The sequence below is a fragment of the Gasterosteus aculeatus genome, chromosome 12, assembly GCF_964276395.1.
Source record: "Gasterosteus aculeatus chromosome 12, fGasAcu3.hap1.1, whole genome shotgun sequence".
Taxonomy (NCBI): domain Eukaryota; kingdom Metazoa; phylum Chordata; class Actinopteri; order Perciformes; family Gasterosteidae; genus Gasterosteus; species Gasterosteus aculeatus.
The window spans coordinates 15583770-15872127 of NC_135700.1; the positions used below are offsets into that span (position 1 = coordinate 15583770).

The 288358-nt window shown below is 41.7% G+C and overlaps 2 protein-coding genes and 1 long non-coding RNA gene across 13 annotated transcripts; all 3 read right to left on the reverse strand.

The window, feature by feature from the left end:
* Nucleotides 1-545: 545 nt before the first annotated feature.
* ush2a (Usher syndrome 2A (autosomal recessive, mild)) lies at nt 546-158833 on the reverse strand. The gene is made up of 94 exons (XM_078085091.1): nt 158133-158833; nt 156796-157594; nt 156050-156264; nt 155712-155912; nt 153373-153529; nt 142586-142721; nt 140047-140110; nt 139242-139343; nt 138932-139121; nt 137780-137994; nt 136754-136975; nt 135284-135377; nt 128320-128515; nt 127705-127835; nt 127386-127590; nt 124274-124557; nt 123550-123772; nt 123147-123284; nt 121699-121879; nt 118187-118350; nt 117652-117810; nt 117339-117567; nt 116278-116398; nt 115985-116132; nt 113542-113820; nt 111422-111597; nt 110960-111107; nt 106434-106540; nt 105783-105906; nt 98664-98794; nt 94604-94730; nt 93982-94083; nt 93298-93486; nt 92218-92348; nt 91845-92118; nt 91192-91416; nt 90448-90528; nt 88563-88751; nt 87066-87206; nt 85848-85923; nt 85449-85534; nt 84440-84599; nt 81233-81395; nt 81003-81150; nt 78156-78313; nt 77069-77216; nt 75185-75340; nt 72641-72788; nt 71209-71351; nt 64725-65284; nt 64227-64396; nt 63962-64128; nt 63699-63787; nt 60682-61016; nt 59555-59710; nt 58808-58971; nt 58443-58652; nt 55990-56192; nt 55793-55905; nt 54875-55094; nt 54060-54228; nt 53717-53938; nt 45271-45494; nt 44021-44339; nt 41718-41915; nt 41380-41534; nt 38585-38783; nt 32403-32510; nt 30895-31078; nt 28335-28492; nt 26266-26424; nt 25850-26012; nt 24565-24782; nt 24343-24479; nt 12885-12970; nt 12657-12798; nt 12066-12407; nt 11533-11894; nt 11063-11432; nt 10454-10735; nt 10179-10348; nt 9487-9811; nt 5655-5861; nt 5453-5545; nt 5084-5229; nt 4797-4915; nt 4434-4532; nt 4177-4353; nt 3992-4075; nt 3658-3799; nt 3421-3508; nt 2713-2778; nt 1948-2148; nt 546-1699 (listed from the first exon to the last, which is right to left on the reverse strand). The coding sequence occupies exons 2-94, from the start codon at nt 157291-157293 to the stop codon at nt 1610-1612; spliced, it is 16674 nt and encodes a 5557-aa protein (XP_077941217.1). The 5' UTR covers nt 157294-157594; nt 158133-158833; the 3' UTR covers nt 546-1609.
* Nucleotides 158834-166841: 8008 nt separating this feature from the next.
* Nucleotides 166842-255881, reverse strand: esrrga (estrogen-related receptor gamma a). Of its 11 annotated transcripts, none has more exons than XM_078085099.1 (9): nt 230667-231119; nt 221473-221631; nt 209733-210157; nt 204397-204513; nt 195842-195952; nt 192993-193175; nt 176025-176131; nt 175766-175928; nt 166842-172067 (listed from the first exon to the last, which is right to left on the reverse strand). In XM_078085099.1, the coding sequence occupies exons 2-9, from the start codon at nt 221628-221630 to the stop codon at nt 171823-171825; spliced, it is 1509 nt and encodes a 502-aa protein (XP_077941225.1). In that variant the 5' UTR covers nt 221631; nt 230667-231119; the 3' UTR covers nt 166842-171822. The 11 variants fall into 11 exon arrangements, with proteins under 11 accessions (XP_077941225.1, XP_040021310.1, XP_077941223.1 ...); XM_040165376.2 differs by having other exon boundaries at nt 230671-231114; XM_078085097.1 differs by lacking the exon at nt 230667-231119 and adding an exon at nt 255754-255881 and having other exon boundaries at nt 170851-172067.
* A 9958-nt stretch (nt 255882-265839) lies between these two features.
* LOC144385302 (uncharacterized) lies at nt 265840-276172 on the reverse strand. Its single transcript, XR_013451527.1, has 3 exons — nt 276026-276172; nt 275888-275949; nt 265840-265965 (listed from the first exon to the last, which is right to left on the reverse strand). It is a non-coding gene; the product is annotated as an uncharacterized LOC144385302 (long non-coding RNA).
* Nucleotides 276173-288358: the final 12186 nt, after the last annotated feature.

Consider the following 288358-nt stretch of genomic DNA (forward strand, 5'->3'; position numbering starts at 1 on the left):
GAAAGGATCAGCACGTCATCGACGGCTTGATCCCTGCGACCGGTCTGAGGCACATTAAACGAAGCGCTGCCTCAGAGTTAAGATCAATGCAAGTCTGGACTGAGGCCTCCTATTAATGTCATCATGGAACAAATATTCACTAATGGATTTTCTGTCCTCACGCATCCATATGGAATTGGTTCTTTTGTGTCTTAATTTTGGCTGCTGCTGCTTCTCACAACGTAGTTAAACAATATTAAAACGCTATGAAGTGTTTTGATTCTCTTACAGGAACACTGCACCCATTTTTGACTGTATGAACTATATTTTAAGATTATTAAACTTGTGTAGCATTGTTACTAGATGGAAAGAAATCAAAGAATCTCTCCTTGAACATCTAAGAATGAAGAACTGGAACCAACATGTGTGCTGCCAAACAAGAAATCTATAACGGAAATACAGTTATGCTGAAAATGTTCCTTATGGACCAGAGTACTGTTCACAAATTGATGCGTTGATATTCCAAATTATTTTCAAATAAAGAAAATTTGAGAAAAACAAGAATATTTTCTCAACAATTCTTTACTCAGAAAAACCCAAACACTTATCAATGAATCATCTATAAATAAGACGTATTTTTTACAACAACCATAAATAATACTGACAGTGTAAACAGGAAAAGGGTTTTCACAACAATATTCAACTTTGTACATAAAAACACTACCATCACTCAGTAACACCACACAGTGAAAGATCCTGTTTTCATAAATACTGTTTCTATGATGTTTAACTTGAAAATTAAAGGCTTAGATTGTTGATTCCAAATCTAAACAAAGTTGTATTCCTGCTATAACTTTAAAACAGGACTTTTTTATTTCCTGGATTCCAAAATTATGAAATCCAACTTACATTAATCTTTACAAGTTAAACAAAGTTTAATTTCATGATCTAAAATTGTTTACCGCAACAACTGATATGGGAGAAAAAGAAATCTCAGATTGGGCTTTCAAAAGACATCACATAATCACACCAATCAGACGGCACATCAGTGTTTCCCAGACACATTTCAAATATTAAAATGAAGACAATAAAGAAAAAAAGAGTTGGCGTTGGCCATGTATTAAGGCCACGTGTCTTATTCAGCTAATGGACCAGAGCTGCTGCTGACGTATTGAAAGCTCACTAGGCACCATGTCAATGAAACCTTTCATAGAAACTGGTACGATACTTCTACAAAAGTTTGGTTCCAAATAACGACAAGCCAACCTGCTATAGCGGATAGTTATACATTTTTTTAAACGAGTAAACTAAACAGTTGGCAAGTGGAGACAGCGACCAATAATACAGTCAAATACGATTTGGTTCTTTATCTGAGAAGAAGTCCATATTCAAACTACATTCATGCTCAAGTTACGGCTTTTAGTCCCAACGGGGAGTCACACACGCAGTCGGATAAGACAGCCGGCTGTTTTCACTGGACATTTGTTTCTAACTTTCTAAATCATATATCATGCGTTGTGAGATGTTCCTATCTGTCCTCATCTAACATCAAATACCTGCCATGTATTTCTAGTTTTGCTCGAAACTAGGTTTGATTCTCGACTGCGGCACCTGATGAGACGCAGGGATCCTAAAGATGAGTGTCAGTGAACATGGTTTGCTCCTTTTTCCCTCCTCTTAAGGACTTAATGGCGTCCACGAACTCCTCTTCCTCCACACACTGAAAGAAAACACATGAGATTAGAATCAGGTCTCGAGAAGTCGGAAAAGCCCACAGCGTCAAATCTCTTGGTATCTTTGTGAAGTGAAGTGGAGCGTCAGTTTCCCACAAATGATTTCTCAGAACCCGAGTTAGTTATTTACCACAGAGTCAATGCAACTGGTATCACTGATACAACTGTTAATATCAAATCATCCTTCAGGAGAGTCATTTCAACATATAACATCTACACATATTTCCATCCTCACCAGTCCAGAGTCATGTCCCAGTGGGTTGTCCCAGCTTCCTTCCTCCAACATTAGTGACTTCCTGTCAATCAGCTGACTGACGCTGCGGTGCAGGGAATGCTGGGAGTAAGCCTGACTGAGGTCTGTCTGGCTCGGGACTCGCAGGACCGACATGGGGCTGAAGCGGGAGCTGCTGCCGACTATCTTTGTGTCGGTCAGACCCTGAAACATTCATTTTTATTTTTATAGAAGATATTTATAGGAAATTCAAATATATGTATGTCTCACTCTCAAATATCAAATTTGAGTTATTCTTTGAATCCAAATATTTATCAGCCGTCATTCCAGCAACGATCAGCAGGGGGCGGCACTCAGCAAGGATTGGCCCTCCGGCTCAATTAGGAGCGGGACTGAGATTCACAAAAACCCAGCAGACGCACAACAAAATCGTTCTTGAACCACTTCTTGAGATTGAGATAAAGTAAAAAAAACTATTTTCATTTGCAGGTGAAGTACTATAAAGCGACAGCCTGCACAGCGTATCTTACCGTAACAATAATTACACTCACACACACAGCATGCATTTACAAACACAACAGACATGCAAAGAAAGGCGTCCACACAAATCCACAGTCCCGTACCTCAGTGAACACAGTGAAGCTTTTAAGTATAACGTTGCTGATCTCAACACAGTCTGCTACAGTGTCAAACTGCGGGAGGGGGGGGGGGGACAATAAAATACACATTTAAGGTTTTGACAGTAAATTCGTATATAAACAGTCTTACTGTGGAACGGTCAGGAAGCAGCACAGAGCTGGAGTGATGTTTAGAGCACAATTCAGGACAGGGCCTCTGAGAGAGACACACAGAGACAGAGAGAGAGAGAGAGAGAATACATATATAACAGAAAATAAAAGTACAATTTTTTCCATTTCTAAAATGCTTTTTTTTATGGGCATGATAAAAACGTCTGTATAAACCTATTTCAGAGTTTGATTTATGTACAAACATCCAACCGTTTTTTACTGCTATGTTTCTGTTACGCAACTCTTTGTGTAGGTAAGATTTAACAAGGGCATCAAGCAGGTAAAAATACCGGTAAAACTCAACCAGTCACTCACTGGTATCGCAGATCCTCATCTCTATTCAAAGAACCGCTTTTCCAGTTATTTTTTACAGTTGCAGCGCCCCCTGGTGGAGCATAAATTAAGACAAAGCTGCTCTTGCAAAGAGATAATTCAAAACATGTGAAAAATCTGCCGAAAAAAAGTAAGTATTTAGATGTGTTTTGATTAAGACTAGTGAGTTGAATAAATCAAACCAAACACTTTTGAAAGTGTCGTGTGTCCTTTGTTTTTATCTCCGCTAACGTTTCTCATGCTTTTACCTCTTAGTAACACCGACTACACCTCTGTGTCTCTCTTACTGCATTCGGCACGTTCAACCATCTGGTGGTTCCGTTCTCTGAGTGCCTTTCCTCTCTACTCCTCTCACCATGTACGCCTCTCCCCCGGCCTTCCGCGTCTTCTGAAGCATGACCAGCGGGGGGCGCTCTCTGGCCGATGGATTCTTCCTTAGGGCTCTAAAAAGAAAGAAAAATCATCCCCTCCCTTTTGCTCCGGTTCGGCTTTGGATGTAAACTACTTTTTCACACACTGAAGTTTTAGCTTTATGTATTAATGCAGAGAAATGTTATATTCTGTTGTAATTATGCATGCAACATTAGAATACCTTTGCAGCACGAGGCCCAGCAGGAGGGCAAGCAGGAAGAGGCCGAGCAGCGATAACAGCAAGATGAACCACAGCTCAGAGTAAACCGGCGTTGCTGACATGCTGAGGCCCTCTTTACCGATGTCCTCATGCTCGGGAGGACCTGCACGGAGAGATAAACAAGTTATGAGCTGGACTTCAGCATTTGTTCCGTGCACTGTTTGTGTATTTAGTGTATTCATTTTCAATGACCTAACTCTGCCTAGATAAAAACAAATTCCTGAGACACCGACTAATGTTTCGATTCAGGTCTGATTTTGCACTACGGACTTTGTTGTGTGTGTGTTTGCGCTACCGAGGCCTGTGGCGGGGCTGTATCTGATGGTGGGAGTACTGGCGCTCCCACTGTTTGTGGTACAAGTCACCTGAAATGACAAAGCTAAGGGAAGCCGGAGAGAAAAAAAAAAGTGCGTATCAACCCGAGTTAGCAGCTTGTAGCACATCGTACGTGGATATGTATATCTGTGTGTGTGTTTTTACTTTTCTGTGAGGTGCGTGGAATATGGAGATAGCTGTAGAAACCAGTGTAGACCCGGAGCTGGCTCTCCGTCACACTGAACTCCTTCAGGTAGCCGTTGAGGGAAAAGGACCCCGTCCAGTCCAGCCAAATAACCGTCAGGTTGCTGTCCACCGGGAAAGGAGACACATACTGTGGGGCTGGAGGGGGACAGAGGGACACTTTGGTTGTGTATTCATGTTTCTTCAGACTGCTTAGCGGGGCGAGCTGAGGGACTCACCTTCACTGAGTGTTGTAACAGAAGTCCAGTTGGAGGCAGTGCTGCCCATGTTGTTGGAGCAGGCAGCTCTCAGCTGGTAGTTGGTGTATGGCTGGAGACCTGCACAGATGGTTGGTTGTCTATTCACAATACATAACGCGCGCACAGACACACACAACAACCCTGACCCCGTCCCTCTTTAAGTCTTTACAATTAGCAATTATCCTTCTTTGATAATGGCTTGCAGTCTATTTAAGTTCAGCTTAATTATTCTTACTTAATCACTGTTATAATATAATAATAATCAAATTTTTACTGAAAAATGTATCCGGACCACTTAGTTTGTATTTTAAAAACAACGTAACTTGACATAAATACAGTTACCTGTCACATTGTAGCTCCTCCTTTTACCAAAGAAAGTGATTTCCATTGGCCCTTCGATGCAAGGGAGCGGCACAGGCTGGAGAGGCTGCGGGCAGGGTGATCTCAGATGAAGTTCACAGCTGTAACCAGAGAGAAAGAAAGAAAAAATGAGCGAGTATGAAATCATCATATGTGTATCTGCTCGTGCCGAATGTCTCACTCCTTAATTCGTCTGATTGCAGATTTTTTTCACTTCAGTCTGTTGAAAATACAAGGAACAATGTACAGTTTGTCTGTTTTCTAGCGACCTCTCAATAACTCCATTAGGTGCCAAAGGCTCATCCCATTCCAGCTGCACGGAGCGGGAGGTCAGGGTGAGGGGGCGAGGGGGGGGCTGCTGGGCCGGGGGGGCTGCAAGGGTGTAGAGCTCACTGAGTGGACCCCGACTACAGCACTGTCAAATGTTCAAAAAGAGACAGTTCAAACAGCTTGTAGTATTTGAGTGAACAAGCACTGCGTCAGTAAATATGTAATATGTAACATCTATTTCATATTAAAAAAATAATAATATGAAGCAACTCTCATGTCATTTGGCCTGGCAAACTATGCACTCCCCAGACCAGTGATGTTATACAATGTATTGTCCTTCAATCAATTGACTGACATACTGCTATTACCTGATAACAGGTGCAGGCCTCTGCTCCAACCCAGTACTGAGTGTAAGGACGTAACCCATGGAGGGTCTGCTGATGGGATGTACCCTCTGACAGCTACGGGAAGGGGAAGCAAATAGCCAAACAGTTGAGAAGCACATTTTGGGTCAGGATGAAGAATTCAAAGAAATCCAGCTGTGGATGTTGATGCAGTCTTATACTTCACCAGAGTATGGTTGTTGTAGTTCACCGAGAACACTCTGTAAAGGCTTACAACCCCGTTGGGCTGCGCGGGAGGATGGATCTCCACTAGTGCTGACGTTGCTGAAACATGCAGGAAAACAGGTGTGCCCAAACCCTCAGGCGGGGCAGGACCTGTTCGCCCATCGACCCACGAGCTGGCAGAACGACCAGCCAGATTCACAACCCACACCTGTCGGACAAAACCACATGCAAGTTAAAAACGTGATGATATTCAATTCACACGAATAACTCAGTAAGTCATACGGTGAGGTCTGACACTTTTTTCTGCAGTCATTTGGATGTTCGCTGTATTTTATTAGCTCTTAGTGATGAAAGCTTCTCTTAATAACGCAGTGTTCACCAGGCCACCAAAAACGATAGGAGTCAATTCATTGGACCATCCATCAAAACTACCATCCGCAGCGAGAGCAAAACCTTTTCAACATGCAACCCAACACCAACATATCTGCATGACAATTACTTTTCACCTTCATCAAGGAGTTATTCATTCTCTCACACACATGCACGCGCACACACACACACACACACACACACACACACACACAGTAATCTTATTTGTGTGCTGGTGTTGGGTATAATTAGAGGGTGTACACAGCACAGGGTCAGGCAGGGTGGAGATTTGCATGTGTAAGTCATCTGTAGCCTGTCAGAAGTAGTGCAGAAGGCAGATGAATGGGTCAAGCTTTACTGGTGAAAAGTGTGTGTCCGCGTGTGTGAAGTGTGATGTGTTGTTTGTAGCTCTGATGACGAGTTGTGTGCGCGTGTGCTTGTGCATGCATCTGTGTTATGAGTTGAATTAACCTCAATAATAGTCAATTAGGCCGCGATCAATCAGACTGATTGATCTAAGTGACAGCACAGATGGACTGAGATGGGAGAGGGGAAGGAAGGATGGAAGATGGAGAGACTGGGAATGTAGAGGAGGAGGACACGGCGAAAGGTGGAAAAAGCACAAAAAGCGGGAGCAGGATAGATTTTGACGTAAGCCGCAAGACGCCAAATTTTGTGGCTCCAAACCAACCTGCTTGGACAATGTGAGAGGTTTGGCAATAAGATTGTTTTCCGTAAGTAGGAGTTGCATCGTTGTGTGCATGCAAATGGATCCAGATATAAGGGAGGAAACATTTATAGTCACTTTTTAAAATCCCGTCACACAAACCCAACATTTTAGTGTCCCATCCACTCAAATTAAAAAGGGACAGAGACGTCTGTCCTTGAAAGCGTTTTTAGAGGTAAGATGTGTTATTTCTCTGGCCCATTGAACGGTCTGTTGTTTTTAACAGGGATGAGCGGATCTAATGTGATGATCTAATGTGGTCATTGTTGTGGGCCTCACCAACTGCACTTTCCCTACTTATTTTTGATGCACCTTGTTTGTGTTTCAATCTCAAATCTGAATGAGCATCAGGCTGACAGCAACCTTTGATAAAAATCAAATATGGTCATATGGAAAATAGACACTGCAACCAACCGTTAGCTGAGAGAATGTGAATACATTTTTATAACACTAAAGATAAAAGTCTTTGCTGAAAAGAGATACATGTACTATACTTTGTTTTTACCTTCTGAGGAAAACTTGCCAATGGCTAAATCTGTCATATCGACATTATAAAGATTTCAATTGATTGATTGTGGTCACAAATCTATAAATGAATGTAAATACTATTGCCATGATATGAATAGCACATAGGAGAGGGAAAGAACTATACAGAAACTACGGAGTTTGTATTTCTTCTGAATGTGTCTGTATGTTAGCCTGTTATGCAATTGTGACAATATTTTGATTGTACCTTAAATTGTAACATTAATGTGCACAGAAAGAACACAACTTGTCTGATTAAATAGCCCGACATTTGTTTTTGCCATTAAAAACTGTTGCTTGACTTGTTGCTTAAAAGATTTACAATGAAATTTGCTACAGCCATCACATAACATTATAACTGCAGCAATGAAATATTTCTACCCGGCAACAGCCGTATTCTTCCCCGAGTAGCAACACAGAGCCTCAACGTGACGCAAGGCTTTTGGGCTTGATTAAGAAGTTTGTGCCACATAGACAGAATGGAGATAAAAAGTTCAACACCAAAGTCAGTCCAGATCACCTTGCCCTTGATCCAGTGCTAAAAGGTAGAACTCATCTGGTCCTTATATCATCTACTGACTTTTTACTGCTTTCTCACGTCTCTTGTCCTCTCTCCTCCCATTGGGCCGTGGTTTGGCTTATAAGACACAAAATAAAAATATACCCCGTTGGCTGCCACGGCAGCAAAGGGGCCGCCATGGCAACAAAAGACTTCAGGATGCTACCGCCGAGTATTTGAGCATTTCTATTGGACGGTTAGACTGCGCACTCAATTCAAGCACTCTGATAGGCCGACGCGGCTACTTGGCGGTGCATCTACTTGGGGTGAAGGGGGTAAGTTGTGTGAAAGTGGGCAGTAATTAAAACCAAGCATAAAGCTGTCAATACAAGCTTATGACCCAGTGTAATTAGCCTAATATGAATTCTCTCTCAGCAATGTGGTGGGCTCAACTGAACTGACTTGGCGTCCTTGTGTACGCCTGAAACACAGAAAGAGGATGAGAGACAGATAGGTACATAGACCGAATAACGGCTAAATAAAAATAAGGCAAGGCAGGTGGATACAAGGACTGATATATGGGTGAACAAATGCGTTGACTAAAAATTGGTAGATAGACAGGTAGGCAAAGAGAAAATTAAGCTTACTGTTGAAGAGAGAAAAGAGAAATGACATATCCAAAAATCTGTACAGTGTCTTTGCCTCTCTGTACGGGACGATCCCGTATGTTAATACACACACACACACACACACACACACACACACACACACACACAAACAAACACACAAAGTACTACTGGGTGCACGGACATCACACACGTACCACCACCGTATCCCCGTAACCCACTGACAAATCCTCAGGGGACGTGTAGCGGTCACCATTAAAAGGTCTTTCCAATACAAGCGCTGTTACCAAGGGGGCTAACAGTTAATTCGATTGGCTGGCTGGTAATCAGGAAGTGGGGTGCTCTGAGGGCCCGGTGATTAATGGCTCTGTTGCCCGCTCGTCATCTCCCAGAGCTCCTCCCTCCCTCCTCCTGTCATAAATTAGGACCTCGTAAATAAAGACGGCAAGACAATCAAGCAAACTCAATCAATTACATCGGTTCTCTGGCCTTGGCTCGTACGTCTGACAGGCGGGAATGCTAATGTTATTGTTGCTTCTAAAGGGCTAACCTGTCAATTAGCGTATGCACAACAGCATGAATATGGAGCCCACTCTTTAACACCTGTCGGATTACCTGTCTGTGTTTGCTGGTCCGCGTATACAAAGACTAACAGTTGAAGCGTTACTGTGTGCATGTTGGGACTTTTGAAATAATTTTGTTGTGAAAGTAGGCGTCATCTTTGGATGATCACATTGGATCCCAGATCACAAAAACACATCTCTTTCTACATTCACTGCGGAGTGCCGATAAGTCTGTATATGCAGAACTCATTTGGACTTTAGGTGTTCATTAGTATTTTCTGTTAACCTTCAGTTTTTTTTAGATAAATCATGTTATAAAATGCAGATTTATCCTTTTGAGAAAGACAGTAAAAAAATGGTTCATCACAAAATGCAGGTTGTTTGTGTTTTTAGTGACTGGAGAAGGATTGCTTTCTATTACCTCTCACGTCTGGATAATAATTAATGCAGTTAAAGTTTACTAGGAGTAACTAGTTAGCAAAGAAACTACACACAAACACGACTAAAAACACAAAGCATCGTACCTGGTACTCGTACACAGTAAACGGCTGCAGGGATTCATCTTTACAAGTAGTAGAGATATTCCTGTAAACCAGTGCCGCAGCATCACGTCTATCCGTGGTAGGGCCCAGTCTGCGGTACACTTCGTAATGGAGGACTCTGCCATTTGGCTGAGCTGGAGGGGACCAGGTGAGCAGAAAGGTGGTCTGTAGGCCGGTGTGCGTGTCGGGCTGAAGGTCCAACAGTGGCGCTGATTGTCCTGCAGGAGGAGCGTCCAGGGTGAGTGCAGAGGCCCAGTCGCTGGAGGAACAGCCGAGCACAGTGCACGCCTCCACCCTCACTTCATACCTGTGCACACGTATCAGCACACATTAAATGCAATAATTAGGGAGGTTTGTGTATTGTCTAAGAGACCATGGTGGGAAACAAGAAACTGAAAAGACATTTTTGACCATGATACCGGTGTAAGTACGGTTCATAAAAAGTCTTCCCGAGGAATATTTTAGTCAACAAGAGATCTGGTCCCTTCATATTTGTTATTCCTCCCCATATACCCTTCATCAAAGTATATATTACATATGTAAATAGAAACCTACATTGACCAGTTATTAGTTATTTTAACTTTCTTTTAATAAAAGAAATAAACTAAATGTTCTTCCTACTTGTACCATATTTCAAGCTCTAAAGATAACTGTGGAGATCTCCTTTGACTTACCTGTGGTGAGGAGCAAGCCCACGCAGAGTGGTGTGTTTGTCAGAGAAGTCACCGTCCTCCGGAGTGAACACGGTGCTGGTGATTCGGAGTTGGACGGGATCTCTTTGATAGACAGTATAACTCACAATGTCTCCATTAGGACGGGCCGGAGTACTCCAATCTACCCTCACCTAAAAACGCAAACATCACAAACACATTAAACCATTTACAGACAGCAGGAAGAGTGATGTTTCATATCGCGTTACATATTAGGACTGGATAGAGGGAGGACTCACCTGGTCGGGTCCCAGAGGCGTCAGTGTGGGGAGACCGACACCAGAAGGAGCCGACGGAGGAGTCTTTGCTGTGGCTGCTGTGCTGCTCACTGCTCCTTTGCTGTTGTTGGCCCTGACAACGTAGCTGTATTCTACACTTGGCACCAGTGTGAAGTCGTGGTAATGGACCTCAGTCCCGACATAGATAACCTCCCCATCTCTGCGGAGTTCATAACCTGTGATGATGCCATTAGGGTGCTCTGGTGGTCTCCAGATCACCTCCACTGACTCTGGGCCGGTGACCTTCAAGGGAAAGATTGAAGGTCAAATAGAACTAGAAGTAGCATTAACATTTTAAAACACCCCCAATTTATTAGTATAATAAAAGATAATAATGAAAGTCATAGCAAAATGATTCTTCTTGTTATTGAATAATTGGCTTTGATGAGGCTTGGTGAAGTTTGAAAGAGGCTAAATTCAATTTAATTAAAATAGTCTTGGATGAATGGGGAAACGTGAACGCAAATTCATTTTCCTTTCCAGAATCTCTCTAGGCTGAGATCTACATATTGGGATATTGCACACCTGGTAACAGAGCTTCCACTGGGAGTCTAAGATAAACAAACACACCTTAAGAGTCGGGGAGGCCAGGCCAGTGGGAGGAGCCTCCTCAGTCACTGCGGACATTGTGGCGCTGGCAGTGCATCCACCGTTGGTACAAGCATAAAGGACCAGATGATATGATGTGTGTGGTCGCAGATCTAACAACTCTGTATTTAGCTCCCTCCCACGATAAGTTTCTTCGTTGTTCAATTTCAGGACATATTCAGTGACCTCTCCGTTCTGTGTCAGCGGTTTACTCCAGGAAATGTTTATACTGTTGGAAGTGACGCTGTCCGCGGTGGGAATCTCCACTGTGGCAGGTGGAGCCTCTAGAGTGGTGATGTTTGTATGGGGGCTGGTGATACATCCCTCAGACGTGCACGCTATGACTGAGTAGCTGCAGAGAAGAAAAGAGCAGAATGAAAGTCAAATCATCTGTTCTTTGAGTTCGTTCATTTGAAGGAAACACAATGGTACGAGTGAAGGCAAAGCAATACCTATATGTTGAAAATGGCAGAAGTCCTTCGTCCATGTAGCTGAGGACAATCGGATCAAAACTAAATGAGAAACTGACGTTGTTTCTCTCAATCCTGTAGGACTGGAGAATCCCATTGGGCTCCAAAGGAGGGGTCCAAGACACCAACACCGCACTGGGCTGGCCTTGGAGGTGACTCACTTTTGGGGGGGCTAGACCCCGAGGAGGGGCCTGTCTGGTCGTCACAGTAACCCAGGGGCTGTGGGTGTGTCCTGCGGGGTTGTGAGTCCGGACAGTGAATTGGTACTGTGTCCAGGGACGCAGACCAGTCACTGTATATGAGACGGAGTCAGCATGTTGTGGGGAGGATTCTCTAAACAGCACCTTTTGGGGATAAAAATAATTAATAGTTAATTGTACCGTGGGAGGCCCATTTCTATTCAATGACTGTGATTGACATGGATAGTAGCGGCACCTTGGTATTCAATCAAGGCAATTACAAGTAGTCAAATTGACCATGAACTTCAAAATGTCTGCCTGTTTAGTTTCACCGACCTTTCCACTTTCAGTATCCTCTTCATTGCTTCTTCCTATCTCCACTTCCTCCAAAATTCTCCCAAGTAAATAATACTCTCCGATTGGCCCGTTAGGCTGGGAGGGAGGGCCCCAGGTAAGGGTCACACGGTCTGGGCCAATAAAGAGAGGCCTGGGAGGGGGCTGTAAAGCAGGTGGAGCTGCTACTGTGGTGACAAGCTGGGGTAGAGTATGTGTGCAGCCTGCTACGGTGCAAGCTTCAAGAATCAAAGAATACGTGGTCCATGGCTCCAAACGACGAAACAGGAAGCTGCGCAATAGTCCGCTGAATTCCATGTTCCCCTCACTGTACAAGTTGTACATCTGCAAAAAAGTGGACAGAAGCCAAGAGGAAAGAAAAGTATGTGGTGCAGTGTTAGAGGAGGAGAGAAAGGTACCAGGAATTTATCATTTATAGGACATAGTCGAAGATTGCAGGGGCCAAGATGCCAAGCAGGTGAGAGAAATATCATACTTATATCATATACTATCATACAAGTATGTGGTATGGTGCAAGTCTATTGCTTTGCACATAGCATATATGTGAATATGGTGTGGGTTTTGTGTATGTACCGTGATTATTCCATTTGGAGCACTTGGCTCATCCCAGACAAGCAGCAGCGCTCTGCCCTGCTCTCTCTGCTCCACTGTGAAGTTAGCCAGGCCAGCCGGAGAAGCCTCCAGGGTCATGATGGTAACCCACGGACTGGACACGCTACCTGAGGGTGGCAACGCTGTGCTCAATGCAGTTGTTCTGCTGTTAGCGCTAACGCCATCTACCACTGACTGATCGGAATCAACCTACCTGCCTCGTTCACAGCCTCCACTCGTAGGCTATACTGGCTGTACGGTTCCAGACCAAATACGCTCGCCTCTCGGACCGATCCCTGAGAGAGGAGACACACCGAGGTATGATTGAAGGGCGTGGTTGTAGAGAGGAGGAGACATGGGAGTGGGCAGAGGGGGGACAGGGGAAGGATTTGGAAAGAGCCAAAAGAAACTAAGTGAGTACCATGGCATCGCAAGAGAAGTGAGCAAGTTAGTAACACCAAAAAACCCTGCAGGAATAAAAACCAGTGCATTACTCATTCACATTGGAAATGAAGAGGAGCACCGAAACAATGGCAGGCTAAGATGACATGGGATTTGTGATATCAACATTTCAACATTCAGGCCCCGCCGTGGTAAAGTAAGTAGACACCAGAGAAGTGGGAGCGGCATAGAAAGACTGGCAGGCAGACGGCCGTCCCTTGTGAGTAGATTCAAAGCTTCCAGAATGAGTGTTTATGTCACATATGCACCCTTTCAAATCAACACGCGCACACAGAGAGTAAGTCTGCCAGTAGCTTTAGGCAGTGGGACCCAGCCCAATACCCTGGCAGACACAGGGGTAGTGTGTGTGTGTGTGTGTGTGTGTGTGTGTGTGTGTGTGTGTGATACAGTGGGAAAACCATTTACTAATTGATAACAGACACACTGTTGTTCCAGAAGGCCCTGGTGTGAGATGACACGGTGTAGTCGGGGAGCACTAGGCTCCACTACTGCCGGCTTGTTTAGGACTGAGCTTTAAAATGAGTGATGTTTCTAAGCGTGTGTGTGTGTGTGAACATATTTGTTTGATTGCACAACACAGGGGGCTGTGTTTCCTCATGTGTTGAGTCTGCAGTTTAAAAGAGGAAAGTGTCTGTTCAGGAATGTATGCTTCCAGTTAAGCGAGCATGTGTAAAGAGATTAACTGTTAACCCAGTTAAATTCAGCAGCGAGAGGATCAAAAAAACTCCAATTCAAGCTAAATCAAAAGAAAACCCTGACAAATCACCGTAGCCTGGCACCAAGGATGAACTGTGTGAACAACAACCAGAACGCGTGTATTCACAGTTTTCATGTCTGAGAGCCAACGTGTTTTTATTCCACAGTAAAATAGGATAAATAAGTCCCCAGACACCTCGACACAAGCTAAATCCTCCTGCAAATCACAGCACTTCTCAGTAGAGAGAGAGAGAGAGAGGGAGGCAGGGAGGGACACAAAGAAAAAGACACAGGGATGGAGAGACCTAGAACGAGAAGGAGGCGGAGGAAGTGAGAAATAAAGGTCAAAAGAAAAAAAGATTGGGCAGATATTAAGAATATATAAGTAAGTCGAGGTAGGACAATTAGAAAAGAGGGAAACAAGAGAAAGGGGTGAGTAAGTTAATGATAAAAGGAGAGGAAGAGGGGTGTAAGAAAATCAACGACAGAGAGAGATTGAGTGAAATGGTAAAAAAAAAGGAAGATGGAATTGAGCTAAAGTGGAAGAGAAAAAAAAGGATAGATGTGGCAAAAGGGAGAGACAGATTAAGTGAGCGAAAATCTCTCCACCTTAAAGTCAGTGAAATATGTGAAGCATGTGGCCTATAAAGCGGTTAACATATGCACATTGTCAATAGCAGCATCTGGCGCCGGCAGCTTTTATAGGAGCATGGAGACTCTGCTTCAGGCCTCTAGATGGCAATACATTCAAACACTTTATCACTGAAACACACCGCATTAAGGGCCTCCGAACACTCACTCAACACACACGCACAAACACACACACTCAACAATCAAGCGCTATGAAATTCCCCACCTCAGCCTGTTAAGAGAACACAAACACACACGTCCAGGTCTGCAGACAGGCAGCAATCAAATGGTGCAACACTTAAACACACTCCTATTACATTAACAGCTTTCTCAAAAGGGATTTCTCTCTCACTCATACATGTGTGGAGACTTGGAACATCTAAGCCTTCTCTGCTGGCCAGAACAGAATCACAAAGTCATAGATTTTTTTTATTTTTTTAGTCAGCCACCAATTGTGCAAGTTCTCCCACTTAAAAAGATGGGAGAGGCCTGTAATTTTCATCATAGGTACACTTCAACTATGAGAGACAAAATGCAAATCACAGAAAATCACATTGTAGGATTTTTAATGAATTTATTGGTAAATTATGGTGGAAAATAAGTATTTGGTCACCTACAAACAAGCAAAATGTCTGTCTCTCACAGACCTGTAACTTCTTCTTTAAGAGGCTGGAAAATAAGTATTTGGTCAATAAACAAAAGTACATCTCAATACTTTGTTATATACCCTTTGTTGGCAATGACAGAGGTCAAATGTTTCCTGTAAGTCTTCACAAGGTTGTCATACACTGTTGCTGGTATTTTGGCCCATTCCTCCATGCAGATCTCCTCTACAGCAGTGATGTTTTGGGGCTGTCGATGGGCAACATGAACTTTCAACTCCCTCCAAAGATTTTCTATGGGGTTGAGATCTGGTTTTAACTCAAAATCTCACAATACATGGCCCCATTCATTCTTTCCTTTACACAGATCAGTCGTCCTGGTCCCTTTGCAGAAAAACAGCCCCAAAGCATGATGTTTCCACCCCCATGCTTCACAGTAGGTATGGTGTTCTTTGGATGCAACTCAGCATTCTTTCTCCTCCAAACACGACGAGTTGAGTTTGTACCAAAAAGTTCTATTTTGGTTTCATCTGACCATATGACATTCCCCCAATCCTCTTCTAGATCATCCAAATGCTCTCTAGCAAACCTCAGACGGGCCTTGACATGTACTGGCTTAAGCAGGGGGACACGTCTGGCACTGCAGGAATTGAGTCCCTGGCGGCGTAGTGTGTTACTGATGGTAGCCTTTGTTACTTTGGTCCCAGTTCTCTGCAGGTCATTCACTAGGTCCCCCGTGTGGTTCTGGGATTTTTGCTCACCGTTCTTCTGATCATTTTGACCCCACGGGGTGAGATCTTGCGTGGATACCCGGCTCGAGGGAGATTATCAGTGGTACTCCCACAGTTGATTTCTTCACACCAAGCTGTTTACCTTCTGCAGATTCAGTCTTCCCAGCCTGGTGCAGGTCTGCAATTTTGTTTCTGGTGTCCTTTGCCAGCTCTTTGGTCTTGGCCATAGTGGAGTTTGGACTGTGACTGTTTGAGGTTGTGGACAGGTGTCTTTTATACTGATAATAAGTTCAAACCGGTGCCATTAATACAGGTAACGAGTGGAGGACAGAGGAGCCTCTTAAAGAAGAAGTTACAGGTCTGTGAGAGACAGACATTTTGCTTGTTTGTAGGTGACCAAATACTTATTTTCCACCATAATTTACCAATAAATTCATTAAAAATCCTACAATGTGATTTTCTGTGATTCGCATTTTGTCTCTCATAGTTGAAGTGTACCTATGATGAAAATTACAGGCCTCTCCTATCTTTTGGATAGGAGAATGGGAGAACTTGCACAATTGGTAGCTGACTAAATACTTTTTTGTCCCACTGTATATAAAATTTCCCATTAGGTTGTTTCTCACTGCGCAGGTCCTGTCTTCCTCTGTTGCTCAGTGCAGCTTGTTTTCATCCAATCAGATTCAGCCCCGTTGTCTCTATGTGGGAGAGGCCTATAGGTAGCTTTAAACATTAAAGTGGGGGACGATATTGTTGATTGTCATAGTCTTTAACCGACCGGCTCTTTAGTTTGACATGTTGGCCGTATTCTTTGAAGTGCCAGTAGTACCTCATAAGTATGTCTGTATTTACGAAAAGCGCAGCACTAACCTATTAACTTACCTACTAACCTACCCACTACATCTTAGTATTTAGTAAGAGTACAGGTTAAACCTTTTCTGTAAATAGTGAATAGCATTTGGTAAGTGAACTGCTTTTGTGGATTTACATCTGCAGTAGCATGTTAATGTCTCTATCGGGTTGCGTTTAGTTTATAGATATTATTCCCTCTGATATAAATAATATTTAATTGATCCATGCGCTTCGGTGTGCACTGTTTTAGAGACGATGTTTTGATGGATTGTTTTGTCATGCTTTGTTGTAAATACATGCGACTGGTTCTTGTGAGTTTGCTCTTGTCATTGTTAATTACATTGAAAATGAGAAAAAAAACAGACGGTTGCAATATAATTTCCCAACATTTGTTTCTGTTACGTATGATATTTGTACTCACCACATGACTATGATGTGTGTAGTATTAATCATTTTGGATGTTTAAGCAACAACTGTGAGGATAGGGCTATACTGCAATTAAGTGGGTATTTATGATTCCACTGTAAGGAAGGATTTTACATTTCTACTACGGCACCAACCATCACAATAGCTGCAATGATTGACCAAAGCCATAGCAGAAAAAACTGTTTTGATTAATGATGAGCTTGGAGCTTCCTCTTTTGTAAAAAAAGTCCAACCTATGAAGCCAACATGAATAGCTACAATGTAACATATGAAAGAAAAAGGTTTTCGTCAACCTAAATTCAGTGAACATGTGTGCGGATGATCAAAGTAACTACTTAATCATGCCAAATGCAAAAGACCAGAGAAAGAAGTTGAGAGAAAGGGAGAGCAACAGAGGGGGGGGGGGGGGGGGGGGGGGGGGGGGGGAGAGAGAGAGTTCAGAGAGATTTGCACAAATGTAAAGGAAAGAAAGTGTAAACAAGACAGAGGGGAGAGAGACAATGATGGGGAACGAAGGGAAGAGACAGGAAGAGGTGTCACTAATTCATACATTAAAGAGCCCTCAGATCTTACATGGCTCAACACAACTTAGCATTGAGGGCAAGCAATTTATTCAATCTTTTATTTCCTCATTCCGTCCTCTCTTTGGTTTGTGAGCTGTGCTAAAACCGGGGTCCACCGGAAAATGTGTGTGCTTTTAAATGTATATCCTATGCAAAAGGGTCAGTGTGCAGGTGTGCTCCATCTGCAAATATATCTGTATGTGTGTTACTTGTGCTCATTTGCATGCAACCTAACAAGACCGCGTAACCATGCATCTGTTTTTGTACCCGTGCGTCCCTAAAAAATGCCCGATTGTGTGTGTGTGTGTGTGTGTGTGTGTGTGTGTGTGTGTGTGAGATATTCAGGTGGAGGGGCATGGTGCGGCCGGGGGGACAGTGTGTGATACTAATTAAGAATAACCATGTGTATTTGTCAAAAGAATTATGCTGATTATCTCACAAAGGCCCCAGAACTGGGCCCCGCAGAGAGACAGAGACAGAGAGACGGACCAACATTAGCATATGGCTACACACATTCATGCACGTACGTACACACACACATGCTCTCGTTTGCACACTGTCTCTCCCTCTCTTTGTCTCTGACACACACAGACAGATGCGCCGGTTAATGTGAGTGCGTAAGAACATGAAAGAGCCGCGCCCAATGACAGGTGATCGGGGTCCACTTGTTCTGCCATTGGGATGTTTCTCTTCAGAGACCTTGTCTTGCCTCTCTGCTCAGTCATATCATGTCCCGGGGAGATAATAAAGCACCCTGCGGTTTCACCTCTTTTATGTGCCTCAGTTCTTTCAGTATGTGGTCACATATGCCACGATCGGAAAAGCTCCAATTCAAGTCAATTCAGCTCAATTCAAATCAATTCAGTTCTTTACTCCAGTCTATTAGCACAAGCTGTGCCCCGACCAGCCCTGTGAGCGCAGTAATTGTTTTCAAAGGTTTCTGAGGTGAGCCAGTACACCACACGTTGCTCTCTTGCGCCTCATGCCAAGCTCTCAAGCCAAGTTTGTGCGTGTGTGTGTGTACGTATTTGTGTGCATGCCTAATTCAATGCTGCTTGAACAACTGCCCTATGTCTATTTGGAAATGCCCTGCGTGGGTGTCCCTGCTAGTCAGACTGCGTTAGGCAAACCCTGACACACGCAGACAATGGTGCAACACACACACACACACACATAAGCACACAGAGTGCCATTAGGCATGTGTTTTGTCTGTGACTAGCACAGACTTAAAGGGACTGCAGGGGTCTGGAACAGCAAAGTCCACTTCACACCGACAGCCATGATTGGCTTTGGCGGCTCAAGACCTCAGGGAACAGCATACTTGGTGTGTAGATATGCATATGTATATGAGTGTGCGTGAGACTGTGTCTGCAAGAGATGTGGCTAAAGACCAGTGGACAGGAGTAATGGAGCACTGTGCTTGTCCACAGATATCTCCTGAAATTTAAATGAGCAAGCATCTGTTTGTCTATGGATGCAATTTTATCCAATATTTGTTTGTCTCTGGGCGGGTAGACATGGGGAATGAAACTAAACTGAACTAAAACTGGGCTGAACTAAAGTCCAATTTAATGCAATGTATTCGTTTAAAAGCTATTTGTTACTACTATTACTGAACAGATCAGTAACTTTAGGTTTTTATGAAAGATAAACAGAACATAACAGCCTCTTCCAGACTACAGTCAAGAGTATAACCCGCTTCCAAAACAAACACTTGACAACCATTCAGTTACACACAGACACACACACACACACACACACACACACACACACACACACACACACACACACACACACACACTCACACGCACACGATTTCCTTCAGTCATCACAAATATACAAAACTCTGATAAGCACTCACACTCAGCATTCCTCTAAAGTGGCCATCACATCGCTGTTGCTGCACTAAACACCCATTAAGACAAGTGGAGAGCACTACACTGGATGGTGTGGCCTCTTCACAGACAGGCACACAATAAAACACAACCTGTCATTACTGAGAAAGAGAGAGAGAGAGAGAGAGAGAGAGAGAGAGAGAGAGAGAGAGAGAGAGAGAGAGAGAGAGAATATAAACAACAAAAAAATCACTTGAAAGAGGGAGAGAGCTGAAGACGGACTGGAGGAGGGTAAAGATGGGTAGGAATAACATAAAAACTGTAATTTGTGACAACGGTAGAGAAACCCCGGATGGAAATTTTGTGATGGAAGGAGAACCAACATTATTCACAACGAGTTGTGAATAATATGAAGAGAAGGAGAGAAAGATTCAAGTGATGGGAAGAGCGAGTGTTGCAGCCTGATTATTTGGCTGTTTATGCAGAATGTTAAGAGCCCTCCAATCAGAGTTGGAGACCTCGAACTAAGGGGTCTGATAGGCCGAGGGGCCCAGCGAACTCTGCATCCAAGTCTTCTTAGTCTCTCCTCTAACCCTTTCTTCCCCTCTCCACCTATCTTCTCCCCTCTCAACCAGGCCTCTCACCCTCTCTGCACTCAACTCTGCATTGCTCTCCTGTCTCCATTCTTTTGTCTCCCTCATTTGTGAAAGGGTGTCTCTGAGAGCAAGGGCAAGTGGGAGTGTGTGAAGCAACTAAGGGATAAAGCTTCCCAATCCTCTTCCCATAACGCAACTTGTTTTAGAGATTCAACGTGGATAAAACATGTCAGTCTAATTCAAATATAAAGTACTGATATTTCAATATTTATCTTTTACAACTTTATATTATACTATCCCCAGATTTTGATGATGTGACAAAAATGGTGGCTGAGAAAGTTTGAAAGATCTGGGAATAAATGTTTGTTACGTCGGATTTCATTACCGTGTCCCACTCAGAAAGTCAACTCTTTTTTGACAAATGGAAAAAATAACTAAAGAACTACAGAGTTTTTCACACATTACACAGCATTATTTTCCCATTTACATAGACATTTTTTAAATACAATAGTATTGTATATCAGAATGTGGTTTGAAACAAGACTGATGATGAATTGAGTCACAAATGATTATTTTTGTTTTAACATTTTCAAATTATCTTACTGTCACTATTGTGTATCAGTGAAGACCAAGAAATAGTCACTTCTGGTTTGTAGGGATTAAACATGAGAGAGGTAACCCGCTGCTTCTAGACCATACCATAAACTAAACTAAGCTAAACTATGATGATGGACAGCAGCTTTCCAATCTCATATCTGTCCAACAGATGAATCAATCTCTCCATTCAACTCCAAAGCACATTCAGTATATTTCCCAAGATGTTGAACTACTTCTCTACTTCAGGTCAACTCACTTGTGTGTCAACCTGGAAGCGTGCCAGCTGAGCGATCCCCAGTCCCTTTGGTGATGCTCACATTTTTGCCTTGCTATTGAACAGGAACAACTGAATCCTATTCAACCACATTCTCACCGTACCCATTGGTGCAAACCTCTGAGTCAGTCTGAGGCACATGCCAGCATAAATGTGTGCCCGGACTCTGCAGCTGTATTCATACAATGTGTTCCAACTGTTTTGTACGCAATGATATTTAATGCACCCGCAGACCAGCTCACAATAGAATCCGATAAAATGTCCATACTTTTATTCATCGCTCAACTGTGTGTTCCAGCTGACACAAACACACAGACAACGAAACCTCACGTCGGCGGTGAAACACAGTTTGGCTGTTGGCCCTCGCTGTCCCGCAGTCTCAGACGGGCTCTTTATAGTAAACTATCGGATTGTAAACATGGCCCTCTCTGTCTCTCTCTCTCTCTCTCTCTCTCCCTCTCTCCCTCCCTCCTTCCTGGGGTATGTTTTAAACAATGTGTCCTTCATGTACGGTTGGTTACGGGGTGTACAGAAGGACATCATTAGCGCTGGTGGTTAAGCTGTAATTTACACCATTACCGAGGTAGGGGCCATTTTTATTGCCTAGTAAATTTCAGCTCTGAAATATTTAGACCATATGGCTCAATTTGTGTAATAACCTTAATTTCCAAGCACCCTTCAGCTCCCTTCAGCGCCGGCTGTTGTTGGCGGATGGTGGAGTGGTGTGTGTACACATACGTATGTGTGTGCGCGGTTTGGGGTCGGAGCATGTACGCACACATACATACATACATACACGAACACAGAAACACAGAGAAGGCAAAAATGTTAACGCGTACTCTGCATATATAACCTCTTCCACACTCACAGATTCATTCAGTCACACACATTCACATGCACACACACACACACACACACACACACACACACACACTTGCGTATGTATGCATGGCGGTAGCAGATTAATAGGGTGTCAGCTTGTGTTTGGGTGAGGGAGCGTCAGGCGTCGGCCAGATGGTTCTCAGGGATGATGACTGTCAGGGGTCCTGCTCTGATCAATGGGATGTATTAATACAGCACACGCGCATTGTTGCACAGACACACATGAATGGCAATATGTTATGCATGTACAAAGGCACACATGCAACCATATCCAACCACGGAGTAACACACACAAACAAATGTACACACAAGGTCTAACTTAACCAGTTATCCCAAGGGCCACAGTGTAACATCTGGAAGCGCCAAGGGAGGGAGGAAAGGACAGAAGATTAAAAGAGGGGAAAGAGGGAGGTGGCAGGCAGGGAGGCAGGAGTATTTAAAAAGTGGATGGGGGGAGAAAGGAGCAGCTACAGATGCTAGAGAGGAGAGGAATGCGACTCGTGGAGGGAAAGCAAAAGGTGGAAGGGAAAAGAAAAGGAAATTGAGGAGGGTTTAAGTCAGAAGGAGCAGAACATGTTGGTGAAAATGAAGAGAAAGGAGCACATGGAGAGGAGAAGCTGAGGAAATTAAGGGAGATGTAGAAGGAGATGTAGGTAGATAAAAACGGGACGGGAAAATGATCCCGAGCCTTCGATGGAAAATGCAAAATGCATGAAAAAGGAGCTTGATGGAGGTGAGAGAAAAAGAGAAAAGTTTAAAAGAGTGAACACTAAGAGGAAGAAAATAATAAAGAGAATTATAAATTATAGATCAAAAGTAAGGCAACCAGGACGCAAGTCAAAGAATTTGACAGGATTCTGTGAGTGACTATGATGTCTGCCGGAAAGGTGTACAGCATGGAGAGTGAATTTGTGTGTGTGTGTATGTGCGAGTCTGTGTGTGCGCCAGGCAGCACGTAGGGGGCTAGTGAGGCAGGCCGCCTGTGCTTCGTACCCTCATTCCGTCCGATTGCCATGACGACCCCATTAATCAGCCAAGCTGGCACAGAGCAGGGTTCCCAGCCCTGCCTGAGATCAATACACACACAAATACACACCCACAAAATGGACAAAGACACACACACAAACAATACATTCAGGAATAAAGAAATTAGGAGCAAAAAAATATTTGTTGATTTGTGAACATGAAAAAGAAAAAAGAAAAAAGGTAATATGTTGCTGGTCCATTACGATCATTACCTACAATAAGCTGTAAAATAAAAGGACTTATTTGAATGGTTTTAATGGTTTCATAATGGCCCTTTCCCTGCCTCAAAGATAATATAACGACAATAATGATTGTCTATTTTAAAACTAAAATTTGCTCACCTTTTAAGTCAAGACACGGAACCTAAGAGGCTTGCATTATTCAAGTTTGTTAAGAACTTTGTTTCTTTGTGTATTCCTCAACAAGGAAGCGCATATGGCAAAGGCACCTGTGTGACAAATGACCACCACCAAAATAAGTCTATGCCACGTCAATGAGCCTCTCACGCATACACAAGCTCACACGCGCACACACACAAACACAAAGTGTCCCATATCAATGAGAAGGTGAAAGGTCTCCATTTACATCTTGTATTAATTATGAGTGACAAGCCAAAGGTCACTGAGGGAGAAGAGGCCACTCGTATGGACAGAATATAGATCTATGCTTCTTCCTCTTCTCCCCCTTTCGCTCTCCTCCCTCCTTTCACTATCTATCACTCTGCCCCCCCCCTCCCAGTTCTTGTTCCTTCACTTGTCTTTTCATCCCCCCCCGCTACACTCTTTCAGCCTCACTAATTATATTGTGTCTTTTCTTTTATCTCTCTTAAGTTCTTGATTATCTCTCTCTGTCTTTTGCCCATTTCTGCGTGTGAATATTGATGTGTTTTTCTCTATTTCCCTTTCTCCAGTGTCTCAATCTTTGGATATCTATGTTTTTCACGTTTTTGTATCTTCATGTCTTCTCTCTGCGTGCACACACACACACACACACACACACACACACACACACACACACACACACACACACACACACACACACACACACACACACACACACAAGGATTCTCGCTACTGTTGGAAAATATCCATTGCAGCTTTGGCCGAACTTGGCCTTATTGACCTGCCAACTCGTATTTAGACGAGGTGACATCTGTTAACAGTAGTATGTGTACACATACAGTACGTACAGTCTGCAAGTGTGTGTGTGCGCGTGCCTGTGTGTGTGTGTCTGTGTCTTTGGATTGAGGAGGCTTGCTTATCGTCACTCCCTGTTTTGGAGAGTAAGGCCTGGCACTAATTTGAGGATGGGGCCCTGGAGAATAGCAGGCCACGGAGCAGTGTGTGTGTGCGTGTTGTGAGTGTGTGTGTGTCCTCAGGAGCCTCTCTGGCAAACACCCTCATATATATATACTGTATATTGCAGTTATTGACCACACACTCAAAGCGTAGACTGTCCTCACACCCAGCATTCCCCGTGCGGCCGTGTGCATTTACCTCGACAGTGAGAGCAGTAACATCAGTCGAGTTGAGCGTTGGGTCTTGTTGGTGCTTCTCGTAAACCAGTCTATAATGGGAAATGGGACCGTTGGGCCGCCCCGGTTGGCTCCACTTCAGACGGGCCGAGTATGCACCTGTGAAAGCGCACAGCACCCTGGACTGTTACAGTGATTCAACACAAGAGCATTGTAACCTAACCAGGGGTCCCGGTGAACTCACCGCTGGGTGTGACAGTGGGAGAGGCCATATCTTGGGGCTCGGCCTGTAACGTCTGCGCTAAAGCCCACTGGCTCAGAACTGAGCCTTTGGAGTTCTGTGAGCGAACCCTATACTGCAGGTAGCTGAAAGGCCACAGGGCAGGGCTGGCATCGTAAAACTCCAGCGGCCCACTGGACCAGATAAAAACCAGCAGCGCCTCCTCGGTTCCTAGTGGACGCCTATAACAGATTAAACATTTAGATCAGCCATTCATAAAACCATCTTCAATTTAGTTTGGGAGACTTTTAATGAATATAAATACTATAATTATCTTAAATTCAAACCACTAACGTTGTTATTAGTATATAAAAATCAGTCCTTGATATATGTAATATTTCTTAAATTAAACCGTACATTTTTTGCACCTGTACTACAAATAAATTCAAAATACACTTCAAATATTATTCAAAAAGTTATAAAAGGTATTTTCTTCTGGCTTTTAGTAAACTTTAGTTTGAAAATAAGTACACACGGTTTGTCTGGAATTTATATAAAAAATGTAACATCACGTCTGAAACATCATGTGCAAGTAAGTCCCCGGCTGATGCAAGCACACCGATGTCTTGGTAAGCCTCTTTGTCTGTGATTATGTGAGGTTTCAGGTGAGACTGTGAGAGAGATTTTTCTATTTTATCCAAGTCCCTGTCTGCCTGAGTCTAATCACGCCAGGTGTGTCAGTGTGCGTGCGTGTATGCGTGTGTGTGCGCACACTGCTATGCTAATGTGTGTTTCCTGAGGACTTAAAGGGCTTAGTCTGGTCTGACCCTGCATACAGATCACACAGTCTTTGGTCAACAAGCAGACCACGACCTTCAGCATGCATTAATACGTACTCGCGGATGCACACACACAAAGTACGTAGACTGGTAGGCAGACATTTGCTTGAAGATGTAACACTATGATGTAAAGGTAAATATGTAGATTATATGTATGAACATTGTTTGATTAACGTATATTAGTTCTGGTTCTTGTTTCTGGTTCTAATGTCAGCGATACAAGAATAATATTTCTGCGATGTGAATTTGATTACGAGGAAAACAGCAAAAAAATTATATTAATGTGCAAATCAATAACTGGCAAAAACAGCCCGATGTATGAAGCCTTCAGAAGTCCACTCACTACATTATTTTTGGTACAAGGTGAAATGTGACTTCAAAAAAAGTGTGATGTGTGATGATTCCTGAATTATTTCCAGCATTGGTGTCTGTGTGTGTGTGTGTGTGTGTGTTTTCTGTCTGCATGTTACCTGTATATATAGTAAGATGTGATGAGTCCGTTGGGTTTTTTGGGGGGTGACCAGTGGATCTCCAGGACTCTGGGTCCAGCTGCCTTTACTGTGGGAGGCCGCAGACCTTCTGGAGCGCTTTCTAAAGTCTGCACATAAAACCCCTCTCCTACACCACACCTGTCTCCATGGGGAAAAGAACAGGAAAATATATACACAGAACACACGAATGTCTTTCTGTGCATTCAACAATCACCGCGGCTGATCCGTTTTTACGTTTCGATTTCAGAATCCATCCTCCAATGAGCCTCTGAACTTTACGACGCACGCGCAGAACTCATTCTTTTCCACAATTTTCAAAACTTGAGTTCCTTACGGCTATTTGTGGTAAGGATAGTAAATCTTTCAAACTGAAGTGAGTACCATTGAATACTTACCAGTTTGACAGGCCTGCACTCTGATGTGGTAGGCGGTGAATGGCTCCAGACCCGTCACAGTGAGCTGCCGATCTTGGCCAGCAGGTCGCAATATGGCTCCGTCACTTTCTGGATTTAACAGGACCATGTAGTTTACGGGCTCGCTGCTGTTGAGCTGAGCTGTAAAAAAAAGAAAGAAGAGAAAGACGTTATCTGTGTTTTTAGCTTTACTACATCGATTCCAAGTGTGCTACAACTTTTAAACATCTTACACTGTTAGGTAAGTTGCAGTAAATATATTACTTTTGTTTTGCAACAATAAAGTTGACAGTGTATAAGTATGGATGAGTACAGTCTCACACTTAAACGACCTCCAGTCACCTTGATGCCCGGAAATTAAAAACTAGATATTCTAACATCCAATTCAAATTGCAAAAGGTTTGCAACAGTTGACTCACAATACAACATTTATTCCACTTATTGACTCACTCAAGGAAGTGTCTCTACATGCATTATACTGCCAGTACACTTTTTATTTTTTATATCATAGGTAACTTCATAAAAACCTGTATTCTATAAAGTAGTTAGGAGAGATGTTTGTATTTAATTATGTTATGTGTTAATTCAAATGTTGGATATGAATAAACGTAATGAGTGGAAGTAGTTTGTCTGTAAAATATATGATTTCCTAAAATCGCATCACAAGGTACCCATACTTTTGTCTTAAAACTGAATACATACAGAGACACCCACACATATACACACACACGCGCCGAGACTTTGTTAATATTCTCACCGGAGGTTTTTCCATAATTCAGGCCAACTGTATTGTGATGGGTTATTCAACATTCATGAACTCTGGATATCTCGAGAACGAACTGATTACCAGACAAATGAAAGACTTCAATTATTCACCCCCCAACTCACATGTGCACACATACACTTAAACACATACACACACCTCTGACTTCCGCGAGCACACTCACACGCACTAATGCACGCACACAGATCATGATGCATCTCTCTCATTTTGCTCTGCGATAGATGTTTAATTGTCACTGCAATATTTAAGTTTTATTATTTATAACGAATCAGCTACTCTGCCATCTCCTATTTCGCACACAATTACAAATGTGCACGCACACATACCTGTGAGGGACACACATACTGCATAGTTGCATGCACACAAATAAAGTGCTCTCGCACTCCCCCCCCCCCCCCCCCCACACACACACACACACACACACACACACACACACACACACACACACACACACACACACACACACACACACAGTGATGGAGGACTTGATCCGAGAGTAAAATGTCTTTTAAATAGCCATACGTCAGTGCCTTGCCAGTCAATGTATGCATATGAAGACACAAACATGTGCATGTACGTACACACCAACAGTCACACTTTCAAGGGAGTCTGGCACGCGTGCGAAAACACTCCAGACTCTGGGCTCAGAGAGTTAACCAAGCGTGAGAACCCAGCCGATATTTCCTCACCTTTAAAATCAACCTGTAATGACAATACAATAGGCCTGCCTATGGAAATGTCTCCATAGTGATGTGCACACGCACACAAGTATAAAGAGGCATGCATAAACACAGACACAAATATTCAGAAACAAAACTCTCTCTCACACACACACACACACACACACACACACACACACACACACACACACACACACACACACACATACACACACACACACACACACACACACACAGACACAACAGAGTGAAGTGTCTTTGCTAGTTGGCCCTATAAGCTGTTTCTGAGATAGGAAACCAGCCTAATGAGAGAGTAATAGTCAATGATAGATGGGTTAGGGCAGACAATCACTGCCCCATAAGCATGAAACTCAGGCGTGTGTGTGTCCGTGTAAACCTCGGTATGTGTGTGTCCAGGTCTTGAGAGGCCAGAAGGTGAATGGAAAAATGCTCTGGGATTTCATTTCAGTCTGACCCCAACTCTCTATCTCCTCATTTCAGAAGAAGAACACAGTGTCTAATCCATAATTGTGATTCAAACTAAATACTCAAATAAAAAATAATTTCTATTATCTATTTAGACTCACCAGGAGTGGTCCAGGCAAGAAAGATGGAGTTCGGGGCCAACACGGTCACGTTATGAGGAGGTTGGATCCCAGTGGGGCACGAGACTGGCGTTTGTATTACATATTTGTCACTCACACCGGTCCCACCGCCTGTGCTGGCCTGCAGCTCGTACACGTACCTGAAGAGATGGCAGGGAAAGACTTAGCAGATAGCAAATGCAAGGGTCACGGCGAAATCAGGGAGGGATCAAGGGAGATGGAAAGAATCTGCAGAACGGCAACGGGACATTTTCACACAAAAGAAACACAATGTTATCAATACATTCGGAATAAATGCAAAAATATCAATAATATTACTGATTTCAAATTGGCTTTTTAAAATCCAACATTATTATTTTGATATACTATTCCAGCCAGCTACATCAAGCAGGAAAGCCGCAGGTCTGGATGTTGATGGGCTCTCAAACTAGAAGAATCGCAGACCAATGTTTATGTTGTTTTGAGGGTAGATTGTCACACTGTGAAGAGTTAATTATGGCAGCAAATGCTCCTCATGAGAACCAAATCTGATCAAGCCTAACAGCTGCATGTGACAGTGGTCTTATATGGTTAGAGAATGCGTACACTCAGCAATGCTGTGCATCTTGTGAAGGAGAAAAAAAAGCCCTAACTAACTCAGCAAAACAAGTTAGTTTCTGCCGTTTTTAGGTACTTGAAAGATTCTGAACAGCAGAAACAGAAAAATTGTATCTGATAAATGTATTTATGAAGCTGCGATGTTATATATTGGTTATTATTTTTTACTGATTTGCGTACATTTTTTTGCATTGCAGAAACGACACAAAATGCATTAAGAACAACTTGGTTGATTTTTTTACCTGAAAAACAGAGGGAAAACTATTTAGATCAGTCTGAGACATAGATTACCAGAAATGTTTTTCCTTCTAGTCCATGTGTGTAAACGCATATGGTCACGGCACTTGCAAGGTGCATTTTTTTATCTTTCTCCGTCATACATCTCTCTCTTTTGCATCTGTCTCGCTACCTCTCTCGCCCTTGACATCATAAGATAGATTTCCCTTTTAAGAGCGGGTGGCTGGCTGGAGCTAAAGCCTACATTAGCTCTGTAAGTGGGCCACCATTTAACATTAAAAGCCTTTAATTTGCTATAAAGTCCAGCACACATGCATTGATAGGCGGCAGTGTTGGGTTATTGTTCATGTGCAGAGCGTTTTAAACAGCAGGCCATTAGCACCATTGTTGTGAGTTGAAACGCATTCAGGAAAAGGTATTGAAACTACCCGTATATTTCTTTCATACGTAGACACACAAAACACCCTAAATAAATGCACCTCACTGAGAAACACTTGCTGTGGAGAGGAGAGAGAACGAGACACCTTGAGAAGAAGAGGGAGACCTTTTATCATGGCAGAAGGTTTCTGGGGGAGAATGAATTTAAACACTTCATCACTGGAAGATATTTACTTAAATGTAAACACCGCCTTGGGATATCAAAAATGAAATGGTGTGTGTGGTAGGAAATGGGTGAGAGGGGCATTTGCATCTGTTTGGATGTGGTTGTGTGTGTGTGTGTGTCCTGCGGGGCCAGCCAGAGGGAATAGGTTAATTCTCTCGTCATCTTAGACACTTCCTGGGCTACCGAAGCAAAGTGACAGCTAATCAACATTGTCATAAATAATCAATGGCCACTTTGAGCGGTCTCACGCACAGACACTTGCGCACACAGACAGCCATGCGTGGGTACACAAACTCGCGTGCCCGGCGAAAACGCAAAAGACTGCCCGGATAATGGGGCCGGTGCTCCCTGTGTAATTCTTGGTGCAGTGCTAAATTGGGAAAAGAAGGGAAGGAGGAAGGGAAGGAGGTAAGAGGGAAAGGACGGGAGGGTGAGAGGCTGGAAAAGTGAACAGGAGGTGAGACAAGCCATGAGATGTGAAGGGAATGCCTTCTGGCAGACTATCTGGAATTAAGGAAAATGAAACGTCACACACACACACATACAGTCCTATCTTCTTCCATTGAAGTAGTGCAGGGTGTTATCCTAAGAATTCTATTTGGAGGAAGGAGAAAGACCCTCTGGAGAGAGTAGGCCAAGGAGAGAAAGGCCGAAACAGGAGAGACGGAAAGGGGGGAATAATTTTACACTCTCATAATTAAACAGACATGGATTAATAAAGGTTAAATTAAAATAAACAGATAAATAAAACCTCCGCCTCAATGCGGTCTGTAAGCAAAAGCCCAATCTGATTTGTGTTTTAACGTGTGTGCCTGAGTTTGCATCTGTCATGGGCATGTCAAATATTTGCTTATTAAATGACACAAACAGACATATACAGAGCGCAGTCCTAAGAGAGAGAGAGAGACATGGATGGGACAATAGGTTGACCCCAATATAAACACCCACACACTCAAATGGGAAAACATTGGAATTAATGATTAATTCTGAAGCTACAGGTGAAGCCTGTTTAAGCATGTGGGACTTCTGCATACATGCACTCATTTAATCTCAAACACGTTAACATTCATTCGTGTGGGAAGTGTGCGAGTGATCGCTCTCCACCTGCGGTTTGGCAGGAGTCCAGTGTCAGTATAATTCTGCTCACGGTGGTCTCCCGTAAAAATAGTGTCGCCGTCTCTGTTCAGTCTGTACTGGGAGATGTGTCCATTAGGCTGGAGCGGCTGATCCCAGTACAGCTCAACCGCAGATGTGTTTATTACCACATGTCTGGGGCTTGACCATACTCCTGAGAAGCACAGAGGGGGAGAGAAGACATGGAAGTGAGTATTTACCAACATTAACTAGCACCTATCATTGATATATACCGGTCGGCCCTTTTCTTCATTCCAGACAAACTGAACGTGGACTCAACCGGGAGCTTCTTCTGTTATCAAATTAGCAACAGCAAATCTGAAAGCTTGTTTGAGATTTAACTGTGGTCAGGTTGAATGAATATTTAGTTTACTGTAAACTGAGACTAATTATTTGAATGTGAATGCAGATAATAGATTAATTGAAGTATGGCTAAAATATTACAATGGCGTACGTTCGGTCATGTTATGAAACAAGAAGAAAATTACATTAATCAGGCAGAAAGCAATTAATATGTAATTAAATTATTTTAAATCAAATGGACAAACATAGTCTAAAACTGTCTATGGAGGAGAGTTTCATTAATATTTAACATAAATCAAATTGGTTAATTAATATATAAACGTAAATATCTATCAGGTATGTTGATTCTAATCACACAGATGAATGCATTTTAGATGATATTAAATAATATTGTAACCATTAAGACAAAGCAAAAGGGTTGGGGCTAGGGGGCAAAGAGGGGACAAAAGATATACAGATAAATTATAAAAAATAATAAAAGAGGTGTCATAAGTAAGACAATATTTGAATAACAAAGTGTTGAAAAGCCGCCCAAGAGGAAATAAATGATATTCAGTTGAAAAACAATAGCAAAAATATTGAAACCTTGGAGGAGAGAATAGTCAATATGTTTCAATGGGTACGTAAGAAAATACAAAAAGGAGATGACTAAATAAACAGACAGACAAACATTAAAAAAAGATGTGGAAAGAAAAAATCAAGGGAGACCAGAGAAGAATGAGAGGCGCTGGAGCAAAAGAGACAAAAGCGAACAAGAAAGGGAAGTGAAGGAAGAAAGGATGAAATCCTTCTGATTGAAGTTTAATAAATAAAGATGCACAACAACATTTAGGCAAGTCAACAAAAGGAAGCTCCACTGTAGTAAACAGTGAGGAGAGAGAGAGAGAGAGAGGGGAGAGAGAGGAGAGCAGTAGGAGGAGAAATGTAAAAGATTAAGTAAGGACGATTTAGACAAAGGCACATGAAGAAAGTATCCAGAAAATTCAACAGATTTGGTTGGTTGGTTGGTTAAAGTATTTATCGAAATGAAAATCAATTTAATCATTTGGTTAAATTTAAACAAGCCTTAAAAATAATCCCATATAATTGTTTTTGTCAACAGGCAAAAATACAAACACAAATCATTTGTACAGTACTTCAATGGTACATGTGTGTATGTGTGTGTGTGTGTGTACCAGCAGGGGAGGCTTGCATTGTGCGTCCTGTGGAAGGTAAGCTTGCTCCACATCCAACAGCTGTGCAGGCCACCAGCACAAAACTGTAGTCTGTGTACGGCTGCAAACCTGTAGCACACAGACAGGTATACATTTGATATAGAAAAGCTTAAAGAAGGAAGTATCTCAGACTTATAAGTACACAAAGGATAGAAAATCATACTCATGCTTTTTTTTTTTTACAATTAGATGCACATGAGTGGTGAATGGTGTAAAGGCCAGAAAGAGGAAAGACTAACAACAAAATGAAAACTGGGCAAAAAAGTAAGAGAGCGAGCAAAGCTGGCCGAGCCCGTATCACAAGCTTCCTCTATCACTCTCTCTCCATTTCACTCTCCCTCCCTCTGTTCTTTCCACACTCTCTCAACGGATGGATCCATATCTGTCGGTGTTAAATTATGCATGCCATAACTCAATAATGAAACAACGTAAAGATGGGCAGCCGCAGAACTGACATGGGATAGGACCGGTCCAACGCTGTAATGTCATCAGCTTTTGATCTATGATAATTATGATACCTGGGTATGCGTTTAGGCTACAGCGTCCAGACATGATTTATTTATAGGCACCCACTATGCAGCTTAAAAGAAATCACACTGCGGCTCTTTAACTGCAACCACTGAAAATCTGTTTTTTTGGTGCTATATTGAACCCTTTTATTGGATGATTTAAATACTGGAAGTTGAGGAAAATTCTACATGAAGCTAAACAAAGTTATCCTTGAGTTTAAAGCACTTTCTGGTGATTGAAAACGTTTGTCTCCTTGGGATATATTTTCTGCCCGGTTCTTGATATACGGTGGATGGATGGGGATTAATGGATGGATGCAAATCCTTAATGTTGTCATGGAGGTTGACTGGGTGTTTTACGGTCATTCACTTAGCTGACAGCGTACAACAGCTTACAAATCAAATTGAAGGGAAAATGAAAGAACCAAAACGACGCTATTTCAAAAGGATGAATGCAGATCGGCGCTGCATGATACAGTGTGTGGAATTCTTAATCTAAAATTGCTCTTTTTTTTTAGGTGCGGTAAAACATATTAGACAACAATAATGATTGAAAGCTTACATACATTACATTTTAATATAGGAAAAAAGTAATGCATACTTTTTTTAATAGCATACTCCCGAAGAACAAATAATACTGAGAGAGTTTGTTGTTTAAATTTGATTTGTTCTATTTAATGACTCTCCCTCTAAGAAGGAAAAATAAATAGTTCCTCACTCTTAACCACTATAAGCAAGATATCACACACAAAAATAAATCACCAAATTCACTTTTTCTAGAACATATTTTAAGTCTTAATAATCAAAATGGTCTATTGACGCGTCCAGCAGGATGTATTTGGTCACTGACAGCCAGAGGGACACTTGCTGCTATGAGCATACCGGGATCCATCCTATGTTGTCTACGTACGGCAGAGAACGCGTGCATCAACACGCACGCACACGCACACACACACACAGAGCGCGGAGACCTTCACCGTGATTTCCTCACGTCTCTTTCTACTTCTTAGCCTGCTTAACATACCTCGAAGCCTGCCACGCTTAACACAACCTCTGATCAACGTGTGTGTGTGTGTGTGTGTTTGTGCAAATGTTCACACATTGTTGCTCTGTGTTTGAGTTAAATACAGGAAATCTGCCAGCCATAGTAAGGTACTAGGATTGAAGCGTAAGGCTCTGTTACACTATTTAAATGTGCAACTAAGCGTGTTTATATGCGTGTGTTCACTCCAGTATAGTAGACGAAATCTGCCGGTGATGTCATTTGTTGCAACACTGAATAAAGCAGTAGCTCTGCACTGCGTTCTCCAACATTAAGACAGACAGAGTGACCCTACGGGGAATTGGACGGACATTTGTAATATTTGACACAGAACCCGGGTGGACAGCTTTATAGGGCAAGGAGGACATGTGGCAATGGCTTCAGAGAGTGTCTATGTGGACCAACATAATATAGAAAATACTTTAAAGCCATTCCCATGCTTATTAATGACTGAATTCAGTTCAGGAAGCAAAGAACACGTTTATCCGTTCAGCCCTCTATGAAAGAAGCACAGTCGTAAACTTAAAACTACAAGGCCAAAACACTAAGATCTCTCGTTCTCCAACTGCTTTGTCGCATGATATTTCAAATATAAAACCAAAACAAACCTTAATACTACTCCTTCAACGGGCGTGTGCAGATGGACACAAACACGCAAAAACACCTCTGATGTTTCTATGTGTGTTACAAATGACCTTTGACAGTCAGCCTGTAGAGGGCAGTGTTGGTCTGCTGAAAAGATTACACCATTTCTACAGTGAAGAGTGTGTGTGTGTGTGTGTTTACCTGCACTGCCAGTGCATACACACATATGCTTATGTGCCTGATTATGGAATAGACAGAGGAAGCTTCAATCATTTTTACAGTAATCACTGGGAAGTGAAAAATGGATGGAGGGCGTTTTGATGTGAGCAGCCAGTGGTTTACTAACTAAGAGCGAGACAGGGTGGGAACTGTTGTCAGGATCTTCGATCCCCCCGTCCACGTGAGAGCTGGTCACAGTGGAGATGTGTGTGTTTGTGTAATTCAGAGTAAAGAGTTGAAGCTTACATTCATTTAAAAAGTAACTGAGCGACTGTGCTTCAAAGAACAGGAAGGACTGTAAACTGTTTTTGTGGATGTACCCATGCGTGTGCATGTGCTGCAGTAAAAGTTGCTGTTCCCCGTTTGCATCAGAGAATATGATAGGATGAATGGCAACGGCCCCAATACCGCGCTGTGAACCTGATACACCACATTGACGGAGAGAGAGAGAGAGAGAGAGAGAGAGAGAGAGAGAGAGGGGGATGAAAAAAAGTTAGGGAAATAAATAGAGAAAATACATTGGAGAAAGAATTAAACAATTAGCGTGATAAACTAAATATGCTTTTTTTGCATGACAAACACAACAAACTGACTATCAAGACCAACAAAAAAAACTCAATACCAAAAATAACAGAAAGAGAGAGGGAGGGAGGGGGAGGGTGGGGAGAGTAGAGCTTCGATAACACCTCTCCTAAATAATTAAGACTTTGACTTCCTGTCTGTGGCTCCCTAATGCAGCGATCGTCTGGGATGGAACAATAAGATCAGGTTCACATACACAGGCGCGCAAACACACACACACACACACACACACACACACACACACACACACACACACACACACACACACACACACACACACAGGCTTAATTTACACACACACATTCCACTATCTCAGTGTGGAACACAAGGCCGAAACGTCATGGGAAGACTACATTTTTTAAACGTATTTATTTTATTTGTGAGGCGATAGCTTTATGCACATTTGAGAATGATTGCTTTTGATGTACTCGCTTACGGTTAAAAGCTAAATCTTTTGAATGACAAGAGAATCAGTAATTCATGGATGTATTTTGGCCTTCTTATATATTAACTTAACACTCAATCAGACTAACCTCCATCTCAGAGAATATCCTTCTTCACTGCCTACTTTCACAATGAGTTCCACTAAGTTAGAACGAGTAATGAAGTACAAAGTTGTGTGTGTTAACTAGTTATGAAAGACTCATCGTGCATATTGTCACGTTGACAGTTCTCATAAAAGACGGATTGGGGATTGATCCATGGAAAGAAAAGTTCTCTTCTGTCAACCTTCTCCATTCCTGCATCCCTGTACCTAAAGCACAGACCAATCAGAGCATGAGGGAAACACATTAATAAATAAAAGAACATACTTTATTCCCTGCTGTTCTGAATTAATAATGAGCCTACAAACGACCAATTAAACACATGATGAATGCCATAATCTATATAATTGCAGGCAATAAGTCATTGTGAGCTAATGATAGCAATACTTAATATCGATTCACATGGGGTGTCTTTGTACAGTTGTGCTTAATTCTTTCTATGAAGTGCCCCTTTTTAGAACAGCTAAAAATGCTATTAATAAGAGTCCATTTATTTATTTTCCTCAGGCAAAACATTGAGGAACAGGAATCTGTAGAAGCCACACATTTGTTTTTATAATTTTAGGTTATGGCATCTCAGAGGCAGCTATTTACTTTCAATGATAACCATGCGAAGCAGTTATAAGCAATAAGTTATGAAACACATGGCGCTTGTAAGCGCTGTGTTGAAAATGAAAAAAAAATAAAAGAAGCTCCTCTTAGAAACTAGATTTTTGTGGCATCGCTTACGTGATGCAAAACAGTTTTTTTTGGACTACATTTGAACAACATTTGCATTTTTTGTAAATGGCACTGTGTTTTTTATATCTTCATTATAAAGCACCACCATTTTATTACGAAAGTGAATCTATATGAGCCTTCTAAATAAACAAATGCCTCAGTGCCCAAAGAGATTTTGATAGATCATATAAGTTACAACACTTCAGAACTATTTAATTTTAAATTGACAAAAAAGCACACTTTCTGTGTGTTCTCCAGTTTCTGTGGTTTGAGTGAGGGAGTAAGCTCTCAGAGCGCCTGTCTCACAGGGAGAGCGATGCAGAGGATGAATGATGGCGTATTAAACATTAAGGATGAAGAAGTAGCACAGCAATTATTTCTGTTCATATTTCACTGAAAACACTTGGATTCATCAATCCATCTTTTCATTTATCCCACTCCTTCTCCCTATTCTCCTTCACCCCATTTGAAAAAGTGTAATTCCGTGGCCCTTTCCCTTCTTCGTCAAACGCTTTCTCTCTTAGACTCTTTGTAATGTGTTGTGGGTTTTTTTCCCTTTTTAAACACACATGTTCGCATGAAACAGCCCCCGAGCTCTGATTTAAAGTTAGTTTGTCACACTTTTCACTGCATGTGCACCTCAGCATGGAAATGAGTGTGGACACACAAATGTGTTTATAAGGAATGTAACTCATATTATTCATGTATACTTGTTGTGTAGAATCAAACTGAATTAGGAAAAAGAAGGTGATAACATTGATAAAATACATAGTAGGGCCGACATGCATAACAAGTTTGGCACCACTCAAGACTTTTTTTTCTAATCGATCTGTATTGGCAAAAGGATGCTGATCCATTTCTGTTATTTTAAAACACAGCCTTGCAATACATTAAGCCTTAATGTACTATTACTTTTGAGTACATGTGTTGCTAGAATGACGGTTACAAAGTGAGCGGGGGAAAGAGAACACGAGAGAGTGAGAGAGAGAGAGAGAGAGAGAAAGAAAGATAAAGAGGGAAACTCCCCCAGTAGTGGTTTTGGCGAAATACACAGGGTTTCCCAGTGTCTCACTGGGGGGACGAGGCAATTTCACACACGCGTGCTGGTTGCTTACACTGGCACAGGGGGCTGGTACAGTATTACAGCACATTACCATCTCTATTTGGCATTGTTTGCTGTGGCTCATGCCTACACATACAAACACACATGCTTGTACGCACACAATTCCTGAACCACAGGCACCATGGGAATAGTCTATTGGCTACTGGCAAAGCTGATGCCTGGTCCGAGTCCAAGACGGAGCTGCGAAGGGGCAATGCCACTGAAAATCAGTCACTCGACTCCTACGCGAGAGCGTTTAATATATAAAAATCAGATACGCCTCTGACGGTTTCATTATTTCTATTTCAGAGATGGATCGGTATGTCTTATGATTCCAACCTATACTGGCATTTCCTTTTTGTCTCTCACAAATCAGATGTTCATGACACCACCATGTTTGTGTGCATGTCTACAATATTAAACCACTTACACACTCTATTTTGAGTGCTTTGTTAGAGTACTGTGTCTCTATAAGTTAAGTTCTTGTTATGTGTGTTTCATGAGAGCCTGAGTTGGCTTGTCTGGCTCCTTTATCTGAGTTTGCTTATGCACTTGTTGTGTGAGGGAAAGGGCACGATAGAGGCTGGTGGGAATCAGGTGTAACAAACTTCAATTGTTTGATGGCTTTCAGAAAGCGGCATGACAAAAATCAAAAGGAGAGGGGGAGGAGAAAAGAAGAAATGGAGAGAGCGCGAGATGAAAAAGGGTAAGGAGCACAGAGAACAATTTGGAATGTGAGAAAACAGGGGAGAAGGTAAGGAACTAACATGAGAGAATGTTGAAGAGCAGAGAAAAAGTGGCGAAAAAGTGAGGCATTTGATTATGTGCGAGAATCTTACCAGTCGCAGTGTAATTTCTGGGCCCATCGATGTGCGTACATATGGTTCCTACACCGGTCTGGTTCAGGCGGTACTGTTGTATGTTTCCGTTGGGACGAGTAGGTTCAGACCAGCTCACATGGAGGGAGAAAGGACTTAAAGCTGTTACCTCTGGAGGCTGCACGTCCTCTGGGACTCCTTGGGCTGTCACTGCCACCACCTGAACACACACAAGGACAGTCATACAAGAGTTTAACTATAACATATGACACATTTCTGATATTTTACACAATGTAAAAGGTGGGGATAACAGATGGATTCCTGCTTTGACCATTTATGAGCGTAATTAACACAATCACAAGGCAGTAAAAAACTTCCAAATTCAGGAATTCTCTTTCTAATGTAGTAAAAACCTTGTTTATGACATAGAAAGACATTTGCTGGTAATTAAATGTATTTCCCAAAAAATAAAAAAAGGAAAAATCTGGATAAGAAGACTTTTTTTATTGTTTGTTATAACCTGCTGCCAAATGCACCCAAAGCAGGGAACAACACCTCCCCCCCCCCAACAAACACAGCTTTTTATTAAATTGCTGAATCACCATCTTATTTTAAATTCTTTGTGGATCATCGGTGGACCCCTGTGAATGCTGGGTGAATGTGGAGACCACAGAATCACAGGGCAATCTGCTGCTAATGGCAACAGGGATATCCTGCCTTAATAGACTGTCACTAGCATTTCCCCCACCTGTCCAACACAGTGCTGTGCAATTAGAAGACTGCTACTACAACTAAGGAGACACACAACCATGGGCACATATATAAACACGCACACACACACACACACACACACACACACACACACACACACACACGCAAATACAAAGGGGGGGGGGGGGGTAGAGAGGAAACAGAAAACGAGGAGGAGGAGAAGATAAGGAAGATGCAGAGAAAATGCTTCACTCTGCTGTTAAACTCAGATTTCACTCAAGTCTAAAGAAAATAAAACCACGTATTGTATGCAAGCGTACCCTAAATGTCATGAACATACAGTTGATATGACTTGGATGGAGACCTTTACCCTGACTTTAGTTGAAATAAGTTGAGCAGCACATTGATACAGATAAATGAAATACATTTGGTAATCCTGGTTTCTTTTGAGGTGAATCTAACTCACTACATGCATCTCACAGTTATAATACCTGGTCCTAGGTAAAGATTTTTGATCTGGGCATGTTATAGTTTATTAATAGGGTAGATATGTAAACATGGAAAAGAATCATTAATAGCTCAGATAAATACATTTTACTCACGTGCAATAAAATATTGCATACATGGAAACTTGGATGGTCAAGGAAACATGGCATTATGATAGACATTAGGGAAAAAGAGAAGGGGGGTGGTTGGACACCAGATGACAGTTGTTGTAAAAGAGAAACTTAAAAAGAGACAAATGACAAAGAGAAACCAAAGAGTGCTGCGTTTGGATCAAGAAGATGACAGAAGACAAATCGCACAGTGAACAGGACAGAAGGATTCGAAGACACAGGAGGACCAATCGCTCTTCCTCTCTCTCTAAGTGACCAACCGTATTAGATCAGCACCTTCTGTTGTCACAGCAGGTGTGCATTTGTGTGTGCCCGTGTTTGTTTGTCCGTGCCTGTGTGTATATGTGCGGGGGCTGATGCCAGGTAATTGCAGTGGTGTATTAGGTTAGCCCAAGTTATCCCATAATTGGGACTGTTTGGCCAATTTTCACTGGTGTACAAACTAATCCAACTCACTTCCATTTCCACCCTCTGCTGGGAGTGTGTGTGCTTCTTTGTGTGAATGTGTGTAAGTCTGAGTGTGAGCGAGGTAGCAGAGAGACAGAGAAAGGGAGGAAGACGATTGAGCTTTGGGTCGATCCACGTATGGCCTTTGGGTTTGTGCATGTTCTTCTGCTCAGCTTTCGGCTAAGTGACCACAGGGTTCGGGTTGACGGGGAGTCGGGGGATCCAACATTATCACACCACTGTTGCAGAGTTTGCACCGGCTAAATTTGAGCTGCTGGAGGTCGGTTTCCAGGAGCTACTGCATTACTACTTTATCCGTGTCATTATTCTCTCAATCAATCATTTACTGGATACATTTATACATCAAAAGTCTAGTTTCAACCAACTATCTCCATCACATTCTCTCTTGTCTATCCACCCTCCAATAATACATCCACAGGTTTTGTATTTAAGTAAGAATTGACTAAAAATGATGGCATGTCAAATTAACTAAAAAAAAATTTAAAAAAGCCAGAAAGACAGTTTTCAACATAAGCTTTCATCATCCCTAAGCCGGAGAAATTAATTGTTGTGGTGATATCAGCTCTGCTACAGCCACAGAGATAGTAGGGGGGAGTTATCACAAACATCAGGGAGGCTCAGCAAATCCAGAGCCTCACATGCAGGGAGAGAGCCGAAAGAAGGCTAAATGAAAACTTGTTCCGACATGGAACAACATCCCACACTGTACTTATTCAACAATAAAGGTCAGACAGTTTACAATTCGTAAAATATAACTTAAACAAGCTCAGTCTATCTTTAAAGCAGCCATTAAACCATCATATAGGGGAATGATGTACATGGAGGGCTACTAGAAACAGAACAGTTCTGTCGTTTTGATTTGAATGCTCCCAACAGCCTCCCAGCAGCCCGTGAACTTTAAAGTCCTAAGAAAGTTGCATGCTGTTGCATGCTGTGCATTATATTTGTGAGACGGGTAAGCATGAGGTTAGCAACATAATTACTGGAGTAGCAATGACAAAAAGACATATGTAGTCTTACCTGTGAGCTGTCGGTACAACCAGCCCGGTTACAGACCCTCAGCTGGTAATTGTATTCCCTGAAAGGCCTGATCCCGCCTACATCAGTGAAACTGTTTTCCTCCCCACGGTAACGTTCTTGTCCATTCCGCAGTATAATGTAGTGGGTGATGTCACCTTGTAAAATGGAAAAGTAACTTTAAAATCAATGTCAGAAGTTTCACAATATTCCAAAGATGTGAGAGGTCCTGCGTTGTAGATAATCATGAACACTCCTCTACAATTTAGCCAATTTAACAGAACCACATGTACGAAAAGGGGGATTTTTATTGATACATTCATGCACGCATACACACACACCATTACGCCTGGCTGGAGCGTGCCACAGCAACTGGATGATGTCATCTCGTTCACCTACGCGACTCCAGCGAGGCGGTGCCACTCCCCACGGCTTGTCTTCACTGGTGGTCACTGTTGTGACATCACTGGAGCCTCGACCAAAGCTGTTCCAGCCCCTCACCCTGTACTCATAGGTGGTGAAGGGCTCCAGGTCAGAGTCTATTAGACAGCAAGTAAGGTAAGGATGACAGAAGAATTGGAGAAAGGAAGATAAAACAATAACATTAGGCCGGTTGCAAGAGAATAATCAATCAGTCTGTAAGATTGTCAATTGATTTGAGAAATCCATTACCAACACTGTAACAAGTACAAGTTATGAATACTGTGTAAACAGTAAAAACGACCGTTAATGCATCCGTTAATGCTTATGACGAGGAACAGTGATAAATATTAAGACGTGAGTAGCAAAATATTTCTGATGGATTTGGACCTTTTATTGGTTAGTTGTACTAATCTAAAGGGTGCAGTTGTTTCCCGTTTGTACAACATTAGAGTTGTACTGCCAATGTAAACACACTTTATATGGACAAATACCAAATATATGCACAATCGCTGGTGAGTGGTTGTAAACGTCAGGCCATTACTGAAGCATTCTGGGAGACAGGTTGTGACAACCCTTATGGTGAGGTGAACATACAGAAGCATATATAAATACCGATGCCCTTCTACACGCTCACATGCACATATGCATTATTTTCAGGAGTGTTAAGGGACTTAAGCTGTAAATGAGACCATGTTTTTTACCGCCATTCTGGGACTCTTGTCTTTACTACTGTGATAACCGAAGCAGCAAAACACACACAGCGGCACACACATTTAAACAAAACACAAGAGGTGTTTTTATAGCTACAAGTCTAAAAAATTAATTTATCTTTTTGATTAAAAACTAATTCCCCAAAATATGAAATACAAATTGCATTTTCACACATGTAGTTATTTATATGGGACCCACCTTAGAATTTTTTCCCAGAGAACCATAGCATGGTACCCTGCTTGTGTGTGTGTGTGTGTGTGTGTGTGTGTGTGTGTGTGTGTGTGTGTGCATCTGTGCATGAGAAACATCTGGTGTATGGTGGGTGGCGACAGCTTTATGTGCCTCTGCCCAGATGGTGTCACAGCATTGCCTAGAAACTCTTATCCTAACCACCCCACGTGCCCCCCCTTTGCTCCCGCAGCACACACACGCACAGAACAAAAAACACATACACAAAACCACAAACACTGCAGAAGAACACTTCAATGGTAACTAACTGGACACTAACGCCCAAAGAAAAAACATGGAATTATTGTACAACCACCCATGCACATATATGACATCCACAACCATATCTACCCAGATATATAATGTGTGGACAGACTGAAAATCCTGACGCACAGGCCCACAAACACACACACAAATACACTCCTGCCACATCACAAACTCCCTTTAGGCTGATAAATAGTGGAGGATATTGAAATGCCATTTAAACGCCCATCTTTAAGTTTTAATGAGTCACAAGTGTACAGCTCAGACAGAGTTACCACGTTAACAGCTATCAACGTACACTCCAACAGCTGTCCTGGTGTGTGTGCATGTGGGTGTGAGCGTGTGGAAGGGCATCTGTCTCTAAAGCCCATTGATTGCAGCGGCTGACACATTTAAACGCTGAATTGGTTTCTCCAGGCTCAAAATTTCTATGAGTGCTGCGTTACACAGATGGCAGTATTCTGTTCTATTTGTTCTTCAAAGTGGCTTGTGGTCAGAAGCAGGGAGGCAAATGTACAATAAATGGTCAAATGGTTTTAAACCGTATTACATCAGGCAACCAGAGGCATGTTGAAAAAAGAAAAAAATATGTGATTAAAAACCATTTCTGTAATGGTACCGCTGCTGACTTAAATATTTGAACAACAGCTGGTGTTGTTATGGAGCAGTCTGAGAATACTACATATGGAACGTCACTCAGGTAACCAGGATTGTAGTTTGAATAAACCAGAATCCTGGTACCCAGGAGAGACGTTTGTGTAGATGCTCAGATCACACACTGCACATAACCAACTAAAACACAATGCATCGAAGAGCAGCGACTGGACATGTAGGCTAAAAATCACGGTTGATCCAATAAGCCGTTGGTTGGACTTGAAAAGGTACAGGAAGCATTGAGTGGTACAAAACATTTGGTTTTAAAGAGAGATAATGAAACAGGAACATTTTTAGAAAAAGTTCAAGCAAAACAAAGAAGTTTGGTCAGTTAAAGCGTGCTCTATTTTTACATATAAATTACCTGTAAAGGTGTATCTGTTGGCATCTCCGCTGTACACTACGTCCTCATGTGACGGGCACAGGCTTCCCTCAGTGTGTGTGTGACTGTATGTGTCTGCCATTTTGTATGTGTTATCACTTCCGCTTGTATTTGCAGACGGGTCCCTTCTGAGAGTTTCATGAGTGGTGTTACGGAAAGGTGAGTATGTCGTGGAGGGTTTATCACGGTGCGCAGACAGGACCCATGTGCAGGAGCTCGTAGATGGATCGAGGTCACACAAGCCACAGTAAGCTGTAGAAGCTGCAGCCACAGGACACACGGCCCCCTGCAAACACTGGTGCTGCACACAGAAGAAAGGGAGAGACAGTGAAAGATGGGGAAAATTCAACTATGAGGTTCAAAATATATGTTTTCTTTAATTGATTAGTCTCCATCATTACAACCAGCAGACATGATCTCAAAGTTTAGCGTTATATTTACAAATAGCGTCTCTAACACGTCCTACATGCAGAATGTTGCTTTGTTTGAGTTTGTGTGTCGTAAGCGTGGCCCTTAATGACATCATTAGAGCTAATGAGAGTTCCTACCCTTTGTCCCTGTGTGTGTGCGCGTGCCCCTGTTTGTGTATGTGTGTATGCCTGTTTCATGCTGACTTAGGAACACACAAACACCCCATGAACCCAGTTGATAAATGGAAGATGGCCCAATCGCCAACTCCTGATGTGACAACGCGTTTCTGAGGTGGAGAGAGATACCACCAACACCCAGTGGACGTGTAAAGGCCGTTCTGTTTTTTTTGACAAAGCTGCTGGCATTTGGGAAGCTTGAAAGTCACGTGATTTACACGTCAGATCCATAAGGTCATTTACATGTTTTATGTTCAATTGTAATGATTTTCTTTTGTAAATTTATGTCACCTGAAACAAAAAAATGATGGCAAAACAATGCTTGGTTATTTTGAAATGCCGATGCAAACGAACAGACTGCTACAAGATCAGCTGCTCTATAAAACAACAAAAACAAAAACTGGTGGAGGGGGAGGACATGTGGCACCACTGTACACGTGAAAAATAACAAAGACAATGACAAACGGATACTCGTTTGTCGAAAAAAGTTATTGAAAGTGTGCATCAGATCAGCCTCATCTATCATGTTCAGGGAAAAAACAACGTAGTACAAAAACTGAGGATTTCACCATCTTTGATTAGATATTAATTTACTAGTGGATAGACACAAACACAGAGACAAACCACACACATCCTCTCACATACCTGTATCAACAGGCCGGGTGTGGGTTCATCTGCACACACATGTCGTTGAGGGTCATAGCCAATGCCATTGCAGCATTCCTCTTCCTGATGTATGACCTTTGACCCACAGCACTGCAGTGTCACAGTGGCATTGCCAGCAGCGTGCAATGTGGGATATCCGTCATTACCCACACAGCACAGAGAGGTCGAAGAGTTTATGTACTCCGTACCACAGCAGGCAAAACCTAAAGATAGAAAACATCCATCGCATTATTGGATAGGAGAGCGTAAAGTTGGGATCGTACCGCAGAAGGAAATGAGATTTAATAAAACACCTTCCACTGCTCATTTACAGCCTACAAAAGACAAGAATGAGTATTAATTATCTGATGAATCACTTTGAAGACCTACCGTAGACCACACGTCTACCTAATATGTGGTTGAATCTACATTCACCCGTATCGGGTCTCACTTTAGTCATCACCTCTTGTTGTCCTCCTCTGCTTCTACATATTCAAGCAGGGAATCCTTAGATACTACTCAACCCATAATTATCTCCTCCCTCCACAACCTCTCCTCCTTCCTCAATCCACTTCCCAAACTCTTGTTTCCTTTTCTCCTCAACCTCTATTTTCCCATCTGCAAAGAAAAAGTATTTACGCTTCTCGGAATATTAGAGTGCATCTTCTCTTATCAACTCTCCGTATTCTCCTTTCCTCTTCTCCTTCCCTGTAGCCTCCTTTTCTCTTTCCTCTTCTGTATTCATCTCTTTGTACAGCTGTAATATTCAGGCTACGCTGTCAGAAGTGTGCAGGGGGAGAGGAAGTGTGGTTTTCTGAGAGCTGCCATCTCTGACAGTGATAGGTGATGTCTGCTACCACTTCACCTTCAGCAGCAAGGTGACATTTAAAATATATGCTATCACTCCATTCCCCTGTAAATGTTTTGCAGCTGAATATCAAATTTCAAGCCATGTTCCTCCACATTCTCCAGCGCTTCATATTTCAAATAACTTCAGTCACTTTGAATGACAAAATAGGCCAAAAAAAAGAGACTTGCTCTTGGTGGAGCAAATAGCATTTTTGTCTACGCAAGAATAAATCTAATGTTCTACTTTATTCGGGTTATAAAAGCTGCTAATCAAGTCTTTGGCACACAATGTCACTTTTATTGAATCCCCATGAACTCCCTTGAATTTAGCACACATTTGACAGAATACACTCATTGAGCTCAAAGAATAGATCCATTTGTGGGTGCACCTTGAGACCGCTTGCACTGTTAAAAGCGGAAGCTAAGGTAACACGGCTGGAATCTGGGGATATTACACCCCGCGTTCTGCTTAACCGTGTTAAGCTGCACCCAACCAGCGGAACACAGGACAGGACCCAACACATTTTGGGTCTCACTTTTTAAAATACGGGATGTTTTTTTTGTGCTCTCTGGTGGCTCTTCTAATCTGGTTACTTTGGCGTATTAGCTTAGTTGAGGGGGAGGATTGTCCCTGCAATGGATTAGGACTATAATACTGTCCTGGTATAATACTGAACCCCCCCACTGTGTGAATACGTTGAAAATACAAATGAGCATGGCACCACACAGCTCAACGAAAACAGAACTGGGCTGATGGAAAAAGGACAAATTGTATAATAAGAGCTCTTTAGTTTGTGTTTTTTCTAAATAATCTAAATTTCATGTGGTATTTAGCAAATTCACCCTAACAACCGATGACATGATCTGTGGCGCTATCTGCCCCCAGCTGTGTTGCCCATTTTATTTGACAGCAGACATTAAACACTAAGTCATTGCATTGTACCATGGCCTTGCCCTTTAATGGGGCTGCAGCTAGTTGTGGAGTGATAAATAACTTATTGTTTAACAACCCAATCACCCTCACTCTTTGAGCACATGAATAGCTGCTCATTTAGGCAATCATTTCACTAAAAGGCCAGAAGTGGAGGATGGCACATATTTTTTCCTGTGCCGTTATATCCTCACCGCATCCATCACAGGAACCATGTGACAAGGAAATGCATGTGTATGTGTGTGTGATTGTGTGACATAAAGGCAGTCTGACGGTAAGTAACTCACTTAGCAGCGGCAGCTGTTGCAGAGTGGGGGCTTGGTGGCCAATTCCCCCAGCGCCTTACTTCAGCTTCAATGACGTGCAAATAAACAGCTCAACACTTTTCCAAAATAGCTTCCTTCCACTCATCCCTCGTCCTCTTGCCGTCTTCACCTCTACTCCGTCGCATCAGGACGCCGAGCCCTCTGCCACTCACAATCTTTACTAATTTGTCTCAGATCCATCCACTACCAAGCAGTCACACTATCTTTCCGGGTATCGTTCAACGTGACTATCAGCATTCAGCATTCTTGATTCTCCCACTCTGTTTTACAAACTTCATCCCCTGTGACCTGAAGTTCAGCAGTTCACTCCTGCCGCTTCTCCACCGTCAATCAGTTCTTTCTCTGATCATTCTTTTTTTTGCTGGATCCTTTACTTCCATCAATACCTATGAATTTCCACAACTGCATTTGTCTGCCCTATGATGTCCTTCTACTGAACTACTTTTCCCATCACCCTATTATACCAGTTGTCCCCCTTTCTTTCTATTCCAACATTTCCCCATCTCATCTTTGTATCTTTATTTCGGCCTCCTCTTCCTCTGTACACTGCTATTGCTCTCGCTATCAGCCTCCATTCAGTTCATACGTCTATATTTGTTTATTCCTCAGCAGCTAAACTTCAGTACTGAATCATCACACATTTAGCAGAAATCTAATCCCAGTCTTTGTAAGCGTTATCTGTGTTTGGGTTTGTGTGACATGCTTGTACATTTGTGTTACCGTTTTGAAAGACACACCTACAATTTGCTCTTGCTCTCTGTAAGCTGTGTGCGTTTGTGCATGTGTATGCATGTGAGTGTATGTGTGGACATCACACACACCTCTTGTTTTCTCTCTCGCATTGCAGAATGCTTCAGCCCTAATCTTCAGATTTAAGTTGGATTTGCATACATTGGTTAATAGCATCGGGAGCACCGCGTCAACACAAGGTGCTTAGACAACGTGAATTATTATTAGGGTTTCACTCATTCCACTTAATGATAAGTCAATATTTAGCCCTGCCAATGAACTACTGATAAAAATGTGTGTTGTGGATTAGGGTTATCCGAGCTCTCTCGGAGACCAAAACCCCTCCACAACTTTAAACAAACCAAACACTTTTAAATACCTGAATATATTACAAGGGGTTTGGCACAAAGTGCAAAGCAATTGCACACATACAAAGTGTGTGTTCAGCACACACACCCACAGTCACATTGAAGAAGTGTTATAGACAGACTGGAGGCACACATCTGCACGTGCACGCTCATTCTTAGAATGGATAATGCACATAAAAGCTGATATAGTTATTTAACAACAAGATCATCAAATATTGACAAATTAAATTGGTACGGGCATATATGCAGGCCAATACGTTATAAAAAAGGCATAGTACATATCCTTACATAAAAATGAATAAATCAAAGATTCAGAATTCTCATAATAAAGGATCGTACTATACATACCCTTTTTGTTTAATGTTTATTGTGATTATCCTTTACATTGTTCCAATTTTCATGAATTTAAATGTTTGGTGTATTTTTATGGTATATATTTTATATATTATATATTGAATGTCAAATCAACTGTATTTTTGTTGAGTTTTTGTTTATAGTTGATACAAATAAAATGTATTGCTTTGAAATTCTAGTCTAGTGTGGTGGTCACACCTGCAACTAACTCAAAGAAAGGATCCCTATCAAACAGGCTGGTTGTTAAAAAAAACAGTAGGTTCAATTCTATTGGAACTCTCAATAAAGGTATCACCCTTAAATATACAGTGTTGGGATCTATACACACACGCACACACACACACACACACACACACACACACACACACACACACACTCTGCATTAGGGATTGTTTTAGTGTTTGTGTGTGTGTGTGCGCACTTTGTGCTCCAGAGGGACCAGCCTATATGCCATGAAATTGTAGAGGATTGACTTTCTCACACAGTGCAGCGTTCCCATGTGGACACACATGTGTGGGGAAGCAAACAAACAAGCATGCACGCACACGTGCACACACTTACTTTTCCCAGCTGACTGGTTGTCCTCTTGTCTTTCTGACTTCTTTTTATTTCTTTTTTTATTCATCTCAACAGCATCAACAGCTGGGCCTGTGTCTGTGACGATGTATGTGCATCTGTGGCCGTATGAGTCTCAAGTGTATGTGTGTGCTTAGCTTAGGGAAATGCTTTGGTGGCAGTTATATTTTCACCACTCTACAGGGATTCACTAAAAACTGAGACACAGCAAGCAGCTGCTCATGTGTGTGTTTAAAATTGTCTGTGTGAGAAGATGGACTGAGATGAAGAAAGATCTTGTGATAAAGAAATGAACAACTAAGAGTTTGACAAATTGAAAAAGATACAAAAATCCAAAACGTCACATAGCGCCTTTCAATGTCTCCTCCCTCCATCAATAATAAAGATCTAAAGTGATTGAGCCAAATGGACGTGTTCAACACAAAGGACAAAAAATGTTATTATATTATATACAGAGTAACTAAAACGGTGTCCCTGATTGTATAACACAGTCATGCATTGGTAACTATGCAGTATTCTATTGAAACCCGCAGAAGTCACTTGTAGTAAAGTAAAACAAATGTCGAGGTCTCTTTGTGTGGGTGTTCTTAAGCATGTAACTTTACTTATTAGAAGAAGTTATGAATTTTCATATTTTCAACTTGTAAACTTTTGATAAACCCACACTGTTAAACAGCAAAATAACACACACACATACACACACCAGATAGTCATCATCGATGTGCTCCCGACAGCTTCTGATTTTATTCTTGCCAGTCGTTAAGGTAAACCTAATAGAAAAGCCATCATCGTAAATAGATTAACAGAGAGAGAAATGTCTTTCTGCGCTCAGAGAGTACTCCATCTTCTAAAGCAGCCAGACGCTGCTGTTTGGAATGCACTACTGTTAGCCATTTGCTACCCATCATTGATGAGGGGCTTTTGGCAATGACAAACACACCCGGGGAAACAAATTGATGAGAATCTTTTGGCAGAGAGCAAAAGGACATGTTAAGGGTGTGACTCTCTGCATAAAGAAACATGTAAAAATGCAAACACATTGAGATACATATACGGACTCAGACGGCCACATATAGAAAGTGAGGCATGCTTGCACCAAAGTTTAAGTAACAAACCATGCACACTTGCTCACACTTATACACACAAACGCATCCACTCCCACAATTCCGCCAAGCTCGGAGTGAGCTAGCTTAACTACTGGGATAATTTCCCTCCAGCAAATGGTCACTGTGCCCTTGAAAAACATATTTGATTATTACTTTTTCTCCCCCTCCTCTTTTTTTCTTTTAGCATCATCACAGCCATTTTCATCACGCGCTCTGATGATGGCACGGCAAGGCGCGTTAAGATAACACCCCGGCACCGCCAGGCTTTTAACACTTAAACGGTGAAAAGGGATATTCAGATTTGTCCTTGAACGTTTGGATGGGCCTGCTGGGCTGAGGCAGAGGGAGGGAGTGAGGGGAAGGAGTTAAAGAAACATACGCATACATTTTTAAGATTCACTTACTTTTAGAAAAAGTGAGGTGGGGAGGGCGTTTGTGGTAGAAGCCACAGTGAGAAATGGAGAAGGTGGGGTTGAAGGGCAGATGCAAGAGTTAAAGAACTGTACACTATAAAAGAAAAAAAACGTGTGATGGGGCAATGATTAGTGGAGCGCACGTGGCGAGGCGGGAGACTTTGGGGGAGCAAGGGAGCAACGGGAGGCCAAAGGCACCACACACCTTCATCTAAACACCATCTAATCTCACCTAAATCCCAGCTAAACATTTTACATACAAAGAGTGAAGAAAAGAGGAGAAAATAAAGAGCTTAAAAGTCAGCTTGGAACCTGCAACGCTGTAAGAAAACTGAGGCACTACCGTATTTAATCTACTTGAATGTGGGATGAAAGCTGTTTAAACAAACTGGCAGATTTGGGAGGGAGGGATTTAGCGTGTAGACTTTCTGTTATTGTATTACAACTAGTGAATGCTGAGGAAAGGATTATAGAGACCATCTCAATAATACCCCCAAACTGTTTAGAACTAGTTAAAGTAGAAGAAAGTATGTACATATATACATGCTACGTGTGTGGTTGTGTATGAATGTTGTTGGATGCTTATGCTTGTGTGTGCGTACCTGTGCACATGTACACACAAGCCGGTACTTGTATCTGCTGCCAGACGGCTGTCTCCTGGCATTGCTGTTCCCCTGCAGTGTGTGTGTATGGTTGTTGACAGTGTGGACGGTAATGTGTGATAGATCGCACTTCAGGGACCCCATAATCACATCAGCCTAACCTAGTCTATCAGCTGGGCACAATGGGATACCCTTCACTCCTCCTTTAATCTGCTCCATCTAGCTCTTCACCACTCTTCTATTCTCTCCAGGTTTTTTTTCTCTCTCAATCACTTTCCTTTCTCTGTTTTTTTCCTGTATTTAATGAATATTTTACTACTATTTAATTTTCTTTCTTTCATCATTCATCTTTGGTTTTGCATTCTTTCTTACTATTCAAATTTGTACAACAATGGATTTTTATTGTGTATCAAATAGGACTATAGTACACAGATTTTTAGGATTTATCCTATTCATAATTGATACAATATATTAAAAGCAATCCGTAGTCTTCCCTCGCTTGCATTTTCTTTCACTCTTTCTCTCTATTCCTATCAAAAATCTCTTACGGTATCATTAAAAATACAAAACCTTGAACATAGGGAGAGGCAGTGATGAGAGTGAGTGGTGGCAAGGTTAAGTAGCATATCCTATAATAGGTGTTGCTGTGTGTATTTTGTGTGTGTTAGTGTGAGTGTCTTGAAAACAGACGTGTGGGCTCGAGGTTGCATAGCCTGCCCCTGGGCTCCCCGACAGCGCTGTGCACCCGGCAAATGGCCCTTAGACTTGCTAGCGCCGCTAGCCCTGCGATCCATCATACCATATGTTCTCAATGGGGAAGCTAACGCTAATGACTGATGAGTTGATTGGAAAGAGGCACATGGAGGAGGGGAGGAGAGAGTTTCAAGGGAAAAGCAGAGGGAGAGGAAAACAAGTTGAGGAACAGTGGGCAAGAAGATGACAAAGGAGCAGAGGGGATGTGAAATAAATAACAGAAGGGGATGGAGTGGAAGAGGTGGGGAGCATATGCACTCCATGGGAGGGCAACTGGTCAAATGAAGGATGACCATATAGCGTGCTTGGTTGGAAGAGAAAAGGAAATCCAATGAAGGAGCAGAAAAGGAAGCAAAGTAACAGTATGACGGAATAGAGCACTCACAAATCACATGACAAAGCAAATGAACAAAAAAACTGTAAACACTAACACAATGTCAAGTAAAAACAACATTTTAGAAATCAGTCTATATAATAATATATATATATATTATAATATAATTATAAAGGCCATAAAATCAATACACAAGTATTGTTTTTTGATTTCCTGCTTGCTAAGAACTTTTTTGTCAAATGCGCATATTTTTGTGTGGTTAAGGTTCTTTTGTGTGTGTCTGTGTGTTTGCGGCTAGGCTAATGGAGTACTATACGCCTGCCCATATGGGCCATTGTTTATGTGTGATGAATAGAGTCCACGTGTCTGTCTCTGGCACTCAACACTAAGCGAACCCTGCCGAGGGCACCCTGTTGACTCTATGTGTGTGTGTGTGTGTGTAGGTGCATGTAAAATGTCTATATGCGTGAAAGCGCGTGTGTGTGTGTGTAGGAGAGAGAATAAATGTGTATTTGTCCTGCTGTGTGCTTGGCAGTGCCCTCAACGGTGCCATCTTGGGTGTGTTTCATCATCATCTGCCATGACAAAGATGTCTAATGACACACACACATACCAGACACACACACACACACACACACACACACACACACACACACAGACACACGGTCCCATCTGTGCCATGGTACCCGGGTGCTTTGGGACACTGCGGCAGAGGAAGAAAGGGAAACGACCCCACGTTCCTACACCATGTGTCTACATCAACCCTTTTTGCTTTTCTCTCTTGTCCTATGATTTTTTTTTTATCACCCCCCCGAACATTAAGAGGACGTCACCAGGGACTAAACTCTAACAAAATCCTTTTTGGGTAACTGGTTCTTTGAACAAAGGAGCTTTTTGTTGATTGGATTTTGCAATAAAGGATTTACTAAAGACCAAAACTGTTTTCAATCCAGAAGGCTCAGCATCCAATCAAACTTCTTCCAAATGTGCATCCATTGTTGGATGTTTGGCCAAATAACCTGACCAGTGCAGACAATTATCATTCGCCCACTATTCTAACAAAAGTGGATTTCCACGTCCAAACATGTGTGTTTTATTCACTCACCTGGGGTATATGTATGCGCGTCCCCCCTCTCAGCATCCCCGCAGCACACTAGAAAATCATCTACAATTCGGCCTCCACAGCATTGGACCCCATAGCCATCACGGAGTCTCCCACTACAGCAAAGCTGGCCGCCTTTCATGGAGTAAGGAACCCCCCCACAGCATCTGTCACCCGGCCCTACTGAGACCCGGCCCTGCTCGTGGTCAGGGCAGCACTTTTCGTCTACAAAGTCAAGGACAGATGAAGGGAACACTTGAACGACATAGAAAAGATTTGACTCAATTCAAGCAGAAAAGAGCAAATCTCAAACAAGTGTAAACATATGAAGTGATGTGACACTCACTGGTTTTTACATGAATGTAGTTTCCTCCACAGCAGTGGTGGTCAGGGGATGCTGGGAGCAGTTTGCCATTGCAGCAGACCGGATTGGAAGAATTACTGGAACCCAGGTAGCTCCCTTCACAACATTCATGACGTGGTTTCTTAGTGTACAGGAACCCACTGCAGCAAACCTGGTTTACATACAATATGGATGAGAAAGAATGTAAACTCAATATAATGGTGTCACTGTCTGTACCATTGGTTGCTGTAGGGTTAAATGTATAGCTGGTGGAGTGTGCCAACTTGGCTGGCATTCAATGACACTAGGATGGAAGTGAACGCAGATGACAAGTTAATCTGTTTGGAGAAATTAATCACTGTGGGGATGACCGTGCATCCCAATAAAATAGCGTGCACTTAGGATATGTGAGAGTGTGTTTGTCTGTGGGTGTCTGTGTTTCTGTTTGTGCTATTGTGTCTATGAGGTCTGGTGACTAATATCTTGAGGAACTACAAAGCAACAACCAATCGATTATCCACTTCAGATTAGCAACCAAAGCCGCCTTTGACTTTAACACATTTTTGTTGAACAGTGATTGATGATTCCGGCTTCAATGATTCATTTTGACAAGTTCAAGTTTTAAGAGACTTGATTTTATGTGAAAAGGGCAGAGGACATTTTAATGTATTGTTTTAACATGTAAATGGTGATATTTCCTTCAGCCCAGCACACTTGCTAATGCATTGTTGTCCATTCAAAATGTATTTCACAGGTGTTCAACAAACACTTGCATGAAAATTTTCCCACAAGCCCGCCTCAGACAAGAGCATGATCACCTGAACGTCAGGATCGAAGCAGGCCGTTCCACACACACCATGACTGGCCAGACACTGCAGGTACAAACATCTGAACCTAACACCGCCCGGAACGTCCTCCACAGAGGATGTGACCCCCGTTGATCCGATGGCACATGACCTCAAGGTCCGTCTTAAAACATCATAGCCCAGCATGATGCCACTGGGTCTGCCTGGATGGGACCAGTCCAACCTCACCACCCTGATGAAGAGAGAGAAGGACAACCAGAGTTAGAGAGAGGGATCTTCTTCACACTCCTTTCACACTACTGGGAGGCACACTAGAACCTTGTCATACCCAGACACACACACACACACGCACACATGCATTCATGCATGGCTAATGCCCGACAAAGTTGAGTTACAGTGTCAGAGTGTGTGTGTCTTTATACACTTCTCACTATTGATTTTGGTCTTTTTTATCCCTGACATCTTTGGCAGGAGAAAGACCTGTGTAGTAACACAGAGTTACAACTCACACAGTCTCCTACACAGAAAACGAGCCACAAATCACCACTTCCTCTGCTACTCTGCAAAGAAAACTTCAGTTTAGAAATGTAGAGGTTATGTTATTATTTTAAATGGTTGGAAAACTTGGATGCTTTGCTGAATGCACAATAAGTATATGGTTTATCAGTGATTAATACTGAATATTGAATTTAGTATTTCAGATACTGAATGGGTGAAACAATCACTGTCTTTCCATCACTGGGTTTCAAAGAAGCTTGATACAGCTGTGTCAAACAAAAAACCTACCTTTTGTGCTGCTGATAAACATGAACAATCAATACATTCAAAACACAAGCTATACGGTTACATTGATCTGGAAGGAACACTTTAATGTTCATGAACAAATCTATTCAGAAAGAGTTACTGGAAAGAGAAACATTTCGGTAATACCTGGGATTGATCACATGTGCGTGCGGCGGCGCTAGGTCAGCAGGCAGGTCTTCCACAGTAGTCGTCTGAGTAATGTTACTCCGCACACATGCATACACAGTACAGACCTCCACCTGAAATACACAAAAGCAGCGGGTTGATTGTGTGTTTGAGTGTCTGGGTTTTGGGGGCGGTGATTTGATTTTGATTGTGTGTACCTGTACGTTGTAGACAGTAAAAGGCAGCAGGTTGCCCAGCAGGTAGGAGCCTGAGCTGTTGTCTACACTACCATGAAGATGGTCATTAAGGTAGATGCTATAACCAGTAACTGCCCCGTTGGGCTGTAGAGGAGGCGACCAAAGCACACGAACTGTGCTGCTGTTAACTGGAACCATCTCTGGGGCGGAAATCCCGGCTGGTTCTGAGGATAGCGTGATGTGAGTACAGAGAACCACATTTTTTCTCTTGAAGATACAGCTTGAAGATAAGAAAAGCAATGCACTCAATATCACATGCAGTATTTAATGCAGTCTATCTATACTGCTGTAGTGAAGTACTAAAATGTCAAAATGTGTCTGGCATGTGTTGTGACTATGAAAGTATATGCATGATGATAGTTCATAACATGTCATATTCTCAGCGTTAGGATACACTTTTAACATACCAGCCTTAATTTACACAGTCATGTACTAGTGTGTGTGAGAGGTAAAAAAAAGTCAAGACGTGGACACACACAGCTTATAGGCATGTGATTGTGTGCACAGCACGGTAGCGTGTTTGTGTGTGTGGCCCAGAGAGAAACAGACAAACACTGTGTGTCGGTGGGTATAGAATGCAGGTGTGTGTGTGTGTGTGTGTGCAGCACAGCGTTGATAATATTATTTAGTAGTAAATGAAATGTAGAGCAGTGGGGCGGGTTTTGGGTAGGTGCATTGGCAGTAAATGAATTGGGTTAACTTCACTTATCTGAGTGCATTTTCACTAAGAGGAATAGATTGACTTTGCTCGGTCAGCTCCCTCCCTCAGTGTTTCCGCTGTCCTACAGGCAGTAGTATATGAGTCTCTACCTTCCAGTGTTGTGTTATGTTATCCCTCTCTATCTTTCCCTGCCCTGTCGGTCAAACTCCCTGTGTCCTCAATAACTCCTGAGAACTCCCACGGTGATGAAATAAGTAAGGCGACCGATAGGAAATGACTCAGAGGCAAAATGAGGAGTGAGTGAAATTCTGACAAATACAGGACAAGTGCTAATCTGTGGAATCAGAATATACAGTGGAGAGTTTTAGTCAAAGAGTGGGAGACTAAAAACAGAGCATCATTCATTGTATGAAATGTTCTACAAACATCAATGAAGGTCCGGTAGTGAGTAGAAAAGCAAGTGAACCAAACAGAGTGAAATAATATGAGAAGGTGTGTGTGAGACGTAATCATACAGACTCCATCTATTATTTGACGTTGACCCAATTCATTTGCTGCCAATGCACTTACCTAAACCCAACATACTGCTCTACATTTCATTTACCACAGGATTGCATTATCAACGCAATACTGCACACTGATTCTTATTCACTCACACACACACGTTTTTTTTTGCCAATTAGCCTTGATGTTAGCATTGCCCTATAGATTGCGGGCCATGTTAGGATGGTTGGTAGGGTTGAGCTGCATTTGGCCTTGGTCTTTGTGTGTGTGTGTGAGCACACTCTTATGGCTGTAAAATAATGAAATTACCTCCAGAGCCCTCTCAGTTAAACGAGCCATGCTTTGCCTTTAGCACCTAATGATTTTCTAATGTTTTTAATGCACTTTTTATTATACTGCTCAGATTAGAGGAAAAGAGAGACGGTGAGGATGAGGGAAAGAAACTAAAGGACAACAACAGACGGATTAAAAGGTCTCTGACAGACGATTACAAAGCCGATTTGAAAGCAAACTCTTAAGGCTGAGAAACTGGGCTAAGTTTGAGTGGAGAGTTGCAAAGATGGCTAGTTAGCTTGTGCCATTCGTGGCTAAAGATAGCGAAAGCTAAACCTACGTGAAACAAATGTAGATCTGAAAACTCTCTTTCCTTCTTTGCTCATATCAATGAATATGTCATAGCTCCAGATTTTACATCATAATAAAAAGTCTTTGGCATAACAGATGATTAGAATGTTTATCATAATGATATCACATCATATTTTGGTGAGAGATTCCACTTTCAACACCAACGGGGAACCGATATTTCAGCTATTAGATATTTATTTTCCCCACAGAATCCAAAAAGAAAACAGACTAAACCATGTATTGGTTGTTGTGGTAATTATAGCCAGCATAAGACATGGAACAGCCTTGTTTGCCGTCTTGTTTGACAGGTAGATCCTTACAAGTGTGTGTGGCTACGTGTGCAGTTTTTTAGCGTCTTTCTGTGTTGCCAACAAGTATTTTACGGACGTTAAATCTGGCTCATACGAACAGTTTGTATTGATTTTGTGCCTCACTACATGATCTGTTTAACATCTCCTGCGAACGTCAGAGTTATGAGACACACAGCAACACACATTACAAGTCACCCCCTTCTCCAGGAAGTATTCATATACTGCAGATGACACACCCATGTGTACAGTATTGTGCACAAAAACACCCTCACACATATACTATGAGTAAGTAAGAAGGCACATTACACAAATACCTCCATCCTGTGTGGTGACGTTAACCTCCACCTTAGTTGTATTGTGAGCTCCGTTGGAAACCTGTAGTGACAACAGGTATGTGGTGCTGGGCCAAAGGTTGCTTATCACTGCGGATAGGATCTCAGGGGGGAAAACCAGAACTTTACTTAATTGGGCAGACATTATTGTCAGAAAGTAGAATTCCACCTGTCCCTGTAGGTCCTGCAAAGCTGAGGAAGACACAAAGATAGAGGGAGAAGAAAGAGTACAAAGAAATTGTACTAGTCACTTTTTGATAACTGTCACACAACAATACCAACTAAACCATGAAATAACTGCATGGAATCTGTGTGTGATTGTGTGTTTAAATAGCAGGTAGTCTTACAGGGTTGTGTCCAGGTGACCTGTACAGCAGTGTGATTGACAGCGTGGGCAGACAGAGACGGAGGGTGGTGGGGAACTCCCGCCATGGTCACCGCGGTAACAATCTCTCCTGAGGAGCGGCCCACGTCGTTATGTACCACTAACTGATAATGGTAACGGGTGAATCTGGTGAGACAGTATTTGTGTTGTTAATAAGAGGACTACATTAGCTGTGTTCTCTTTCACCTGTCAAGCAACTTTTTAATAAACCTTTAAAAAACAGAAAATATAACTTTAGTGCATTTTTGCACGTGAGGATGTTTCATTGATTTTTTTTTCCATACAGCTTTTCTAATGGAATTCTTCAAAATGAAAATATATAAATATGTGTCATTTACTTCAACTATACAAAACAAATTCCATTCTCATGTACTCTCTAGGACACAAACATTCCTGCAAAATGCTGACACGTTTAGATGTTTGCCAGCTTACTACCTGAATGAAGCACAGCAGACGCAAACCCAAAAAGAGTACACCCAGAGCCGTTCAGCAAGCATAGGGGCAAAAAAAAAAATTAGCTTCCACCAAGTGCCAAACTGAGATTAGGGGACTATGTGTGAAAAACAATTTAATTCTTTGGGATATTTGCTTAATGTATCTTTGAGCGGTATTAAAAGATCGGCATCAGCGGCAGCTCGCCGATCGGCTCTGCACACACGGTTTGCCGCGGTGCCGTCGTTTGCTCTAGAGCTCATTTCAGTAATCTCACCTGCTTAGGCCTTTATCTTGGTAGAACAATTTGGTGCCGGAGTAAACATGGAGCCAGTGATGGAGATCTTCAGAAGGGGGAGGGGACACAGCTGTTACCTTGGGGACCGCAGCGACGGCCAGGGGCTGGTGGGTTTTACGTCTGAGCAACTTGTATCTGAAGGGGAAATTTGAATAAAAGAAAACACACGCACACGTTTGCATGTTTAGGAATGCATTAACACCCAACGCATGTTCACAAATCATTATGAGCACACAGACACACACTGCGCCCACATGGCAATATACACAAGCACACAGACACAAAAAGAACACACACACACACTGTGCACCCGACTCTTCTCCTTATCGCTCATTTCCTCCGCTTCTGCTGTTTTTCATCATCTCTATTCTTTCGCGTTCTCTGTATCTCACCCCTCCCTCCCAGTGAGCCTTGTTTTTTTCTGCAGGGTTTGTGTTTTCCTCTCCCAACAGTGATGCTAATTTCTGCTGTAATCAGAAGAGAAGGGCTTAATGCCACCTTTTAACAAACCCACTTAGACAAACACACAGAGCTGAGCAGAGCAGAACCGAAAGAAGGGCTCATGCATTTTAATCGCCTGCCATGAAAATGGACCTTTATTTTAGGCCTAATCACCGACAGCGTAGAACAAGACAGAACAAAAATAGACCAGAATGTGCATTAGGACTGAGAAAACACTGATTAAAAATGTGTCTCTCAGTAACAACATGTGTATATTTCAGTGTCCGCAACCTGTTTCCTGACTTTTGGTTTTGGCTAATGAAAAAAAACAGAAGGTCGATTCAAATTAAGTTAAGTTACACACAGATTGGGGTCCACTCATATAAACTCTTCATGATTAGTATTGGATTTTGGATGAATTTTGCATGTGCCGAAGAATTGAAAACACAAAATAGTTTTCTCACTTAGTTAATTTCCTACGACCATCACAAAGTAAGAAGGAATTTGTTTGGTTCTATGCATTTTGAAAGAAAGTAGCGTATTTATGCCTGATCCATAGTCCATGTTGAGACTGCTTATGTCACATCTGATTAACTAATAAACCTTCAACTTACAGTCAAGAGATTTAAGATCATCAAAGCCCGGCAGTCTGTGTCATATATTACCTGATGTTTGGTCCGTTGGGCCTGCTTGGTGGTTGCCAAGAAATGGCCAGGAAGGACTCACTGACTGCCACGACAGACAGTGGTTCAAGGCCTTCAGGGATTGTTGGCAAAGTGGCAGCAGGCGTAGGCAGGCTTTCTGTGCAGCCTCCGACATGACCACCACCGTTAGAACATGCCAGCACTGTGATACTGTAGTTTGTGTACGGGACGAGGGCCGTTACTGGGATGCTGAACTCAGAAGCTTTGCCGCTCTCATGGAAGATGCGGGGTTCTGGGAGGCGGATCTCGTAACCGTGGATCTCCCCATTGGGAATAAGAGGAGGGGACCATGTTACCTGAAATGTAAATGTGGAGAAGATTAGTGATTTGAATGTAGTAAATTTGTATTTATTTTAAGTAAAACTCATCCATTCAAACGGTCCTACAATCATACCCGTTCTATTTGCTGAAACCTTTAGATGAATGAATACAGGAAAGTGTATGTTTGTGCGTGTGTGTGTAGAGCCTATTGTGTGTGCTTAAGCTAACCCATATTAGCATCACAGTGTGAGTGTAAGTGTGGTTAGTTGACTGCTACCGGTGACTTTATGTAGGGAGTATCCGTGTGTGCGTACATTGTGACCTGGGTATATGTGAACGTAGGACGGTCACTCTGTATGTTTGTGTGTGCGTTTGTTAAACTCTCTTGTGGGGAAAGATAACCCGACTTTGACTTCAGCAGAAGAATCCTTTCATCAAATTTAAAACAGGGTACACAAACACGCGCACACACACAGATGCGCGTGTGCACTCGCACAAAGACCATGCTAAAATAATGAAAACGGCTGGTAATGGAATTGCTGCATGCAAAAACAAAAGCTTGCTGTCGTTGAGCACTGTCTCTGAATTGGAAACAGTTCAGTCTGTCAGCATTTCCGTGTGAAGATGAAGGTAACTGGCACACATACAATTTTTAATACACACACACACACACACACACACACACACACACACACACACACACACACACACGTCTCTAGATGTTTGAATTACAGATATCTTTACAATAAATGTTTTATACATCCAGGTAAAGACTTAATTGAAGAATCACCCGCTTTAATACACTTATGGAGAAAAACTGTCATGTACAATAACTGATCAGTTCAGAGCTTGTTGAGACTCACCGGTTGAGGCGATTAAATGGTCAATGTTGATGAGAGTATTATGAATGAACGTCAACAATAATTACTTCTCATGCAACCTTGATATTCATTTAACAAGTGACACTGTGAGGTGATACAGGACAGTAAATCTGAGCCACACGCACACACAGCCACATATGGGCAGGGTCATGTTGAGTTAGGTGGCTCATTTCCCAAAGTGCGTGTTGGGTGTGCTTTGTAGTGGAAGTCATTTACAGATTGAATAGCCTGATGTAATCTGGAGATGGTGAGGACAGCAAAAACCCTCGGCTGGCAGGGAGCACTGGGGCTAAGGCCAGTACAGTGTTTCTGTGTGAGTTTGTAAATGTTTATGTGTATCTGAGAAGAACAGAGAGAGACCGATAATAAAGTTGGTAGTTAGATATAATAGATGTATGTGTTCGAGACTAAACGACTTTCTTAAATGTATTCACATATTACATTACATTTACAGGTCATTTAGCAGACACTTTTATCCAAAGCAATTTACATTACACTTTAAACCCATGGCTTTTTCACATTTTTGCCTGGGGAGCAATTAGGGGTTAGGTGTCTTGCTCAGGGACACTTCGACGTGGAACATGGGGCAGCCTGGAATCGAACCAACAACCTTGTGCTTCCCAGCACACCTTCTCTAACCCCTGCGCCACGACGACCCCCTTAAACATATGCGTCAATGTTATCACTTATACATTTAGTTCAATATATATTGTATCCTGCAAACAAAAACTGGGATCCAAATCCTTGAATACCTTTTTATTCTGTCTCGTAAAGATTAGTATATTATGGGTGACGGATCCAATTAACCAGCAATGGGCGGAAAACTATCTTGCAAAAATAAGTGATGAGTGAGAAAAAACAAACACTAACACAAAAGTTGAAACATTTAGATGTGGTATCTTCTCTTTTATTAATTGTCTCTTTATTACCAAACCCACAGACACGGTAGCTGATGTAATAGGTTTTGTTGCACATACATTAACTCTTCATTCACAGCACAGTCCAAAACAAAACCTGAAATACAACGCGGAAATGGAAAGCCAAAAGGACGCAAATAACCAAGATGCCATCCTAATATCGGAATGAAAACGTAACGGGATAATGGGTAAAAAGAAAGCAAGTGCCTCGATGAGCAAGACGTGATATGAAGGCAGATATTCAAAATCCTGTCTGTGTGTCAAGGTCAATTGGTAACCAGGAAGCAGCCTGCCTGTCTGTCCAATTAGCAACAACCAGGAAGGAACACTTTCCCTCTCGAACCTATGACCCCTAAAGCTGTGCTGCTGCAGAGATGACAGGGGCGGTTTAGAAATGATGGCAGGCATTAGCATTTTTCTGCAGTTAGCATTAGTGCAGGACAGTGCAGTGCATGAGTGTGTGCGCGTATCTGCGTGTGTGCATACATACAATATAGTTTCAGTGGCTTTCATTGAAAGGCCTTGATGTGGGATTAGCCAGTGGTGGAATTTAACTCTGGCCCCTCCTTCAAAATGGCCGACAGGAAGGAAGCTGCCTCAGACAGGGTCACAGCCCCTCCTATTTTCTGAAGGGGACCTTGGGTTTAATGTTTTTCTTTCTCATTAAATCTCCAGATGGAAAGACAGAGAAATCAGTGTGACATTGCTTTGTCTTTTCTACTCTGAGAAACCAAAGTTGCAATATATTTTATGTTTTCCTGAAACTTGTCCACTTTCTGAAAGAAATTCTTAAAGCCCATGCTGAGTTACTTGTTGAACGTAATGGGAGATATTAGAATTGTTAACAGCAGCATGGTGTACTTTGTGTACATTTTTGAGAGTGCTTGTGCTCTCAAGCCAGATCGAACAAGGTACATACCTGAAGTGACTCTGGTCCTGTGACCTTCACCCTCGGAGGACTGAGACCAGCCGGCCGAGAAGGCCTCGTGGTGACGTTGGCCCAGGGTCCTGCAAGTATGCAACAATATGTGGTTGATGATCTCATCGTAAAAAAAAAGGCTGGAAGTTAAGTTTGACTCAAAGCTGTTGAAGTCTGTAAAACTGACCCGAGACAGACAGAAATAATGACGCATCTTGGTCAGGTTACATTTTATTTAGTTAAGAATTTTGTAACGGCATCACCTGTAGTGTTGCCAGCTTGATTATGGAGCGAAAGTCGATACTGGTAGCTTGTCCAGGGACTGAGGGCAGATGAAGAGTCGAGGAAGGAAAGAGGGGGAGGGTCTGGTGGGAGATGGCCCACTGTGGAGACTCGTTTGGTCCCAGTAACTCTGCGTTCAATCAACCACCTATGCCCAGCGCAAGATACAATACAATTCATTTAGTATATGATTAAAACAGGAGGGTCACAGAGGGGTTGAAGTGTATGTACTTAATTATCGCTTACCGCTCTAGAGGTCCATTGCTCCACTCTGGTGCACCCCAGGACAAGAGCACAGAGGTGGGGGTGTCAGAGTAAAGGTGAGGTGCGGGAACCCCTTCAGGGGGAGCTGGGAGGGTACGGAAGTGCTGAGACATCCCGGACACCGAGCAACCCACACTGGTACATGCCTCCACCTAGACGTTGTAGAATAATTTTGGAACATCACAGTGAGGTATGTCTTTGGAGTGTTGAATTATTAACAGTTAGTAATAATATTACTTATTCTCTTTTTTTTCAGTTCATAATCTCTTATTCTGACATCTTCAACTCCAACAATTGTTGAAGGGGAAACAAGAAAAAATAAAAATGATTTAAATAAAAAAAATATATATACGTAAAAAATATATTTTTATAAGAGACAAATATTTGTTTAAACATGACACTAAATTGAAATTATTTTTCTTTGCATAATATGATGTTAAATCTAGCATACCAATATTGTGTGAACCTCATATATCGTACCTGGAGGCTGTAGTTCTGGTAGGGAGGTAGGTTGAAGAAAGTGTAGCTGGAGGTGTTCCCTGGAACAGCGACTGATACAATGGATGTATGCAAATCTGAAACTTCACTGAAGAAACCAGAAATGGGGCTGTCACTGGGGGAGATGGACTCAATCTGGTTGTCGTCCGTTATACCATGACTCAAACTGGAGGGGGTGTTAGGGAGGAGGCCGGGACTATAGCCCTGGACTGTGCTTGAGCTGCCATAACGGCCCGTGGCGTCAGTGGACGTGGAGACGTGGCTGAAGCCTGCGCTGAGAAGGCTTGATGTTGGCCTGAGGTTATGGCTTGAGTTGAGATATGCACGCTCAGTGCTGGCCAATAGGCTCTTGTTACGACCTGAGCTGGAGCTGAGGGTCATGCTGCTGCTTGAGTTGGAATCAGAGGTAGAGGTGGAGCTGGGGCAAAGATAGAGGGTATACTTGGTGATAATGCCATTTGGTTGGGAGGGAGGAACCCAGGTAGTTGTTACACTTCGAGATTGGAGCCTGGATACAACTGGAGTATCTACTGGTCCTGGACCTGGGGGTAAAGGAGAATAAATGGATAAAGAGATAAATATACACTGTGTGTGAGTGAGAAAAAAGAGAGAAGGAGTCTGTTTAAAATGACTATTTACGTCAAGAAAAGGACAAAGATCGATTTTTCCTCTATGTAAAGGATTAACATGGAAACTTTCTCTCACAATTTCACCAGCTGATTGAACACATATTGTACTCATGGGTTGATGCAGTCTCGTTTGAACGTGTGCCTGTGCATCATTCAGCAAAAAATGTGTTGGCCCGGCTGGTCTGCTGGAAACGTTCTAGTGCTGTCCGCTGGTTTTGCTTGACACATAAATGACCTACACATGCATGCAAACACACTTCAGAAATGACAAAGAGGGACACCAGTGGTGATGTGCTTTGACGAAATAAGTCAGAGACAGACAGACATACGCACTCACTCACTCACTCGCATCATCTGCACAAGTCCATGCCTGGATAAGACGCCACACAAGACCAGTCTGAGGTATATTTCACTCCAGGGTAGCTCATTTGAAGGTAATGCCCCTCCTCCCCCGGCATTTACATCCCACTGTACTGCTCTATAATGGACACACACAGATGCATGTCCATATACGCAGACACATTCTTCCTGACACACATATTCACATTCCCACACCCACAGTGATGCAGTACAGCAGTAATGGTACTGTGTGAAGGGCAAGCAGATCAAGGTGACTGAGCGGACTGAGGGAGCGTGCTGCGTCGCTAAGTGCTACTGCTAACCGCTAACGGCTTTCCCAGATGGCGGTGTGTGTGTGTGTGTGTGTGTGTGTGTGTATGTGTGTGTAAGAGAGAGGGTGAAAGAAGATCGGTTGAGAGTATGCGTGCGTGACTGGAAGAGGTAAAGTGTGCAGGTATGTGTATGTGTTGTGCATGTCAGCATGTGTGTGCACAAGAGAGCAGTTAGGAAGATTGTGCATATTTTGCATCTATTAAGAGAAATGCTAACTAACATTCAGTGTTGATGCCCGGGATGCTTGTCTTCAAACTTTAAAATGTCTCTTGAGTATAATGCTCATCATAACATAATGTTTTGTCCATATTTAATTTGGTCCCATATTTTCAAAATGATTTTGCTGTTTTTTTATGCAGACAAGAAACCTTTTCTTTTACAAAATAAAAACCCTGAGAAATATTTTAGAACAAGTTGTTGGTGAATTTAAGCTATTCAGGAAAATTTTTGATAAGTATACAAGGGTGACGTAACGCTTGGTTGACTTTACAGCTCACAAATTGTCTCACAATCAACCCATCGTTCATCATATCCACATCTCACTTTACCCCCGTTTTCTTCATTCTTCTCTTTTCCCTGACCCCTTCCTTCCTTCAACCCAACCACATCTCCCTCATTTCGGTCTCTCTCTGTTGCTCGTGCTTTGTGCCGAGGTCCCCCCATCACCCCTCTCTCTCTCTGGTCTCCCTGCTAAATAAACAATGCAGAGAGTTGACCTTTTGGGTTAACAGGTTTTTATGCTAGCTCTACTCAGCACTCACACTGATTCAATTACCACCAAAGGTCCACTGAACCCCACGAATAACCAACGAGCTCGCCTCCCCGTCTGTCTGTGGGCCTGTCGGCCGGCCTGTTTGCATCCGTCTTTGTTTAGGGTTGGGACGTCTCACTGCCCGTTCGTCTAATTTGTCAAAAGTTCTGCGTCTTTGACTAAATCCTTGTCTATCTGTCTGTCAAACTGCTGGTCTGCTCCAGCGGACTTCGACAAAAGACACCAGTATGAGATGCACGGAGAAGAAAAAGATTGCGAGCAGAATCTCTTCAATTGTAAAATGAAACCTTGTCACCTTGATCCAGTGACTGTCAACAACTCCAAATAACCCCCGTGTCCTCCCCCTGCTCCCCCCCTCATTCTCCTCTCCTCTGCCCTCCCCCCATCCCCCTCTAAGTGTTGAGTGTTATTTAGGCTTTACTGGCGCGTGTAAAATTTTGCAATTTGAAGGGCTGTTAAGTTTTTCAATTGAAATTTTCATTTAAGATGCAGGTGATGCTTTTTCCCTTTTTTTTATTTTGCCGACACTTTACTGCTCCGTGGATAGAGAACGAGTGTTCAGGGAATGCGTATCTACCCCTCAATCCCTGCTTTCCTTAGTCCATATTGCTCTTACTCAATTCCTCTCCTCCCTACTCAACTCTTCCTTCTTTCTCCTCTCCCATCCGCTATTTCCCAACTGCTCTTCTTTTGTCTCCCCCTACCTCTTTGACCTCTTCATTCCCCATTCCTTTTTGTCTTTCGTTCCCCTCTATCTTAATCCCTGCCTCCACACCTCCCACCGTTACTCCTCCCTCCAGTAAAACACAGTAGCAGAAGGCTAAAACATGAGCGCGGGGCCGCCAAGCCTTAAATCACATTTATAAGGATTTGGTTAGCATAGTAATAACACAATCAACTGACAAGGGCCGGGAGAGGGGGATGGAGGAAGATGTATGTGTGTGTGTGTGTGTGTGTGTGTGTGTACCTTTCAGTGTATACATGTTATGTAGCTTCTTGTGCATATTGTAAGTGTGCACATCTGTGTCTATCCATTTGGAGAGATGAGGAAGGGTATTATTTTTAGTCTTGCACAGGATCCCGTGCGTGCATGTGTGTTCCTGTGGGTGACTTGGCTTTTGAAGGTGAGCCGAGGCTGCTAGGAGTCATAATGAGGACAAACGCTGAGCTTTACTGTAATCAAGATGCTTACGACATGGTGTCAAAACGTGACAAGCAATACGAGGAAAATTTACATTGCAATTTATATCTTTACTTTTTCTACAGATTAGTTAATGTCATTGCTGCTTTAGGAGACAATGAGGAGGCACAGAGAAAGGGGATGATGCACGACCAAGGTCATGAGCTCACTTTGTATCCATAACATCATGACTATATGTGATGTACATTAGGCTTTAAGTAACTGCGACCATCACGATACCTGAAATGTCAATCACTCAACTATTTCAATGTTCTTTTCAGACGTTCACTATTTGGAGTGATTTACTTCATTCGAGGTAACCTCACACGAAAGAGAACACAAAAATGCAAAATATTCTAAAATCAATTCAGTGTCAAAATGTTAAATTCTGAGGAAAACCATTATTAAAAACCTGCAAAAAAGGCTCTTAAAATCTTTTAATCTCCTAAGAAAAAGCTATTTGACTGCCATGTTTTATTCTCTCAGAAATGTACATTTTCCCACTAGTTCCGACAGAAAATGTAATGAGTTTATAGTACTTATAACATTATAGCCAAGTCTGGGACAGAATACTGTGACAAAAGATAGGATTATTATCGTTTCATTAATGCAGTGAATAAATAACATACATTCTTTGTGTTCTGCCTAAACTCATTTCTGTCAGATTTTCCCCCTTCGTACTTTTTTTTCACTAATGTTCTGTCCCACGCACGTGCGCACGCACGAACACACGCACTTACTTTTCTAAGATCATTTTGTCAAAACTGGGCTTCAGTCATACTCCCTATAACACAATAACACTTGCCCACAAACACACACACACACGCACGCACGCAGACGCTCTCTCTTCCGCTCTTAGATCACTTAGCTAGTGTGAACATGGGAGTAGACAGAGGAAAGGGAGCTGTCCAACACGGCTAGAGTTTATGTTCACAGGAGCCGTCTGTCTGTTCTGCAGCGGCAGGAATTCATAGGGACCAGATTACATTAAAAAGATGGATATAAAACTTTAATGGAATGATAAAAAGGAAAGGAGGAAGCGTGGGTCTCTCCTTCTCTGTTCTATCATTAGCCTTCCCTTTTCTTCTCCTCCTCTTTTTTTCCTCAAATCACCTTTTTGCTTTCTCCATTTTTCTTTCCTCATTTTTCTATCCTTTTTCTCCTCTTTATTTTCTCATTTTTCTCACTCTCCTTATCCCTCTAGTAAACACTTAAGGGCTAGTCCGTCCAGAACAAGATGAGAAAGGAACAGGTATGACAATATCAAAGATAGAGGACAAAGACATGTATAGATTTCAAAGGATTGAAGGAGAGCATGAAGGGATACAAGTAATGAGGTGGAAAACACACTTGAATCCATGTTTCTAATGAAGATCCATGTCAACTTGGCTATATAATTTACATTTGAGTAACAAAGTAGACACCTTGCAAGCTTAAAGCTCACATCAGCCAATACAGAACAGAGTAGGAGGGAACTATTCCAAAAAGCACAGAGGACAGCCCTGGTTTATATTACAATATACTGTATATATAACTTGACCATGTGCATGAATGTTTATAGGAGTTTACAATTTAAATACAATAATTACATAATTACTGTTGGCTGTACAATACACCAAATCATACTAAATAAAATGTCTTGCTACGATTGTTGTTTTGTTTTTTAATTTGAGGGTGTGGAGATTAAGCGAACGACACAGCCTTTCCATGCCATAATAATGAGAGGATGGGTTTATGGGGACAGATTACATTTTAGAAAAAATCTGTGTCTCTTCCATCGTGGGTTTAAATCCCTTCTTATTTAAAGCTTACATACCTATCATGTATTTTATTATTATGGGAAAATATTTCTTCGCATGCTTTAACACGATTAGACACAGTAGCATGTATTCTATGTGAATGGCTGGTTTAAAGATTCAATTACAACATTAAAACAAATAACGGAGATCAGTATGACACAAGGAGCTGTGAGAATGGATGAAAGTGTACAACCGGCATACTGGGGACAAAGTTAAATTAATATTATCACATGTACTCAAACACTGTGTGTGTGTGTGTGTGTACAAGTTTGTCAGCATCCACCTTCCTGAGTATGTTTTGTGAGTATAAGCAGAGGTTGATAGATAAGTAGGACCACGAGGTGTGTGTATGGCCCATGTTCTCAGTGTGCGTGTGCTTATGATGGGGCCAGAGAGAGGAGAAAGAACGATGGAGGTTTGAATGACATAAGACACACATACACACCTACACGCACGCACAAAAAGGTTGATTTGCACATTTTCAGTCTCACATGAAAACACACATTTGTACCCACAACCAAAAACACTAATAACTTTTCACCTTAACTGTAACTGTGTCTATTAGAGGGAACTCGGTTCTGAATAGCAATGAGGAAAAAGAAAAGGCTCTAATTTACTGAATCCTAAATGTCTGCAATTGTATGTGTAGGAATGGGATTGTGCATCGCTGTTAGTATGAATGTGTTTTTATACACATCTCTCGCACGTCTCTCGCACGTGTCCATACACATTTCTGTGTGTGTACATGTGCATGTATTGGATGTATGCAAATCTCAGAGGCTTAATGATAATGTATGTGATAATAGCGTGGTGCTAATTAATTTATAACTTTGCACTGAGGAGGCTGTTCCAGTGGCTAATATGATTCTATTACAGCAATTAGCCCACAATGACAATGGCTAGGTCACTCACACAGACACACACCTTACAGTATGCAAATCTCAACGTCAGTGTGTTTCATCCTCCCTTGCTTGTCCCCATGTTTCATTTTGAATATGATCTGTCTCTCTTCCTTATTGCTCGGACCAGATTGACCACCTGCACCAACACCAAGGAATTAACACACGTGCATCAAATCAAACCATGGAGATTTTCAAATAGAAAAGGAAACTGGGCAGAGGACTTTTGTGTTGAATGTGTGAGGCCATTGGTTAGATCGTCAACTAAAATCAGGAGATCCAAGAGACTCCTTGACTTTGGCTCAGCAGCACTGACGGTCAACTGACGGCAGAGGACAACTAATAACCAGCAGCTGCCAGCCGCCTGCCGGCCACTCACTGTCACATTTTCTATGGTTATTTATCAGTTTCTCTTTTGCTGTGTGCAAACGTGTACATGCACGCATCTGTGAGTAATGAGTAAGTGTAATATATTCTATCTGGGTACTTGTGCGTGTGGGAGTCTGTGCACTTACTGTCCTCTGCGGTGCGCAGGGTCGCCCAGGGGCCGACGGTCTGCCCGTGTGCGTGTGAGATCACCACTCTTAACATGTACTGGGTGTACGGTGATAGGCCCTCCACATGGTAGGCAAAGGTTTCCGTTGCGTTTTCCACGAGCCTACAGCAGAGGTTCACAGAGACAAACATTTAGTGAAAACTATGTAGATTGAGGCGCCTAGTGAGAAAGAGAATTTAATGTAGAAAACTTTTTTACAACTCTTTACTTTCTATGTTTCCAAAACATTTTTTCCTTCAAATTTATTCGCCGTCTATTGTTTGTCCTCTTTAATGCCTGGCCAAAGAGATTCAGCACTGGACAGCTCCCCAGAATGTGTTTTCCAGCTACTGGCCAAGAATAATGATTAAATGAGTCCTAGAACCCCAAAATGAGTAAGCATTTTTTCACTTCCAGCTCCCCAAAGTCAACGCGTTTTTTAATACAATTCTTGTTAAGATCAATGAATTAAGGTTTGCGACTAACACAAGATTAAGATATTTTACATTTTTTACAAAATTTTACAAAAACATCAGAAAATACATTTTTGTCATTTAACACAGTCAATGCTGAACTCAATTCAAGAAAGAGAGATCTTTTTTACGCGTTTTTATTTAAGAACTTTTAGGTGTAATGTTATATGAACAAGTTTTGTATGGTCACTAAACATTGACTATCGAACTATTGAAATGCGTACTTTATTTGTAGAGCTTTTTATCAAATTCCCATGTCATACATAATGCCATTTCATATAATCATACAAAGGAATCTAGGACAAAGTAAAAGAATATTGTCATAAATGAGGGACCGCTGACCATTTAGCATCAGATGGGTAGAAAGGATGAATGAATGAATGAATAAATCAGGGAACAATGAGATTTCCATAGCAGAGGAGGAGGAGGGCATGGCTGTCTGATATATAATACATGTAGCTAGTCATTTATTTATTACCACAGAATGAGAGCCTCCTCTTCTTGGATTAAATTGCAATTTGTTGTCAGGAAGCATGTAATGAATACATATCAGATGCACGCCCTCTCTCTCTTTTTATTCTATTACATTTTCCCTACCTCTGTCTCCCTCTTTGCACGGCTCTCTGATATTTTGTCTTTTTCACCCCCCTGTCTCTCCAGCTCGTTTCCTTACCGTTTCTCTGATTGTCATATGGATGTGACATATCCGGCTTTGCTGAATAATGTACCCTGTTATATGTACTTGTGTATGCATATATGTGTACACATTTTTAAGGTGCGTATGTACTGCCATACGTATCTGAGAGCGTTGTATAGGAGCGGCATTCTCTCAATGCTGCTTCCAACCGTTTGAATGTGCAAACTTGTCCACTTGTTTATCTACGTGTATCTGTGCAGTTTTTACATCTAAAAATAAATGACTCGATATGTCTAGCTCACCTTATCACTGGCCTCTGAGGGGATGTCCTCATTTGCAGGCTGTAACGGAGTGGACCCGGTGCATTGGAGTGAGCCGGGCCGGACCAGGAAACATTCAGACTGGCACTTGTTCTATGAGCCAACCGCGGTGGTGACAATCCATCTGGGGCTTTGGAAAGAGAGAGAGAGACATGATGGTAATAAGAAGACGCAGCAATTGATAAAGGAAGGAAGGAAGGAAGGAAGGAAGGAAGGAGGTGGTAGAAAATGGATGGAGTGATGCAATGAGAAAAAACGAAATAAAGACAGCATGAAAAAGAACAAGAGGAAAAGTAGATTAGCAAAGCTACATCAATGTCGTATTGACGTTAATCCCATTGATAAACTGCACACAAAACAAACAACACCAGATGACCTCGCTCTCTCAACCATGCCCGCCCCTTTCCAGCTGAGCATGGTAGCATCGGGAAAATCAGTAAAAACATCTTGATTCAGTATGATGGCCGTGCTCTTAACAGAAACACAGGAGATAGGAGGAAAGACAGAATGGGAAAGAGGTAAGGACAACAAACAGAAGGACGAAATGAGAGTGACTGTAGTGCAGTCGACTATGCGAAATGAGAGTAGGTCCTCCGATGTGGAAAGTGACCCTTCAATCAAACACAGTGCTCTCTTTCCACCACAGAGCACTGATTGCTCAAGACGTCTTACTATACACACGGCTGTTGCAAACACACACGCGCAGTATATCAAAATAAAAGAAGCCAAAAAACACTCTTTGATACTGGTTCAGAATAATATTTGTGGTGGGTCACCAATATATATATAGAGAGAGAGAGAAAGCATTCAAAGTAGAATAAGCGCTTTACAATGTCTTTGTCAATCATTGATTTGGCAGCTCAGTGTCTTCACTTTATCCATTCTTCTATTACATATTTGTATGACATTGTAGTAATTAGCAATTATGAGGTTGTCATAATAAGTAATGATTACTGATTTAGTAATAAAAGTAATAAATATAATCAGAGTGACAAATTTGTCAATCCTAATATATCACTTGACTAGGAGCACAGTGAACTTGACCTTTGAGTTCCAAATTCTAATAAAGTTTATCCTGGAGCCAACGTGGGTGTTTGTGAGGAGATATAGCGATTGCGAAAACTGACCAGATGGACGTATGTCCCAATGTACCTAACATCATGCCTGCGATGTGGCCCCAACAATTCAACCCCTACCAAAGTGATTCTGAGAATATGTGTGTGTGTGTGTATGAGAACGTGTCTTCTGTCTTTGTTCATTTCCCTACTGTTATGTCCAATTTGTGTCTTTTTCTATGTTATCTGTTGGGTCTAAGGTGTTAGATGCCTTGATAGCGTTGACAACTAAGATTCAAAATAGGAAAAAAAATGAACAAATCCAAAATGACAAAGGAATGTTGAAAGTTAAAAAAAAACCCATCAATTTGATCTATATATTGTATTGTATTTACATGTGAACAGATTAATAAAAGACATCCATACTGAATGGATCCATTATTTATTATTATTACATTTTATCAATGCCCATCACTAGCCTCTAATTTAAATAAAGAGAACTCTACAGTAGATTAGCAAAATTGCCTGACACACGCGCACATGGACACATGCACAAAACACCCAAAACACACACCTTTGGTGAGTCTGTGTCTCTCTCATGCTGTGTTAGCAGATACAATATCAGAGGTGTCACTAATCGTTTTAAACTATGCACTTTTATGTTCACTTCTCTCTCTCCGCTCTCCTCCTCCTCAGCTCTTCGGTCTCTTGCTCAACTATCTTCTCTCTGTTCTTTCATAGAACAAGGACGCATCAAGACAGTTTGCCTTAAAGAAGTCTAAAGACATGCCAGAGGCACAGAGGTAGAAAGAGAGAGTGAAAGAGAGGAAACGTCTGGTATTTAAAATTTATACTTTCTTATGCCTTTGTTTTGAACTTGAACAGCAGAACTTTCCGAAGTCAGTCTTTTGTCGTGTTCTGAGTGAGACATGGTTGGGGTGTGAGTGTGTTTGTGCGCGTGCACGTGTGTTCGAATGCAACACTTTAACATTAGCCGTTAGTAGTAAAATATGTTTATTGGTCTGAGTGCTGCCTGGTTATCATTATCTTCAAACTACTCTGATCGGCTTCGGCATTGATCAGTATGCACAAACAGCCTCCATGCCACACCCACAAACACACCAACAAACGCTGTGTAAATTCAAAATATGTGTATTGACCATTAAGTGAAGTCAAATATCTGTGTGTGTCAGTGTTACTCACTGAATAATTGTTTTTTATTTTTTGCCCAGCAAGCTATTTCCAGTTCATAAGAATAGCAGTTCAAATTCTAACCATTTAGAAAAGACAAAACATTTTGAAAAAGACAATAAAGACATCTTCTATATTAGAAGATAGAATCATTTATCTCATAAGTATGTACAGTATCTATAGAGTACCAGTGAAAACTTTGATTTCGAGGGGAAATCAGGTCTGTATGCTGTCGTCTAATGATGGAACGATAACTTACTGTATTTTTGTGCATAAGTACCTGCTGGGGGCGTAGTGACATTGAGCGGCAGGCTCTCCACACAACCTTCTGTGTTACACCCTCTGATCCAGAAGATGTAGTTGGTGTAAGGGTGTAGGTCAGTCACAGACAACCAGGCTCCTGCTGCTGTACTTCCATCCAGCACACCCTCACCATCTAAGAGACAGAGTCACATAAGGAGAGACATGTAAGGTCTTAGGCCAAGCATGCTGTATTTAACTAGTGAGCAGGAAGACGCTATTATCTCGCACATTTGATTTCATGGCACATTCATTGATTAAAGTGATAACTGTGATAGCTGAAAAAAGGCGATACATAAAACTAATTTAAGAACAGAAGGAAAACAGAATGAGTGAGTTCAAGAGGGGGGAATACTGACTGAGATTAACTGAGAGTGATCAAAAGAGAGAGGTCTCTGCATCGAGGTTATGCAAGGATAGTCAAAAGAAAAAAGATCAGAACATTACAATATGTAAGGCGATCCAATATATTTAGATGGACACACACCCACACACATATCGGTTTTGTCGGTACTGATGAAGGCAGTGTGTATCAAAGAATCGAGGGGTTGTGAAACCCCATCTTTCTCTTTCTTCCACACCTCTTCCACCCTTCTCTCCACTCATTTTAATCCGTCTCTTCCTCCGTGCAGGGCAGATCAAAGTCCCTGACTCCATGTGTGTGTGTGTGTCTGTGCGAGACAGAGAGAGACTTGCATGTGGGTTTAAGGAAAATTGAGAGTTCTGCCGTTTCCTCGTGCCCCTGTTCTCATCTCGTCCAATTTTCCCTTTTTCTTTGTATGTTCAGTTCTCATACGCTGTTTTGTTGCACTTCATGTCTTATGTTGTTTTTACTTGCAATCCTTTCTAATACATCTATGGAAATATGAGCTTATCATCTCTCCTCTCTCTGTATACTATTATTTACCAATACTCGTCTTTGTTCTTTCTATCTTGCCGCGGAATCCCACCTCGTTTCCTCTCTCAAGTCAGCAGCAGTATAAAACAAACCGCGTCCTTTCTGCACCACTCAGGTTCGATTACTCCATCTTCCTCTTTCAGTCGTGCCCTGTTGGTGATGATTGCATCTGTGTGTGTGTGTCTAGGTGTACAAATCAGTCTCCACACATCTCCAAAAAATGTACTTTATTTAATATGTATACTTTGATTGTGATCTGAATAGTGATAGTAATTTCTGTTAATTTCCTGCAGACTTTAAAACAAACTTGTTTTTTTCATTTCTAGTTTTAACTTTTCTTAAAATCTTTGAGAGAACTAACCTGCAAAAGTGAGATCTATGGGGAAGCAACTTTTAATGTCCACTAACACTGAAGATAATTCCATCCTAGCAACAAGGTAAATGTCAAGACACAGCTTTTTAGATTAGTTATTGAGGTCTTTCTGATACATTTAACAGTTATGTGCATTATGCAGGGTTGGATCTGGAGTAAATTCACTTTAAAAATGTAGCAGGCTTAGTGGGCAATTCAGGCTCTATTTGAAGCATAATTTAAGTTTGTTCTGCCTCGTAAGCAAAGGGGATACATGGTCTCTCAGCAGGATTGACCTGACGCTGAACGTGGGTGAAGGGTCTTCTCTGGGTACTCCAGCTTCCTCCAGCAGTCCAAAGACATGCAGATTAGGTCAATGTGACAGCATTACGACCCTACGCCTTTGCCAAATGTCGGCTGAGGTCGGCTCAACCCCGCCTCCCGAAGAGGATAAGCGGTTACATATAACGGATGGCTGGATGCATAGTGGGCAGATGTGATAATCATAACTGCCGGAAGGTGTGTTAGAAAGAACCATGTCAGCCGTCATTGGAAATGGTTTTGAAAGCATATGTCAGAGAGAAAGAGAGAGAGCGCCTGGCTGTATGTGTTACCTTTGCTTTTGTAGTACAGTGTGTAGCCGAGGTTCCCGTTGGGTCTCGGCGGGGCCGTCCAGCGGGCTCGGAGCGATCGAGAGCTCTGATTGGTCAGCTCCAACAGTATGGGGCCCTCTGGGGCCATCTGTAATGTACGCACCTCCACCTGATTTAAAGATAAAAGACAGACAAGCACACAATAGTTGAATGAGATGGTGTTTAAAATTTTCATTCTTTTCACCATAATTCCACCCTCATCTCATCCAACAATCTGGTAGGGAATATTAAAAAATGCACTTGAGAATTGAGAAATGAGAAATATAACGTTCAACCAGCCAAAGTGTAAGTTCAAAACACTCTACACATCTGGTCCAAATTACTGCTGCCTCATTTATTGTCTATAATCTCTTTCTCTCTTTCGTCCTCATGGCACCTTTCCATCTCTTTTTCCACCCCGCTTCTTTCCTCTGTCTCCTTTCCTCCTGTCCCTCGCTCATGTTACTCTTTCCTCTGTTGTCCTTTACGTCCTCACTTGACACGTCATCTCTCCCTTCGCTCTGACCCTTTACTCCATCCTCATCATTTCACTCCCTATACCCCTAAACTTCCTCCTTTCCTCAGTCCTTTCTTCTCCTTTTCCCGTCCATCCTGTCATCTATTCCTCTTTATCCTGTTTTTGCTTCCCCTTCCTTCCTGTCCTCCTGTTCTGCTGTGTCAGCCGTTTGACTAAATATGGCGTCCGTATTGGAAAAATGCCCCAAAATATGGCCTGTCGTCAGGGACGTCGTCGAGTGTGGAGTGGCATTTGCTACCAAATGTCAATGTCGCCACACCAACCTCGTTATTGAGCCGAGAGAATCGATCACCTTTATGACAGTCAGTGACACAACATGCACACGCGCGCACACACTTTGAAAATGTCTGCGTAGGCATTCCCGTATGTGTCCCTTGTTTTCGTGTGTCACAAAAATATCTGGTTTACTCTCTGTTTTGTTTTACCGACTGACCGGATTCATCCCAATGCAAAAACCCTGCAGATAAAAGTTTGCCTACCTTCAAAGATTTCACATTGGATGTCATTCAATACATGGATTAGTTAACTGACCATCGGTCCTTTGCCACAGCCTCGCGCTGTGCAGGCCTGCAACCTGAGGAGGTGTCGGCTCCACGGGGAGAGTCCCTCGACCACAAGGAACCTCAGGGAGGAGCTGGAGTTTGAAATGAGCGCTCCATCCAGCCAGAGACCATAGCTGGTTATAATGCCTGAAAGAAAGCACATCTGGTTTTAGTCATCCTAAGTAATCGTAGACAAGCTTTAGTGATTATTGTCCCAGAAGGAGTTTATTGTATAACACACAATCCGTCTTGCTAACATAACTAATGTGCCCTTCATTTGCTGCCCTGGAACACATCAGTCCACATAACACCATCACCCTGACTCTAACGACAGACTTTGAAATGAAACATTTGTATAGTGTCAGGTTTTTTGTTGTTCATTCATGCTTCGAAATCCATTCATTTAAACACGTTTGATTGTGACATCCCTTTGGTTTCTTGGTCTGATGGTCTGTTTGTGATGTTCTGTTGCCATTGGTTACTCAAAAAATGTTTCAGTTATTCCAGTCACAAAGTGAGCTCTGCAGTCTGGATTACTGCAGTACAATGCAAATAAAAACTGACTTAGTACCAGTCAATGTGTCTTTGTGTGAACTCAAACTGTATCCACAGGCGTTTTGACAATAAAGACCCTCAAAAGGACAGTACTACCGGAGCAAACATGCGCACACACGACTGTGGGTGCAAATAAGTGAGCACTCATCCACACACGCAAAGATGGGAACTCACACATGTCCATACACACATACATACACGTACAATAATTACATTACATTCACCTAATAAAAAAAAAATGAAACAGTACGGTGCCAAATGTGCTTTCCCTTAATAAAAATGCATACAGAGGGCTCAAGAGATCAGCGCTGAGAACTAAGAGTCTATTCCGCTTTAATCATGTGTGGGTTTTATTATTGCTCAATACAGATATACACACTATCAGGAAAATGAAGACACAGAAACCCCACGGACGGCAACTACATCTGGGAAGCTCTTAATGTGGCCAATCACACGCGTGTGAGAGTGTATGTGTGTGTGTGTGGACGTCGCTGTGTGCTTGTGTGTGTGCGAATAAGCCCATATCAGTATAGGTTGTAATAAAGACAGGTTGGGAAATGAAGCAGCGAATGCATAACAGGCTTATTTCCCCTCTTTGTCTGCGTGTTGCCCCAACCTAATCCCCGAGAGGATTATCCCCCACAAATCCCTACGGAATTGGGGAGAAGGGGGGAGAGATAGAGACAGAATCTCACTCCTCTGGAACCCATCATCATCATCGTCATCATTGTTGCTGTCCATTTATGACAAAAAAAGAGTAAATGGAAAAAAAAGAAAGCTCTGAGCCTTTCTTTAAGTAAAAATTAAAGCTTTTTAAGCATGAGATAATCGGGTAATCATGATTAAGTGTCTCCTTGTTTTAAATTTCTGTCATCAGATGAGAGAAGCTTTTAATTCATCCGGGCTGATATGCACACACATCACATGGTTTATGGTGCGAAATGCACTCATGTGGCATTGAGCGTAAAACACACACAATTCACATTACACGCAGACACACACACACACATTACAGAATTACTTTAACGAGGATGGCAGTAACATTTGATAATATGGGGCGGTGCGTTGTATGTTACAGACTGTGAAATTGTTAGATGGTTTTAAACCATCAATGCATTCTACAGTATATATAGTCCTTAGAATGTTTTTTTTATTTGTAAAAAATAAAGTTTTGAAGATTAAAAAGAAAAATTGTAGGCTGTTACTTGAAGCTACTGTATTTTAGTTGTTTGTATGTACTTTGTGCTTAGATTTAGTATACAGTTTATTTTTATTTTCTGTTCAAGTTCTACATTTCTATTAAATTGCTCGATTCAATTTGAATGTGAATCATTTTATACAAAAGAAATGTTATTTTTCTTCTAATTTGACAAGGCCCAGAGCAAGCCAATGCTTTCTTACAGTTTCAGACTATTGGCAATATTTGGAGGTTTTTAAATTGTTGATGGAATACATGTTCTTCAGATAGAATAATATTGATTGATTATCACTTTTGCTTCCCAAACTGTACTGTGCAGGAAACTTTCCATTTACTTTCCTTTCAGTCTCTTTATGCTCACAATTAATAGTCCCCGGCAAATCTTTCTTGACATTTCAGTCCATTAAAATTATTTTAAAATCCCCACCAATATACATTAAATATCTAATTGCCTGCAAGTGAATTGGATGAAGGTAAGAAGAATGAGAACAACAAGAGAGAATGGCACTCGCTGTCTATGTGCTTCTTGCCTGCAGTTCTCTATTCTGTCAAAAGGGAGCACTTTTCATCCACTTAAAGGAGCTTGGTGAGCCACAGCCGGCCGACTCCCTGTCTCCGTTGGTCTCCAATTTTATGTTCTCTCCCCGTCTTTGTCTCTTCCCCTGTTTTATCTGAGTCCTCAATGTCCACCCCTTTTCTTTATCCGTTTTATCTATCTCTTGCACACTCATCTGATTCCTCTCGCTCAAAGGGAAACTTTCACCTGTTTCATGCTCACATGTACGGGAGGCCTGTGCAATGGAATGGGTCTTTATGAACGTGATAGTCCGGGCAAACACAAACCACGTAAATATATATTTAATCTCTCTGATCAATTTAATATAATTCTATAAAAAAAAAACTTATTATAATATGTTAAAATGGATTATTGAAAGCTGGAATGTGTCCGCTTGTATTTCGTTATAATCTTTCATTCCAAACACTGTTGATAATTCATCAAAAATGATTAACAATTGTTAATTTATTTATTTTTATTTGAGTGTTTCAGGCTATAATTGTCAGATTAAGAGCTCTTTCCCTTACCATTCGGAGTATCTGGAGGGGTCCAGCTGACGTTGAGTGCATTTGGGGACAGAGGCGTGACCAGCGGTGCGGGGACATTCTCTGGGGTGCTCTCCTCAGTCTGAGCCCGGCCGGGAGGGCTTAAGGTACACCCGCCTCCTGTGCAGGCCTGGTGTAAACACACGGCCAGGCATTAATGGGCTTGTGAACGAGAGAATCAAATCGAAAAGATGAAAGAGTGAGGGACTCACAGCGATCGTGATGCTGTAGACTGTTCCTGGGGTTAGGTCGCGCAGTGTGTGGTCTTCAAAAAGTTCAGAGCTGTTATAGACTAACACAGGTTCCGCACCCTCCAGTGACAGGAAGATGGAATAAAAATCCAAAACGCCATTTACATGAGAGGGACGTGACCACCTGGAGAGAAAGAAAGGCGTCAGAGATATATATATGTACTCGAGCAACTTCAATTCAGATTAAAGAGTATCACATGAGTGTCAAGTTAACTTCAAAATAAGGTTATTATATTGTTTAGTGGCTAAATAAATTTGGAGAGATACTAAAATTGTATCCAGCAATCCCAGTAGCATTATGATGTCTGATTAGCAGCCTGGTCTTTATAATTTCTACCTTAAAACTGCTGGAAATATTTTAGAACACACATTGTATTGTGTCAATGTAATTAAAATGTTTGTTAAATATTTTGTTTATTAAATTATTGCTAGAAATACCACAGATTCCATTGGAATAAAAAGGCTTGTGAAATCTGTGTCTGAGAATGTGCACATGAATATATACACAAATGTTTTTATTATAGTTGCTTTTTGTAAACAGATAAAACACAAAACAAGTGCTTTTACTCCCCACACAGTTTCCTCTGTCAGATAGAGGTGTCTCCTTTTCTATATTTAGAACACGAAGGTCATCCCCAACAGAGACGGAGAGAGAGAGAGGACGAGAGACTGCAATTATAAATAGAAACCTGTCATCTACCCATTGCAAAATGTGAGAGAAATGAGAGGCAATAAGGACCCGATCTCAGCTATAAAGACTAAACTATAACAAAGATTGGATTTAATAATTTCACCTGCTTAATTAATAGTAAACTATGATTGCTTTATATTTATTCGAATATGGGATAGTAAGAGCTGCTAAATATGACTGGATGAGCATGTAGCCATGGTACTTTTAAATGTAATTTTATTTGCGTTTGTTTCTGCTGTAGGACGGATATTCAAGCTATGAACAAATGATTTCATACAGAAAGTTGTGATACGGGAAACTCTAAAAGCTGGGCTGTAATGGTGCTTTGAATGTATGTATGTAAGTCACTGGACTGAAATAGTGCTTGTATTTTGTAAATTGTGTACCTAGTTGACCTTTTCACTTATACAAAATCCAAAGTATCTGAAGATTTTGAGAATAAGAAAACAGGTAAACCTTTCTTAAATAAAACAGTAAAACATTCATTTTTATAAATAATTCTGCAATTCTTACTCTTATTCTAAAAGTAAACCATCCCTCCTATAGTCGCGGTGGGAGGTCATTTTGAAAAGTGATGGATTCCTTTCTTGGTTCCTCTCATTAACAGCCAGTTTTTGAAAGACTGATGAGTGTGTGTTAGCCCACAATTAGCCATTGTGGCTAATCTATCCCATTTATTATAAGATTTATATGCTGTCGATTGACAGTGTGATGTATGTCCACTTTTGAAAAACTAAATCAAAGGGGAGTTTTAATAATCTGAAATATAATTCAAGTTGGTAATGGTTTCAGAAAACCATTATTTTTAAAAACCTTATAAAATGAGAATGAAACAGACGAGTTCTTTCTCGGAAACATTCAATTAAAAACCACGTGCAATGCAACAGGTTCCATTCGTGGTTTACAATCTATGAGGGGACAACCTGTCTCCTGCACCTTTCTTGCTGCCCATGTTTCCTGATTTTATCTCATGTTGCAGACTCAAAAAAGAGTGGCACCATAATTACTGGCAACCCATTGACATGTTTACCATTAACAAAGGACACAGACCAAAAGGAAATTGACCTCTATTCTCAAAATGTCAAGTGTCCCATCAGTGTTTTTTTGTTATATATTTGTTCGGGGGTAGTATTGTTGCAGTTATGTCTTTGTGTGTTTATAAACGTGTTTCTGTCAGGTGGTGTTAGATGAGGTCAGGGATAAATCTGCTGATATTGTTTTGTTCGCATCCTGCAGTCTTCTTCAACCTTTCTCACAGTCTCTAACCCTCAACCTTTCTCATAGACACACAAACACACACACACACACACACACACACACACACACACACACACACACACACACACCTTAAAATTTATCTACGTTCTTTCAATTCAAACTCACTAAATATCTCTTCCTTCACATATTCTTCAGTAGTTCTACACCTCTCTCTCTCCTTCTCTCACAGCTTTTTTCACAGACACAATGGAGAGATATTGACCAAGTATGATCTCTCAACCTCTTCCTATTACCAATGTGCTAACAAGGCAATACCCAGACTTCCCACACCTGCTGAATATATAGCTGAAACACATTTAAACGACTATAAAACAAATCCCTGCTGGCAGCTTAATCTCATGGATAATGTATTACGCAAAGTAATTTTCTTTTTTTGCTGTCAATTGTATTGAGCTACATGGTTAAAAAACAAAGTGAAATCTTGTTTACTTTGAATAGAATAACTGCTCAATTCATGTAAAGTTTATATTGGGAGAGGATATGACTGTTGTGCATCCATAAACAATATTAAATATTTGTAATTATTTACGTGTGGTTAGAGAAAGATGCTGATTTACAGTGTTTTCTTTCTTTCAAATGATTCTACTGTATATAAAGTGTTCATGAATGAGGCTTAGCTACTCCTGCAGTACATTGCTGATATGCTTGTGTGCAGTATAAATGTACGCTGCCGATCCAAGGAAATCGATCATAACCAAGATCACCACATCTCAACCACAGGCACATTCACCATTCGACACTCAGCATCCGTCCATTGTTTAAGTGTGTGGGGATATGCCTGTGTATGTATGTGTGTGCGTCAGTGTGAGTCCCACTGTAAGTGACAGTCAGGACACTAATGGCTTTTACGCAGATGGACTCTTAAATACTCACACTCAAAAACCAGTAACATTTACCCATGAGCTTGATTGAAAAAGTGCAGAGATCTATCTTCCTCTGTCCCCTCCCTGTCGAGGTGGAAGGTCAAGTACAGAAGAATATTCTGCACTCTAAACACTACTGCAGAAGGTCACAGGCTCGGTGTGCCGCTTTGTATTTTACACACACGCAACATGTAAAAGTAAATAATGAAAAGCGATAACATTCCTTAAGCCCCTTTTATTCTTAGCATGTCCTTTTCACGCTGAAAAGGTTTCACAAAAAGGCCTCTGTGAGTATGTGCATTATAGGTATATGCGTGCGTGTGAGCATGCACTTACTCCACCAGAATAGTCCGCGAGTCAAGTAGTGTAAGACGTGGTCTGCGTAGGGGCCCTGGAGGAAGCTGAGAGGTCAGCAAAGTGACTTGTGAACTGTTGGTGCAGCCTACTTTTGTGCATGCGCTCAGAACCAAGACATGGGTGGAATAGACACGAAGTCCTGAAACACACACACACACCAAGACAGCGAGATACAAAGCGACGTGAAAATAGGAAGAAACACATTGATCGCTAAAAAGCATTAATAATAAAGATTCAACCCTCATATAAGTCCAAATCTCCTAAGTATGTTCTTTTTTCACTCATTCCTCGGTGTATCTCCCTCTCTCCTTTTAGCTCAGTTTCTGAGTCCTGGTGTCCATGTTTGCCTCAAAACTGTTCTCCATCCCTTTCACTGTGACAATCTGCAACTCAATCTATTCTTGCATATTGTATAATTACAATGTCCATAATCCTTCCAATCACGGAGAACATCAGACACTCTGCATTATTAACCCAGCATGGATGATATGTGCTCTCATGCATTCATTAACTAACGCACACAACACTGTTGGGCAGCGTGATGTTGTGCCAACCGTGTGTATGCGTGATGGTAAAAATCAAATGAGTGTTAATTATTCTGCTCATAAAATGTCATATAAAATAACTCTCCGGTTTGTGAGTCTGTGTACCTCTCTGCATACCTTTTGTCAACATATGTTGTATTGAGAGTGTGTCTTGCATGGTGTGTATCTACTGCGTTCACATCCTGGTGCACCAACGAAGTCTCAGCAGCGTTTCTCTGCTCCTTCATCTCTATGTGTGCGTGTGTGTTTAGCGCTCTTTTTCAAAGTGCTATTCTCTTGGTAAGGACGGAGTTCCTTTTTCCTTTTCAAATGCTAATCCCCCACTACGTTTCGCTTTTCTTCACTCTTCCTGCTCTTTACACCGAGGTCCCATCCCTCTACAGGAACACAAACATCGCAACACGTACACACAAGCACACACTTTCGTGCTCTCTCCTCTTTACCAGTGATGTTGTGTTGTCGGTCCTTCCCCCTGTAGACCATTTGGTTGTTGTGATAGAGGAGGTATTCTGTAATGCCTCCATTGGGCCTATCAGCGGAACAAGAAGTATCAAATGAGGATACAAATATTATGTAACATTTTTATGTAACATTCTTACTATTTGATATCAAACTCTCTGTTGTGTTCAATTATGATGAGAAATATATGTAAGGTAAATAAAAGGAGCTACGTTCGTAATTTTAAAACAACATGTTTGGTTAAATTTACCAACCTATATAGTCAATTACCTGCTACGTCAGAAAAGTGTCCAAAAATGTCGTCCATAAGTAAAGAATTTAAGAACGAAGCTCTAGTGTGTAAAAACGATTTGGACATGCGAATAGCAGGTGAGCTGAATTACCTTGCGGGGGGTTCCCAGGTAACATAGAGGACTGAGGGGGAAGAGACTGCAGCTGGGGGAAAGACAACATCTGGAGCTGAAAGAGTATCAAAATCCTATTATTGGTTTATAAGGAAGAGAGTACGTTAACACAAATATACTAGTTGGTATAAGAAAATGATGCAATTGATCCACGATGTTATCCATATTTCTATCGGTTTCGCCTGTTTGAATGTAAACATAATACTTCATATTGAACACTGAATGGTAAAAGTTTTTAAATGTTGTGTTTTGTTGTCTTGTAAGCACATTATTTTGTTGTCTCTTTCCCTCCTTCTGCTGCTGCTGCTGCTGCTCCCCTTCGTCTCTACCTGCCTCATTTGAAATATGTCTCACAAGTTTCTTTTTCCACAACATGGGTGAGACTAGTGAGTTTATGTTCCCCATCTTAAGTGTTTATGAGACAGGATCGCCAACACATTTTTTGTTTTATTAAAATCTCACTATTGGCCATTTGCATTAATAAATTGAGACCACTTTACTGTTCAAAACACCACTGAGACTGGAGACAAACAAACAAAAATGTGCTGGGCATGATCACGGGTCTTTGGCAAAAAACAGAGTTATAAATAAGTTCTTTCTCCGATCTTACTTACATGGTTCTTAACTCTGCCTTCAGTGAGAATCAATACGGTCATCTGTTTTTTTCTCCTTTTACTTTAGATTGATTTTTTCCCACCTCTGCGCTGACCCCTGCCGTCACATTATCTGCCCAACAAGGCCAGTTAGTTGCTATTAATCTGTGTTGGACTAACACATGAAGAAAAATCTCTCACTTCATCTTCCACTTCTTCTTTCCTTTTACATGTAATCTTTACACAATGACCTCCAAGACATTACTCTGTACAATCTGCCACTCAGTTGCAATGTGCTTCATTCTCTAAATTCATCATTTTGTGTAATTCCTTATCAAGCTATTTGACTTCTCCCACAATTCTCCTTTTTATACATTATGACTCCCTGTCTTGGCCTTTTTTTCCATCGCTCTCTTATTAAGAGTGAAAATCCCTGAAGAGACAGGATGAGCGTGTCCAAGTGTGTTTAGAAGTGTGTCTGTGTGCCCAGCTGCACGAACATTACTACATGAATGCAGCTAGTAAAGGATAGAAACATTCTTTTCATGGGTGTATGGCTGTGCATGTGTCTGTGTGTGTGTACGTTTGTGCTTTGCAGACATACCTTCCTCCGGGGTTGTGAGGCTCGATCTCAAATCATTATCATCACCATTGTCATTAAGAAGACTCTCCGTGCAGCCAACAGGACTACAGGCGCTTACAGTGATAATGTATCGAGTCGATGGAGTGAGACCGGGCAGCACACCTGAAGAAGAGGAGAGCGTGAACATACCCGACAGGGAGTGAGGCAGAGAAAACCGGTTTTCAATTTTGTTTTAAACAAAGACTCAGTGACTTAACACCGCTTGACTTTTCCTCATATTGGCTACTGGGGAAATAAAGAGTGACAACTATTGTACGATGTGAACGTTTCCTTTAACACTCGTTTTTTGCAGCCCCGCCTTATGCCTTTAACCTTCTCCTTTGACTTTGTGTTGAAAACCGTTGTTACTAAAGTAGGTATCAATCTTGTTCAATGGGGCAATTTTATTGCTTTACTTGTTTCCACGTGTCACTGTTGCTAAGCAAACTGGCTGGGCTTGGCACGCAAGGAGAGTCTCTTCTAATTGTAAGGCTTCGTTTGTCCCTGTCTGACATTTTTTGTCCTAGCCGTCTGCCCTCTCCGCTCATTTCTGAATTCTTGAGTCACTCTTCTACGCCCCCCCTCTTCTCCTCCTCACCCTCTGTATGCAGTCAACCTGTCTCTCTTCCTTCTCTCTCTGTTACCCATGTCTTTTAATTCAATTAAGGGCCAGGGCCCCACTCCGCTGCCATTACACCCTCATTTACTTTCTGTGTTTTTCAGCCGTTGGTGTAATTCTGTAGTCAGGTGTTGGGGCCGTCATAAATTAACAAAAAGCTTTATCACGGTGGACTTAATGTCTGGCAAAGAGAAAGAGAGGGAATCGGGAGCACCGGGCGAGACTCCGACACACTTGGAGACAGAGCTCATCTTCATATTTGCCTGGAGACATGGCAGAGTGGATGAGAGGAGGGACGAATAGCAGTAAGGGACGCAGACATCATCATCATCATAAAAGATGAAGTGGGGAAAGATCGAAAAGTGAGCAACAGGGAGAGCGAGGGAGGGAGAAAAAAGGAGCAATGCCAGGGTATGACATCATTGGGGTAGTCCTGAGTGTCTTGTTCCAAATGGAGACAATCTCCTAAGGCTGGGGACTTGCCAAGGAGACATCGACATGGTTGCCTGGTACATGGCATATATGTTTATATGAAAGACTAGTGAAAAAGGCAGCGTGAGTGTGTGCTCTGTAAGCGACGACAGGCAGGTCTCAATAGGAGGTTTCTTCCCTTTTTCTAGTTTCTTTAGTAAGTTAACAGGACAACAATTTCAGGTTAAGTTCCAGCACAAGTGATCCATGTTCCGCTGGCATGTGTGCATAGTTCTCACCAAGCAAAATCCAGTTAATTCTGTTTTTAATAAAATAGTTAACCCTCCTTGTACGTAATTTTACCACTTTTTCAGTACATCAACACAATGTTTAATACGGTTTGCATGTCAAGACATTTTATACTATCAAGGGGTTTGTATGTGTTGTACCTGTTAAATTTCCATTAGCCAGGTATATGGCTTTGATGGGTGGTTCCTCTGGCTGATCTCTATTGTAGGCCTTCAACTCATATCTGTCAATCAGCCCTCTCAGGTCCCCAGTGGGTGGCCCCCAGCTCACCATGGCACTGAAGCCATTCAAGCTTTGCACTGTGCTAGGAGGTGGTACAGACCTCGGCACTGCAGAGAGAGACGGAGAGAACGCAGGAGAGAAAAATGAGTCCAGATGAAGAGGAAGAGACTGTGGAGTGCAAAACAATGTGGATCAAGACAGGAAAAGAGATACAAAACTGCAAGCAGAAGAATAAATAAACGAGACAACCAGCTACTACAGCTAAATGCATATTTAATACATAATTAAGCAAGTGAGATAATTAAAGACAAAAGACGCAAATAAAGAATGTGGGCCACACAAAGAAACATTTAAAACAAGAATATATCCGATAAAAGCAGAAAGGGAAAAAATTGAAAAAGAAAAGGCAAAACAACAAGCCGAGAGCATGTGAGGTTAAGTAAAAGCATCCCCCATCGCTCAGTGTTTTAATAGGGCCAGTAAATCATACCTCACCATTAGCATAAATAGTATTTATGAGAGTAGTAACTTTTTGAGAACTGATTTAATACAGCCAGCCATTCATTCATTCAATCTGGGCTGTATTTCACAGCAACCGGCTTCCCTCCTTCTTGGGGGCACTTCTTTCTCTCTCCGACACCCTCGGTAGTTCAGAATGGTCCTGCCCCCCGTTCAGATCTTCGTCTCACAGCCTCACAACCACTTTCCTTTTCTGTTTCCACCCATTCCTCCATCTCCCTTTGCTTTTCTCTCTGTTTCATCTTCCTTCTTCAGCTATTTTTCACACGTTTCATCTTTCCTTGTCTCCTCCCACCACTTTCTGTAGTCTTCCTCTTGCTTCCCCCCTTTCACCTCAGGCCTCATCCTCCAGCCTCTTCTTTCAGTTCTTAATGTTTTTAGCACTTCCTTCCTCACTTCCCCTCATTCCTCTCTGTAGTCACAGCATGGTATAGTGAGACCTACCAGTGTATTGTTCGCTACTAACGAGCAGCTTTATATTACACGGGGGACCACGCAGGCCATTCTGGGTTAACAGCCTTTTACTGGGATGCCCTTTATAGAGGCTTTATCAATCCCTCATACCGTCTGGCACATGCAATATAACTGGCTTTGGGATAAGTCTCATGTACTATCCAACATAAGCACGGCTTCACATCCACAACCTCTTAGGAACAAAGATAAAAACTACAGAACAAAGTCAAAAGGAGGGAATACTTACTAAGGCCGCCCCTGTTGACTTGATTAGAACTGGTCATTTTGGTCTTAGTGAACTAAGATTTTGTGTGTGTGACAATTGTAAAGCCCTCTGAGGAGAATGTGATTTAGTGCTATGCTAAATAAATTAAATTTAAATAAATTGAATTGGATTTAAATGAATTGAGCACATCTCTGTTAAAAACTAAATTGTACTCAGTTTTACAGCCGTTGATTAAACAAAAGCTCTAATATTTACTCCTCGTTGAACACACCCAAAAGTATCAGTTGCAGTGAAGCAAATTAAAATCAAACATTTGTTAGTGAACGTGCAAATTACACAGTACATAGAAGAACACACATGCTAAGGCCTTATAATAATCACAGGTTAGATAGTAAGAAACACTGATAAAGTTGCAGATACTGTAACAAGGTGTATTGGGCTTGTGTACTGCACACAATGAATTGGCTGAGTCGGATGCATGATGTAATACATAAGTGGGAGTGTATATTACTGTAATGATATGATCATATTTGGCTGTGAACATATTGGTCTGATGATACATAAAAGCGCACACATCTGCTGCTGAAGGAAGATATATGTTTTACCTTTGCCCCGGCTGCGCCCTCTCTGCCAAGGTCCCGCTGCCCAACCTCCTGCAGCCACGGCAACAAACCTGTACAAGTACTCTACAGAAGTGTAAGTGTGTGTGTGTGTGTGTGAGTGTGTTTGCACAAAGGAGCAAGGGTTTGGGATGCACATGAAACATGGGAGAAACAGATTTCTTACATTAAAATAAACGTATTTGAAAGCTATTTGCACACAAAATAGAAATCACAATTAACTTAATTGTCACATTTACCTAACAATAGACAATGTTATCAAATACACTTGTGCCAAAGAATATTCATACATTGGACAATTTGTTAAGAACTATTTTTGTTGATTTAGCTATTTTTACGGGAACTTTCCTGTAATTTCCCCACAGATTTGAATAGCTCAACGTGACACATTTCACAAATCTCTTCCTCTGGCTTTACAATTTGTACAACATACACAAGGGAAAGACAACTGAAAAAAAGCATGTATACATTTAACATTCTGAATTGTAACTGTCCTTGTTTGATCAAATGTTCTCATTTTATTTGACTGTTTCAATATAGGCTGGATTATAATCTAATGTCATAATCTTTATATTGTTTGTTTCGATGTTGGAGAAGAGTCTATCGGTGATGTCTTAAAAACAATAATTGTATTAACATTGTGTCAGAGTTCCATACTTTCTTCTCAGGTGAGGACTGTGCGTGGTTACTGTACGTGCAAACAATGTGCATGTAAATGTGCATCATTACCAGTGAAAGGCTGTAGGCTATGATCTGTGGCCTGTGTCTTCCTCCCACTATACACCAACACTGAATCGTTTCCTCTGCAGTTGTAATGGCTTTCACCGGTGGGACAGCCGTCTAAGTAGACTCTAACAGAACGGCGGGAGGCAACAGAGAGATTAACACTTTGACTGACAGGAGGGTTCGTTTCATCACTTCGTATGTGAAGACCCCTTATGCAACCTCCTAGACCTGTGAAGGAGGAAAGGAGGAGATAAAGAAAGTATGACAGCGAGACGAAGAGGAGGAGAAGTGAAAAAAAAGTGGAGAAAGGGAAGGAGAGGGTGAGAAAGAAATCTTTCTGAAAAACTTTCACTTTAAATTGTGCAAATAAGCACCATCATCCTCCAAAATCATTTCATGGTTGAATTTGCCATCCACTTAAACTTAAGTTGAATGTGATACTGCAAGCAGTATGACCACTTTGGCGCCTGGTTGGTACATGTAATACTGCCCACTGGGCCTGTAACTGTCAATCAAAACCTGCAAGTACCTATTGCTTATCCCCACAGAATATTTTTTTTTTTTTTTACTAGTTAAGCTCCATTGCCTGTGTGAAGTACAACCAGTTAAAGAATAAAGCAGCGTAGACAGTGTAAAAGCACTGATATTATTCTCACCGTGTTTGTGACTTCGGCTGTCCAGAGCAGGGTGTGTGAGCTCCATGGGCACGCCTCCCAAGTATAACGGCGAATCAACTCTTAGCCTCACTGCCTCTCCCCTCGTCTCCTCTGCCCAGTCATTGACTGCCGCGGAAATAAGCGAGCCGCGTTTTGCCAGTGAAAGCGGTTTCCAGTCTCCATCGCAGTAACTGAGCCCCACCCACATGCTGAGTTCAGTCACGTAACCTTCGGCGGCGAGTACGAATGACAGGAGGCCGGCTTCCAGCTCCACCTATAAATCAACACCATCAAAAGAAACACAACAAGCTAATGTCATGCAAGTTTTATTTTTGTATTTATTTATAATCTTAAATGTGTCTGTTCTCCTTACCAACATATAATCATCCGTTTGTGTGCCGTATGTAAAGAGTAAAAGTGCATTGAGCTGGTCTGTTCTGAAATCCATATAAATGTCAAAGTCTTCTCCTCCACTGAAGACATCTCCGACCATCTCCAAAAAACCTTGAAGATGAGGAGAATAATTGCCAACAACATGCCATTTTATTATAAGGCAGGGGCTAAATAATGAAAACAACTTATTTTGTTGTGTACACCTTTATTTCAAACTGTCCCATTTAGAATGTGTGACATGGTTAAGATGTTTTTCATGCATTTAAAAGTGACAGACAGGTAAAAGGTTCGATGAGCAGATTGTTTTGCAAAGTAATAAGGGAAGAAATATTGACTGATGAACCTGATCATTCACACAGAGACCAATTAACTTATCATCATCATATTTATCAACATGAAACAACAACCTCATTATGAGCAACATCGGCGGGCAAGCAACTTATTAAGATACAGTGTTGAGAGTGCACGAGGGAAACAGAAAATCCACAAGAAGTTTTATCTAAACACAGCTTTTCATGAAATGCAAATAATCTGTCCCATATTGTTAATTTTCATAATCGCAGCCAAAATCTGCTGCCTGACCTTACCCAATACATGTAATGTATTCAGGGTCATATTTCCTCACCATACACTTTGGAGATTCTACTGGTGGCGGGTTATCTCACGTTTAAATTTAAATTAAACTTGTGACCACTTTGTGTCACTGCATCCATGTAAACGTTGGCTAGCTACCATTGACAAAACCTGTTTGTCTATCCTGGTGATATCAAATCACATCAGTAACATTATGGCTTTTGAAATGAATGCATTTTTTATTCATTTAAATTCCACAGCAGATTTAGGTATGCAAATAACTGGGTTTGTAAATAACACCTCAAAATGATGTAAGCATAATTATCTAAGCATTTCTCAGTAGCTCAGCGGCCCACCTGTAAACCCCCCCCAGCATCAGAGATTAGCAGCTCTCATTGCTGTGGTATGTAGTAACATAAGTAGTGAAACAAGTAAATGAACCAAAACTCATCATCACACATCTCTATATCATTTACAAGGATCCTACCGTGACCAAGAAAATGGGCGCCTTGCACAGTTTGAAGGGGGCATCCCTCCCAGCTTTCATACACTGCCACCTTCTTTGTGGCTTTTTCCCAGTCTAGAGGTTTCCATTCCTCTGATGGGCCGTCAGCCATCTTAAAACTCACGTCTCTGAGGCAACCAGAGAAACACTGTCGCACCAGCTGAGCATCACCTGGTGGGACAGAAACAAATGAATACCTGTCTAAAGAAAAGAACTCCATGCTTCTTAAGTAAACAATTTAAGTTCAAGTTGCAAGTGCAAATTGACACCCGGTGCTTGTCCTATAAACGGCCGGGCGATACCAAGTATCACTGGATGATTATGTGAATGATGACAAGTTTTATGAAGATGGACAGCAAGCTCGTAAGATCTATTTCTAATTAGACTGGACCTCACACGGGAGGTTTAATATCCCTTTCCAAATTATACTTGAGGAGCAGATCAAATATCTATGTAAGCCGGGGCTGTAGCACTAACCTACCCGAGAGTGAACGGAGATGAATATAAAAAATAACTTTTATTTCACAGGAGAATTGACAACCTACGTTAAAATCAATTAAAAATACAAGGCATGTTAAGCTGTCCAACACTTATATTTAAAGGTTAGAAAATGATAAACTATCATTGAATATTAGCTAAAGAGAGTGGGCGTGACAAGGGACTAACCTGAATCCTGCCTTAGCAAAGTTAAGTCTTCCGGCAGCCCTCCAATGAAAATCCCAGTGTTCTCTCCAATGATGATGCTGCCGCTGGAAGCTGACGCACTTCCTGTTGTAGAGTGGTTGTGTTGTATCGGAGGTAGGATGTTATAAAAAAGAAATTAGTGCATTTAGAGAACAAAAATAGATTAATATGAAAGAAAGGAAAATAAAATAGAGTGGAAGTAATAACAGGGTAAAGGAGTGGAGTCAGAGGACACACTCTGGGGGAGGGTTATGATCCTGCAGTCTCTGTGCAGATTTACTCTGAAAGAAGGAAAATGTCATTTGAAAAAAGATTTGAGTCCAATTGAGGATTGAATGTTTGTTTTCGAGTGCGTTGGTATGTGAAGCATTTTTTTATTCATCAGATACAGAGTTGCTGGTATTAACCTGGCTAATACCTCCATGCAGAGTTGGGGGATTTACTTAAATAGAAACACACACGTGATATACAAGCTAGTCATATCCAAGCAGTGGTGCACATACTCAAATTTATGGAGAAAAAAATAACACTCTCATTTACACTCATACGTGCACACACTGAGGGAGATACACACAGTGGTCAGTTCGAATATGAGAAGAGTTACCTCGGTATTGATTGTTCACAACGATTGTTCCCACGGCCCCTCGCCTGGCTGCTATGATGCTGTGCCATTGTCCGTCATCGTAGCGGCGCCCTCCGTCACCCTGTGCTCTCACCGCCACCGCTGAGCCCTACACACACAGACGTATAATCCCACATCACAAGCAAGTTTATTAGGGGTGACCCCAACTCATCCACTATATGATGATTCAATCTAGAGCCCGATTCAACTGTGAGAGGAAAATGTGATTATGAAACAAAGGATCATGCTATTTTCTGCCATATGTGGGGGAGAGAATGTCTGATATTTCATAGAACTCCTCTTACTAGTCTATTTGTAATACGCATGATACACATTTTAGAATAACTCATGTGCCTGCTTAGTGTGAGTGATAACCGTGGTAGACAAAGTTGCACATCTTAATTTTGCGTCACCATTGGAGCAGCATCATAATGACAGCAAAGAAGGACCATATAACAACAACAACAACATCAAGCTGCTGTTTCAACATCAAACTCAGATTTATTGATGAGAGCATTGACATAAAAAACAAAGCACTATCAGAAATCTGGACATTTTAATTTATTTCATGATCACAAGATTTGTACTCTGGAATATGGACTGAAAATGGAATAAGGAGGAAAGGTTTTGTTTACCACCACGAAAAGTAAGCAAGACAAACTGTACCTGTTGCTCTGTTTCAATACCTTGGAGAGCGCTGCATCTACAGTACACTTGACCAATTAGATTCAACATGGTAAAATCTTAATCAGGGCCATCACTAACATCTCCCTCAATAGAGTCGTCAAGAAATCCCCTGACCGTAGGTCTCGCAACTATATGTTTTAAAGTAATAAGCTGTAGTAAATAAGTGAAATGAGTAAATCTATTAGCTCTGTCTCAAAGAAACCATTTTTCATGTCACAGTGCAATCGAACACCCTTAGATGTAACATTTCAAATGACCACTTATTTTTTCTTCCGTTGTGTAAAGAAGATAAAGAATCGATGACACACGTTGTACACAATCCCCCTCAAAGGGACACCAACATGCACATATAATCACCAAAGTGTTGTTACAGGGCTTTTTGCCACCTATTAAGTATGACATCATTGTTGTGATCAGCTTTTAGCAAGTGGGCAAAGAGTAATGTAGTAAAACAAGAGTACTGGGTACACTTACACAAACACAATGATAACATATATCCACACACAGTCACACACTCAGTGATGAAGATTTAATGATGAGATCAATAAATGTATGAATGCCAGAGTATATCAGCGCCTGACATCTTTACTACCGACGCTAGACAGCTCTACTTAACAAGACAACTTGGAGGGAGTCTCTCTATCACTCGCTCTCTTTTACGCTTACACAAAAACCTGATCGTTTGAATCCCTTCCGGGAGAAACTGGCTAACGAATAACCCCGGAGCAAGACATCTAAACCATGACTGCAGACAAACAAAAAGCCGATGCAACATATAGCCTCAGCTAAAGCCACGCCACTCATTACGCGCTGGATGAGACGCCTTGCTTCAGTACTCGTCGTCGTGCTGACGCACTCGACTAAGGTGTGCGTCAGCTGATGAGCGACAAGGCCACAATTCCCGATGGCTTCAACACGCAGCATGTGATACTGGAAGGATGAAAGAGAATAAGGTACACCAACAAATGGTACTTATCCAAGTGCCAACCCTACGGTCTTCCCAGCAATACTTGGCAGCTATCAAAAGACTGGCAGCATATCTATGTGTGTGCCGCACTGTGCCAGGGCTTTTCCATGCTGTGAATGGGCCTTTGGGGGCGAATATCCACCACATTAGGTAACATCGGTCCGTGTTTACAATAAAGGAAATGAGACGTAACGTTTTTTTTACAGAAATCAATGCATTTTCCTGACCCTGGTTATGTCTGATCATTTGATAAGCAAATATGTCCATCAGGCTTTGACTAAATGAGCGAAAGAGCATTCATTCTGGCAGACAACAAACTGAGCTCGTGTGAGCTTCACAGCAGAGTGTTCAGGCACATTCAAAACAATGCAGCTTAGTTGGATTATCCAGCGCTCAGCCGCATGTGTATTATGTTGCGGCAGTGGATGGGAGAGGAGTTTATTTGTGGAAGTCAAAGACGCCGTATTTAACTCCTCCAGAATTTAACAGGTGACCGGCAGTCATCTTGTTTAAATTTAAAATCTAAATAAAAAGACAAAATGGGTGCTTGTGCTCATGTATTAGTATTCTACATTTCTTTGCTCGGTGAATGGAAGAAAAAAACTGAAGAGAACAAAAGTACTGAAGATGCGCGCGCGGGTGTGCGTGTATGTGTGTTTGTGTTTTCATAAGCAGGCAAGGAATCCCTTGGGTTGTACTACAGCAAATGTGCAGGCTCTGCTTCATTACCAATTTTGAGAATACATGTTGAGCATCTGCTGTTGAAGATTACAATATGTTCTTCCCAAAAGGCTGGAAGACTGTAAAATGAAACAGTTTCCAGATTTCACTAAGAGCCTCCAGTGTCACCTAAGAGAGAACCAAGATGCATGGCTGGTACAATAAAATATAATTCTGTTTATCCGTGTACTAGCCAAAGTGTTTAACAGACAGTGACAGCTAACCCAGGGTCTGTAATAAGAGTTACATGTGTAGTATTTCAGCTCGAGACACACTGTAGTTCCCAGTAGTGACAGATACATCTGTATAGTGACACAGCCACTACTCACCTGCACCAAGAGTGTGTGTGTTTCAGCATGTGTGTTAAATAGTTTGTGACAGTGCAGCAATAACACTTTGGTCCATCTCCTCTATGCTTGACAAGTATTATTTCTGACTGTCACGTGCTTTATATTGTGTGCGTGCGTGGCGACTCACAAGTACACATATTTATGAGCATATCACTTTCCTGTGTCATGCTAAATTAGCCCCCCTGCACTGGTAATCCCATTAAGGCTAGCTCAACAGGCTAATAGGGGGAAGTAATGGGCCCGGCTATATGTATCTAGGGAAACACTAATAAGCCGTGACACCACTCCCACTGTTAATTATGCCAAAATAGTCTAAACAAAGGAATCAACCCAGTTGGAGAAGACATACTTACACTTACACACACATTAACTTTGCAAGTCAACAAGGATCTATCCATTGACTTGCACTCCTCGGGACACGCAGATTCCTCCCATGGTTACATTTCGATGAGGGCTTTTTGATAACGAGTATTGGATAGTGATGAGGAAGGAAAGTGTAAGTGTGTGTTTGTTTGACTGTGTAATTAGTTGGTGGCCTCATGGAAGTGTGTGTAATCATCTCCCATCATCACTTTCATCATCTAAGTCGTTGACTCTTTAACCCCCCTACATGTGTCTGTATGGATGGATAAGGGAAACAGGGCTGTGTGTGTGTCCATGTCCGTGTGTGTGAGTGTGTGTGCAAAGCTTAATTAGCTTGCAATTGGTATTCACGCGTGGTGACTGCAGGGAATGAGTTAATTGCAGTCCAATTCAAACGTTGACACACTTTCAAAGTTTTTTCCCCTCTGTCTGACAGAAACCAATGAGGGGCTACAGATCACATTTTATTAGATGGGAGCAAGTGAGAGAAAATGGAAGAGAGACAGAGAGACTGAGACTGGGGCAAAGAAAAAAAAAAGACAAGAGGTGGATCAGAATAAAAAAGACTAAAAGACACGGGGAGTGGAGCAAGTAAGTAAAGTGAGCAGAAAGAAGTAATGAAATAAGAGACAAAAGAAATGAAGGGCGGTAGATAAAAAAGCTGAATGAGACAAAATGGCGTAACTTCACACCAAGCATAGCGGCACGCGCAAAAAAGCATTTTACAATATCCTTCTGTCTGACAGGTGTGTTTACTCAATGAAACACGTACTTATATCATTTCTCCTCCTACTTTTGAAACAAAATTGTAACTTTGGTTGGTCTTGACATCTTCCTAACCCTCCGATTCTTTGTTAATTACAAATTGATCTTAAAAAGCAAAGTTGCATGTGTCAAGATCATCGGTCTCGCAATATCCATACTTTTTTTCCTAGTGTGCAGAAAAAGAACATACCTGTGGATCAAACAAAAAGTAGGGCTGTCCGTTTTTCAACTGAATGGCCAGGAACTCTTCCTGATTTCCTGGAGAAAAGGCACAGAGCAGCAGGCCATTCGGGGAATGAGTTCTGAAACTCAACTCAACACCTAAAAAAATGAGAGAGAGCAAAATAATGTTTTTTATTACTTTGGTATATGGACATTTTTTCGGTAACTTTCAATATATGGATAATTTAAAAGACTTGTTCCATCCATTATTTCTGAATTTGTTCAAATCCATATGAAGTGGATGCGTAAGGTTAAGGGTTTAAAAACAAGGTATACTGTACATGTAAAGTTACAACACAGCACAATACAACACAGTTCTATACAAGTCATATAACGCACATTATGCTATTCCCAAATACATTAAAGCTTATGTGTTTTTCTTGGCAAGTTTTTCCTGTGCCAGCATGTCTATAGACTGTAAAACCCTCTTTGTAAATTGCGAATTGGGGCTTTACAAATAAATGAATTGAATATAAAACCCCAACCACCAACTGGTAGGACACAAGATTTGAGAGCTGGAAAAACAATATTAACGGAGCAAATTCAGTTGTTTAATCTCATTCCATCACATCTGTCCTGCCACGTTTGCTAATGCAGTGAATCAAAGCCTCAGCAATGTGGGAAACATCTGGCTTTCTTTTTAACACACACACCAAAATTCATCCAGCGTGCTGTCTGGTTGTGTTACTTTGGATCAGAGATGGGATCTTAATCCACTACTAGATCCACATAGCGACAGCGGGCATGCGTTTTACTTGTGCATTTCCTCAGCTTCGTCTGTCTCTGAAGGGAAGGGGAAGTGTGGGAAGATGTGAAGAGTTGAATAGAGGCAGTCCAAGGTTCATCAGAAGCCGGTGTTTGCAAAAATAATTAGTGTGTGAAATCACTTAACATGGAGGGAAGTCAAACAGTTACAAGGAAAACTCCAGATGAATACAGATTATCCACTTCAGAGCTCCCACTTTTTACAATTAAAAAAAGCCATTTCTGGGTTGTTTATTTGTATCTGGATCAATGCTTACGGTATATTAGTAGTGGACATGTGGCAAAACAGTGACTTCCCATAGGTTTACAATTTGTAGATGTTCTATATGTGCTGGTTTACAAAGATTCCACTAAAATAATTTCCAATCAGGCTTTACTACAAGCAGAGTCACAGTACTTTCTGACAACAGTCCTAGCAACGGTTATGTGGATTTAATGAGCATAACGTTCTTCCTTGGTGATGGAGATGAGGACTGATCCCAAATAATGTGTGGATGTCAACGCCAATGGATGCACATCAAATACTGTATATCAGGGTCTAAAGAGGCAGTCAGACGGGAATGAGAAGTTCACCGTGGTCATCTGTAATTTCACTCATCCTTTCTGACAAAAATGTAATCATCTGCAAATTAGAAGAATGTGTTCTGTAATAAACGTAAAAAGAGGGAACCCAAAGTCTCCCCAGGAGAGTGAAAGATGTGAGACTAACACACTGCATGAAGTAAATTACTCATCATACTCTTTCTCTGAGTCATTACTTGGCCTAATCTGAACAGACACATTAAACATACAGAGATATCATCCAGTTTGACTTCTCCAGGACATTACTATCTGCTACACCCTTTGCAACTGGACATCCCTAAATGTGCATCATTAAATCATCAAAAACATTTTAATAATCCAGTGATTATTGTAAACCATGAATAATCTGAAAACAGGATTTGCATTTCGTTCTCTAGAGTGATGTGAGTAACATAAACCCTTTGAATGTAGAATTGTCTTCTTATAATGGTCCCCTTTGGCAGTGAACATATGCATTGATTACCAATAGTGCCCAAGACCACAAGTCTAAATGGAAATATGGTGGTAGTGTAGAGCAAAAACCAGACGAGATGCTCTTTACATTGAACTTGCATTCTCTACATCAAGCGGGCATCTGCTATTTACATTCATGACCTTGTCACTACAGAGATGAGGGAAGTCATGACAGATACCTGACATTACATTATCCCCCTTTAACCTTCTCTGTGTCACTCTCCTGATCGCTCATATATTCCTTTTTTTTTCTTTACTACGCTTTTAACCTTCCTGCTCTTTATCTTGACCTTTCCTCCTTTCTTCTTCACCTACTGCATCATCTGAATGTTTTCCCTTCTTCCATTTTAGATTTACCCCTTTTACTGCCACCTACTCATTCCATTGGATCGTAGGTTTTTATGCTATATAGCTATAGCTTACACTATGGTGCAAAAATGTGTCCACCTCATCAGACTGTACAACATGCTATACGTACATATTAAAGTGTATATAATGACCCGAATGTCCCGAAAGGAAGCGTTTTTACAAAACAATAAAAGATCTTCTCTCTTTCCCAGAATTCTTTACAGAGCCACTTAGTTTGTATCAGATATTTTCAAGCAGCAAGTTAGAAACAACACATCTGTTCTCCAGTAGGAGACTGAGGGCGGAACCTTAAGTGTCCGGCGGCCCGCAATCACGGTTTGGATGCATTTTAACTGTAAAGACTGAAGTAAGACTTTAAAATAACCTTTCAATACCCCTCCAAGTTGAACCAAAACATGCACAGGGGTTTATATTCAGCCATATGCAAAGATTCTTAAATGTCAAATGATGATGCCTTCTATTATATCTTGATAAAAAGGAATGTTGTGCAATATCCTGAACTTTTCTGCTATGTTTTGTGATTTTTTTCACTGAACCCAGTGTGAGCTTCCACATCTCAAGCTGTGTTTATGAGGAAACCACTTGGGAGGAATCATTCAAGAGGTCCAATCTAGGCCCCTCACTTCCCAAAACAGTAATGGTGACAGGTCAACGTGACTATTAATGCAACTGTATTAATGTTTACATCATGTCAAGAATTTTTGCTTTACAAAACTTTTAGCCTTTTGTTTATGTTTCATATACTGTTGTTATAAAATCTAAAAGTGATACAGTAGGGCAACAATAGACAGCTGTCGGTGTGGATTGTTCTATTCTGCATGTTTGACTCTGTGCAATAGGGAGGGACTGACTGTCAACACATGCTTGGCCACGCCGTTTGGTCCAAATGTACAGCATCTAAGTGACACTGCTCGTGCTCAGCATTGCTTCCTTAAGATTTCCCCACAGGACTTGTGCTACTTCACGCTGACAACCACTTTGGAGCCATCAACAGACAAACCTGAGGACACATCCTGACAGGTGTCTCTGTTACACATACAGAGTACATGCAGGCACACACGATCACACACAAACACTTGCGCAGTGCGCTCACACAGGCACAAAACACCAGCATGCAGTGGATAGTGCACGGCAAAGCCTGAGGAAAACACATAATAGGTATAATGTTTTCCCTCCAAAAGGCCTCCCCACCTCACAACTAATTAAACTAAGTAAACGAAAAAGAACAAAAAACAATCAATTAATATCATTTAAATTGTACTGACAATGCATAATTATGCATTCAAACTGTGGGTCAACTTTTCAAATGGTATTTAAAAAACAGAGTAAACAATTACGTAGTATAATAAATTCAATAAAAAATGTGAGGTTGATACATTTCATATTCAATACCCGTGCTTTCATAAATGTGTGCATAGCGTATTCCTTGTAGAACATCCGGGTACTTATTGTGCACTAGTTGCCATTTCATATTTCATTGCCTTTCAATGTAAAGACATCCTGCTATAAGGCAAAGTGTTGTGATTGGCTGAACGACCAAACAATCAAACTATGCCCCACAACTCTTGATGCAGAAACATTAATAATCCACAATAAACATGGAAATGTGGAATTCTTGTTGAGTTTTAAACCTTGTTAAGTGAACAGGGTTATGCTCTCTTTCTGGCCAAAACATGAATCGTATGAAAAAGCACTGGATCTTCATCAATAAATATATCCTGTGTTGTTTGGAGGGGCTGTGAATCTGGTAGCTTTCATAAGTGATATTTTTTTAATTTAGTTTACAATTCCCATACAACCAATTATAATCACACATAAACTCTAGGTTAAGTAAGGCAATTATATTGTTTAAATTTGGTTATTCATTTATAGAAAATTATGCAGAATTGTTTAAAAAAATTGTTTATTGGTCATATGAATGTGCTTCTGCGCTATTTCTATGTGACAGAAGAGAGGAATTATGTTTTATTCAACAGTATGTCAAATTAAAAAGTTGCAGCTTTCAGCCAGGTACAATTTCAAGCATAGTTTTATGTATTAGGTAGCTATTGTTTCTTGAGTTAGTGAATTGTTGCTCCTCGCTCTGTCTCAGTAAACAGTGGAGGTTGTGTGTAATCATCTACACAACATAACCTGAATAACTCCAGTCATGTTAGCTCTGTGCTGGCATTAATCAGAGCCTGGCGTATTAATGAGAGCGCGGCAGCTAGCTAATTACACCCATAGATTCTGCAGCAGCCCATTAAATATACAAATGACAGAATTAAAGAGCCCAGCCTCTTCTGATTAATCTTTAAATGGGGAAAAACTAATGATGTCTGTGCAAACTTTCCCTTCACACATTCATTCCCCCTCCTCTCAACGTCAATTCCTGGCAATCAATCATATTAATTAAGAAAAAATCATTTGTATCATTTAACATTTCCCTCTGTCCTGCTTAGTTGCTGCAGAAATGTACTGTATTAGGCATGTGTGCAAATGATACAAATCTATTTGTTCCTGCATTAATTCTTTCTTTATTCGTAATGTTTCCTCTCTTTTGATTGACTGGGTGTAGAAATACATCTGGGCTAGAGAAAATATTAGTAGGCACTCATCCTCTTCTCAATCAGGCTATTTCAGGCGCAAATACTGAAGAATTACAAATGAGGAGAGAGGACTTCATAATCTGTTTAGAACCAGTAGCCTTAATTCAAAGACGAACAAGGGGAGCAGGAAGTCACATTGTGGCCCTTCAGATATCAAGCATTAAATATAAGATAAATGGCCTACTATGCATTTATTGAAACAAGCACTTACAGGGTATTCATATCACAGCGTGACTTATACGGTAATAATCCGGTTTTATCTAAAGTAAGATTCAGTGTGGTAAATATTGACCTCAAGTACCCGGAATTCATTCAGCATTAAGATGCATCGTTAATCACAAGTGAGCAGACCTATCATAATGGAAACATCCAACCTTTGTCCCAATAATTGCACATGGAAAACAACCTATTTGGCCAAAATAATTTTAGTAAAGTGGCCATTGATTAAGTGAAATGGCAAATACCATGTGATTTTACAAGGTAATGTATTGATTTGATTTAAGATTTAACACACATAATATTGGCTCAGATTAAAGATGTGTCCTAGCATAATGTTAAGGAAATGTGAAAGCCTGCATTAAGAACCTAAATGAACAATTTATGAAAACTAAAAACTAATATTCCTGTAATGCTTCGTAATGTTGATTGAGAAAAATGATGATCTGCCGTTTCCTAGAGAAAGCCCATAAGGATCTTCTGAAGCATTAATACCTGTGTAAAAAAGTTATTTAAAGATTTAAAAGACTACAATGTCCAACCAATACACAATCTAAATGTTGTGATGTTTGCTGAAATATGATGACATTTTGCATTATGAAACTGAACAAAAAAAAGTCTATACAAAGATTATACTCTTATAAATACGTTCCATTTGTCATTGTCGGAGCTACTAGGTTTCCATAAGCAATCAACGATTGACGAGTCTCTTCTCTGTGATCAATTGAATCTCGAGGGGGCATTACACTGCATTACATTCATAATCCAATTTGGCTTTGATTTGTTCGCTGTTCCATGCGCTTCGATGGGAATAATTATCTGCAGATGATACTATTAGTATTGATGGTTGTAAAAGGGCGATGGTTTGAGGACTGCCGACACATTCTTGGTCCAGAATGGATCCGGTCTGAAAGTGATTGTCTGATCCATTACCCTTTATGAAGGAGGAAAGTGGAGGAGATGAGAGGCGCTGTTCTATAGCAAAATTCATCATCTATTTGCTGGTATCCATTTACCTTTGTGCTGAAGGAGCACGGGTAAGACCAACATCTTGATTTGAAAAAAAGTCAGCAACAGAGGCAGCAACTTCCAAAAGAAGTTGTACTTTTTTGTCACAGAGATGAAAGAGAGAAAACAGCCCAAGAAGACACAGATAATCTCATTGAGTATGTAAAAAAAACAGTTTTCACCACTAAGGTAAGTCCCAAAGAAAAACATATTTGTATTTTTTTTTTTACAGTGTACTTTTTGCCATTTCTATTTTTTATTTTATTTCTATTTTTTAAATTTGTTGTGTTTGTAATTTCAGTATTCAGTGGCAGTTTGTCACAAATAATAGTGATACACAACTGAATCTATGCCATGGTCTCCTTTTCTGTCTGGAATATTTAGTAAAATCAATCAAAATATTTATAGGAAGAAAAAAAAAAGAATTGCTGTCTTTGGTATTTGGACCCTATCAACTGTTCGGGCTGGGTGATCTCAATATTGGTTATTTTAGTGGAACAAGATAATGCAACCAACATAGAGAGATTTGTTGACTCCGTTACAGTTGTCAAGGTCGCATAAGGATTAAAGATGAAAACTTGTGTCTACCCAAAGTCAGATTTTTGTCAACAGTCGGTTTGCGAAAAGGTATAAATACACTACAATACACTTATTTTTCCTTTTTAACTTGGTTTGAGAAGGTGTAAAAAAAATTGTGTCCATAAAGTATGACATAGTTGGTGATGCAAGGTTTGTACAGGACAGTGAAGTAATCTCAAGTGGCATCGAAGAGCTTTGACCGTTCAAATCCCTCTGATTAGTATCAGCAGCCATTAATTATGAGCGTCAGACTGGGTGATGTTCTCAGATGAAGCAGAACATGTTTGGCTGTGCAGCTCAACCCGCTAATGATGCTGGTAAACAGAAAGATAATTGTCCTTTAAGATGATGGGGGAAGTCATTGTCGAGGAATGACACAAAAAGACAGAGAGACACCGAACAACACAAAACATACCAACAAATGCAACAGGAATGCATGTGCAGACATACTCACTATACGGAAAATTGAGATGCAGGTGGGCATGACTTCCATTATCTGACACATAGGTCTCTATGTACTTTCTCACCTGTGAAGTCAGTGTTGACAGGAAGGGTGTCACTGGGAAACTGGTAGTAACCGTTTCCCGAGAATCTGGTTCCCCTGACAACAGGACTGTGTGGGTCAGAGAGAGAGACATCTGCTCTTTCAACCTAAACAAAGAAAAATAATGTTATTAAAAATAACACATCAACGATAAATGAGCTTTTTATTTACATACATTTGGTCATCAGGGGGTGTGGGTCTGTGCGGACCTCTTTAATTTGGTAATATGTTGTGACCAACAGGACCTATACGCAGCCACAACACTACAATTGGCAGTGAACTAAGAAAAGTCTATTCTGTCCGCAACTGTCAGGAGCATAAACGAGGCTCGAAAGTCTACGCACACCACAGTGGCACCAAAAGGTTAAGCTTTAAACTAATGCTAACATGCTAATTTTCCCTCAATGAGAATTTTAACACCATGCCACCATGTTTATTTTAATTGAGTCGTTCATGTTCTGGGGACAATGAATGTCTGTGCTATTGCTGTGCCAACATTACATTTCTGTAGACTTGTCCAGCACATACATGTACACTGCAAATGGTAATGGATCCTCTTTTTACACACCCACCAAATAGCTAAAAAAAACCTGGCGCAAACTAGCACACTGTGTTTAAACAAAGCCTTTCAGACCTGATATAGCGGGTTTGGTCCATTGAGTTGGGCTGGGGGGTCCCAGCCTACCTGAATGGTGGTTTCATTTACTGGATGTAATTGAGGTGGAGACAGTCCTGTTGGGGCTGGGGAGAGAAAGGTAGAAAATAAGAGATTGAATGCCAACTCAGAGCAAATAAAAAACCTTTCTAATATTTCAATCACTTAATCACTCAAAAGGTGCTCTGTTTGTTAAGTGCATGTAAATGTGAACATAGAGAACATAAAGCACTACATTTTCCTATTGTGCTTGTAATCAATACACTGATTTTGTGAATTTTCAAGAAGAACAAAGTCCATGGCTACTTTATCTCATACACAACTCTAGTGAGTACAAAAGCCCAATCTAACAGACTTAACAAATTAACAGATGGTAAACTGAATTAACTGCTTTCCCTTCAGATGTTAAATTGAATGTCACTTTCCAACATACTGAACGCTACTTGAGCTGTGGCTTCCACATGTATCATTAATAAATCAAATGGTGACTGGCTGATAAGGTGAGAGGAGATATATAGGAGTGGATAAGAGAGGCAAGTGATGGAATGGTGTAGAGATGGGGAAGATGTGCGTGCATTAAGTGTCATTCCATCGTTGTCTTTCTGTGTGTGTGTGTGTGTGTGTGTTTCAGTAATAGTCTAAATGGTCTGTGGTAGGAGTAAATTAGCTCTCGGTGACACACATGTGGACCATCTTTAGTGCGAGTTCTAATAGAGCTCTTAAAAGGGAAGTGGACAGGTTGTCTTTGGCTGTTCATCTTGCCACATCAAACCATAAATTACTGCCAATCGATAGCTTACTAGTCTATTGAAATGAGCTATGGTGACATTTAGAACATTGACTGTGCCAGGCACGCACCCACACGCATGCGCGTTTGAAACAGACATGTATTTATTGAACATTGACACTCAGTAATATATTGTTATTAATATTTACATGCATGGTTATCTTCCATGTAACTAAAGTCGGCTCTACCATGAATGGTTGTCAGACCACAAGCAAATAACAGACTACAACAGGTACAACAGTACTTGAATGGTAGATACCTAAATCTTGTCCAAATGCTTGTCCAAAAGTTTATCTGAAGCAGATGTTTTAACAGTATGCGGGTAGATTACAATGCACACATGTGTTTTCAGATTAATTTTGCCATAGTGTAGATAAAATATATATATATTTGGCAGGAGATCCTTATTTTGTGAACAACTCAGCCTACATACAAGGTAACACAAAGCCCCTCACTGAGACATGGATGAGTTTATTCACATCGAAAGCGGCCTCATGGTCTCTGATGAAAGTCTTTGTCCTGGTGAACGTTGTCTATTGCATCACCTGCTGCTCCTTTCAAACAATTCCTTGGGTAGAGTTCCACAAAGGTAGTTGAGAGCAGTAATACAATTTTCGTTTTTTATGGAGAGGGTGGGGGGTGGTGGCCCAATAGATCAATTGAATAAAAAGTAAGCTGTTGTTCCTTAATTACCGACAGCAGGACCACCAACTATTCTGTCTGAAACACAATATTACAGTATTTACATGAAGGTGAACTAAATACTGACTCATCTGGAAATGTTTTAAAGATTTTTCAAAACTGGCAGCTCTGCTATTTTATAGTGACAAAATAAATGATTCCCCCACTAACTTATTTTATTTGCTTACTTAATCAAATGCAGCATTATTTGGGATACCGTTTGTAATAATCTGGATGGAATAATACCTGGCATGTAGTGCATAAACACCATTGAATATTACAGATAAAACACTGCACACTTTGATAGACTTCAAAAAAGGACACAAGGGTGGGTGTGCATAGGTTTAACAGTTAGTGTGGTGTTGACAGATATCGACGGTGGTAATCGATGGAATTATTTGCGTGTCACGTTTTACTTTATTGTGTCTCGTTTTTAATTCACTGAAATGTAGTTAACACCATGACACCTTTAGTTTGACGAAAGCCACTTGCCTCATAATGCATGTGCACAAATACACACCTTTCCCCAGACACAGGTTAACACTGCACCAGAAAGGTGAATTTTAGCTGCTGACATGGTATGAAAGCAGCTAAATCATGGGCCAGCTCCCAGATGCATTTGTTTGTGTGTGTTTTCTGTTTTTACAATGAGTGGCGCGTCTCAACGGGCTCTTAGCGTACAGTTACACCACGCACACAAGCACACCACTTATTGACATCGCGATCCCTTGCCATGCATATTTCTTTCCTCAAGAAGGGCTTCGGGCCAATTATGCGTAAATCAATAAAGTTCCTGTTCTGTTGAGTGGTGTTACAGTGTGAGCGCGTATGTGTGTGTGTGTCTCTGTGTGTATGTCTTGTAGAACAAGCCTTTATGGATGTAGGATACATAAAACATCACCATCAGTCCCTGATTAGCCACTCACTTTACGTCGTGATCGATACCTTTGTGGAGAGACGCTCACATTCAAACAACTGCACAAGCATCCACACACGGACGCGGAGTGCTTTCCATGTGTCGTTACGTCTGTCTCGCCGTGCGCGCTAATGTTCAGTCATGTGCTTTGGTGTAACTCCAGTGGTTTTGCAGATGTTGTCTGCGCACTTACAGCAGATGGTAGCTGGCTCTAATGGGACAACCTTCCGTGGTACATTTATCAGTGCATCAGTCCCTCGCTTAAGTACTCTTACGTGGTGTAGCAGACATGTTCATTACATCTCTATATACAAATTGAAAATTAAATACCAAAACTTTATGGATTTGAGTTTTCGGTAATTCTGCGGACTTTTACCAGTAAAGACTAAGCGCTGGGAAAACCTTAAGGAACAATGTAATAATATACCTCAACAATATACTGTAGTTAAAGGATTTGGTCGGATTTATCTCTGCAAGATAAGAATGGGCTTGGTTTTCCTCTAGAAAAGGAAAAATATTTGGCTTGGCAAAAAATTCCAAAATTGACTTTGGATATCGACAAATAAAACTAAGCGAATATCAAATTATATACAGTTTAAACAGTATATTGCCAAAAAACATAAATAAAAAATAACAAAGAAAATTGATTGTATTAAAGGTTTGAAATATGGTTAAAAAAATAACAGTAGAAAAAATGGGCATTAAAACAAAAAAAAAGGCAAAGGCTTTCTTTCCTTTTGTGGGCAATGCTGATCTGCTCCATATTCTCGATCGGGTATTAAAATAGTATTTGTAACCTAAGAGGTCGGCACCTTCTGAAAGCTCAGATTATGTTAAAAAAAACTATTTCCTTTTGACAAGATGATTTAAAACTGAATGAGGGAAAAGTGATATGAGGATGTGGAACTACAAGCAGAGGCTCATCACCCAAAGAAGTGGCACATGCAACGCGTAAAAAAAAAGGAAGTCTGCTGAACGGCATATGGCATTATCATTTCCTATAGTTGAAACAAGGGACACCTTTGGTGTTGGATGAAACAAAATGATGGAAACAGATGTGACTGTTAAAAATACATTCAAAAAGTCAACTGGGTACAATAAGCCATATTGTACTGTACTGTATTTCAGTCAAAAGAAGTTTTAGAATCACTTGAAATAAACATTGTCAGTGCGTCAGCAGATGTAGCCATTAAAAATACATTTAGAAAGTCCACCGATTACAATATGAAGCGTCATTCATCAAAATAAACACAAGGAAGGCTTTTGGAGAATTGCATTAAATGAAGATATTCCCTGTGGCAACAGATGTAGCTGTCTAGAGCATGTTCAAAAGCCCAAATCCTGAGCAAGTATTTATAGATAAAAGCTGTTTTTTTTCGCAACCACTCAGCGCATTGTCTATTCACTCAAAAGGATAAACAAAAATAATTCAAAACCCCAAAAGACATAAAATGCAAGAGTAGAGACCATAATTGAACAGATGGAAAGTGTGTTGGGGGATCAGTTGTTGGTATGTTTGTATGTATGTTTGTGTGCGTGCAAGTGTGTGCAGTATTTATATTGCAGATTGATTCATGTTTGTTTGTATCCATGTGCTATTTTGTGTTTAGGTGAAAGTTGCAGTAAGAGATAGAAGTAAAGGACATATTGAGAGAAAAAGTGAGAAAAAGAAAGATAAACACAGTGAATAAAAATGCCATGTGTGCCTATGTCATCCTACACTGATCAATTAGTGCTCATACCAGTTGTATAGATTTGAGTTATTAAACACAGCTAATTCATTCTACTTCCCTAACAGTTGTAAATCTAAACGAGAGACTCTGCGTGTGTGTGTGTGTTCGATTCACGGCCAGGAAGAAGAGTGCGCTACGCCACATTTTCTCCTTGTAATTAACAGAAAATTGTTTTTACTGCCGAACAACAAATATCCCCTCTGACCCAATGACTGACTGACTGCACTTTTGGATAAGAGTTAGCTTATAATAATGTGCTGCAGTTGTTAGGAAGAGAATACCACACACTTTAATGTTTCAATACTGCACGCAGTTTGACTGAGGCGTTTGCATTTGACTGAGGTTATCTAGACTGTATAGACAACATATTTTTGAGGTCTTGTTTTACCTGCAGGTAGCGTCCGCCCCGTGCTGGGCAGACTGGAAATGCAACCCGTGCTTGTGCAGAGAGTAATAGTGAAGTTGTACACATGGTAAGGCTTCAGTCCTTCCACTAAATGAACAGGCTGTGACGATGGTCCTACCCAATGCAGGACCTGGAAAGAAACGAAGACGGAAATTTCACTTTAAGAAGAAGAAAAGAGAGAATTAGAGGCAATCACACAGTCACCTCAGTTCGCTAACTAAACTACAATTATTACTGCTGCTGCAGGTGAGCATATCTTTTTTCTACACAAGAAAACCCTGGTAAAACATCAACTCTACTTGAGTTAATAAAACAGCATTTACTAACAGCAGAAAAACAATATAACAACCGTTACCTTTACTTTTGGCAGAAAGCGCAGATCGCACTGAACATTTTATGGCTCTCCTGCTAATCATGTGAAGGGGAAAGTGTGTCGTTTGTCACCTGACTAATGACCGGAGGAGCATAGGGATTGTTGGTCTGTTCATTCAGCAAGTTGACCCGGAATTCTGTAACCTGTCCTCTGGCAATGATCCCGTGACCCTCAGTAGCACTCCATGAAACGTTGAGACTGGTGGATGACAGGGCCGATACTTCGGGAGGAGCCATCAATTCTGGGACTGGAGACATGGCCACAAACACACACACATCACACACCACAGTTATGCATTCATTAATAATGAAGTCCTAGCTGTGGAGACATTGGTATAGTTGTCTGTTCATAAGGCATTTGTAGGTCTATGTACTTGTGACCTTGTATGTTTTTTTTATCCTCATTTTTTTATACTGTTTTGTACTATCTGGGCAAAAAAGTTTGATTGATTGATTGAATCATTAATGCTTAATTAATGAATTATGTGATAACACACAAATTTGTTGAAGAGGCCAATAATTTATGCTGAAAAATTCAACAAATCAGTAAATATAGTAATACATTTTTGAACATTTGGTTCAAATAAGAGAACCCCAAATCTCCAGTATAAAAATTGCTTTAACTGCTTATAATAGTGTATTCCAAGGGACTTGAGCAGCATATTCCCTTAGTTTAGATAACTAATAACTATAACAGCTACTTCTGCAGCTGAATTACATTCCGATTCCAGCAGGCATCTAGAGAGAATATCAGGCTTTGAGCCAATTTGACACATGATTCCCAATCTTTTTTTTTGGCAAGACTAGCCCTGCATGGCTGGTTGAGAGAAGTACGATTGGGTAAGGTAAGGCATTGCCCTTGAGTAGTAAGGGTAACAACAGCCCAGGGATCAGGACCTAGGAACGACACTAACAAATCGGGTTAACCTTAATTCGGAGAGCATCCAAGCGATTAACTTCCCAGTATGAGTGCATGAATAGGCCTTATTTAAATGAGTTAGCTCTAAAAGTTGTAAAATATACAAAGAGTTGGGGTTAAAAGAAATTAAAATAGTACATTTGCTCTATTTGTCCAATGATGCTGAAAATAATGCTGATAGAAAATGCTGGTTGCCCTTTCTTGCTCCAAGTGCCACTGAGTAAGGGATAAACTGGGCGGTTTTAGGAAACGAGGATAGACCCACAGGTGATATCTATTTCTATTATTATAAGTTCACGCATATTAATGGTGTCCTTGAATGCATTTGCTAAGCTTTGTGTAGAAATAGGCGACACAGTCAAAATATCAACATGGTTATTATATAGGTAAAAACTGAGAAACTAGGAAAATCAAATAATTATTTATTTAAATTAGCTTCTAATAGGATTATTATATTTGAACTTTTGAAATCCAGAAACCATAAACATAAATTCCTCAACATTTTTGGGGAGTCTGTCTTTGACATCCACCCATTACAATAAAAACGTACCTTTTGCAGAGGGTTAATTAAAATACTTCCTTAGACACAAAGAGATACATTCAAAATCGAGACTAAGTAGATATTATGTTGGTTTAATGGATTGAAGCATTCCAGAATTTTACGGTTGTGATAGCCACTATTAGATGAATAGATTAAAGAGAAATATTCTTTTATTCTGCTGTTGATGGCATCTAGCTGTGAAATATGCTGTGAAATGTGATTCGTGGTGGACATATCCACAATCCTATTCTTTCTTTCTGACACAGCGCACACACGTGCACAAACACCCACACACACGCTTCAAATTTAAAATGGTGTTATCATATGCTTGTTATCCAGACACATAGCTTGGAGTGATGTTGGAGGCAATCATTTAGTCCTAATGAGCCATATCATCTATTTGAAATTCAAATACCTTAATGAGATTCCCCTCCCCCACACACAGTTAGGTCCTCCCTCCTTCATTTCTCAGTATTTCTTTTGACAAATGCCTGTTTTGTTTTAATTTATTACTATTATTTTTCAATGTCATCATCTGGTGAACTTATTTGGACCAAAACTTGACTACATTAGGCAGATCTTGGGCAGATCTCAGTCCTTTTTGGTCTTAAATGATGCCGCATTATTAGTTTGTGGGAATGGTCCCACCACAACATTCACATTAACTTCAAATTTTACAAGTAAATTGACTGGCGTGATTTTTTCGACGCTATGACCACAAGCTATACAAACCTCCCTCCAAGGTGCGTGCTGTGGTCCACCCAGATTTCACACTTCCTGCCATATTGATGCTCACAACTCTCATCTCGTAGGTGGAAAACGCCTGCAGATTTCCTACAATGGTGCTGCTCTCAGGGGGTGGGACTGAGCTCCCATTGGTGAGCCGTTCTTTTGGGGAAACGCTGGGATCCAGCCAACCAGCGCTGACAAACACTCGCTTCTCAACAGCAAGTAACGGATTCTGTGATTCTATTGGTCCATGAAGAAACAGCTCATACCTTGTGATAACACCTGTGCAGAAAGAAAAATAGTACAAAAGTCGGCGAATTAGTACTAGGGACTACAACAACACAACAGTTATTTCTAAAATCAAATTAGACAAGTTACAATTGCAGCTAAAGGAATTCTTTGGGAAACACTGCACCCGTTTTCCTTTTTTCTCCAAACTAAATTCAGCCCGTTTGTGAATAAGAATCAGTATCAAGTCTGTGTTAGAAGCTGCAGCCCTGCATTTTGTAAATTGCCTTTAATACAGGGATGTTTTTCTTTTCGTTGCAAAAAATGCACCACTTTCCAGTTTTTGGCGCTGTAGTGAAAGAGGCTGATCATTTCTGGCTGGGTCAGTTTAACTCTCTGGAGGAAACCATTGTCCTAAACGCTCATGCTCTGCTCCACTTGTTAATAGGGACACGGCAGAGCTGGTTTAGGAGGAGGACAAAGCAGGAAAGCCCCTCAATACAAAAAGGGACTTACAGACCCACCATGGAATAGATGAGAGCTCAAATGCTGTTAGTGTTAGTGTTTGTACAAAGTACAAATAACATCAGAACTTAACGTGGTACCGGTCTTCACCCTGCCCTCTCTGTGGCCTCTCATTACATGAGTGCATACTCCTGCGATAAAGCCGTCCACTAGTTTATTTGAATACTTATGTCTTTAAACCAGAAATGAACTATATGAAGTGAAAACCATTGTGAAAGGGTTATAGTTACACCCAAACCGAACGACGCCATGGTAGAAACCTGTCAATCACAAGGAAGCCACACCCTCGAGCATACCCTGCTTTACTGTTCATTTTGACTTTTAATAGAACCATATCTTACAAACTAAATGAACATCATGCTGTATTGAAGAATAATAATGAGGTTATAAATTAAGAAAGAGGTAGGGGAATTTTTCATTGACTTCTCCACAATCAGATTTCTTTTATGCAGCCGGTACGTGCGCACCATGTGATTGTAGAATTGCAGATGGTAGCCTGCCGTAAACTAGCTCCAGGCTGCACAAATACCCTGCTCACATTCTTGGTAACTCACAATCCTTTCTTTTTTTATTTCCTATATGTTACCCCAAAGAATTATAGCATATTACATTACGATTAACTATACAAACAATAAATAAACAACTAAAACATAAAACTCAAAAGAAAAGACAAACATAAATTACCATCCTCCAATAAAAATATGAAATAGTAAACTTATATTACTTATATTTGTTCCTCTAAAATTCCATTAAGCATCAGCAAACACTGATAAATGATATATTGATTAGAGCAGGTAATGGAGTAGTGATATTTTTTCTATTTTTGATATCTGTTGATGATATTTTAATTCCTGAAGGCAGAATGTGTGCTTTTACGCCCATTTAAGGAGAAAATGGTGCTGGTTGATGCACTGTTGTGTGTCAATTGAAAAGTGATCTCCTTCAGTTTATCTTTATTTTCAACTCTTGAGCACAAGCTCAAAATGATCATTCAACCCATAGTCTGCTAGATGTATCTATAAATAACCATGATTATAGTTGAGACTGCCTCAACTAATTAAAGAAAGATAGGAGATGGCTGGCCAATTCAAGAACAAATCCTGGAAAGGTGGCGGTGTACAGATGAGGCCTGAGATTAAAGTAGTTGAAAGCTCAACCTCGCTTTAAACAATTAATGGATGACATTTAATGGAGGAAAGAGAAACAGAGACACACATATAATGTAACACTTAGAATGACAGTGTGGATGAAAAAGATTAACAGAGGGAGAAAAGAAATGAGAGAAACAAACAGCGAGAAAAACCAGGTTAGGGGGCTTTGTATGACACTGAGCCTTCGAGCCATTACAAAGCTCTCTGGATTTACCAAAGGCAGTTCCAGTTCAGTGCTCGTTTCTGTGTATGCGTTAGTTGCTTCTCATACTTCGGCAGTGACATAAGCCTAAAAGCCATGCTAGTAGGCAACTCACGTTTTCAGTGTGTGTGTGTGTGTGTGTGTGCGTGTGTGATTATTATAGCTATTATGTTTTATTCACTCTGACATGACCAATAATAATGTCTAAGTTCAGTGATATTAATAAAAACATAAAACAATAAAAGCAGTTTAGTGCATTAATGTGTATAAGTTTGTGTGCATGTTTTTTGGAAAGGTTTCATGAGCTGTGTAGTATGCATGTGTATGTTTGGCGTCCTACCATTTGGCTGACTGGGGGGCTCCCAAGAAGCATGCAGGGTATGAGGTCCTGTAGCAGAGACCCTGGGTGTGGGTTGGTGTTGTGGGGGGGCAGAGGCTGTCAGAAGAGACATCGGTGGGGTAGAAGTGCACCCGCCGGACGAGCACGCCTGTAGACAAGGTTACGATTTTGCCATATTCAATGCCTAACATGTTCATCCGTTGTGTGGCTCAAGCAGTTGCTCCACAGTTCAATAATGATGCAATAAATCCAAGTGGAAAGTAAAAATACTGTTGGCTGTTTGCTCCACGTACCTTCAGTCTTACAGTGTATTGGGTGAATGGCTTCAGACCGCTCGCCACAGCCTCTGTAGAGAGGCCTGAGTAGTGAATGACAGGCTCTGCTCCACTAGACTCCACGGATGATAGGACAAACCTGTGAGGGGTGTGATGATCAAATTGTCTTAACGTAAATTTTTTTCCATCTCTCGCTGTCGCGCCATTTGGCCACTGGGAAGATCTCATGTTCTGGGTCAGTAATAAACTCGTGCTGAGGTGTCACAGGGGGCAGGAGGCTAAGATGTTTACCATGCAAACGGCAACGTCAAAGGTTGGAATAGAAGACAGTAATTCAGAGGTCCTCTCTGTTGTTGTAGGTCATCGGCCTCTACCAAATATCACCAATATACAAAGATGCCTTCAAAATAATCTTCTAAATGATATTAATAATTCAAAGTGATAATCGACCCATGCTGTTTAAAACTTTCCTTGTTACTCTCTTCACCTTCAAACGTCACTGATCCTTTCCATTTATATGTCAATCCTCCACCTCGTCCCATTATAACAACCTCCCAAGTAAAATAGTCTATTATATATCAACTATTGATTCTCCCATCTCCATCCCTTTACTCTCAACTTGTCCATGTTCTTTTTGTATCCTCAGGGTGAATGTACAAATAACACGTTTTACTTTTTACTTAATTTAATTTTCAATTGGTTTTCCCACTTCTTTCTCCCGCATCCAAAAGTCCTTCACATCTTTGCTCTCTATATCTGATGTTCTGCATCTAGCCGTTCTCCTTTAATTATCCTTCAACTTAACTAAAGCTTTTTATGTGCCCTTCACCTTAATTTCACTCGAATGTTTTGGCAATTCTGAATGTTTTGTTACAAATTGCCAGGAGGGCCATCAATAGGTCATTTAACCTAGTTGGCTACTTTCAGCACATGGTATATCAGCTTCAGTCAGTCAGAATCACAACTTGGACTACAGGTAAGGCAGGTCCTACAGGTCAGAGAACAAAGGAATCTAAATTACGACTTGAGTCCTGTTTCCTCTGTCTCTAAACTCTCCCCTCCTGTCTCTCCTCACTTACCTTTCCACTGGGCCCGTGTCATTCCGTGGCGCGCTCCAGTCAAAGCTAGCAGTGGACGGACCGGGTTGTCCTACAAGGTTTAGATGGAGTTGTTCTACTTCTGGAGGTGCGCCCAAAGTTTGGTATGAGGCTGATGCACTTATTGTTGTACCGGCCACATTAGCTGTTACAAGCCAGTAAGAGTAGTTGGTATAAGGAAACAAAGTAGTGTCTTCAAATGATTCAGGGCCTGAAAGAAAACAGGTAGGTTTCATAAATATTTTGAAATAGTAAGAAGGAGAATAGAGTTCTTGTCACCTCTGTGGATACTTACTGAACGGATAATAACTCTGAATGCTATGGACTGACTCTCCATCCCTGACGAGTGTGTATTTGAGTCTGTTTGAGTTCGGGGAATCGGGTGGATTCCAAGAGAGACGAATGGAGGAATAACTGAGAGCAGAACCTACTGGTGCAGGTTGCTGGGAGGGTGCTACACAGACAGACAGAAATAGTAAAAGAGACTATCAATGACTAAATAGATTAAATAATTATGTTTTGTAAGGAGCAAACAGTTTATAATTGTATATGTATAAATCAGCAAGCGCCTAAATTAGACTGCATAGAATTCGTTTTTAACATCATTAATGCAATAAATTGGTTGATGTTATTTAACAATACTCTTAATCTATTTCTTGCAGAGAATTATATAAGGGGATTGATTACACCGCCATGTGGATATGATACATATAAAGCTATAGTCAGCAGCTGCAATTTACATTAGGTAAGAATAAGAAATAGAAATTGGAGGGGTTTGTGTGTGTGTGTGTGTGTGTGTGTGTGTGTGTGTGTTGGCATGTAAAACAAACCTCTACTGCACCCAAAGTGGCTCTCAGGGTCGAAATGACTCGCTTCAGGTTGACATACATCACACTTATCCCCAGTTACCAGCAGCTTACACTCACAGAGCCCCAAGTCTGGATGACATGAACCATTGATACTGCCACCCGGGTCACATGCACAAGGCTGGCATCTGGTCAAGCAAAAAAAAAGAAAGATTAAGAAGACGTTTAGTACAGTCAAGATCATTCCTTCATAGCTACAAACTCTCACTGCGTAAGACAAAATCAAGAAGACTTAGACACCACTTTGAAAGAGATGTAAGTCTGTGGGTGTGTACAACCACTAAACAGATGTTATTGACAAAATATTTTATATTGTTATTGTAAAATAATACTTTCCTACAAATTAATAGTGATTGCTATTGCCGATGGTATGCCAAGTAGAAAAAGAAAATGTACTTTGAAATGTATCTGCATTATTGTACAAATGTTCCAAGATAACTTGTGACCGGTTATGCGTGTCTGAAGGGTGTCGGGTCTTCAACTTAACACTGTGAGGGAGACCCTCACTATAGCCTATCCCACCCACAATCACCCCCTAACTGTGAAACTATATTCACAGAAAATACATTCCCCTGCAAAAATCTCTATGTATTGTGTGTGTGTGTGTGTGTGGGTTTGTGTCCGACGGTGTATGTGTCTGGGTCACCAGTGTGGTGTTACCCTCACTGGGCTGGGCAGTGGGTGATCATCCGGCCATCCACCTTACACCTTTACACACAAGTCACATGCACTCACACACAAACACATGCATGGTCACACTCACACACACACACCAACAGAGAGAGTGTAACACTGGATAAACCCTACTACTGTCTCACACAATCCCATATACACACCGTGCGAGTTTCTTTCTTACACTAACTCTGCTCACATTCTCTCTCTCACGCAGACACACACACACACAGCTACACTTCCCTTATTGCTGTGTGAAAAGCCACAGCCTCTTAACGAGCTGCAAATTTTTCCTGTCAACTGGTGCTCAAACAAACACGCACACACCCACACTCAAAAACACACAGTACACACACATGCATGCAAAAGCCATAGTGACTTGACCTTCACCCCATTCACAAGGAGATCACAGGCACCCACATCAAGTCCAATCCCTCCTTTTCCTCAGCCTAAATGTACAATATGGGGCGATGGTGGCGCTTGGAGTTGAGAGGGGTTTGACTCGCAACACGCAAGGTTGGCGGATTGAACCCCGGTTGCTCCATGTCCCATGTCGAAGTGTCTCTGAGCAAGACACACAACCCCTAACTGCTCCCCGGGCAAAATGTAGAGCCCCGGGTTAAAAATGTAAGTCGCTTTGGATAAAAGCGACATGTAATGTAATGAAATAAATGTTTTAAGCAAGATACAGCAGGCTAAATACACACCAGCACATAACAGTGACATGCAGGAACTTGTGAGCAAAGTCACAGTCACACAATGATATTGAGTCATGCAGTAACTTTAAATGACTTTCAAAGATGTTTAGGTGCCAAAAGATGAAATTGTAAGTAACTTTTAGAGTATCATAAAATGACATATGTAATCCCTTGTAATAAAATGATGTGTGTCAGCAAAATGTGTGTATGTGGCAATATCTAATCCCTCCAGACATCATATTTCCCTGTGATGATGTCAACAGCGGTCAGCATTTCTCCAACCTGGTTCTCCATGGGTACACATAGAGACACAGGACCACAACACAAGCCAGTTGTTCACACATTAATTTGTGTGTGCATGTAAATCCATTTGTGTAAATCCTATCGATTGAAGTGGGCGGATAAATAACTAGATATTTAGATGAAGTAATCCTTATTATGGAGCGACAGTGCACGAATAAAGCATTCAGCAGTAATAACCTTTGTCACTTTACAGAGAAAAGAGGAGGAAGAATTCCTGGAATTGTGTTTGATTTATTGCTCTTCTCTTTTTAAAGTATGAAAATACATGTTGGTTTTACATTGCCCAAAAGTGTTTGTCATATGCAAAGAGACAGTATCATATTCGGTATTATATACATGGAAAAATTGCATGAATATTCGTGGCGCCGCACGAGTGACAGCACTTTTATAGTGGTGAGCATCTCCTGCTCACCACAGAGCTTTTCCTTTTATATTGTTATTTTTGCTACTGTTAATTATTATTTTTCAGAATAGTGCAGCATGGCAGCTAATCTCTCTCTAGTTTATCATGGTCAATTCTATTTTTTGCTGCCTGTGTACAAACATCTTTTACGTAGGCAGCCAGCTTTGACTCCCACAGTCAAACGCCAGTCCGGTGAAGTGAAGGAGGTTCTGTTTAGGAAGTATTCAGCGATGCCCATGGCAAAGACGTTGACAGTCTCACAGACTGCATAACGGACAACATAAACTTCTGTGTTGAGAACACACTGTTTCAACCAGGACATAAGCGTCCTTTTCAAACAGCAAACGCTGAATCGCTCTTGAAATAAAGACTCTTCTCAAGGAGAAGCAGAGGGTTTTAGGCCTGTGCAGAGGCAGCTGAGGAGGGTGATCGGGGAAAGGAAAAAAGTCTAAAGGACAAAGATGGAGGATCAGCTGCAGCAGAACAACATCAGTAGAGTAGTAATAATCTTGAATTATTACTTGCGGGCTAAAGTTACTATTCTTCCACTGATCCCTACTAAGACTATACAACTCTGTGGTTGATATAGCACTCAGCTTATGTGCTGATCATTGATGTTTCAACTAAAAAACAAACAAAAACAAACAAAAAAATCCCACATATTTATATTATGTCCATTTGCCTCAATTTTAAATCCTTTGATGGCACCTCTCAAATCATTGGGAATTCTCTTATTTGCATCCTCCTCCCACATGAGGACATCCTCATCAATATTCTTCCTCACATATTTTATCATTCCATTCTTTTCTTCTAAGGGGTTCCTTCCTCAGCCCCTTTGTAAAATAAACTCTTTTACCCCTCTCTGCTCTGAGGAGATCTCCGCCACAGGGGAATGCAGGCAAGGTCAGCTAGCGCAGATACACACACACACACACACACACACACACACACACACACACACACACACACACACACACACACACACGTCAAACAGCTTGTGGTTCATCTATCTGCCATGACATCCCGTTGAGCTGAACGTATGTGTATGCGCATTCCAGTACAGCACAGTATGTAACGTGTACAGTTACACGTGTGTATACTGGTTTTAAGTTTTGTGTGGCACTGTGTGTGTGTGTGTGTGTGTGTGTGTGTGTGTGCGCGCGTGTGAGTGAGCCTGCAGGTAGTGATATGATCGGCAAAGGTCAAAGCAGCTCTTAACTCATGTAAGTCATATGTCTGCCAGCTAATCTGTAAACTGTCCTTACAGAGACAGCACCTGCTGGTGTGTGAGCACGAGGCTGTGTTTGAGTACCGTTCAATTGGTGCAATGTGCGTATAAGAAACTCATAGGATCTACAACCTGCATATATGGTGTTCATCTGTGCGCTTTTGCGAGTTACCTGCCCAGGCCGGGGTTGAACCCGAAAAACATCTCAGGACACTGGTCACAGCGTCGCCCTCCCACTGAGGGATGTGCACAGACACACTGTCCGCTATGGCTCTCACAACCACGCTGTGATGCTCCCATCGGATGGCAGTCACACTCTGCACACGCACTCTGATCTGCTGAGAGGTAAAAGCCTGGACAGAGACGACATAAAGTACAGAAAAGTAGAATTGTGAATTTGATTGTGTGTCAGTCATTGTATTAATCTGTCTATAATTGTAGTTTCCTCCTTCCTTTGGTAATGCCTTTATTTTATATTCTTTTCAGGTCCCTCCTAATAAGCATTAGGGGATGTCGTCTGCCATTTATTTGTAATACCATTTAGCACAAAGCCAATAAGTGTGGATCAGGTTAAATTAAGGTCGAGGTACTAAAGTACAAATCAATTCAGTTTATTTCTCCCTACGCTAATAGCAGCTTATAAACAAATCTGATATTCTATTTAGCCACTTCTACAGGGAATTTGCAATGGCTTGTTTACCATATCATGAATTGGCAGTCTAGGAAATTGGTAGGGGTGATTTGTACAGGGATGGAACTTAATAAAATAAGTAGAATAAAAATGTTGGAAAAGTACTTTGTGTACCTTCAAAGTGCTGAATGTTGCCTTTATTTTATATGGGGTATATTTGTATGAATATTCTGACAATCCTACGTACTCTACTACTAATTCACAATTTGTGCTACAGTAGACTTGATTATGCTTTTGGTCCTTTTCCATTACTGACACAATACAACATGCCCTTAACTACCCCTTAATACGGTGGCCCTGAAGTGAAAAACACAACGACAAATAGGAAAAAAACAGCAAATAGGAAAACACAACGATATTAATTTCTTACGGAAAGGGTATGGCCTATCTAGCAGAGGACGGACCCTTCTGATTGGACAGACGGACTGTCTGTCTTTCTTAGTTGTCGTTGTGTTTTCCTATTTGCTTTTTGTTTTCCTATTTGCCGTTGTGTTTTGCACTTCAGGTGCCCCGGTACCTTAACCCATGAGACAACAAATACCAATACACTACTAAACACACACACACACACACACACACACACACACACACACACACACACACACACACACACACACACACACACACACACACACACACACACACACACACACACACACACAGGTAATGTACACACAAAAATCAAAGTGATAAGAAGAGTTCCCCTTTTGTGGTGCTGTTGTGGAGATCTGGCACAAACAGGACAATCATGGAAAGGCAGGAAAAACAAACACACACTCACGCACATACGCGCACACACACACAAAGAAAAAAACACAAAAAGTTTGGAGTACCAACCGTTGTACTTTACCAGTGATATGATTTACCAATCATATCACAAGTCTGATAATACAATCACTCTAAATGTCAATTATTCAACACACACTCACCAGGTCGGCAGCTACTGCAGTCTTTTCCATAGCGTGTGGGGACACATACACACTGTCCTGTGATGCTGTCACATACTGACCCAGTCACAGTTCCTTTGAGGTCACAAATACATGGCACACAGATGTGGGAGACCCCCTCTGATAGGACAAAAAACAGCAACATCAGAAAGAAAAATAGAAAGACGTAACTGTCACAACTTAATAACGCAAAAGCTTTGCAACACAAAATATTTGACAATAAATTGAGATTACTGTAGTTATCCCAAATCCATTTGAATTCAATTACAGTAAGCGCAATATATCTGAGCTGACTCTGCTCATCAAAAGTATGTCGTCTGTCAAACTTTCCTTTAAACACTGTTGGCCTCCTGGCTAAACTAAACTTAGAAGTAGCTTGTGGTACCCTGTATGAGTAAGCTCTTGTAGTAGTTATGGGCACAGTTGGTACACCTCGCCCCCTCCACCCCTTCTCTGCATGGGCACTGTCCGGTCCACATATCACAAACACCCTCTGGCACAGTGCCATGGACGTCACATTCACACGGCAGACAGCCCAGGGAGTTCCGCTGCTCCAGGGTGTGGTAACCATGACGACAGGTGTCGCAGCGTAGGCCCTCCACGTGCTCCTAAGAAAGGGGGCACAACATAAAAGAGTTGGGTGTGGTGCAAAAAATGAGTCAGCCCGAGGCAACCAAGATAAAAATCTCCAATAAGGTATTAAACTAGCGAGTTACTTTATAAAAGTTGATAGTCTGTGTTTAATACCACCCGGTTGTGGATTTACAAATCAAGACAGGCGTGTGGATCAAACATGGTGGTGAATATTTCACATAACAAAGAATTATTTCAAAGTAGAAGGACAAGAAAATACTTAATCACACCAGAGTTGTCCAGGTCAAAAAGTGCTTATTCGGTTGTGCACGTGCCACCATTTAAATTTTTTTATCCTGCTCACAAACCATGACTTGTAAATACTTATCGTCATCATATATGGCACCGGTGGACACCAGGGCCATTACAACCTGAAGGGGTGAGTCTGTTGATACTTTTCCCATTGTTGCAAAGTCCCTTATTGTTGTGAAAATAAAAAATGTCATTAAGAAAATGTGTTGTTCTTTTTAACTTGCCTTACACACACAATGTCCCGCGTGAGGATCACACTCTGTCCCAGGTACTGTTCCTTCTTGTGAGCAGTTGCAGGGTGCACAGGATCCCTCCAATCTTAAACCATACGAACCCCTGCCGCAATAGTCACAGCGCTGCCCCCCCACCCCGGGCTTACACTCGCACTGCCCCGCCTCAGGCTCACAAAACAGGCTGAGGGAACCTAGGGGGCTACAGTCACATGGGACGCAGCCGTCTGGGTGGGACAAGTTCCAATAACCAAACTCACAGCGGTCACACGACAGACCTGGAAAGAAAGAAGGAGACAGAGAGAAAGAAGGCGTTTACAGAAATGTGTAGGAGAGGACATAGAGGGACCTGCGGGACGAACCAAAAAGATATAGAAATAAAAGTAAAATGATGCTTGCTTTTCCATCAACTAGCATTTAGCTTCTCTCTGTTTTGCAGGCCTGCATGTGTGTGTGTGTGTGTGTGTGTGAGAGGGCTCGAAAAATGGTAGGCGAGTGTATAAAACTGCCATCATTAGGGCCAGGCCCTCTACATATGATGGATCACTCACCTAGGGCCAAACACTTAATTTCACCGAGCGAGAAAATAAATAAATTAAGCAACTACAAGAAAAGGAGGGGGGAATGGGTGGGAGGTGGGGAGAAAAGGGGGAACAGGGAGATGGAAAGATGGAAGGAAGAACATAATAATACAGAATTAAAAAGGTGAGTCAAGTTGGCTTCAAAATACTCAAAGAAAAGTTAAATTATCTTTTTAGAGTTATTCATTTTTAAAGATTTCCCCATTTGGTTTTGTTAAACAAATAAAAAATGAATAAATGAGAAAACTAAAATGAAACTTAAGTGTAGACATTTAAGGTTGGTACAAGATACAAGATAGAAACAAATGATTTCTTAAATTGTGTTTGTCCAGTATATAAGCATCACACTGATCGCACTGTGGGAGGTTTCGTGGCTACAGCAGTAGCAGCAGTGCTGTGCTGTAAGGCTAGTTAAACTATGATATGCAGTGGGAGTGAGCAGGGCTTATTTGAATACCCCATAAGTATTCCACGACAGGCAATCTGTCCCTAAATGGATGCCTAGGGGCAACGCAGTCACCACAGCCATTTATGAGGGAGCGTGTGTTCATATGTGGGTGTGTGAAAATGTGTGAGCACACACATGTTTCATGAAAAGCATATACATCTGTGTTAGTGCACATGAGTGTGTGCTTGTCTGTGTGTGTCCTACTTGGTGTGCAGCAGACACCTGGCATTTCCCCTGGTCTGCCCACTTTAATGATTTTATAGATATGAATGTATTCCTCTACATAGATCGTATTTCATAATAGTGAAGTGAAGATGGGTTTGCGCGTGCATTACTGTGTGTGCGTGAAGGCTGACTGAATAATGTTTACAACCCTGTATGTATTGTACACCCCTCTCCACACAGCGAAATAAGCTAAACAGTTAAAAAAATGTAATATATATAAAAAGTAAAAAGTGAGCTAGAAAACCTGACATTTGGGAGTCATGTTTTCGCAGAAAGTCTTGTGACATTCAAACACAAGGTCCAACAAACGCAACAGAAACAACTCAGAGAACAAGATTAAAAGAATGAAAAGAATACAATAAAAATGGAAGAAAATTGCAAACGCAAAATGTGTTACAAGATATTAGATCAGAGCAGAAAGAACGTGACTGTTTACGGGCCTGCACTAATGCGCGTTTGCATGCAAGTGTTTTTTCAGGACTTGGCCCAACTCCTTTACCAGTAGCCAGGTACTTAACAGGCCCATGCATCACCATTTCAAACACTATTATGTACACACTGCACTCTGGCACCTTGTTATGAATGTGCACATGTGTGTATCTTTGCCTGTGTGCACATATTTCAATTCCGTCCTTCTGTAGCGTGCCGGCAATTGCTCTACTCAAAGTATCAGCTTGGCGGTAATAAATTGCCATAATCAAATCTCATTTCTCAAAAATACCTGTGGGAGCAACCAAACAAACAAGGACAGAAAAAATGAAAGTGGTTCGTTCTTGTAAGGAAGAGTGTGAAAAATAAAAGGGCTGCAGCAGTTTGTTTTAATCAACTTGGCATTGAATTAGAGAATTTAATACCAGCTTAGTGCTTCATGGTGTGCGTGTGTGTGCACACACACACACACACACACACACACACACACACACACACACACACACACACACAGACATATTTATGCACACGCAAAGAAACTCTTAGTATCATGCGACACATGCAATTACGCAGAGACAAAAGTGCATGGACACACTGTCCCAGCCAGGCACTCTCCCTCTTCCGTAGACATATACACAAACATAAAGAGACACTCTTAAGCACATTTACAAGTTTGCATACACGTGCCTGCACTCACACGCACAACCGTGGGCCCTAGATAGCGCGGCTTAGCAATAACCATGATGCGTTGAGTCGAGGACCGTTGGCTGGTTTTGCATTTCATACGAGCCGGCTCTTCAAAGACACTCAGGGGAGAGAGTGAAACCATTTATCACAAAGAGAAGCACAACGGCTAGAAGCACCCCCAGCAGAAAAGCCTGTTTATTTTGGCTGCAAAAACACTTTGGGGTTTGGTTCAGTGTGTGTTTTTGTCTGTGTGTCTGCACGTGCCTGGTTTGGCATGTAGACACGGTGTATCCTCTTTTACTTTTGTTTGTACACCGACAAGCAGATGTGCCTATGTATTAATTAAGAGGCCGTTACCAGACAACTGCACTGCTGATGGAGTAATTGCTCATAGTGCAAGTTATCAACAATATTCCTGAGGGACATTTTGTAAGAGGAACTATATTTGGTCTTAAGAGATGTCCGTACATGACTTATCCTTTCTTTAGCTTTATTGAAGCCTCAATCACACTGAGGCTGGTTTGTACTTGTGGCATTTAGGGGGGTGGCATCTACTTCCTTGTGTTACACCGTCCTCCAAAAGTTTCTCACCAGCAGGTGGAACGAAGCAATTCTAACACATGCAGTGAAAAGCATTGGCAACCAACCCACACATATTTCATCAACATAAAACCCCCAAAAAGAAATAACTTAAAAAACGTACTGGTTTCAATGTTTTTGTCTGGGGTTGGTTTACCTGTGATATGCGGTTTGCAGTGGCACAATCCTGTGTCCTGGTTGCAACTGGGATCTCCCGTTGAGGTGTCGATGATGCCAGCGTCACTGCAGTTACAGCGGGTGCAGCCATTTGGGTTTGAAGCTTTAAGACCATACCAACCAGGCAAACAGTCTACACATCGCCGACCTGTTACTGCAGCCTTACATGGACACTGACCTCCTACCTGGAGAGTGAGGTACAGAGGGTAACACAGGTTTTCACAGAACTTAAAAACATCAAAATAATTTAAACTGGTAATGCAAGGGATCAACATTTTGCTGTTTATGTTGGTGTTTACCTGGGCACACTCCATGCTGCTGTTGACAGTGCCAGCAGTGTTGCATTTACAAGGCTGACACAAGTGAACTGAAGTGGTATCAGCTCCTGCTTGCTTGAAAAATCCAGGTACACACAGTTCACAGTTCTTACCTGAGAGACAGAAACACAGAGAGATATTCAAGAGAACCAGCCAAAACCATGCAGCTATGAGGAGACATCAGTCTACATTCTCATTTGGAAAGTGGGTTCACTTTCTGACAATATTACATTACATAATTAAACACTCCATAACCACCCTCTAAATGAACACAACAATCACAAGGATCTGTATTTGTATTTGGAACTATACCAAAAGGACTTAAATTGTATTTGTCTATATCTGTTTTACATAAATCACACATATACACTTAAATATACTTACTATTACAGTTACCATCTGTCTTTACATGGCTGAGTAAGAATTGGACTTTTTGGCAAAGACACTTCAGAGGTTAACATTTGGTCATGATAAAACCATCATCTGAAGGCCTATTGACAACTGCTCTGTAATTGTTTCAAGATATTCTACAAATGACTCATTTTGATATTATGAAATGTGACACTAATTGGGTAACTTTTGTTTATGAGTCTTTACCCATGGTGTTGTGCATGCAGTTGTCACAGACGCCTCCTCCTCCTCGATAGTGCTCATCTGGCTGGTCATCGGCTCTGACATCATAATGACAGGTGGAGGCGTGGCCGTGACACTGACAAGACCGGCAGTGTAGAGGCTGGAGCTGGTCCCCTGATTTGAAAGGCTTGTCATTGTAGAGCGGCGCACAACGCTGGCACTGTTGAAAATCACTTTCACTGTCACTTACTGTATATAAATAAAGTTGTTAGTACTTTTCTTTATCATACCACAAGAACATTGTTATCAGGGATTACTACATGTTGCAAGTAATCAGCCCTAGTAATAACACAATTAAATGTAATAATGAATACAAGTTGTATGGGATGTACTACCTATACTTAAAATGAATTAGTGTTTAAAAAAACACCACAAAAAACATCATAGTAGAAATTCCTAATTTCTTGTCTGACATTGGTATTTACTAGATATATAAAAGAAGTATCAAACTGTACACTTGCTGTGTAGATAGAAAAGTGGTCCCATGACAGTGAAATGCTTTCTTTCATGGAACAAAGAAAGAGAATGACACAGAGTGAGAGAGGGAGGGAAATATAACGGCAGAAAAATCAGTGGCCCATGCAGCTCTAAATCTAAAGAGAGGGAAGAAGAATGCATGTAACTGAATAGAAGACACGGAGGTATTCTCTACCCTATAATAAAGAGCCAGTACATTCTCTCTCATCCACACACACCCAGCATAGGGAAATCAGACTGCTAATGAGGAGTGACTTGCAACAGCCAGGGCTTTCACACAAGCTCACTTTCATGTCAAAATAAACATACCAAAATGTGTGTAGGGGAGGAGGAAGGCAAAAAAGTGACATAAAAAATGCATTTTTCTGTAGCAGAGAGCAGCAGAGGGAAGAATCAGCAAGTACAAGCCCTTTGATTTTGTTCAGCAGTCAGTACAAATTATGGTGGACAAGGGGGGGCATCAAATGGCTGGATTAAAAATGTATTAAAAAACACAGGAGTTCCTCCCATGTGTGACACATGCAGACCTGCACTGGGCCCATTATGTATGACACACAGAGGAAGGGGCTGGGGGAGGGGGGGTATAGAAATAGAGGGAAAGGCTCCTACTTTGTATATGAGAGAAAAGGGGGAGAAGGAATGGCAAAATGAAGGAACCTGATGTGAACAGAAATAAGGAAAGTCCCTTTGTGTTTTAAAGATTAAGACGGAGAGACAAGAACCAGAGATAAAAACAATCAAGTGTGTAAGCAGGAGATGTGGAACAGAGACGTAAGAAGACAAAGAGATCAAAAATAAGAATCCCTCTTAGTAAGTGAAGAAGACAAAAGGCCCCCATGTGTATTGCAGTGACAAGACATGTCCCAGGAACGAAACATCTACAATTATGGAGGCTTGTGGGGTCAGATAAATATTAAATGTTTCTGCCCAAAATGCATTTTCTGTATCCTGAGTGTCAGATACATATTTTTAAAGCAATTCTGTCATCAAAGAATTTGCAAGGATGCGTACTTCAATGATGCATGATGCGAAATGCACGCCCACCCATCAGGCATTGCTCTTTAGCGAGGAAAAACCTACCCTGTCGATTTTAATTTGAACATGCCATTGAAATCATATCACGCGTGGAACCACATTTGTACCACATTAAAAGTAACACATTTTAGGATGTGTTGTCCAAAAGAATATTTTGAAAACAGTAAGAAAAAGAGGACTGTCTGGAATATTTTTAAAAGGCAAATACACTTACTCTGAATTGAAGGATAAAAGAGGGGTTTGGCAGTCTGTATAGTTTGTGTCGGTGTGCATGTGTGCGTGTGAGTGAATCCAGAGCATTAATACCCTGTTGGGTGATTATTAAAAGGATCTAATGAAGCCGCGGGAGAATCTCTAGAGTCATGATATATGCAAACATACAGACACACATAAGACAAAAAGAAATCCACGCACGGACGCACACACACACACATGAGGGGGTGTCTTGAGACATGTAATTCCACAGGAGTGGTATGTTTGCATGTCATGGTTGCTCGTCTCTGTCATGCTGCTGTCCTTCAAATCCATCTATTGTCATACCTACAGAAACGTCCTGCCTCCCTGGAAGTCCGTGCTGCTTTTTGTGTCTGTCTACGCCCCCCCCCCCACCAAAACGCTTCACGTATCAAAAGGTACTTTTCTGTCTGCGCTTCGAACACAAAGCTCTCACCACATCTCACTCTTGGTCTCATCCGCCGGGGATGAGTTGAAGAGCGAGATGCAAGGAGTTCTCTCCTGTATCTCCCTCCCTTTTCATTCCTCCTTCGTCTCCTCTGTCCCTCCTTGTTCTTCCCACCCTTCCTCTTCTATCGGCTCTTTTTCTGAAAAACAAATCACCCTGTACATCTCTCTGGGCTCCCCTTTCCCTCACTCGCTTCCCCCTTTCTCCACCGTCCCCCAACTCTTGTTCTCATAGCCACGGCGAGTATGTGAGCAGGAAATATTACCATACCAAATGAAAGGGAGAGGATTTTTTTCTTCCTTCTCTTTTCATTCAACATTGCGTTACCTTCCCTCTCTCCCAGCCTGCTAATTAGTCGAGGGACTGGTGTTTGGGAGTTAAAACGGCACACGTTCATTCTCTTCCTTATACGAAAGGTTTTGATGGCGCTCCATCATCCGCCCGCAGTACCAGCAGCAAAAAAGGACAGCACATACTGTAGAATGAGTGTAGATTTTCTTTCACTTTCTTTCATCACTTTCTTTCACACTGCACACGTAACTTTCACTTGTCTCTTTCTGTTCGCTGGGGCACTTTATTTTTAATTTTTCAAATATGTTTAACTTTTTAACTTTTAGCTTGTATTCCTTTATTTTAAACTAACCCATAGCCTTATATTACTAACCAATAGCATTATATTTTATTTTATCCCTCTTGCACTTATCAAGTTTAGACTACTTGGCTGTATGTTACAATCACAAAGCCAACTCATGCAAGACATTAAAGTTAGAGATAATACCGACTGACTGACTTTTTTTTCGGAACATTTTTGTAGTCCATTTCTTAATGAGACTTCAGTCAGAATTAAATCACAAGAAAGCAAAGGGTGACATACAACATACCTCATTAATGATGTTATACTTTTGCAGATCGGTTTATTTCTAAAGTTACAAATGTCCAAGTCCTGTTCAATGCACATAAAAATGTGTGTGCGTCAAGTGGACGGTGTTGCAAAGTAAAGAATGGCATCTTATTTTTATTGCGAATGTTGAAGTTGACAAAATCTGCTGAGTGTGGAGCCTACTCTAATGGATATGTGGACATTTAGATGGCCTGTCACAAGTGTGTGTGTGTGTGTGTGTCAGTGCACATGTTAATCTGCTGGGCCAACTCATCTTATCCTAAATACCATGACCAATTTCACGCTCTCGTTGGAAAGGTCGTGCCACTGGTGTGTGTGTGTGTTTGTGTGGGAGCACGTTAGTGGCTACACACCGTGTGGTTTGTACCTGACGTTAACCCGGTTAACCCCAGCGTGGGTGAAAATCTGCTGTTGAGGCAGACTTTGGCAACAGAGATCTTGGATACCACTACTTAACGTCACTAGCCATCAACATCTGTGACACTCACACAGATGGAAGTGCAGACATACAGAGTGCCTTTATAAACTTACATTTAAAAATATCCACAATGAACAACACAGTTTCTTTAAAATTCACGTAAAACATAAAAAAACACATGCAAACTCATCAAACATTAAGGATTGTTGATGTCGAAGTTTGGATCTAGAGTCAATCAGACACCGCAGATGTCTGATGCAACGAGCCCTCGGGGCTCAGGATCTTGAGTGAAAAACATACAAACTGGCTTAAAGAAAAAAAGAACAGTGTGGATTATTTTTACTTTTTGTTACGATGATATATTTTCATTTCTACTTATTTTGAAGAACCTTACCAGCACACTTCTGGTAAACACTCAATCGATTATGGTGCTTTTGTATGATTCGTTGTGTATAAACTTACAGGTCTGATGATTAAATTAACTAACCGTTTAGTCAACTTAAAATTTCTTTGGTGCAACACACTTTCTAAATCAATATCCGATACCTAAACGTATGTATTGGCCGATACCAAGTACCTATCAAATACCAATGGGAACAAAGAACAAAGGGTTAACAGGTCATGAATCCCTCTCTAATATTTACAACACCTCCTTCAATCAATTCTATTTTCTCCCCAAAAAATACCTTTCACAAGACTACATTTGAATACAATGAGATAATGCAATCTGATTGTGATTATAACACAGCATGTGACGTGCTGTACAATACAACTTATGATATAGCTTCCAGACACGAGTGAATCCATCAGCTTGCGAGAGATGTACAGAGACGGACTGACAGAATGAGAGATCAACTCTGACACAGAGTGCACATAAGAAAGAATCAAAAGAAAGAATGAGAAAGTGTGCGTGTGCGTTTGTGTGCCTGTGTGTTTAAGTGCGTGTGAGAGTTTAAGTGTGGGTCTTCCGAAGCCCCCGTTGATCATCTTGACACATGTCTGAGCATTTCTGTCACTTTAATGTCACTGTGGAAATTCTGCAGATTAGTACAACATCCGTCATGGTGCCCGGCCGATCCAAGTCAACAGAAGGCATGCAATATTAAACGCTCATATTCCCCACAGCCTTTCATGCTCCAATATTACAGAGGCAGAAGAAAGGTCCTGAATATTCACTCAGCGAGATGACATGGACAGGTTTGGAAGAAAAGTGTGCGCGCGCGCACACACACACACACACACACACACAGACGATCACGTAAAAGGACTGTGTTCAGATACCTACATATAGGGCACACACTCATTCACACAGTAGTCTTTCACATAAGTGTAGTTTAGATATACACACAACCACACACACACACACACACACACACACACACGATAACGTAAAAGGACTGTGTTCAGATACCTACATATAGGGCACACACTCATTCACACAGTAGTCTTTCACATAAGTGTAGTTTAGATATACACACAACCACACACACACACACACACACACACACACACATACAAGTAAAGCCATATTGGTTATTTACAGTGCATCTCCCCAACACAAAAGAAGTGTGAGAAGAAAATAAATTGTTTTTGAGGACGGCATGAGACATGAGACAGAAATAAAAATGGAAGAAAGACGGATGAGGCATGAAAAACAATGTAAAACAGAAATGAATTAAATACTTAGAAAGCGAGGCAAAGCGGAGTGAGCGGGAGCAGAGACCACGGTGGAGTGAAATGAAGCGAGGGACAAACACAGACAGAAAGAGAGCTGATTAGAGATGCATGCTGAGGGAATGTCATTGTTCTAGTCGATTTGAGACATTATCTAAACTGAGACCCAAGAGGGAAAGAGAGTATATGAGAGAGAGAGAGAGAGAGAGAGAGAGAGATCGTCAAAGTGAAGTGAATGGAGGCACCAAGAGAGGAAAGCGAAAAGTGTCAAATAAGAGAAATGTATATATTTTTACTTTTATGACAAACTCTATTTTAGGAGTTCATTTAAGAGAAAACCTTAAATGCACTGGTGTGCGCGGGAGGGTCTTTGTCATTTGGGTTTGAGAGTACGCGAGACAAGCAAAGAACAGCTGCTGGTTGGCAGCGCTACCTCTTTACTGACGTCCTCTGTCTGAAACATGCATTCACACATGCACGCGCAAGCACGCACGCACTAATAGGGGGACGCGGGTGCATGAATGATACATTAGTAGTGAATAATGCAGGCTGTCCTGTGCTACGGTGAGGTGGAGCAGTCACACTGAACTTTTCACTGCTGACCGACCAGAGGCTTCTTTGGGGTGATGCCTACTACGACCTGGCAAGTTGGATTAGCTTTGGTCGCAAGCAAAGGTCCACTCCTGAGGTGGTGGTTAACATCAAACTCGACTGAAATTACATTGTGAACCAGCATATTGCAGCCTACCGGTATGCAAACGGTTGCTGTGGATAGTACTTTTGCTTTACCACAGTATTATGGCAATGGTGCCACAATATTAAAGAGGCCACTGTGACGAGAAACATACAGTGAAATATGCTTTTGAATTCCAAATAATTAACCCAACCATTATATTCTAGCCCAACGACAATCCAAGTCCCTTTGTCTATCCAACTATAATGTTTTATGAACACAAAAATAAACCACTTTAAAATGTTAGTTTAGGTTTACCGGAATCTTTTCTTCGGCACACAGTGAGTCAATGTGATAGCAAGCATAGACTATTAGACTAGATTAGAGTTTTAGAATAGAGAAGTGACCCACTATAAATCTAATTGAAAATGTCTCAGACACCATATGATCAGTTATCATAAATCACACAACCCCTCCAGCCGTCCTGTGCCAATGAGGCTGATGTAAGCTGTCAGTTATTTACAACTTTAACAGCATTAAGTGTATTGCCTGATTTAACAGTCTGACCGCACTGATAACTGTCTAAAATATCAGGTTCAAAGCAGAACCGCCTGACACCACAGGTAAACAGCATGTGTCCAAAGGCATAACAGTTAATGCCACTCAATTTCTCAAAAAAAAAAAAGGAAAAAACTATATTTTACAAGGAAGGAGTTCTAGTTAATGTGTTTGAGTGTTCATAATTTATTAGAGAAGTCCCTTTAATGTCCTCAAGAAGAAAACTGCTTAATTAAGACCACGAGGACTCTCTCCGCAGGGGGACTCCTCTGTGCTCGGTGTTTGTGTGTGTTTACATGCTTGAAAATGTAATGAAATTACTAATATTGATAATTGTGAATTCAAAACACGCAGTAAAGGCAAACCAATGAAAAACCTTGATGTGAGTGGAACGTGTGTGTCAACATGACCCTCTAAAGACCTCACAGTACCACCAAAGGGTGAGTGAGGTCCAACACCACACTTACACATGTAGTTAATGCTACACATCAGGCTTTTGTGTGTACTCACATTGTTGCCCTCCGTGTGGCTCTCAGGCAGACACAGACAGTGGTACGGCGTCACACTTGTGTCACAATGGTCTGCGTGGCCGTGACACTCACATCTGGCCAGATGATAGCGACAAGAAGAGAAAGACATTTAAAAAGAAATTCTGACGACAATGAAAATACAATACCAAAGGTAAGTAGCAAACAACCCTCTCTTCAAAGTTTCTGTTGCCACCTCCTCCACCAACGTCCATGGAACCGCTGTCTACCCATTAAGAGTCCCATTCAACTTCATTAAATGCCATCCTGAGAACTATTAGAGCAACATACCAGGTTGCCATGTCTCCATCTCTCTCACACACACACACACCAATAGTGGGCTATAATGATTCATTTAAACAAAAATAAATAATCTTCCTGCTGACCCTATTTCTAACTTTATGAATCATTTTCAGCCATTTCGACACTGCGTGAATCTTGAAACTAGTTTGGACATCCACTAAATTCAACTAAATTAAATTTTTATGTAAAAGTGATTGCATGTATTGTTTACGTCATTAGATTTTCTGAAATGAAATGACAGGAATTATAAAAAACACAATATTAAGGATAAACTAGAGAGTTCTGACAAAGTTTATTCTCAATGGTTTTACTGTGTCACAATACTGTGTGGCAATTTGATATAAGAGGCACTGTTCTAGCATGTAAAGCGATGCTCATGAGAGCCAACAATAGAGCGAAACCCAGGTTATGAGTTTGCTCTCTCTATCACCAACACGTTTACGTGCATGAAAATGAATGAAAACAGAATTGGAAAAGGTATAAAAGAGGGGGGAGAGACGGGGAGGGAGGACGAATACACAGATGAGATTTCAGCAGCTCTGAATCTCTGTTTCCACCACTTCACTGTAACAAGCTACTAATTAAAACAGCTTAGAGGGAGGGGGAGAAAGAGTTAGAGATGATTGCCTCCTGCATAATCCTGTAATTACCAAAGTCATAAAAAACAGTCACTCTGTCAGTCTAATGAAGAGATGTGTTCACAATTACTCTCTGAAAGCTCTGCTGAAACTCAACAGTCTGTGTGAAAATATCTAGATGTCGAGCTCAGACGTTTTTAAGGAATCAATACTGAGTGTCTGTCAACCGAGTAGGCCTTTGAAATGACCAAAACAGACAGAAAGGACTGTTAAGCCAAACCCCCCAAAATGCTGGTTCTTACACATTAATTAGAACAATTATAAACACAAACTATTCAATTGTTAAGCCAGAATATCAGATTATGAATAATAAATAAATCCAGGCCTCAATTTCAATTTAATATATATATATATATATATATATATATGAAATATATATTTAGCTTAGCTTGAGGACTCAAATGTATACTTATCTGTGTGCGACACATAATAACATAATTAAATTAAATAATATACAATAACTGCAATTCAAATACAATAGTGGGATCTGATAAATATGTGTAGCTTCTCACCTGCCACTGATCGTGATCTCATTGATGGCATAGAATCTGTGTCCCTGATTCACCCCGTCTGCCACGGTGTGGTACTGTCCACTCAAGTGCATCCTGACCTGGGTGGCATGTACCATCTTCTGGAGGGCAGGGGTGTTGTAGAAGTCACTATAGCCTGGCCTGAGGTTTGGCTCTGGGGTTAGAAGGCTAAATGTGATGTTACCTCCTGAAAATGGCACGTTGCTGGTACACAAGAAACACAAAACACAAATTAAACAGAAATGCATAAAATTATATAAAAATAGAAAAGGACCAAGAATCAAGTTGTATGTTAACTTCACCCCAAAAATAAATTAAAACAATTTAACCCCCAACCAAAACATCAATTGTGGTACACACCTTAAATCCAGTATCAGCTAGAATATAGTACATTAAAAAGAAAACAGTAAAGTTGATAATGCGACACACGTGCTATTGCAAATCTAAAACTGTACATTTGTTTTCCCCTCTAAAAAAGATATTTTAAGGTTTATTTGGTTCCAGTTCTCACTTGCTTTGGACAATACAGTTAATCTCATAAAAAAGACGTTTACCTGACTATCTGTACAGACAGACAAAACAAATGGATCAGTTACAACACTTCAGGACCAGCACTGTAATTGACTGGTATGAAAACACCTAAGTGGCATGCTTGAATTTATCTTGCCAGACACTCGAGCAGCCTCAGAGGAGGTAATGTCTCTAGCGTAATTAAAAAAACTTCATCAAAAAACATCAATCAAGATCAAAGACAGAGCTCTTTTTGATAAAATGATCAACTGCTAAAGTCACAGAGGTTCAATTGCTCTCATGCCAATTTAACTAACACAGTATGTGATATCACTCGTCAGTCAAATGAACTTCTAGGGCTAGGACTTCACAATCTGTGATCTACTCATACCAGTTCTATTGAGTGCCAACAGGGCTTTGAAACAAACAGCAAAGCCAAGATTTAGTTAGATTGTATAGTATGGTAAAAATGCCACCCCATTCACACGTGGTACCTACCTGGGCAGCTGCAGACAGTTGACAGAGTCTGGTCTCAGCAAAGGCCCGTTGTTTCGCATTTCAAACACACTGCAGTTTCTGGCCATGTATTGCCAGTCCGACCAGGGCTGTTCTGTCGAGGTGTCACTCTCGAGCACTGTGAGGTCAAGCCTTCGTCTTTGGATCAGAACGGACTCGGGCAGGAGCCCACCAAACTGTACTATAACATAGAATATCTGGAGGAGAAGAAAGTACTCATTTGGATTCACAATAACCCATAACAAGCATGTGATACTTCTCTCCATGTTTTTTTTTTATAGTTTTTATTTATATGGACAAGATATGAATACATTTTGGTCAGTTATTAAGTGTTGATTGAATCGTATTCTAAAGGGAGGATAGGCGCCGTCTCAAATGGTAAAAATGTAATTTTGCTCATGAGTCATTAATTGTGTTTCAGTACGGACAACCTAAAATTATGATAAAAGGTTTTAATTGTAAAAACAGATACAACAAATAGACACATATTCACATGAACACAGACACACAAGTAGTCTCCCACAACACATAATCCTTGCCTGTGTCTGTGTGGGTATGTGTGTTAAGTGTTATCTGCCCCACTACAGTGTGGGCTGGGACACTGGGTTACACAGCAGGGAGCGCATTAAGCCCCCCTCCTCCCCCCGCCCCGCACACACAAGCACACACACACCCACGCACAAACACATGCACACAAACAACCAGGACTTCAGAAAGTGTCTTTTATCTAGGGACTTGAGTTGAGCTTCCGCGTCCTGATAGCTCCCAAAATCCTGCCCACACTCACATACACACTTCAGAGAGAAGAGGGACGACTCTCTTAACAGGCCCAGTGTCGACGGCGCCCAAATCCAGCAATATCGCTCACTCCCTCTGCTCTCCTGTCTATCTCGCTGCAGTGCTTAGAAAGAGGATGAAACTACAGTCCACTGCACCTACAGTACAGGTGCGAGCAGATGGAAGGTGTACAGCGCCTCAACTGCAAACTCAAAAAGGTTGAATGTCCAACCCGAAGTAACAAACCATGAAGGAGCAGGCAGGCCATTTAGCAGACCCAATGATCTCAAATAACCCACATTTCTTCTTGTGTGACTGGGACAAAACATGTTATTGGTTGGTGTGTAGATGCGTTACCTGGTATTGTCCATTCACCAAATTCACGGTAAGAGTGACTCCTTCATCCAGTTCTTGTGTAGTCATGATCTTAGAAAGCCACGAGGTTCCCATGTCCTGATCATTGATGTAGCTTAGTGGATGGCCATTAAGGTTGAGTCTTAAGACTCTGTCATTGGTGGTGTCCTCAACCCCATTGGGAATGCAGTATCTGTTAACGGTGGAAGTATCTCAACTGTACATTAGTGTTTCTAAGGGGAGAATATTTTTAAGACTGAACTAAGTAACAGTAAGACTGAAGAGTGAAACTTTTACGGTTATGGTTCTGTACCTCTCAATCAAAGGGTGTACTTTGGGGTGACTGGGAGGACAGCGACACTCTGACTGGGAATGGAGATTGGGCAGGACCCCCGAGTACACCTCCACCACTTCCCTGTTGAATCAAGAAACAGCAGATATCTCTGAGGTAAAATGAGTTAAAAAAAATAAGAAAAAAAAGAACACAAGGATTCCTAAAATGTGGGGCATGAACTCGTAAGACAATTGAACAGTGAAGGGACCATGAACCACACTGACAGTGACCCAACAAGGCCTTTCTAATAACTTACAGTTAGAGATACAAAGACCCTTGATGGGCCTTTGACTAAACATTTAGTGCAAACTGGAAAATCAAAGGAACAATTTAAAAACTCAATCTTTCATTTTGTCCTAACCCAATCTTGATGAGAGAGACTTGTAAGCTCCAAGTCCTGACTGTGTGCAGTGAATCACCGGTAAGCATAACACTAATTGCCTTGTATTGAATTCTCAGGAAAATCCTCTGGAAGCAGTATGGATCTTAAGATGCAACGATTAGCCTTCGCTATCCTTCCTCTTACCATCTTTCCCTTTATCGCTCCATACAGCTCCTCTACCCGTGCTACTTTAATCTATACAACACCCCTGTCTGTTTGTCTTTATTTTTATCCCGTCGCTTTATTTAATCTCTCCATTGCTAACATTTCACTTCCGCTTCCTACGCCAATCATGGTTACCTTCCTTCTTTTCTTTCACTATACTATTCTTTGGCCCTTCTTTCATGCATCCTTCTTTCTCTCCACACCGCTGCTCATTACATGTCTCACCGACTTACTCACCTGTTGGTCAGAGCGACAGGATAAAATCTAAAGTCCTGCATCCGTCCAATGAACTGATTAGACCCTGTAGAGATGAAGAGAGGGGAGAAGAGAACATAAAGAGGGCGTTAATGGGTTTGTACCGAAGGCAGTGAGTGAGAGGATTTCACAGTGTTTAGTAGATTATCTTATCAGTTTCTTGATAACAGCTAAGTGAGGATGCCCACAGCTGCTTATAATGGCCGAGTTCATGATACATGGACAAACATGATCGGCCCCAGGTCACATTTGCTTCCACTAGAGAGCAGCAGGGCTTACAAGGACAAATTCATTAGCTTGGTTTAAGACCGCGGCCAAAATAGGTCTGTCTAGGGATAACCAAGTTAGATTTTAAAAAAAGAGAAACCTGAGGGGTGTTTCTTCATTCCTTCTTTTGGGTGGTTTTCTATCTCTGTCTGTTATAGACATTAAATCAGCTGCAAAAGCAAACGCTGAACTAGTTGGTACATTTAGTAGGCTTTAAGAGCAAATAAATATATGGTCCTTGAGTGATAGTTTTTTTTCTCCAAATATACTGTTGATATATTGTTTGCTCTATAAGTGACAGAACATTTTCAAGAATGTTCCATCAAAACGTTATCTTCAAGGCAGGAGATATTCCATGTTTAATTGAATCAAATGTGTGAATTTGGGACACTTGAAGAGAAAAATCAGGTTCTTTCTAAAACAATGAATGACATCTTTCATCTATCTTTGATACGTGACAACACGTGTTTTAGCAGGAAAACGGTAAAGGGGTGTCTGGCTGAGGTTGATAAGAAAGGATCTGCAAAAAGGTAAATACAAATATGTTGGACAAGAGATGAAACATATCAAAAATATGCCAAGACACCAAAGTCTCAAGGAAACGTAAACTAGAACATCTCAAACTCATGGGTACAATGTCCAGACACACATGTGGATACTGGACCGCGGACAAGAAACACCATCAAACGTCTAAATGAACACAGGCAAGTCCCCAACTCATCTCCACACACAACTATCCATACGTGACACTGCTGGACAGACTATAAGATGGGGATTGGGGTCAAAGAGAGCCGGCGTCTTTTAGAGTCCAACAAACTTCTATCTAGTTTGACAAGAAATCTTAGAAGACGGATAACGTCTCTTAGCATCGACAGAACCGCTGCCATGTCTAGCTTTTTCTGTGAAGGTGTGTGTGTTACAGGCATCCTCTAACACACACACACACATGCATCACACACCCATCCGTGAGCAGCCTCACTTTAGAGAAACTGGGTGGAAAAGTGTGTATGCATGACTGTGTGTATTTGCATTTGAGAGAGGCTTTGCCATGTTTGTCCCAACTACAGTGTGAGCGTTTGTGTGTGTTGGAGGGGTGTATGTGTGTGTGTGTGTTAAAACAAAGAGTGTTATGGGATGTAAGTGTGTTCGAACAGTGTGTGCTTGTGCAGCCTTAGGCTTTGGCTGAGGATTTCTTTAGCGTGTGGAAATGGGATTATGTCTTCCTCTGAAAAGCACTCTCCCTATTGTTACTGGGATGACTCAAGGTATAAGCCTTAATTCTCTCTTCTCTGTCTTCTCTCTCGATGTTTCAGTTCGCTCTCAGTTTCCTCTTGTGTGTGTTTTTGCGTTGTTAGAACTGATGATCGTTAATACAGGCTACTAGGAGTTGTGTGAGCCTTTTGTACAGGTTTTTCCTGCCTGTCCTTTGCTGGTGTGGTGTCCATTGTGGGATAAACGCTTATTGCTAAAAAACAATTCAGACCGTGAATGGTATCAAAAACTGTTTTCCTTGAATTTCTGTTGATCTGTTAGTAGTGATGTTAAAACCGATCATGTTATCTTCTCTTTGACAACTTACTGCTGTACTTATCAGACACACAGTTTTCAGTAAACAGGGTCTCCCCAAAAAACAGACAAGCTTTTAATCAATACATCTGATCAGCATTCGCATAATCAATCCACTGATCAAAATTCAAGACACAGGCCGCAGGTTTAACACACACACACACACACACACACACACACACACACACACACTCTCTCTACTCCTTGAGCCAATCACTTGCATTGATCACAACCACTGATGTGATCTTCAGCTGATCAGATGCTAGCTGCCGTGAACTAGGGATCAATGCCTGATAAACGAGAAGAAAAACACTCGTTTATCACTCTGGAGATGAACGGATATCATTTTTCTCTCAATTTCTCCCCTATTGACTGTGAGACGGCTTGCAGGCACCACCAATCAATCACACATGTGTAGTTGAAGCGGGATAAAGGCTGGAAGGAGTATAAAGGTGGAGTAGTCATTGACACCATATTTAGATATACAGACAAGATAAACTAGGAGGTAATTCTCTCCATATGGAGAGAAAAGACACTGGACCCTCTTAATGAGGAGGGTGGGAGAAAAACAGATGTCCTCCCTTGCTGTTTTGAGTTTTCTGCTTTGGTGAAAAAGCGTCATTCGTACATTTCACTAAATGATCATCTCTTGAACAGTGTAAAAAGGGAAAATCTCTAGCATTTTTACCGTTGGAGCTGAGTCCCACCCACATTGCACCACCCTCGCTGATGGCAGAGAGCCTGGCGGTCAGAGGTTGTGTGTCAAATGGCGTCCCATCCTCCTCCAACCCATCCAGGAATAGACTCACACGTCTGTCGTAGACCTGAAAATCAGACAGATTGAAACCTTAGTTTGTGTTGAATGCAGTGAACGGTCAACATTTTATTAGACTAAGGAAGGCACAACCCGTCACAGTCTAATTCTGTATGTGGATTTTGTCTAGACAGCATCTACGGAAACTCTACACCAAGTTTACAAGTACAGAGATGATAAATTATTAAATCAGCATTTCCATAAATCACATGCGAGCATCATAGTGTAACCTCCACACATGTAAGGGAGCGGCCTGAGGGGCGGATGCAGCAGCGGTTTACTGCTGTAACACACAACGTCTCAGTGAGACCAGTGCATGCAGATCTGTCTCAAAAAGTGTATATGCGCTCTGCCGGTGTGTTTTTCTGCATATATATCTTTGCACGTGTGAGAGTGTGACCATGTGTGTGTGTGAATTATACATACGGCTAATCTTCCAGCTCATTCCCCCCAGTAGCAGAAAGAGCCTCGGGCTAAACTGCCTCAGCCGCAAATTAGCTTTCTGTTTGACCAAAAAATCTCCTCTCCACTCCTTCCCTCGCTCCTTCCCCGATTGGCTGCATGAATAATAAAAACTGCACGGCGGACAACATAGTCAAAGCAGGGGCCAGCTCGCTTTCACATCAAACCCAGGCAAAAAGAAAGATACTTCTAAAGAACACGTGCCCTGCCCCACCCTCTCCCTCTGCCCCATCTCTAAATTCTCCATTTGGGCAACACACTGTGGGAGCACTGATAAAACGGGGCTCTCCCTGTCTTACTAGAGTAAGACCTCCTCCTCCATCGTCTCTGGCACTCCTTGCTTTGTCCTTCTCCTGCTCAAATGACCTCCTGAGGTCATTGGACTTCACCTTTTTTTTCCCCTGTCCCCAGTCCCTCCCCATTTTGCATAGCCTTCTTTACTTTGTCTTCCTTCGGAGTCGCCGACTTCCCCCGGCCATCTCGCTCGCTGTCTTTCCCTCATGTTTATCTTGCCCTGTCGCTCTCACTTGTTGTCAGCTCTTTAGGGAAGTTCAAAAAAAAAAAAAAAAAAAAAGGTGCGAGAAATAAGTCCAAGTCAAAAAACGCCTTTAGGGAACGACGGCAATCCCAGACAAGTGTCTGCTTCTCAGAGGATAGTTAAGACGCCCAGACAGACACTTTCATGATGGCTGATTGAAGACTAGCAAGTGCATGAGAGCAGAGGAGAATTGGAGTGGAAAAAAAAGAAAAGAGACAGGAGGTAGAGAAAGAAGAGTCAGAGAGCGGGTGTAAGAGAGGGAGCTAGAAGAGGGGCCCTCTGTAGAATCTCTAAGCCGGAGCTGTGTGGCTCTTGGGGAGATGTGAGGCAGTTGTCAGGCCTGATGTAAATGAACCCTGAAGCGCTTCATCCTCCTTAGCTGCCACGCGCCCTTTTGAAACACAGCCAACTCCCCTTTGTTAGCTTTCACAAACACTTTCCCCGTCCATCTGTATTTTTACTTCTTTTCCTTTACCTTCATTGTACCTTTTAGCCAGTTTAACTTCAGACGTCTTTGAGAACAGAGGGGAAAAAGGAGTTAAAGAAATGCTTTAGTGTTGATAACTATAGTCTCATTTGGACTGTGTCCACGACGCCAGAGGAAAGAAAGTTACGACTTTAAACTGAACCGATTCTCCTCTCTCTCCTGAGGGCTTTCAACGAAAGCACTTTACAGTTCAATCACGTGCAGATGCCTATTTTAGATATATGCTAAGCTACAATAGAGCCCACAAGTAGTGAACACTAACTTTAGTTAAGTAACTGTTCACACAATTAATGAATAATAAATGTTTATGGAATATTTTTTATAACTATTGAGTGTCCAGGGGGTTTTACATCACATTTGTTAATTGTACACTTGTTCAGTGGAGCGTGCTGCACCAAGCATGTTCCCTGTGCAACCTTTTACGAGCAAGGTGTACCTAATAAAGTGGCCGGTGAGTGTACATGCATACAAACAGAGACACCTTCCGTTTTAAGTTAAATTAAATATAATTATCTTTCACTGTGCAAGGTCCACCAATAGCTCTTGTTCCTGGGGTGAAACTTTTTGCCGTTTTGCTCTTCTTTCCTGCAAAACTCTTTCACATTCAGATTAAAGCTGAAAAAGGAAGGGATGTCTTAAGCAGGGTTCATTGCAGGGCCAGTCTGGATATTAACAAAGGCCCCAACTGTGGTTGTGCCACTATTAATGGCTCCATTAGGAACTGGTCTGGTTGCATGCTTTTTGCTCCTGAAACTTTTACCATTTCTGGATCAAACTGATGGCTGTGAATTTGTCAACATACCTCATCATAGCAGTGCTAAAACCTTTGGCCTTGACTATTAAATTAAATGTAGTTAAATAGATAGTTTCATTGTTATTCTTTCCTTATTGAACTATTTATTTCAAAAGGTTGCTGTGCTCTTAGGGAGTTTCGAGCACCATTTCCCTGTGTACCACCCAGCCCACTGGCAATGTTACCACCTAAGCCGCTCTAAAAGCCCAGGGAAACCCTGAGTGGAAAGCTTTTAGTGATCTGTAGACTGGCATTTGACTAAAGCTCTTCTCAATTTTCACACTCCTGCCAAGCTATGGCTCAGTACACAGTTTGGACAGCAGCGTTTCTTCTAAGCTCACTTTGTAGATGTGGGACCCAAACAAAGTGGTGGCAGATAAAATATGAACAGAAATAGAACAAGCAACAATACAGAACTTTTTTTCTTCAATCAAATTGATCTTAAAATGTATTGTTCTTTAAAAGTTTGAAGTGTTTCTGGACTAAAGCTCCTTAACTGATCCCAAACAACACATTACATTACATTACATATAGCTGACGCTTTAGGAGGCATAAGAGTTAGCCTAACTAATTCACTATATTACAATTTAAAATACGTTTAAATTTATATGTGAAGGGCTATCTTAGCTGCCAGTGACAGTTTGAGGTCAGAGAAGATGAGAGGGACCTTAAGAATGACTAACACTGAAAACCAATTCTAGATACATATTTTACTGCTGCCTGATAGTCTATAAAGTGCTAAAGAATCACAAGGCTCTCTGCAGGGGCTTAATGTTGTTTGTGTGCATGTGTGTGAATGTAAAACTAGTTTACACACTCACACACACACACTCTCTCTGCAGTCGGTTTGACCTTTATCACAGAGCATACCAATTCCCCGTCGTACACATTTTTCTCATTCACCCATTTCAGCTTTTGCTAATTGGCTCCTCTGCGCTACTCAAACAATTACATTTTTATTGACAATGAAAACATTAAAATTCCTCAAAATCACACAAGGAAAAAAAAAACTAAGGATTCACATATTTGACTTTTACCTTGGGTTTGGGCATCGCCGGTTACCAAGCATTGATCCGTCTCACTGTACAAAAGTGGCTGGGATCGTTCTTTTTTGTGTAAACTTGAAAATGCAATGAAAAATAACAATATGTTGTTTATTGTTATAAAGAAATGATACGTTTTCCAGCACGTGAAGCTGGGGAAACATGTCGCAGCCTCTCGCACCATCAGCACCGGTTCCCCCCAAGGCTGCATGCTTTTCCCCTCCGCTCTTCTCCCTGTACACCAACAGCTGCACCTCCAGCCACCAGTCTGTCAAGCTCCTGAAGTTTGTGGATGACACCACCCTCATTGGATTGATCTCTGGTGGGGGTGAGTCCGCCTACAGGTGGGAGTCTGACCATCTGGTGACGTGGTGCAGGCAAAACAACCTGTAGCTCAACGTTCACAGTGGAGATGGTTGTAGATTTTAGAAAGAACGGAGTCCCACCTTCCCCCATCACTCTATGTGACTCCACCGTCACCTTCTGGGCTCCATCATCACCCAGGACCTCAAGTACTCAGCTCCATCACCAATAAGGCTCAGCAGAGGCTGTTCTTCCTGAGGCAGCTAAAGAAATTCAACCTGCTTAGGACGATGATGGTCGTGTAGAAGTGCACCATCATCGAGTCCATCCTGTGTGATGCCAGTGAATAATTAAAATTCCAGGCCAGATTGGATCAATCCAGCTGTTTGAGTTGGTATCAACCTGCTATCCAAGATTTGATCACTGCACCGCTAACAGAAACAGAATAATAAGAAGAACAGACCCAACTTTCCCAACCACCCCAAAGTGAAGTGCGGTTGCGTACGGCAGGTATAGTGCTGCGCAGCTTTAGAGAGTGTAACAAGTGGAATACATGAATGTACATTAATTAAAACCTTTGCAAGAACACCTGTAGATTTGCCGCGACGTGGAAATGAAGAGAAGCTGAGCCAGGACATCCAAAAAGGTTAAGACAAGAAATAAAGGAGAAAATAAATATTGGTGCAAACCGGTTGTTTCACATTCCTGTGCAGTTAGGTATTTATTTACATTGCTATTGGATTCAACTCACTGATTCTGCAACATATGTCAGTATAATGTCATTATTACCTTATAATCAACTGAAAAAAATGCACAGCGTCCGTTTCACAATATTTCTTATAAGCCAACTAATACACATCATTTGAGTGAAATATTTGCAACAAGACACCTTCCAGTCAGCCTTCAGGTGTTTTAATAAGATGTTCATTAAGCTTTAACCAACACAAACACAGAGCAGCTTTTCCAAAACCATCATCATTAATATAATCTGCCTTACCGACTAAGAATCATTTTAACTTAAAGATGGGAAAAAGCTTGCTGGAAAGTCCCAAACATTCATGTCCTCTAAAGGGGAACAAAGAGTGAATCAAAAAGTGTTAAGTGACTTTATGCATCCCTAATTCTACACTTTTGCATCCCCAGGCATACTGTCACCTTTTCCCTCCCTGTCCTGTTATCTCTCTCCTTGTTATTCACCCACCAAGCATTGTTACTCCTCGCTCCCCTATATACACCTGCCCTTACCCACTATGAACTGTTAGCAGCTCTGATGTACAGCCAATATTCTCTCTATCATATTAGCACGGCTGCAGTGTGTAAAGAAAGATAGGAAGAGGAGGGAAAGGAGAGAGAGAAAGAGAGAGAGTGGAGAGGAGACACATTTGTTCTACTCATCTCAGCCCTAAAAGATACAATTACCTCTCACAGCATATTATCCATGTTTTATACCAGCCCAGGGCCCCGTGCCTTTGCTTCGCCGCGCTCACCCCTTGTACGGCCCATATTTTAACACTAGCTATGACAGTTTATTTAAGAAAAGAAAATTGACCCCGGGGAGATGGAAAGGGGGAGAGAGGGGGAGTGTGTGTGAGGAGAATAAGAGGGAAATAGGGAAGGACAAAGAGGGTGGAGAGAGAGGAAATCAAAAAGGTGACACACCAACCTTTTAATAAAGACCATAAGTCTCTAAGACTTTTTCTTTCCGAGCAGAAAGAAAAGAGGACCCCATTTAATAAAAGCGGAGACATGCATGAGAGCATACAGGAGGAACACGTACAGTAGCACACTGAAGGAAGAAGAGAAGTAAGACTTCGATGCACCAGGTATCGAATAGGCCGGGACAATGTGTTTCTAGTTGGGTTTAAGTCATGTTGTTGCTGAAGTTTCTGGCTTGGTTGTTTTCAAAAGGCACTTCTGAAAGAATTGTCTCTTACTAAGGAAGAGGAATCAGAGGATCTACCAATCCAACATCGCCTCTCCCACTTCTCATGATGACACCTTGACTTTGGGTATCTGCCCCTATGACATGTCCACCACCCCACACTTTACTCTCATTCTGTGCCGTGCCATGACATGGTTGAATTGTTAGCGGAAACGCAATGTGTATTTAATCGGGATCAGATGGAAAATGGCCCAATTCCAAATCTTAAAAAACCTTTAAAAACATCAGTATACAAAACAGTACTTTTCTTTCCAAACATGTATGTCATATGTTGTCAGATAGATATATAATGGTAAGAATAAATGAAAAAAAAAAAGCATTACTGTCCGACTGGTCAGTGCAGAACAGAACTCCTTCAGGCATGAACATTAGTGGATCAGATTAGCAGCCTCTTTAATATGGTTAATGATTCTTTTTTATATTTTTTTACAGCCTGTCTTTCTAGAAAGGGCAGGTTAACATAACATATGCTCTTTTGTACAAAGCACCTTGTAGCATCCTTGCCACATAGCACTCATATCTCGCGGCTCCAGTGGGAATGAAACCCTTAACCCTTACTACGTTAGTGCCTTGCTCTCCCGATTAAGCTGGGCCACCCAGCACACGAAACACTGATTAAAATTAATAAAGGAATTCATTTTAGGAACGAAAGTCTCAACACACACACACACACACACACACACCTTTCTCTCCTACTATGTAATTGATGCCAGTCTCGTGCCCTTTCGCCTCCTGTGCCAGCGGGCATAAGGCTCTCGTAGAGGCGTTCACTTCACCCCTAAACAACAACCTTGCCTCACCTTCTCTCACTCTCACACACACACACACACACACACACACACACACACACACACACAAGTAAAGCCTACAGAAACAACTTGTATAAAACACTAAAGCGACTGTCAGAGTCACAGTTTGTCACTCTGGGGGAAACAGAACAGCAAAAGACTATATGTGTGTAAACTCAAACAAATGCACATGCTTTCTATTAAACCGCTAACACGGCGGAAGAGTTGGGGAGAAGTGAGGAAGAAAATAACCGAATGAAAGAAGACAAACTGCAGCAAAGACAAACCAAGTGCAGAGAAGAAAAATACAGAAAGAAAAATAAAAGACCAATCTACTATGGAGTTGGGGTATTAAAGCATTTACAAGTAAGAAACCTATGGAATGAGTGTGGTGGAATCCGATTAGTTGGTGCATATCTGTTGCCTTCTGCCAAGAGAACAGCCCCAACGCAGACAAACATAGAGGCCAGTCTTTCAGCGTAATTGTGTGAGAAACATTCATTAAACTTATTATGGCATTCGGTAGAAGTTTTAGCAGCCAAACTGTCTGAGAGCAGAGTAGTGAAGCAGATTAGCCGTCTGGGTCTAGAGAACAAATTATAGATTAGATATACAAACAACTCGCTCAGATAAATGCATAGATGGATGTGTGTGTGTCTTTGTAACCTTGACCGTAACTCACTAGGATCTCACTTTTTCATCTTTCAGTCTTTTCTCTGTTTTTAGCAACAGGTGAGAAAGAAGAAATGGTAAATTGACTGTGCTTTTCTCGTCTTCGAACCACTCAAAGCGCTTTAACACTACATTTCATCATTCACCTGTTCAATCATTGATGGCTGGGCTCACCATGCAAGGTGCCACTTTCCCATCAGGGATAACATTCATAAAACATTCAAACACGGTCGGCACAGCTCTTGCAATGGTACAAATTGACATGGCCTAGCAGTCGGGGATCAAACCACCGATCCTCTGAATGAAGGGCGACTCTGCTCCACCACTCAGCCACAGTTGACCCATCCCATTTTCCTATGCGTGGGTATGTGTGTAGAGGCAGTACGTGCCCCACTAGTGTGTTAGTGTATTTAATGGTAAGAGAAAGAACAACGATGTGTGTGCGTATGTTTGCAAGACGTCTGCTGCGGTGTTGGGTGGTGATGCGACCGGTGTGACTGGCTGTCCCTGCCACTGCCTCATCCGATAATGCTGATCTGCTGAGGCACTAACAGACGGACCCCTCTGGGGGTCCTCCAGGCACATAGTCAATCACTGGGACTCCAAAAGATAGTACTCCAAAGCTATTTAAATTGCAAACTCCTTTATTCTCTTCTCCCCATCTTTTCGCCACTATTCTCTTCAACTATGCGGCTCTCTCCCACTGAAACCGTCTAGTAGATTTCCTCCAACTCTGACTACAGTACATTTTCACCCCTCAACTTTTTGTACATTTGTCCCTTTAACTATAATAATACTATAGCACAGTACATTAAAATGAGACGCACACAACAAGAAAATATCCAAGTTACGTTTTTTTTTAAATCATCTAGAGCCAGCACAGAAGGATAATGCGAACAATACTCAACCAAAGCAAACCTGCTCCTCTCGACGGTAAAGCGATATAGGGTTGATAACATAATGGTAAATCTGTTTACCGTGACAATAACAAATGTCTCTAGTTTCATGGCGGTGAACTGGCAATAACAGCAGATAACTTTGCAGTGTTAACGCAGCCTCCCGTTTGTTCCCCTCGGCGTGGTGCTCCTGGTGTGGGTGTTATGTATACATGTCATTACTCTTTGTCTTAATGTGAAGGGACTCTGGCCGGGCGAACAGACTGCGTAGATGTTGTCCTTATGCAGTCACAGTGCTCGAGAATAGAGAACAGGTCATGTCAATCACACACAAATCAGCCCCATTAACACCAGTTAGCTCATGACTCTCTCAGCCACAGTAGTAGAAGGGGTCTACATTCAAAAAGAGCTACCTATTAGCAATACATTCTACTGACATGCAGAGGAAAGGGAGTCCCACAGTAAAATGGCATGGTTACTATCACTTAACAGCACTCCCCCCCACCATCTCCTTTCCTCTCCCAATCCCTCCCTCCCCCAGGCTACCTTTTCCTCCACTATTCTCTACATCGTTACCATAATCAGATAAGACAACTACCTAGGGAGCACCAGCATCCCTACAGCACCTCGCTCCTGGCACCGTGTGTGTACATACGTGTGTGTGTGTGTATCGCTCCTGGCACTTGGAAATCCGTATTCCTTTTGACTGTCTTTTTTGGTGTTTTGATCTTTTCAAACAGGCAGATGACTGGTTGGTGTGTGAGAGAGAGAGAGAGAGAGAGAGAGAGAAGGCGGGGAAGAGGGAAAGAGGTGTGTGTGTCTATAGGAAATGTTTCTAAATTGCCCAGCTCCTTCGCAGGGTAATATCTGTATTGTGGCTGACATGTCTGTTACAAATGAATGCTGAGCTGTGAGTGAGGGGGTTTGTATGTGCGTATGTGTGAGTGATAAGTAGATAAGCGTGTGTGAATGTACGGGAAGGTGGAGTACGCGAATGGTGTTTGAGTGTCACGGATGATTATGTTATTCTTCTGACTAGTCAAAACACATCACATCACCATACCATTAAACGAAAGGCTGTCTGATTCACAAGAATGCACATAAAGTTTGAAAAGACCTCCAAGCCACACAAACATGACACACTTTTAGCCAAATATCTGTGAGCCTTACACATACCTATGCCTCCGTGGAAAGGTACAACCCATAGTGTACATAAACATATATAAAAGCCTGATCCCTGCAGGGCATAAACACATACTCTACAGACTTGCTTGCAATTGAGCCATAAGCAACACTGCATTTAGAAAACGACACATTGGACAGATGATTACTTGACTGGGCATCAACACCAGTCAGCCAGCCAGTAAACTAAATGTCAAGTTAGGTCTGGCTGGGGACAATCATTTCAAATCACGGAATAACTTCACACGAAAAGAGGGGATAATAGTAAATTTACTTTATGATGATTATATTTAAAACTAGAGCTTAGCATAATAACTGGTAGCAGGGGCATAACCCCAACCCTGGCACTCTCTAATGTTGAGAAATTCTTACAAATGTTTAAAATTATATAAATGACAAGTGGTGATGTAAATAAACAGCTGCTCAACATTGGGACAGCAAAAGGAGAGTGGGTTGATGATAATGTAGAATTATATGTTGCTACAAAAAATGTATAGATAGAACAATCTAATATGCAATACTGTTATTTTTATATCCTTGTTTTCTGTATATATTTCATTTGCAAAACCATAACAAAAACAAATGTTATGGTTTTAATCGTTACAACGTCAAATATATACACATTGTAAATATTTATGGCTATGTGAACCGTAGAACAGTTATTATCTTTCAATTGAAATTGAAATCATCTTTTTGTGCCATGGCCAGGGCAATAAAAGAGATAATGCAATAATGCCTATTAAAACACATGCCAGGTCAAATAAATATTTGGTCCAAAAAACGACCCAGATAAAGTGGACTAACAAGAAATCATTAACAGAGCCTTGTAGTGAAAAGGCTTGCCGTGGTGGCAAGTTTCCTCCTGGTGTTATTCAGTTAAATGCTGAAAGAGAAAGATTGTCCTGTCAAGTAATCTGTAAAATGATACTCCGACCAGAAACACACACACAGCCCTGAATCTCTCCACTTCACTAGAAGCTTTTTGAAAACTATCAGAGCTCATGAAAGCTTTTTTGTCCATGTCGGCCTCGTATTTCTAACTCCTAAAATGTCCAGTTGGTAACCACTTATGGCAATTGGCTTTGCAGAAAAAAAGGACAGTAAGAAAACTCGAAAGAGAGAAAATAGTAGTTTTTAGTATATTACACACAGTACAATGGGTAGGATTTGTCAGTTACTGGGTTAATGTGCTTACCAGCAGGAAAAGGGAAGCCCCAAATTCACTCATGTTGTGGAATGAACTTTGTGCAACAAAAAGAAAAAACCTTACAGGAGTACAATGAGTGTGTGTGTGTGTGTGTGTGTGTGTGTGTGTCTGAAATGTGCGGCCTCTGGCCCCAGCAGCTGTGCCAAAGCAGATGTGCGGCAGTATAATTACCACACCCTCGTACAGAGGAATACAAAAGAAATGGACGGAAAATGAAAGTGAAACATAGATGGAGAAGAAGATAGAATGTCCCTGAAACCTGATGTCCCTGCAAAGGGAGCTGGATTGAGTTTCATGCACATGAGCTCACTTATGGATGCAGGTATCCAACACTTGGAGGATTGTTACCTGCAAAACAAGGTGTGTCCACTTGTCTCGTGTAAGCCTCCCCTCTGTTCGGAAGCCGACGGTCAGAGGAGTGGGACCGTACCGCAGCGTGACCATCTGCTCAGACACCGTCACAGAGAAAATCAACCGCTGCCCTGAGCTCTTCTCCAGCAGCATCCTGGGGGAAGGCAAAAACACAAATCAGGACACAGTTATTTCAGTTCGGACAGACCATCTGAATATCTTGCGGTGGTAAGTTGGTGTGACTCAGGAGGAAGGAAAAAGGAAGAGTGGACTCAAGTGCCACTACGCACACCTCCACACAGTCTCTCATTCTGACATTTACACATAGAATATCAATATTTTACATGACTGCTAGGTTTGAGCTGCTACACTAGGTGCAGACACACACACACACACCCTTCACCTGTCATATTAACCACCGTCACTGACATTTTATGGGAAATCATGACTTTTATGAACCCAAAGCCAGATACCCTATAAATCACAGATATATGTATGCATGAGAGAGAAACCATATGTATGTATGTATGTATGCATGCATGCGAGCCTGCGTGGGCTCGTGAGGAGAGACAGAAAGATAGACAGTCTATCTCTGGACAGATAATGTTTCTTAATCTCAAAATAATGCTTGAATTTTTTATGCTCCAGATTCAATATTTACGCATATTCAGAACAGTTGCTTGGGAATTCTATACTATACTTAATCAATAGTTGAAATATATGTGTACTTGTCTTTTGGCTTATCTGCTGTAATGATAAGCGATTGAATGTGTTTATTGGGAAAGGTTTAAGGGAATAAATGTTATTATTAATACAAATATTTTTAATTATTAATAAAAAGTTGTCCAAAACTTTAAACATGCATTTTTACCCCCATTTTGTCCACGGAGGAAAAGTGTGTGTGGGAGAGATTAAACGCTCTACTCTAAAATAGAGATCCAATCAAATAATGTAGAGATAACTTCATAACTAGTTCCTGGAAGTGGTATAGTGACAACTATGACTTGTAAGAACAGGTGGCTGGCTCTGTTCATTGTTCAGATGAGGGGAGGGATGTGAAATCACAGAGAGAGGGAGACACAAAGAGAGAGGGGTGAGGAGAGACGGACAGAGGTGAGGATAGAGACCTCCTTTCATCTGGCTTCTTTGATGGCAGCTATGATCGTCTCTACAACAAAAGACGGATGGCAAACGACAGCAACAGAAAGACTGAGAGGGAGAGTGGGAGATATTACTTTCAGCCATACAGGTGTCGTGTTTCAGAGAACCAAGACAACGAGACTCGTCGGTCATCCAAATCTCAGAGCAGGAAACTCAAACAAAATCACAGCATGAAATTCAAAAAAAGGTCTGATTTGATCTCTTGGTGATTCTCCTTCAAGAGTTAAACTCCACTGACAGCAACATTGAAACAGGATGCACATAAAACCGAGTGTTGCTCCCCAAAGCTGCCTGTCATGTTTATCTATACAGCAAACGTGCAATACCCAATTGTTTTTTAGGGGAAAGCATGCAGTTTATTTTTCATTTTTGCAAAAAGCTGGGGACAACAACAAAATATCACGGTGAGCCAAAAGGATTGAGGTCACGTCCTTCTATCTTACCATGTTTGACAGCTGAATTACTGTGACAGGTACAATAATACGAGTGACAAACAAATACAAAACACTGTGTATGTTTAACTTATTTTCACTTTCATTACAAAGCGTTCCATGTTGCTTGAGTAATCTACTTTAAGTGTTGCCGTAGGGGGAGATGGGGTTGCCAAGAAAAGCCTACTGATCTCTTTTTATGTGTGCTTGTTCTTCGTGTGTGTGTGTGTGTGTGTGTGTGTGTGCGTGTTTGACTGCAAACTGATCTGTGTGTGTCTGTAACTCTGCACCATCCCTGCCCGACACACACCAGCACACTCTCCTCCCCGGTCTCTCACACACAACATGTCTAAGTGGGACATGACAGCCCTTTGTTAGGCAACATTTTCCTGATAGTGATACTGACCCGACCAGACCTGATTGCTCCTTGTTATTAGATCAATATCACCGGGCTTCCACTTCACCGTCAATGTATGAAAATCACATCACATATGATATTGGAACAGACATTTGACTATACATCACAGCAGCAGTGTGTTTCCAGCAGGGAGCTGCATTACATCAGTACACAGGACAATGTTGTACTAAAAAGTACGGCAAAAAAGAGGCCAGTCAGTTTGTACCTCTTCCTGTAACGTATCAACACAGAGTGCTATAAGATGACATCGCTAGCCTCAGTATCTCCATCTATAAAACAGATAGAGTCCTAATCTCTTTTTTTACAATTACAAAAATTAAACTCACATTTCTCCCAGAGAGCTTGGTTTGATCCACAAGGCCAGAGTGAGGGAACCCAACACTCCTAGAGTCTGAGAGGGGGGAGAGACCAGACATCCATCCTGGACCACCCGAAAGAGCACACTGCTGGATCCACCAGAACCCTCCTCTGAACCGGTAGTGGTCCCAGGACGAGTGTCATTACTGTCCTCATTTATACATGCAGACCTGGAGAATAAATGTGTTAGTTTCTTCACTCAAAAGGACCTTGTTTAGGTTTTACACGATTCAATTGCATGAACGGAAAGGTCAGAGGTCATCTAAAAAATACCCTCACCGCATTGCCAAAAACTCAATGGTCGTACCTGTGTGCCGGCAGCAGCAGCGGGGCATGTGGAGGGGTGGAGTATCTATAGGGACACTCCTGGACACAGAAGGCCTGAGAACATGCCGTCAGCTCCGTCCGAGAGGACGGCGGCTGACAGTAGGCGCCGCGCTCTGGAACCCCGCAGGTGGAGCGAGGAGGGGAGGTGGACACGGGTTTGAAGGCAGCAACGTTTTCCATTCTAGGGAAATGTCCCTAAGAATTAAGAGAGTTAAACAATTACAACTACAAGTAAAAGCATGATTACATTCAACCTGGGTCTGTTGGAACCGTTACAATGTCTGCGGACGGAGCAACCGGAGAATTCAATTCAAAGTGGTAAAAAGCCTGTGGGTTGTAGAAAAGGGTCATGACATAGCATTACCTCTTTTGCAGGCAAATCTCTTACTAGCACATGCACTGAATGTAACAAGTACATTGTGTGTGTGACACACACACAAACATACTAGGAGTTTGGAGAAGAAAATATTAAGGAATCACATTTGGCGTCTTCGTCCTAAGGTCCTAGTGTTGTGCGTGCTGCTCGCTGTCATAACTAGGACACAGCTCAGGTTAACGTTCTTTGTATTACCGCCGCTTTCCCTGCAGCATGAGAGGTCAACACGTCTGGTTTCACAAAGGCCTGTTTTATAGTCATTAAATAACTGGTACGCAATACATGTCCGTTAATTAGTACTCCAGTTTTTTGTTCAGCAATCACAATTGGCTCTCGACAGCCACTCTTACCTGTGATGAAGCAGGTGTGGGACACAGGCTGAAGAGGAGAGGTAACCAGATGAACAGATGATGCCACTTCATCCTTTTCATCATGCTTTTCCCTCTGACAGTGATGTTTTTCGTGTAAAATGGCCACGGAAAAAGAGGCCAAATCTGCGTGGATCTCATCCTTTTCTCCCTTTGCTTAATTTCACCTTCGGTTTCAGCAGCTAACAGAATCCCGGAAATCCCACGAACATCTGCCGGGCTCTTGTCTTCTCCTCGCACGCATTTCCCCCCGTTTTCTACGCATTTTGTGATAGTCTGGTTGCATTCCATCTTTAAGTGCCACTGCTGCTCTCTCCTTCCTCTCTCCATCCTCTCCCAGTCGACTCCTCTAACCCGCTTTTGTCTTCGCTTTTTCGCCCTCTCCGCGGTCGCTCCTCCCTCGTTGCCTCTCGGTTCCAACCATCTCCGGCCTTTGACATCAGGAGATGCGAGAACCGGGTTCTCCGAGGGGTCCAGCATGGCGCAGGTTTGAATACCTTAAGCGGGGGTTCTGCTACATCCACGGGTAATGAAGAATGTTCAAGAACCTTGATTTCATTCAGAAGCCTCCCAGCAGCACTTGAATAAGTGACGACGGTCACGGTTTTGTGGTTACAGGAGACATTTCTTCTTTTTTTTTTTTTTTTTTTACACAGGCCAGTACCCCTGGGGTGAGGCAACCAAGCTTATCTCTCAGTTACACTTTCTCAGACCCTCGCACAAACACACACACACACACACCATGACCAAAGCCTTCACATGATAGCTGGGATTTCACCATCTAGAGAGAAGGAGAGAAGGAAAGCGAGACGTGGTCGGACCAAAATCCAACATGAGAGGAATCTGAGCAGAGTGAAATGCCATGCAGGCTATTCCCCGGCCAAAGCCTCCACTATCATGTACAGATTGATGGAGGCACAGCTCAACTGATACTGCTACATTGCTTTCCCCCCTTTTCTTCATTTTCTATTGAATTAAACATGACCTTTTTTTCCCCCCGCTGGCATCTGGCCTCCGGGTCCTTGTCAAACTGAACGAGTTTTCACATAAGTTTGTTGGAAATTGAGGCTTAGGCCAAAGCTCTCTTCATTACAATACTTATCAGCTTCGATTTTGGCATTTTGACACACAAAAAAAGGCCAGAAGTGCAGCCGCTTCTAGTGTTGAATTACCTGGACCCCCCCTTTGCCTACAATGACCGTTTGATAATGGCAAAGCTCACAGTGTATCCGATAGCGTTCGCTGTCTGCCGTGAAAAACAGTCAAATCTATGCAGATATAGTGACATGCCGAAAGGTGCGCGCACTCCTCCCGGTTACCTGTCGGCGAGGACTCCCGGCGAAAAAAGATGGAGGAAAAAAAAGAAAAAGTGCAGCGTCAACGAGCATCCGACCTGTTGCTCTGGAACGAGTCTTTGGAAACAAGCGAACGTGCGGTTAATCACCGGTTTCTCCGCACACCTGTAGAAGAAAATAGTCCTCTCCGTCGTTCTGACCCACACTTTGACAGAAAACTGAACGGCAGGGCAGCCAAAACTCGACAAAGCTCTTGTTTTTTCTTCTTCTCTTCTTCTCTGTCTCACTCAGAAGATGCAACACGCGGTGCTAAAGAGATTAGCGCGAGCTGCCATCTGGCCGGCAGCGGTCGAGGCGGCAGGATACCGGGCGCAAAGTAACGACGAGGGGGAACCGTTACAGTAGCGGCAGCCGTATAACGGGAACTTTATGTATCCATTTGCATCTGCTACGGGGTCGTACTAAGTATTGTTCGTAACAGCGATGCATTAACATGCCATTTACAAAGCCTAATTACCCCCCGCCTGGTAGCAATGATTTGCCCCCCCCCACCTACGTGGGACGCGTCTGGGTTTCAGACAAGTGGCTCTCAGCGAAGTGGGACGCTACTGCCGTCGCTAGGCAACGTAATCCGCGGCGGCCAAAGCGTGCGGGCAGCGAACCGGTTCATATACCTGTCACGTCTTTCAACTTCGATACAACATCGCCGCCGTATATAAATAAGGAGGATTTTATCACACGATGTTTACGGAGCTGTATAATAATACTCCATTGAGAAATGGAACCCCAAAACGGATGATAGAAATGACATCGAATAAGGGGGGCGGACAAAAAGGGAACACATAATGCATCAAAAGACAGTTAAAACCATTCAAGATTGTCAATTTTAGACAAGTCAAGCCTATTTTTAGTAATATTGAGGCTCTTTCATTTGCAAGAATGTCATAATAAGCTGCAAAGGTGTCTTTCCTGTCAACAATGGAATGGCAGTCACCAGGGTTTCCCCTAGTATCTGTGCTATTAATTGGGCCTTAATAATTGAAGACACATGCTTAATGAGTAAGTAATGTATGTGTCTGTGATGCCAAATTGATCAAATTATGTATGGTAAAGCTTCTGTGAAAAACCTTTGATAAATGGACGTTACAAAATTATATTTTGAACCGTGCCGTCGCATGTATTGAAACCTGCCTCGACTTCTTCCCAATGTTTGTAAAATGTGCAATAAAGACATCTGTTTCAATAACAGAAAAAAGCTAATGTATATTTATGTTAACTGTCACATCTCTCTGTTTTAATAAATAGTAACCAATATGTGAAGTTGGTTTGAATCATTTCCTCATATTTCTCAGTTTCCATGTTTTTCTTTTGCTGATAAGAAGGGTGATTAAAACTGATCGAAGTTTAACAGGAGAAAACTGTCACCTGCAAAGATCAAATCTTATCATATATTTGACCTTTTCTATTGCAATGCTCAATGCTTCCTTTCAAACAATTACAGACAAATCTCTAAGCTAAGTTGCACTCTTTTATCCTAGTTTCAAAAAGCAGAATATTCACTTGCAAAATGAAAACAATCCCATCAACACACACAGCAGAAGCACTAGCTCATTCTTTATTTTAGACTTCCACTGTGTGCATAAGTGCTCTGCATTCAAATTGTGTAAACATTTGTATTTTTTTTAATACATTTATATTTTTCCCTACCCACAACTTTTTACGTTATCATACTAATCGCGTTTGAACAGCTGCAATTTGCTTTGGTTTAACAAAGGCATTCTAACTAGGTTTTAATTAAGTGTTCCTAATGACCTTAAGGAGATTAGAGGTTCGCCTTCTAATCAATACCAGGCAGAGAGGAGCAAAGGGAGGGGAGATGAGGAGAGGGAAGGTGGCTAGGGGCTAGGATAGAGGTAGGGAGGAAAGGGTTAGAGAAAGGGAAAAATACGCAAAAGGCTGAAGGAGAGCATATGAAGTGGCAAGTGGAGGAAGAAGACTTGGAGCTTGATCATAAGTACCTGCAAAACAATGGCAGAGCCTTATCAATACAAACATTTGAAAAATACCAATATAGTCATGATTGCAGACTTAAGATTAACCTTTCTTCAGTCGCCAAAGAATTATGTTTTCTATGCTTAAAATGTTTTAATTAAGTTTGAATAGCTTGCTTGTGACAGTGAATTAGAGCCTGTGTTATCTCTACAAAAGCAAACACATTCCCACATGTAATGTGATCATTTACCTTGCAGAGTGAGGAGCCCTCTTTTCTCCCTTTGCCATATATTCCTCATTTTACATCTCTGTTTTCCCCTGAGACAGTGAAGAGGACATCATTGTCTCCGATTGGCAATGATTATCAAGAGCTTTGTTAGCCAATGAGAGTTTCTCTTATCCTCTCCTCATAAGACATTTGCATAGATTTGCACAGAGTGCGTCCAAATGACAGAGAATCTAGTCATACATTGATTGTACTAATTTATTCAGCCGGGCGCATTCAATTCCAGAGATTGAATTGCTATCACACAAACGGGATTAAAACAGGATGACGATCGCACAATTAATAATGTCTCATTTTCTAAATTACTTATGTATGACTTATATTTGGCTAAATTGTGTTTGCTGGTCTAATAACATTAAGGGTAATATGGTAAATGTGGGCTGTAAATGTATCGTCTCTCTGAGTCTCCAGAGCAGCATGAATATGTATGGAGACATCCTTGGCCTTGCTGCTGATTAGGAAAAGAAGAATACATTGATGGTCTGGCTGTGTTTCTTTTTGGCAAAATACAATATTAGGCTGTGCATACGGAAATGTTACACACACACACACACACACACACACACACACACACACACACACACACATGAGCAAGAGCAATTTTATTTCCTGAATAATATATCCATTGACTGCTAGCACATCATCTGGTGGCCATTGATTTCAGAATTTCAGCATTTTCCAGTGTTTGTATATATTTAAAAATGCGTGTTAAAGGCCCTTGTGGTTAGACTGAAAATGTACTCTGTTGGGCTGGTTTAAGGTTTATTTAGGCTATCTCTTCCATTTTCCTCTGCCACTTGCGTCATCTTGCTGTCTAAACTCTATTTTGGTCACTTCTGTCCTCCACTCATACGCTTCTCCCACACATCGCTCTCTCCACAGGCACCGCTCATTCTTTCCTCTGTTCCCTTCTCCCCTTCCCATGCCCTCAATCCCTCTTACTGTCCTCCGTCGCTGCCCTCCTCTCTAAATGCCCTCCTCTTTCTTGTCCTTGTTTTATGCAGCAATTTCTATAAATATATATACTATACGTGTATTTGTGTGTGTGTGTGTGTGTGTGTGTGTGTATACGAATATTAATCCACGTTCATCATTCATACTCCTTTGCTCTAAATGAAATGCACCAGAATCTAGATATAAAAACAATTTAGCTTTTCCCAGGCATTTCAGATTTGATACCCTGAAGTCACAAGGTCCATAAGTGTGTGTGTGTGTGTGTGTGTGTGTGTGTGTGTGTGTGTGTGTGTGCGTATGTGCATTCTTTCTGCCCCCTATTGGGGTTGAGGCCAGTGACACCCTCAGGGCTGTGCTGTCCAATCCCCACCATGCTGTGTTTCTATAGGATTGAATTAACCTCCTGCCTCTCTTGACAACGCACATACACATAATCATCCAGTCTCACAAACACACTGTGTCTATGCCAATCACCTTTACCCCGTCAACGCTATATTATTATCTTGGGGCGTTTCTGCAACTATTATCACTTAGATTCACCCATGGGAATCAACCTACTTATTGCATATACTTTTATACGTTTTTTTCTTAAAGGGTGAACTTTTGAATTGCATATGAGTGCTGCATAGGCGATCAAATATGTTTGGTGCAGAATGAAACATTGAAACGTTTCTGGCTATGAAACTGGCTTCGCATTGACTGATTTCTGACCGTGAGAGCCAAATATAGAGCAATAGACTAGATTGGGACAGCACAAAACACTTTAAAATAAATGTCTTGCCAGTGAACTTTGTGTTCCGCAGTTAGCCTTCACTTCAAGTTGATTTTACTCATGAATGCAAAAAAAAAAATGTAAATGTCACCTGAAGTCAAGTTGTAGTGAGTAGGTTTTCATCAGACGTCAGTTTAAGTTTGGCTTATCAGTCATCATCAAACAGATCTGTCACATGGGTTTATCATTTGAAAAAAATAAGAATCTGCTGGGAATTACTTAAATAAATACATCAACATACTAATAGATGATTGGGTGTTGTGGGAAATTGGGAATGACTAAATGTATTCTGTATTGACAATAAAAACAAAGTCATATGAAATAATCTTTGTCCAGTGTCTTGACTTCCTGTAAACAGAGATGAGCTGGTGGAATGGTTTTTGCTTTAAACGCTCAGAAGCGTGTTATCAACGTATCCGTCCTAGTAAGCTCTAATTGGTTTTCTGAGAAAAAGTGTCTGCTGTATATCCAACCTTCCAGCTATCTATTGGCCACTAGTGGGTGATTTTAAGTGCCACTAATTCACTGGCCAGTGACACATCAGACTATTTATTAAAGTACACTAACTTAATGAATGGCCCATAGAATGGAGAGTTAAAACATTTACTGTCCTAAGAGAGAGATAGGGAGCAATAGACACAGAAAGAGGATGGGAAGGGGGAGAGAGAGAGTGAGAATAAATTGCCCATCGTATAGAGTTGAGACGTTAAAAGAGCAAAAAGACAGCTGACCCTCTTATAGCTTGCACATGCAACGCAGGCCATCGCAGCCACCTAAGCCACTTTACACCCTACAAGATGGAGGAATAGGGGACAAAATGGGGAAAGCGAGAGGAAAGGATGGAGAATTGGATGACTCAAGTGAATGGGATGTCGGAGAAATGGAAAGAGGCGAGAGGTAGAGGAGAGGCAAGCGAATACAGCTGATTTATAGTTGTAGTGAATGTGATTTTTTTTTTTAAGTGGATGACAAAAAGAATGAAGGAATGATCAGAGAATGAATTAGAAAGAGACAAAGTGTAAAGGAGGGAGAGATCACAGATCACGTAAATCACCCAAAGGTTTGCACAGACGAGGAGATATGAATTAAAAGCAGAGTGGTCAGTTATCATATAAGCTAAGTAGGCCGGAGGTGATCTGATGGTGAGAGCGTCGTTGGAAAGCACAGAGAGAAGGAGAGAAGGAAGAAGCACAAGGGAGAGACAAAGAAAACAAGAAGAGTTAGTCCTGCTCTCATGATTCCCTTACCATTTCCTGCCTATATATACACCATGTATTAATTGTTTTTTTTTCAACCTGTGGCCATATTTTGTGTTGTGTGTTGTGTGTGTGTGTGTTTGTGTGTGTGTGTCAGGGGAGCCGGATGCTGTGAAAGGCCATTACCACCATGAGTCCATGTCACTGCTTGTGAAACCCAAGGGAACCCACTGATACAAGGGGATACGGGGACGGATCGCTCTCTCTCTTTCTCTCTCTCACACACACACACACACACACACACACACACACACACACACACACACACACACACACACACATAAAAGCATTTTGAAATGTATAAATTGTGCCCACATAAGGCTACATGAGGACCCCTCAATAATGTATTATTTCTAACATGCCAAAAGAAAGACCCCACCACCCACTCAGAGAAATACTGTACATATATACGTTTTATATTAATACATACACATAAAGGGGGTTAAATAGACCCAAACGGGCCACCAGTGTGAAGCTGCCAAACATTAGCACTTTACAGGTCACAGAGCCTAAAACAGATATGGTAACCCTTGGAGACTGACAATATTTGGCACCATATTAGCACAGAAACCACATCAAGACTTTCTCCCATAAGAAATAAAAACCACTCTGAAAATAGATTATACTATGATGTCTGAATGAAGCAGCCCGAACGATTTTAGATGTCTTGCATTGCCCGTTGCTGACAGACAATAATCATTGGTGGATTGTTGATCAAAGCTCTGATATTGTAAAATCTTTAGCAGCACACTTCACTTGTGACAAACCAGAACTAACCAATGACAAGTGGACACGCAAGCTTGTTGTTCCCTCATATTCCGTCTCGCTTTTTTCAGCATAATGATTATTTGTGTGTGTTCATACAACACTGTCTTATTTACAACTCATACTGTTCAGAGCAGCATAAAGAGTCAAACCCAACAAGAAGCAGTGAAAAACAAAATTGTAAAATGAATAGGAAAACCATTACAGAATACAAGCCCCTGCTCACTGTACAAGTGATCAGTAAGTAGCATTTGATTGTTTACATTGTGCCAGCAGTGCTTAGATTAGGAGCTGCCAAGATTAGTAAAATGGGCAGAATTCCCCAAATAATCTATGTTGATCCGTCTGTGAACATTATGTAAAAAGTGATTCCATGAGGTACTTGTTGAGTTTGAAAGGTGCTCACGGCTCATTTCTCATCATGTGCACAACCAGCACAGTTGCTGCCGCTGATGTTAAAGACGGTGCGCTCTGCACTCACCAGCCAAAGTTAAGTCAAACAAAAAAAAAAATGCTTCTTTTCAATTCTTTTAAATCGAAAACACATCTGATGCTTTGGATTTTGGATTCATTAAGTTGTGGGAACGCTGAACACTTCATAGCTGCGAGGCAGTGACTACAACTGTCCGGACTAATGGTGCCATTAGGTGTTATGGGAAGCTATAACTGCGTCATTGGCATAACAGCGAAACTTTATGCATGCAAATGGAGAATTAAATTGGGCCAAAAAATGAACCCCGTGGGACCCCAAAATAAAGTCTGCATGTATAAAGTCTGCAATGCCTGTGGTGACTAAAAACCAGGCCGGGGAGCTTTAATCCAATGAAAAACACAGTTCATCACAATTAATAAAGTGACAGATCAGGGTTGAATCCTCTGGTTGTTGCAAAGAGCTGCATCATTCATTAGTTGGTTATGCTGAGCAGAGTGGAAAAGACCTGTGCTGCGTTTCATTTTCCTGTAAACAAAAGAAATACAACCTGAATAGAAAGTAGAGAAATTGAAAAATGACTTAAATAAGTATTATATATTCATACGCTAGTGAGGGATTGTAAAACAGGGGGACGGTGGAGGAAAATATAAAGGGATGAATGATTGTCAGAGAGAGACAGGGCCCGAATAAGAGATGTGGATGGAGACAGAAGGTGGAGGAGGAGAAGAGAGGAGTTAAGTCGGCCATTAGCGATGCGGCGTGTGGAGCCCACTCTTACATGCGTTCCACAAGGTTAACGATAAGAGCCCCTCAGCAACTGAAATGCTCAAGTAGCTTTTATCGTATCATAATAATGAATCAAAGATAAAAATAAAATAAATGAACTCCAAAAGACGTGCAAGTACAATAAAACGTATGTACAGAGAGTCGGGTGAGCAGTCATCCACCCAAATAGAAATGAGAGTGAGAAATTGTACAAAGATAAAAAAAAGGAATACAAATCTTGCTCTCTTTCCGGTTATATCGTCTTATGTCATCTCGTTGAAAAATATTTGCCTGCAGGTCAGGGCTCCCCCTGTTAGAAAGAGGCTTCTTCACGGCTCTCTGCTACATTAAATATGTGGCCTCTGCGTCCCATTTACCGCTGCTCGCTATCAGGAGAGAGAGAGAGAAATAAAGCATGTGAGGTTGACAGAGCAAGAAAGAATAAAGTGGGTAACTAAAGAAAGTCTGAACAGGGGTTAAAATAGTAAATAATTAAAACAATGATTTAAAAACACAACGGTTAATAGAGAGGAACAATGTGATGAGCGGAGTTTGATTGTGTTGGTTGGTGTCATGTTTGTGGCTTTTGTAAAATATTTTCTATTTCATGTCTTACATCAGTGTGTGTGCGTGTGTGTGTGTGTGTGTGTGTGTGAGAGTTTAGTGCCCGTGGCCATATAACTCAGGATGGACTGCAGTTAGCCACCCACCGGAGCAAGCTGTTACCCCTTCCTCTCTTCCCCTCCCCCCATGCTCACCCTCGCCCGCCACCCCGGCTCACTCCTTTTACTGGTATCTCCCTGTTCTTTATTTCACTTCACATGATGGTAACAAAAAGTATTGTGACAGCAGCAAAGAGTTCACCTCTAAAGTCCAAGTTCGGATTCACTTGAACACATTTGCATCAGCAAACATTTGAATAAACACGATGACGATCACCGTTGTGTTATCTCGTTGGGTTGCTGAAATGTATGAAAAACCTTATAAAATGGCTGGTTTGATATTGTGTTTCTTGATATAGTACCGTGTTTTCCACTCGACCTTGTACAGGCAAATCACCCGCTCGCCATCAACCATGCTCGACCGGCTCTGTCCTTTTGTCTTGTTGGGATTATTTGAACAAAGTCAATTCTCGCTCCGGGCAGGTGTGCAACAGATGTGCGCGTTGTGTGTGCAGCGTTCATGCAATGCAAGATTCTTTGTTAGTTTACAGAGACGTGAAATACAATCTTCATGTTCCAGTTTAAACATCATCATCTTTCAATTTGATTCCGTAACAATTGTGCAAAAGCACAGCTCCAACCCTCCAGTCGGACAAACAAGACGCCCTCTGCGCTGCTGCAGCTGCTCATTCACATAAATGGGTCTTTTTCAGGACCGTTGTCTTTCTAAACGTGACGTAAACATAATCTTCAGAAGTACAGCTCTGTGATCCATCTCATAAATTATGTTGTTATTATTAATACTAGAAAAGGAAATGCGTGTGTAAATCAGAGACAAAAGACAGGTGTCAAAACTGGAAGCCTGGTTTTAATTGATATTGCTCTACTGTAATAATCCTGAAAGGCATAGTCTTGAGTAACACATGTACTGTTTCAACCCATAGTAGTTTAAGTTACAGAATCATAGGTCTCTCTTTTTGCATTGAACATTATATACAATGTGAAATAAATACATTTACACAAATGGACATTATTGTTGGAGCACACTTGTATGATACACGTCACAAAAATATACAGGTTATTGTTTCTTTTTTTTCTTTTTTTTCCATTTACTGATGTGAAGCACATCTAAAGTCTACAGACATGTTTTTAATAACACTACAGGGTCTTCTCTCATTCAAAGCTCTTCTCCACCGCGCCAGGGACTTCGTTAAATATCGTTAAATGTCCTGTAAATCCAAATTTGTCATCGTTCTCGCACCCGGAAAATATTTTCTTCTCATTTGCAAATTCAGTCTGAGGGGTTCAGCTGCAGCACAAGTGGCAGTTACATTTGGGGATTAAATACAGCTAAATGACTAAACGCCGTCGAGTTGTAGATAGACACAGTTTGGCCTGAGCAGATTTCTGGGGCGGCCATGTTTGATGGTCCTTATGGCCAAACAACTTCATCCTTCTGCTCCAGCTATTGTTTCAGAGAGTACTTGCAACTAATGGATGTAAGCTCTGGGCGATAACATGGTGTCCAAAGTGCCACCAGGTCAAACTTTCTCTATCGATGTCTTTGCAAAAACCCAGACAGTTCTTCGTCCAACACTCGTCTTAGAAAATACTAGTTTGGTTTGTCGTCATTTATATGGTTTAAGCTTAAACCACAGAATAAGTTTAACAGCTTCAAAAGCATTAACAAGTATAACCCAAAACACAAACCAGTGCAGCTTATGTCTCGTCTTTGCACAAAATAGAAAACACTTTTGTTTAGTACATTTAAATAATATCTTGGCTATGAGCAGCAATTTCATCAAAACCTCTGAAAGAATCACAAAATCTCCCTCCTGATTTTAGCTGGTAGATTTATTATTTTTATAACAAAGTGGCACTGGGTGAACCGTTTCCTGTCTTGAAACATATAACTTCATATCAGTATTTGTAAGCTTAGAAATGTAACTTTTTTTCATGTTAAAATGGAGCCAGTTCAGCCATAACGACCTCAGGGAGACGTGCAACTTGCATCTTCGCCGTGAATTGTTCAGAAGTACACGGCATTGTTTTGACAACCGACAAATAAATTAAATCAGAAGAGAAACAATGGTAAGAAAAGAGCACCTTTCTTCCATCAATTGTTGTTCAAATAATGTACAGTGTATGATAAGAAATACCATCTGTCCGAAGAGAAGGTCTTTGTAGTTACAATCAAAACAGGAAATTCACCTGTCATCAGGGATTTTGCCTAATATATCGATATGCACCTGTTAAATTGTTTGTATGTATGTTTTTCTCAGATTATATGTTAATGTTTAACACCTTTGATGAGTTCAAGCAAGAATTAATGCTATTAGCGCATACTTTATAAATGTGTACAAAGAGGCAAAAGGATTAGAGTAACATGTTCATTAAAGGAGACTTTGAGTTTAAATCTTGAGTTCTTAATTCTGGGGCCAAACCAGAAATGGGTCGCACAATGTTGTCTGCATCGAGCAGAGAAACAACGAATGCAAACTAAACATGTTGAGCTTTTCTTTTCCCATCAACCTACGAAAAACAATGATAGTCCTAAATTTCAACTGTCCGATCCCTTTTCCACTCTTTGTTGTAAAACAAGATATCTTCCTGTAAACAATCTTAAAATGGGACACAACTACGGGCAAAGAAGTCTTTCATCTTCATATTTTCTCTTGGCTGCTGAAACAGTGGATGATTGAGCCGAGCTGAATGGAAGGCAGTTATGTACAGCAAGTTTATCAAAAAAGAGTCACCTACAGTTCTGAATTACTCAAATGTCCTTTTCATTTCACCGTTATTTTAGCCTAAAGATATACAGTATATTGGTAATTCTACAGGAAATGTACACAAATGATCCCTTTTTTAATACGTGTATGTTGTTTCTTCATTTAGGTACTGAATATTTTATTATTTATGTATAGTTTGGTAAAGAGGAATACTGTAATTTGATCTTGGTGGTCTAATTTCTAGAAGAAGAGCCTTATGCCCAGTTCGATTGGTTGAGAGAGAATCCGGAGCCCCGGTGGACTGATCGGCGAGACAGACAACGTGGCCTCCAGTTTACTCTGTGTTGTTTAAAGAAGAAGCACACAGCACAAGAACGGGAATCACCACAAGAAAGAGCACACTGCAACGCCTTGGAGGGCTTCAAAGAGGAGGAGAGCATCAAACAAAAAGACTAAAACAAAAAAAAGGCCAAACTAAAGAAACAGGGTTTTTTCTTGATAGAAACATGAAACACACATCAAGGCTGAACTACATTTTTTTCTTCTTATTTTGTTTTCCAAAAATGTCTTATTTTAGAATTATAATCTGTATAATTTACAATATACAATGTTTAGGAACGCTGAGAAAATACCCCTTACTGATATTACTGATGTTTGATACAGAGCATGATGTTAAAGATCCACTACACCTAAATTGCTGCACTCTTCTGCTGTGACAGGTTGCCATTTTAGATTAAATTAAACCGTCATCTACAATATACATTTTGGCATTCTTATTCGGCTTTTGAAATGACAAACAATGAAGTAAAAAGATCCGTCAACTGTCTGCCTGTTAAAGCGGTGATCCGTCAGCCGCACGGTCTCACTATAATGATGAAATCAATGTTTCTTCACTCGACTGAAAAATTGTCCGGTAAGCGCAGCTTCCATTTCTCACAGCTAAACACTTAAATTGAATGGGTAAGTATTGACTATTGCTTTAAAGACGTCTGTGCGGTAACAGGTTTAATTAATTTAGGTAATCAAATTTACATTTGCAAAAATGCTATTTGTGAGAATTCTGTCTGTCCACTTAAAATGTAGTCAATGTTATGAATTAGTAGACAAATGATAACCAAATCTATGAATAAGAGCAAAAACCACTATTTACTCATAAGACTAACTATCATCAATTTGATCAATTTAGACTTAGGATGGATGGTTTCCACCATAAAAACACATAAGCACGTACTTTAAAATGTTCAAATAAGGTCTCTGACAACAGGAAGTGGAATAGCGAGCCAACATGAAGCAGCCGTTGTGGTGGTTCATTGATTTTGACGTATGCAGCATTAACATTCCATCGTCACATATCTGGTCCACATTTGTTTCCGTCTTACTTTCCCTAACAAATGAAATATTGAATGTTATCTACTAGCTTATGGCAAGTTACAGAGAAAAAGAGAAGATACAAACTCTTCTCAAATCCCCTTTTCTCTTCCAAATGGCTGGTTATGTTAATATGCAGACTTAGTCCATATGCACAAACCCTCCCTTTAAACCCACTATGGCTCAGAGTTCTCTAAGATAAACGCTGATTTGTTAATACATTATTACTTGTTATATTTATATATATATATATATGATAATTGCTGAAAGTGGTCAAGCTGATAAAAAAAAAAGGAAAAACATATTGATTGATTCGGTTTTAAGAAGACAATATTAATAACGAAAACAAAGCCGTGTTATATGTCATATACAAGATGACAGTTATTTACAACCCTAATACTGCTTTCATTGCTAAGATTATTTTCAATATGTAAAGAAATAAATAAATAAGGAGTTGTCATTCAATCAGTTTTGTCAGGACACCTTTCCCTGTGGTTTGTATTGCGTTGAGTGACTGAAGTGACGCTTTCACTCCCCGAATAAACGAGAAAAATAACTCTGCGCTGACGCCAGAGGTGCGCTGGATGTTGTGAATGCGACGAAGCAAGGAGGGCTGTACTGGAGCGACACTTTGCAGTGTTTTCGGGTTTTGGTTTGGGCAATGAGCACTGGCTGGACCGTTCTTAATACCACAAATACAGAGAATGTCGGCTGTAAAGATGAAGTCTTGTTTGGTAATACTTTGACTCGTGAACTCTGTCAGTTTATCGAACTTTAAGTGGATTGAATATTTGAATACATTTTCAGCCATGGTCTTCAGCAAATACAACTAATAGTGAAGTTGGGTTGAAGTAAGGGAGTCATGGGAAACCAGGAATTGAACTTTGGGAGAAACAAAACGTGTTTACAGCAGTGGTTTCTAACCCTGGTCCCGGCCCTGCTGGTTTTCATAATAATCGGACATATTTTAAATCACTGGTGGAAGAGAAAACCAGCAGCAGTCTTGAGGCCCAGCATTGAAAGCCACCGGTAGAGCAGAAACAGTTTTGGGATGTGACGTTTAAAGTTTGCTGGCATCCTTTGAATGGATGAGCTCCATTCTTTGGCAGGGCGAATCTCCTCCTTTGTTTCTTCTGTCCATCCATCCAAATTTCATTGTTCATGTGATTTAACCACAACCGTAATTAATAGTTCGTTAGTGTTCCTTTTTTCTCTCCACTCGATTCCTTCATGAACACTTACAAAACATCTTGAAATGGGGAGGGGAAAGGAGACACAAGTGCAGTCGTAAAGTCTAAAATTAAGTTTTTAGTTTCTTTTAAATGTCCTCATTCAAGCGCATGTCTTTTAACAACATCTTAGTTGTTATTGAATGCATACATGTTTTGCCATCTTCAATATTCGGAGCCACTGTGGTAACTATTGAGTGATTTTCAATAGTTTTAAAGGAAATGTCTTCTTCCGTTGGTAATATCGGGGTCATTTCAGTCTGTCAACACGTTTCCCCAAAACTAAAGGTTGAGCGAGCACCCTTTGTCAGAGACGCTGGAGGTTCCGGGGTTCAGGTAAGAGGTTCTATTCATGGGGGAGGCTGTCAGCGGAAGTACTTCAGGAATTTCTGCGTGTGTGCGTGTGTGTTGGTGTATTCGTGTCTGTGTGTAAAAGAGCAAGAGGTCATTCAAAGTGGGACTCGGACCGGCATCTAGCTGTCCGTTCATCTGTTCTCCCGTCCTCAGACCTTGGCCTCCAGCAGCTCCAAGAAGAGTTTGTGCATTGGGACTTTGCCGTCCTGCTTGATGCTGTAGAAGTGTTGCACAGCTTTGGTGGAGGTCTGGCGGAGGAGGGGGAGGGTCATGAGCAGCTTGCCGGCCCGGCGGGGATCCTCCTGGTGCTGGGAAGCCTCGTAGTCCTGCAGGGCCTCGTGGAGCACATCTTGGAGCTTCTGCACTGCATCCACGTCTTCAATATGCATGGAGTCTAGAAAGGGACGGAAGACAAAACGATATGACTTAAACTTAATTGTGAAGAAAAATGCATTCGAAGAGGTGCTTGCAGTATCGTACTATAAAACCTGGAAGGAGAACAGGGTTTGATTTATTTGTCATTATTAAAACATGATACAATTGGATTAAAATTAGGCCTCAGGCCCTTCAACTGACTGACGTGCTCGTGATCTGGATTTTCCAGCCCCAAAAGATTATCACTGCAGAAAAGCTCGCGTACGCTCTGGAAGGTACGTGTCTCTGGCTGCTGTGCTAGGACGCGTGTGCTGAAGATCCAACCCAAAATCCAAACAGGCTCATTGCAGTGATCGCACTGAAAGGTGACAAACTCAGGGTAGGAAAGTGTTTGTGGTGTATTGAAATGTGATCTCTCAATCTCCATTTCAATGTAAACAACAGCATGAGTTTTGTGTTGTCTTGTTGCACCTGAATTCAGGATTTGGGGCATTAAAGTCAGGGGCTGCTGACTTCTCAGGCCCCAAAGTGTGGATCTATGGGAGTGACGAATGAACACACATTGAGACGAGTGGGCGGACAAAAAAAAAAAAAAGAGGTGGACTTGAAGAATGATGAGAGATGCAGGAGCCTCCGTGAGCCGGTGTGTGTGTGTGTGTGTGTGTGTGTGTGTGTGTGTGAGTGTATCTGTAATCTCTCTATGAGCTGGCATGTAAGGTGCGTTTTAGCATATGTGGCAGTAAAGGGTGAGAACGTCCCTCAATAGTAATGCTCCATATTGCCCCTTGGGGAGGCAAAGTCTTAATGGGAGCTGGCCTTTAGCTTGCAACCTCCGATCAATGTCTCCGATCAATGACTACATGCATGTTAAATAATAATCACAAGGAAACTATTGATAGGCCACCACACCCAAACACACACACACACACACACACACACACACACACACACACACACACACACACACACACAAGTAGATTTGGAGTGGGGATGAGATCTACAGTATGAGTGCATGTTGAACAATTAAAAGAATACTAGGGTGCTGTACTTCTTACACAAAGCCGTGCTCACACCTGATGAATACAAATACACTTACGCACTAGTGGATCTAGAAAAAGAAAGTCAGAAATTGCACAGACATGCATTTCATGGTATGGGAATCGTAAAAATTATACTGTCAAGCTAAACTGTGGTAACGCAGCCACGTACACATAGAAGTGGGCGCCTACACAAACACAATCAAATACGTTGTGTTGGATCTATAGAGTGTAATGCATGTATCAGTATGCAGGACCAGACCAGTCAGTGGGTTGGATTCTATAGGATCAATATGAAACTCAGCTTCTATCTGTTCTATTTTATTTACTTTTCTCACAGTTTAAATCGTGTGCATTGTCCATACGTCTGGATTATTGTTATTTCTTTGCAGCTTGATGATATTTTGTTAGGTGAAAAGCTGAATGATGTGGAAGTGAATTGTTATTTGAATTGTTGTATTTATCTGTATTTTGTATTATGTTTCACTTTTACTTTATTTATTTGAAGTCATTTTGGAAAATACAAACATTTTCAGGGACAATATTAAAGTGTCTCTGCCTCTTTTGTTTAAAAAAAAACTGGGCAGATGCAAAACAAACAAACTGAATGTAAGAGTATTACTATTGATCGCAATTGTTAAACAATTCCCTGCCCCTCATTATTGTTGGATTTCTAAAAAGTGGTTACCTGAAGAGCGGCCTCAAACGACGACACGTTAAAATGAAGTTGAATGAGTTTCGCAGCGTTTTAATCACGCGGTGCGTTTAGTAGTAACGCTGGTATGTAAACAGTAGCTCTCAGTGCACTCGCAGGGAAAACAGCAGACGTTAATGAGCACAAGCACATACGTCTGTAGAAACACACACGAACAGACTTTAACATGAAACTCTCAGTGCACACACACACACACATTAATGCACAGACACACACACACACACACACCGACACACACTTGTTTCCCATGGCTGTCTTTACATGTGGGGCACGTTTGCTAACATTTCTTAAGGCTTGGCTTCATTAATGCAGACGATTAGCATCCTGTGAATTAATTAGTGTCAGTGCCCTTCAAAATGCTAATGCTAGCATTCTGTTGTCTTGAACAGCAGTAAGAGAGTCTGAGTAATAATGCAAAGTTATTTTTTTTGGCGTCAGCTGTATGATTTCGACCACTTCAGAACAACTGTGTACAGATGTGAGCTTTGTCCACAGCGAGGGAAGCTTTTGATGGATAATTATTCGCCAGGTTTATCTGGATACTTTTTGAGTTGGATGTGCCAAACAAAAGGGATTTCAGCTTTTGTGTGAGTTTGCGCGTCAATGTGTGACTAAAGATCTGACAACAGAAAAAGATTTGTTGACCCAAGCGGATTAATACTTTTAATTCAGCGAACAATCAAGCAAACACCTTCTCTGGTTCCACAGTGTGAAATGTAAAGTTCTTGCTTTCTGTGTTTTATATCTTTTAAAAAAAAATATCTTTTGATTTTGGTTGGACAAAACAAGCATTTTGATGACGTCCTGTTGGAAAACGCAATGGACCGAAAGGCTTAACAATAACAAGATTTTACAGGTGTAGCTAATAAATCGGTTTCATCTTCAATATTTAAGCCGCTCTCTCTACCGGACCAGTTCAGCCATCCCGCCTTTGGGTTTACAGGCACAGAGCACAACCTGTGTTTAGAAAGTCCTCACAACCACCATTATGGTCGTCGACACAGCCAGCAGAACCAGTCCGCTCTCAAACAGCCAAGAGAACGACTGTCACCCGCAAGAAAACAACACGTCAATACCTTCTGGATGTGCGAGATGTCATGTGCTGAAGTTTGTGAGCAAAGGTTTTTCACTGGCTCACGTTAAAGTACACAAAAACAATTTGTGCACTTTAATGTATTTGTCAGAGGCAGAGAGATAAAATCGGCATATTAGAGAAAAAGCGCCAACGTATGTGTGTGCGTGCGCGTTGATGGTGGCAGAATAGGAACAAAAGGTTCCTCCCTCCCTATTCAAAGCTCTACCATCGCACTCGACCATTTAAACACATTGTATTGACAGCCACCCCCTTGTAATTAAAGAGTACTGAAGAGCTGGCCGGCTTCCAAGACAAAGTTCAAAAGACGGGTCATGGGAGGAAGAAGGCGCGCGTGTGTGTGTGCGTGAGTGTGTCAGTCAGCTGTCGATGCCGCTGGACACATCAGAGAGGGGCCTTTATCGACAGACTTTGGGTTCTAATGATTTCAGCTTATTTAACAGGCATCTGAAGAGACGACTATGCTAATTGTAAAAGGGCTCGCCACTTTGTTTGGGGGTGGGAGGTGAGTTTCTGGTTGAAAATCTGTGCATGTTTGCACCTTTGCCGTGTCTATGTATTTGTGAAGTAATTGTTGGCTATTAAGAGCAATGATGAGAACAATGTGTGAGGCTTTGACGGTGAAAGTTGGAGGTCTGACAGCGGCAGGTGCTGTAAAACAGAAAAAAAACACCCTCTGAGTGTGGAAGTGTGGACCCAGTGTAACCGTTGTGTGTCTGCGGGTGTTTTTAGATGCAGAGTATTGAAATCTGTCCTTTGATGGTTCAGTCTAAATGAGTCCCATGGGACGGGAGTTTCCGCGGATTAACTCGTTCTCCACCAGTCGCATGAAAACAAACCCAAACAGTCGAAAAAAGGGAAGAATTTCCAACCTGAGTTAGCCAAAGCAATGGCCTTGAGAGCGACGAATTCTTCCTTCTCTAGCTTCATGGTCTTGTATTTCTTGACCAGCTGAAGGATGGCATTGTTCAGGTCCAGAAGCCCGGCCAGCTTCGACTGGTCCTCGTCCATTATGTAGTCCTCAGCGTACACCAACTAAAAAGAGACACAACGAGGTTGCAAATGAACGGGCTTTCATGCATATATTTATATATTTCATTAGATCAATAAGCAAAAAAAATGTATGCTGACCTTGTCTTCAAAAGACAGGGAGCGGTACACAACCCGTAGGATCAAGATCTCCATCCATGCACTCTGCAGTAGACTCATTTGGTCTGCCAAGGACAGCGTAGAGAAGCCTGGGGACAAATGAGACAGGAAAAAAAAGCAAGAGGGAGGATTGTTAATTATTTAGCCCCAAAACAGCAAAAAGTGTGTTTTCATTATTGAAAGAAGTAGCATAAACAGCTGTTCTGAAAAAGTAAAACTAAGAGCAATTGAAAAGGAGTGAATGAAGCTGGTTTAAAGCGTGTTCAAGGGTCAAGATCGTCTCTCCTCCCTTCCTCCCGCCCTCCATCCATCCAGGTGACCAGTTGTCCTCCTCCTCGTCCTCTCTCCCCTGTGCCCTGGGCCGTTCTCTGGGGAAAGGCGGGCCTTATCTCCCCCTGACACAGCCTCCATGGATCAATGCTGGTCATCGCTGCTGCAGCGCTCAAACATGCACACGCACATGCACGCACGCAGACACTCTATTGCTCCTGTGGCCTCAAAACTCCTGCTTGCTCTGGTGTCAATCCATGTCTTTCTATTTGCCTACGTCTGTATCTGTCTGTCTCTCCAATCGCAATCCATGGCCTTTTATCTGTCAGTGTCTATCTACGACTGACCATCTGTGCGTCTGATTCTGGCCTCACCTTCTTTCCATCCATCTTGATCCATCTCGGACTGCATGTCTGCTCCGTTTGGATCTCTGTCGGTTTCAAAATGTTGTGCTTGCAGCATTAATCTTTCATTTTGTTTGTAATATCTCTGTAGCTTTATTTCAAACCCTTCGATTGCATCCTGGTAAAGGCGCACCAGAGACTCGTTTGGTGTCTCACTCCCTCTCTTTGTCTTTCTGTCCGTCAATATCTTTAATGGAACACCTGCCCACTCACACCTTTCCTCACAGCTGTCCTGTCCTCATACACCTGTTCATTTATACGTGCGTGTGCAGACCTTCATAGGAAAAGTAAAGACAGTGGCCCATGTGAGCCAAGCTGTCAGACCTCACTGCAGCCCTCCAGTGTGTGTGTGTGTGTGTGTGAGAGCGAGTATCCTGCCAGGAGACGCAGGCAGATGAGAGGGAAGATATTTCTTAATCAACATCTGCTGCCATGCTGCCTCCTCTTGAGATAGTAGGTGTATGACAGTATGTGTGTACATGTGCACGTGCATTAGGGGCTCTTATCTCACAACGTGTTGATGGGTAATGTCAGGCGTCTCATTATGTCCAGGTCGCAAGCTATTGTTGTTTGTAATGTAATCCAATTCATTCTTCAACTGTTAACGTGTCCAACAAATGCTGACAAACACACGTTTATACAGTAGATAGACATCGTCGCCCACACGTACAGTATCACATATACACAGACATAAATAAATGCATGGGCATTCAAATGTGAATAATGAACACATACACACACACACTGCACAGTGAAGGAAGCAGTACTGTTGCCAACTGGCAGTGTCGTCTTCTACTTAATGAAATCATCAGAAGGGATTAGAGGTGAATTTCTTAAGGGGGTCTTCACGCACACACCCTGATGTACACACACATCTCTTTCACAGAGGCAGACGTCTTAAGGGGATGCTGAAGACTTATAAGCGTGGGCACTGTTAAAATTAACGGACACACTTATTGAATCTGTTTAAACCCTGGGGTCAAGTGACGAGATGAGCACACGAGTAAGGGGTTATTGTCGTCTGGTTGTGTGTTTTAACTTGTGTGTGTTCGTGAGTTTTCAACGCTCTGCTATTAAATTCATATACATTCCTCTGGTGGTCGATCCGGCGCCACTGGAGGCACACATGGCTTAAAAGTTGGGCAAACACAGAGACACACCTACACTCTACATCGGAAAATTGTTAATGTCATCCAAAACATGGCCGAATGACGAGCCATGAGTCCATAACTTGATTAACACATGCATCATACGTCAACAAACATCTCCCTAATTAGACATAACATGCACAAACACACGCACAAAGGAAATACCGATAATTAAAACCCCTGTGATTAATTTATCGAGCTGAAAGTGCAGCTTTTTTCTTATTGAGGTACACGTCAATGATTTTTATCAGGGGGTGGTTTGTGTGTCTACGTGGGTGTGTGAAAACATGAATATCTGCACGCTTGTATTGCATACTTGAACGCATACATTCCCGTACACGCTTTTGTGGGTCTCTGCATGTGCGTCTCCCTCTGTGTGTATTTCTCTGTGTTTGTGTATGTGCGCCTCCTCAACCCCTCCCCTCCCCACTAGCCTGTCTGCGCTGTTCAGCCATCCAATGCCTCTTATCTGTCTGATTAATAGGCGGCCAGCTTCAGGACAAATTAATTAACAGATAACGCCATCTCTCCCTTCTTCGCTTCCTCCCCTCCTTCTCATGGAGCGATCGATACAGCAGAAGAAAAGAAACATCAATGGGAATTTAGTGCTGATGATGGAGAGAGAGAGAGGTATTGATGGAGATGGAGAGAGAGAGAGAGCATGAGAATGAGAGAAGAAAGTAAAAGGTGGTGGTGGTAGTGATGCTGGGCGGGGCGGAGACCTTTCTTTCATACCTGTGATTTCACTTGACAAAGGAAGGTTCCCTATTCGGCTCTAATTACATTTCCTTTCTGGCCATTGTTGATAAGGCATTGCATACTATGTGTGGAGGTATGAGTGGGTTTGTACAGCCTGTGTTTACTGTGGGCTGAGCTGAATGTACAGTGGTGTACATGAAAATAAAGTTATTATTATATATTGATATAGATTTCAACGAAGAGAAAATTTCTACAAGTAATACAAGGAAAGTGTTCCCTGGACACCATTATTGGAGGTTGGATATATTCGGATGTCTTTGAAATAACTCTCCATCTCTCTCATCAATTACAACGTACCACTTCCTTGGCTGGATTTACTAACAACTCAAAATCATTTAGTTTTATACAGATACAATTTTTGGATGCATAGTTTTTATCAAACACGATGTGTACAAACTGATTGGGATTAGTTAAGGTGTGCATGAGGTCAGCTAAGAGTGCATCAGGTAAAATATTAGGACGCTCTCTGCTATCAGTGCAGGTACAGAGGGCGATTGAGAGGGTGTGTGTAGGTATGTGTGTGTGTGTGCCACACATTGGTCTGACAGAAAGAGGCTGCAGTGCAGTCATGCAGACTTAACCTCTACTGCTTGCTCCTGTGCTCTTTTTCTTTTCTTTTTTTTCTCTGCCTTTTGCTCTATCAGACACACACACACACGTAAAGACAAACACGCACACAAACACACGTCGATTCCCCAGCCACCCTGCGGCCTGTTTGTCTGCCAAATGAGTCCTGACTGCACGTTTACACCCGAGACCGCACAACAGTCTGGAACAGACACACACACACACACACACACACAGGATAGCCCTCTCTCACGCCCCAGTTGCTATGAAGACACACACCAACACACATATCCAGGAGGCCTATATTTGTTTTCTTGTGGTTAGAGGGCAAATGGGAACCAGTGAGAACCGATTGTAATGCTTATGAGTACATGCGTATTTGTGTGTGTGTAGTTTGTGACATTTGTATGTCCATGCGAGTCTTTATGTGTTTGTACGATAGCTTGCAATATCGAATACATCAAAGAAGCGTATTCTGTGTGTCTATGAATGTGACAGGTGTGAAAACTGGTTTCTAATATTGATCTGGTCCCAATTATTAACGCAACTAATCTTCCTAATCGCTCACTGCGCAGAAAAATATTTTTTGTAGAAATAGGTGTGATTTGAAAATCCCTGTCAATGTTTGTTTTATAAAGGAAGTTGAAGAAGTGGAAGTAAACCATATCGTTAATACGTCTCTGATACGTGTTAGCGTGTACATTACATATACTGAACACTGAACTGAATAATTTAACATCCCATAGAGCGCTGCTGATTAAAAATGTTTCAATTACAGCACGCCATAATTACGATTTTCATCCTTTTTCTTTCAAACAGGTTGATTTCGTAATCTTTGTGTACAAACGTCTGCTGCTTTTTTAACACACCTGTTTTTTAATTAACCAAACTTGAATTCTTAAAATTTAACATTTACCCCGAACGTTTTCTTGTTGTATGTGCTCAATATAATTATTGAAATTGAAAGAGACAGATGAAAAAGACATCAACGGGCAGGGGAAAATATGTGTGTATGTTGCCACCGATGCAGGTCAGCTCCAGTCCAGTGTGTGAGATTGTTGTGTGATACAAATATGCATCGTTTTGGAGGCTTGTTTTCAGGCAATGCGTTCTGTAGGCATCTGGAGAGTAATGATATGCAACTAATGTCTCTGGCTGGAGTTTAATCGGAGATATTGGTTTATGTGGTTTATTTAATAAGTGTTTGGTTTCTTTTTTTATGTTATATGTTTCCTCAACCATGTTTAGTTTCTGTATTCCAGTCCACCTTCCCCCTTAACATTCATTAAGCGGCCGCTTGCTCTGTTACCACCGACACTGTCTCATTCGATTACCCCGGGACACATTTAACTGGAAACTTCTTTGTGTGCCATAACAATCTAACAGCAAAGCCTCACACTTATTTGTATTGAAGTCTTTAGAATATGCTTCACACGTTGTCATAGAAATGTAACATAACATAGCAAAACTGAAATACCACTAAGCACAGTTAGGGAGGCTTCACTGTGAGAGGGGAAGTGTGGCCTACAGCTCCTTGTTACACAGATTAACAAGAATGACAAGTGGTGTCCAACAATGCTATATTAGTGTAAAAACATTGGTAATAGACATTTATCATATCAGAATGTGTCTTTCTCTTGAATGTAGATGAATGATTTTTAAACAGAGACGTTAAGAACTGTGATTTAAACTGATTTATGATCGTCCTGTTGACGTTGCTTGATGCAGGAAAGGAGGATTGTGGATTGTCTATGTGCGTTATGTACTATACACGTATTGTGTTCTGCAGGGGACAGATTTAAGTCCTCCGGCCCACTGTGACAGAGATTGCATTAGGACACGTGCAGCGATCAACAGTCACCAGCACATCGCTGCACTGTTTGTGTGTGTTTGTGTGTGTGCGTGTGTGTTTTGTATGCACCGTGTTGTCTCGCTCTCATACCATCTTCTGTATGAGCTTGTGTTTAAATTTGTGTTTGTGTGCACATTGTTGCATGCTGTGTAAGGCAAGTGCTCCCTTGTGATGCTTTTTGAGTGTGTGTGTGTGTGTGTGTGTTTGTGCACAAACGGTTTTGTACCATACGGCCAGACGCCGGCCCAAATGAACACGGGCCCCCTGTGATGCTTTGGCCAAGCTGAAACTACAGACACAGAAGATACAGGCACACGACATGCACGCTGGCAAAAGCACACCCGTCCACCAGCTGACCTAATTACACAGAGATGCGCAACGAAATGGAAAAAACTCTACCCAGAGATCTGGCTAATTTAGAGGGGCTTTAAGACACAAACACACACACACACACACACACACAATTACACACACATGTGATCTATTTATGAAAACATATTTTGTCATGTTAAAGTGCCAATATCAAAAACACTGGGTGGCAAAGAGCATGAAAATGTTTGTGTCCAAGCACGTACTAATCTTTTACATTTCAATGAGATGGAAAACTGCTGGAACCACAGAAACAACACTGTTGCCTTTCAAACCATTTGAAGGGAATCTACTGATTTGAATCACTTTTGTACACTGTGGATACTAAAGTAAGTGTGTTTCAAGTGTTACATTATGTTTGAATAACGGAGTCTAACATAGCTGATGCACTTCTATCTGGCCGTGGTTTCAGGGCAGATTTTTATGTGAATAATTTTGTTGTTCAAGTAACAGTTCTTTTCTTTAACAATACAAAACAATTTGAAACCTATTGGCATTACATTTTTATTTTTTCATTGTTTTTTTACTTGGAGGTTTGACCTTCATGTGCAGAATGAGGTCCATTTGATACTAGAAGCCTGTTGTCATGACTCATGTCCACATGCAGAAGACAGTGGATACATTTCTGTACAGTTACTTTTACTTTTCTAATACACATACATATGTGTGCCACTCACAAACACGCCGTACCACCAACATCCCATTCACCCCCTCACATATCGCTCGCTAAAATATCGTCTTTTTTAATTTCTTTCCCCTTCCACCTTCCCCCAACTACCCCCCATCCAAATCCCCCCCCTTGTTCTCTGTGCGGCCTCGGGGAGAGCAGAGCAGTCATAGGGTTGCAGTAGCCTCTAATCAGTGTGAACAGCAAGCTAATTACCAAACCCTCAGCCCTGGCTGACTGTTAATTGCATACATTAGACACCATCAGCAGCACTGCAAGATTAACACTTAAAATCTTCCCATTGCTGTGGTGGGGATGAGAGCTCTGTGTGTGTGTGTGTGTGTGTGTGTGTGTGTGTGTGTGTGTGTGTGAAAGAGAGTCAGGGGGAGAGAGACAGAGGTGGAGAGGAGGGTCGTGTGCTGTATTCTCCCTGTGCACACGTGTGGTGTGTGCTGCCTCTGCGGTTGCGGGTGATAATATTTAACACTTAATTAGAGCCAAAATGGAGACACAGCAACAGCAGAGACGTAGGTCGAGTGCTGTAACTGTTGCGTGGGTCGGGGCGGCCGGTCGTTGAGGGCAACCCCTGGTCTCTGTGGAGACGCCAGATGGAGTGACATTAAGAGCATTGCATTTCAAATGATAAAATATCAATATTTACATTTTAATTACCCACTTCTAGCTCCGCCAGGGCCATGTCAAGGAGCGTGTTGGTGAGTGTGTGTGGGTACGTGCCGCCGCCAGCTCCACTGAGGTCATGCCTTCTTATCTCTTTATAAAGTCAAGTGTGCCGCTCAAGGGAAAATAGTCTGTTCTGCTTGAGCACGGAAAATAACTATTTCTACACAATTTTTTTCTTCTGCCATTATTTCTTATATTTCCTATTTTTCTTTTACTCAGACATCCTGTCTTCGTCTAATCCTTGTCCCTCCCTTCTTCAAAAACAATGCTGATGCAGGCAGGGATAACCACTGTGTGGGAGAGCATGTGCCCACAAATCTGTCAGGGGAATTAACCGTGTGTACACAAAATTGAGAAGCTTACACACCAACACCCTCTGTCCGTCTCTCTGTCTGTCCGTCTGACTGTCTCTCTTGCTCTTTCACAGATAGACCTCTGACAGACAGCTTTCAAGACCAAAAGCATACACGTACATAAAAGAACGAACGAGGACATCATTGTCTTGTGTGCCTAAACCTGACGTCCAGATAAAGGTGTATGAGGCCAGGTAAAAAACAGCTGGATATACTGCTTTGTTTCAATGGCGTCTTTCATTTATTCTAAAGCATCATTATGAAAAAAACACTAAGACACTGATTGAACCGTACATCCAAATTCATACCCGAGGGAAAGTCACCCCATGTCAGTCAAGACTCGACGAGACACTGAAAAAATGACTCCCTCTCAGGCCATCTGCAGCTTTCAGTCAGTGGCCTTCAACAGTGCTACAATGTTAGCTTTGTCCGCTGGAAACACATTCCTACTTCAAATATTCGTGGAAATACCGAATAGCCAGTGATTGAATTATGTGAAGGACAAGTGGGTCAAGAGGAAATGTTCCATCTATCCATCTATCTAGTGTGTGATTAATTCATTTTCCCAGATTGTTCAATTAACTGGGTTGTGGTGGTCTATTGATCTCTGGGTGGATTATCTTTTCAGAACAATATCCTGCAATACCAATTTCTACCGAATAGTCCACGTATCAGCAGATGGACTGCCCTGCAATCCAAAGCAAAAAATGGTTTCATTTTTGTATGCAAAAAATTATTACGCAAGATTGTTTGTCAGCACATGTATTTTGACGCTTTCACAAACAACATTTTGCAATAAAAAGGGGGTATTGATTCATGAATAAATACTTGCTGATTGGCTTTAAAACAAAATCCAATGGTCCCTGTCCAAGCCCGGTGTCTGTATATGAGATTATGAGGCCGCGTTGATTGTATCTTCCTAATCCCCCGTAGCTTTCCACTGAGAGAGGACCGTAGAAACTCCACATGGATTAATTTACCTTCACAGATTAAAGATATGGTCTCCAATATCAACGTCCAGGACAAGCGTTGAGAGAAAAAGGCTTGACACTGGTGCATTGGAAAAGAGAGGACTGAGAGAATGAAAAAGACACAGACTAAAAAAAAAAGACAAAGATGAAAACGAATGCGCACAGAGAGACAGCATTCTTTCCCACAGCATTGTGTCTTAATGTCCTAGCTCGAAGACACGAACATTAGACCTCATTCCACCTCCTCATCTGGGTCGGAAAAAGCCTGGGCTGAAAATCTTAATTAATTGTCCAATAGTGCTGCGGGGTCATTATGCATTGCAATAAAGAAGCGTGTAATTATGAGATTTAACAGCCATTACCAAGGCCAGGAACTCATATGTCATCATCAGCAACCAAGCCAATGGTTTGGTAGGGCTGTGCGTGTGGCTTGATGGACAGCGCACACACATGCACAATACTCACACTTATACATATTGTTCATCTAGGTAAATTGTGTTTATGTTTATGTGTTAGAGAAGTGTGTCAAGCTGTTATAGATATACACCTATGAATGCTTTAAACTCAAACAGATCCCAAACACAGGCAGGAACACACACACACACACACACACACACACACACACACACACACACACACACACACACACACACACGCACGCACACAAACCAATCCGTCTGACCCAGACAATAAGGCAGCCAGCTGTGATAGCAGCCTGCAGATGAAACATCCCATCAAGATTAAATAGACAAAAAACTACAGACATTATTACTGGTGTGTGTGTGTGTGTGTGTGTGTTTTGTGTGCATGTGAACACACAGTGAAACGCGGAGATCGCAGATGGGGAGTGTCGTGAACAAACACACGCACGCGTAGTCAATGCGTTCGATTGAAAAACTTAACAAAGTGAGACCAAAAAACATATTTGATAGGAGATTTAGGTTTGAACAAATAAAAAGAGAAATAAACAGAAAAATGGATCTTTCCATAGTCGTTCTATTTCACCTTTCAGCCCTGCTCGGTCGCAGATGCAACGGCAAGCCCAAACTGTTGTGGGTGTTTTCTTGTGTATTTGCAAAAGGTGTCCCTGTGTTTTAGGGTTTATACTGCTATCAAATTAATAAATCATTTGTCTGTGTGTGCTGTGTGCACGGACCGTAAGTCTTTGCTGGCTGGTGGCAGGCACGCTCCAATCCTATTTTCCCACCTGCTTATTCCCTGATGGAAAGGATGAATCTTGGACTGTTACTTAAGAATGATGGGTAAAGAATGGGGGAGAGATAGAGAGAGGGAGGCAGACGAAAGGCAGCCGGAGGAAGATGAGCAAGCAGGTGAACAAAAACAAGTAGAGGAATAAAAAGGAGAGAGAGAGAGGGGGGGGGGGGGTTTGAGGATCAGGGCATGAGTGAGAGAGGTCCAAGGAGGATAAACAGATTGAGGAGAGTGCATAGGATGAAGAGAATGGGGAGGTTAGAAAAGAGGGAGAATGTGGGGAGAGAGAGAGAATAACTATTTCTTGCCGGTCTGTGAACTTTGCATGAACCGACAGAAATAATGTGACGCCATGACAAGCCTGTCCCTCCTTCCACTAGATTTGCTGCATGCATAGGTGTGTGATATGTGTGTGTGGGCCACTGTGAACTCATGTATGTGTGTGAACTCTTTATATTCCTTTTGGTGTGAAGCGTCTGTGTGTGTGTGTGTGTGTGTGTGTGTGGGAGCGCGCGCGTGTGTGCCCTAACAGATAGAATAGGATGATGATGATTTGAAATGGAGTTTGGCCTGTGCGTAATTATGATCATCTATCTTTATGCCCACCAGCATATCATATCATATCACATCACATCATCTCTCTCTCTCTCTTTCTTTCTCAGGCACACACACCCACACACACACAAACACAAAAGCAAATTGAAAGTAGTAAAAGCTGACTGTTTGCTAGTGATGACTTAGATGATGATGGGCTCAGATGGTGTGCTGATTTATTTGTTACTGCTCATCTGATGTCACGTATTATAAAACCGTGCACGTCTGTGTATGTGTGCCTTCGTGCACATTTACTGTGTATTAGTGCTAGATCAGAAGTGCATGTTTGTGTGTTCATGGGTGCATTTATGATCAATGAGTTTGTGTGTGTCTGTGTGCATGCTTATTTATGCAGTTTTTTTCTGGTGTGTTGTGTGTATGTGACAGACATTATTTGATGCAGATTAGTCGGTGTACTCAGATTGCAGGCTGTGTCTCAAAGGCTGATAGACAAATGAATTAGATTTGCTAATGTAATCACACTAATAAGAAAAACCGCAGTGGGCTGCTGAGAGCAAATCTCATGGCTTCAATATTTGTGTTTTTCTCTCACTTTTAGTTGAATAGCCATCGACAAAATGTCTTTTATTAATATTTTTTTTTTAGATTGCATTCAAAATGATTGAAATCCCTTTTAATCAAAGGCTGAGCAGAGGAAACAATGGATTCATATCAGACTTTCCTTTTAACTCAAAACTGTGCAATTTCTAACATAAAGGTATTTCCTTCTCTTACAGAGAATCAGAACATAACAAAGAATAATGTTGGTGATGTGATGATATTTTTTATGCAGACCACATTATTGCCTTTACTATAATATACTATTATTTTTATACTATTATTTTTGATTACAGGTGGGATCTGGTTTGAGGCAACTGGTAGTTGTGTGTTTCTGAATGAAGTTTGAGGTTGCTTGAATCTAAACGTGTGCGTGTATGTGAGAATATTTCTGTTGTGTGTGTAGAAAATAATGTGTGCTTTTAAAGCTGTGTGTGTTTGAGTGTCATCGCTGGCACATTGTCATGGAAACACTGTCAACATTGTGATGACAAAACAAACGCAGGGCATCGGACAGACAGGAGAGTCAACACAGACTGAACGTGCCCTCAGGGACGGAATACGTAGCTGCCTGCGTGTGTGTACGGGGGGGAGAGCGGGAGGGCGTAATGAAAACATCAAATTTGGCATTTCCCCCCCAGAATGCATTACAGCATACTGAAATAAGGTTCTTTTAATAGTTCTAAATCTCATTCAGATATTCCACGGACACATGCGCAATGAAAATGGGGGATCTGTTTTGTTTATATCTATGTTCCTGATCCCATTTTATTAAGCCATAACAGCCACAAAGTGAAGTAAAGTAGAAAATAAAAGCAATACACAGAGAATTAGAAGGTTTTCCCTCTGCTGCGTTCTAATATTGATGAAATGCTTCCAATACCCACAGGCTTAATCCAATAAAGAAAACCCAACTTAATCCCAACTCGGATATCAAATATTCTTTTCCTAATTTGATTTCATCAATATTTGTTTTCTTCAGCAAACAAGAGTGTGTTTGATTAAACTGTACGGGCTGCGAGACTAAACCATAGTGCCGGCACACTGGAAAACAAGATTTCTTTTATGCACCAACCTGGACAATGAAACACAAACGAATGCGCGCGCACACACAGAAATAACACATAGGAAAACAATAATCTTAAACATGTTATATATCTCAGGGATGATCCGATCAGACAATCAAACGCACCCCGTTGAAACCAACAGTGAAGGAAACATACATGAAGAAATGTACTAGAGTGCATAAGAGAGGATAAATTGACCCAAGCCATGACCGGCGGTTTCATTGCAGAGGGGAATGGCACTGACGGCGAGGGACAGCGGGCGATGACTTCAAAAAATGGAAGAGAATCAGGTGTGTGTGTGTTTGTGTGGAGGAATCTTTTGTGATTTACCACTTTATGACCCAAAGCCCAACAACCTCTTTGCTGATTGATGACAGCACCAGACTTAATGAGGAGGGCGAGGCAGTGACATCATCACTAGTCTGGGCATTTACATTCCTCCAACCACACACACACGCAGACACACAAACACACAACACATGTGCATGCCTGCACACACGCAGACACACAAATACTTCTCTAGGAGCTCATAGTGAAGTGTTATATTGTGTGTCAGTATTAATTTAGAGAGCCGCACTTTCAAAGTCAGGGATGTGTGTATAGGTGTGTGTGTGTGTGTGTTTGTGTGTGTGTGTGTGCGCGCAATGGTTCCTTTGGCTGCTGAGACTCAACACTTGATTTGCTAAAAGGAGCTGGACACTTCTATTAATCAATATTTGCTGACTGACTGGGTGTCCCACTGGTTGATTGACTGGCTGCGCAGTTACTTGACTGACTGATTGTGAACTAAATGACTGAATATCTGCGAGTCTGAACGGCTTTTCCTTTTCGTTGGACTACCGTTTCTGTAGAGGCCTACAGACAGACACAACCGCAGAGAAAGACAGCGTCGTCGTGGCTGAGCGAGAGAAGGGGGGGGGAGGTTGGAGGCGTGGGAGGGGAAAGGGGTTGAGAGATGAGGTTGAATTGATAATGAAGAGGTTAAGGGTACCATGGAGAGAGGAGGTGGGAGGTCAGGTCAGAGAGAGGGAGAAAAGGAGGCCTGAGAGCCAGAGCCAGATGGAGACAGACGCAGAGAGAGAGAGAAAGGGGGGTCACAAGAGAGGTGGAAGAGGTGGAGGATATTTAGCCATCGAGTCAGAATAGCATTGTATTAAAGGCTATTCGGGAGCGTGCAGGTTATACCGAGGTGTGTGTGACCACCCTGCTTTCCATTCTGTAGCCATTTCCTACACCTCGGCCCTGTATGTTTTATTTAAAACCTTCTTTTCAGTTCCCCATTCTCCTTAATCCTGATTCAATGTTTCGGCATCACTGTGGTGGATTCTCGAATACAAACAAGGAGCAAGGGGGGAGGTGGGCAGAGAAAGGGCGTGATAGAGAGGCCAATAAATGACTCAAGGAGACAGAAAGCATGCAAAACATGAGCCAAGAGGACATCCCTCATCACCTACTATCCCATCACCACCGCAACCACCCGAACCCCCTTCTCCCATATCTCCATAAAGGGCGATTAAACGAATAGACACACAGCAACCCCCCCCTGCTCACCTCCCTTCTCCCCCCGTTTTTTACAGCTCAATCATACTGCTTTACTGCCGACACACAGGCCGCTTATCCTGAGTGTCAAAATTGAAAAGGGAACGAAAGAAAGACTGCAAGAAAAGAAAGGAGCAAGTAAGAGGAGATAGCGGAGCCAGAGAATAGAGGAGGGGAAGTGGGGGCGGCCCAAGAGCAATTTCTTCCTTGAATAAAGAAAGAATGGGGGAAGGGGGTCGTAAAAAACCCCACTAATGGCGAGGCCTGTGGTTCTGGTAAAATAGACGTGTTATAGGTTCTGGCCCTCGTTCGTTGATTCATTCATTTGTTCGTTCCTTGCTCTTTCGTCAAGTCAAGTGTTCGCCTGTCTGTCTTTCTCTTTTGTGTCCGCGAGACTAGATAAGAGCTGCTGGCATGACTGCCCGGTAGTCATTTAGTCAGAGAGAGAGAGAGCGAGAAGATGAGGGAAAAAGAAACAGAAAAGAGGATGAAAGGACTAATTCTACAGACAGATAAATGGCGGGTTTTGAAAAGCCTTTTTTTCTTTTAATTCACTGTCTTATTTGCTCCTGTTTAAATATTTGCCTCCTTTTCTCACCTGACCGACCGCTCCTTCTTCAACACACACACACACACACAATACTGTGACATGCGACCTAATATGCAACAGGGGTTGCGGCTATGAGAGCTATTAAAATATGATCTTCTCCTCACTAATCCATATTATTGGACGCCAAAGCCTTTCACATCCTCTGAATAATTACACAACTGTATTATTTCCACATACCCACAGTTTCCTGAGAGGGACAGCATGCTGCTCACAGACTCATCCTCTAAATGTGTGAACATGTGTGGGGTCACTCGACCAGTTTTGAATGTGTTTGCATGCATTTCGTCTCTGTCTTTAACACACATATGCATGTGTGAGGTGCAAATGTGTGACTGTGTCCCACGCCTTGTGGGATAACAAGAGACCCACACTGGGTCTGAAACCTCATTTTCCTCTTCTAATGACATATCAAATGTTTGCATATAGGCCATATCAATATGGAAATGAGTGTGCATGCACACATACACACACACACACACACACACACACACACACACACACACACAGTTCTAGAATCAAAGAACCAATCAAAGAGATATGTGTGTATATGTGCGTGTGTTGTCACAAGTCTCTGAGGTTGGGCAAGTGTGTGTCAGACATGACTAGCAACACACACTCACACACACACACACACACACACACACACACACACACACACAAACGCGTGTGCGTAGCCTAGCCTTGTTATCCGGGGGCCTGTCTTGCGGGCAGCCTCTCTAACTCTGAGTGATGTTTAAATTAGTTTACAATTTAGCCTCCTCGCTATCCGCAGACGGCTCTTAACTCAGTGTGTGTATGCGATGTGTTTTTGTGTGTGTGTTTGTGCGTGTGTGAGCGTAACAAATTGTTGCCAGTACGGCAGACATCTAATGACTTCAAATTAGCTGCCTGGCGCTCGCCTTGACACGTTGTTACCACTGTTAGCGGTCTGTGTGTCTGTGTGTGTGCGCATGCGCGTGCGTGTGTGTGTGTGTGTGCGTGTATGCAGCGCTGAGCAGCCATATCATGAAGCATAAATTGGCTTCACCTCTCCTCTCTCTGCCTGTGTCTTTTTTCTTTGTTTCTCTGTCTCTCTCCATCAATTTGATTAAAAAATTACTGTACCATGGCGAGCACAGACGTGTGTGTGTGTGTCTGTGTGTGTACTGTTCACATGTACACTCTGTATGGAGTAAAAGTCACTCACACACTCAACACGCAAAAATGTGAAAAAAAATGGCCGCAAAAAGGTTAACAGGTCTATTCTATTTCATTCTATCCGAGATTTAAGTCATTGTACCATTTTTATTGTTTGGCTTGTGCTTGTGCGTCTGTGTGTGTGTGTGCGTGTGTCTCTTTGTGTAGGAGCCTGATAAAGAATGTTGAGGAGGCAGGCGTATTTCTTTCTGACAATCCTTTCCAGCATGAGTGGACAGTAGATCACTTTCTGTGTGTACATGTATGTGTGTGTGTGTGTGTGTGAGAGAGCATTAGATCAGTGTTCAGTGTTATAAACAATGAGGATTTCATAAGGTGCTCACATCACACTGACACACACACGCACACCCATACACACACATCACTTGGAAGATGAAGAGTTCTATCTTTCTCTGTGAACAGTGGATTGCCTTTCTCGTCCCTCTAATCACGGCATCTTCCCTCCTCCGCCAAGCAATCGTTGCACTCCGCCCCCCCCCCCCCCCCCACACACACACACACAGGCTGGCCATTCACTTAAAAAAGTAGTGAGCAAAGGAAACGGAAAGTCCAATGCAAAATGCTTGCGTGTTATATTTGCGCGAGTTATTTTTGTGTATGTATGTTGTAAATACAGTAGGTGCATCTCAGAGGGAAGGGGAGAGAGACACATATCGTAAGGGGGAAGGAGGTAAATGGATTAAAAGCGATAGCACAGAAGTGTGAGACAGGGAGATTGCAGGAAAGGAGATAGTATTGGAATGAGGTTTTATGTTCTTTGGAGAAAACTAAATATTCAAAGGGCTATACTTGGCATGAGAATCAATATATATGTCTGCTTACTGTCCATATAGCATCACATTGATCAATACACTAACAAGAAGCAATGTATATTCCCATCCTTCTCTCTCTCACTTCATCTCATTTTTTCTCTGTTGTTTTCATCTTTATTGATAATATATTATATATATCATTTGGAGACCCAGTTATCCACAGCTATTGATTTTAGTATTATAGATTTACGCAGCATGACTGAGTGGTATTTCTGCTTCTAATCTGGTGCTTCCCCTTATACTCTGAGAACCTTGTATACTGTCTGAGCGGTGGGAACAGTGGCATATTCTATTCTACAACCATATTTCTAGTTGACAATGGGACTAATCTGCGTGCTAATCTGTGTTAATCTGAGACACTCTTCTTCCCTCCTCTCTGCTGTCACAGCGGGCTCACTCACTAAAACCAAAACCAGATTACAGTTTTAATCTCATACGTCTTGCTCCCTGTCTTCCTCTTCATTTAAGATTCCACGGACAGATGCATTCGCCATCATCAGTCTTGCTCTTTTCTCTCTCTCTCTCTCATATTTTCTTATTTACCCATTTAATGGCAGATTTTTGTACCCCGCTATTATTTAAATTTTATTGTGGTACAGATCCAAATTTGTAAAAGAAAAAAGACCAGTTTGAATGGATTAGATTCGTTAGTTCTGTTCTGTTGATAGACCTATATACTATATGCGCCATAGGATAAAACAGACATCACATTTTACTGTAAAAATCAAGAACTATTCACTGCTTCATCATGGGAATGAAAGGACTATTTGGTCCTTCCAATCCAATGCATCCAATTGCCTCGTGTGTAAAAACTCGCTAAAATGCCATTTTTTGTTTGTTACCACACAGAAAAGGGCTTTGTAATACAACTGTCTTAACAAAGGGTTGTTAAAATGCTACACAACTCATAAAACACACATACTCATTTCAAATATATATATCGTTTTGGTCCAAGAGGTCAACATTTCTGCGCGTGTAGGAAGGTGTGACACACGTGAGAGCATTTGGTCAGCCAGGTGAAGGAGTCAACAGACCGTCTCAGTGCAAGGATCAGGGTGAAAGGTCACACCTTGGCACCAGGCGTACTTGTGTGTATGCGCGTGTACCTGAACTGCATCCAGAGCAGCGGCGTCTGACCTTGTACTCTGCAAATTCACACCGCATGTACTGTCGCGTATGAGTGAGTGGTCGGGTGTGTTTGAAATCTCCTATACTTTGGAATTGAAAAGAAATAAAAAAGTATGCATGGACGGATGTGTGTTTGTGTGTCACAACACACAAGTGCGGTTGTGGTGTTCAGCGGTTTCTGGTTTTCCTTACCGGGGATATGTTTGGCCCAGCCGATGTTGACCACCAGCTCTCTGTCTGCCAGGTCACACAGCGTAGTCAAGGCCTTGATGTCGCTGTCTGGTACTGTTGGGTCGGGCATGGCGTAAATCTTCTCTGGCTCGGCCACCAGCAGATGAGAGACGATTTTGTTATCTGCAAGGCAGCCAAAGGCAACTGACATGACCACAAGACAAGGAGAAAGACACAGAGACAGAGAGATGGTGAATTTTTGCCGTTATTAGGGCGCAAGCTGTTCATCATGCAGGTCATATGCACAGTCCCTTATATCATGGCGTGGTAGATTTATACCTTTCTAACTGTATTTCCACATGTAGCACAACAATTTCAGCAGACATAACCATAAGACACAATGCATTAAATCAACATGACTACATTTCAAGATTATAGAGCAGAAAAATCATAATGTTTGATATCAAACAAACAGCATGTTATACAATTTACAGTATTTTTGTGTACCTGTGTAGACAAATATGAAACACAAAACCAAAAACGTAAAAGTCCATTGCTAACATTATTTAAAAATTCTTTACAGTTCAATTCTATTTCTATGATACCAAACATATAAAGTGTTTTAAGAAGATTGCTTGCATTTTATATTGAAATATGTGATGGATCCTCAAAGAAGAAGATGCTTGACTACAACGGCTTATAATGTGTTTGGGGAATTTTGATTGATCCAAGCAGCTTGCCAGGACTAAATATCTTACAGCAAATTGTAAAATACATTTGGAGATGTTTCAAGGTGTGATCAAATGCTGTTACTGCCGGTTATTTAGGTTGCTTAAAACATTGGATCGCCGACCAGAGGAGCTTCACCGATACATACAGAAGGGAAAGATAATACCGAAAGCCAAACAGCTCAGCTGGTAACGGTGACATGTGGTGATGAGATCTCTATGGCCCATTAGTAACAGACTGATACCCTGCTTCCAAATTAATCCACTGACTAATCAAGCATGGGTATAATAACAGAGGATAGAAGAGCAACAGAGGAGAGGAGGGATGGACGAAGATAGAGAGAGAGAGAGGGGGATGGGGGGGGGGGGATAAGCAAGAAAATAAAATGGGAGAGGACAGACAGGTAGAAATTGAGCCATGGACAGATTGTAAAAGACAGACAGGAAGAGTCGAGAGAGCGACAGCTAGATAGAGATAAACAGAAAGAGAGAGTGAAACAGAGTTGGTGGGGGGGGGGTGAGTTGTGTATTGATCCAACACTCTCCACCCCCAATTCTGTTGACACACACACACACACTCACAAACAAACACACACACAAACATTTGTACATGGATATATTCTTCTATCCTCTTCCCCATAGTTTCAGCTCCAGGGTCGTTTGAGCCAAACCAATCCCAGTCACACGGCAGTATCTGTGGGTAGATCTTATTTAATGTTTCCCTAATTAGAATCAATGGAAGCCCATTTCCAAACCCTGGGCTATTGTTCTGTTCTCACACAATCAATGGGACGCTGAGGCAGGGGATTGGACTACGGATAGATAGGCTGTATGTGCGTGTATCTGAGAGAGACAGAGGTAAGGAATTTTGTTTTGTATGTGTATTGACTGTTTGTGAGGGGAAAAAACAACAACAAGAGACACCCAGGAAGTCAATATCATCTAGTTTTTTGTTTTAGGTTAGAGATATTTGTATATATTAAAGGAAAGGAAGTAAATCAAGAGTAAATGATTGTTTCAACTTATCCAAACGTCAATAAAACAAGGACGAAAAAAGGACTAAAGAGTTAATCATAACTTGTTTAAGGATAACTGCACTATGGAACAATAGTGAAGACATTCAGCTGGAACCCACATGCTCTATGTATTAAAGTACATGCATTATAAATGAACACACATAGTGTACAAACACTCGTATTATCCCATCATTTCAATGATTAGTAGTGCAGAAGTCGCAGTAAGCTGCCGTGCAGCCATTCAGCATATTGGCCTAAAGCAGAATATGCTCCAGCTTTAAGCAAAATGGGCTTTGGGGACCAAGCTGCTAAACACTGTTCAATCTGCACTGCATGCGCGTGTGTGTGTGTGTGTGTGTCATGTGTGCGAGTAGACGCTTAGCTAAAGAGCTAACTCTAGTTTGATGTGGCTGCCAGATTGGATTTAATCCGGATTAGGGTGCTGGCTGCCCCCTACCTTCCTCTTTCTCCCTTCCTCCCCTCCTCTCTCTCTGAGAAACCTTCTCATTTAGGCTCCGTCTCTCCCTCGCTGTCCTTCTCAACCTGTCCCTCCGTCGGCATCACTCACTCCCTTATTCATTTTCAATCATCAGGCCTTTGTGATGGTTTCTTTCTTTAAAAAAACAGCAGGATTTAAATGAACCTTTATAGTGAAATATTACACTTATAAAATGTTACGACCCCAAACTGGTAGTAGTACAGAGGAAGATAAACTTGGTCTGGAACAGATGGGCTTCTCAATACCCTGTATATTTATCTGTGTGTGTTTAAACTATCTTTACTGTCCAAATGTCTCCATTCGGATATGATCTCTAAACAATAACTCCTGCCTATTAAATCCACACTTTACTAGATGCTACAATTGCATTGTTTTTTTAATCTTTGTACAAATATATTCTTACTCATACAGTGTGCATTGTATGTCTGTCACTGTTTGCCCTGCACACTAGTCGGATGCTTTTGTCAGCGCAGCACAAAATTCCAGTCCATTTGAGTTGAGTATGAGTCACTTTGCACTGAGCACAGTATACACATTTCTGTCCTTGAGAAAGCATACTCAACCTCGGAGAGAGGACTATCATTTATTCTGTTAGAGTTGTTTTCATGTATGCGTGTTTGCTCTTACACGGCTTCTTGGGAGGCAGAGCCAGCTGTGGGTTCAGGTACGGACTGTTGTCGGCATCTATCCGGCGCTTGTACTTCTGTCTCCCGCCGCGCACCCTGTCGAGACGAACACCTGTAACAAACGGCAGAAGGAGTATATCAATAGACTGTGTGACACTGAAACTTTGACGCTTTTGAATAGTTAGGAAAAGACAAGAAATAAAAGTAAACATAAAAATATAATAGAGAGGGGGAAAAAGATTACATAATGGTGCGTGGGAATGAAACGGTGAAAGCTGTGCAGTTTCGCTGTGCGTACGTGTTTGCGTGTGTGCGTTTCTGTTATGCATGTGGGCACTTTTATCTTATTGTCAAGCTTGCTAACCTCGCTTGGCTCCTTTATTCTATGACACGACTAATTTATAGAGACACCGATGGAGAAAAATGCCTCTCTCATGTTGTCTCTTTGGCTTTTTGACTTACTCTTTTCCTGTCTCTCGCACAATCTCTTTCTCTCTGTTGCTGTCTCTCTCTCTCTCTCTCTCTCTCTCTCTCTCTCTCTCTCTTTCTCTCTCTCGTTAATTAATTGACACAAAGGAGTCTTAATTTAATTAGGCCTATCTCTCTGGGGATGGATGTTACCGTGGTTACCACTTAAAGATGGATAAGGAAGACAGAGGTGTCATGTACCCTGGAGGAGGAGAGGAGAGTAGGAACCTGAAAGGGTTGTTAAAATGCTTGTTTATACCATTCAGGAATAAAGTGAGGCTAAATAGAGAAGAACATAATCCACAGAAACTTCATCAACGGACAATATAAGGAAAAAGTTGATGCTGCCTTTATACTCCTACACCACGACTGTGTTGAATGGTTTCATGGTGTGAAATGTGTTTAAAACAGTAACAATTCAAATGTATAGACAGAGAAAAATAGGAAGAAGAGGGAGCAAAAAGGAGGAGAGCGCAGGAGAGAGATTTGCTAACACAGACAGATATAAATCCTGTGAAAAATGTGCTGACCACGTCCTAAGACAACACACCTAGGAGACTTAACAGAAAGACTCCCTATTGGCAGCAAAGGGGGGGAATGTAAGGGAGCGTGTTTGTGCATTCGTTGGTATCCGGGAGTATTTGCATTGTGTACGATCATGTTTCATTACAGTTTACCTCTAACCCGGTGAACTGAACATGCATGTGTGTGTGTGTGTGTGTCTGTGCTCGAGACGGGAATAGGTAGACAGAAAGGCTGACAGTCCAGGTTCAGTGTGGGGGAGGAGGGGGGAGGGGAAGAGAGAGAGAGAGAGTGTCAGCAAACGGTCTAGAAACTCTGAACACTGGGGGGTACAAACAACTCAGAAACCCGCGCTTTTCCTTTTTTCACACACCGACAAGCGGCTTGCCCAAAAACTTCCTTGGTCAGTGGTTGTTTATAAGAGGAGAGTAAGAAAAACAGAGACAGAGTACCAGAGTTAGAGAAGGTAGAGGATCCTGGAAGATCGGACTAAAGACGAGAAAAAAAGCGAAAAGAAGTGAGGGAATGGGTTTGAGAATCAAGAGCTAGTTGTGTCTCAGTAAAATGGGTGCATACTGTATATTGAAACCACAGATTCGTATGAAATTCAGCAAGGAACACATTTATTCATAGGCGAGTATCAAAAAAGGTCAAACATTTGTTTCCTGTCTGTATTGCAGCATCACTTGTACTTGCAAGTCTATTTATGACACACCTACACCTCCTGCCAAGGCCTCGATCCCCAAAATGCTTTGATTAATTTCTAACAATTAACGCGGCTCTATTGCTGTGCACACTTTCCCCTTTTTTCCTCACACAAAAACTCTTACCAACAGACTTCTTTTTTCCCTTTTCCTTACCTAAAAGACCCAATACTGTGCTGACTTCACTTTATAAAGAGCACTCTCTAGCTACCTCATCTATTTTCCACCAAATTAACTCTCTCTCAGGACTGATTAATGATCAAATCTAAATGAATCAAATTAAAAATTGAAAATTATATTTCCAAAGACCACAGAAAAGAGACGAGAGGAGGCTAGAGGGAGAACGAGAGTGCTCTACCTGCTCTTAACAAATGAGCCTTCAAGTCATAAAGAATGGGCTGAAGAGGAGAGGAGGGAAGGAATAAAGAGAGGAGGGGAAAGGGTCGGGGCAAAGGTAATGTAAGGATGAGGGAAAAAAGGTGAAGAGGACAAAGAAAAGGCAAGAGAAGAAGAGAATAATTGAACAGGAAACTGGTAAGAAATAAAATAAAGATGCACTATAGAAAAAAAAAATCCTATAAGGAATTGTAGAAAGAGGAGAACTCGTGTGTGAGAAGTAGAGCGCAGGTTGTGAAATAAGTAAAGAGGCAGGTGATGGATGGGCTGATAAACGATGGACAATGAGAAAAAAAATGAATTAAAATGGGAGAATAGAGGAGGGATGATTACTATGATCATGGTAAAAAAGGAAGACAATAATTAAAAGACAAAATCAACAGAGGATTTCCCCATTATACGCTTTAATTATGACGCAAAATAAAAGGAATGACTCTAGTCAGTCTATTTGCGTCTCATTCTACACACTGAAATAAATATTGCAATTTGCCCTCATCCAATTGTATATTTACAATTTTGCTCTATTTTTGTCACATGTTGTACGAACCCCCCCTTTGACAGACATTGACAATGATGAAGCCAAATCTATTCTCTCTGGAATATTGCTGTCTGTCAATAGCAAGATCTGCACTGATCACATCAGTATAGATTTTACTTTGCCCGTCAGCACACGTGTGTGTGTGTCTGAACAGTTGAGGGATTGCGAGTGAAATTCCTTTGACACCAAAGTGCTTTTGAAGAGAGAGACGCTGTTCAATGCAAGAGAGGAAAGACGAGAGAAAGACAGGAAATGGATTGATTCCAGATGGTCAATGATATGATGAGCAATTGAGTGGATGAAAGAGGGCAAGAAAAGGAGTGAGGCATGAAGTGGAGGGACGAAGACAAATAAAATGATTGATTTCTGTTGATCACAGCAAAGAGGAGGCAGGCTGACAAAAGGCACAAGAGGAAGGGACCATTTAAAGAGCCAGAGACGAGGAGAGTGTAGTTTTATGGTAATTGAAGCGATAACTGTGTTGAAGTCTCTCTTCAACCTTAAACCAGGTTATCACTTTATTTTTCTCTGTGTGTATTTGTGAATGTGTGTGTGTGTGTATAAAACCGCAGGGCTGGTGTTGTACAATTATACCAAGTGGGTTGGTATACCCTTCCTTTGTGGGTTTAAACACTGATGTGCGAGCAGATTGGGTAAAACAACAGCACCATTTAAATCTAAGCTGTGTTTTTGCGTGTTTCTATGGTTTCCTGCGTGCGCGAGGAGAAAGAGGAAATAGCAGGAGAAAGAAGCACACAAAATGTGTTATTCCTGTGGCGCTCTCATTTAGATGGTTGATAAGGAGTCAAGAGTATTCACGTTGATGAGGGATTAAAACAATTGACGAAAGAAGGAAAGAAAAATAAAGAGAGCATGAGAGAGGGCCGAAGGGGAAGTCAAGAAGAAAGTGTGTGCGGTGTGTGTGTAGTGTGCGGTGTGTGTAGTGTCATGCAGAGACGTTCTTTTAGACCAGAACAGATCAGAACAGCTCAGCCCGAGGCAGCGGGCAGGTGGCTGTCACTGGTGTGTGAACACGTGTGTGTGTGTGTGTGTGTGTGTGAACGGGGGCATGTGTGAGAGATCATGTGAAAAATGTCGCCTTCTCCACATTAATGGGCCTTTTGCTTTTAATAAAGAAAAAAATACCATGATACATTTACGCAACTATTAGACATTCCAAATGTCTGAAGAAAAAAAATCACTCAAAAGCTATATAATTAGCTTTGTGTCTTTTTCTTACACAAGTATTCTGGTGATTTTGCTGACGTCTGCTTGCAAACACTCTTCCTTTCACGTCTCTTCTGGTCCCAAAAGGAACAACCAAAGTGTACGTATGAAAGAGAGCAGACCACTTAGGCAGATCTCTCGTCACGGCATTTCCATTATCGCTGGGATGCAACCAGATGCCAGTCACACACACAAACAGTCACTCAGGACAGACGCTACAGGGCCAGATTTAGCTACAAGTTTCCCACGGGGGGAACACCAGACGCCACCAGTTGTCTGCCGCTCCCCTCGCCTGTTTCCACATCACTGGCTCTTTCGTCATCTATTGATCTCGCAAAACGAAATCTTCTCTTTTTTTTAAATCATTGATATCTTCTCATAAAATGTGTCCTTTTGTAAAGCCAAACCAATTGCCTTTATGTGTTTCGCATGTGGACGTGTCTCGGACATTGGTCTTCTTTGTGGTGTGTATGACTGCATCCGTGTGCAGAAATGAGATTGGATGGTAGCGGTCGGGACTGGTGAGCTATGAAGAGAGTTTTGGCGCACACTTCCAGCAGTATATAGACACCACACACACACACACCAACCCTCACACAGACTGGGGCCTTCCACCCGATCTCACTCATTAGGTCTTAGAGGCTGTGGGGAGCACGGCCAAAAGTTGGCACAAGCTGTTAGCGTGTGTGTGTGTGGTTGGGTGGGGGGGGGGGGGCAGTGTGCCATGGTTTATATTTGCAGTCCGTGGACTTGTCTCACTAGCAGTCCACCATCTGAATCCAGCTGGCCGTTAATGGCAGAATAGAGATGGAGGCTTTGGTTTTGGATTCAACACATTCTGTCTGTTTAACCGTGATTCATCAGACGTGCCGCCATCAAAGCTGCTACGTTGTAAAAGAGCGGATCTGTCAACATGACCATATGCACAATGTACGTACATGCATACTGAATGTTACTGGCTCCTGGCCGCTTCGCCTCTGCCAAAGCTTTCCATGTTCAGGGTTTTGTATTCTGTTCGTGACAATTGTACGCATTACTGCTGAATTTGATGCATTATGTCAGTCTTTCCTTGCGAGTTGTGTAGAAATACACACCGAACCGAGATAGCTCAGGTGTAATATTATTTGCCTGTTTTCTTTTACTTACCAAATCAATGAAATTAAATTACATTTTTTTAAAGTAAATTGGTTTGTTACACATTACTTTTAACCTCGTATCACATCATTTTTTATCAAATTATTCACCTGCAACAATACCCCGTTTCCCACACCCCCTCTCCAGGCAAATTCAAGCCGCGCCTCTGTAACCTTTCGGTCTTCCGCTGACGCATCATTATGACCTCATTAAAAATGGACAGACAACCATTGCCAGAGGGTAAGTTCTCATAATATAGTCAGGCCTTTTAATTGCCTTGCTCCACAAATTAGCTGCTACATATTGGTGGGTGGGTGCCCCATGTTCACTCCTTGCTTAGATTTACCCCCTGCTCGTTTACTCCTCTCCTCAATCTCCCACAGTGTGTGTATTCACATGATTAGGTGTGTGTTTGAGAGAAAATGTATAGGAACCCCTCCGTTCTGAGTTGGCTCACTGACCCTCTGGCCTCTTGTTTTCACATCACACACACACACACACACACACACACACACACACACACACACACACACACACACACACACACACACACACACACACACACACACACACACACACACACACACACACGTACGTCCTTACCTCGCTCTTACTCTTCATCTCACCCTCTCTGTCTCCCACGGCGACAAAGCTAATTTGAGGCAGATCTTGCCCTAAGGGGTAAACTATAAAATCTACACACACAGAAACACGCAAGCACACACAAACACACACATTCTCCTCCATGTCCTGCTCCCCATTCCACTCGTACCACTTTATCTTCACCCTTTTCACGCGAGCAAGCCCCCGACACCAGCAGTTAGCTCTGAGGCTAACCTGTCTAGCCACTTACCATTATCATCTACGCAATTCTGCTGCAACGCGTTATGCACCCGGGAAGGCCGGCATGGAACAAAGTGGGCAATGTTCTTAATTGTTGTGTAAGCTGGATGAAAGCGATAACACGTTTAACTAGTCAATATAACAATGTCTTTGTCATTCTGCACAGTGATCTTTTCAACTATGCCTGTTTTTAGTGTGGACAAGGCCTCTTTTTTGGGTTTATATCAATTTTTTGTCATGGGTAGTGTTACAGATCAGTTGATTTCTTTCCAGTTATTCCTTTGAATTCATATGGGTTTGAGTTGGGTTTTCTATTTTGGAATAATAATTCAAGGCGAGATCTCAGGAGATACAGTGTTCTGTGTTTCCAAAGAATCCACTAGTTCTTTAAAAATGACTATATGTATATGAAATCTTATTTAAGCAGGTGAAGCAAAGGGAAGGAATATATAAAACTACTTTTTATATTCCACAATTTGAATGTCGATGAGAGTTCAAAATTGATTTTCCAAATTACCCTTATTCATATGTAGACCGGGACCTCCTGCATTACATTCCCACCCACTACAACAAATGAGGCGGCTGTAGTCTGTCATGTTGATGTATATATGTAGTCCTAGGTGTGTGTGTGTGTGTGTGCGTGTGTGTGCATGTGAAGCAGGGGAACTGCCACTACCAAAGGCACCGCGGTTCTGCTCTCCTATCAGCTTAGTGGGCAAACCACATCCTTAAGAGTTCAAATCAATAGCATCTCTACTTTTTGAGTTCACTGAAAATCTCTCAACAGATCTTGTTAATTTCATTTTTTAAAGTGTCAAAAGTAAATGACTTTACTTGTTGTTTCTGTGTCTAGTCGGAGGATCCGAGCCTTGTGAGCTGTGAGACTGTTGGAGCTGCCAATAATACATGTACTTACACATGTGCCACAAATACCCTCACACACAAATACACAAGACAAAACACGGGGATGAGACATGGGTTCTGTCTAAGTCAGATCGACTGGGAGAACAAACGCTACGACAGCAGCTTGTTGTGAATGTGTGTGTGTGTGTGTGCAAAAGAAAGAACAAGACATAGAACAGAGAGAGAGATGCGCATGCTCTTGTACGAAAATAAAATTGTATCTCTTTAGGCCAGTTAAAATTAGTGTACCTTTGCCTCCATCTGTAGCCAAAATTTTTTAATTAACCCAAAAAAGGTTATTATTGACATTACAGTTGTTTTAGCTGTTTGACCCCAGTCAATGTTAGTCTCAATGTGAACTTTTAATTTGGTTTCAGTCAAAATGCGGAAACATTTTTCAAAAACTATATATATATATATATAATTTCACTCTATCTATGGTGGGATGGGAAATGTGAAGTTGTCCACGTTTTGGGCTTTTCTTCAGTACCTCAAACTGTTATGGTTTCACTTAACAAAGTCTGAGTGGGAAGAGTCCAGGGTATGGATGAGTGTCCCGGTGGCAACAGGACGGAGAGAACACAGAGCGAAGGGGGGCAAGGATGGACGAAAGGCTTGAGAGGAGCAACAGAAACAGTACAGTAATACAGAGTGGGAGCACTGGAGGGAAAGATGAAGACAGGAATGGATGAAGGGAGGGCTGGCAGGCGTCGGCGGAGCCACGCTCCCTGACCACTGTAAGAAAGGGGGTGTAGGCCAGGTCTCCCATCAATTACAACCTTGACCCTCCTCTCCTCTTCTTTTTCTCTCTCACACACTTTCTGCTTCATTCAACCGTCCTCGCCCTGCCTCCCAACCTCCCCTGGTCCCTCTCCTCTGGTCCTATAAATCAATCGCTTCGCTCTCCCGCCTTCTCCCCTAGCTTCCTCCCACCTTACCCCTCCCACTATTTTTCTCTCTCTCTGTCCGTCGGTCCTCCTCTTTATCCCTCGCCGCTCCCTCTCCCTCTTTTCATTGTTGGGAGTGCAGTGGGAGTAGAAAGGTCAGAGGTGGACAAACGAGAGGGAGAGGAAGAGGCAGAGGCAACAAGGGAGTGCGAAGATGAGAGCGTGAGTGTATTCAATCAAAGAGGTGCGTGGGCCGATAATATGCATTTTTATTTTTTAATTGCAGAGTGCAATTATTCCGTAATGCTCTATGTTTATCACATTTAGGTAAGAGAAGGATGTGGGACTGTGCGAATGCCCTTGGATACTATGATATGCAGCTTGTTTATTAGGAAGGGAAACGGTTAACATACACAGTAAAATGGTATAGATCCATGTTTAGTGAAGAAGAGACACGGAAACAGACAAAAAAGTACAAAAAAAAGAACCAAGCTTTGAATACCAATAAAGATAGATAAAGACTGGTAAGATGGACATGGGGAAGGCAAACAAGAGTTGCGCGATGCCTATAGAAATAGATTACAATAAACATTACAGAAATGAATATTAAGGAGTAAGAGTTACATGTAGCATTGTTTAACATCAATCCAGAATCAGTACATTTACCATAACAATAATGGTACCATGTCTGAATAACAGGCTTGCCTGTTTTTTAAGGCATTGGTTGTTCTTGTGTTCCTCAAATTCATGACCATATCTCTGCCCCAAAGGGGAGGGCGGTCTTCTGATGATGCAAAGTGCTGTACGAGTTCATATCATATCAGCAGGAGGACTGCATTAGCTGAAAAAACATTTTCGAATTTTGAATAGGCTTTAAAATGCTACATGTAGCACAGATAACAGAGAAAGATAAGGAAGAGACCTTTTCCCTTACCCTCCCTCAGCATGCCCACAGTCAGACACTTCATGAAGCGGCAGGCCTGGCACGACTTGCGTCTCCTCTTGGTGATCTCGCACTCGTTGGTGGCTGGACAGCTGTACTCTATGTTGCCTGTATGTAGACATGTTAGGAGAAAGACAAAAAAAGGGTTTCATTTCAGATGGATACTACAACGGACGGGTGGGCAGTCAACCTTATGGACGCGTCCCACTGCACAAAGGGAAGACGGTATGTGTCTTCATTGATAATAATCAATGGGCCAGAGAGAGAACAATCTAGAGGAGTAAACAAACATATGGATCCACAATTAACTAGCTGTGCCCCTTAGTGAAAGTATTTTAATCTGGTTGCTCAAGCATGGTGCAGAGACTACTGATCGTCAAATCATTATTTATCTGTTTGTTGGAAACAGTGTGACTGTGTGAATGTAAGTCGATGTCACGCGAGGATATGTGCACACAGCCCGGCTGGAGCGAGCTGAGGTTGCGTGACAGGCTGCAGTTCACTCGCAGTAGCACCGATGAAGAGCTGAGGCTAAGATCGTGAGCCGGCGTAAGTCTATTAACTTCACAACGATCGCCAACAACAACACAAACATCCAACGTGTAGAAAACTTTGGATGTTAATACATCCAAAGCAGATTATACCACAGTAAGTTGTTGCGTGTCTGAATGACACCTATTTATTTATATTTTTCATTCTGTTATTTAGGTATTTCATGCTCAGCTCTGCTCATTTCCTCCACTTAGTGCTTCCACCCAGCTCATAGTGGAGCAGAGCTATGGATTTGTGAGGAGAGTTTGCACTATTTCAGAATAGTTCAAAACAGGTTTCTTTCTTATGGAAGGTTTATTTATCAATAGAATGAGCTGAGACGAGATGTGACTCGCAACATAACTTTTTGTTTTATTCCTGCAGCGCCCACCTGACAACTATACAGGACCGCGTGAAGCCAATGCATCTCCCACCGAAACAGAGTAAACAGTGATTACTATCGACTGCTGCTGTGGGGAGGATGTGTTCTCATTACTGGGCTGATTAAGGGAAGTAGTTAGCTTAGGAAAAGGCTAAATGCACAGACACTCCTTAATGGGTAACACAATGCTCATTAATCCCATATTAGTTTAAGTAAAGGCTAAACATGCTAAATGCTGTGGGGACCTTTATTGCCTAATGGACACTCCTAACGGGACTAGTTAGCTCAACCATAACATGCTGATGATACAGGAGGTCCAGATTAATACAGCAATTAAGAGGGACATTTACCTAGCACTAAGGCTAAATGTGCCAATGACGTATTCTGTGTGGATTAATGGATGGTCTGTAAAAGGCCTTGTTAGTGCAAGGCTAAACAGGCCAGCACTGCTAAATGGATAACTGCAGTAAAGAATCACTTACAGTGCTGGAAGCATTAAGTCAAACCTCTTATTAGTACATCTACACACACTGAGTGCTGTCAGAAATAAGAATGCTTGTGAAACGTGACATAAACACAACTGTAATTAGTACCTCAACTGAAAATGTAATGGACTGTAATACTTGCATATTTTTAAGAATGTTCTTGATACAACACTGTAAATGTCCAGGAAAGGCGAACGTGCTGTAGGTTTACAAATATACGCATGTGACTGTCTTCAGGCTTAGGGCACCGAACAGGAATTAAAAAGAAGAAAAAAAGAAGGGTTTACATCAGGATGTCACAGCCTCACTGTATGTATTTATTTCAGGGTTTATGTGTCTTATTGTGCACTGAGGGGGGCTTAGACTCGAGAGGTTCTCAGAGGTTACTATGTATAACGTGTGAGTTTGTATGTGTGTGTGGGTGTGATAGAAATGAGGTCCTCAAATCCCCTGCAATCTCCTTTGAGAGCGTGCGTGTATGTCCACCTGCTGCATGTCAATCAACCACCGATGGACAGACTGCGAGTTTGTGCTTTTACCCGAAATACTCTTAGAGCCGTCTTATTTTTCACCTCTCCTTACATTTTACTTCCAATTTGGTCATGCCATAAGTTTAGCCTCTCCCTCCCATTCATGTTATTATCTTACTAACCTGGCTCGCTTATTTAGCTGTTTAAAATAATTCAACTTTTGAAGACGGTGCTTTTTCTCCGTAAGGCAGCGTGAACAAAACTCCCCTCCTCGGCGGTCCAACCAGCAATTCCACTGCATGGTTCTTCTTTCTCATATTAATCTCTCCTGCTCTCATCCACCTTTCTTCTTCCCTCTTTTTGTCTCCATCTTCCCATTCCGTCGTGCCATCCCTCCCTCTCGTACACTTTGCCCTCCTCCTCACTCCCCTTTATCCCTCTCTCTCAATAAGGGAGTGATAGATGCAGGTTGTCAGGTGTCGCTGGACTGACGCCACAGAAACAGCAGCTGCCAGAGCCACTTCCACCATGCTGCGACACACACACACACACACACACACACACACACACACACACACACACACACACACACACACACACACACACACACAGACATTTACCCTGGTAATTTCTTCCTTTACCCTACACCTTTCTCATCTTTCTCTCTTTCCTTGTTTCAACTTCTTTTTTTTTTTTTTTCAAACTGGTGTACTCTACCCTCGTCTCCTCTCGTCTTCTCCTCTTATCTCCTCTCTGATCACATGGTCTCCTCGCTGTCCAGCTGGAGGTGTTTTTTTGGTGATTACCTGCAGTTTTATTGGCTAATGGATTGAAACATACCAATATGTCTGCCGCTGCCCATCTGAGCCCGGCCCTGCTTTCCAGCCAAGATACACAAACTAACCCACAACCCAATACACACAGGCATATGTGCACATAGAAGTACACATACACCTGCGCTTATTTACATGAATGAGCACAAGCCCACACACATACACACACACACACACACACACATCTGTGGAGGAGGATGGCTTGAGTGGGAGCCAAAGATGCTGTCATGACCCATTTGTTCTGTTGGATCCAAGATTGCTCAGTCTGCCTCCAAACGAACATTAACTTATACTGAAGAAAGAGTACGGCTGAAAAAGAATGAAATCTGTAAATATAATTGCATTGATACATTTTACTAATTGTAGTTCTGTCCATTTAATCTTGAAGAATTGCTGGTGTAGGATTATTGGCATTGGATGATTACATATTCTGAACAAACATCCAGGAATAATTTTTATTAATTTTCAATAAACCTAATTTTTCGTATAAACCTCGAACTGGTTGCTCAAGTTTTAACTTGGCTTGCATTTCGACTTGTGACCCATAACCGTGCGCCTTCCTGAGTTCCTAGAAGGAAAGATTACAACTACAGGGGAAATGAGGACACGAGAGAAAGGGGACAGAGCAGTGCTTTAAATCTATTAAAGGTCGTACCGTGAAGAGCCTCTACAATCCACATGGCATCGCATCTATATGTTTGCTGTGCACATGTTGTTTAATCTGTGAGCGTATTCCCACCTATGTAACCTTTAACTAGCCCTCAAAGTGAAATGAGACATGTGCAAGTACAACAGCGAATAATGAAGGGTTAAACCTTTACACACAGTGATTACAAGGTCATGTCTGTGGCTGTCTATTCATGTGTGTTGGTGGCCTTTGTGGATGTGCTTCTATGAGTTAGCGTGCGCGTGTGTGTGTGTGTGTGTGTGTGTGTCTCTGCCTTTATCTCTGTGTGTTCCAATCTCTTCGTCAGGATTGCACTGTGTCCTGATCTCGTCCCATAATAAACACACACAGGTCATCTCTACGAAGTGGAGACCATCTACTGGATGTAAGGCTCCCCCCCCCCCCCTCACATCTCCCCGTCTCTCTCTGTCTCTCTCTGGGGCTTTTCTGGGAAAGCTGCTTATCGGAGGCAAAAGAAAGCGGCGACAGATAGGTGGATGGATGGAAAGGCAGATAGATGAATCCTGTCTGATATGACTTACGGACGGACTGACTGATCGATGATGGCAGGCTGGATGTCTTGACTAGTGGCTTGGTTATTTAAGTAGCATACAGACCGACAAAAGTGCTATCCTGCTTACTAATGGGGCCTAGTTATTACATAAACACGCTAAAGGTTTATCATGTGTTAAGTAACTGGATTGTTAATAGTAGAGTATGAATTTAAAATGAATGATTTTCTACACCAATGCATTTGCTTCATGGGTTGAAACATGGAAAAACCGTAATAAAACAATTAACTCAACATACCAATTGTAGATTTGTTTAAATCATGTGAAACTAGAATGGTGTCTTCATTTGAACTGGATAGATTAATGAACCAATGCAGAAATGGTGGACTTACTGGTTTGCTTTATAACTAATTGGTTGTATGTTTGCCTGACCTGTGCTGTGCTTGCAAGGGTAAATGAAAGATGCACTGTTACGAAAGCTGGGGTTGATTTTGAATTGAATATGTACAGAATTTGAGAGAATAGCCTAAATACCTGTGCACATCCTGGGCTACTTCTAGCTGTAACAGGAGATGAGCAAAGGATTACTGAGCCTAATTCCTTGTACTCTTCTCATCATGTGGATTACTGCTCAACCCCTTCTTTCCTTTAACCCATAACCTGAACTCCCGACCCAGAGACATCACCTCTGACCTTCCCTTAACACTACCGTATCTCCTCGACATCAGGCTTATGGCTAACACTCTTTCTGTAACGCATAAGCAGCTCCATCTAGGAATGCAAACACTACCTGGAAATTACTCTTTGCTGATGATGGCAAAGAGGTCAAGGTTGAGGGTGAACGGGGGGCGTGTCTGGCCGTTGGCGCGTAGGCATGAAGCTGAGATGGATGCCTGTTTGTGAGGGTGTGTATGTGCGTGCATGCTTGACAGAAAGAGAAAAGGTGAAGGAGAGAAAAAAGTAGACAATGGTGGGTGTGCCGCTGGCTACCTGGTTAAAAAAACATGTAACACATAAACATCTGGGCTCCCATCTGTCTTTTATCCTTTGTCAGGATCTAGTGTAATGGCTCCGGTGTACAGGAAGGAATTTTGTGTCTGTCAGTGGATTTCATTTGAATAAAACATAGTTCATGTTTCCTTTTAGTTGTTATTTGTGCAAAATTACTCTGAAGGACCTTTTTAAGGACACGATTTTGTTCAATACGGAAAACACACCTTGCCTTTAACTACTGACCTTACCTCCTGCAGCCAACCCTGTAATGTGTTCTTCCATTGACAGTTGTATTTTACCCTTCATGTAGCATGAGTTTAACACCCACTAGATCACAGTTTATTGTGATGCCTGAAGTTCTAAACAAGTAGTACCGTGGACAGACACTCAGACAGAAATGCACATACATTGGGAGATAATTAGAAGATAGAAAAAAGTAGAAATAGAAGCCAACCTTGGATGGTGCGCTTGAAGAAGGCCTTGCAGGCCTCACAGGACGCCACTCCATAGTGGTACCCTGATGCAATGTCCCCGCACACCAGACACAGCCTCTTGGGCATCGAATTCAACATGTACTCGCACTTTATCTGTGAGTCTTCTCCAATAGTTGACGAACAGTCCTCGTAGCGCTTTGATCCGGGGCCGCCAGCGGGGCCGAGGGGCCCTGCGTTGGAGCCGTAAAGGCTTGGGGAGTCTAAGCCGTTGGGGTGGCCGTTCATCGTGGACGAATAGGAGCCTGAGGCGTCGCTGGAGCCACCGGGGGAGTGATGGTTTAGGCTGTCAGTCAGGGAGGCAGGACTAGACGGCTCAGTCTTTATATAAGAGGACGGACAGTTGGACTCAAGGTGGCGCTCCTTACTGGACATTCTGCAGAGAAGCCTGAGGAAGTGGCAAAGGGAAAAGATGAAGAAGAAGCAGAGGAATTGTGAGAAAATGTCACGTGCAAAATGTCAGAGCAATGATGGATATTTCTGAAGAAAAGAGAGAAAACCAGAGGAGAGGGAAGAGTTGGAGGGAAGACAGAGCAAGAGGAGAAGAAAAATAGATACAGTGAAGGCAATGTTCCAAAGTCCAATTATAGCAATCATTTGCTATAATGCTTCTTTCTCATGCTGTAGTATTTGCTCACTGTCATTTTCAATGATGGATTTGTATTTTTTCACTTAGCCGGGCAACTTCTATAAATGACACACACACATGAACACACCCAATCCATCCATCATGGTTTTTTTTATTCTTTTCCTGAGAGAAGTTATAGAGAAAGCTGTGCTGGGGGGGGACAAGGCAATACAAGAGAGTAAGTTAAATACAAAAACTAAAGACATTGTGGTTCATTAGGGGAACTGTGTGGATATAGAGAAGCACACAGTCACACAGACACATACACATGCTCGGGGCCGACGGTCATCCGTCACTTTCCAAGTCAATAGATCCTTGTTCTACATGAAGGTAATCAGTAAGCAGCCTCTCTGCTGCTCAATCATCCCAAAGACGGCCTTACACATACATGACGCCAACACACACACACACACACACACACACACACACACACACACAGACACACACACACACACACACACACCACTCACATTTTCCAGCACACATTGACAGGTCCAGTTTAAGAAAGTTGAAGGAAGCCACGCAATACAAAACACGTCTCTGGTAATCACTGTATTTCTCTCCTCATGTATTTTTCTTCTCTCTCTCACTTCCACCACGGCCTTCCTTTCTTTTTCCTTCTTCCCCTCCCTGAGGAGGCTGACCGGTGTCTTGTTAATGGCAGTTGTAATTAACAGCAATCCTCTGTCTACCTTACTACGTATCTGCCTGTCTCTGTATCATCTCCTATTCACCGCCGTCTTTCTCTCCCTCTCTCCCCCTCTCTCGCTTTGCATTAAAACTCTCTACTCCTCTGACCCCGTCCTCCCTCCCTATCTTTTCATTGTTAAAAGGCAGAAAGCACAAAAGGGTTTTTTAATTAAGGCAGGATGCCGCTAAACGAGGGGCTTCTAAAGTCCAGTGGGCCTGTAAAAGATCCCTGTTCCAGAGGGACCCATAAAACACAGACAGCGGCGCGACAGGCACTGGTGAGCCGGTTGGGAGAGAAAAGGGTGGGGGAACGTGGAATGGATGGAGAGGGGGAAATAGGCAGGCAGAAAGAATGAGGAAAAATAAGTTACATTATCAGATGACGGACAGCGGTTTCCGATCTTTGGTTTCTAATGTGCTTTAACGTGTTGGTTGATCAGCACGATGAGACAAAGTGCTCTGCCTTCATCCACATCTGAACGTCTACTTCCAGCAGAGAAACGAGTCAATCTTTCCTTTCACAAAGTGACATGACATTTATACAATACCGTGGCCTTTCCTCCCCCTCTTCTATATATATATATATATATTTTATTTCCACAACCCCTTCGCTCCTCCTCTAATTCAGTGACTCCATTAATCGTGGCTTTGTGGTATTCAGCAATGTCTATAAATCCGTTTATCTGATGCCGAGGTGTAGGCCTTCAGTCGGGAACCAAAGGGGGTCGAGGGAAAAGGTTTGGACACAAATCAAGAAAGAAGAAAGGAGTCAGAAGAAGGGGTGGAGTGAGTCCATGAGGGGAAAAGGAAGTAGAGACAGAAATACACTCACGGTGCTAGGAGGAGCAAGGAAGAAATAAAGGGACGGGACGCCGAGAGATCACGCGGCATTGACGGCGTTCTCGCGGCCGGAGAGAAAATACAGCGGTGACAGAAAAAGAGAGTGGAGACATTTAAGTAGATGATGTGATGGTGATGATTTAATCTCTCCTTTTTCACTCTTTATGCTCTTTTGTGCCCCCTCCCTTCGACCGTCAATCCCTCTGAGTACCATTAAGTGAAAGAGTTTAAGTGCCAAAAGATCTCAGGCGCTTTTTTACTCTTCCTCTCTCTCAAAGACTCATCTATCTCTCTTTCCTTCACCCTTTCCACTCCTCCTCCTTGCTCCGTTTCCCTTTCCCCCTATCATCTCTTTTTCTCCAACACACATCTTTGCTATGCGGTCTCTCCCTCGCTTTCTCCCTCTCTGCTTATAAATGAAAAATAATGGCAGTCGAAGGGGGAGGAATAAAAGGAATAAAAAAAAAAAGTAGACATGCGTGCAGAGGAGAGAAGAAGATTAAGAAATCACGGGCAGCGCGCCGTGCCGAGCGAGAGGTTGAATGCATTTATGTATGTATGTTATCAGTATAATTATGGCGCCACGTAACGACGGCTCAGTGCTGAAAGAGCAGTCTTATTGTGCCTGTCTGCTCTTCAGATGAGAGCGGCGAGAGAGAGAAGGGGTTGGGTCTCATTTATTGTTATCAATTCTTCATGTTTTCAGGTGCTTAAGGAGGTTTATATGAGGAGGAAAAGGCTTGAGTGTGTTTCTTTTTGTATTTTCACAAAGGGCTGTAAACACAGAACAGTAATCACATTTTAGAATTAGCTGCTTTGCTTAATTCTGTTATAGGAGGGGATTTTGAATATCATTACCTTTGGTAGTTTGATGCACCAACAAGCTTTTTGGTGGATATTTCGTTTTTTGAAATAGATGAATTGTGTAGGTTGTTTATGAATTTCTTCTACTCCAAGTTACTCCAAGTTATTAAGAGTTAGTTATTTCAGAACAGAAACATATTCAATTGTATGTTTTTAATGGAAGAAACATATTTTATTAATTATTTTACGAAAGAATAGAAAAAAAATGATTTTCTTAAAAGTAATGGGCAGTTTCAAGGAAATAAATTATTTCATTTTCACATCAAATAAAAATGGGAACTTGTGGACACTCATCCAATAAGTAATAAGTGAGCTTTTTCTCAGCTCTAATAATTACTTCAAAGCAAGTTCATCCTGTGTCTTTTACACTGTGGGCTGACAGTTAATTCACCAAGGTTCAAATTTTAGGATTATTGCCGAGCCCATAATAACATTTACCACACGTACACCAATAAGACTCCTGACAGCGAGAGCAAAGGGACAAAAGGGACGGTTTTGTTCATGCAGACATCAAATATTCAGCACGGCTATTTACCTGTCCCTGACTGAGGTGGAACCAACACACACACACACATACACACACACACACACACACACACCAGAAAGATTACCACTTTCTCTTGTCTCCATTTCCAGCTCGATCCCTGTCATTTTCTCTCTGGACCTATTTTTTTTTCACAGTGAATCATGAAACAGAGATAAACATGTGGGCGAGAGAGAGAGAGAACAACAGAAAGAATCCAACGATGTCCAAAAAAGAAAGGAAGGAGGGTTTTTTTCCCCCTGTGTGTTTTGAAGGAAGGTTGGACATTTTAGCACGACAAGCTGTCATTAGAGCAGTGGGCCGATGCAGCAACCTGATAACTGGCCGCGACAAACGTACAATCATCGTATTAGAGCAACAACTGTTCTCTCTGCCTCCGTGTCCCTGCGCCGTTCACTGTGGGCTCTTCCACCCTTTTATTATACATAATCGTTGTACTACTGCTTCGATAGATAATATAATAACACAAATAGATCCCCAAACAATTCCGAGCTGAGCCTGTCCCGCCCCGGGTTAGAGATTGAAAGAGAAGCAGTGTGGGTATGTGCAAGCTGAAGAAAGGGTCATAACAGACATTTTAACATTCCCCTCTCCCTGTCAGAGGTTAAGATGATACTCAAACACTCATGTTGCTTCCCTGCTGGATTCTTCTGTGTGAGTGTGTAAGTTTGACATTATAACAAAAAAGTGATGTTCGAGCAACCAAAATATAGAATTGTTATGTGAAGAGACACTATAAAAGAGAAAACATGTGCAGCTAAAATGTGAACATTAGGAACTTAAATACTTTTCAAATGTTTGACTTGACCTTGTCAGGCTCCGGTGCATGCAGGTGTAGAGGAATGAATATAAAAGAAACAACAAATACCCAAGCAATAAAAACGAGCAGAGGGGGGAAACAGAGAGGGAAGTGAAGAGGTGGAAATAGAGACAGAGGAGAGAGAAGTGCTGACAATGTAGCTTCTATGGGATGCCTAATACCTTTCTATCACACCAGCATTGTGCTCTCGATGCTGATAAGAACACAGTCCAATAAGCAAAAAGAGAGACAGAGGGAAAAAACCTTACACAATTCTATCTAGATGATACCGGTGGTGCTTCGGGAGGGAGGGTGAGTCAGGGAAGGATGGGAGACGGAAAATACATTGAATTAAAGAATGGGGTAAGAAGGGGAATGGGAGCAAGAAATGCATTTACATTTCCATAGTCAAATGAATAGAATGATTTCATCAATCGGCAGAATTGCTTTTTTTTAGCCTCACGGTCCTCTGTTTATTTTTCTTTCTTTGCTCTATTTCTGTCTATGTTCTACTCCCTTTCCAACACGCTTCTATCTGTGGAGGGTTGCTGAACTGCTTGTGAGCTTGTTACTTCAATACATTCAATGGCGAGTGTGCACAAAAGCATATAAACACATGTGCGCTCACACACACACACACACACCTAAACCTAACTTCTAAGCTGTATACAGAGATTCAAAAAGAATAGGTTACAGCTGTTGTTGATACAGAATTATATTGAGAGCAATCTTTCTATTTTCAGGTGGTTAAAACCTCCGACAGAGAAAAAAGAAGAAGAAGAGAAGAAAAATGCCCCAAAAATTAAAAAAATAAATACGTCTTTGAAATTCTGTTTGCTGTTCATTTGCGTAATGAACGAGTCACTGGATCTGTGTCCGCACATGAGAATGTATGTATGGGTGGCGCATTGTTTACAGGCAGAGAAATCTGTGTTTGAGTTGAGCTCATGTCTCACAGTGTGCCGATGATTATAGTTGTTTTGAGGGTAAAAAAAAACCCAGAATGAAATGAAACCTAAACACTCACACAGCGACAGTCAATCCAAAGCACTCTCCCTCCTACTGAGCTCTTTCTCGCCCGCTCTATCCTGCTCTCGTTGGGCCTCGTGCTCTCTCTCTCTCTCTCTGGTCGTTTCTACTTCCCACACACACACAAACCCACAGTCATTCTCTTCCCACCTTCTCGTGGAACCACACCTCACAAGCACAAACACACACACACACACACACTAGGGAGCAGATCAATTGTTACAGTGTTAGTCGGGTAGGAAACCTGTAATTCACTTCATTGGTTGCAGAATAAACCCCCGATTACATGCAATCAATGCGATAATGGCTAAAACCCATTCTGCCCAATGGGCTGTCTGGCTGTAAAGAGGAGAGGAAATGTGTGTGTGTGTGTCCTCGGTGTTTGTGGGTTTGGACACCGAGACTCCTTCTAGATATGAGTTTAGTGTAACAAACACAGACCTACAGACACCTGCAGCGGTATGAAATGAATCGGTTAAGACTTGCAGAGACACACTGGTGGGGCAAGCGGAGCTGTTGTTATGCACCCTGGAGTTCATAAAGTTTACACACACACACACACACACACACACACACACTCTAGATGTGAAGGGATAAGCAGTGGGAGAGAGCACTCACAGGGCAGCCCCGGCCAAACAAGATTGATTAAGAATTATGTGCTCTCCAAACTCTAGACTGCTAATTATTCAGGAATATCACGTGCAGTCTGGTGTTATCAATATATTTCATAGAAGCGTTTCATTGTGTTGTTTTTATGTTTCTGGACTGCTCTCTTCTTTTCTCTCCCTGTGAAAGGTGATTATATTCTAAACTTTGAAGGGAATTCCTTTTCCTCTCAGAGACCGCTCTGGTCTGTATAAACGATTATTTAGATTTTCAAGTCCGACTGCGTTTGTGTCGTTATTTAAGTGGAAAGATATGAAGAGGTTGAGCTTGTTCAGGAAAAAATGTGAAGGTAGAGCACCTCTTGTGTGTGTGTGTGTGTGTGAGAGAGAGTGTGTGTGTGTCAGATGAGAATCTTGATGATTTAGGTTATTTTCTCGTGGAGCAGTGGCTGATAAGTGTGTTGCTGCCACGCACTATCTTTGTCACCATGTTACTCTCTCTCTCCTTAACCTCACGCTTTGTCTCCCTCTCTCTCTTACTGTCTTTATCTGTTGTGTATAATTGTGTTTGTAAGGGTGTTTGTCTAATGTAAGAGCAGCAAACCTCTAAAACAACCCAGCTGTTTGCTGCATATCCCAAGCACAGTTTGCACTTAGTGTGTTAACAATATACAGGTGTCATCCAAAATAAAACAAATTCATAAATTACCACCAAATCTGATCTGTTTTTGGACTTGGCAGACAAAGACAGCACACCGTGCACTTGCAGTGAAAAGGCTGAAGAGTGCAAATCGATTACAATTATTGAACCTCGTTACGTAAATCTTTCATTAGAAAACACTGCATGTTCCAAATTTGAAAGGAATAATCCTTAATTTCTATGGAATTAACAAGTAAATAAATCACACATGAACAGTGCGTATTCACAGGGTATCGGCAGGTGGTGTTTGTTTGGGTTTGTAAGGGTTGCACATTGCAGGCTGGTTCCTTAATAAAGGAAAGGTCATTGATCAAGGTTAGTGTGCGTCCCTCCTTCTATGCGTGTGTGTGTGGATAAGCAGTGTTATCGCAAAGCATTAGGGGTGCAACAGCCCTTCTAAACACTTACCGACACTTGCCCCCTGCCGCCTCCCTTCTCCCCCAATACATCCACACACACGATGCCATGCGCACACTCGACCATTCTCGTGCAGTGAGACACACACACACACACACACACACACACTCTCATGCTCAGACAGATAAAAAACCTGGGCAAGGTGCCGTATCAAAGGATATTGCGGTATAATAAAAAAAGTGTCTAAAAAAAACCAAATATCCCCCATCGGATTAAAAACACATTTTATTAAGCAGATGGTGAAAGAGGATTTCCACTCTAGTAAATATGACGAGGCTTTCAAATGTGACATGGGACGGAGGCAGAGCGGGGCGAGCGAGAGGGGAAACAAGGAGCGAGTGGGACAGAGAGCGCAACGCTGCCAAAAGAGAGGGGAGAGAGAGGTGGGGCTTGGTTTGAGAGTGGGGGGGGGGGGGGGGGGGGTGATAAAAAAGGAGAAAAAGGAAATGTAGGAAAGGAGAGGTGACATAAGCAAGTAGAGTCAAAGCTGCATTCTTTAAGCAGATCAGATTTGGGGAAATTGGGCTGTCACTACAGGATTGTGATGATTTACACCTATCCATCACAGGGAGGGAGAGAAGCAGCGCTACAGTATGTACAATAATGCACAGCCTGAACAGGCTGAGTGCTTACTTTTTATATTCAGAATTCAATATTCTGTACATACCTAACATTATGTGAATTAGTGATACGTATAAACGTATAAACAGCCTGGCAGTGATCCGGCCACTTCACTACTTTTACTGTATGGTGACATCACGTGACAGGTGCTGCAGGGTCAAAAGAAGAAAGTGTATGTTTATGGACTATACGTCTTATAACAGAAATCCCAAAAAGGCCAAAATATTACACAAATCGCTCGAACAATAATTTGAATTTGAACGCTGTTGGACGTTTTGAATATAATTTATCTGTAATGTCAGCAGCTTCTGTCGTCACTCTTCACCCTTGCCTCCTCTCTTGATGTTGTCTCTCTCCTCCTGACCATCCTCCCCCCTCTCCGTACCCTCACTGCTGGCTGCTGCACCTTTCAGCTTCGCTCCTGGACCATCTGTTAGGGAATCTAATTCACATCCCGTCATAATCAGGTTTGCTGGAGTGCCCACTGTCTCTGCCTCCCTGTCTGTCTCTGTCTCTTTTTCTGACCCTTCCTTTTTTATTGTGCTGTCTATTTTACATTCTGTCTTTGATTTTTTTCTATCACTCTTAGATTTTTGCATTTCTCCACACTGTGCTTCTCACCCTGTACTAATTAAATGTGGTGCATTTTATCAACATCCATCTATATTTTCCTATCTTTATTAACACAAAACTTAGACAATAGACTTGTGATGGTGATAAAACAAATGAGTCAATCTAATCCATCTAATCAAAGATAGATCAATCTAATCACTGGGTACATTTTTAGGTTTGGAATAATTTGGTTGTACTTCAGCTTAATTCCTTGACACAAAGTGACTATTTGTTGTGTTTCAGGCATTGGCTCTGCTTTCATGTGTCCTTAAATTAATATCACAATTGCAAGTTACAATAACTTGATTAGTCCTCAAACATTTGAATATCAAAAATCACTTATAAGCATTAATTTGACATTAAATTAAAATGAGGTGTTGCATTGACATCTTGCCTGTTAATGTACCGGTGTGTGTGTGTGTGTGTGTGTGTTTATCCATGACTGGAGAAGAAGGCGAGTTGAGTTGAAGGGGGTGGAAGTTAATGAGAGGTGAGCGTCTGAAACCGTCTCTTTCTCTCTCGCCCTCTCTCCCTCTCTCTCTCTCTCTCTCTCTCTGCACCAGCAGTAATCCTCTTCTATAAATCTGCAATCCAATCAGCGTTGTCCACACTTACACACATGCACACACGCGCACACATACACACAGAGAGCTGTTGGGAGGCCCATCTGTGTGTTAAGGCAATCTGCTTTATTATTATGATTACATTGGGCTCAGTTTACAGCAATGTGTGAGCGTGTGTGCTTGCGTTTTCGTGTGTGTGTGTGTGTATTCAGGCGCACCATGGCTGCCTGATATTAATCACATTCCCATGGTTTGATGGCCTAAATAAAAAGAGGAATAATATTGTTTCTGTGCAATGAAAAAAAAATAAAACATTGGGAATTTCTTCATAATTCAAAAAAGGCTTAGTTTCAGCAAAAGCTTAAGAAAACTAAGCATATTAAATCAAAACCCTTAGAGTTTTTGAATAATTGATTGAATCCTTTGAATGCATTTTGAAAAATGTATATCAAGTCTGTTGTACCTGAGTTTAAATTGGAGTTTATTGTGTTTATGTCAACAGTGTGAATAAATCCAATTAACACCGTTGGAGGTCAGAGGTCCTGCGTATGTGTACTTATACTGAATGTTTGTGTGTGTCTACAAATGCTCTCTGTGAGTATGAGCTGTATGGATGCATGCATGCACGTGTTAGGTGACTTGTATCTACAGTACCTTCAACTATTTCTGTGGCTAATTATTTATTGATTTTATGCCCCTTTTTCCTCTTAAGACTTGGCCCACTTTATTGATTATTTATTGTTGCCATGTCACAACAGGAAAAGCACAGGTGTAAAGAACCAAAATAAAAATGGCTGAGTTCCATTCAGTTGCTTGTAAGTATGCAACGAATGGAAAATGACATGTGAGTGCACGACTTGAAATAATACAAACACCTTTCCTGATCATATCAACATACGTGTATTCCTGTATTTCACTTAGTTATTAACTTCAGCCTTATTAAAATAAAATAAATATTAAATTAACTGCTGTTATGTCCCATCTAAGGCTCCGCATAGTTTTGTCGGTTGAAATTACAATTACGTTTTCAACTGAAGCTCATTTTCACACTTTAACCCAAAAATTTAAATTAATGCAGCACAAATAATGTGACCACATGAAGTTTAGCATGAATTTAGCATGAATAGTGTATATTTCTGTGCAATAATGGCGTGTGGGACTTGAAGCCATAGCGTGACTCCCTGTCTAACCTTTACACCGCTCATCCCATTGACTGCACTATTTGCCACCACACACACACACACACACACACACACACACACACACACACACACACACACACACACACACACACACACACACACACACACACACACACACACACACACAGTACAGGTAATGGGAGTGTAACACTCTTCATGGTGATTGGCTGAGGGTCTGTGTGAGAATGACGTGCCAGATCTCTAATTGGCTTGACCCCGGCTAACCCTGAAATCCTATTGGACCAAGATTTCCCGGTCTACAAAAAGACACACACACTGAAATGTACTGGCCGGTACAACACCGAGAGATCAACTGTCTTAACATAAACATTTTTGAAGTTTTTGTGAACATTTCTGGACCCTTTTTGGAGAGGAATAATGTCATGGATTGAACGGATAGAATAGAAACACCAGCGCGATACGCCTGCACAATTCTCCAGAGAACTTACATGGATTAAAGGATAAAGAGGAAGTGAGTGGGAGGATAAATATCAAGAGGGGGAAAGTCTGTAGGTGTAACGCGTCACACATTTGCTGTGTTTAAACATAAAACAAGTGCCATATTTACAGTTTACGTTCTAAAAATGGACGAAGGCAGTTCTCATTTTCACCTGCCTCAATCCACCCAAACGTGCCATCGGTCTCGCCATAGAATTCACTTTAGTTTAAACTTACCATGCTTGACTGCAAATGCAGATGGCATAGGGGATTAATGTTATGGTAATAGTGACTGTCCTTCAACCGAACTATATGCCTTTGTGCTGCAACACATTTGCACTACTGAAGTGTCCTTGAGCCAGATGTCAATTCACCCTTTCTTTGATGGCCCATTTATACTGTAAAAATATAACAATATAACAAATATATAGCAGTATTATTAATTCATTTCAAAAAATTGCTAGTAGAAAAGTAGTTACACAAAAGAATATTAATAAGAAGCAGAAAATAAAGTTCTTCTTTTTGCTGATTTTTAACTCTTTAGAGCACATTTAACACGTACACTCTTACATTCTAGACTGGGCCTCACCGTGGACAATGGCTGTTCCATGCCTGTTGCCACTAATAGTTAGAACTATTAGGGTTTGTAATGATTTGGGAATCTTCGCAGTCACTATGAACTCACGGTGGGGATTTTCTTTAAACTAAAAAAAAAAAGAAAATCAAATTCCAGCTGCTGGTTCTGCTTTTTTTCATGGCTATCTTTTTAAAGAGCTTAATCTGCTTAACGCAAAAAGTAATTTGGACTATTGCACTCGGTAACACAACAGAAGAGCAGCTGACTGTGGGTCTAATATGTGGAGAATGGGAAATGTACTTTAATCAGTTAAAACATATAGGATTCATCACAGGAATAAGGGAAATAAGAAATACATGACTTAGATTGTAGAGACAATTTCTCAGTGCCATGTGTGTGTCTCTCTCTCTCTCAGACACATACAGAACACTTGCTTTTGATGTCTCAAGTACTTTCTTTTCCTTGCGTTTATAGAGGTCAAATGTGGCTTTTGTGTAAAACCGAATCAATGACACTCCTAGATTCTTATTCTTTTAAAATGTTTGCTCTTTGGCATCATTTTTGTGTGTCTTACCTGGGGTTGTAGAGGGCATGTGCGTCTCTCATGTGGTTGGCCTCTAGTGGATCGTAGCTCTGGTGCATCCTCCAGGCGCCAGCGCCGCATTTATTATAGGTCGACTTGGAGTTATCGTCACTACTGCTGTTCACCAATGGCCCCTTCGATAAGTTCATTCTGCAGGCCGGGGACAAATGAGAGAAATGGGGGGTGAAAATCGTGCAAAGTTCTATCAAATTCTCAAACTATTTACCAAGAAAAGTATGAATAAGAGAAAAGGTTAAATGAAAACATTGAGAAAAAAATCCAAATCAACTGTTGTTGTAAGTTAAAATCTTGTAATAAAAATGGAATAATACATAGAAAAAAGCAGAAGGGTGAGAAAATAAAAGCAAAAATGTATTAATAAAATAAATGTGAGAAACAAATGAAGCTAATGCACACACAACACGCACAATTGGGATCACATTTTTCCTCCTCCGTATGGCCGCAGTACACAAAAGAACGCAGCAACAGAATAAAAAGTTTTAGTCGGGAAAACGGACCTGCGCCGTGCCCAGGGAGGAGTGGACAACGCAGACGTATTTATGTGTACAGTCAGGTTCGAAGACACAGAGACAGACCGGCAAGTGTCATCCGGCCCGACGGACAGACAGAGGACGGTACTGACTTAAAACCAATACAGGAGAATTTTTTCCCAGAATGTGTTGACAAATTTCTGTCAAAAACATGCATAGATGTGGTGGATGTGTCAGGCTAGTAAGTGAAGCACACCCCGGCTGTGTTTAACGTAAGAGGAGTTTTACCAGTTTTAGTCTGGTACAAAAAGGCTTTCAGACTTAGGAAATAAAAAAGTAAAAGCACTGAAGCAGGAACTGCTATCTGTCAATCAAACCCGGCGCTGTTGTCAGGGGAGGAGCTGTAGCCGGGGTGAAAAAGGGGAGAAATAAGTAAATATTTTGCTTTGGGATCTACAAATCGTAAGGAATTAACGAAGGGGACTGAGTGATCTTTTCGTGTCGAACAAGTCAAATCAAAATCCTGAGAGTGACGCAAAGAGCTTTGTAATAACCTTGTTTCTCCTCAGGTACTGCTGTTTTGATTTAGCCGCACCTTTTCCTGTCGCCACCCGTCCTGCTCAGACGTGGTGTATCTATAAACAGAGCAGGATGTTGCTATGTGTCACAAACACGTGTTTAACACACAAGCACCCACCACACAGACATGCATGTGTGTGTGTACGTATAGCTGTGTGTGCGTGACGCTGTCCCACTGTGTCGGACAGAGAGACAGACCAATCACTCGTCTGGCCGCCACCCTCCCTCCATCCACAGAGGTGGAGGGCCAGTGTGTGTAATATGTAGGTTTTAGTTCCACTCTCGTGAAAAGAAAGAATCAATAACTTGCTGCTGCTGCTTTAGACACCTATTGGCTTCGGTTGCAGTGTCACAATGCCATATAGACAGGCAACACGTAATACTGCTTTTTTTATTAGGGGAGTGTACTAACGTACACCCACTAACCATGAATAGATGATGTTGTTAGTTTACGTATTCCTGTTGCGTACCGGCTGTTAACTGTTGGAAGAGAGGGGGACCGATTCAACGGATGGAATAGGGTTAAATTACTTATTTAGCTTTATTTTCTCAGTACCATGAACCACGAGATGCACTTAGGAGAGACAATCTGAGAACAGTTTTTGAGCAGAATCAATATTTCAATATTTAAGCTAGTCTACGAAAGGCTTTTTGATTTAGCAGAATCCACCTTGAGCCACTTGCATTAACTGCTGGGGATTACTATATATATATATATATATATATATATATATATATATATATATTTATTCTGTTTTAATACACCTTATGGCAAGGTAATCGGATATTTTCTCTATCTTTCTTCATTCCAGAAGATTACATTTATTCTACAAAGCGCTTTGAAATCAGTTGACAATTGTTTAAATCAGGAGTCATCAGCCGTTCTATTCAATAAAGATGCACACAAGAGAAAAACTACACTTGGAAGTGTAGCGCTTATTCTGACTAAAAAGGAAACTAATATTAAATGTAATCCTTTCCTGATTGTATTTATTGCAATGATTGGAAAAGTACTTAAACATCAACACAACGAATAGCTCAGGTCATAACTTACATATGCAAAGTAAAAGGAGAGAATAAAGGAGAAGAGCATTAACTCAGGTGATTCTACCTGACCTGTTTCACGCTCCTGTCACTACATGTAAGCCGCAACAGCACACACATACACGCGCAAAAAGACGCAGGCCCACAGACACACACGTACACGTGCTCTCATTATGAGTGTGAGGTTTGCGCGCGTGTGCGTGTGTGTGCGTGTGTAAAAGTAAGGAGATTGCGGGTGTCTTTCTGATGCTCGGTGACTCACTCATGTGTTGCTGGCCCATCTGTGAACAGAATGACCATGACACAATAAGTGTGTGTGTGTGTATCTGTGTGTATCTGTGTGTGTGTGACATGGTGATGCAGTGATTGATGAGACAGTTGCCATTCTTGCTAATGCAAAACGCACCTATCCCTGAAGGGAGCAAATGCCACAACACACATACACACCCACACACACGCATCCACACAGGGCTGAAACTGCCCTTCCTAATTACCCCTGTGGTCAGGCCAGTGGGATGTGTTCCAGTCACATATCCGATAAAGATCCCCGTATGCCTGGTTTCATAAGCACAAACAAAAAACTCCAAGACGTCAAATGAAATTTCCAGGATTCGCCGTGCTCCTCGGTAGTGAAATGTGGGGAGAGCGTGTAGATTATACTGTTCCTGACATATGGCTATATAATTGTTGACTATGTAAATTTAGTGCATGTGTGATATAATAATGACGTATTTGCTAAACATCAAGTCGAATAAATGTAGTCTAACAACGGCATGCATTTTGTGTAGGCGTCTTTAAATTCATCGTTACATAATAATAAAATACTGAGTGCATGAGCACATTTCCATGTGTGTGATTATGTTTCTCTCTGCAAATGGCACGCGCATCAGGGCAGGTGGGGTTTGACGCCGCAGCCCTTTGTGTGTCTGCGCGGATGTGTGTGTGTGCGCGTTAGCGTTAGCGACGGGAGCTGTTAGCGGGGCAGGCGGCAGATGGGCTGTCGGCCTTAATAGGGACTGAGCGGGTGCAGGAAGGTGACAGCTTCACGAGGGAGGGGTGTGTGCGTATGTGGGGAGGGAAGGAGGGAGGGTGAGGGGGAGTTGAAGGAAGAAGGGGATAAAGGGGAAATGAATTGGCTGCGGAGGTCAAGAAAAGTGCGTATCAGCTGCAAAGAGGAACACACATCTACTGAGGACAAGAAGGGCTACGACATATATGAAAAAGTATAACTTAGTATAAAGTGTTTCATCTCGTCATGGATGTATGGTCTTTTGTTGGTTCATTAAGTGTGCAACTCAATCTAAAGCCGGATGTATATTTTTGCAAATCTAATTTGATCAACATATGCAAATGAGACGACAGTTTCTGTAGTGTCACAATACTGAATATTTTCTTTGATAGTCACACAGACGTAGTTTTAAACATTTGCCAAACAATGTGTGTGAACGTGCGACTGACATGAATTGCTCGGGAGATTCGGACGCATAGAAAGAGGAGCACCGTCTGTGAATCTGCAAAGGGAGTTACATCCTCGACAGGATTTTTAGAGTTATTTCACTTTCCTTAAAAAACACCCCAAACACATCCTATCTATTTTACACAAACAGGCAAATACTATTTACCAAATGATTTATAATAAGTGACTGCTTGATTCTCTTTTCCCCTCATAAAAATAGAATCTCGTGAGAGTTACAAAAAAAGCGTTGTCTACTGTGTGATGGTCACATCGAGGTTTATACGTTATCCGCATCCTCAAGTCTGTATATTACACCAAGTCTTCAAAGGCAGAGGGAGGCCGACTAGAAAAAAGCTAAGGAGAAAGGTGTAGTGGTGGGCTGGCCTGTCATTCTCTCCCCATCAGGCACACACATGAAGCATGATGGGAGGACGGGGGGAAGAATATTTCACTGTCAGTCGGATGGCGACATGGTCATTTATTTCTCTCTCTCTCTCCTTCTTAGTCTCTGTATCTTTCCCCATTTTGTGTTTTCGAACCCCTTTACATGCTGTCGAACCATTGACAATTTAATCATACCAAACAAGGCCTGGGCATGTCGAGGGAGGGGGGGCGGGGGGGGGGGGGGACTATCCAACCAGCCAATCTATAGGGCTCTCCCCACGGACACGGAGGAACAGAGAGGCACAGCAAAACAAAAAGTACAAAAAGCAGACGAGGCGTCGGAACCTGCATCATTCTCTGGATCCTCTTTAACACACGCGCACGCGTACATGCACACGTAGATGCACGCACACACGTGTGCGCGCAGCACCTCTCCATCTAAATCTGTTCTATTGTGGCCCGGTCTCCACTGTCTCCTCCCATTAGAGGTGAGCGGCAGCATTAGAGGCCCTGAGCGCGACACTATGGGCCCTCACACACATGCGCGTGCACACATTCACACTCAAACACACACACACACACACACACACACATGCACACACTCAGAAATACAGCGGTCTCCTGTTTGGAAAGGCAGCTCAATAATGAACTGCTGGAAATACAATTCTGTAATGCATTAACTAAAAATGCATAAGGCCACAGCAGTGACAATAATCATGCTAAATACGACATAAGTTAAGAAAGGTCAATATTTCCTCAATCTATCAAAATCTTACAAAAGAAAGAAAATACTTTTGATACTGAAAGCTTTGTTTCTAAACAACGGCAGAGTCCCATGTTTCTTCTGGTACTCTGGAAGCTGCACTGCTACATTTACATCCTGAAAGTACGCAACAGTGAGAGAAGGAATTCTCAGTCGCGGCATGAATTATTTGAGACATTGTTATGAGGGAAATAATAACTGACAGCACATTTTGATCTATTGATGACGAAACACAAGGAATGCGCAGATGAGCGGCGTGGAGAGAGGGAGGGGGGCAAAGATAGGAGATGAGGAGAGATGAGCAGCGTTGCCTCTCACTATATATCACTCTTTTCTCTTCTTTCAATCAGCGCTCTGGCATTCAATCACAACACACACACACACACACACGTTTAGCTTCACCGTCAGTGTGGGGTAATGACTAATTGCAGTGAGGTGTGTGTGTGTGTTGTTGTGCGTGTCACAGCTGGTACGGGCTCTCTTACTGCCGACAATGACCCATGACACACACACACACACACACACACACAGAATTGAGGATGAATCAGAGAAAATGTATCAAGACTAAACAAAAGTGCGCGTGAGAATGTGTCTCCATATCTTTAGAAGTGTATGAATGTTTAATTCTAATTCAAATTTTCTGGCACAATGTGGTTACTTTTAGGTGTAAATGTGTGTGAGGGTGTATGTTTGCGTGCATGTGTCTGTGCAAGCGTGCGTGCGTTCATGCGTACGCGTGTCCAGCAGACCCTTAAGTGCTGGTGTCAGACAAAAGCAGCCCCCCCTCCTCCTTCCAACCTCTTGCTCAGTCTCTCTCTCTCTCTCTCATTGCATCTCTCTCTCTCTCTTTATCTTTACGGGACTGAATTACCACTGGAATGCCCGGACCCTTCACTGCCGTATGCAGGAGTGTGCGCGCGTGTGACAGACAAGGAATGCCGTAGGGACGGATGGACAGGAAAAAACTGACACACAAAAATAAGAACAACCCCTCCTCATACGGGCTACCAATAGGTCACACACACGCACACACACACACACACACACACACACACACACACACACACACACACAATGTGGACAGGCAGGCACAAACCCTTGCATGACTTCAAACAGATGCAAACGCACAGACACACACACTCATACACACAGCCAACAAATCAGTGTGGCACATATTGACATGCTTTGACAGATGAATTAAGTAAATGATTTTATAAGGAGATTAAAAGGATTTTAATTTACGCAATCTCTCTTTGGTCCCCCCCCTTTCCCTCCCACCATTGAGCTACACTCGCTCTGCCTGTCTGCTGCTTTCTCTCCCCCATGGTCAGAGGAAAAAAAAGAGTTCACCCACAAAGAGAAAAACGCAGAGGACAATATGTAAATCATAATAATTTATTTTGTGGAGGAATAAACAATCGTTTCTTTGCATTTTCATTAATAATGTTGATTTTGGTCTTTTGAATCCAACTGATTTAAACGGCAGCAAATGCTCTTGATAATTTCCTCTTTTAGGTGAATACCCTTTGACAGACAGCCCTATTTTGAACTAACAGACCGGAGGAAGAACAGTCGGCCTTCAGGTTTTCTGCAGTTAAGTTATGATATTATGTCACCATGAATATCAGTAAAGACAAAACATTATGAAATCTTTGAGGTCACGGCGTTGCTCCAAAGATCCACCAACACAATTTAGTATGTCTGTTGTACTGCTTTTATCGCTGTCTTATCACACACTCTAGTACTTGCATGGTAGAAATTGTGCGCTATCGCCTACAACAGATGAATCATTAAATTAGTTTAATAGAAAATAAATACTACGTTAACGAAAATATTGTGTTCCAATTTGTCTGAAAATGCACTGTGTCATATGTCCTTGATAAAAAATTCCTCACATTTTTCATCAAGAACATACTTTGAACAACACAGTGCATTTTTCAAAACATGCAACAAACTGTTTGAGCAGAGCATTTTAATTTTCACCCACAATTGGAAACAATTTATTTGCATAAGATTTCCTTACAATCAAATCATATGATCAAAAAATTGATTGAAAATAACCAACTGAAATAATTTATGCTGCCATCTCTCACACAGCAAACCTTTAACTGACTGATCAGCGCGGACGTTGTGCTATTCTCGCCACCCGTCTTCTTTACACCCACTGACAGAAAAACACCAAAATCCCTGAAGTCACTGCAGGAAATATATCCTAATGATATGCAAATGGTATGTATGTGGTGGCATGAGGGGAATGCAATTATGTTAACAGCTTAAGCGGTACTTGTTGTTATTATTATTATCATCGGTATGATCATTATCCCTAATATTTTAATTAGTGCAGGAAAGCAGTGCCTGAGAGCAAAAGAGGGGAAGCCTCAGCAGAGAAAAGAGGAAGGTGGATTGACGGATGGACGGATGAAGGAGCGGACCAGAGGATTTGTTTAAAATGCGACACCGTTCCCAGTGTGCAGAAACGCACACGGGGAAAGCAACAAATTCCACTGCTCACAGGACATCAAAGTGTGTTTTCCTATTAACATATCTGTGCTTAATTTTCAAACGGAGCTCTCAATCCAAACCCTTAATCAAAACCGAGCTAATAGTCTTCCTCTCTTTTCATTTTACAATAAAAAAACCCGAGGTGACTGTTTTTTTAACCTGAAGCTGTCAGTTGAAGGACCGGCACTATTGGCTCTGTTCAGATAGAGTGAGCCGAGTCCTTTCAGAAGAAAATGTTCTGAATCCACACTTTGCTCATCCAGTCAAATGATTTACAAAATGAAATCAGCGTGTTCAATGTGAAAGGCTTTTGTCGACAAGGTGAGACATTAAAAATCTAATCTATGACATTGCATTGCTGTTTAAAAAAGTGATGACTAAAATCCCTTTGGGTGTATCTTTATTATTAGTAATGCTTCAATAAAATGAATCGCTCTTGTTGTAGTTTCAAATATCTATCTAATCAGAAGAAGAAAAAATGATAAAAGACAAGTTCAATGGTATAGAAGTGTCCTTTCAAGCTGCTCTTTTTACTTAACATTCTACCTCTTTATCCCACATAATGTGTAGAGAATGTGTCTTCATGTAAAACACACACATAGATAAAAGGTGAGACAACTTAAAATTACACTATAAGAAACTAGTTTTCTTTACGTTTAGGAAACACATCAGAAAAATCCACCTGCATCGTCTTCTGACTCAACTTCGTCCTTTCAGTTTCCACCTCCGACTTTCCACCGGAGGAAACTTAGACGATGTGATTCAGTTTTCCTAATTTGAATCTATCCCCTATGAAGCCACGACCTCTTAGGACCAAATGATTTATACATACATCTGTATTTTCGTATAGTACTTTGTAACCCTGGTACTAATGAATGGCCATTCATACGCAAAGAGCGCGCAGCCTGAAACACACAACGAGCCCGACCGCGCGTACAATGCGTGTATAACGATTTATTCACCTCACTTTATTTGCTGACATTGTTTGTCCTCTTTGTGAATTTTCATTAAAACGCACCTCGCAAGGAACGTACTCGCAAAAGAACGCACGCACACACGCACACACACAAAGCTGTCAACAAATTAATCTGCACATTTTAACATCGTTTTCAACACTCACCTAAAAGAGCAACGCGTTTCTCTAAAGGAGCAGCGCAGCGGCACTGGCCTGCGTGCGTGCGTGCGTGCGTGCGACTGTCTCTAATTCCTGTGCCGGGCCACACGCTGAGCTGCCCGTCGGAAATTCTACCTCCTCTGGCATTTCAGAGCGCGGCTCTCCCCCCTTTCACCCTCTCTCACCCCCTCTCCCCCTCGACTCTCTGCGCGTCTTTTCCCCCGTAACCTCGATGCCCCGCTACCTCCCTGATTCTCCGCTTGGACGCACACGCACGTAAGAAAGCCACGTGCACGGCGTAGCCTACACACACACACACACACACACACACACACACACACACACACACACACACACACACACAGACAAGTAGACGATTGTGACCGCGCAGCTGTTTTGTCCCGCGAACAACTTGTCTCAAAGTGAAACAACGTCTCAAACGCAGAGAAAGTGAGGGACACGCGGCCTCTGCGTTATTAACGCGCGCGCGTGTCCGTGCGCGTACGAGCAAGTGCGTTTGTGTCCCGTTCTCAAGTGGAGGGACGGAAATTACACTCCTCCACCCACGGAGGAAAAGCTGCTGTCCGGATACTGCAAACACGCACACACAACAACTTGCGCGCGCGCACGCACGCACACACACACGCACACAGAGACAGTGGACGCGTGCTACCTGACAGCAGAAACAACCTTGACATGGTGCCACCGGCCACCTCTGCTGCATACCAGCACACACGCGCACACACACACACACGCACACAAACACACGCACACACACACTCCATGACAGACGGTGACAGCGACACGATGAATGACGAATAGAAAAGGACAAGATAAAAAGGTAAAATTTACCTACTCTTGCTCAGAGTGCATTAAAAAACACTCGGATAACGGGTGTCCTACCGACTCCATCGGCGATACCGGGTCATTGTCAAGTCAACCTCGTCCAGGAAAAGAAAGCAGCAGAAGAAAATTCAAAAAAATCAAAGTTTTTATATCTCTCCTCCTCTTCTTTCTCCGGTCTTCCTCTCTCCCTCTCTCTCTCCCTTTCTCTCCCTCCCTCCCTCTCTCTCTCCCTCTCGGTCCTTCCTTCCGCTTGGAGGGAGCAATACAATTACCAGGCTCTGCGCTGCTGCACTGACCGGCTCTGCGTGTGTGTGAGCGTGTGTGTGAGTCTGTGTGTGTGAGTGTGTGTGTGACAGGCAGGGAGCGGGGGGCTATAGGTGCACACACAGCCGGACAGCCACGCAGTTGGGACGGAAAGCTCTGCCTGTGTCCTAATCAACGACTTAAAGCCCCGATAGCAGCTCATGAATATTAAGCGGCGTTTTGCATGTGCGGTCCCTCAGGCCCGCGCCCCGCTGCTATTGGCCGATACCTGACCAATGGTTTTGGGGACGGGCGGAGTAAGGGGTGGAGTCAGCGAGCGAGAGGGGGAGAGATGGGGAGAAGAGCAGGTGGAGAGGGAGGGATCAGACAAAGAGCGATAGAGGGAAGGGAGGAAGGGAAGGAGGGATCGGAGAGGAGAAAGAGGCAGGTGAGAGAAGATGCAAAGCACGACGTCCCGCTTTCCTTCCCTCTCTATCGTTTTATGAACCTTTAGGTTTCTGTCTTTCTCAACAATCATTTCATAAAAGTTTGCTTTGACTCGTCTCTATTTCCTGCAATGCTGAAACGTGTGGGGGGGGGGCGTCCTTGGAAAATATAAATCTTCCAAGCAAAGGCTAAACATTTAAGCAGCACCATGTTGCGAGGCATTTTTGCCCCGGAAGAAATCCCAGATGTGTGCAAAACGAAATTCTCCTAATCAAGATGATACAATTGCTCAAAGATCAAAAGGAAAATGTGTAGGTTTTAACCCTAAACCCCAAGAGCCTAAATAACGTTTCACACCGCAAACATACAGAGCCCATCACAGCTCAGCGGTAAAACACGGGATTATGGCAATTCCGAGGCCCTTGTCCTTTGTTGTGGAATGATTTGGGAATGATTGGGGACAAGATTTTCCCTGCTGCTTGCTGTTTTGTTGAGCTCCCTGCCGCCTCCAAAACCAGCAGGTAGTATATTCCCATGTATTTCCAATATGTCTTGTAGTAAAACGACTTGGAATGAGGGTATTTTCAGAGCGAGAGGGATTCTCCAGGAAAACGGTCTCACTCATCCTCAGAGATGTGAGAAAAGAGGGGAGGGTCTTTTCTCTGAAAAAGGGGCAAGTGGGAAACCTACAGGGCAAACACAGATCTGCATATTGCTTTCTTTTTATTAAAAGTGTTCCATCCGACTTTTGCAACTCTCCGACGCCACCGAACACGGGATGGAAGGGAGGGGGGGGAGAAGTGGAAGAGAGAGGGAGACAGAGAGAAAGAAATCAGAGGGGTGCAAAGGAGGGATGTGAAGATGAAAGAAAGTGGTTGTGATTAGCAGCTTTGGAAGAGGAGAGATAATAAAACATTTCCTGAAACCAATCTCCGCTTTGATGTACGTGTGTGTGTGTGTGCGTGTGTGTGCGTGCAACAGTCAACCTCTTTTTCTCTCCTTCTTCCTCGCTCTTTTTTTTCTAACCGATATTCGCAAACAAGTCAAATGTATCATCTCTGTTTTGTTGGTCGACAGTAGAACATCCGTATCACTTTTTTATAACACGCAAAAACACAAAATGAGGCTGTTAATATTGTTGTATTGTATAATATTATTTTACGGCCTTTTTAGGAATAAAGACATCTCGTGGTTTAGCAGTTTATAAACAGGCATTAAATTGTGAAATTCATTCATTCAACATAGGCAACAAAGAAAGGGGCCTTTATGACATTTATATAAAGAGGTATGTGTATTCAAACACACATTTATATAAATATATATATATATATATATATATACATATACATACATACACACAGACGCTATAACTTTCATGTCCACAAGCAGACACACACACACAGAGTTATGATGTATCCAGTGGCTTATAAGCATCGACAAAGATGAGTGTGAATCAATGCTGCCGTCACTATCAGGCAAACAAATCCTTTACCAAACCCTCGCTAACTCACACATAAATACAAATGGATACAAATACAGGCATCTGCAATCCCTTTATCTGTGAGGAAAGATTACAATACATAGATTTCATGCTTTACATAATATGTATTGAAAAAGAGGAAATCTGCTAATGGGAAATTAAAAGGTACAGTAGGGATGCACATATAATTTCATACATTTCACGGGTTCACAAAAAAAGCAAATTATTTTGAAAGTGTTGTGAGTTGCATGAAGATAAATTAAACAGTGTCTTTGAGATGAACTCTCTCCACAAAAGGAATCAAGCTGGCAGGCTGTCAACTACCAATGGCACTCATAGAAAGAAATCGGCTCATAGACACGTATGTCTTTCTTTCAGTTTTCTTTAGAAAGATAATCATGACACTTTTCATACCACTGGTCCACATTATGTAATTCATGCATGTACTTTAAGCGATTTGTGTTCAAATATTAGATTTATGATGGCGTCACACATACTGTAGGCATATACAAATCCGATTTTATTTATAAAATCGCCTTCTCTATTCTGTCAATAGGAGAAATGATTCTAGTGACACGTGTAAGTCCTATACCACGCACACATAACCCTAAACGCAGCTGTGCGCAAACTCATGTTCCTCATGTGTCCCTGAAGCTGGTCCATCTGAAACCTATTGATACGGTTACAAAACCTCAGTGATCTAAGTTGAACCCTGAAACAACCTGCTCTCTTTATGCCTCGCTCCTCTTTTCCCTCCCTGACCCCCGCGCCCCCCCGACTATTGATTGGCTCTCAGTGTGTATGTTGACAGTGACCCCTTAAGGCCACTTCTCTCTCTCGCTGGACTAACCCGGCTGCCACGCAAACCTCTTAAACACAAAGCTATTACAGTAAAAGCTGAGGAAATACCCTGTGTGTTCACGGGTGTGTGTACTTGTGAGTGTCGGCTCCCTGGCAATCACATCCCCATGATGTCTAGAAGACTGGACAGAAAACATGCTGCGTGATAAAAAATAGCCCGGGACGCGCACAGCGTGGACTAGAATTACAGGTCATTATTGCCTGTGCTATTGTACTGTGTGCGGATCTCTTTCTTTTGTCCCTCGTCTGCAGTCTTGTGTGTGTCTGAGTGTGTACGTGGGTGTGTTGACCCTTTGCTGGCAGCCTGTTGACATCTGTGGAAGAAATATCCATTGCAACTCTCACTGACATCAATCACACCACTCGATAGGCCACAGCAAGTTCATTCAGGGCACTGTGTGTAATATGTGTGTGTGTGTGTGTGTGTGTGTGTGTGTGTGTGTGTGTGTGTGTGTGTGTGTGTGTGTGTGTGTGTGTGTGTGTGTGTGTGTGTGTGTGTGTGTGTGTGCGCGCGTGCTGGTCAACAGTCTTTAACAAATTCGAGAGGCGGTCACTTAAGCAGCTGACCACAGACTGCATATCGACACATATGTGTGTATCACCAGACTGAAGCTACAGCAGCAGACCAGGCTCTAATCACCAAAAATAGGACTTTTCTGTATGTGATAATCAAATTGCACATTTTTCTTTTCCTATTGTATTTGTATGCTAACTATTTCTTATGGAAATACTACAACTAACTAACAGCTGGAATAAAACTTGAGAGGAGCAATTTGTACGCTTTACAAAACGCACAATACTAAACGTTTTGTAAAGGTGAAAAGTGATGCCAATGCAGGAGCCAGAGAGAGAGAGAGGGGGGGGGGGGCAGGGGTGGGGGGGGGAGAGATTGCAGCTCACCACTAGCCAACAGAGGGAGCTATGGGCTCTGGTCAGTTTAAAGCCAACTGCAACACACTCACTCACTAGTTGTGTAATTGCATTGGAGCGTGCAAAAGCACACAAAATTAAACGATTTTGAAAAAGAGAATCATACCAATGATACATCTATAATATATATACATATATGACAACCAATTGTATCAAGGAACAAGAAATCTCTCACACACAGTTATACTTCCAGCAGGGACGAGAGAGAAGTTATCTGATAGCTGTGTCAGCAGGTACAGCAGAGCCCAGTGAGGAAACAGCCAATTTGACCACAGCCCCCCCGCCCCGGCCCTCCAACCAGAACCCAGAGGCAGGAGTGAGAGACGGAGACCTAGAAAGACATCTCCGTCCCCAAACTGTCCAATTGGTGTGATAGCAGTGAGAGGTTTCGCAGTCACAAGGTGTTATTAGGTAAACACTACACTTTCCCTACAGTTGATTTTAGGATGTGTGAGTGAGAGAGAATGTTTGTCCAGGTTCCCAAATGCGTTGCTTTGCAACATTGACTTTGTTTTAAAGTTCTCTAGGGGTTGAAACCTTATTTGTCCATTTAGAACAATGCAGGACATTATTATTTTAGCAATGAATGAAAACACCATATCAATAAATGAAATAATGAGATTTCACAACCACTACAACTGAAAGAAATGTGTTCACGGTGTTGATTGATGTGTTAGTTTTGACTGTTTTTACCTATGTTGTGGCATTAGCCATGCTAATATTATCAAGAGTTAAATAACTTTGGATCCTCCAATACCAAGATCATATATCATTCTGATACTGACTAATTGGTATTGCGGCAAAGGGGCTGATGTTTATGTATCATACTGTAAATACTGAATTCTGTTTACTTTTAAAACATCTATAACTAAATAGTAATTCCCGCTATCTTGATTATTTTCCTGGGTTGCTTGTGCAGAATTTATTGTCGTAAAAATACATAACCAGACAGTAAATGGAAATATGCATTTAATTTAGAAAATTGAGGAAATGAATATTTAAGTGAAGCCTGGAATTTTCAGTCTTTCAGAATAAAAGCGTGACACACTGAGAGGCTTTTTTTGCTTCCTACAACATATGCATTGCTGGTAGATAAAAAAAAATGCACATTGGGTTCAGTCAAATCCTTAACATGTCATATTCTTACACAGATTACTTTTTTTCGCATATGCAAAAAAATCTATTAAGATCCATTCGATTGCTATTCAAATCTGTTTGTGTGTGTGTGTGTACATGTGTTGGGCAAAACTTTGACTCTTGTGAGTCCACCCAGGCAGAGCTGGGGAGGGAAGGGGCGGTGGCGGCCAAGGAGAGAACACCAGCTGTTGGGAAAAGCTGGAGGGTTTAGGGGGCTTTCTGGAGCCTGTCACCAAAACTCTGTCCGGGTAACCTTTGGAGGTCGGTACATGGGAGTCTCTCTCTCACACACACACACACACTTAGTTTAATCATACATCAACGATTACATATTTTAATACGCCTGTGTATATTACATATTGCGTGGCAGTTAGTATATGGCAAATGCTAATTAAAAAACAAATATAGACAATATTTAACCACACAGATGACACACCTGAAATACATATACACACATGTGTATTGACATGCTTACAATCTTATGCAATGTATGTGGTACTTCTTTAGAACAGAGAGCCATGTGACAGTTGTGTGTTGTTACACTCCATGCAAAGGTCAGGCAGGATTCACAGCGAGGAAGACAGAGGTATGTGCGACAGAGATACAGACGGAGACGATACAGAGAGGGAAAAAGAGGGTAGCGATATGTGCGTGTGTGTGTGTGTGTGCAATAAGGTGACAAAAAGTGGGTGCAAGTCATATGCCGAAAGTGACCCTGGCGTTTATAAAAAGGGAATGTTAACTTCCTCTAAAATTTTAATGTAGTTTTACCATTTGAATGTAAACTTATTTAAACTTATAAACAGTCTGCAATCCAAACATACAGCTCATATCAAGCAGTTAAATCTATTTTATTTAATATCTGTTACAACTTGAAATCATGCTAAATCAATTACAAAGATGCTACGAAGCACAAACAAACTGACCCAGTGCACAAGAAGTTTCCATTGGCTACATGGGACCTCAGATGGTGGGAACCATGGAAAAGGGGGACGTTTGGAGCTGGACAGGGATGCAAAATGGACATGATAGATTTCACCAAGATGATTGTTAGTGCGTGTGTGTACACCATTTCCATTCAGTCCATGTTAATGTACTCTGCTGAATCCAGGTACTTTGTGAGCACACAGTAGGAGTTGTGTGTCCTCCCAGTTCAGGTGAGACCTCCTCTCCAGCTCTTATACTACATGCAAGGCGTCTCTGACTGTCTCACGTAGTAACAAAACGGAAACCGTTCTTTGTGTGTGTGAAACAACACACACACAAACAACAATCCACGCGTATAACCCACTCATTTTTTATATGTTTTGCAAAAAAGCCGAAACACCAGAAAATCGTTGGATAAAAAGTTTGAGAAGTTTAACACTTGGCAGTGTTGGTTGGTGTGATGGAAGAGGACCAAGAGACAGACGGTAAGATGGACAGACAAAGAAATAGGCTGTGTGCTTAAGAAAGCTGCAATGGAACATGAACAAGTCCGTCATTTTTATCATCACAATTTTCATTATGTTCTTGGTCTTGACGTTGCACGTTTTGTTGAACCTCAGTGCTCTTTCTCTCCTGCCCTCCCTCCTGATTTATTCCCAGGGACGAATTAGAAACCAGGATGTGATTATACACAGTATTGCCTGTAAGAAAGCCTTGTGTGTGTGTGTGTGTGTGTGTGTGTGTGTCCGTGTAAAGCAGTGTTTTGTGTTGAACTAGGTGACTTCGGAGAGGTGGGCTCTTTTAATTACGCTGCTCTCAAACAGAACATGAGAGGGCTATTCCACAGGGATTAGTCGTCTCGCGATGCTGTCTTTTTGTTAATGCAACACACACAACACACATGCACGCAAATGTATGCCTGTCTAAAAAGCCCCTCTCTCAAATAGTTCAACACTCAATTTATTCAAACCGAGGTGCAAGCCAAGTGAATAATTCCGCCACGAATACAGATAATAAGAGAGAGAGTCCGTACAGAGGAGAAGAAGGGGAAAGGGGATTAAACAGCAAAGGTAAAACAGAAGGCTTTTGGGGAGGTTTAGGATTCGAGAGAAAAGGTTTAAGCTTACAGAAGAAAAAGATTTTCAAGGACAACAAAATATGAAATCTAACCTTAACATCAACTGGCAAATAAGTAAGTATGGATATTTGAAATAGTTGTGTTTTTTTCTTTGGGTTACACATGTGAATGAAACAGACATTTAACATTCTCAACATTAATATTGGAGCAAACAAACATTTACTGTGTAAAGGTGTAGCAGAGTAAGAAGTCCCTCTACCTTCTGTTGTTATCGGAGCTTCTCCTTGCTTTGTTAACACAGCGGCTGCATTAGTGTATGTGAGTGCACGTGTACAGGTGTGCACAGCCGTTTTACACTACAAGAATAAATGTATTAAGCCTCGTTCAGACATAATTGTTACTATACTTATTACTTATAAGTATAGTATACAATTATACTTATTAATACTTATTTATTTTACATCTCTTGGGAACACAAGCAAACTTAAGCAAACTTTGGGGTCCCATTCTCTGTATTTGTCTGTTGTCGTCGTCATTGTGAAACGTTACCTTTTCAGATCTGGTTTGTGTTGCTGTGGTGTAAGATGGTAACATTGAGTTCATTTGTTTTACTAGACGGATGATGTTAGTGCAGCCAAAGAGTAACGGGGCCTACAATGGTCCACACTGAGAGATACACTCAATATAAACACACTCCACTTCATCTGTGTCTAATGACGTGTGTGAGTAATTACTTTAAAGCCAATGTGTGCGCGGGTGTTTAAGTGTCTGTGCTCATGTATGTTTTTATCTCTGCCTTTGTCTGCGTCTGCGTCTGCAATGAGTGTTTAATGGTGCGTGCGGAAATAATCACTTAATTGTCGCGCTGCCTCCATTTGAGGAGTGTGTGCGCTGTGTGTGTGTTTCTCGGCGCTACGTTTTCACTGTACAATGACAAGAAAGATGCCGACATAAAAGGGGAAGGTCTGGAAAAAGAAACAAGTCAAATTAGTGACAATGTTGGGAAAGAACCCGTCGGAGTACACAGGTGGCAAGAAAGTCCTGTACCCTTTATCTCGCTCTCTAATTCTCCACAGCAACCCTTCCTTCCTACATGTTGCTCTCCAAACCGTCGGCCTGTGAATTTATCGTTGGCCCAGTGATTGCTTCTCGGGCCATGATGGCTGTAAATTGCTTTGCCATTTGGTAAATGTTGGCAGTTAGAAGGTATACAAGTAATTATTTCCGCTTGTGCTGATTGAGACATAATTCCAAGACGAGGCTTTGGAAAAATGACAGCATTTTCAAACAACTCTGTTTTAATTTCCCAGCATTCCTAATTAGAATCTGTATGAACATGGGGAGTTTTTTATGTTGTTTCCTCCAATGGGGCCTGAAATAATTAAACTGTCAAGGGGAAATAAATACCTATAAACAAGGCATAATTTTTACAGCGCACAGCACCTTGTCAGGGCAAGACTTTTTGTGAAGAAAAACAATGTGGGGAACAATGCAGGGGCATAGAGGACACAGTGAGAGCGTGGAGACACGCGCACACACACACACACACACACACATTATCAATGAACACAACGTACTCAAAAAGACTTATTTTAGTGCTAAAAAGTTCAGCACTTTGAGAAGCGATTCAGAAACATAATTGCACTGAGCGTGCTGCGGCCAAAATCCATTTCCAAGTAGGCTGTGAGAAATAGATACACACTAAAAACGACAAAGATTGGACCGCTGCTCACAATAAAACATCAGCGAATCCAACCACTATTTAAAAGATTCAGCAGTAGCACAACGTCTGCCATTTAGCCGCCGTGGTCAGCGGGTCAGCACCAAAGAAGAGACTTCATCCCACAATCAACGTTTAAGTAATGGCTTCAGCGTCACACTCAACACCGCTTCAATGACGGCAGAAGTAACACTGCAGCAGTTCACCAGATGCACGTTAAGTTTCCTTTACGGCAGCTCTCTGTTAAGCACTTTGAATCCACACAAAACGAGCCAAACAACCAGCAGGGTCTTTACCGGCAATGCAAACATATTCTAATGTGACATAACTACTGTATTACATCAACATACAGACATACGACAACATGTTGAGTAACGGTAAAGTTTTTACTGTTGAGCCATGGCTTTGTGAATCACCCCGGCAATCCTTGAGGGTTGGCAACGCGGGCTGGATTAGAGGCTATGGATCTCTTGTGCAGGCTCAGGGTGAGCTCACTCTGATAGCGAGAGCTAATGGAGATGCATTCGAACCAGAGTTACTCAATTACAATCTGACATCAGCTTGTAGACCCCAGCTTTGCCCGAATACACACGAACACACAGAACACACCCACACACACGGTTAGCCGTTAACACACTGCAGCCTAAATGAATCTGGTAGCACAGCAGATATCACAGGCTTCATCAGGCTCTCAATGAAAGTGCTATCAGACAGAGAGTGTATATTGTGGTGTAACCTGGTAATTCCATTTACTAGCGTTCTCTTACATGTTTTTATCTGGTGTGAGAAACAATAAATTCTACAAATTGCTTAGAATTCTTTTTTTTGGGGGCTTATACACAAGCCACCAGAGGTGGTGTAAGAGGCACTGTGGCAAAGGTATTGTGGCCGGTATCTGCTGAAGACACAGAAAGATCCTGATGGGATTTGTTCACCAGCCAGAAAAATGTGTTTTACTTCAGCTTAACATTAATAGGATATGCTAAACGGTAACACAGAGGCTGCGCGGTAAAGAACGGCCAAGAGAGTGAGAGAACTTGTGTGTGAGTAGCGGTACAACACCAGGACCCCCTGTTTCTAGTCACAAAGGCTAAAGGGTGAGAGACCCAGAGCAACAAAACAAATAGTGGGCGGATCTTTGAGGTTCACCCGCTTATCTCAGCTTTTATTTTTGTTTAAAATATCTTATTTTCGGTTCATGGTTAAACAGTTCATTATTAATATCTCTAATTTTAAAATGCCGAAATTAGAAGCAACGATTGATGTCCTTCAGAATCAGAGTTAAAGGAAACAATTCTGCTGATCGTGGTAATTTTATAATTAATATTTTTTTGGGGTCATGCGCAACTTTAATACGAATGAATGGCCCCTCTCCACATTTTTAGTGAGCAGATTCCAGTCTTATTGTTTCTATATTGTATGTACCCATAACACCATTAAGGATGCAAATTAAGTGTTCAAATGCCTCCTCTCCAGCCACGGGTCTGTACTGTATGTGTGTGTGTGTGTGTGTGTGAAAGTCCCCTGTTCTTTGAAACAAAAACAACCATTTAGGCATGAACAGCAGCGCTTGGTAAACATCGATATTTCAGTCAGGTGTGTCGAGAAATAGAGAGAGAGGGAAAGAAGGAGAGAGATACAGAGAGAGAACCATGAAGGCAGGAATGACGGGGAACCCTTGCCATTGTGAGGCATTCCCATGAGTGACGGCGACTGTGTGTGTGTGTGGGAGTGTATGCGCGTGTGTGCCATTCCCCCATGCTCACCCCACCCCTACCCTCACCATTGTATGTACCACCTCTGTCACCTTTCCTCTAATCAGGAGTTTAAATCAATGACGTTGTCCAAAACTATAATTGCCACTCCTTAAACTGCTTCCCTCGCAATATGCTTTCACCAAGAAACCACTCGGCAGCAGAAATACGCCTCTGCGCGTGTCGGTGTGTGTATGTGTGAGCTGGATTAAGGGTATTTTCTCATTACGGCAGTGTCTGAATGAGTAGAAAGTGCTTCTCACATTGTTTTACAGCATCCTGAAACCTCAAAGCTCAGCACTAAGCAGCGTAATATCCTGTGGTCCCACTAAGATGCCTTAGCCCCCAACTGTCGCCGCAGACTCTTCATGAGCCAGACTCGGACATCATTTACCAAAGTCATTGTTTAAAACGTAAAAAAAATGTTTCTTGTATAAAAGTTTGTTTAAAAACTGGTCTTTTACGAGTCTAGACGGAGTCCCTCAGGACGTCTGGCCCTTGAATTTGGATACAGTTCAAGAATGCACCGAGCAAGAGGAACCTGGGGATCAAACCACCATCCTTAATAGAAGGTCTGCACTATCCGCCTGGCAAAAATCCTCCCCACACATGCAGCAAGAGGAAGGCTTTGATGGCAGAGGCCAAACTTTAAGTTAAAATCTGAGCTGTACTAGAGAGTCCCAAGTTCAAACTTTAATTTTTGTTTGCCAAACTCAGACATGGTAGAGATTCAGAGCTTTAGTAAAGTGGCCTCTATTTCAGACTAAACCATTTACATAACTCAGGATAAACCAATATCCACTCCAATCCAGAGTCCTCCCAGCAGTTTATTCTGTTAACTGTGGTCACATTGATCTGTAAATGCTGTGCGATAGTAACAATCAACTTTAATGTCTGCTCGCTACACTAAAACTATTGTTGGTGTTTAAATGTGACAATTAGACTTTCCGTTTTGAGAATGGCAACTACCTGCCGCTGTGTGTGTGTGTGTGTGTGTGTGTGTGTGTGTGTGTGTGTGTGTCTGTGCTCAGGCTCCGGCTGCCAGTCTGTGTTAACCTTGGCTGATGTTCCATTAACCAGAGACAGGAGTTTCCTTAACCCGACAATGCACTGACAACAGGAAACACACACACACACACACACACACACCAGCACGCCCATGAGAGCACTTCTGTAACATCCACGGACACAAGCGGTTTGTCAAGCGAATGAAAGGAAATACTAACTATTTGCACCTCTGTAGAAATGGACGCCTTTGGATGGATGCAGAAGCAGCAGGAGGAGCTGGAAGAATGACACTAGTGGCAAAAGGCCTGATTGTTCCTGCCTGTCTCACAAAAAGAGGGGACAAGGGGCTAGAAAGAGATGTAGCGAGAGACGGAGCTAGACGGTGACGGGGTGGAGAGGGGGGCGGCAAGGTGGAAAGAGAGATGGAAATAGAGATGGAAAGAGAGATGTCTGGTTAACAAGGTGCTGAGCACGACAAGCCCTGGGGAGTCCACGCTCCCTTACCCTCTAAGATTAGATATCTCTTTCTCTGTCGATCCCACTCGCTCTCTTGTTGTGACACAAGGAGAACATGCCACTATCACAGGGGGACGCCCCCTAGGAACCATCGCCCCCCCCCCCCCCCCCCCCCGCTCTCTCCCAGTCTCGTCTGACAAAAAACCCCTCTCTCTCTCTCGTTCTCTTTTCACCTACCTTTTATATGGTTCAATTCGTTTCAACATCTGTGCAGCAGTTAGAGCATTAAATATCAAAGCGACATTAAATATCAGGTAAAACATAGTTAGGCGATTTGTCAAACACCCAAGTGGCTCACTATCGGCAATAAAAATTGGGGTATTGGGGTTTGTCCATTGAGACAGTATCTTGTATTGAGTCTAATTATGCTTTTTGAACCTGGTCCCAGAGCCCATAGTTTCAAATTTGGTCCCATTTAAAAAAAAAAAAAAACTGTATCTGGCGTTCTACTCTTTCCCCTTTCTTATATCCTCTCTCCCATTGCAACACGCCCGTCTTTAGCTCACTCTCCTTTGCTTGACACCGCTCTCCCACCTGAGCATCACTATGTGTCAGGACAAATTGGCCGAGACTCACATTGCTCTCTCTCTCTCCCTCCCTCTCTCTCTCTCCCTCTGTCTCTCTGCCTGCTCACAACTCAACCGGAGAGAAAGAACAAGAGCACAAGAGACAGAAAGAAAGAGAAAGATTGATAATGTGTGGAAAATGGGGGAGAAAGAGCAATATGCATCAGAGGAAAGGCAAGGGTGGCGAGGAAGGAGGAGGAGGATTTATATTTGATGACGTAACATAAAAAGAAAGAGCATTATAGACAACACAGATTCAGATGTGTAGAGACTTTGTACTAGAAGAACTGCTTCCCAATGGAATGTGAACTTCAGGTTTCTAGTTAGTGCATACTGTAAAGGTTCAATTTTGATTATATTTCATGCAAATGTTACAAAAAGTGCTAAAATTACCAAAGTTAGCTGTAGACCTGCTTTGCTACATTGAGTGCCATTTTATTACACAAGTAATGGCGGTTTGATAGCGTTAAACAATCAAACCTGCACCACTGTATCTGTAACTATCATTTGGGTTATTTGGTGGTGTGCACGCTTTATGTCATACAATAGAGTAAATGTGCCCTTATCAGAAACCATAAAACATTGTGTTAATGCCTTTTGTTTACTATTCTCTGGTTAAGGTGAAGAGGTACAAAAGCACGTATAGTCCCATGGATGTTAACAAACAGCCTGCACTTTGAATATGACTTTACTGTGGACTGGCATGCTGCACACAGGAGGTGGTTCACTGGTCTGCGTCGCAAAAAAGTTTCTGCATGTTGTGCCTTTTAGAAGCTACACAGTAAAAGATATACAGTAGACATTTTATATAACTTGACAATGTATGTAATCATTGCATATGAGGAGCGTGTATGTTGAGAGGCAAATGTAGGGAAATAGTGCTTTGTGCTGAAGAAAAGCCACCAGCTAATTGAATGGTTTCCCGTTTCTGAATCATCCGACTGAAGAACACACACGTTACAAATACACACTAACATCACATAAGCAAATACCTTTTCCGTCGCAGACCCTTACATTCTCTATTACACTTTAACATGCGCGCACACACACATACACGCACATGCAGTACAGCACAGGGCCTATAGCATAGCGACAGAGAGATCAGAGAAATGGGCAGAAAATAATAGAATCTTCATCCCAGTAATCCATATTCATTCTTCTTATCCCGCTCTGCCTCATCCCTCCCTCCCTGCACGCCCGCTTCCTCGTCTCTGACATTCAAATGAGTTGTCTTTTCTCCCTTGTTAGACACACACGCACAGTCTCGCCCACACTAAAACACACACACACACACACACACACACACATAAATGCATAAATATTCTCTCTCACTCATATAGACACACACACACACCTACTTAGACGCACACACAAACACACTCTTTTTTTGGATACTTTCTGCCCCGTTGCACCCGTGATGGCAAATTGAGCGCCTCCTGTCTCTCTCCCTCTTCCTCTCACTCACCCCCTCTGTTGACTCCCCTCATCTTTTCTCCTCTGGCCCCCCTGTTCTTCATACCCCTCCTCCTATTCTCTCCATCCTCCTCTTTCCCCCGCTCTCTGTCTCTCTCTGATTTGACTACAGTGGCAGGTAGGGTTGGATCACAAACCAATGAAGGGAGAAAAAAAGCCTTTATGTGGTGAAGGGGCGCGTGTCTGACACACACTTAAGACATCGCACACTGAGAGCTATACATTATCAGAGGAGCGCCAACTCCAGAGACGGAGTTTCCCTGTGAGAGAATCCTGCTGAGAATTTTTGTAAGACAAAGATGGGGACATTTCTTCATTTTGTCTTTGAGAATTGACAATTATTTATATATTCTTAAATCTATCTATCCATTCATCCACCGATCTATCGATCTTCCTTTGCCCTCCGTCAGTCTGTCCTGGTCCTATTAGGGGAAGATGGAGGTGTGATCATGGTTACTGTGTGCTAACAGGGAGCGTGCTGCCACGGATGACAGATATCACACGCACACACACACACACACACACACACTCTGTCATGCAGGGAGAAAACACTTGGTAGATTTCATCACTGCTCGTAATTATGATTCTGTCAAGTCCACAACATGGCAATCCATAACGACACATGCACACAAATGCGTGAACACGCACTTGCGCGCGCGCGCGCACACACACATACACACACACACACCAAGACGTATCATTCCATGTTCAAATATACTTAACTGATCTCATAGTTACACTGAAAACATTTGTATTTTAAAAGTGCTGCACATGACAATACACACATTTACATACAGAAGAAAACTACAACAAGCTTTAAAAGATTTAAATGACCAAAAGGGCACAAAAACAGTGTTTGTGTTAAAGCTTCTGTGTACTGAGGTGACTTTATGTCTTACTAAGTCATATGTGTCATTTTGTGCTTGCATGTTAAACTCTTAAATATAATGCAGTTAAGTTTTTGTGTAATGTTGTCAATTTAACGTATAACTGGATAGAGGGATACGGTGTGTGGGGCTGCGTGTGTGTGTTCTCAGGATTGTTTGAGTATGTGTGTTGTGTGGGCCAACGTGTGTGTGAGGACATCTCTGTCTCCAGTGTTGACGCCTCATGTGTCAGGGGAACCTATTAGAGACCCTCTCAGCCTAACCCCACACCTGACCCCCACCCTGATGTATGAGTGTGTGTGCGCGTGCGTGTGTGTATTTGTGTTTGTTTTTCTTGGGGCCAACTACAACCCCAAATGTTGTTTCCTTTATTATTCTGGTTATTAGAAGTATCTCATCATCTATCAATGACAACAGGTTTTAGGAGTATTATTTACAGTTCTATCGAGCACATATGTGTTTGTGTTAAGTTGTCTGTGTGTATGTGTGAGCCAGAACTACAGGGGGTCAGGTCTCTGGTTACTCCTGGATATCTGACCCCATTGCCCCATATCAATCTACTTGGCCACGCTGTATGTGTGTATGATGTCTTAAAGTGTGTGTGTGTGTGAGGGAGATAGTGAGAGACAAAGCTAGTCTGCTAATCCTCTCAATGTCATTGCCCCTTTCATATTTTCAACTGTTTTCAACAAATTGTTTGTTGATCTGACAGGCCTAAAATATAAAAAGTTGAAATTGGAAACCTCTATTTACCTTTTGCATAGTCTGCAAGTTTTCCAGGGATTTACAAACCCTTTCCTTTATGAGCATTCAACTAAATATATTGTTAGAAGCATCAATAATACAAACATAATAAATAGTAAATGTCATTTTAATCGGTCACCAGATCATTTCATGAATCTTCATTACAACAACATTTCAAAATGCTATGTGGTGTCTGATTTGTCCTCTGCATTTAAAAAAGAATATGTATTTCTCTTGTTCCTTCCACTGCATGATGTTCTTGTGAAGGTCAAAAATAAATTCCAGTAAGGGTAAAAGCTTGTTGCTTGTATGGTTATACAGCTGGCAGAGGAGACTAAACAGCACTTTCACCATGTGTAGATAGTGTGTAGTGCTTAATGTGTTGAATGTCAGTGGATATCAGTCGGCAGGTCTCGTGCTTCCCTCTGTGCTACACAGTCAACACTGCGTTTAACCCCTAAATGTCATTGATCTCTCTCTCTCTCTCACACACACACACACACACACACACACACACACACACACACACACACACACACACACCCCTACTCTATGCACTAAACTGTAATATAGACTAGTCTGTACAGGAATTCTACAGAAAACTGAAATTGTTATTTAAAGTTATTTACTCAAATGTCTACTATAAAAACAAGGTTACTGTTACCTGATAAACTTCAAATGTTACTTTTATACTCCTCCTCTTATATGCTAAAAAGCTGATAATGTAGTCCGACCAATCCTCCGGCTCCCTCTCTTGTAATTCTGTCTGCACCGCTAGCCCCTTTGGCCACGAGCCACTGACCAGTTACGTGTCAAAAGCCGTGGAGAGGTGGTCAAAATGCTCCTAATCGCACAAAATATGGGGTAACAAATTATGGTAATGCACAGCCTCAAGAAAGGGATATAACAGGGGAACAGGGGGCTGGTTTAAACACAAAAAAACATTTCCTGAACCTGCAGGGATTCACCAAACCCCAAGATCCCTTCAAACCAGACACTCCACCTCGGTCATTAAACAAAGTCCATTATAAAAAGTGTGAATCCACTACGCATTTGACTTTAAGGTAGAACAACACAAGGTGCACAGTTGCCTTGCCCGGCAAAGTGCTTCCTTCATCCACTTTCTCATCAAGGAAACAGAGCACATGGGCGATGTTTTGCGTTAAGTAGATCTGCACCTGATGGATGTGAGCTAAGTTTCACTGCTAGTGAAGTTATTTAGCAGCGGAAGATGTCAAGAATTAAGAGGTAACGACAATCCCATCTTGACTCGTCTTTCCAAACACGTCAGGTTCATGACTTCCTCCTCCCGCTCCGCCCATCCCTCATTCTCTTACCAGTTCTTTTTACTTCAGATTTGCTCACTATTTCCTTTGCTAACCCCGAGCTCCTCTCTCCTCCTCCATCACTTACAAAGAAATTCACTCCCATCCTCCAGTCTCCTCCCTGTTGCCCATTCCTCCTCTCCCGCTCACACACGCACACTTCTTTCTCTCCCTCTCTTGTGTCTCCAAAGTCGCTGAAGCACAACTAAGCCGGGGGTTTGAGTCCCGATGAGAGCGGTTAGAGCAATCAGTGCTTTTCACACCCTATGATGTTCTTAAAAGGTGACGGGATCAGACGCCCCTGCTGTACTAACACACGCTACACACACACACACACACACACACACTCAAGGAAACCAACACACATTCACAAATGGTTTCACACATATGCAGAAGAGACTCCCAACATGGTCAGACAGACTCACAAATCCACACACAGACTTGATCATCCACACACAAGCACACGCACACGCAGGACCAAAGAGAGATTCACTGGGACGTCTGATTGGGCAAAAAACTAGCTGGTGGTGGCTTGGCAGCACTTTGACACAAACCAAATAAACTGAATAATATTAAATAGTGACATGTAAAATGACAATATGTTGATCAATTTGTTTGCTTTTAAAATAACTGGCAGATGTAACTCTAGAATAGAGACATTATTTATTAAAACCATTTAAGAAAAGAACTGTGCCAACAATTTTTTTCGTTGTCATCTCACAAGGGCTGAATCCACAAATTTCCACCTCATCATCCTCATTTCTGATTATGTCCAATTAAAGAACACTTTAAGAGACCTTATGACATTTGATTTACTGTGAACCGAGTAGCAGTTTGTTTTTTAGTGAAAACAAATGAATAAACCAAGCTGTTACCGTAAAACATTGAATCATAATTAAAGGGCTTGATCGATTTAAGTGTGACCTCACTTCAGTGTGCTTGACATTGGAAAGAAACAAACTTCCATATTAAACTCGATAAAAAGCTACCCCAAACAGGGTGAAGTTACTAAGTTAAGTAATAACAACTTTGACCTACCGAACAACGTCTCAAAATATTCTAAATGCACTCAACATTAAGACTTCAAAGGAAGCATATGTGACGCCAACACGGTTTACAGTTAACGCCTCCACACAGTCTTTGCTGGTGTTTCCTCCAGGTCTGTGGGATCAGGTGTGCGTGATGGTGTGACGCAGAGTGCAGTTAGGATACTGAATGTACAGCTCCATGCTGCCCGTAATGCGGCAAAGAGCAGTGACGCTATCAATTTACACCGTACACAGTCACTTTGCACCAAAGTGAAAGACACACACACACACACACACACACACACAGAGCACGGGCACAAAGTTCAGGGGGATTAATTCACTGCATCATGTCATCAATTCTACCTTACCCCCTATTGTCAGAAAAGAGGAAATTTGTATAAAAAAAAACTAAAGCGTAGCTCCCTTAATGTTAATTAATATTGTGCCAATATCTCAATCCTCAAAATCCCATCGCTTCTTACACTTTTCCTTTTCTCTTCTTCTTTTCTCCTTACTACATTTTCCCCCCTTTTCTCCTACATTTTCTCCTCTCTTCATCATTCCCTCCCGCAGCCTCAGCCAGCCCGCCTTGATGAGCGGAGGCTCTTAGTCACATTGAGGTCAGTCTGCGTGTGCGCACACAAACCTGCCTACACGGGGAAGGGGGTCATCCTGGCAGGGTTACGCTGCACAAAGTCAGCTTCCCATAATGTGGCCGCCGTCGCCTGCATCACACCCTCATGATCCAATTAGGAGCCTCGAGTCCACCAATCAGCTGCCGTGGCAACCAACTGGGAAGATGGGCAGGCAGAGGCAGGCGGGCAGCGGCAATCTCCTAAGTGCTTTTAAGGGATTAGAGGGTGGGTGGAAAGCAGGGAGGGAGGAGGGAGGGGAGGCAGGGGGGACACCTCTCTCTGCCTCTTTACTTTGAGCTCTCGCTTTGTTGATGAGACCAAAGCGCGACAATACGTCTTAATTGGCCCCACAAATTATTGCTGCACTTCTAAATACAAGCGGGAAGAATAAAAATTGGGGAGTGGAAAATTGCTCAGACAAAAGCTGGAACAAGTTAAGAGAAGATCGAGAAAGGAAATGGGGAGATTTAATGTACTTAAGGTGACAGAGAGTGGTGACTGAGGTACAAGGGTCACATGGCAAGATTGTAGTGAAGGGAGAAAGGAAAGGAAGAGGAGAAGGATCCAGGGAGAAGGAAAAGAAGTGGATGGAGGACAGATGAAGTGTTTATGACTCTAGAGAAGCAGCAGAAACTTTGACCTATTCTGACCTCTTTAGGTCTTGAGATATATTGGGTCACCATGGTAAATTTAATACAAATTTAAGGTTCCCTTTTTCGCCGAATGCAAAGAATACATTTTAGGCGTATTTAGCTCCGTGCAGTGAGAACACATGGTAATGTGTGCCTGTGCATACCTTCACAGATTTACTCGTCTAATCCATCAGCTTTTGGGAGCGAGAGGGAGACAGAGAGAAAGGGAGACGAGGAGCAAGCCGTAGGCAGAGATCTTGATAACGTTCACCTGGCTGCAGTGAGAGCCCGTTATCAGAGCTGCTAAAGGGCAGAGAGCACAGGAAACCACAAACGCTTTGAATTTCAGATACACTATCTACAGTACATTTTACTTTTTGTTCATACAGTAAAAGCCCTCTCCATTTGGACACACGCGCAAACAGGCACACACACACACATGTCCAGAAAGATTTCCCCCAGAACACATCAAAAAGAGGTATACACCTACTTTAGTTTGGCCTCATGCACTTATTATCCGTGGCACCAGTCAAAGAGTCAAACAGGCAGAAACGTTATCTTCAATAAACCATTTAGTGAGGGCATATATTTAAAAGAGAATAATAGATATTTGTTTAAAAGCTTTTAGCAGCCATTATCAACAGATCTCATACATGCACAGGAGTCGGGGGCCTGTGTTTGACGTAAAAACGTGTGTTGTAATATCTTTAGTCAAACATTTACCATCTAGAATTCTGATAGAGAGAAAACACAGAGAGACATTGGCTATTAATGAGGTAGCCTTATCTACTAAATGTCAAGCACACACACACACACACACACACACACACACACAGAGGCAAACAAACAAACAAGAATGCCTTAGACCAATAAGGTGCTGATAATTTATATCATAGCTGATAATATACCTAGTGTTTTTTCATGCAATCTATGACCTCTGCTGAGATTTGTAGACAGCCAAATACGGCTGCACTGGCAGCACCTAAACCAATCACCTCTCCAGAGCCTTGAGTTACGGGGACCTGTTGTAGTTTCAGTTAATCAAGTCACAATTAATAATACAGTGAGGAAAGCTGTACAAATTACAGCAGAGATCCAACAGAAATGTCAAGTCGTGTCATATATATATATAGCCGTGCCAAATTCACTAAAACAAGCAGTGCTTCTACTTGGGCCTCGTTTGGCATGAGAATAAGACTTCACTCGTGGCATGATTGGAATTTAAAGAGGGGGATTTCTATGTTTCACAGCAATAAACTTGACAGTGAGTTTTACGTAAAGCATGTCGTAAACTGTCGCTGTTGTTAATGTGATATGAACCCTGTGATCGACTGCCCATTATGTTACATTAATATTGTGCTAGAGAAGAACACTTCCCTTTGAAGGAGCGAAAACTTTTAACATCCAAACTAATACAACTTTTTCTTGGGTGAATTTTGAGTCAGTGTAGGTGTTTGTTTCACATATAACTAGTGACTAATATCCTCACCAATGTGAAATGAATTGTGAATTGATAATGAACACATTAATAATTAGCCTGTGCTGAATACCTGAAAACCAACTTTCACGTTTGTTGTTTTTAAGGTTAACACACTGTGCGTGTATTTGTGTACCCACCACTGTGCAGGTTTAGATCTTTCTTCCAAGCATTTTGCTTCAGGCATCAGGACCTCAATTAAAGAGAACTGCTTGTAGGAGTCATGAGCTTGACACACACACACACACACACACACACACACACACACACACACACAATACCTCTAAAGTATAAATATTTCACAATATCTTAGTCCTTTTACCTTGGAATGACCTGATTGTCCCACCACGTGTATGTGTGTGTGTGTGTGTCACTTCATTTCCATAGAGGTATGTGGAAGTGCATTCAATCTAGTGCTCGAGCAAAGACGTGGACGCTAATACAGGCACAGAGGACTTCTTCCAATGACACAGAACATTGATGCCTTTTTTGTTCGTTTTTTTTTATATAGCTGTGGCTTAGTGATGTAGTGTTTGTCCTATCTTTACTACATTGTGGGATGATATAATAACTGATATTAATTCCACCGCATTTCCTTGTTCTAAGCATTTTTATGAAAGGAAAAATGTATTCATGATGAAAAACGCTTAAATTAAATCTCACATCGGAGCTCCGTCTTTCTGATCGACAATCAAAATATTAAATTTAAAGAAGAACGTTACTCAAATCCACCTGGTATAACAGGAGGATAGAGGAATGACGCCAATCCAGTAATAAAAACAGTCCCTTACAGCAAGCTGCTGTTGCCATTGCCCTGACAGACCTGACTACTCAATCTATTCTCGTTTCTGCACGTGTTAGGCCAATAAATTCCGCCTCTTCCCCCCTCATCCTCACACTACTGTCCTCTCTCTCTTCTCCCTCTGGGTCCTCTCCCGATCTTTCTCTCCCTTTACCTCTCTCCTGTGTTCACATGAAAGACAATTAGACCCAGCGACATCAAACCTTGCAATGACAGTTAGTGTCCACACGCGTAGAGAGAAAAAGTCGCCCTCTTCTTTACCGGACGGCTTTCTGTTCACCCATAAAGAGGAACAACAGCTTAGCAGAGAGGAGAAAAGAAGAGGAGGTAGAAGAAGAGGAGAGGGAAGACGATCTTGTAGTTGAACATACTTTTAATTAGTGCCCACAGCCGGAATTTACAGTAGCGGTTACATGCATTTGTTGAATTATCGAACATTGTCCAAATTGCACAATCTGGGAGTCAGAAGATGCCGCCTAGTGAATTTGGGGTCAACTGAGTGAGTATAGTGGGCGGAGTCATTAAACAGTTGTTCTGATTGAGGGCCCATTTTGGATGTTCTATTCCACGTCCCTCGCTCTCCTCACATCCCAACATTCCTCATGTCTCGAAGGCTTAAAAAGCATCTATTAAATATGATGAATGTATGAAACGACTGGGTTGGTGAATGAGCAATGTGCTCACCTCGTGAAAGAGTAATTTGGCTATTCATTTAGTCAGCTTTACACATAGAATTGTCCATTTCTTATAGATTATCAATACTTTAGCCACTTAGGCCGTTTAGAGGTGACCAGGCAGCAAGCGTACTGTTGCTACTAATGAGCATGGAATTGAGTCAATTTGGTGGAAAGTTCATATGTGTGTCTATGTATATTTTAAGTGCTGCAATCACATATTACTAGTAGATTAAAAGGTATCACTTATTGATTTGACTCAATTCTCATCTTGTTCTGTCGTTGACAGCAAAAGAAAATGGATGGGGTTTTTTCTGGAGCTAATTTGAAAATGAATTAAATTTGACACTGAAAAACACAGTGAGAAATACCGAGGTTTGTGTGAGCACACACACACACACACACACACACACACACACACACACACACACACACACACACACACACAAACACCCGCGCAGACACACACAGCTCAGTGGTGGGAAGAGAAAAGAAACCCGAGCTGGACCAGGAGTGGGATAACAGGAGTCCAGGAATAGTGGCAATCGATGGATGGATAGATGGATGGATGGGTGGAAGAAGGTAGCGGGATATGTGGTAAGAGTTGAAGGGAGAGATGAGTGGTCTCCTGGGTGGAGTGGTGATAGTCCTGCTGAGTGTCTCTGAGACAAATTCCTTCCCAAACCGAAAGGAGAAAGGCAAGAGGGTTTGGAAAAAAAACAGGTATGGTAGCTAAATGGAGACTAAAATGAAACACTCCATTATGATGAGTAAACAATTAATTAAAAAGAAGTGTATGAATAGCGGGAGAGGAGTGGGGGCAAGAAGTTACAGCTGTAATAGAAAGAGTCGTACCTGAACTTCAACCTCATTACCAGCATTGCCCTCTCGCTGATTCTAATTTGTCTGTAGTTTCACACATTGTAACATTGACATTTCATGAATTTCACTGTATTACTTCAAATGTCAAACTTCAAAACAGGACAAGCTGTGGCAAATCACTCAAAAGGCAGAGGAAGGCAGTGTTTTAAATATTATATTAAATATTCAGGCTATATGAGGAAAATTTATTTTATAATTGACACAAAAAAACACACACACACATCTCACACACACACACACAACGAGAAACACACAGCTCAAAAATAGCTGTAAAAACAGGTATTGATGAGGAGGCCCAGTCAATGATCATCAGAGGAAAACAGAAACCACCATTAGCCAGCCAGTCAATCGCTAAAGCATTCTGGGTAATTCTAGCACACACATACATCCAGACACAAGGATACACACATTGGCAGTAAGATGACACCCCTCAGAGGCATCTTAACCACACACACACACACACACACAAATTCACAAAGACATTAAGGCAGGACTGCATTTAGTCCTTAATTTTGTTTCCCTTACCTGTTTCATGTTGCTTTGTCCTTCCTTCCTTCCTTTTGTTCCTATCTTTTTTATTTTTCTCTACATGTGATTTATTCCACCACATGTCACTCCCTCAAAGATTCCCTTTTCACTCGCTTACATCTCTTCTCTTTCTCTCCAAGGGTTAAAGTGGCGGTTGTTCATTCCTAGGGGGTCTTAACCCAGCTCTCATTAGTGCAGTGCAGTAGTTTGTTTGTGTGTTTGTGTGTGTATGAACGAGTGGTGGGGATGATTGTGCATTACCCAGCAGCTAATCAATGGGAAAAAACACTGAGCCCGAGCCCCTGCTTAAGTTACCATCAGCGCTATTTATAGTGAAACACACATGTCCACAATTACCAAAAATAATAAAACAAAGAGCCATATGCTGTGACCCATACTGTTGATACAGTGAGTTTAATCTACATATAACTTCCATAACTTAAATCTCAACTTCAACCTGACAAGACTCAAGAAAGACTCATGCAGGAGTGCTGCGGTTAAAAACTTGAAACAATAACCCGATGCACATACATGTTGAATCTAAAAAATTTTGTCAGCTCGGTGAACGAATCCAGTGAACCCGTCCCCACTTCCCCTGAGAGGCGGGAGACTTCATCGCCGTTGGCAAATGCAGCCACTTCCCTAGCAAGTATTCTTCAGTTGCAAGTCTTTCAGTTGTGTGGCTCAAGCTCACTTCAGGTGGGCTGACCATAAAGGTTGACCAGTTTTTCTACTTAGGCCGGTCCTCTGAGCTTTGCACAGCCTCTTTTTAAAATAGTAGAACTGTTTAACTAATAAATTGCATTTATTGGTCAGGGTTAAATGGTCAATAGATAACTATGAAGATGTCAGCTGGCATGCTTCTTATCTTAGGTCACATTAAGTAGCATCATTGAACACTAGCAAGACGGTTGATGAGAATAACATTCACTCAAATTCAGTGCTAAATTCTGTGTATGCAAAATAAAAATCACAATAATAAGCAGCGAAAGAAAGGGAACATATGTTACAGACTCGTTTTAAGGCCCCTGTAAACTTGTGTTTTTCTATTTACAACAGATCATTGATCCAGAGACTTTCCTTACTTTGTGCATTCCTAATGTTGAAAGCTATGCTCACTTCCATTCTGCACAGAATGCTTTTGAATATTTGCCAAAGAGGCACTCTGGTGGCCCGAAGGCCTAAGAAGTACTCCATGTAATTCTAATTGCCTAATTTGCATTTGACCAGAGACCCTTGTTTCTTATCATAAACTTCCTCTCTCTTAACCGTCCAACAAATCCAAAATGCCACAGAATATTTTCAAAATACGTATTACAGTAGATTCTGTTTTGCTCACCGTAAATCCAATTGTTCGGGTTCCATCTTAATCCAAATAGTTACAAGGATGGAACTTTTCTCTCTTTGGCCTCCTCCATTGTCTCACCCTCCCTCTGCCTCTCTCTCTCCCCCTTATCGGTCTTTCCTAGTGGGAGGGAGACAGATTAACGTCAACGCTGGTTTTACTTATCATAGTGCAGCCAGGACAACCCTGCAAGGGATAGAGTGGAGGCAAACTGCATCACCGCTCAACACAGTGCGACTACGTCTGCACAGTAATCACACACATTGAGTGGTAGACTTAATCGACGTTCCGCATTGCTTAATAGAGGTCTAAAATATATAACTTTTGAGGTTCCTCCTTTTAAAATTAAAAAAAGGCACATGAGAATGGAATATTCAAATTAGAAAATGTTTGCGAGTACAAGTCTTCAGTATTATAAAAACAAAGAGTGCAAACACCTCTGTAGTCAATGGAACATGTTACATGCTTCGTCAAAGCCAATTACTTCCTTTTCCACAGATATACGATTTCTGCCCCAACAATTATAGTTTTAAAGTTAAAGTATTTCAATGTATGTTTGCATGAAATTATATGTGATTGGGTTGGCCAACAAATCCCCCCGTGTATGGGTGTATGCGAATTTATGTTCACCTATCTTTGTGTATTACTCAGAGGTCCCCCCCCTCCAGCCCCTGATACACAAACATGCACACACACACAAACAGTTAGAGCTTAATGAAGCAGAACTCAGCCTGGTGCCCATTAGTCTGATAATTATTAATTTCTCCCTGCATCCTAACACACTTATTAACTTGCAGAGGGGGGCTGCGTGTGGCTGTTTGTGAGGGCATGCGTCTGTGTGTGTCTGTTCGTGCCTGGAAGTGCTCGTGCACTTTGGCAGATAAGAGATGTGGAAAGAAAATACATGCATGTATTCATACATGTTTGCACATGTGATGTTTTTATGTCACTGTGTGAAAACATCAAACTCCATTCATGTACGTAACCCAACTGTAAAAGGAAATTTGTAGTTTTCCAACACATATAGAAGAGAATAGAGTGGGTAGGCTTAAGAGTACAAACATATCTCTGGTTAGGCAATGCAAAAAAAGAACAACAAACTGCATCCTCCAAAATTACAGTTTAAATGACTCCTTTAGAGGTTTTAACTACAACCAAAACATTCAAACCCTGTGGTCAATGCAGGTCTGTTTCTGTATTAGGTTCTGCTACATGTACATAACAAAGTTGCAACTGTGTAAATCAGGGGTGCTCAATGCGTCGATCGCGATCGACCAGTCGATCTCAAAGGCAGTACCAGTCGATCGCGTGCCATCGATAAAAAAACGACGTCACGTCACACATGCGCGGTCTACCGCGGGAGATGACCGAAACTAATGGGGTTTAGCAATTCTTGCTTACTAACAGATGGATTTTATTTCCTTCAAAGCAACCCAGGCTGACTCCCGTAAGGTAATGACCAAGAATATGCGCTTGTTGTTTTCTTCATATCGACTCCTTATGACTATTTACCGGTTGACCCCCCCCCCGTCAGCCGGCATCGCCATGACCTGGTTAGTTGAAAAGTAGCTTGCGAGCCGTAAAAGTGTGGGCCCCCCTGATGTAGATAAACCATTCAAACATCTTAAAACAAGGTGTTTGCCAGAGCAATGACACTGTAAGAACACGTGTTTTTATTGGTAATAAGGAAATGCAACAAAACACCAAATCAGATCTAATGAAAGTGACATAAAGATAAAAATAAAGCATCAAAGCATTTTAGCATCAAAATGGACACAAAATGTTTCAGGGTATGGGACATGCACTGCATCACCCCCCCTCTCGTGCGCACACGCACACACACCTAGCCCTTGTGTTATTCTCCTTCACTTATTCTTACTGTTGTGATCCAGATATTGTTGAAAAACAGAGAAAGAGAGAATATACACAGAAGAGAATAGTCAGTAGAACGAAGAAGAGAAAATAAACAGCAATTCTGCAGTTTACTGAAGAAATGTAAAAGTCGTTTTGCTTTCTCTCACACGGCGGACTTCATTCATTCCTTCTCACCTTTTCTCATTTCTCCGTGTTCTCCCTCTCACTGCACACTCTACAGCCATCCTCTCCTTCACTTCCCATCACTCTATCTCTGTGAATACAACATCAAAAGGCTGTGAGTTAGATGGGCGGTGACAGTGTTTGCCATTGGTATGCAGGCAGACATGTCTACTGCAAAGTGTTCGTCTAAAGGCTTCTGCTAAGTGTTTGTCAAGACTTAAAGCCATTGTTCTCGTCTCCTCTCAGATCTCAGACCGCTCCCTTCCCATCACCCTCTCTCGCTCCACTTTTGTACTTTGACGGAGCATTTTACTGCTGTGCGTGTATGTATGTGTGTACGGGGAGAACGTTTTGAGGCGTGTGTGTGTGTGTGAGAGAGACAGAGGTTGCGCTGAGAGAACTTTTAAATACACAGGTGTCTTAACAAAAATCACTGAACACCATAATCCAATGTCTCTGTTTCAAGGTGACGGTAGCACTGAACAAAGTGATCCATAATTTTGATTAAATGAGCATATAGTCATAGCGCTTATCCTTAGAGGGCCGCGGGAGGAGGGGGAGGGGGCGGAGTCAAACCCAGCTGGCGTTGGGAAAGAGACGGATTCTCTTGACTCTCACCCATTTTGTTTCAAGCTTTCCCCATCGTCCCCGCCGTGTTTCCTCCTTCTTACACTGTAAAACTTGGAATGCGTGCGTGTAAACACAACATCCCTAACAGGGTTACACTCCAGGCCCTGAAACAAAAAGCAGCTCTTTCTTTGAAGTCCAACCCAACGTTCTATAGGGTGAAACTGTTAATCACTGATAACCCTGCAGCATCTCTTCTCCCGCCCCCCCCGCTCTCACTCCGTCTCACCCCCATTCCCCCATTGTTGTCGTAGCCTCTCCCTTTCTATCTCTGTCTCTTCACCTCATACCTCTCTGGCTTTCTTATTGTCTTACTGGTTTTTCTCTGCACTGTATCGTTGCTTTTTTTCTTCTTTTAATCCCTCTCTCTTCCCATTCAGTTAGTTTTCACAGGAGAGTGCGCATGTTGCAGCGTCGTCCTGGTCACCGCTGGTGTGTGTTGTGTTGGTGTGTACGGTCGGCGGTGTGGCAGTGAGCCCGGTGGTGCCAGTAAAGCAGATTATGAGTTGATTTTGGCAAAGAAGGCTGGAAATTCCTTTAAAAACAACAAAGGCGTCCCATTAGCCCCCCGCTGGTGTTTCTGAACAGTCGCTGTAATGCTCCCAAAACACAAGAAAAGCCGCTCCAAACAAACACACATGTGCAGCATCCCATCTACACCACGGCAACGTGTTAGCAACCTTACATGAAACCTACGAGTTAATCTGGAAAAAAAATAAGATGGATGTTTTGTAATTGGTAACCTTCTACGTTGATTCTCAGTAGTAAACAGCAGTCATCGGAATTATTGTGAAAGACAATTCTTATTCCAGCGGTAAAGACTGAAGTTTATGTTTCAGTTGATTGACTGGTGCAATGTGACGCGGACAGTCGAGCGGACGAACTGGCAAAGAAAAAGACAGACGAGCAGACAGTAGATTTGGGCTCTATGACCTGCTGGTTTGGGACACACACACACACACACACACACACAGTACTCACAAACACATACACAAAACAGTTGGGATATCCAGACCTGCCACTGAACAGGATTACCTCCGTCATGGGAGGACTGATATCCCCTCATCAGCGCGCACACACAGACAGACACACACCATCCTAATGGTTCATTGGGCAAGCTGATAAGAATGTGTGTGAATGTGCGTTTATGTTTGCGTGTGTGTACTGTACGTGTGTAAAGACGTCTCTGAAGGCCTGGATTAGGGACTCTTGACTCTCACAGACTCAACGAAGACCTAACCAGCACTAAAAACATGCTCAGACAAACACACAGACGCGCACAGAAGACAAGGTACAGTAGAGAATAGTGCTTTACATTTGTTACTGTTGAGCACTGTTGCCACAAAAGCATTTGTGTGTGTCTCTCGTGCAAAAAAATGTACGTACCATGCCAGTTGTTCGCTTCTTTGCTGCGTTCTGGATTTTAAAAAGGGCCTAAAAATAAATCGGCATTCTCGCATTGTCTTCACGGTTTGGCCTGTTATTACCGTTAGTTTTGAGCCGTCGCCTCATTGAAAGCCGCGTGCAGACAACCAACCGGTCGCAGACATATTAAGAATCTAGATTTCAGTGGACAACCCTCAGCAGAGACACAGAAAATGAGTCGTTATGGAATTCAATGGGCAGAAATGCAGAAATGGGAGCAGCATGTCAAAACGGGAGCTAGTGAGTGGACAAGATGAATGTTGGAGAAAGAGAAAAGGAGCACTTAACCCCTGCTTAGTGGGGTCACATCCCTGTGGTAGTGGGGGAAGAAGTTCGCTGCACATGTAGAAACACACACTCCCTCAGACGGATATGCAGACGGACAAAGAGCCACACACGCATTAAGAAAAAATGCATGTTGGGCATCTACGTGCAGACACTTTCAGTGGTTTTTAATTCTTACGGTGGACATCCAAACTCAAATATGTCCCTCTGAAAACCTCTCAGTCTCACTTGTTCCCTTATTCTCTCTCACATGCACACATAGGACCAGGAACACACACTATACACAAGGTATTCGTGTAAATAACTATTTTACACTTTCATCTCCCGAACTGCAGGGTTTTCTTTAAAAAGTACTAATATAATTATCATTGCGTGTGTGTGTGTGTATTTCCATGAAAAGAGAGACAAAACACAAAGTGGAGACAGGAAAGGAAGAAACACAAAAATAGAAACGGACAAAAAAGAAAGAGATTTAGAAAAAATGAACCAGACGGAAGAAAAAAAAGGGAAACAGACGGATGCACCGAGAGTCAAAAGACAGAGCAAGTGAGTGCAACTCAGAACGAGAGAGAGCGCATCAATTATTTAGTGAAGGTAACGTGAAGCTTCCTTGGATCAGGCAAACTGCTGGCTTCTCCCCAGAGAAAAGAGAGAATGAATTAGGGTGAATTTATTAGAGAGTGTGTGTGTGTGTGTGTGTGTGTCAATACAGTCCAGGCAACCACTCTGGTTTCTGCTGTTGTGTGGTTGCCGAGCCAAATCACTCACACTCTGCCGCGCTCTCTCTCTCACACACACACACACACACAGACAGACGCACATACCCACACACACACACACACACACACAGACACACACACACACACACATACACACACACACACTCACGCACAGACACACACACACACACACACAAACAGATCCCAAGAATCCCAAACCTGTTTCCAGGTTCATTAATAAAACAGCAGCTCTTTATATGTGCTCTTCCCCTCGCTGTCTTGCCTTTCATCCTCTGTTTGTTCACACACACAGTGGGATTTGACTGTGCGTGCGTGTGTGTCTGTGTGTAAACTCCAACTGGGATTAGGGGATGGCCCGCCTGTTTGTTCATCAGTCAGACAATAGTCAACCCCACTGTGGTACATATAAAAATCTGATCTCTCTTTCATCAAGGGTAGAGGGGAACACCACTCAATTCAAGCTTTGAGTCCATTCTTCTCGTTGAATCAATTCCCCGATTCAATGCTCTGTATTCATCTCAAATAACTATAATTGTGTGTGTGTGTGTGTGTGTGTATATATACAGATTATATATATATATATATATACGCTATTATATACACAGTTTTAAAAGGTATGTTTGTAAATAAATCATAATAAATTATAGCTCTGAATGGCTAAATATGTTTAATTAAATGTCTTCTTTTGTTAAAGCTAAAGCTGAAATCACAATTGAGGACTGTTTCTTTAAAACAGCAATTGTTGCAGCTCCACATAAATTCAGGAGGGAGTCCCAGTGCTCCTTTTGAGTAAAAACATTGCATTGATTAAACAACTTTTTTTAGTCTTTTATGTTTTTAAGAGCTGAAATCTATGAGAAGAATGTTGGATTCACAACATAGTAGAAAATGGCCCAACCAATCACTGCTCCACTGTTGTAAAGGTAAAAAAAGGTAAACACACACAAATGTATTGATTCCTCTATGGCGGTCTTCTTGAACAGGCTTCTCAATCCAACATTTTCCTTTGATTGTCCTTTTTTCCTTCAGTGAGTGAGCATCATTTTAGCATGAGCATCTTTACAAACCAAATGTAATTCTCTCAATCTTTCTGTTTCTTTCTATGCTCTCTAGGTTTATAAATGTGAGCAGCATGGGCTCTGTGTGAGGTATGTAGGCCTTATGTAGAGTCGTCTATGTGTCTCTGTGTGCACTTTTGTTTTGGTGTGAATTAGCGATTGTCTTAGGCCCGTGAATACATATGGCTGACTCAGTGATTCTGTCTACAACACAGCAGCTGCATCTTATCTGCACCGCTGTGACGTGTGTGTGTGGGGTATCTGGAATAGAAATCTTAACAGTTTTCTACATTAGAGAAGAGGAAACGTCAGAATGCTATTGTAAAAGATCCACTTCCTGTCCGATAAGCAAAAATCTCTCTTTCTTCCTCCCACACACACACACACACACACACACACACACACACACACACACACACACACGCACACAAATCCTGACAAGCAGGATTTGCTTGCTATTTCTTGCCATTTTCCATCTCTTGGATTTTTTCTTCCTCACTCTCCATCAGTGTCTGTTTCTATTTTAATAAGCAGAGGTTTGTTGATGAGGGCGGACAGGTCAGTGCAGTTGAAAGAAAAGGAAAGATACATACTCAAAGAGAAAAAGCACAAAACCGAGGCAATATTATTTTTTGTCACTCGGATATTAGCATCATAAATAAAAACTGTACACTTAGTGAAGTACAGTTGCAGAAATCAAACTGGATTGTCGTTTTTTTAACCCTTTTTGGGGCCAACAGCTGAGATGGGACGTTTTAAGAGAAGTACAAACCCTTGTGTCTAACAGCATCAATACCTCTATTGAAGCAGCTGAGAACAAGTAATGAAAGCCAGGAAGCAGCAAAGTAGCAACAGGTGCCCAGTGGAGGAGGGACAGTTTTCAGCATAGCGTCACAAATCAAAAGGAAACCATTACAAATTTAGAGGAGGAAGACAAAACCATAACAAGAACTCAATCTAATCCTAAACATATAAGGGTAATAGTTGAGCCACCTGTTGGACAGAACCTCCATAATTAACAACAGGGGGGAATAACTTAAGCATTCAGGGAGAATGATTTTACTGTGCAGAATGCTGGAGCAACACATTCTCATTGTCATCAAATGTGTATGTGGACAAGTCATCCTCACACTTATTAAAATAAACTAGAACCAACAACATGCGCTGGCCTCAGTCAGGCGCGGGCAATAGGATGAGATTATTGTTCAACCATGACAATGATTAGCCATGACAACGCTGCTCATGTTTACACGACAACAGAGGAATGTCCCATTATGCAGTCAGTCTCTCTTTTGATCTCGCCATCATTTCATGGCTTCACTGCTTTGTGGTAGCATGAAAATACAAAGTGACACAATGCTGGCATGCACAACATCGGACTTTAATTAAAGGGGGTGTATTAATTTCTTTGTTTTATATTAAAGCTTTGATTGGCAGATTCAAACAGATTTTCAAATGTCTGTGATCATATTTTATGTCATTATGGGAGAACCTAAGAAGAAGAATTTATATCATCAACTTGAGTGGTTATTGTTACCATTGTTATTGTGTAATTGTTGTTGCTGTTATATCACTGCTAGATCTTACAGTCAAAACAGACGAGTATGGGAAAGTAAACCATTTTTCACCACAGTGGAGTTATTTTCTTGGAAGAAATTAAGAAGATATAAGATTATTTCCAAGGTGGAACCTGCACTATATTTTCCCCAATGGTCTATGAATTATTGGCAAGCGTGTCTGCAGACCACACCAATGGCCTCAACACTCCACCAACTGATGTTCTGCCACGTAGCTGGAGTGAAAACCAAGGCCTCTGCTTTAATGATATTGTAAACTTGCAAATTGGCTGTGGCTTGGTATCTTGCTGCTCCTTGTGCCAATTTTACTGACCTCAGACTGCTGCATTAGCTCGTATCTGACTGCAGTGGGTCATAATTCAACAATAGCATATGTCTGTATTAAGATCACACTACTACTGTGTAGACCAAAACCTACCAATAATCACAGCACTAAGAGTCTGTCATCATCATACATATATACATATGTGCTCACTACCAGAACGTCTTTAGTCATTGTATTCGGGGATATGTGTGTGTGTGTGTGTGTGTGTGTGTGTCCAGGGGCGGATGGCGGGCTACATGTATTCGCCTGTGGGTCACAGTAGGCCCATCTGTTGTAAACCAAACCGAATCATACACACAGCTAGACATATTCCCCTCCGAACCTGACCTCACCGTACCTCTCTCCTCCCTCCCCCTCTGAAACACACACACAACACGTATACACTATACAGGCTGCTCATGGTTGTCATAAGCCATCAGATGTGATCGTATGTGCATTGGATTTCCCCCCGGTAGTATTGTTGTACTCAGGAATGCGGTTTCCAAGGGCAAATGGGAGTATACAGTAAATGATTCCTACTTCAATTGAACAAACAGACTGAATGTAGGGAGTGTGGTCCTGGGTGAATGTGAGGAGCCAAGTTGGAAGGAATGAATGGGGAAACAACCAGGCCTCTGCAACTCCTACAGTCACCAACCAGACTTGAGTATAAGCGCCGGGAGGATCTGTCCATGGTGCTGAGAGGACTCAATAACAGTAGTCAGTAGCTCAGACTAAAATAAAGAAAACCGTTTCAGGCACACAAAACTATTATACGGCTCATTTTTAAATGAGTGACTATGATTAACTGAATAAAATGTTATTAAAGGCAGAAAAATCTCAGTCTTGATTTTGAGCAGTTTCCGGTTTTCGGCTTCTGTCACAGCTAGCCAAGTTTGCCTGTGATGTGATGGTATGAATATTATTGCTAAAATTCTAGTTGTGCTCTACAGTTCCCTTATTTAGTTAAAAACTGTTGCTTACTGTCCATATTCTTGTAGTGGTGTGACAGTATATTTTGGGGGGTTAATGAACTTCACCTGTGACCGTCATAAATTGAGGCCCTAATGACCTGACGGCCTATTTTGCTAAAAGAGCTGACTCATTCAAATCCACTTGCGATCCATTGTACACAGTACTATAGCTGGTAATTGGGAAATTAATGTTTCTATACATTTCTTCCCTTAAGATATTGGGTTAGAAGTTGCAGCCTTTAAATGAGTGATTGTAAAAGTTAAGACTGAAATAAATATAGCTACTTATTATATACGTGTGTATATATATAGCTGTGTTTTTGCCCATCTCTGCAGAAGGATACGAAAGAGTCCAACTATTGAGCTCATCCTCCTGAAATTGCCAGAATGGAGCATGGATGCATTGCACCAAGGTCTATTTCAGATGACATGTCTTCTGCGTTTTAAAACAACATTTTATCTTTGAGAACATATCTACACACACACACACACACACACACACACACACACACACACACACACACACACACACACACACACACACACACAGTAAACGAACAAGTTCATTGAGACAAAACAAGCATTTCAGTCTCGTCTATAAACTGGGGTTTATAGCTGCTAGGAGGCTGAAAGCAAAGGGATTGTGACACTAATCAGTAACCAGAGCATTAGGCCTGCAGTACTGAGGGGGAGCAGAAATAAACTACCTTAATGCACTTGTGAATGGGGGGGGGGGGGTAGTGAGAATACACCTATGCACTTTCTAATGCTGTGACTAAATGCTACTGTAGGTCAACAACTGTCTGTGACCTCTCAGTGAACAGCATTTACATTCCTTTATACAGTAGCAAAAGCAAAATCCTTTTAGTTTTCTGTTAAGTTCAGACAACTTCTTTTGAGGGAAGCGAGGGGGATTTAGAGCAGAGAGGAAGGGGGGAAGCAAGAAGAAATGAGGTATGTACGCTGTTTTCCGTCTGTGTTTATGCTCCATATCCTGAGATGGTAAAAAGTTATGAATATGCATAAAGCAAAGCACTGCACGCAGGTGACTCACTTGACTTGTATTACTGCTGTGTACAGCACCAGACAAATGTTTTCTCTCCTCCTCTTGGAAACAAGGGAGTGAGGCAGAGAAGAAGAAGAGTGGTCTCATGGGAAAGCTTGTCTTTTTTCCCCCCTCTGTGGATGAAAAAAAACAACACACTAATGATGCAGACTCACATGCAAAGAAGCATGAAACCATGGTATCTCATATACAAGCAGACACAGAGACATACTTCCAACCACACAAAGACAAGCCGCCTCACAAAACTGTATGCAAACACTTTTTCTTCCCAAAGTCTATTTCTGGGAAATATTTTGCCCTCCTTTCCAATTCATTTAGTTTGTTGTTGGCTAGCAGATATGCAGACTACAAACAGGCTGACACAAAAGCCGATGTGTTCTAAACGTAATTTGAATGTTACCAGTAACATTGTGGACAGTTTAATCTCGATTTCTAGACACAAACAAACAAGTTGTTCTCAAATTAGAAGTTATAAAATTGAGGCTTTTATCACTTATGTCATAATATTAACGGGATACTGTAGATAGGTCAGTACATTAATCATTTTGATATTTAAAAAGATAATTCCCACTATTATTAGTGGATCGTAGCATCGACGGACAAAGACAACAATGCAGAGAAGTCTGGATTAGATTTCAGCAGAAAGATTGCTCAATAAGGGAATGGCTGTGGAGTAGACGCGGCATCTCTCAAGGGAAAACCAGGAATCTAGTGTACAGTTAGAAACATCCCTAGAGAATAGACAGGAAAAGTTCCCATTGAAAGGTTAATATATAACATCCCATTTGTTCCGTTTTTGCTCCATACCTCTGATTTAGGTCTACAGTTTGAAGCTGAGTCATGCAGATAAAGCCGCTGACAAGTATACATACAGAAAATAAACAAAACTCTTCCTGTTTTGAATGAACGCTGTACACAAAGGTTTGGGGTTTGATTTGAGCATCTGTATGTAACAGATGCAGATGTCAAAAGGAATTGAGAATGACCGCAACATTCGCATTTTAGAAATAAAAAAATAAACTGTGTGTCATCATCAGTCAGAGTGGTATCATGTTGTATTCACAATATCTTTTAACATTATATTTCAAAAGCAACAAGGCTGACAATCATAATCATGAGACTATCATGTTTTGTTTTTTTAGAGAACATAGTTTTCAATTTTTAAAAAGATATTCTAAATAATAACATACATTTGGGATAAATGAGTGTCGTCTGACTTAAATTAAATAAAGAGTAAAATGAGAGCAGGGATAAAATAAGTTGATAATGCATTGTTTGGTGTAGCACAATATGATGGGACACGATGAGAAAACAGTGTTGAGAGGTTGGCTGAAGGGAGGGGAACAACCCCCCCCCCTCCCCAAAAGAACAGGAGGTGGTACAAAGGGGATTTAGGGAGAGTGTTATGGAGGAAGGGTGAGGGAAGACGAGGGAGGTGAGCGGGGTCAGACGGTGGGAGGAAACTAATGTCTTTATTTCCTGGTGAGGTGGGACCTTGCATTTACCCCTGAGGTCAGTGGTCATGGACAGGGTCACTGGGGGTATCTCCACACCGAGGAAGAGAGAGAAATATATATATATAACCAAAAGAAATGGAGAGAGCAAGAGGCAGCGTAATGGCAGGAGAAGGAAAGAGAGAAGAGGAAGACCTAGTTTTAGTCAGGAGGGGAATGTGCAAGGTGGAAAGGTTGAGACAGGTTGAAGAGGTGAGAGTACTCAAGGGAGTGAGGAGGGACACATACACCCACACACAAATTGAAGCAAAATAATTCTTGTAGATAAAGGACTAGAATTTAAGATGTACTGTATGTGTTGCATGTTTGTGTTCCATATTTCCACACTAGTTTGTATGCGTGTTTGCTTCCTGTATGCGTTTGAAGTGCATCTGTTTTCGTGTGAATGTGTACTTTCCGTCTCTCTCGGGGCCCCGGCAATGCGTCTGACAGATAAATACAAACCGATGCGATGTATGACTGTATGACTCAAGAGTATTGTTAGCAGTTATCCTCTTCAACCGCTTGACTTACTGCGTTTTATTGATGTAAATCAAATTTGTCAAGACTCAACCAGTCTCTGTGGCTTACTGGCTTTTATGCCAACATGTAACGGCAATCACATGAATTATCTTTGACAAACATGATAAGATCGTCTATAAAATCTGTTTATTGCTCCTCGAGGGTATTCTTTCTGCATTTACTCCTATTCAACTACTCGGCCTGGTGCTTTTTATAAATCCGCTTACACTATTTAGTAACATCAATTAATGTATTAAACCTCACATGTTATTGCTTTCTTTTAGCATTGTTGCTTGATGTCTATTAGTGGAGGAAGTGCTGGTGTGTGTGTGTGTGTGTGTGTGTGTGTATTCCACTGGACCCTCTTGTTTCCGCCACTTTTGAAGCAAGCTGTGGTATCTTCCAGTTTATTAAGGACAGCTTATGAAGACCTGCACGATGCGCATAGGTGTGACAACACACGTAAACAAATAGGAACTTACACACTTACAGCCTAATGACATATAAAACTCGTAAGGTCAGCAGTTTCTCATGAAAGGCTTTGCGTTGCACCGAACAACCGCATATCACAACCGGTGGTGAGCAAGAAATATGGGTAAAAGTAAACAACCTCTTTTTAACACCTCACCAAATACAGCCGTAACACTTGGCTTCTGATACCGACACAACAAGACACGTTGATTCAATTAACACCAGCCACAGAACAAGCATACTTATTTTACGTAACAAATTAATCAACAATCCAATGCAAGATCTGACTCTACTCAACTTCTTATGAATTATTAAAGATGGTTAATTCATGCACGTCTTCTTTACAGTTTAACTCGTATTTCTTCCGTCTCCTCACAGGATTTCAGACGGTTCAGCATTTGACAAGTGGACGACAGAATGTGACCCAGGGTGCTAAAAATAACTTCTCACAGCCTCAGTTCACTTTTAGAACCGCTATTGCTGTCCAGATCTAGATATTTCTGTCTTACCTCTGGATGACTGTAATGCAGCATGTTAAAAATATCCCTTAACCTTTTTCCACCGACCGACAACGGCAACGTGTCAATAAACACAGCCTTCCCATTCATTAGAACGCTGAATGTGCCATTATTAACTCATGTTCCTAAAAAGCGTTAAACATCATAGCTCTGCCAACGTGAAAACTTGTAAAGCTTCAGTTCCCCTAAAAGCAATAATTGACTGTATTCAATGTCTTCTCATTTGAGCTATTAAACAACTTAAACACTATGTAATTTAATCACAACATATTGGGGATCCCTCTCTCGGAAAGGTTATTTTGCCAAAGCTACTGACAGTCTATACTTGGTACCCATTTGCAGAGGGTTTGAATGGGCACCGCGTTCAGGTCTAGTTGTACGGAGTTTCTTCTTTGCCGTTACAATGTCATCTGTGTGGCTGATTGGCTCAGCAGGCTGCGGCCTCAGGTTTTCCCTTTGACCCATGTCTCCGTCTTGTTCTGGAGTTATTCATGTACCTCGTCTCAGTATGGGACATCTGTATGACAGAACGTGATTCAGTCAGCTATTAATATCAATAACCTTTCTACTTAGCCTGCCACAAGGATTAGCAACTCTTCCTGCTTTTCCACTAGACTCACACACACACACACACGGGAAGTGCTTAGAATGCAAAGGGTGCCGCACCTGAAAATGACCAGTCAAACATATGACAAAAAAACACTGATTTAAATTCTGTTTCTTTGTTCAAACCTAAAAAAAGCTAAAAGTGCAAAAAAAAAAAAAGTGAATAACAAGTTTAAATTCTCTGCATGCAAAAAAAACAGCTAGAAAGAGAGAGAACTGTTCAACACCTGCTCTCACATCTCCCGCAAACTCTGGTTCATTTTACACTCAAGATGAGATGAATACACAAACAACTCTGCTCAGCATCTGCAAAATAGTGTTAAGAAGTCCATATGTTTCACTTTAGAGAAGACTTTGAATTTGAGTGTTTGACTGCGGACACTGGATATATTATACATACATACATATTCTATATGTGGACATACTGTATAATAATCAGTAAACTTATAAATGTGCAAAATCTCAAATACTGATAGATCACAATGGAATCTCCATTGCACTGTGTTTTAATTATCGTTATATTAGTTTATATTTGGAGATCATCTTTATTTCTTGAAAGGCAACAGTCTCTAACAGTAACATTATGACGAGACATTATATCACGATTCAATGACGATTCAAGTTAACATTGTCATTTGGTCTTGTTAACCTCTTGCCCGTTCTACCCATTTGTCTTGTGATCTGTAGTTAAAATGTAAGTTGATACCCGGTGGTATGATGTGGTTCTAATGAAATTACCACTCTAGGCAAACAATGTTGATCAAAGTGGAAAGACCTCAGCGACCATCAGTGTCCTTGGTTTAACTCGTGCACACACAGTCTCATGAGGTCCAGCAAACCTCTGACAAACACTTTTGTCCCGGTCACCAAGAGACATTAACAAGTAGGTCTGATTGAATTAAGGCAGTCGTGTCTTCTTAACGGAACGAAAGTATCACTTTATTTATATTTACTGGCGTTAATAATAGCCTGCTTGGGGGCAACTAGATACCGTGAAATAAGGTGACAAACAGACCCTTGAGCTATAAGTAGAAGGAGAGGAAACTATGATCATCTAGCCGAGGGAGAGAAGAGGGGAAAATCCTGACTGCAACTCTGAGGGTCAATAACAAAATGGTGGTGCTGAGTGCAATATTTTGATATGATGTTATATGCAAACTGAGGTTGCTGAAAGTCACAGTAATGTATCCAAAGGAAACGGAATAGAGAAAAACAGAAAAATGAATTCAAGCCTCCTAGCATGGGAAAATATGTTAAGTCTTGTCAGTGGTTCCACGTCACCCTAAAATGCTGCAGTAGAAAAGATATGAACATTGTGTTACTGCTTGTGGACAGTTTGAGAGTCCAAAGCTCTCTTTACTGGGCTGTCCTTAAATGCCAACACTGACATTTGAAAGTCAAATGATATCATAATCAAACTTGAGGGCCCAGATTAAACACATACTTAATCCTCTAACTTCATTTACGGTTGAATTTGAGAAGATATTAGAAGTTGAGTGTTAATTTGATGATTTCCGTTCGGGCCCGAAGTAGCTCTGCAAGATATTCTCTGACAGACGGGTGGTAAGAGTTCATCACAGTAGCGTGTGATTATTCCTCTCAAGCAGACTGACCGTTCACACTGGGCCAAAATGACACACATTTGGTAAAAACATAAAAGCAACTTCAGAACTGTATCAACTGCTTTCTCTCTCTCTCTCTCTCTCTCTTATTCCATCCCATTAGCACCGGCCAGCCCGTGACTTGTGACCTGTGCACTTCATGCCTGCATTAGCCACATCTTGCTCCCCTGCTCTGATGCTGAGGAGGCAAATGTCAGCTCTGCTGGAAGTTCTTGGACACCACTGGCAAAGAAGACTTTTTTTTTTCATAATGGGTTCCTGGTAAGCCAGTATGTAAAGTTCTGTTGAGGCACAATCCTGACTCACGCAGTCTTCATATAGAGTGCATTGCGTATTCAGGTTTTTTAAAGCATATTCTTGTCAGAATCAGGCTGTGAATGTCATTTTAACGCTGTGTAAAAATGAGCTATCAACAGAATTATGCTGTTATGAGTTAAGAACATATATATGAGGCTTGAGAGTTGAAAGCACTGTGAAGGACCTGGCTAGAGGGCAAAACGGTCTTCAATAAAAGTAACTTTGGAATGTGATGTCTTAATAATCATTGTTTATAAATCAAGAAATCAAGACAAAATTCAGTTCTATGCTTTTGTCAAAAAAAAGACAAACACGAGTAAGTATCTCGTTGCATTAATTCAATAACTAACACCAAGCAATGTCCAATCTATATTTAGCAATCCCATGAATACGGTGCTGAGGGGGAAAACACGCTGTCCTCCTGCTAATGAAGCTTTCAGCCCGGCGCTACAACTACGCAAAGACAGCTGGCAGGGGAGGGGCAAGAACTACACGCCATGAAATAAGAGGGGGTAAAAATTGATTAGCAATTTTCATTTGCGCTAAGCTAAACAAAAGAAGGCTGCTGCCCTACTCTGCATATCATCATGGGGCGGGAGAGGAGGGGGCTGGGTGGTGTTGATGGTGTAAGGGTGGGATATGGGAAGCGATCTTGCAAAGCCCAAGGCATCTATTGTTTAGTTAGAGAGGACGTGGATGTGGGAAGGAGAGGGACTCGGGACGGGGAGGCAAGAAGAGGATGTGGAGGCAGTGACAAGACGGGGGGCCAGAGGGATGTGGAAGAAAGGAAAGTGATGGTAGGACAAGGAGGAAGGTGGGGGGGAGGTTGTTGTGGGATGAAAGAGGGGAAAAGAGAGAGGTGGGAGGATTGGAACAGGAACAAGGCCTTGTTCCTGTTCCAATCCTAGGGGGGAAAAAAAGACTTAGAGATGGGAGTGATGGGAGTCAAGCAGGGCTGCGTTACGCTGATGGGGTTTAAGGGGGGAAAGAGAAGAGATGGGGCAAAGGGATTTCGGAAGTGACCAGTCGAGACCAAAAGTAAGAGGGGAAAAGAAAAAGGCAACTCATTTTGTGGATGGATGTGGTGGATTTCATGAATCAATTTGAGAACACAATATTGTCCCAAACGTAAATATTTAAATGAAATCTGTGGTTGTAAGTTTTGTGATTTTACTGTGAAAGTGTGGGAGGGCAGAGGACATGATGCGAGAGAAGATTGTGGTTTCCAAGAGCTTGTCTCAAATTGTGAAAATTAAGTCCGGACCCTCAACTCTTTGAAAAAGAAGATCAAATGTTTATGGAGGGTGAAAAAGAAAAAAAAAACACGTCAGACATCAGTTTTAAGTTATCAAACCCCTGAATACAGACACTCTGACCACAGAGGAATTTGCCAACACTGAGAAAAAAAACTGCAGTACGTGTGCAGTACTGTGGCCAAGCATGTTGTTGCATGGGCAGATTTCTTGAAGGTTTTTTTGGCATGACAAAGGTGCGGGATGGTTTATTAACCGTGACACTAATGCACCTCTGTGTGTATTTGTCTGTTATGTACTTTCAGAAGGTTGGCATTTATTTTTAGTGACTTAAACATGCACACACACCCACACGCACGCACGCACGCACGCACAAACACACCCTCACATACTCACACAGCAAAATGAATTCAAATAAGGCAGGAAAAACAGCAGCTGGTAAGTGAGTGAGAGGGGGAAGAATCAACAACTTTTAACCAAAACACAGTACACAACTTTAAATTTAATTTTCTGCAACATTAAGCACAATAATGACTAGCTTTATAAAAACCCATAACTAATGGCTTCCAATGAGCTAATCTATAGGCATTGATCTGCTCAGTATCACGCAGACGTGCAGTGGGATGCTTATAAACGAAGGAGGGGAGACACTGAAGGGGAAGAGGAGTGAGGAGAGCTATAAGGAGAACGGGGAGAGCGGAGGAGGCGAGAGGAGGAGAAACCATGAGACAAGTGCTGAGAAAAGAAGAAGATACAAATGAGAGGCAGGAGAGGAGAAAAGGAAAAGAGAGAAGGCAAGAAGGCCGAAGGAGAAATCTTGCTGGGGAAGTTGTTAATAACACATCGTTGTCTCAATAAGTATAGTTATTCACTACATGTAAACAACAACACTTTTGTGAAAGACTTGATGCTGAATCACATGTCCATCAAATGGAAAGAGATCTTCAGCATCACAATAATGACTATTTGTCAAAGAAAGTGGACCTCAACCAATTGTGTACATTAACAATATATTGCATTGCATTACGTTGTTTAGTGTTCATTCTTGACAAACTATTCTGAGGTTGTAAACACATTTTAAAAAATGCTTTTTGACTTTGCAAAGAGCTTTCAAAAGCACAATGCTTTACAAATCATTGGGATATTCAGTTAAGATTATAATGACTAATATATTGCACTAATCCTGTAATAACAGCAGGATCTTTGTGTGTAGTAAGCAGAAAGGCACCAACAAGAGCAGGAGCGCTTTAGTTAAAACATCTCACAATAAAATCATTATAGTTTTTTAAAGGTTATTAGGGCAATTAGCTATCTAGTGGTATTCTACAATGCTAATCCTACACTTGACAGCTTTTTAGAGGCTGACTAAGAACTAAAGGTGGTGGCATGTGAGGAGGAGGAGGATGAAGTGAAATGAAACAATCCTCTGCTGAGAACGCACAGAAGCTTAAATCCGGAGAGGGCTGCTTGTGTTAATCCCCTTGGATTAAGTTTCTAAATACTCCTATTCAAGCCAATTAATTCATGCATATATCTGTCTCCAGCGCTTTTCATGTCGTTTAAGATGATGGAGGGCGACTTCCTGGGAAATCAGGAGAAGCGTGGATATGTATCTACATTAATTCAAACCGGGCTCTCTCTTCAGGAACATGCGGCTGCATACATCCTGAAGCGGCACGCACACGCACACGCACACACACACACACACACACACACACACACACACACACACACACACACTGCACTATGGAGGTATACATTAAGAGTTTAATGGGGATCGACTCCAAAGTTTGACTGACGCATTCTGACAGCTGAATACCAATCATGAGATCAACTTCTGACTAAATCTACAGGATCTCACTGGGGCCTCTGGCTGAGAGAAGCATAAAAGGGATTAGCAGTAAATACGGAAGGCTTATAGAGAACAGTAAGACACCAGACCGGGCAGACACGACAACTTTAGAGAAGGTTGATGAGAAGAAGGAATGATGATGCTCAGGGTGGGAAGAAGGATCTGGAATGACAGTGGACAAGTAGGTTGACCTAAAATCATTATGCAAATTATTTGGGTTTGAGTTATTCCCATTAAGATAGTGAACCGAGCCGTAGGCAGAGAGAATGAAAAACATAGAAGGAAAAACCAACTTAAGCACAATGATATCTCCTTGATCCATTTTATATTAAATCATTTCCTGTTTGCAGTGATGTCACCAATGGTGTGTGGCGCTAATTACATAATCGGGGCCTTAGGTAGACTTCAGCCTGAAGTGTTTGAGAAGCCTCAAGTCTCTTGTTACCAATTTGTGTGATTGTGTGTGTGTGTGTGTACACACAGGCAGTTAGCAGCCACTGCATCGAGTATTAATAGGATCTCACATCATCCAGAAAGACTTCCAGATAGAAGTTCCCATTAGGCAGCGTCTACGATTAGATTACATCCTCCAGATGATATCAAAGGCTTGAGGGTAATACTATGAAGTAATCTGGTTGTTAAAAAGTAAAATAACCTAAAATTTGCAGAAAAAGGTGAAAAAGATCTGCCAAACATTTGAAACTAAATTATGTTTCACATATAGACTAAACAACCTTAAAATGGGTGACCCGCAGCACTAACAAAAAGAGGAACAAATCTCAAACTGTGTCGTTTCTAACACTTATAGCCCGAACGAAGACAGTTCTATAGCCAAATAGACAAGTACAAACAGAAGAAGATATGTCATTAAATTCCAAATGACAGGATGGCTGGTGGGAACAGCTGTGATTTTGTAAATTTACTGTGTACTGTTTACACATCATAACAGAGTTGTTGCAAGTACAGAACATGAGGATTATTTTAAAGAAAGGCCTCAGTTGGCCCCTGGGCTGTGATCATACTTAACCACAGGATGCTAAACTTAATCAAAGACAAATAATTCAGCACTAACAATAATAATATAACAGCTGCGTTTTTACAACGGCAAATTTCAAGTCTGTTTTTTGTTACCATCTTGTAACACACTTTGACAACAAAAATATTTAACACGATTGAGTAACTAAGTAGTACAATTTGTCACTAGTAGATCTAAAAATATTTATAATAGATGTATTAAAGGGAAAGAATAAAACATAATTTTGATGTGTATTCCTACTCATACTATACACGCTTGAAAACAAGCGGCTATAATTAGCCAGTATTGGCCAGTATTGCAACATATTTTCCATCTTGGCTATTTAACCTAAAAAGAAACATGTATGTTATTTCTGATTTTCTTACCTGCTATTCTTCACAGTCAGGTAACTGCTGTGAAGTGTGCTCAGTCTTCAAAAACAGCAATACTGTTAGACAAAAAAAATACTTCAGTTGGTACTGAAACAAGTGAAAGAATAGTATGTTGCAGAGTACAAGACTGACCATCATAACTTTGATTGGATTGATAAGATTGTTGATTTAAACAAGAAAACCCAGCTGAAGGGAAAACATAACATTTCATTTCTTAAACTTTTCATATCTCTGACACATGTCCGAGGTTCTGTCTCGCCTCATCTTCTCTCTGTCAGCGTCACTCTGACTCTTATTTACTCTGACCTCACATCAGTCCCTCTGATTGGTTGACCCAACTTGTGCACTAACCAGTGACATGCTCTAGTTATTGAGCGGCTGACCTCAATTGGTTGGCTGGAATGGCCTAAAACACATTGCACCACACACACCGCATGGACATGCACACCCAAACATTTGCACACCATGCTCACACACTCACAATCTCACTACGTACTGCACACTTACATGCTCACCCTGGGGACAGTTTCTAAAGTCTAAATATATATGTGTACTGTGGACAACATCCACTCTGCGCGGTTACTCCTCTCAGTTCATTGATGCTGAGAGCAATAGTTGGATATGGAGCATGCTGAAAAATATAATTGTATTTACATCATGTAATAATATGCAACCAAAATTAATGAATTAATATTTATTTAGATATACCGCATTTAAAGGTTTGTCAGACCAAACATAGCAGCTGTATATATACAGTATAAAGCGAAATCTATGTAATCTCGGAGTGATGATGATGATGATGATTCAGTTCACATGAATCCTTTGATATGGTTTTCACAACTGGGCTGCAAGACAGAAATGCTATACATCCTGCGGTATGCTATCCATGCACTTAGTATGCTTTAATTTCATATCTAAAGATATCCCAGAGAGTATGATCTCTGGATCAAACACTGTTGATGATACGGGACATGTGATATCCACATTGCTTCATAAATCATGACCCATCCAGGGCATTTTTAGATCACAGTCCGATTTGAAGCTACCTAGGATTTTGAATACTTTTCGACTAGTATAAGTCAACTACATCATGATCGAAACCGCTAGTCACTTAATGCAATAAATTGGCACAGATCTTCAATAACGGGACCCATCTCTATCGCGACATTGGAAACATGAGTGACATGTTGGCTCATTATATTTTCATGAGGGTAACCCAACTGGGCTCCATGGCAAGCTGTGGGGCTGGTGGCCTATCATAAGATACAAATAGTTCAATGGGACCCACCGCTTGGTCCTGATCGAGAGACATCACAGGGTTTAAACACACGTGTACCAAACACGCCAACAAGTACAGTAGATGAATTCAAAGTAGTTTGGCAGCTGGACAGTAGTTCTCTACAAAGTAACAGGTGGTTTCATTTCTGCTACAAGATGCAAAAGTGTATGAACATGTAGGATGAACTAACATTACTGTTGCTCTTCAAAATGAACAGCTAATGGTGCAGATTTAAAAAACAACTAAATGGAATATATATCCATGCAAACAGAGGTGCACACACACACACACATACACACAGAAAAGTGAGTACAGCCAAACTGAGCTCTCAACATGGAGCTTCATGCATGCATGCGTGTGTTTCAGGAAGTTTGGCACTGTGTTTCGTCGGTCCATACGGCGTTTTGTATTTGCCATAATCCCCTGTCAGCAACACTTAGGCAGGCAGACAATAGCAGAGGAGATCGGTAGCCAAACCCCCTTCAGTGTAAGCTTGGCAGGTCGGCATGCAAGCAGGAGCAGCAGGTTACCCCCCCCCCCCCCTCCTCCCCCCTCCTCCCCCCCCACACACACACACACACACTTACAAACACACACAAATAATAATACAACCATGCAAGACACACACACATAAAACACTCATGTCCCGCTGAGATGTACGTTACTCACACCGTCTCTCGGCTCTCTTCAAAGAGTTGTGGTGCAGTTCTCAAGGACACGGCGGTCTGACATCTCTCCGCTTTCTCTCCCTCTCCTCTCACTCTGGAATACTCGCTCTGCCTCTCTCCTCTTTTCCTCAATTGCAGGACAGTCCCACAGCAGATGCAAGTCTGTCGCTTCCTTTCTGCGTTCCTCTTTATTCCTCCCTTTTACCCTCTCGTCTCCACTCTCTAGGTCTGCAGCTGTGAGGCAGAGCTCGTTCTCTGAGCCGTGAAGGGCTTCTCTCGTTTTTTCAAGAGAGCGTCGGCTAGGATGAGAACAAGGAAGTTAGAGGGAAGAGGAAGGGAGGGCGGAAGAGAAGAGGAAGGAATGCAGAGCAAACTGACCAAACTAACGTGCCACTCAGACCACAGCGCTGCTACTTCCTCCTGCAGCAGGAAAAACAAAGATGCTGTGAAGCAGCAGCAGCTGGGGAAGCATCAAATATCTTATGGCCTTGCAAAAAAGAACTAAACTACTAAGAAGCAACAGAAAAATAATGTTTGTACTATGTAAGTATTGTAAAAATTCATACAAAAAGATATCTGAATTGACAGCTTGTTCACACTACAATAGGTCAAGAATGAAAGTGGATGAGATTTGAAAGACCAACAAGAGAATGAATGAGATGGGTAAATAATTAGATAATGAGAGGAGAAAATATACTGTAGCTCTGTTGACTTTTCGAGAACGGGGGAAATGGAGGTTACAAAAGGGGCAAGTCTAAATAGTCCCCAGAGCTTCGCTGTCTTTTCCCGAAAAATTGTCCCTACCGGGCCAATGCAAAAAGAGGCCACGCAAACAAACACAGTGAGCAGAAACAAGCATCTATTTATGGAGGGAGGTCCAGTTTCCCCACACATTTCCCAGCAGCTTTTTCAAAAATGTTACCAATTCAGCAGTTTAAGAGCAGGAGGAGTTGAAGAGGAGAGGTGAGTTTAGTGCAGTAGAGTAAATTAAATAGAGTGCAGTAGAGGAGAGGGTCAGTGTAAGCTCAGTTAATTCTATGCTTCTCAACTAATGAGCTTCATTGTTTCAAACCAGAACACGGACCAGTGCAGGATAAAATGTTTTACCTTCCCAAAACACTGCTCCTCAGATCGACATATATCATGCTTGTTGTTTAAAAGTGAATCCAATGCATTCATACATAAATACTAAAGCATTACTGGATATCTAAACAATTCAAAGATGCACAAATTTCCCATGCTGTGGCAGTTAATGATGTCCATGTTTTGCAATTAAAAAGGAACAATATACAGGATTCAGCTGTTTGCTTTGGAGTAAAGTCTTCCTGAGCAGGAGAAGCCTTCTATCTGCCTTGGTTGTAATCCGACTTTGTGGCGGTGGAGCCGTAGCTCCTCTCAGGTAAACACACGGTTAGCTCTGCACACTTTGGCTGTTGTTCCAATTTTAGCATTGTCACCACCGTTAGCTTTTATGCTAGTGGTTTGGCTTGTTTGGACATTTTGGAGTCAATTGTTATACAATATGCAACTTATAAAAGATTCATGTGGAAACCTTAAGTAAAAAATATTTTTCTTTTGTGTAAAATATAGAAAATTCTATAGTGTTGTTTCTTTAGGATACATATGTGGAAATAAATAATAGTTAAATATTCATTGTATTTACCGCTGATCCCTAGAAGGTAGCCCAGTTTACATTGAGCAAAACACTGGCCCAGTTGCCAGTCAATCGCAGGGCTGACATGGAGACAGACGCCCATTCACTCTCCCACACCTGCAGCCAATCACCAATTAACCGATCCTGCTCGTCTTCGCACTGTGGAAGAAAGCCCAGTACCCAGAGAGAACCCACGCATGCACACGGAGAGAGGCCCAAACCGAGACCTCCTTTCTGTGAGGCGACAGTGCTGACCACCACACCAACCGCTGCCCACTTAATTATTCAATGAGGGAAAGTAAATGTCATTTTAGATACAAATTATTATTCAACGTTTTTCTGATCCTCTCAAAGGAAAACATGTCAAAGAGCAGCAGTGAAAGTGAAAATCCTGTATCATTACAAAAAATATATAATGCAAAAGAGATGCGTGTTGTATTTTGTCAATGAGTAAAGGTGAGGCAAAGTGATAAAAAGAACAAATCTTATCCAATTTTGTATTAAAATCTAACATCTTCTCCAGTACTATTTTAAGCAGACATTTTACAGCAGAAATACAATTAAATATACATTTATGTTATAAGGGTTGTAAGGGCATTGTGATTTTTTATTTCATCCTCTGCATTGTCATAACGTAGTTTTAGTGGCTAACTAATCAACATTCCTCAGTTGAGAGCTAATATTGCAAAACAGAATTTGAACATGAATGTTAGAATGAATAACATAAATATTTAAAGCGTCACTTAATCCTTTAAATGCTCTTGGTAAAATATGTGGCAATTAAAACATAACCACAGAAACACATAGATAGTTTTTAGGAAACACTGTATTCATCAAGCAACAATTTAAATAAACGTAAAAGGTTTTTTATATATATAATAGAATAGAAAATACAAGGATATTCAGCGGGGGGAAAGTGTATCAGGACGCCACAACATACAACAATTATGAAGACAATGAGGAGGAAGAAAGGAAACAACTGAAAACACAGAGGGGTATGAAAAAAAGGAAAATGCAAGAAATGGAAGAGGAAAAGGACGAGGACATGGGGAGAGACAGTAAAAGAAGCCGCGGAGCTGGAGATGAAGAAGAGGGTTGAGGGCAAGGACAGGGGTAGAGGGTGTAACTCCACTCCTGTCCCCATCACCAGCGCCCAGTCCTAATTTACCCAGAACAATCAATCAGATCAGGAGGCAGACACTGATAGAGGACTGCCATGCAACAGGATCCACCATGCACACACACGCACACACACACACACACACACACACACACAGATGAGGACTTGCATGCAACAGGATCTATTCACACACACATACTTTTATGCTGACTTGAGGGGAAAAGTTTGCTGCTCATATCTGTAGCCTCTGCACTGACTTCTACCAACTGGGCTGCACCGCGCACCAAAGTCACCGCCGCTCTGTGGGGTCACAACGGGAGGTCAGGGCCCACGAGACAGAACGGGGACAAAGTGAACAGAACAGGAGCGAGAGAGCAAGAGGGCGAGGGAGAAAGGGGGAGAGGTGGAGAAGGACCGGGCAACAATAGGAAGAGGAGGAGTGAGAGGCGGAGGAAAGAGGGGTAGGCCGGATATGGCAGCGGACAGGAGGAAAGAGTGATGGCGCAAGAGGCTCGCAGAGAAAGACGAATGCACCAACATGTAGAGGAAGAAGGAAAGAGAGGAATAAAAACCGTAGCAGACTGACGTCAGCTCAGTTTGAGAGGACACGTGATGTAAAAGAAAGGCACACGGAGGAACAAAAATGTTTGTTATTTTCTCCTAAAGTTTACCCCAATTTAACTGTCGCTGTTTTATTTGTTGTATCTTTTAAGTTTTGTGGAGCGTAATTTCCAAAAGGTAGTCATTTTTACTTAATTGTTCAATAAAGTGTTCAAATGATTCTGATTCTGAAGCTTTTTTGGCTTCAATCTGCTCCCCAAAATGACACCTCAGCTCTACACGCATATTACTTCACATACAAGTCATTGTGTACCCTTCTGTGTACCCTGTGTTTCTTCCCCTAACTGAAGAGCAGCACAATTCATTTTGAATCATTTGAGTTGTCAGTCAAATCCACATTGATGTACTGTCGGGTTTTTCTTGTGTTAGTTTCGATCTATCCCAACTTTGATTACCAGTTCTCACATTATCTTCATTACCTGTTTCTAATGTAATATATTCACCTAGATAATATATATCTGCCACCACCAACATCATGAATCTTAACCCAATAAAGTTGTCTGATTCTGAATTTATGACTAATTTATTTGACTTAAGACTAATTGGAGAAACGCTCTATTTATACTGTAAATTATCCCAAATCACCTCTCTGTTTGTGTGCATGTATGAAGAGACAACCAGAGAGAGAGAGAGGGGGGGGGGGGGGGGGGGGGGGATGTGAGACCTACATCTATTTTGAAGGATGACACATTTAATTTAGTCCCTGCAGAAGAAATTAAAAGTATAGATGTTATTAATGAAGATGGAGCATGATGTGGGAAGGATACACAATGACCCCCACCCCCCTCCCCCCACACACACACGTCTTAAATCTAACTGCCTTAAGCATTGTCATTCTGTAACAAATGGCTGTCATTGCACTTAATATTGTAAATATATAGAAACACTGCAAGGAAATCAACATGATCAGAAATCTTTTAGTGCTTACACATGTTTACAGATTCAGTCAAACATTCACCTAATCTGCTCCAATATTTCTCATCCGTTGTAACTCAAACCGGTGTACTTTTGTTTCACGCATTTGAATTTGCCAAGCAGAATAAAAGCTAAAGCCAAACCTCAAGTTGAGAGTGGCCGTGACGTGAGACTCAAAGTCATGTTTCTCTCGGCCCTGAAGTCATTGAGGTTGTAAATGAACTGAAGGGAAGAGCCGGCTGTGGTGTTGGGCTTCCCTTAAGTTTGTTACAGGTTTGCCAATCTCTTGCCATTAAATGTATAGCCTGTATAGCATTTCTATTGATTAACAAATGACAACGGCGTCAATGTGTCGCAATGTGCACTCGAGGTCAGGGACTTATTGCCTTATTCCAATTCTTTCATTTCTCCCTCCTTCCCTCTCTCTAAGCCTCCCTCTCCCTCTTCTCACATATTCCCCCATTCTATCTTTCCCCCAAAGCCCTCCCTCCCTATCTCTACAGTAAATAGATATTGAAGTTTTCTATTTAAGGCAGTTGCTGTTTAACTTCCTTGAAGTGGGAAGTGAAAGGCAGGCAGAGGGCCATCCATCTCGCTATCCACCTACTGACATCTTTAAATGCTATCGACACCCCCTGCCAGCATTAACATGCAGAACCGCGCAGCGCGTTGGCTTTCATTAGCCCGTTGCGCGCAGCGTTTTGTCTCCTCCTGTCGCCCGGTTTCTAGCTGCAATTATTAGACTGGATGCGGAATTTGCTAATTTTCCGTCTCGTCAGAGGAATGCTATTTCTGAAGTGCATTGTGAAAGTTTTCACAATTCATGATTAGAAGTTACCCAACACATCATTCTTAACTTTGTTAATCATGGTTTCACAAGGGACACAAACAGCTCCTGGGTCAAAGTCCTGTGTTTGTTCCAATTCCCCAAAAATTTAGCTGTGAAACTAACTATGAGCAAGTGAATGGCTAAAACTAAGACAAATTAAATATAAAAGATAAAAGGGCTTTTGGTCCAATATTTTAAACGTTATTGCTGTGGGTTTGATTGTTTAAGTTGGACCTATCAATACCTTTTTTTCAGGACACGTCTCTCAATATATAAACATTTTCTGTGGTTTAGTAAGGTAACAATTATGATACAGAGGCTGAGGTATTAGTGTGAAGTGCCATAGCAGGAATCAGGAAACATTTATTGCCATAATATGTCATACATACAATTTGACTTGGCTGTTGGTGCATAACAGCAGACAGTACGACAATGGACGACAAGACAACAATGCAAGAGGAATAAAATGCTATGGGTTAGTAATATAAGGCTATGGGTTAAAAAGTTAAAAACAGAAAAGTGACAAATGAAAGTGACGTGTGCAGTGTGAAAGAAAGTGACCGGTGGAATGTCAGAGTCACTACCAACAACACCTTTTAACACCTAAAGTATCAGGTGTTCTCATTTTTAAGCATTAAAAAAGACCAGTAGTGCCAATGAAAATATATCCAAGGAAATATATATCCGAGACTGAGCATTAGGATTTTATTTTGATTTAAATCGTATTTTTATGGTACGGCTCAAAACTGCTGTTTTCTTAAGCGCCTATTATTTTACCGTAAAGTCCGGACTATACGCCGCTTCTTTTTTCCCACGCTTTGAACCCTGGCGTCTATACAACGGTGCGGCAAATCATCATTATTTACGGGCTAACGCGCGAGAGCGAGACAGACAGGTGTAAGTTACGGGACACCAATCTGGCAGTCGGAGAAGGAAACAGAGCGGCTGCACGTAAACTTGCCATTAATTAATCAATGGTGAGACGTTGGAGACGCAATGTGGAGAACTCCATTCAACTGGCTGCTTGCACTTCGACGACTGGTTACGTTTCATATCCCGTATCGTATATTATTTTATAACACGGGGCAGATGAAATCAAGCGTTCTGATTGGTTGAGAGTGAGTCACGGGGTGTAATGAATTGAGCAGTAATGTAATGTTACCTGTTTTCATTGACCTGTGCGTCCATATCAGTGCGGTGATCAAAATAACAGTTAGATTTTGCGCGACAGTTGGTCGTCATTTCGGTTTTGGCTCTGTGGCGATCGCCTAAAAACAGCCCGGAAATGGCGCAAATGAGCGGTTTTGGGAAATTCGAGCTTTCGCGACCGATTTAGGGCACATTTTAGCCAAAGACATTAAGGTGGACGTCATGAGCGAAGTGAATGAATGAGAGCACAAATTAATCTCCTTGCTAATGATCAAACAACTTCTGGTGCTAGGCTAACAAACGGAGTTCATAATGTTGTTTGTCTGTTGCTAGTAACAGCCGAGTACGGGGATTTTCTGTAGGCTATTGAAACTTTGGTGGCTACAACTTGTTTTGTGCTGAAATGCAGCTAAGGTTATTTACTTACTAATAATGTCACGGACAACCTAAAGCAACAAGGTTGGCCAAGAACACCCTTAAACAACGATAAAGTACAGCGTCGCATACCTTATTGCTTAAATGTCCTTTTCTATTTTATAAATACTATTAAAAATAGGGCTGGTCTTTTATTTTTGTCGTGTACAGCAGTGTGTGCATGCTCTTACCTTTACTTGTAAATTACTTAAGTCCATTCGCCTCTCCTTCTGGAAATACATCTCTATGACTTTGGTGCAAAAGTCCTCTTTGTCTTCTTTTAGTTTTCTGTCTCTTTGTCTCAATAGACATTATTGCTCGGGATGAAATCTGTCTTTGGTCCGGTTCAGACTGTACGTTTTCAGTTTTCAAGGACTGATAATGTACACTTGACGTTCGCTCCTTGACTGTTTTAGCTAGCACATGCTAACTACGCCACCAGTCTGTAATACGTGAAGAAAAACAACAGCAGAACGAGCCCGCGTGCTCACGCACGCCCCCTGCAGGCGGGCAGAGGTACTGACTCCGTCTCCGCAGCAGACTATGAGATGTGAGGACATGTGATGAAACTGTACAAACATTACATTGGTGACACATAGAGACATTAATTACACGTGCTCACATTGAGCAAAAACATGAGCAGCTCAACCGGGTTTATGTGGAATTGCCCAATCCGATAGGAGGTAGCAGCGACGAGCTATATATATTTTTTTATATATTTTTTAATCATTATTTTTTCCACATTTTATGATGACACAAGGGGAGGCACTGGCTCCAGTAACCACACAACACTGGCATGGACATCTGCGACTTAGATGTGATATGATAGACCGGTGCGGCTTATATATGTTCACATCTTTTTTTCGTTCTAAATTTAGGTGGTGCGGCCTTTATTCAGGTGTGCTCTATAGTCCAGAATTTACGGTTTAAGTTTCCTCTTAATTGTTGTTAGCATCTGGAAAGACTAAATAGACACTCTATGGTGTCTATTTAGTCTCTAACTATGGTACATAAAATAAACAAAATGTTTGTTTCCCCGTCCCCCGCTGTCTGTCTGTGTGTGTGTGTGTGTGTGTGTGTGTGTGTGAGTCACACACACACGCAAACCAACAGACACACACACAAACACACGGCCTACATGGAGGAAGACGCTGTGGACTGGAAAGCGGAGGACTGTATCTTTGCTGCCACCTAATGCAGATATCACACACGCCGTCTCCCGGCACCAAGAGGCTTTACTCTACTTTGTCTCCAGCTCAGGATTCCGCTTCTTTAATCCTGCCGTGCGGGGTTTCAGACACACTCACAGGTCACGGGCTCGTCAGCACTGCGGCAGCCCTTAGGTGGCCTGGGAGTTTTTGTTTTCCGGGGATGGTAGTGTGCGAGGCGTTTGTGATATGCTAATTTAATCATTTTTGTCCACTCCTCCCCTTCCTTCTTTCCCTTTTGCGCCTATCAATCTAATCACTTCATCTGGATTCCTGGAGCAGGTGGAGAGCAGAGAGGGGAAGGGTGTGGGGTAGTAAGGGGGAGGGATGGGGGGCAGAGAAACAAATAGAAAGAACGAGGAAGGGAGAGAGAGAAAGAAGAGTCTCTGGCTGCATAAATACCACGACAACAGCTCTTTCATCTATGAGTACATGGGGCGTCCACCCCCCTTCACACACACGCACGCACACTCACACACACACACACACACACGCTAACACTCACCTCCCAAATGATTTTAATTTTAGTGATGGTTCGCTATAATTATTATGAAAATGAAATCAAATGTAATCGGCGGATTAAAGCGACCGATTCAGCTGCACGGGGATGAGAGCAAGGTGGATGGTCTATAAATCTCCACCCAAACGCTCAGGAGGAGGCTCCACGAGCAGGGACACAGGGAGGTGTCGATTCTTGTTGTCCTCTCATGTTGTTTACACGTCAGTGTTTAGACATTTCGATTTTAAAAGTAGTGAATATCTATTTTTCCTTTTCAGTAAGATTGCTTAGCAAATCTGTTAAACTGAAGTTAGCAAGCAAGTGATGATTATCACATATTTGCTACTTGTCTTTTGGCCAGAATATAGAAAATATCCTAGTTCTGACACATACCACCTGTTCAAGCATCTGCAATAAAACATATTTTCCACCTTTCTCTAGTCCCTTCCCTCTCATCCCACTCTTCTCCTTCTTTCCACACTTCTTCTTTCTCCCTCTCACTTCATCTAACTTTAGGTTACTTCTTTTGTTCCATCTCCAGCCCTTCTTGCCGCTCTCACTTCCCTTCCTCTTCACCTCCTTCTCTCCCTCCCTTAATCACAGAGTGTGAGGGAATTGATAACCGTCTATTAGCATATGTTGCTCTATGATTAATGTTCTCAGGTCTTTCTCGTTGTTTCTCATTCATAGCTCATGTCATGGCCCATAAACGAATAAACGAATACCTAAAAGAGATCTGCCAGATAATTCCCACTCTTAAAAAGAAGAGGGCAAGAGAAAGAGACACTCAGAAAGAAGGATACTTAAGTCTGGTAAAGGGCACGAGGCAAGGCGCAGTTAGCAGCACTGTAGGAAAGTCAAAGATGACACAAGGGGGAAAGAAAAAGGTTCTTCGTGCTTTGGCACTGATTGAAATGTTTAGTTCCATTTTGTCTGGCAGAGCAGGTGTCAGCGTTATGCCCGCCAGGGCATATTTATTAGGTAGCACAATTCTGTTATGAATCTATTGACAACAAGTATTGTAGGGAGGAAGGAGTACTTATCGTTAGAACTTTCATTTTATGCAAAAAAAATATTAGCAGTTCATTTTCCAAACAATTTTAGGAGCAATTTAACACCTCCACATTTAGTAGCATAGGTCTGTCCTAATTGTGTCTTTCACCTCCTACACTCAGACTGTAGTAAATACAATCACAAGCATGTGAATGCATCGTTGATAACGTTTGAGTTTACCAAAGGATTCTGGCAGCTCAAAGAAGAAAAGTTCTTTAATCTAACTGTAAAAATAAAATTTAATTGATCAATCGTTATTATGAAGTCCTATGTATTATCTCAATTCGAATTGGTGTTTGTAGTTGTATTGATCAATTTTCTGTTTTTCTTACAGTAGATTGTTGAAATAAACCAGAACATGAGCTTAACTGCCACAAGACTCAGAAGACACGTACAGTTAATGTATCATTCTTTACAGCAGAAGAAGCCTCTTGTAGTGATGAAAAATTCCTTTCGCTCTCCCACGGGAAATGCTTAACATTTAGATTGCACTAAGTCACGTCACGGCAAATTACAGTGCAAAGGAGTCATCTGATAGGTTGCCCTAACTACTGCTAGGATTCTTCAATCAGATTTCCCAATGGACCAAGAGCGGCGCACGAATAAAGCAGTTGTTCACAAGGGCATCATTTTTTGAGCCAAGTGTGCTTCATTGTTTTTTTTTACTGCAGTAACTCAAATGTTGTTTTTTCACACTTTTTTATTTCAAATCAGTGAATTTTATTTTCCGATTATTCTTTTTTCTGTGGTGAGTTCCCAGAGGGTTAAACTGAAATTCAATCATTGAAGAAAGTCAGCGTAATTAAGCTACTTCTCATTTAACTGTCGGTGAGGAAATCATTATAGTATATAACTTTACTAATGTCAAAACTCAACAAGAAAAAAAAGAATTGTTGTTCATTGTTCGACTATGAAACGCTAAGAGGGCTTAAATGGGAAAGATGAGAGGAATTGTGAAAAAGTATTACAAAGAAAGACAGAGAACGGAAAAATGCGCAGTTATCATTTATAATAGCAAATATGAGATGGTGCAAGTGAAGTGTGCATAATAATCTG

What these genes read in the sequence shown, in the direction of transcription:
- esrrga (XM_040165368.2), bottom strand. Translation starts at nt 230,726, where the DNA reads ATGGAGTCGGTAGGACACCCGTTATCCGAGTGTTTTTTAATGCACTCT. An exon ending in GAGGGAGGGTAAGGGAAAAG is followed by an intron (nt 195,953 to 204,384) that starts GTCTCTTCCTTA and finishes CGTTTGTTACAG; the next exon opens with GTGTTCGTCTCGACAGGGTG. An exon ending in TCTGCCTCCCAAGAAGCCGT is followed by an intron (nt 193,176 to 195,841) that starts GTAAGAGCAAAC and finishes TGGTCATGTCAG; the next exon opens with TTGCCTTTGGCTGCCTTGCA.
- ush2a (XM_078085091.1), bottom strand. Translation starts at nt 157,293, where the DNA reads ATGCTGGACCCCTCGGAGAACCCGGTTCTCGCATCTCCTGATGTCAAA. An exon ending in ACTTTTTGTTTGATCCACAG is followed by an intron (nt 94,731 to 98,663) that starts GTATGTTCTTTT and finishes CTGTGTGTGTAG; the next exon opens with GGCTCAGCGGTGGCGGTGAG. An exon ending in TAGCCTACAGCCTTTCACTG is followed by an intron (nt 90,529 to 91,191) that starts GTAATGATGCAC and finishes ACACTTCTGTAG; the next exon opens with AGTACTTGTACAGGTTTGTT.